Genomic DNA, 288,358 nt, shown 5'->3' on the forward strand with positions numbered 1-288,358 from the left:
GGGAAGTCCAGGACAAGGGGTCACAGCTTAAGGAGAAGGGGGAAATCCTTTAAAACCGAGATGAGAAGAACTTATTTCACACAGAGAGTGGTGAATCTCTGGAACTCTCTGCCGCAGAGGGTAGTCGAGGACAGTTCATTGGCTATATTTAAGAGGGAGTTAGATGTGGCCCTTGTGGCTAAAGGGATCAGAGGGTATGGAGAGAAGGCAGGTACGGGATACTGAGTTGGATGATCAGCCATGATCATATTGAATGGCGGTGCAGGCTCGAAGGGCCGAATGGCCTACTCCTGCACCTAATTTCTATGTTTCTATGTTTCTATAGGATAGGTAAATTTGTGGCTTTGGAGTTGGTGCAGAAGGCAGCAGGGATTCAGATTTTTGGACTATTGAGACCTCTTCTGGGGGGGGTTGACGTGACTTGCAGAAGAGGGATGGGTTTCACCTGAACTGGAGGGGAATGAATGTCCTGGTGGGTAGGTTTACACTCAGGAGGGTTCAAATTAGGTTGGCAGGGGTGAGGATCCAATGCATGACTGAGGCAGGTGAGAAACTGGAAGTCAACATGGTAGGTGATAAAGCAAGTTTAATAGATGGGTTAAGCAGGAACACAGCAGTGAATGAGGCAGGTTTAAGTTGCATTTAATACAATGCATGAGACCTGATGGGTAACGTTGACGAACTCAGGGCATGGATTGGTATGTGCAACTGGAATGTTATAACCATTACTGGCTAAAGGAGGCACAGAACCAGGGTACAGGTGGTACAGAAAGAAAGATTTGACTTGGATGTCATCAGATCGTTTGCTAAGTAAGTTTGCTGACAACACCAAAATGGAGGAGTTACAAACTGTGAGGAATGCTGTCCGAAGATACAGTGGGATATAGACCAATTGCAGAAATGGGGATAGAAGTGGCAAATTTAATCTGAGCAAGCGTTAGCTGTTGCACCTTGAGAGTTTGAATGTTAGGGGAGAGTATACACTTCATGGCAAGACCCTCTAAGTGCATTAATAAGAAGAGAGATCTTGGAGTCCAAGTTCATAGCTCACTGAAGGTGGTAGCACAAGTAGATAGAGTGGTAAATAATGCATATGGTATGCTTGTCTTCATTGCTTGGGGCATTGGGTAACATCAGGGAATCATGATACAACTCGACAAGACTTTAGTGAATCTGCACTTGGAGTATTGCATGCAGTTCTGGTTGCCCCTTTTTAGGAATGATGTGGAGGTTTTGGTGAGGGTGCAAAGGATGTTTATCAGGATGCTGCCTGGATCAGATGGTTTTAGTTACAGTACAAGGAGAGGTTGGATAAACTAGGGTTGTTTTCTCTAGAATGTGGTAGGACGTTAGGAAGGGCAAGTGACTGAAGTGTCGGTGAGAGAATCATGTGGGACTAGCGACAACAGTTCTATTAACTTTAAGATGTTTATGGATAAGGATATGCCGGGCCCACAAGTTAAAGTTCTGAATAAACAGCACCTTTCTCCAAGGGCAGAATGTCAAAGGCTAGAGGCCTTAGCATTAGGGTAAAAGGGACAAAGTTTCATGGGAGATGTGTGGGACAATGAGTGGTCGGTGCTTGGAATGCGCTGCTAGATGCAGTGATGGAGGCAGATATGATATTAGCATTTAGGAAGCAATTAGATAGGCATATGGATATGCAGGGAAGGGATGGGTATGGGTCATGTGCAGGCAGCGGAGATTCGTTTAACTTGGCATCGTGTCCAACACGGACATTGCAAGCTGAAAGAGCCTGCTGTTATATGTTCTATGTTCTATGATAATGACTAAAGATGAATAAGAATGAAAGTCTGGTTTGATGTTATTTACCTTTCTTCACTTTGTAAAATCCTGACACGGGTACACCGGGTAAGTAAAGAAGCGTTCATGACTCATGGTAACTATAAAGGGAGGAGAGAAATCAGGTATGTCATGTTTGAACCAAAACCAGAACATGTTCGAGATACTCAATTTGTCAGGCAGCATCTATGTGAAGAGAAACCCGTTATGATCTTTCATCTTTGTTGATCCACAGATGCTGCCATTGAGTTTCCTGTGCTTTCCTTTTTTATCTCAGATCTTTTTTCACCCGCTTTTCAATTCTGTATCAACATTTTATTTGAGTGTGTTATCAAAGAAATTGACAAATTATAACCAAGGTTGGCAGTAAACAAGACAATGCTTCGGGTTATTGAACTATTAGCGACACTTGGCATCACCAAGTTATGCTACCCAGTAAGTTGTAATAGTTTTAAAACTAGACAGCACATGGAAGGTTAATCTGCCTGAAGTTTTGACACTGGGAGTTGTTTCCTAACATTGGAAATGGGAGAATAAGGAGGAGCCTCCCAATGCTTTTTTAATGTGAACCTGGAATATTAGCTTAGAGTTTCAGAATCTACTCTGAACAGGGTAGATGTAAATCGTCTTATACAGTAAGTATTGTTTCAATTAAAAATATTGCTATTGTGGACTCTGAGCATAAATGATCTACACAATCTTATTGCTGCCAATTCTATAACTAAGAGGGCAGCTTTTATTATAGCAGTTATTTTTGGATACAACATCTGCAACATGCCTGGGTCATTAAGTTGTGCTTTAGTCGGACTGATATCTGCAGACTGATTTTGTATCATAACGAATTAAACAATTACTTAAATTGAAAGATTCTACGCAGCATAAAACCAGGTCCCAATGAGCAATTTTCATTTGAACATTCAGCTCTCTTGTAAATCATTTTGTTAAACATTGCTTTTTGGATCAATATTGGATTGCGAACAATTTTGGTGAAAAGTTGTTGTAATGTTTCTGTATTGAGTACTGATGAGTGGTATTTGAAATTTGAAGTTGCTTTTCTCTCATTGAAGATTTAATTGCTCTTGTAATTTGTATCTGAAACTCACATTTCTCGTGCTGCAGAATCGTGGTTATATTGTAAAAGGAAGCTAGTTTTTTCATGTCAAAGTTAACAGATTATTTGCATGGTTTTGGTCAGATGACTAACCTGTTGTCAAAGCTAAATTAAAAATATGTAATAAGAAAAAAAGGAAACCTTCAGAAGGCTTATCATGCATTCAGTCTCATTCATTGAAATAGTATTAAAATAGGATGTTATAATATTTTAAAATATGTATATAAAATTTATATTTTAAAATGCATATGTTAAAATGTTGTATATTAAAGGCAGTAAGAGTTGCTGCCTCACAGGCCTTACAGAGACTCTGGTTCGATCCCACCTAAGGGTGCTGTATGTACGGTTTTCCCGTACATACATTTTCCCCATGACTGCGTGCGTTTTTCTCCAAGATTTTTGGTTTCCTCCCACACTCTAAAAACAGTGCAATTTAAGAGGCTTTTAGATAGGCACATGGAAGTGTAGGGAATAATGGGATATATATCATGTACAAGCAAATGAGATCATTTAATCTGGCATCATGTTCTGCACAAACACCCTAGACTGAAGAGTCTGTCCTGGGCTGCACTTTTCTATGTTCTGTGAAAGAATGAAATTTGTGGCCCATCTTAAATAGAAACAGACAATTAGTTCATAAATACATTTTTTTTATATTGGCATCAGGTTTTAGATTTAGATACTGTTTTCTTGGCACTGATATTCACTGACATTTTTACAATTATTTTGTGTTGTATTATAAATGACATATTGTTGTATGAAATGAGAATTGAGTATTTGAACTGGTGCAAAACAGGACTGCATTCTCACTTTCTTAAGAAAATTAAAAGAAACGCCCACATTTAAAAGTAATTTGAATCTTGTTTTAAGCAATTAGTTCATTTTTGAAATACTTCCAACATTTAAATGTACAGTTTGGTCACAGGAGGTGAATTATCAAATATATTGTCGAGCAGTATTTATTTATAAGCTTTGAGCCATTGGAAGGTGATTATTGTTAACAATTCATTCAGTGTCGACTGTACAATATTTTTGTGAGCTAAAAATCAACATAAATGACAAACAAAAAATCAATTTTATTGAGTAAATCTTCGAAGTAGTAATTGAAGTTGCAGTGGAATGATCCAAGCAAATCTTTGATGTGCTGCATAAAACAGACTCCTAACATGGCAGCAAATTAAGCATTGAGTTATTGCTGTCTCAACAACTCCAGAGATCTGGTATTCTGTCCAAATGACATAATGAAAGTAAAATCTGGACTGGGTCATTTGGCTCTTGGTGCCTGTTGCACAATTCAATAAACTTGTGGTTGATCTTTCACCTCAGAGTTATTCTCCTGACCAACATCATACCCGTAACATTAAAACACATATAGGATACAAAGGATACAATACAAGGATACAAATGACAATTATTATCACATACACTAATTGGTGTAGTGAAATTTGACTTGCCATTTGCAGCACACGAATAAAGATAAGATACAACATTAAAGAATTTAACAATAAACATAAAAACATCCCCCAACAATGGTTCCCACTGTGGGGGAAGGCAGCAAAGTCCATCCCATCCCCTGTTCACCCATAGTCGGGCCTATTGAGGCCTCTGCAGTCACCAATGCTTCAGGCCCTCTCGCAGGATGATGGAGTTCTGCCGTTGGGTGAACACTTTCAGCGGCTCGGAGTGTCTGGAGCGGCCACTTCCTCCCCGGAGACTGCGGTTATAGATCTCAGTTCTTAATACACTTAGTGAGTGCGCTTCCCAAGCTCTAGATTCCCACAAAAATCCAATGCCTATGTGCTAGAAGATGTCTTCTCATCCTGGCCCTGAAGGAACGATCCTTTATTTTGAGAAATTGACCTGTGGTTTAACTCAAACCCCCCATGGGAAACATCAGCTTTGCATCTCTCTTGGCATGCCCTGTAAGATTGTTGCATGTTTCAATGAGATAGTCTCTCGTCCTTTTGAATCCCAAGGAGAATATACACCCAGTCACTTTAATCCCAGATACCAATCCACTGAACCACTATTGCAAGACATCTGTTGCAGGGATATCTTTTATTGGCAGAAAAACCAAACATTTAAAAACTCCTAAATCAATGCGAACTTTGCCAGGAGATCAAGTTTCAACACAGCTTTCCCTGGTTTCAGGGAGTATATTTTGCTTTATCGGTGCCTATGGTCTGCCCGACTGCCTGGACATTGTTACTCTCAAGAATGGTGAGAACAAGGGAAAGTAGAACACCCTAACCAGCCAGGATAGATGCAGGTTTGCAGGGACACTGGGTGGTGATCCTGGGCAGACGGACCACTGCGGCATGATCCAGGCCATTCTTGTTACTCGGTGAACCTCCTCTGCAATCTCTCCAAGTCTTACACTGTACCTGGGTGCACGTGACTATAAACTAAAACCGAAACAGTGTGGTGGCCAGAACTTGTGAAGTAGAGAGAGATGCAACGAGTCTGAAGGGAACAAAGAGGAAGTGGTCAAAAACATAGTTTGTGGGTTAATTGGCTTGGGATCACTGTAAATGGTCCAGAGTGTGTATAGCATAGTGCTAGTCATAGTCATAGATAGAGTGTGTGGGAATCACTGGTCGGCGTGGATTCAGTGGGACGAAGGGCCTGTTTCCGTGCTGTATCTCTAAACCAAACTAAACTAAAATAAAATAAAGTAATAAGAGAGAAGAAGATTATTTGTTAAATAGTGTGATATTGAGATTCAAATGATCCCGGGAGTGCTCACACTTAAGTAACTGCAAGTCAATATCCTGGTGCAGCTAGCAATTTGGGATGACAAATGGCATATTAGCCTATATTACGAGAGGATTTGAGTGCCGGAATTAAAATGTATTGCAACAATTATATAAAATTTTCTCTTCTGTTCCAAAGAGAATGTCACCAGCTTCACCATCTATCCACATAACTGAAGATTCCCCCTCCCCCCATCCTTGGAATAAATTTACTACACTACCCTCTTCTGTCCTAAGGAGCGGCGCCCAGAACCAAACACCATACTCCACTTGTAGCTGAACCACTACTTCACAATGAGCTCCTTGCTCTTGTGCCAATACCTCTATTCATATTGTCCAGGATCCTTAATACTTTATATGCACTTTCTCATAATGCCCTTGTCATTTTAAATGAACCATGCATAGATACCCTTAGATCTTGCTATTCTTGTTCCATTTCAGAATGTTGGCCCTCAATTTAGATTGTGTCTTCTCATTCTACCAACCAAAATGTAATGTTCTATATAGCAGCACATTTCTGTTCCCACCCACCCATCCAGTCCAATGGTACATTATTGTCACTTTTACCGTGGTACAGTAAAATTTATTTTATGCAAACGGTTTAGTGAAAATCTTACCATACTTAGGCACAATCATGTTTAGTACAAGAGTTTAGGAATAGTACGTTACACTGAGGCAGTACACCAGAGTCACCACTTTTCTGGAATTATTTTGTACAATTCGGGGCAGCATCGTGGTGAAGTGGCACAGTTGCTGCCTTAAAGTGCCAGAGACCCGGGTTCAATCCTGACTCCGGATGCTGTCTGTGCAGAGTTTGCACGTTCTCCCTGGGTTCTCTCTAGGTGCTCCGGTTTCCTCCCACATTCCAAAATTGTGCAGGGGTTAATGGCTTCTGTAAAATTACCCCTACATGGAGCCAATAGAAGGGAGGTTGGTTTGTAATGATGGCCTGGGCTGCATCCACAATTCACTGCAGTTTCTTGCGGTCGTGAATGGAGCTGTTCCCGAACCAAGCTGTGATGCATTCTGATAAAATGCTTTCCATGGTGCATCTGTAGAAGTTGGTGAGAGTTGTAGGGGACATGCCAAACTTCCTAAATACTCTAAGGAAGTAGAGGCAATGTTGTGCTTTCTTGATCATTGGATGTTCGAGCAGTAGTTGTTGGTGATATTTGGAATTTGGAGTTTTCAACCATCTCTAGTTTGACACCGTCAATGCAAACTGGGGTATGTATACCCCTTCACTTCTTGAAATTAATCACCATCTCTGTTGTCTGTTTCCTTTGTCCCCATGTGTAGGATGCAAAATTGGGATAACACACAACTAGTGTATGGGTGATTGTTGGCCGGCGTGGACTCGGTGGGCCAAAGGGCCTGTTTCCATGCTGTATCTCTACACTAAAATGATACTAAACTTTGTCCAAGGTTGTTAAAAATGTTAATTTCCGCTCTGCTTTCTCAGTTTCAATTTGAAAATGTTGTTTAATACTGGTGAGAATAAGTTACAGGGAAAATTAGTAGGGGAATAGTTTTGCACAGTGAGCTTTCACAGACTTAGTGAGCCCAGTGGATCTTTCTATATCATATAGAGATATGGATGACTCTCTCCCAGATATCATTGACTTCAGATGTCTATGCATACCAATATATCTGAACATCCGTTCCAAAATAAAATTAACAAAACTGGACATTTTACCTTAAAAATAGTACATGGTCCCACATTTCAAGGAAGTTATCTGTTATAGTACCTGCTCCAACCACCTCCTTTGGCAGCTCATTCTATATTCCCACCACCATATGAGTGGTGAGTATATGTAGCAATGTTACAAAATTTTGAGATTTAAAAAATCAAGTCTGTAATTTATCCCATCAGATAAAGCATAAAAAGAAGTTTAATTTGACACCTAATTCACTTTCATATCTCAAGTATTTAAAAAGTTATGGCCATTTTCATACTCGGAAATTAGCATCTTGTTCCCTATTGATTTTCTATGGACAAGACAAAAAAGCTGTGATCGTGTGCAGTCAAAAGCCCATAACTTTCTTAAAAATTAAGAGAACTGAATGAAATTTTCAGTTATCGTAGATTGAACCATACTGAAACAAATATACAATAATCTTACTTGGATGACCTGAAATTAAAACATATAATTAGTTAGTTACCCAAGTGTAGCTAATTTCAAACTTCAATTACTAGATCTAAACATCTATCCATTTCTTAATAAATGATTAACATTTTTAAATAGCCCAAGTGTCCAAATAAAATTCATAAATAATTCACAATAAAACATGATTTTGAAATCTCATTTACATAAATGTATAGGACAAATGGAAGGAATTTAGTGTTCAATTGCTGTAAATTAAAGTCCATTTAAATCAGTGAAGTAGTAAATCTAGAAAGTAGTGGGATCCTGTGAACGCGCTGGTTTAGAACGTTCACATTGCGCTGGATTTGTGCCTCAAATGCCCAGAAAAATACTGCGGTATATAAAGAGCCCAAAATTAGCTACTCGCAATAGTAAACTTTGTATAAAGGGTTCTTAAGAAGCCCTTTTTAATGTAAAAATAAGCTACAAACCTTCTGTATACAGCTCCATGCGGCCCTGTGGTTGCGTGAGGTCGCGGGTTTAGAGAGTGATTTTTAAACTATTATAACTATTATACAAGGCCATAAAAACTAATAATACCTTTTGCGACGGGGTCTTTCAGCGATTTTTCGTTAATGATTTACTAGGCTGAACATCTTCGATTGGAACAGCCTAGTGAAAATCGCGTTTTAAACCCGCCCCCTCTAAACAGCGCCAAAATCGCGCACACAGGCTGGGACAGATTTTCAGCGACGCTTCAGGTAGGCTTTGCAACATACCTAGTATATGGACAAACCTCCGCTTTATCAGTTTCCTATTAATTTTTCCCCTCTCAGCTTAAACCTAGACCCTCCGATACTTGGTTTCCCAACACTGGGTATAGAGACTATACAAAGTAATAACAAATCACACTTTTTTATAAAGATCGTGTTGAAAAACATGTGCAGAGTAGGGCAGATGGCTAACCAGATCCTTTTACTGCCAGATGTTAAATTAATTCTTATTTACAATACATGGCAATATTTTCAAATGCACAACTACACACAGTCACCAATGCAAATAATTCTTCTATCATTTATATCACAACCGTTAGACTGGTATAATATTCAACATTTCCAATTTGGCATATATTTTGGTCTGGATTCATGAAAATCGTTTGGGAATTTATACCTCCAATAAATAACTCCACTATAAATACAGTGCAATATTTTATCCTGAACTCTCCCATGTTTGCTAATTTTATTATTGCTTCAACACCAATTAATCATCTATTTCCATTAGATACGATACATTATTGAATTAGAAGGTAGACAAAAATGCTGGAGAAACTCAGCGGGCGAGGCAGCATCTATGGAGCGAAGCAAATATGTGACGTTTCGGGTCGAGACCCTTCTTCAGACTGACCCGCTGCCTCCAGCATTTTTGTCTACCTTCGATTTTCCAGCATCCTCATTCAGTTCCTTCTTAAACATCATTGAATTAGAATTGATTTTCCAAGTTGCAGTGTAAAGCAAAAATATTGGACTTTGCCAGTTTTGTTACTTTTTGACCCATCAAGATATGATAAATACAACCTTCCATAATGTACTAATATGCTACCTGAAATTGATACCTGATATACCTTACTTTACAGAGATAGGTTGAATAAGTTAGGTCTTTATTCTCTGGAGCGCAGAAGGTTAAGGGGGACTTGATAGAGGTCTTTACCTCTCTGCCGCAGAGGGTAGTCGGGGCCAGTTCATTGGCTATATTTAAGAGGGAGTTAGATGTGGCCCTTGTGGCTAAAGGGATCAGAGGGTATGGAGAGAAGGCAGGTACAGGATACTGAGTTGGATGATCAGCCATGATCATATTGAATGGCGGTACAGGCTCGAAGGGCCGAATGGCCTACTCCTGCACCTATTGTCTATGTTTCTATGTTTCTATGTTTAAAATGATGAGAGGGATAGACAGAGTTGATGTGGACAAGCTTTTCCCTTTGAGAATAGGGAAGATTCAAACAAGAGGACATGACTTCAGAATTAAGGGACAGAAGTTTAGGGGTAACATGAGGGGGAACTTCTTTACTCAGAGAGTGGTAGCGGTGTGGAATGAGCTTCCAGTGGAAGTGGTGGAGGCAGGTTCATTGGTATCATTTAAAAATAAATTGGATAGGTATATGGATGAGAAGGGAATGGAGGGTTATGGTATGAGTGCAGGCAGGTGGGACTAAGGGAAAAAAAATTGGTTCGGCACGGACTTGTAGGGCCGAGATGGCCTGTTTCCGTGCTGTAATTGTTATATGGTTATATGGTTATATGATAGGTATATCAGTTATTCTGTTTAAGAGGAAACACATGTTGAACAAAATAGTTTCTGATTTTTAAGATTATAACAGAGCAAAATAATATCTAAATTCTTGCTGTTCTTCTTCATGCTTTTTGCTAGGATAACTTTTGGAGCTCTCGCCAATATGGGGATGTTTGAAGCGTCAATGTCATTTCTCGCTCTGGCATTAACAATGTATATAACCATCTCTCAAGAACAAGGTATTTAAATGTTTCCATAGGTGGGACAATTGTCCTCAGCATGTTAAATTATAAGCTTACATAGAAACACACAAACAACACTTTTCAATTTCACAAATGCACAAAAAACCAATGCATTTAGAGAAATATTGGAATAGAATTACCTGAAATAAAACTTAAGGTTAGGGTACAATCCCAGTGTTGCTTGTGTGGGGTTTGTGCGTTCTTCCTCGGACTGCATGGGTTTTCCTGGATACTCTGCTTTCTTATCACATAGAAACATAGAAAATAGGTGCAGGAGTAGGCCATTTGGCCCTTCGATCCTGCACCGCCATTCAATGTGATCATCATCCAACTCAGTATCCTGTTCCTGCCTTCTCTCCATACCCCCTGATCCCTTTAGCCACAAGGGCCACATCTAACTCCCTCTTAAATATAGCCAATGAACTGGCCTCAACTACCGTCTGTGGCAGAGAATTCCAGAGATTCAAAAATGTGTGAAAAATGTTTTTCTCATCTCGGTCCTAAAATATTTCCCCCTTATCCTTAAACTGTGACCCCTTGTTCTGAACTTCCCCAACATCGGGAACAATCTTCCTGCATCTAGCCTGTCCAACCCCTTAAGAATTTTATAAGTTCCTATAAGATCCCCCCTCAATCTTCTAAATTCTAGCGAGTACAAGGACATGCAGATTTGTTGGTTCATTCACCATTGTTAATTGCTCCTGTGTACAAGAATGGCAGAATCTGATGGGGGGTTATAATTGAGCTGGCTGCACATTGAGCTAGCATTGACATGAGGGGCTGAATGGTTTCCTACATTGTATGAACATTTGAAGTCATGGATTCAGCACCAGGTGAGCAGGATGAGAAATCATTGGAAAATTTGACCCTTGTTTGCAAGGAAGCTGATGAGTTCGGAGGATGGGGAACCCATGCTTGTCACTCAGAAGGTCGGAGCATCAAAAGACAGGATGGACCATCAAGGGAATTCCAAGAGAGAGGGGGAGTGAGAGAAAGAGAAAGAGAAAAAGAGAGAGGGAGGGAGAAGGAGAGATGGAGGGGGGAGGGAAAGAGGGAGGTAAAGGGGGAGTAGAAGGGAGAGAGGGTGAGAGGGAGAGAGGGAAAGGGAGGGGGAGGTTAAGGTGGGAGGAGAGGGAGAGGTATGGGAAAGAGAGAGAGGAAGAGGGAGAGAGGCCTGGGAAGAGACAACACATGCGTTGGAATTTGGAGATCATTGTACCCAGAGGGAAAAAAGATTGAATGTGAGAGAGGGCTCTTTGAGGAGAAAGGCAGAGTTAAAACAGTATACACAAAGTTTGAGATAACAGTTGAAACATGCATGTGGCAGGACAGAGAAAAAAACATATAACCATATAACAATTACAGCACGGAAACAGGCCATCTCAGCCCTTCTAGTCCGTGCCGAACACTTACTCTCACCTAGTCCCATCTACCTGCACTCAGACCATAACCCCCCATTCCTTTCCCGTCCATATACCTATCCAATTTATTTTTAAATGATAAAAACGAACCTGCCTCCACCACTTCCACTGGAAGCTCATTCCACACCACTACCACTCTCTGAGTAAAGAAGTTCCCCCTCATGTTGCCCCTAAACCTTTGTCCCTTAATTCTCAAATCACGTCCTCTTGTTTGAATCTTCCCTACTCTCAATGGAAAAAGCTTATCCACGTCAACTCTGTCTATCCCTCTCATCATTTTAGACCTCTATCAAGTCCCCCCTTAACCTTCTGCGCTCCAAAGAATAAAGACCTAACTTGTTCAATCTTTCTCAGTAACTTAGGTGCTGAAACACAGACACCATTCTAGTAAATCTCCTCTGTACTCTCTCTATTTGGTTGACAAAACGTGTTCATTTGATCTCACAGGTAATAATCCCTCATAACTTTATGACATAACCTTCCTTATTGTTAAAGGGGACCGAGCTGTGTCAAGAGCATGAGTCTGGACTTTAGAGGAGGTGTGATGAAGTTGATGCAACTCATAGTCTACCAGCATACATTGTTCGGGTTCAGGGACAGATGTGATAAGGCATCGAATACAGAATCTATTTGTAGAGCAAAGAATCTGACAGCTGGAAGTACTGTAAGGGAGTAGGAATTTGTAGCAGATGTCACGATAAAGTCCTTTCACCCAAAGAAGCTGAGCAACTTGTAGAAGCAGGACAGACACAAAATGCTGGAGTAACTCAGCAGGACAGGCAGCATCTCTGGAGAGAAGGAATGGGTGACGTTTCGGGTCGAGACCCTTCAAGGGTCGTGACCCGAAACGTCACCCATTCCTTCTCTCCAGAGATGCTGGTTGTCCCGCTGAGTTAATCCAGCCTTTTGTGAATATTTTCGATTTAAACCATCATGTGCATTCTTTCCAACACAACTTGTTGAAACAGTTCCTGTTACCTCAATAGGAAAAGTGGCAGAGAGGGCAGTAGATTGAAAGCTAGATAAGATTACTTGGGAAAAGTGTAAGCAAAAGCTCAGCAGATCAATGATGTAACAATTGGGTCTTACTGTCTTCCTGAGCAGATGCAAACCAGAGATGTGAAGGAAGATCAGGAAAGATAGGAAAGGTTTAGAAGGGTATAGGTCAAGTGCGGTCAGGTGGGACCAGGGTAGATTGGGTATTTTGGTCAGCATGGACCAGTTGGGCCAAAGGGCCTGTTTCCATTCTGCATGACTATAATGTGGTGGAGCAGTGCTCTCTGAGAAACACTAAGAGCATGTGTTCTTTGAATGATGAGAGCAGACACTTTAAGTGAAATGTTAGCTTGAATTAGGACAAAATGGTCCACAATGTCTGAGCTGAGGGAACTCGCACTATGGAAGAGAAAAGGGTAAAGGAGAGAGTTGCACAGCTAGGCGGCTGACTATTCTAAATTACTGATGCTTGAACCTTTTAAATTTTCAAGCTAACACTTTACTAGGAAACAGTGGGGCAGCTATTCCCGCAAAGAGTGGAGTGCATGTGGAGTGAGTTGCCAGCGGGGATAGTTGAGGCATGTACTATGACAATATTTAAAAGACATTTGGACTGGTACATGGATAGGAAAGATGTAGAGGGGTATAGGCCAAATGCAGGTGGGTGGGACTGGCGGAAATGTTGCTATTGGTCGGCAAGTGCAAGTTGGGCCGATGGGCCAGTTTCCATGCTGTATTAGTATGACTCTAAGTGAATGTTTAGCTTAAAATGTCTGCTCTCACTCTTCAAAAGAAACCTGTTCTTGTTCTTCCACCGAGAGCACTGGATCTCAATGTAACTTGACCCCTTAGATTTCAGTAAGGAGCTGATTTCAGAACACATACTTTTTTTTTCTGCACACAAGTTCAGTTTATAAGATCTGAAATTATAGGTTTACTGTGAGCCGAGAATCATTCAATAATTTTGTAGACAATATGTTAATATTCATTTTTCCTTCTTGAAATTAATAATATTTTTCTAAAATTGCCAGTACTTTGCTGAGTAACCGATGCAAACCAGAGATGTGCTGGTGGAAGATCAGGAAAGATAGGAAGTTTTAGAAGGGTATAGGTCAAGTGCGGTCAGGTGGGACCAGGGTAGATTGGGTATTTTGGTCAGCATGGACCAGTTGGGCCAAAGGGCCTGTTTCCATTCTGCATGACTATAATGTGGTGGAGCAGTGCTCTCTGAGAAACACTAAGAGCAGGTGTTCTTTGAATGATGAGAGCAGGCACTTTAAGTGAAATGTTAGCTTGAATTAGGACAAAATGGTCCACAATGTCTGAGCTGAGAGAACTCACACTTTGGAAGAGAAAAGGGTAAAGGAGAGAGTTGCACAGCTAGGCGGCTGACTATTCTAAATTACTGATGCTAGAACCTTTTAAATTTTCAAGCTAACACTTTACTAGGAAACAGTGGGGCAGCTATTCCCGCAAAGAGTGGAGTGCATGTGGAGTGAGTTGCCAGCGGGGATAGTTGAGGCATGTACTATGACAATATTTAAAAGACATTTGGACTGGTACATGGATAGGAAAGATGTAGAGGGGTATAGGCCAAATGCAGGTGGGTGGGACTGGCGGAAATGTTGCTATTGGTCGGCAAGTGCAAGTTGGGCCGAGGGGCCAGTTTCCATGCTGTATTACTATGACTCTAAGCGAATGTTTAGCTTAAAATGTCTGCTCTCACTCTTCAAAAGACACCTGTTCTTGTCCTTCCACCGAGAGCACTGGATCTCAATGTAACTTGACCCCTTAGATTTCAGTAAGGAGCTGATATCAGAACATATACTTTTTTTTTCTGCACACAAGTTCAGTTTATAAGATCTGAAATTATAGGTTTCCTGTGAGCCGAGAATCATTCAATAATTTTGTAGACAATATGTTAATATTCATTTTTCCTTCTTGAAATTAATAATATTTTTCTAAATTGCCAGTACTTGCTGAACCCGCTGCTGATATTGTTTTCCTGGTTGATGGATCTCAAAATATGGGAGCACAAGGATTTAAACAAGTACGTACCTTTATAACAAAAACTATCAGCAAACTGAATGTAGGAACGGATGCGTACAGAATTGGCCTTGCTCAGTACAGCGATGTTCAGCATAAGGAGTTTGAATTCGATACATTTCGAACCAAGAAGGATGTGTTGACCTACATGAAGAGAAGGTTTCAGTATAAGGGCGGAACTTCTCTAAAAACAGGTATCGCTCTGGATTTTCTGCTCAAAACGTTCTTTGCGCAAAGTCGAAAGGATAAAGGCATTCCTCAGATTGCAATAATAGTCACAAGCGCACCCTCAGAGGATAATGTTGCAAACTATGCCACATCTTTGAGAAATGACAACGTGATCGCTGTTTCCATTGGAGCAAAGGATTCCGACTTAAGTGAGCTACAAACTATTGCCTACCGTGGAGATGCCCCTTTTGTTCACCGGATCAACAATATCGCTGAGATTACAAACCTGGCGCCAAATGTCATTGAAACAATAAAACACATACACACAATGACAAAAGTCACAGAAATTCAACCTCCATCAGGTAAAGTCAAAGTACCTATTCTTCATTAGCATTGTAATTGTTCGTTAGGTGTAAATTTGTATATTCTTTATGAATCAGTAAGAATTTTATTTGCTATGTAAATTGTGCTGTGTTAATGTTTGCTCTAATAAAATGAAATCAATGCCCATGAAGGTTCAAGGTAAAGAATATATGTTACTTAGAAAATAATGGGCGACTTAAAGAGATGAGTAGGAAGGAATTGCAGTTGCTAGTTTACACTGAAGGCAGACACAAAATGCTGGAGTAACTCAGCGGGACAGGCACCATCTCTGGAGAGAAGGAATAGGTGACGTTTTGTGTCGAGACCCTTCTTCAGACTGAAATAATTGGTTTAAGATTCAATTAAGATTCAAGCTTTGGGTTTCATTTCATGATTTAATTAGTTATTTTCTTGCAGAAAGCAGGTGTCTGTTAAACCTCTCTGGCTCTCTTTGATCCATTTGCCAATAATGAAGATGAACCTTAGTAATGGGTGTAATTTGTGTTGCAATGTTGCCTTTCACTGACCTAGTTTGTTAACTAATTGCTCACCAGAAAAAAAGGCCATTAGCGATGCACATTCTTGACCTGAAATATCGACAATTGTTTTCCCTGCACAGATGCTGCTGACACTATGAGTTTTTCGGACGGTTTGTTTTTTGGTCCAGATTCCAGTACTTGCAGTCTCTTGTGCCTCTGCTTTTAACTTAGATCCATTTAAAATATTCTTTAAAGGAACAAAAGGACAATAAACCATGCAAGTATTACCATGCTGCTAACTACATTATTGAATGTTACAATTTTATGAAATAATTCAAATGAATATACCAGTGGACAGTGATGAAGGCTGTCGAATTACTCAACGGGAAATAGATCAGCTACAGAAATGGGTGGAGAAATGGCTGATGGAAATTGTTCCAAGCAAGTGTGAGGTGTTGCACCAAAGATCTTAGAGCGAAACGAGATGGTCCACTCCTGCAAAATCCAATGGACTGCCGTGTAGTACGCAACGGAGCGTAACTTCCGCCATTTCAGTAAACCCGATCCAACTTCAGTTATTCCTCTCGCAATGTAATCAGCGTTGCGGGGGAGAAGTTTGCGTGTTTTTAAATGTTTTAATTTTTTTTTAATTTTTAATTTTAAATGGCTCATGGCCTGTGTTTGAATTTATTTTTGTATTATACTTGCAGTAATCAGTGTTGCAGGGGGAACAGTTTGTGTATTTTTTAATGTTTAAAACATTTTTTTTTAATGGCTCATGTCCTGTGTTTGCATTGATTTTTGTATTAAACTTGCACTCTGCAATTCATCTAATCCAGTGGTTCCCAACATGGGGCGTACGCCCCACAGGGGGGCAATTTGATTTTTAAGGGGGGCAATTGAGCGCGACTGAGGAGGTCTAGGTCCAAATTTTCGATTTTGTTTTTTTTGGATTTTCCATCAGGTAAACATATGTAGTTTATGTTTCAGATGTTATTTTGAGTAAATAATTTTTTGGGGGTAAAAAAGGTCTTTATTGTGTAGTTATTACATAATCACCGCGCCATCGCTCTTCATGCACGTCGCACGAAGCGCGCGAGGTCATGGGAGAACCTTATTTATTGAATTGGATTTAGAAATGCGATTCAAAGAGCTTTTGCTAAGTTACCCTTATAATATCTATTTCCTCTGTTTTCTCTCAAAGGAAAGCAAGGGGGGGCATCAGGATTTTAGAGGTGATTAGGTGGGGCATGGCCAAAAAAAGGTTGGGAACCACTGATCTAATCCCATTGTTCACAACTGCTTGTATGCACCCATAAAGGCAATTATATTTATATGCATATATAATATATATAAACACACATATATTTGTTATATATATATACGTGTGATATACACATGTATAAATGTGATATAGATGCATATAATTATAACACACACACATATATATTTTTCTAGTTTCTTATATACAGTGGCTTGCAAAAGTTTTCATACCCCTTGAACTTTTCCACATTTTGTCACGTTACAACCACAAACGTAAATGTGCTTTATTGGGATTTTATGTGATAGACCAACACAAAGTGGCGCATAATTGTGAAGTGGAAGGAAAATTATACATGGTTTTTAAATTTTTTTACTGAAAACTGAAAAGTGTGGCGTGCAAAAGAATTCAGCCCCCTTTACTCTGATACCCCTAAATAAAATTCAGTGCAACCAATTGCCTTCAGAAGTCACCTAATTAGTAAATAGAGTCCACGTTGAGTGTAATCTAATCTCAGTATAAATACAGCTGTTCTGTGAAGGCCTCAGAGGTTTGTTAGAGAACATTAGTGAACAAACAGCATCATGAAGCCCAAGGAACACACCAGACAGGTCAGGGATAAAGTTGTGTAGAAGTTTAAAGCAGGGTTAGGTTATAAAAAAATATCCCAAGCTTTGAACATCTCATGGAGCACTGTTCAATCCATCATCCGAAAATTGGAAAGAGTATGGCACAACTGCAAACCTACCAAGACATGGCTGTCCACCTAAACTGACAGGCCGGGCAAGGAGAGCATTGATCAGAGAAGCAGCCAAGAAGTCCATGGTAACTCTGGAGGAGCTGCAGAGATCCACAGCTCAGGTGGGAGAATCTGTCCACAGGACAACTGTTAGTCGTGCACTCCACAAATCGGGCCTTTATGGAAGAGTGGCAAGAAGAAAGCCATTGTTGAAAAAAAGCCATAAGTTTGCCACAAGCCATGTGGAGGACACAGCAAACATATGGAGGAAGGTGCTCTGGTCAGATGAGACCAAAATTGAAGTTTTTGGCCTAAATGCAAAACGCTATGTGTGGCGGAAAACTGACACTGCACATCACCCTGAACACACCATCCCCACTGTGAAACATGGTGGTGGCAGCATCATGCTGTGGGGATGCTTTTCTTCAGCAGGGACAGGGAAGCTGGTCAGAGTTGATGGGAAGATGGATGGAGCCAAATACAGGGCAATCTTGGAAGAAAACATGTTAGAGTCTGCAAAAGACTTGAGACTGGGGCGGAGGTTCACCTTCCAGCAGGACAACGACCCTAAACATACAGCCAGAGCTACAACGGAATAGTTTAGATCAAAGAATATTAGGTGTTAGAATGGCCCAGTCGGCCCTCGAGACTGCACCGCCAATTCAGATGATCTGGCAAGATCTTGAAAATTGCTGTCATAGTACCTGCCATCCAATCTGACATAAGCCCCTGATATTTTTAAAGACAAGGGGCACAGTCTCTAACTCCCTCTTAAAGCTAGTAAGAATGGCCCCAAAAGACTTGCAGTGTAATTGAGTGAAAGAGATTCACTCTACTCTGTATTGACTCAGGGGGGCTGAATACGGTTTTAAAGCCACACTTTCAGTTTTTTATTTTAAAAAAAATTGAAAACCATGTCCATGTTCCTTCCCTTCACAACTATGCACCCACTTTGTGTCTAGTCTATCACATAAAATCCCAATTAAAAAAAATTACGTTTGTGGTTGTAACGTGACAAAATGTGGAAAAGTCCAAAGGGTATGAAAACTTTTGCAAGCCACTGTATGTATAAACACATATATATATTCATTATATATATATATATGGTGCATATATATATGTGTGACATATACGTACATAAATATATAACACACATATATATATATAATCCCTTGTTTTCTTGTGATCTCTAATTATTTGTTGAGCAACCTTTTTCTTTCTTTCAATCATTCATTCATCATTCATTCATTCATTCATTCATGCATTCAATCATTCATTCAATCAATCAATCATTCATTCATTCATGCATTCATACATTCATCATTAATTCATACATTCATTCATTCATTCAACCTATCTCTCTCTCTTTCCCTCTACGAAATCATAATATTGTGAATAAAATATCAAGGAACACAAAGGCTGGCGGGACAGGATCAAGGGTTTGGGTTAGTCCAGGGGTTGGAAACCTTTTTTGCATATCGTAACTATTGTAACGTTTAAGAAACATTTAGACAGGTACATGGATCAGACAGGTATAGAGTACAGTCATATGTTCACAAAACGATGGTAGCGTGAAATTTGGCAAAATAGTCTGCAATTTGGTAATCGCACGCTGAGAAGCTTTGATACAAAAAATGGGAATAGATAACATTGCACTCAATAATTTCGGAAACTTATTGACATTAAGGTGTAGGAAGAAACTGCAGATGCTGGTTTAAACCGAAGATAGACACACAAATCTGGAGCAACTCAGTGGGTCAGACAGCATCTCTGGAGAAAAGGAACAGGAGACGTTCCGGTCGAGAACCCTCTTCTGACCCGCTGAGTTACTCCAGATTTTCGTGTCTATCCTTGACATTAAGGTACATCATCGTGAAGATCGAAGAACTGCCCTGAGTTATGTCTGATCCAGCGTGACAGAGGGTTTGTGGTTTTGTTAGGGTCGCAGTTAATCCTTTAGCCCTCTGCAAGATTATCTCAGTCTAAAATCCCAGATAACATATTCAGGGAGGGGTGGGGGGGGGGGGGGGGGGGGGGGGGGGGGGGGGGGGGGGTAATGTACAGGAGATGAATCGCAAAGGTGCCAATGGTTTCAATTAACGTAGTCTTTTTTTACTATTGTGAGAGCACTTATACATTAAAAATAAATAAAGTGTGGAATTGCTGCATTTACAAAGAACCCTGCAATTATAGCGTAGCAGTACGCTCCGCTTGTAGATGACGCCGCCATGATAGAAGTCGGTTACGGGAATGTTGCCGAAGATTACCCATCAGCTACTACGGCTTTTTTCGCGGAGTGAATCATTTTGCTCCGCTCTAAGATCTTTTTGTTGCCCTTTGGCAGATCGACAGCATTGAGGTAGAGAGGGATCTTGAGGCTGAAGTGACAACTTGTGTAGATAGAGAGGTAAATATGGCATATGTTATACTTGCCTTAATCGGTATAGCATTGAGTATCAGAGTTATGTTGCAGCTTTATAGGATGTGATACAAGATACAAGATACAAGATAGATTTAATTGTCACATGTGCCAGATGGCACAGTGAAATGAATTCCCATACAGCCATACAATAAAAATAAACAGGACTCAACACACTATAGAATTTAACACAAAACATCCCCACACAGCAGAATCAAAGTTTCCCACTGTGTGGGAAGGCACCAAAGTCAGTCTTCTTCCTCCACTGTTCCCCGTGGTCAGGGTCTCCCCAAGCCCTCCGCAGTTGCTGCTATGGGCGGCCCGATGACCAGGACCGCTCGCCGGGATGATACCAGTCCGACGTCGGGGCTGCGGGACGTCCTCAGCGGCGTGGACACATGAGGCTGCATTTGGGGTGCTGTGTGCAGTTCTGGTTCCCCCAATAGAGGAAGGATGTGAAACTTTGGAGAAGGTGCAGAAGAGGTTTATGCTACACTACAATGCTGCCTACATTACTTATAAGGAGAGACTGAACAAGATTAGCAGATTAGTAGAGAAGATTAGTTTAACTTGGCATCATGAGCTAAAAGGACAGATCCTGTACTGCACTGTTTTACGTTCCAAAATACTGATATATTACCCTAGTCAAATAACGCACACCCTTCTCCAGATGTGGAAAATCTAAAACAAATGTTTATTGAACATTTGTAGATTTCTTGACATTTGAGGACAAATCCTTTATCTGCCATCTCATGATTTTTGGACTATACTTTCTTCTTATATAAAATTCATAGTAAACTGGACACATATTGGATATTTGGCACATTTTCAACAGTCTTCATGTTTCAGGTTTGAATACTTTGCTATGAAAGTTTATTATAGTGACAGTTTTTAGTTATATGTGGTTGATTTTGGCTAGAAGTGCATGTTGCAAAATGTCCCTGAGCAGTTTACAAGAGAGTACAAAGCTCTTTGGCTTTTCTTTGTAGAGTCATAGAATCATAGTCATACAGCGTCGAAACAGGCCCAGATTATACACGTGGCTCAAAATGGCTCATCAAAATGTCCCACATGCCTGCGTTTGGACCATATCCTTCTAAACCTATACTATCCATGTACCAATTCAATTGTTTTTTTAACATATGTTTATATATGATATAATATTTCTTAACAATGATGAATACACTTCAAAATGTATCCATAGGCTACAACGCACTTTAAGATCCTTGAAGTGGTACATAAAGGGCTCTTTGCTCTGCACTTATAATTTCTGCAGGTCGAGTGGATTATTTCAGATAGTCCCAGAGACAACGTTTGGTTATTGGATCTAAAGCCTAAAAATGGATTGTTTGAGTTCTTGCCAGGTATAAATGAAATGGCTATCACAGTGATCGATTTAATGGAACACTATGGGAATTTTTCTCAAAGTAGTAAGAGTAAGGATTAATCTCCCGTATTACAGTTATTTATCAGTTTTAAACCGACCCATCTTAAACTGACTGTATGCAGAGCAAAGCAACAAGTTATTTGGCTCTATAAGATCCCTCCATTGGAGAGAACAAGCATAGTCTATGTGACCTGTTCGCTCATCACTCACACTGTGTCCATCCACGCCTGCTGCCACTCTTGGTTGCTGGCCATTTTAACTCCCCTTCCCATTCCCATATCAACCTCCCCGTCCTTGGCCTACTGCATTGCCAGACAGACGCCAAATGCAAACTGGAAGAACACCACCTGCTATTCCACTTGGATAGCTTGCAACCCAATGGTGTTAACACTGAAATATCCAATTTCAAGTAATAGAAACATTGAAACATAGAAAATAGGTGCAGGAGTAGGCCATTTGGCCCTTCGAGCCTTCACCGCCATTCAATATGATCATGGCTGATCATCCAACTCAGTATCCCATCCCTGCCTTCTCTCCATACCCCCCTGATCCCTTTAGCCACAAGGGCCACATCTAACTCCCTCTTAAATATAGCCAATGAACTGGCCTCAACTACCTTCTGTGGCAGAGAGTTCCACAGATTCACCACTCTCTGTGTGAATTTTTTTTTCTCATCTCGGTTCTGCAGCAGAACCTCCTACTGTACCCTGCTCTCATTCCCATGCCAGCTCCACCCCTCCAACCACGTCCCATATTTCCCTTTTATAATCCGTATTCCCCACCCTTGTCCCGTTCCCATCATATCCTTCCATCCGGGCTTTGAATTACATGAAAATTCTTAAGGGGTTGGACAGGCTAGATGCAGGAAGATTGTTCCCGATGTTGGGGAAGTCCAGGACAAGGGGTCACAGCTTAAGGATAAGGGGGAAATCCTTTAAAACCGAGATGAGAAGAACTTTTTTCACACAGAGAGTGGTGAATCTCTGGAACTCTCTGCCACAGAGGGTAGTTGAGGCCAGTTTATTGGCTATATTTAAGAGGGAGTTAGATGTGGCCCTTGTGGCTAAGGGGATCAGGGGGTATGGAGAGAAGGCAGGTACGGGATACTGAGTTGGATGATCAGCCATGATCATATTGAATGGCGGTGCAGGCTCGAAGGGCCGAATGGCCTACTCCTGCACCTAATTTCTATGTTTCTATGTTTCTATGACTTTCATTATTTATCCATTTTATCTCATTATCTCTGAAACTCTGGGAGACACAGTCATTAGTTTCAGGGATGTACTGTTTTAAGGCCTCACATTTTCTCAAGCTCTGTCCTTCATAACATTAATCACTTTAACTTCTACATCAGAACACCAAGGAAGACATGTGGAAGAATCTGCAAACTCCACACAGATAGTACGAGATCTGGATAAAACCTATGAAGCAACAGCTCTACTAGTGGCATTACTCTGCTGTCCTCTACAGTATTCTAACAGATATATATTTATATTTATATTACCTATCCTTGTGTATGCCGTGCACAGCCTAATGTTGTGAGACAACTTGTTCTGTTTGATCTTCTGTTTGTGCACGCCAGGTTGATTGCATTCGTCGAAATAGGGTGGACCACGTGAAGGTTCTAATCTCCCACCCCATATCAAGTCGTCAAGTTTATTTGTCACATACACATACGAGATGTGCAGTGAAATGAAAGTGGCAATGCTCGCGGACCTTTGTGCAAAAGACAAACAACAAAACAACCAAACAAATTATAAACACAATCATAAACACACATATTCTTTTACATAATAAATAATGGAAGGAAAAACGTTCAGTAGAGTTACCCCTGGTGAGATAGGCGTTTACAGCCCCCGAATGGTCTCTGGGAAGAAACTCCTTCTCAACCTCTCCGTTCTCACCGCATGGCAACGGAGGTGTTTGCCTGACCGTTATTTATACTAGACTAAGTGGCCGTCCCCAAACGCGGGGGGAGGAGGGGAGACATCGCACATAAGGGCTGGTCCACGAACCCCGGAGACAGCCCCCCCCCTCCCCCGGAGCCAACGTTCCCATCACCCGTTCCCCTAAGCGAACCCGTTTGCCCAACGCAATATTCCACCACTCATCCATAACCCCCAACTACACAGGCACAGCTTATTTCCCCTCAGCTCGCAACACTCCTTCCCCCTCCTCTTCACCCTCCCTCTTCTCTCCCCTCATCTCCTCCCCTCCTCCATTCCCTCTTTCACCTCTCCCTCCCTCTCGGTTCCCCTACCGTCAGTCACTCCCTCCCACCCTCCATAACCACCCTCCCCTCCCTACCCCCCTGACCCTTTGCACCCCGTTTCCCCAATGCAATATTCCACCACTCTCCCATTCCCCCAACGCAATCAATCCTCCCTACGTGGGGGGGGGGGGGGGGGGGGGGGGGGGTGGACAATATGTGCTTCCCAGAGCCAATTAATTGACTCGACTGGGTCAACAGTGAGATGCCATTGTGACATCTTCACTGGATGCTGCTAGCAAAGTATCCCACTCACCACCCAAGGCAGTTATTATTTTCAAAGTTGGCTTTAATTTTTTTTTTAAATATCAATAACGTGAAATATAACAGCAAATGTGAAGAAAATTGATACTAACGGCCACGGGAAAAAGCTGCCTAAGATTCTGCAAAAATATTTGTGCTATTGTGTACCGTTTTGGTGCAGTTTCTTGATCAGACAGACAGACAGACAGACAGACAGACAGACAGACAGACAGACAGACAGACAGACAGACAGACAGACAGACACACAGACAGACAGACAGACACAGACAGACAGACAGACAGACACACAGACAGACACACAGACAGACAGGCACACAGACAGACACACAGCCAGACATACCTTCTAATAGTATATAGTACTGAACAAAAATAAATAATAATAGTACAAAGACAAAAACAATACCCCTTCCTATGTCTTAGTTTGGTGCTTATATGGAGCTTTTAATAGCCTTATGGCTGTTGTGAAGAAGCTGCTCCAACTCCTGTCGAACTCCTATGCCTTTAATTATTGCAATTATTGGCATGGATTTATCTTGTTAATGAACACAAAACATAGAAAAATACAGTGCAGGAATAGTTCCTTCGGTCCGCAATGTTTGTGCAGAACATGATGTCAAGTTAAACTGATCTCATCTGCCTGTACATGATCCATATTCCTCCATTCTCTGTACTTCCATGTGCCTATTCAAAGGCCTCGTAAACACCATCATCTTAACTACCTCCACCACCACCATCAGTGCTTTCCAGGCCCCCCACTAATCACTGTTACAACACTTATCCCAGACATCTCTATTAAACTCTTACCCTTTCATCGTAAAGCTATGCTGAGATTTCCAACTGTAAGTTCCAGAACCTTTTTGACTTCCAAATGTCAATAGACAATAGACAATAGACAAGAGTAGGCCATTTGGCCCTTTGAGCCAGCACCACCATTCACTGTGATCATAATCAGTACCCAGTTCCCAGTTCCTCCCTTCTCCCCATATCCCTTGACTCTGCTACCTTTAAGAGCTCTAACTAAATCTCTTTTGAAAGCATCCAGTGAATGCCATCTGAGGCACAGATTCCACAGATTCACAACTCTCTGGGTGAAAACATTTTTACTCATCTCCGTTCTAAATGGCCTACCCCTTATTCTTTAACGCTGGCCCCTGGTTCTGGACACTCCTATCATCGGGAACGTTTCATGCCTCTAGCGTGTCCAATCCCTTAATAATCTATTATGTTTGAATAAGATATCCTCTCATCCTTTTAAATTCCAGTGTATACAAGCCCAGTCACTCCATTCTTTCAACAAATGACAGTCCCACCATCCCGGGATTTAACCTTGTGAACCTAGGCTGCACTTCCTCAATAGCAAGAATGTCCTTCCTCAAATTTCTTCAAAACTGCACACAATACTCCAGGTGTGGTCTCACCAGGATCCTGTACAACTGTAGAAAGACTTATTTGCTCCTATACCTAACCCCTCTTGTTATGTAGGCCAACATGCCATTAGCTTTCTTCACTGCCTCTGTACCTGCAAGCTTAATATCAATGACTCATGAACAAGGACACCCAGATCCCATTGTACTTCCCCTTTTCCTAAATTGACACCCTTCAGATAATAATATGCCACCAAAGTGGATAACATCACATTTATTCACATTAAACTGCATCTGCCATGCATCTGCCCACTCATCCAAACTGTCCAAGTCACCCTGCATCCCCATTGCATCGTTATTGCATTCTTCTCACAGTTCCCACTTCCACCCAGTTTTGTGCCATCTGCAAATTTACTATTGTTACTTTTAATCCCTTCAACTAAATCATTAATATCTATATAATTAAAAGTATCACCTTGACCACTTCCTGTCTGCGCTGTATATTGATTAAAGAAAAAACGCTAACATATGTCGTTATGATTTTTGGCCATCTTGCTCACAGTCCTCCCCTGCTGAGCAGGCCCCGAGGATTTTTCCCATTGATGAAAAATAAAATAGTTATGAGTGTTTAAATATCATTGAGATCCTCTCGCCTGTCAATCACCGCAATGAAGGTAATGCCCCTTCCGGCGGGGGCAGGATTATAAATCCTCGGATGCCTGGACGTGACACAGTCACTCTGCAAGATCGCGAGGGAGAGGCCACGATTCTCATTCTAAGCTGTGAATCAACTGAACATTGTAAGCTGTGAATCAACAGTCTGCAATGTACTTACAATAAATGATTTGTTAGCCCTTAATGACAATGCCATGAATTTTTTGGCCTGCTGCCCTGCCTGTGCATGAAACTGCAATGCTTTATTAGGTCCGACTGTGTTTGGATGGAATACATGCTTTATTAAGTCTGACTGTGTTTGGTTCAGCTCATTTTGTAACTTCCGCTTGGTGGACAGGTACACGCTGATTGCGTGATTTCCGGTGAGTGCAGAGGTCATGCTAATTGTATAATTTCCGTTAAGCGCAGAGGTCACGCTGATTGCGGAAGTGCCGCTGACTACGGAAGCACCAAAGTCGAGAGACCGCACTCAGCCATGTGAGTATTCAAGAAAGTTTACTGCCATATATATTGTGTGTGAGTCAGTGAGAGTGTGTGTATGTGTGTTTGTGAGTGTAAGTGTGTGTGAGTGTATGTGTGAGTGTATGTATGTGTGTGTGTGAGGGAGTGAGTGAGTGAGTGTGTGTGGGTGAGTGTGTGTGTGTGTAAGTATGTGAGTGTGAGTGGGTGTGTGTGTGAGTGTGTGTGTTGGGGGGGATGTATGTGTGTGTGTGTGAGTGTGAGAGAATGAGCGATTGTGAGTGCCAGCCCAAGAATCAATTCTGCCCACAATGTCCATACTAGCCCTTTGGATACCAGTCCCTTTGGCCCACAACACCATGCTAACACTCCGGAAAGCCCCTCCCCCACTGGCCAGCAATATTGGAATTGGTGGAGAGGTGGAATATTGCGTTGGGGGACCAACCCTCCCGCGCGAAGCTGGGACCCAACGGGTCCCACTTAGTCTTGTACAGGCAGGATGAACATTTTCAACCAGCACTGGAAATCCTATTTTCATTGTGATGTTGAGAATTACATTTAACATTATAACTCATATTAGTCTATTTGTGAATGCCTGCATTTGTATGTGAAGTTTTGGCACACTGTTAAGTGAAGGCACAATTTTGATTTCTGTTCCATTTTATATGATTTGCAGATTGCTTCATAGACATTGCAGTGGGATTTGATCTCCCTGGATGGGCTGGATCAGAAAACATATTTGCTGGACAACAGAAATTAAAACTAAAGCTAGCGGAAATTCTTCAAAGAATTACATCCGTGACTGATATCAGTTGTCTTTCCAACTCCCAGCCAACAATAAGCATGGCAATTTACATGCAAAGTAAAACTGGCCAGATTATCTTTGAATCAAAATTTGCAAATTATAGTGCTGAAACAATCAGTAACCTCATGGCAATCAAAACAGCAGAAAAAATTGATTTAACTGTTGAAAATTTGGAGTCACTTGGAAAGAAGCTCAGAGAGAGAACTTCAAAAGCAAAGGTAAAATTGTTTTTCCAAAAAATCTATCTTTTAAATCTCCTGTGAAACTTTGCATGATTTTATGAATTGTAATGTGAGGCTACATTGATGAAGGTGCAGGACACGTGAACGACAAATAACTAGTTTAGGTTTTCCGTTTTTACTTGAGGCTGGACATATTTCAGAAGAAATGGTCGGTGGGACCTTGTGCAAGTGATGGGTCATTAACAGCTGGTTAAGAGAATAAAGAAAGGATGGGCATACAAACCCCAGTTTTGAATGGGATTGTTGAGCTTCGATTTAAAAGCCATACCATCAATTGATTCAGGTAGAAAAGATAGGAGCAGAATTTGGCCATTTGGCCCATCAATGTCTTCTCACGCCATTCAATCATGGCAGCTCTATCCCTCCCAACCCCATTCACCTGCCTTCACCCCATAACGCCCTTATTAATCAAGAATCTTTCAACCTATGCCATAATAATATCCATCGACTTGGTCTCCACATCCATCTGTGGCAATGCATTCAACAGATTCACCACCCTCTTGAAATTCCTCCTCATCTCCTTTGTAAAGGTAAGTCTTTTTATTCTGAGGCTATGGCCTCTGGCCTATGACTCTCCCACCAGTGGAAACATCCTCTCCACATCCACTCTATCCAAGCCTATTCTGTATGTTTCAATGAGGTCCCCCTTCATTCTTCTAAACTCCAGACCCAGTGCCAACAAATGCTTATCATAGGTTAACCTACTAATTCCTGGGATCATTCTTGTAAACCTCCTCTGGACCCTCTCCAAAGCCAGCACATCCTTCCTCAGATATTGTGCCCAAAGTTGCTCACAATATTCCAAATGGGGTCTGTCTAGTGCCTTAGAGAGCACCAACATTACATCCCTGTTTTTTTGTGCAAGCCATCTTGAAATAAATGCTGACATTGAGTTTGCTTTCTTTACTACCGATTCAACTTGGAGATTAACTTTTTGGAAATCCAGCACCAGCAATCTCAAGTCCCTTTGCACCTCTCATTTCGGGCTTCTCACCCCATTAAGAAAACCTTTGTTCCTACTACCAAAATGTCTGACTCCACACTTTGCTACACTTTATTCCATCTGCCATTTTCCTGACCAATCTCCCAACCTGTCCAAGTCCATCTGCACAGTCCCTGCCTTCTCTGCACTACCTGACTTTCCACCTATTTTCGTATCATCCGCAAACTTTGCCACAAAGCCTTCAATCACCTTATCCAAATCATTAATATACAACGTGAAGAGCAGCAGTCCCAGCACCGACCCTTACAGAACTCTGCTAGACACTGGCAGCCAACCAGAAAAAGCCACTCTTTGTCTTCTGCCACCCAGCCAACCTGCTCTTCATGCTTGTATCTACTCTTTCATAATGTGGGCTCTTATCTTCCTAAGCAGCCTAACGTGTGGCAACTTATCAAAAGCTTTCTGAAAATCTAAAACTAAATCTAAATAAACACCATCACTTTCTTTTGTCTGTCTGTCCCTTGAGTATAGAAGTTGGGATGTAATGTTAAAATTGTACAAGGCATTGGTGAGGCCAATTTTTGAGTATGGTGTACAATTTTGGTCGCCTAATTATAGGAAGGATGTCAACAAAATAGAGCGAGTACAGAGGAGATTTACTAGAATGTTGCCTGGGTTTCAACAACTAAGTTACAGAGATAGGTTGAATAAGTTAGGTCTTTATTCTCTGGAGCGCAGAAGGTTAAGGGGGGACTTGATACAGGTCTTTAAAATGATGAGAGGGATAGACAGAGTTGATGTGGATAAGCTTTTCCCACTGAGAGTAGGGAAGATTCAAACAAGGGGACATGACTTGAGAATTATGGGACAGAAGTTTAGGGGTAACATGAGGGGGAACTTCTTTACTCAGAGAGTGGTGGCTGTGTGGAATGAGCTTCCAGTGAAGGTGGTGGAGGCAGGTTCGTTTTTATCATTTAAAAATAAATTGGATAGTTATATGGACGGGAAAAAGGTAATGGAGGGTTATGGTCTGAGCGCAGGTATATGGGACTAGGGGAGAATACATGTTCGGCACGGACTAGAAGGGTCGAGATGGCCTGTTTCCGTGCTGTAATTGTTATATGGTTATATGGTTATATGGTTATATGGTTATATGGTTATATGGTTATATGGTCCTGCTATTTACTTCTTCAACGAATACCAGCAATATTGTCAAGCAAGATCTCCCCTTCACAAAGGCATGCTGACTATTTCAATGTGTACTTCTAAGTACTCCATAACCTCATCCTTTATAATGGACTCTCAAATCTTACCAATCACTCAAGTCAGACTAACTACTTATAGACAATAGACAATATGTGCAGGAGTAGCCCATTCGGCCTTTGGGCGAGCACCGTCACTGTGATCATGGCTTTTCATCCAAATTCAGTACCCTGTTCCTGCCTTCTCACCATATCCCCTGACTCTACTATCTTTAACTAACTCACTCTTGAAAGCATCCAGAGAATTGGCCTGAATTCCACAGATTCACAACTCTGGGTGAAAACGTTTTTCCTCATCTCCATTCCAAGTGGCCTACCACTTATTTTTAAACTGTGCTCCTGGTTCTGGACTCCCCCAACATCGGGAACATGTTTCCTGCCTCTAGCATGTCCAATCCCTTAATAATCCTATATGTTTTAATGAGATACCCTCTCATCCTTCTGAATTCCAGTGTATACAAGCCCAGTCACTCCATTCTCCATATGACAGTCATGCAATCCCTGGAGAAAACCTTGTGAACTTATGCTGCACTCCCTCAATAGCAAGAATGTCTTGTCTCAAATCTGGAGACCAAAACTGCACACAGTACTCAGGTGTGGTCTCACCAGGACCCCTGTTACAGTCGACCACACCATCCAATTTGACCGTCTCCGGTACGGGGTTGGTATTGATGGCACTGCCCTGAGCATCTTCTACCTCAAAGATAGGAGTTTCTCAACAAATATAGGCAACTCTTTCTCCTCCCCAGCTAGCCTCCACGGGGTTCCACAAGGCACGGCATTTCCTTCTATCAAAACAATAGCAGGCAGCCTTGGAAGTCTTACCCCACTACTCAAACCTCACGTCAGAAACCTTGGCGTGATATTTGACTCGGCATTGAAATTTGACAAACAAGTCAATGTCGTGGTGAAAGCTAGCTTCTTCCAGCTTCGGACGATAGCTAAAATAAAACAATTCTTCCAATTTGATGACCTCGAAAAGATTATCCACACATTTATCTCCTCCCGCCTCGATTACTGCAACTCCCTCTACACAGGCATCAGCCAATCTTCCCTGTCCCACCTGCAACTGGTCCAAAACGCCGCAGCGAGACTCCTGACGGGCACCAGAAAAATGGCCCACATCACCCCGATCCTGGCCTCTCTCCATTGGCTCCCTGTACGGTTCCGAATACATTTCAAGATCCTTCTTTATGTCTACAAAGCCCTTAACGGGCTTGCCCCCACCCACATCAAAAGTCTGCTCACCCACCACACCACCTCCACGTCCCTCAGATCGGTCGACTTGGGGTTACTGAACATCCTGCGGTCTAGGCATAAGCTCGGGGGCGACTGCGCTTTTGCGGTTGTAGATCCTAGACTGTGGAACAGCATCCCTCTTCCCATCAGAACTGCCCCCTCCATCGACTCTTTTAAGTCAAGACTTAAAACTCATCTTTCAAGCCTTTCTGATGTCCTCTGAGTGAGGGCTATATGTATGTAGTGATGTATGTACTTAATCTATGAACCACTGTTGTATAATGTTAGTACTTCCACCAATGTAAAGCACTTTGGTCAACGAGTTGTTTTTTAAATGTGCTATAGAACTAAAGTGACTTGACTTGACTTAACTTTACAACTGCAGAAGAACCTCTTTGTTCCTATACCCAACTCCTCTTGTTATAAAGGCCAACATGCCATTAGCTTTCTCCACTGCCTGCTGTACCCGCATGCTTACTTTCAGTGACTGATGTACAAGGGCACTGTACTTCCCTGTTTCCTAACTTGACACCATTTAGATAATAATCAACCTTCCTCTTCTTGCTACTAAAATGTGAATAACTTCACATTTATCCACATTAAACTGCATCCACCATGCATCTGTCCACCTGTTACTGCTATCCAAATGTGCCACTATTTCATCTTTTATAATGACTCCAGCATCTTCCCTACCACCGATGTCAGGCTAACTGGTCTATAATTCTGTGTTTCCCCTCTCCATTCTTAAAATGTGGGATAACATTAGCTACCCTCCAATCCCCAGGAACTGATCCTGAATCGAGAGAACATTTGAAAATGATCACCAATGAACCCACGATTTCTAGCGCCACCTCCTTTAGTCACCTGGGATGCAGACCATCAGGCCCTGGGGATTTATCAGCCTTCAGTCCCATCAGTCTACCCACACCATATCCTGCCTAATGTGAATTTCCTTCAGTTCCTCTGTCACTCTATGTCCTCTGGCCTCAAGTACATCTGGCATATTGTCTGTGCCTTCCTTAGTGAAGACAGATCCAAAGTACCTTTTCAACTCGTCTGCCTTCCTTCGTCCCCATAATAAATTCACCTGCTTCTGCCTTCAAGTGACCCACATTTGTCTGAATTATTTTTTTCCTCTTCACATACCTAAAGAAGCTTTTACTATCCTCCTTTGTATTCTTGGCTCGCTTACCTTCGTACCTCATCTTTTCTCCCCGTATTACCTTTTTAGTTATCTTTTGTAGCTCTTTAAACATTTCCCAAACCCCTGGCTTCTCACTCATCATTGCTATGTTATACTTTTATTTTATTTTTATATTATCCTTGACTTCCCTTGTCAGCCACGGTTGCCTCTTATTCCCCTTAGAGTCTTTTTTCCTCTTTGGAATGAACTGATCCTGCACCTTATGTATTATTCCCGGAATACCTGCCATTGGTGTTCCACTGTCATTCCAGGTATTGAATTGAATCGAATCCTTTATTTGTCATTCAGACCTTTCAGGTAGGGTCTCTATCCAGTCAACTTTAGCCAGCTCCTCCCTCATGCATCCATTGTACCCTTTGCTCCTGCAATCTGCAATCCTGGCACGTCCGATTTTCCTTTCTCCCTCTCAAATTATAGATTTAAAACATCATATTTTGGTCACTACCTCCTAATGGCTCCTTTACCTTGAGTTCCCATATCAAATCTGCTTCATTACACAACACTAAATCCATAGAGTGGTGAGGACAGCGGAGAACATCACCAGATCACCACAACCTGCAATCCAGGATTTATACCCATCTCGCTGTCGCAAGAGAGCAACCAATATCATCAAAGACACCACCCACCCAGCACACAAACTGTTCACTCCCCTACCATCTGGCAAGCGCTACCGCAACATGCGGAGCAAAACCACCAGATTCAAAAACAGCTTTTTCTCTCAGGCCACCAGACTACTCAACACACTCAAGAAAAGTTCATGAACATTACACAAACAAAGACCAACTGTCTGTCAAAATAATTTTAACTCAATGTCTGCAGTATGATATTTGCACTTTTCTATAAAGCACCTTTTATTATTACACCTTAATAACATACCTCAAAACTTTACTACATTCTGGCACACTGTGAATATTTTAAATAATGTATATTGTCTATCTTATTGGTAGATTATCTGTCTGTGTTATAAATATTACTTGCACATTTGGAGTATGGGGAAACGCAATTTCAATCCAATTTATTTGAATTGACATTTACTTTGAACTTTGAACTGATAATTGCCTTCTTCCTGGTAGGCTCTATAGTTCCCATCATTCTGCTTTGCTCCGTTCTTGTGCAGTGGGGTAATGTTGGCAATTTTCCAACCATCTGGGACTGCTCCTGACTAGTGATTCCTGAAATAACGCTGTCAATGGCTCCACAATCTCTAAAGCCACCTCTTTCAGAACCCTAGGGTGGAGTCCATCTGGTCCAGGTGACATCCACCGTCTGCCCTTTAAGCTTCCCAAGCACCTTCTCCCTAGTAATAGCCACTCCACTAACTTTCACCCTCTAACTCTCTTGAATTTCAGGCACGTGGCTGGTGTCTTCCACCGTGAAGACTGATGCAAAAAGGTTATTAAATTCTTCTGCCATTTCTTTATCCCCCTTGTCACTTCTCCTGCATCACTCCATTGCCCTTTCTGCATCATATCTCCATTGCTATCTTTTATTGTTGGCTTTACCTTATAACTCGTTTGAAGTATTTTCTTACTCTGCTATCCAATCTCTTATATTCTGCTATGTGGCATAGGTGCGGAGTACCTTCATATTTCATCGTTTGTCATCCAACTCAGTATCCCGTACCTGCCTTCTCTCCATACCCCCTGATTTAGCCACAAGGGCCACATCTAACTCCCTCTTAAATATAGGAACTGGCCTCACTACCCTCTGTTTCAGAGATTCACCACTCTTTGTAAAAAAGCTTCCATCAAAGGATTTCCCCCTCTGCTGTGACCCCTTTCCTGGACAAATCTTTCCTGCTATGCCTTCCAACCCCTTAAGAATTTTGTACCTATAAGATCCTCTTTCAACTTTAGCGACTGTCCTTGACTTCCGTTCCTGTCAGGAATCACGGTCACCTCTTCCTCCCCCTAGATCTTGGCAATAAAGATTCCTCTCATTCTGTCCTCTTGTGGAATGAAAAGAACTGCACCTGCATGCCTCATCTTCCAGATCTCGCTGCATCTCCCCCTTTCCCAATCGCCAGAAAATAGTCCTGCTTTCATTTTTTTTTTTGCCACCAAAATGGATAACCTCACATTTATCCACATTATACTGCAGTTATATACCTTCTCTTTCAACTTTATACTGTCCTTGACTTCCGTTGTCAGCCACGGTCACCTCTTTCTCCCCCTAGAATCTTTCTTCCTCTTTGGAATGAAAAGATCCTTCATCTTCCAGATTATTGCCAGAAATTCCTGCTATTGCTGTTCCACCATCATCCCTGCTCAGGTCTTTATCCAGTCCACTTTGGCCAGCTCCTCCCTCATGCCTGCGTAGTCCTCTTTGCTCAGCTGCAATACCGACACGTCCAATTTTACATTCTCCCTCTCAAATTGCAGATTAAAACTTATCATGTTGTGGTCGCTACCTCCAAATGATTCCTTTACCTTGAGTTCCCTTACCAACACTCGTTCATTACATAACACTAAATCCAAAATTGCCTTTTCCCTGGTAGACTCCACTACAAGTTGCTCTAAGAATCCATCTCAGAGGCACTCTACAAATTCCCTTTCTTGGGATCCAGTACCAACCTAATTTTCCCAGTCTACCTGCCTTTCTTCATTGCCAATTTTATCAACCAATGTCACTTGTACCCTAAATCCTGGCTACTGTTTGGGGGCCTGTAAATAACTCCCATTAGGGTCTTTTTACCCTTATAATTTCTCAGCTCTATCCACGATGATGCTACGTCTTCAGATCCCATGTCACCAATCACTAAGGACTGAATTTCATTCCTAACCACCAGAGCTACCCCACCCCCTCCGCCCGCCTCCTGCCATAACCCTGAATATTTAGCTCCCAGCTCCGATCCTCTTGCAGCCACGTCTCTGTAATTACCACAACATCCTACCTACCAATTTCTAACTGTGCTACAAGCTCATCCACTTTGTTTCTAATACTACGTGCATTCAAATGCACCATCTTTAATTTGGTATTCAACTCCCTTCTCACCCCGGTCCCAATTTTACCCAACATTACTTTCTTACCCCTTTTTGAAATTTCCATCCCGTTAATTTGGGAGACTTCTGTCAATTTTCCTGCTTCTCTCTTTCCTTTTAACTGCACCCTTATACTTCCAATTTGCTGATCCCACACCCCCACTATTTAATTTAAAGCTCTACCTATAGTCCTAGTTATATGGTAAGAAGCAATTGTACAATTTTCCCGTCCCAATGGATTTATCGTATAATTGAAGAAACCTAACAGGCTGACTTAATATTTGAAAGGAGAGCAGCTTAATGTTTCTTATTCATAAATCATAACCTTGTATTAATTGTCACCACCTTGTTGCATATTATTACATAACTGCCATTCACCATGCCGTTCAACACATATTGTATGTCAGCATGTTGTAAGGGTGAAATGAATTGGTGCCTCTGGCAGTAAGTAAGTTGTAAATAACTGGTTGAATGAGATCAAGAAAGGATGGGGACATAAATAACGCTTGCACTTTCCAGAATATAGATACAAGAAACATAGAAACATAGATTAGGTGCAGGAGTAGGCCAGTCGGACCTTCGAGCCTGCACCGCCATTCAATATGATCATGGCTGATCATCCAACTCAGTATCCCGTACCTGCCTTCTCTCCATACCCCCTGATCCCCTTAGCCACAAGGGCCACATCTAACTCCCTCTTAAATATAGCCAATGAACTGGCCTCAACTACCCTCTGTGGCAGAGAGTTCCAGAGATTCACCACTCTCTGCGTGAAAAAAGTTCTTCTCATCTAGTACATTAGAGATACCTTTAAACACGGGTGTAGGTAAGGTGGACAATTACAGCTCTTTAGTTCTGCGAGTCCAGCATATCCGTCAGTTTTCACACGGCATCATCCGACAGGTGAAGTTTCAGAGAGTAGATAAAAAGAACTGCAGATGCTGGTTTGTACCAAAGACAGACACAACGTGCTGTCGTAACTAAGTAGGTCGGATGCCGCAAAGTCACCAATCCTTTTTCTCCAGAGATGCTGGGTTACAGGATGAACAATGAAATAGCTCTTTAATGACTGCTGGTTCAGACTCTCAATGTCCCCTCCAAATGGGCTGAAGGTGGTGTTGCCCATTTGTACCTCAAAATTTGTACGATCGTGTTCCTAATTTGTATAATTTTGTGGAGCCTGAATTTGGAAGTTGATTGACCGCTTTTGTAAAATGCTAGTATTTTAGGGGAGAGGTGGGAGTGGGGTGGAGTAGTCTCATGATGATAAACCTCTCATGCAGCCAGCAATAATTGAAGCCATGGTGTTCAAGAAGGAACTGCAGATGCTGGAAGATCGAAGGTACACAAAAATGCTGGAGAAACTCAGCGGGTGCAGCAGCATCTATGAAGCGAAGAAAATAGGCGACGTTTCGGGCCGAAACCCTTCTTCAGACTGATGGGGGGTGGGAGGGGAGAAGGAAGGAAAAAGTGGAGGAGGAGGAGCCCGAGGGCGGGGGGATGGGAAGAGACAACTCGAGGGTTAAGGAAGGGGAGGAGACAGCAAGGGCTAGCAAAATTGGGAGAATTCAACATTCATGCCATCAGGATGCAAGCTGCCCAAGCAGAATATGAGGTGCTGTTCCTCCAATTTCCGGTGTTGCTCACTCTGGCAATGGAGGAGACCCAGGACAGAGAGGTCGGATTGGGAATGGGAGGGGGAGTTGAAGTGCTGAGCCACCAGGAGTTCAGGTAGGTTATTGCGGACTGAGCGGAGGTGTTCGGCGAAACGATCGCCCAACCGCCGCTTAGTCTCCCCTCAATAATTGAAGCCAATTGGGTTCAGCCTTGTATTGTTCCATACTTTGGAAATTATTAGCATCAATATCTCTTGGCAACTTACACTTTAAATCTGTGTTTTCCAACTAAATTTGTTGATTGTGGTTAAACTGTTCATAGTAACTATACTTCAACACCTTCTCTTTACAGGTGATGCTAATTTTTACAGATGGCTTGGATGACACCAAAGATGTGCTTGAAAAAGCATCCAAAAGTCTCAGAGAAAAAGGTAAAGATATGACTTGTAGCCGAGTTGCTTGGTGTGGAGTCAGATTCAGTAACTCAGCTCAGAATGGGTGCAGGACAATTAGAATTGCTACATGTTCACCTTTTGGTAATCATCAAATAGTGAACTTGCTATAAACGCCAAGAGCAACTTCTTCCCCTCTTTTATCAGGCTTCTGAATGGTCATTCCATAAGTTAGCGTAATGTCTGATTCACCTCTATTCCATTGTGGACATTAGTCTTGTATATGGAACCGATGCACTACAATTCATAATTCTTCACTCTGTCTCTTCCCCTTTGCTCTATCTATAGTACTTGAGTTTGCCGTGATTTTATTTTATTTATGTATGGTATTATCTGATCTGATTGCATAGCGTGCAAACAAAGCTTGTCACCGTGGTACAGGCGACGATAATGAACCCAAACCTAAAGTAGCGGAGAGGAGGAAAAGTGATTTAAATTCAGCAACATTCTTGTGGATAAATAATTTGTTTAATGTGCCCTGAGCCCCACAAATAGGTACAGGCCCAAAGACATCAAACACTCACCATCCATCAAGCCAATCATCCCTGGGATTGCAGGATGTGGTGGAGGCGTGCTGAATCTTGCTTCTAACCCAGGCGACTATTTGCTTGTTAGCTACAGAAGTGCAAGGCTCAGGCAGACCAGAGGAGGCAGTCATACCCCCATCCATATAAACGGGACTGAGGTGGAGCGCGTCTCCAGCTATAAATTCCTCGGAGTACATATCTTGGAGGATTTGTCCTGGTCCCTCAACACCTCCAAGCTGATCAAAAAGGCACAGCAGCGCCTTTACTTCCTTGTAATCATGTATCATCTTTCTGCTGACTGGATAGCATGAGACAAAAGCTTTTCACTGTACCTCGGTACACGTGGCAATAAGCTAAATTAAAACCTGCTGGAGAAAGAGTGATGCAGCAGAGAACTGCTGCGGACACTCAGTACTAGAAACGGGTGGAAAAAACCGCGCATAGACATCAGGTGCCCCGTCCCTGCCATGGATGCCCTTCGAGCCTGCAAACCATTCAATCTGAGATGGGCTGGGAAGATCATCAAAGACCCCTCACCCCCAACCATGGACTGTTTGCCCTCCTCCATCAGGGAGGCGGTACACAGCCTAACTCCGTACTAGTAGGATGAGGAAACAGCTTCTACAACACTACAATCACACTGCTGAACTCGTGGCAGAGAGTTCGAGAGATTTCACGGTCCCTCCGTCTGTTGTTTAAAATTCTGTATTCTTATTCTGTATTTTAAAGGATTTTTTTTTATTCCTTAAGCTGTGACAACTATGTACTGGACTTCCGCAAAACTGCAGGAACACTCAACAATCTTCCTGCATCTACCTGTCCAAACCCCTTATTGAATTGAATTGAATTGAATTAAAAAGCCCCTACAATCACATATTACAATTGAGTACACTCCAACTCGCTACTCCCACAGCAACATTTCTCACATTTACAATGATCTTTTAAACTACCTGGCACCAAACGATTTTCTTAAACTACCTTGCAGCAATCATGTATCTATACACTGTAAATGGCTTGGTTGTAATCATGTATCATCTTTCTGCTGACTGGATAGCACGAGACAAAAGCTTTTCACTTTACCTCGGTACACGTGACAATAAGCTGAATTAAAACTAAACTGGAGAAAGAGTGATGGTGAGAGAGAACATGGAAGTGGGAACTCAGTACGAATGTGCTTCCAGCTTTTATCTGTTCCCCCACACCCTCTCCCTACTCCTGACCCCAGTTGATATCCAGCTGCTGTCTTGGGCTCTATTAGTTTCAAGCAGAGATCACACCAGCCCTGGAGATCTCAACAGGATAGAACTCAAATCAAGTCAACCTGGTTGTACCATTACTGAACACATGGGAGTTTCACCCAACGTGAATGCCAGCAAGGGGAAGATTGAGGATTTGCAGATGTATAGGGTATTTGCAGATGCATATGGATATTTTAAATCTTTGCTTTTCACTTGAAGCCCATAAAAATATCACAATTTCCCTGCCCCACCCGACCTTGGGTGCTGGCCAAGGAGAGACATTTTAAATTGTCTGGTGATGAATGGAAAAACATGAGTCCTGCTCCAGTTATTCAATATCACAGCTTGTTCATTAATCCTCAAGACCACTTTCCCAGCCAACCCCCGCGTTATTTGATTCCCCCTGTGTGCCTCAATCTTGGCCTTCGGTTTCTGAGCATCCATAGCCCTTTGTCCAAGGGAATTCCAAAGTTTTACAACACACTGAAAAAAATAAGTTGCAATCTTCGCTGTAAATGACAGATTAGATATTGTGCTCCTTCACCACCCAGCCTGTGAAATCAACCCACCAAGGACCATTCAGAATTCCACATAAACCACAATCAGACCTTCTCCCCTCCTCCACATACTCACATCTCAGAAATTAAATATTTCCACCTCAGAAAGCTTGATTTTATTATAGATAGCGACCAGGCCAGAATAAAATATTGAATTTGCCGCAGAACAAATATAATATATTGGTACACAAAAGTGCTGTAGAAAATCAGCGGGTGCAGAAGGGACAGAAGTTTAGGGGTAACATGAGGGGGAACTTCTTTACTCAGAGAGTGGTAGTGGTGTGGAATGAGCTTCCAGTGGAAGTGGTGGAGGCAGGTTCATTGGTATCATTTAAAAATAAATTGGATAGGCATATGGATGAGAAGGGAATGGAGGGTTATGGTACGAGTGCAGGCAGGTGGGACTAAGGGAAAAAAGTTGTTCGGCACGGACTTGTAGGGCCGAGATGGCCTGTTTCCGTGCTGTAATTGTTATATGGTTATATGGTTATTATATGGCAGCAGCATCTATGGAGCGAAGGAAATAGGCAACGTTTCGGGCCGAAACCCTTCTTCAGTCTCAGCAAGGGTTTCGGACCGAAACATTGCCTATTTCCTTCGCTCCACAAATGATGCTGCTGCACCCGCTGAGTTTCTCCAGCATTTTTGAGTACCTTCGATTTTCCAGCATCTGCAGTTCCTTCTTAAACAAATATAATATATTTTCTCATTTATCGACTGCAATACTCCACCGATAACTCATGATTAACAGGATTACTGACTCATTCTCTTCCTTAACTTGCTCTATTAAACAAGTGACACATGCACAGTTCTGGCAACAAAAGACACCAGCTGCAGTAAAGGATCTGGCACAAGAAGCTATCTGTCTTATGTCATCCAGGCAGTGAGTTCAAATGGCTATTATTTATTATTTCCATATAAATTAATTTCTGCGGCACTTTTGTCGACTAGCTCAAAAGGTCCGTCAACATTTAGGAATTTCTGAAATTAAACAGACGTTTGCAAAACAAATGCTATGACTGCAAACTAAAATCGATTGATGTTCTTTGTGTTCTATGTAAATTTGTCTCGAATTTCATTCCTTTTAAGGGAACTTAGCAAAAGATCACTGCGTAACTACTCTTTTAAAAAGAAAATGCATCCCTTAAATGAAATGGTCGTCAAATATGCATCTGCTGGATAATTAATTAACCGTAATTTTATTATTGTAGGGATTCACGCACTCATCACTGTGGCTCTACAAGGTCCCCAGTATCTTGGTGACTTACTTTCTATTGAATTCGGAAGAGGATTTGAATACAAGCAAGGATTATCTATTGAAATGGAGGATATTGCAAATGTTTTGCACAGACAAATAGTACGTAAGCACAAGTAAAGTCATAGTAATTTTTAGTTTCTATGTTTCTATGCTGCTCAGCTATTGTTTATCAAGAGAAAGGATTGATTTGGTTTTGGAAATAGCATTTTCACTTCTATGTTCACCAAACCAGAATGTTCTGCTCTTTGCAATAGATAAAAAAACATTTTTTCACCAGACTGATTCCTGGCATGTCAGGACTGTCTTATGAAGAAAGACTGGATAGACTTAGTTTATACTCTCTAGAATTTAGGAGATTGAGAGGGGATCTTATAGAAACTTACAAAATTCTTAAGGGGTTGGACAGGCTAGATGCAGGAAGATTGTTCCCAATGTTGGGGAAGTCCAGGACAAGGGGTCACAGCTTAAGGTTAAGGGGAAATCGTTTAAAACCGAGATGAGAAGAACTTTTTTCACACAGAGAGTGGTGAATCTCTGGAACTCTCTGCCGCAGAGGGTAGTTGAGGCCAGTTCATTGGCTATATTTAAGAGGGAGTTAGATGTGGCCCTTGTGGCTAAGGGGATCAGAGGGTATGGAGAGAAGGCAGGTACGGGATACTGAGCTGGATGATCAGCCATGATCATATTGAATGGCGGTGCAGGCTCGAAGGGCTGAATGGCCTACTCCTGCACCTAATTTCTATGTTGCTATGTTTCTATTGCCTGGTGCTTGCAAAAGTGGACCAATTTATTGTGACCATGGTGAATTTACAGTCTGGTGAAAAAATATGCTATTCTTAAAACGAAGCGCTTTGCCAATGGCAATTATTGCAGATGTAATTTTGTTTAATGAGATTTTTAGTCCAACCAAAAAGCATACAACTTCAGATGCCAGACTTCTAAAGTAGAACGCATAAAATGCTGTAAAAACTCAGCAGGCCTGGTAGAATCTGTGGCAAGAGAAAGAGAGTTATGCCCCTGTCTCACTTAGGAAACCTGAACGGAAACCTCTGGAGACTTTGCGCCCCACCCAAGGTTTCCATGCGGTTCCCGGAGGTTTTTGTCAGTCTCCCTACCTGCTTCCACTACCTGCAACCTCCTGCAAGCACCTGCAACCTCCGGGAACCGCACGGAAACCTTGGGTGGGGCGCAAAGTCTCCAGAGGTTTCCGTTCAGGTTTCCTAAGCGGGACAGGGGCATTAGTGTTTCATGCTGATGATCTTTCATTCAGAGCTGCCACTGATGGATTATTAGGAAGGTTCACCAGAAATCTGAAGTGTCATCATTCTGAAACATGAACTCTGCTTCCCTCCCCGTAGATTTTCCAGACCTCCTGTGTTTTCTCCATCCTCATCTTTTATTTCAAATGCTAATATCTACAGATTTTATGCTTTATTTACTTTTTAATTCCATGCCAATCTTCTTCCATGCGAACCGTCCCTTAATTAATCCTGCTCCACTTTTCAATGGGAGTTCCAATAGTTTCTTGTACCTCATCAGTGTCCATGGTTTCAATTTCCCTTTGTATTTTGGATAAGAAACCTATCATAAGCTGCTGTGCACACCTGATTCCATGTCCGTGCAAATGCTACTATTTAGCTGGTCTGTAACCCATGGAGAAATTTGATGAGGTAACACCACATCTTAAAGATCATGCCACTCTTCAATCTTTGTTTAATATTACTTGGTTTCAATGGTGTATCTTTGCTTTAATTGAAAAGTTGCAGCTTTGAGGTTTGAACCTTGAAGGATTAACAAACGTCCATGTTTATTCCAGAATGGCGTTGCGGAAAAAGAATGCTGCAATTGTCTGTGTAAATGTCTGGGGAAACCAGGCACCCAGGGGCCACGGGGAATAAAAGGCTTACTGGTAAGTCCCTCCGCAAACAATGTACAATCCAGCTGATTTCAAGCTTGGTGAAAGTCTAGTGGCCTAATGTTAGGGTTTTTCCTGGCCTGCAAGATAGGATTGAAGGAGTTGAAGGATTGATAATATTTACACCAAAAGCAGGTGATATTTGACTCGGCATTGAAATTTGACAAACAAGTCAATGTCGTGGTAAAAGCTAGCTTCTTCCAGCTTCGGACGACAGCTAAAATATAACAATTTCTCCAGTTTGATGACCTCGAAAATATCATCCACACATTTATCTCCTCCCGCCTCGATTACTGCAACTCCCTTTACACTGGCATCAGCCAATCTTCCCTGTCCCGCTTGCAACTGGTCCAAAACGCCGCAGCGAGACTCCTGACGGGCACCCGGAAAAGGGACCGCATCACCCCGATCCTGGCCTCTCTCCACTGGCTCCCTGTGCGGTTCCGAATACATTTCAAGATCCTTCTTTATGTTTACAAAGCCCTTAACGGGCTTGTCCCCACCTACATCAAAAGTCTGCTCACCCACCACACCACACCCAGGTCCCTCAGATCGGCCGACTGTGGAACAGCATCCCCCTTCCCATCAGAACTGCCCCCTCCATCGACTCCTTTAAGTCGAGACTAAAAACTCATCTGTACCGCCAAGCCTTTCTTGACGTCCTCTGAGCGAGGGCTACATGTATGTAGTTTGTTTGTTATACTATTCTTATACCAATGTAAAGCACTTTGGCCAATGAGAGTTGTTTTTTAAATGTACTATATAAATAAATGTGACTTGACTTGAAGCATGATGCAGCCAAATTTCCATACACAACGTGGCCCACTCTGAAGTCCGCACCTGCAGTATCTCTATTTGTTTCACATACATGAAGTTTAATGAGAGCACTTTGCGTCGACTATTTCCATAATCACAGTCACAACTCACGAGGTGTACATTTAAACTGGAAATGTATTAATTATATTCATAAAGCAATCAGCCATAGATTGCTTCTAACTGCTCAGGGACTTGTGAGAGAAGTGGTACATTTGCCTCCTACGTTAGGAAGAGCAATATGAAATGAGGACGAAACGCTACGAGAGATGCTTCTTTCCTGTGGCTATCAAACTGTAAACTCCATTCCCTTCTGTCGTGGGATAGACTGAGACTGACTCTCCCCCCCCCCCCCCCCCCCCCCCCCCCCCCCCCCCCCCCCCCCCCCCCCCCCCCCCCCCCCCCTCTTTCCACATCCCCAATCCTTTCCACGTCGTCACTTTAATTTCATGTTTCATGTATTTTGTGTTTTTCTTATTGTCGGCAGATCAATTTCCCTCCTGGTATAAATAAAGGTCAATCACATCGAATCGTATTGCAAATTCCCAATGGAAGTCCTATTCTGTAATTATATTGGATGAGCCAAGCAACGAAAAAAAGCACATGCCTTTCACAATGTTATGTTCATTCTCCCAACCACCATGAACACCATTCACAGGATCGAGGTGACCCTTCTCTGATATCAGTGTGGATCTGTTAGCTGAAGAATAAACTTATTCAAGGATACAATAAGAGAGTGCATGCCAGGATCTGTATAAACTCCGACAGCTACAGCAATTTGGCTGAGTGCTGCCAAATTGCATCAACAATCTCTTAATAACAGTTTTGAGAGATTAGATTGTCTGAGTGAAATGTCCCCATCTGTTTTATGATTTCTACTTTCACCAGCACTAATAGCTTTTTCTAAAATCTACGATCAGCTACATTGCATTGGGAGTCTTTGGCATCTTGAAGATTGTCAACGAATCTAAAGTTGTAGGAGAACATAAACTTGAATTACGACTCCGACATGGGTGTGCAATAGGCACTGCATTCTAATATTGAATGCATGTCTCTGCGGTGTGTTTGACATTCACATTTTGTAGCTGACGCATGTTTGAAAACGTATCCATTGTTGGACAGTTAAACATCTCTAATTTGTCCAAATCTGTTGTCATTTGGTAAATGTGTTGATGTCATTTCAGGGAAACCAAGGTGTAAAGGGATTTCCAGGACATACTGGAGAAGAAGGAGAACCAGTAAGTTGACACTTGAGTGCTTCTTTTGCAAATGGAAGTATGACTTTACCCTGTTTCCAAAACTAATTGGCTTGGAGCCATGCTGTGTGTGGGCTCCGCTCTGGTTTAAGCTGCATTTAATTGGAAGTTTCAGGGCCAAGTACAGAAACGCTCAAGGAAACGCTCAGAGAAATAATGAAGAAAAAAAAATTTGGTTGAAAACTTTTAACAGACCTTGGAATGGAATGTTATACTTAATTATCACATGTGACTAGGCACAATGAAATTCTTTGCTGTACACCCAATGTATACAAATAGCGGCCACCCACGGCACTGGCAAAGTTACAAAGCATGCCGGCTCCATTTTTTGTTCTCCCCCCATCCCCCAAAGTGGTTCCCCCACTCCGGGTCCCCATTGTCCTTCGTTCTCCCCCTGCCTCCCTCATGGCAGACCCCGCATGCCAGGTTGCTCCTCCATTCTTCTTCCCCTCCCCCTCCCTCATCATGGCGGTCCTCCACGCTCTCATCGACCGGTGACCGCGGGTCGACCCGTGAGGCATTGCCGCCGCTGAGCCCCCATTGTCACGAGGCTTCACCACTGCTGGCACTTCACGTATCCAAGTATTTCCAAGTAGCTCCAGGTTTGTGCACGTGCTGTGTTGAAGAAAGCAGTAGATGGTTGGAGTAAATGCACAACGTTACATTTGTTTAGGACCTTTGATATAATCAATAAAAATCGATAAGCACTACCAGAGAGTAACCACGCAAAACTGAGTGGTTAATTAAATGGTATTAGATAGCAAAGTGTTGAGCACAAGGACACATTGGTGTACTGGTGCACTGGTCAGTGAAAGCAAACATGCTTGACAAGCAGTTCAGACGACAAATGGCCTTCACATTAAATAGATCTGACTACAGAAGCTAGGATGTTTTTTGTACAATTACATGGGGTCTTAGTGAGAAAACACTTAAAGGACTGTGTGTATTTTTGCTCTCCTAGTCTAGTAAAAAAATGGACCTGCCATACAGATATTTCAATTGAAGATAGACACAAAAAGCTAGAGTAACTCAGCGGGACAGTGGAGAGAAGGAATGGTTGACGTTTCGGGTCGAGACGTGGGGTCTGAAGAAGGGTCTCGACTTGAACGTTACCCATTCCTTCTCTCCAGAGATGCTGCATGTCCTGCTGAGTTACTCCAGCTCTGTGTTTCTATCTTCAGTTTAAACCAGCATCTACAGCTCTTTCATATACAAGATATTTCAATTGTTGGAATATTTCAATTGTTGGAATATTTGAAATGAGGAAGGGTTAGTTAGCAGTCTTCTTGTGCGTGGCCTCTTGGGCAAGAGTGATCATAATATGATTGAGTTCTTCATTAGGATGGAGAGTGATATCTTTGAGGGTATGAGACGTGAATTGGCCAAGATAGACTGGCAATTGATTCTTAAAGGGTTGACGGTGGATATGCAATGGAAGGCATTTAAAGACTGCATGGATGAACAATTGTTCATCCCAGTTTGGCAAAACAATAAATCAGGGAAGGTAGTGCATCTGTGGATAACAAGGGAAATCAGGGATAGTATCAAAACAAAAGATGAAGCATACAAATTAGCCAGAAAAAGCAGCCTACCAGAGGACTGGGAGAAATACAGAGTCCAGCAGAGGAGGACAAAGGGCTTAATTAAGAAAGGGAAAATAGATTATGAAAGAAAACTGGCAGGGAAAATAAAAACTAACTGCAAAAGTTTTTATAGATATGTGAAGTGCAAAAGATTAGTTAAAACAAATGTAGGTCCCTCGCAGTCAGAAACAGGTGAATTGATCAAGGGGAACAAGGACATGGCAGACCAATTGAATAACTACTTTGGTTCTGTCTTCACTAAGGAAGACATAAATAATCTGCCAGAAATAGCAGGGGACCGGGGATCAAATGAGATGGAGGAACTGAGTGAAATCCAGGTTAGCCAGGAAGTGGTGTTAGGTAAATTGAATGGATTAAAGGCCAAAAAAATCCCCAGGACCAGATAGGCTGCATCCCAGAGTACTTAAGGAAGTAGCCCCAGAAATAGTGGATGCATTAGTGATAATTTTTCAAAACGCTTTAGATTCTGGAGTAGTTGCTGAGGATTGGTGGGTAGCTAATGTAACCCCACTTTTTTAAAAAGGGAGGGAGAGAGAAAACGGGGAATTACAGACCAGTTAGTCTAACATCGTTAGTGGGGAAACTGTTAGAATCAGTTATTAAAGATGGGATAGCAGCACATTTGGAAAGTGGTGAAATCATTGGACAAAGTCAGCATGGATTTATGAAAGGTAAATCATGTCTGTCGAATCTTATAGAATTTTTCGAGGATGTAACTAGTAGAGTAATAATGGAGAACCAGTGGATGTGTTATATCTGGACTTTCAGAATGCTTTCGACAAGGTGCCACATAAGAGATTAGTATACAAACTTAAAGCACGGTATTGGGGGTTCAGTATTGATGTGGATAGAGAACTGGCTGGCAGAAAGGAAGCAAAGAGTAGGAGTGAACGGATCCTTTTCACAATGGCAGGCAGTGACTAGTGGGGTACTGCAAGGCTCAGTGCTGGGACCCCAGCTATTTACAATATATATTAATGATTTGGATGAGGGAATTGAATGCAACATCTCCAAGTTTGCGGATGACATAAAGCTGGGGGCAGTGTTAGCTGTGAGGAGGATGCTAGGAGGCTGCAAGGTGACTTGGATAGGCTGGGTGAGTGGGCAAATGTTTGGCAGATGCAATATAATGTGGATAAATGTGAGGTTATCCACTTTGGTGGCAAAAACAGGAAAAATAGACTATTATCTGAATGGTGGCCGATTAGGAAAAGGGAAGATGCAATGAGACCTGGGTGTCATGGTACACCAGTCATTAAAAGTAGGCATGCAGGTGCAGCAGGCAGTGAAGAAAGCGAATGGTATGTTAGAATTCATAGCAAAAGGATTTGAGTATAGGAGCAGGGAGGTTCTACTGCAGTTGTACAGGGTCTTGGTGAGGCCACCCCTAGAGTATTGCGTACAATTTTGGTCTCCTAATCTGAGGAAAGACATTCTTGCCATAGATGGAGTACAGAGAAGGTTCACCAGACTGATTCCTGGGATGTCAAGACTTCCATATGAAGAAAGACTGAGGGGGGATCTTATAGAAACTTACAAAATTCTTAAGTGGTTAGACAGTCCAGATGCAGGAAGATTGTTCCCGATGTTGGGGAAGTCTAGAACAAGGGGTCACAGTTTAAGGATAAGGGGGAAATCTTTTTGGACCGAGATGCGGAAAACATTTTTTACACAGAGAGTGGTGAATCTGTGGAATTCTCTGCCACAGAAGCTAGTTGAGGCCAATTCATTGGCTATATTTAATAGGGAGTTAGATGTGGCCCTGGTGGCTAAAGGGATTAGGGGGTATGGAGTGAAGGCAGGTACAGGATACTGAGTTGGAAGATCAGCCATGATCATATTGAATGGCGGTGCAGGCTCGAAGGGCCGAATGGCCTACTCCTGCACCTATTTTCTATGTATCTATGTTTCTAACTTTCTATGTTGGCCATTCCTTCTTCTCCACACGTCCGTTGGGCAGAACTTACAGAAGATTGAAGGCGAGCAACACCAGGCTCAGGAACAGCTTCTTTTTACCCTCTGTGATCAGGTTTCTGGGGACGGTCCAAATTACCTCTACTCCATTGCAGGGGCCAATGTCCAAATTACCTCCTCCATTGCAAGAACCAGGGACGCTGAACTCTTGGCATCGCCGCCAACAATCTGTTTGTTTTTCATCTTTTTAAAAGTTGTATTGCATTTTATAAGTTTATGTAAATGTTTTCCGGTTTGTTTGATGTGGAGGGAGGAGTAGGAAACTTTCTTTTAGTTTCTCATCTTGCCGGAGACGCGATGTTTCCGGGTCGCGTCTCCGATTGCTTTGCGGCCTATCATCGATGGAGCTGGAAGCCTCCTCTAACTGACCTTGGGCCCCACAGTGGGGCGCAGACTTAATATCAGAGCCGATCCCTTGTCTGGGAACGCCTGCGAACTTACCATCAAGAGCTCGCAGTCTCGGGAGAGGCTAGTCTGGAGCTCCGACAAATGCAGAGGCTTCGACCAGCCCTGACGTGGAGTTTGATCGGCCGGCACGGGGGAGCTGACGTCCCCTCCGAAGCAGGAGCTGGATCGGCCCGACGCGGAGGGCCCAAAACGCCACTGGTTACGGGAGTGAAGATCATCCCTTCAACGGAAGGCTCGAGGCCCCCGACCGCAGAAGAGCTAAGGGAAGAGATAGAAACGTAGAAACATAGAAAATAGGCGCAGGAGTAGGCCATTCGGCCCTTCGATCCTGCACCGCCATTCAATATGATCATGGCTGATCATCCAACTTAGTATCCCATCCCTGCCTTCTCTCCATACCCCCTGATTCCTTTAGCCACAAGGGCCACATCTAACTCCCTCTTAAATATAGCCAATGAACTGGCCTCAACTACCAAAGAGAATTCCACAGTTTCACCACTCTCTGTGTAAAAATTGTACTTTTTTTCGCCTTCCATCATAGTGAGGAATGTGGAGTCTCTGTGGTGGGTGTTTATGTTAAAATGTGTTTTGTGTGCTGTTTTGCTTTTTATTTGTATGACCGATTAGGCAAAGAAAATTCCTCGTATGTTGCAAAACATACTTGGTTAATAACATATTATTGTGATTGTAATTGTGTGATATTGAACTTTATCTATGGAACCTGTGCGCAACAAAGCTAACTATATTCTGCACCCCCTTGCTCTACCTATTGTATATGAGTTTCACTTGATTGTATTTCTGTAAAGTATCATATGATCTGATTACATAGCATGCAAATCAAAACTTGGTACACGTGACAACATTAAATATAAAAACTAAAGGGTTCATTAAACTGATTCCCAGAAAGGCAGTACTGATGTATGATGTGACCTTGGATTGACTAAATGTGGTGCTAATCTGAATGAGAGGGCATCAGTTATAGGGACATTATGGATAAACTTACATTATATTTGCTGACGCATCAGAGGCTGTTTGGAGACCTTATGTAAGTACATAAAATTATACATGAATTGTTTTATCAAGACCGAGGCTTAGATAGGGAGGACAGAGAGAAGCTATTTTTGCAGACTAGGAATGTACAACACTAGATAGTGGTAGCGGTGTGGAATGAGCTTCCAGTGGAAGTGGTGGAGGGAGGTTCGTTGGTATCATTTAAAAACAAATTGGATAGTCATATGGATGAGAAGGGAATGGAGGGTTATGGTATGAGTGCAGGCAGGTGGGACTAAGGGAAAATAATTGTTCGGCACGGACTTGTAGGGCCGAGATGGCCTGTTTCCGTGCTGTAATTGTTATATGGTTATATGGTTATGTGGTTAGAGGGCATATCTTTAAGGTGAGAGGGGGGAAATTTAAAGGAGATGTCCAAGGCAAGTTTTTTTAAACAGAGAGTGGTGTGCGACCTGAATGAGTTGCAAGGTGTGGTGGTGGAGAAGGATGTCATCGTGGCAGTTAAACGGCTTTATGAACATGCAGGGAATTAATAGAAATGAATTGTGTAGGCAAAAGGGATTAGTTAAATTTGGCATCGTGTTTGGCACAGGCTTCAATGTAGAAGAGCCTGTTCCTGTGCTGTATGTTCTATATTTTAGACTCCAAGGGAATGCCTATGTAGAAACGGTCACATCTGGTAATGGCCATTGCAAGAGTCTGGTGGGAAATAACTAGTCCAAGAAGAGAGTATTTTCCTTATTTGGATGTAGTACTCTTATCCAAAATTCTATCTGATTGTTTATCTATCTGAATTTCACTGCGTTTGACTGCTTTAGAAGAGTTAATAACACTTGTTATGATCCATCTTTGAAACAAGTAGAACATATATTTATGTCCAAACAGGAAGATGATGATTCCAACATTTCCCCCCCGGTGAAAATACTGCTTTGCTTTTAATTTGACAAAGCACAGCTGGTTTATCACTTTAAAATATACCATTAAGCTCGAAATTTACGATATTATTTCTGAGAGACCCCCGAGGAGTTATATTGTTATAAAATTGCATTATGAAAAAATAATTCTAAAAATACTTCCAACCCAATCCCATGCTTTGAAACCAGTGTACACTTGTCAGTGAACTGAAACTCAATGCTCTCTTTGAAAATAGAACCAAAGACAGTACAGCACAGGAACAGGCCCTTTGGCCCACAATGTTGGTGCCGAACATGATGGCCAATTATCTGATCTCATCTGCTTGTACATGATCCATATCCCTCTACTCTCTGCACTTCCATGTGTCTATCTAAAATCCTCTTAAACACCACTATAGTATCTGCCTCCTCCTCCATCACCATGGGTAATGCGTTTCAAGCCCCCATCACCCACTGCGTAAAAAACTTGTCATGCACATCTCCACGATGCTTTCCTCAACGACTTCCGCCCAGTTGCACTTACCCCCATCATCACCAAGTGCTTAGAGAGGCTGGTCCTGGCACACCTCAAAAGCTGCCTACCCCCCACACTGGATCCCTATCAGTTTGCCTACCGCAAGAACAGGAGTACGGAGGATGCCATCTCAACGGCACTTCACTCCGCCCTCTCCCACCTCGACAACAGAGACACTTATGTAAGAATGCTGTTCATCGATTACAGCTCAGCATTCAACACCATTATACCCTCTAAACTGATCACCAAACTCGGTAACCTGGGCATCGACCCCTCCCTCTGCAACTGGATACTGGACTTTCTAACCAACATACCCCAGTCTGTGAGGTTAGACAAGCACACCTCTTCAACCCTCACCCTGAACACCGGTGTTCCACAGGGCTGTGTGCTGAGCCCCTCCTCTACTCCCTCTTCACCTATGACTGCACACCTGTACATGGTACTAACACCATCATCAAGTATGCAGATGATACAACGGTGATTGGCCTCATCAGCAACAACGATGAGCTGGCCTACAGGGAGGAGGTCCAGCACTTAGCAGCATGGTGCGCTGACAACAACCTGGCCCTTAACTCCAAGAAGACCAAGGAGCTCATTGTAGACTTCAGGAAGTCCAGAGGCGGCACGCACACCCCCATCCACATTAACGGGACGGAGGTGGAACGTGTTTCTTGCTTTAGGTTCCTGGGAGTCAACATCTCCGATGACCTCTCTTGGACCCACAATACCTCTACTCTGATCAAGAAGGCTCATCAGCGTCTCTTCTTCCTGAGGAGACTGAAGAAGGTCCATCTGTCTCCTCAGATCCTGGTGAACTTCTACCGCTGCACCATCGAGAGCATCCTTACCAACTGCATCACAGTATGGTATGGCAACTGCTCTGTCTCCGACCGGAAGGCATAGCAGAGGGTGGTGAAAATTGCCCAACGCATCACCGGTTCCTCGCTCCCCTCCATTGAGTCTGTCCAAAGCAAGCGCTGTCTGCAGAGGGCGCTCAGCATCGCCAAGGACTGCTCTCACCCCAACCATGGACTGTTTACCCTCCTACCATCCGGGAGGCGCTGCAGGTCTCTCCGTTGACGAACCAGCAGGTCGAGGAACAGCTTCTTCCCGGTGGCTGTCACTCTACTCAACAACGTACCTCGGTGACTGCCAATCACCACCCCCCCCCGGACACTTATTATTATTTATTCAAATTGTTTGCTATGTCGCTCTTCAAGGGAGATGCTAAATGCATTTCGTTGTCTCTGTACTGTACACTGACAATGACAATTAAATCTGAATCTGAATCTGAATCTGAATCTGAATCTCCTCTCTCATTATAGCTATGCCTTCTAGCGTTGGGTATTCCCACTGTAACAGAAAGGTTTTGACTGTCGACCCTATCTACATCTCTCATAATTTGATATACTTTTTATCAAATATCCCCTCAACCTCCAATGATCCAGGGAAAATATACAAATGTGCATCAACACTCACGGCCTGATGCAGTAACATCCCATGCAACAGCAGGAGATGTAACACCTGTCCCTGCCCCTCACATAGAAACATAGAAAATAGGTGCAGGAGTAGGCCATTCAGCCCATCGAGCCTGCACCGCCATTCAATATGATCATGGCTCAACTCAGTATCCTGTACCTGCCTTCTCTCCATACCCCCTGATCCCTTTAGCCACAAGGGCCACATCTAACTCCCTCTTAAATATAGCCAATGAACTGGCCTCAACTACCTTCTGTGGCAGAGAATTCCAGAGATTCACCACTCTCTGTGTGAAAAATGTTTTTCTCATCTCAGTCCTAAAATATTTCCCCCTTATCCTTAAACTGTGACCCCTTGTTCTGGATTTCCCAAACATTGGGAACAATCTTCCTGCGTCTAGCCTGTCCAACCCCTTAAGAATTTTGTAAGTTTCTATAAGATCCCCCCTCAATCTTCTAAATTCTAGCGAGTACAAGCTCACATCCATTCTGAGACCACAACGGTCCTTCCAGTTGAGATAGAGGTTCACGGGCACGTCCTCTAACCTCGCCTACTCTATTCAGTGTTCCCAACGTGGCTTCCTTTGAATTGATAATCATTTTGCCAAACACTGGTTAATAATCATATCTCCTGATTAATGATCATATCAACTCCCCTGCACATTGCCATTCCCATACTGACCTTTCTGTTCTGGATATCCTCCATTGCCAGAGCAAGGCTACATGTGAACTGGAGGAACACCACCTCACATTCCGCTTGGATAGCTTACAACCTAATGGTATTAGTGATGAATGCACAATTTTCGGAAATGAACCTACAAACAACCACCACTTTATTCTTCTTTACTCCCCCTACCCCCCCCCACTTCCTTGTGTTCCACCTGGAATCACACCCATTATTCCCCTCCCCCCTTCCCTTCCATCTGCAATTTTAGCAGGCTTCACAATTTACATGTCTCCTACACTTATCTCACTGCTTTTGTCTTGTCATCCCTGGTCTTAGTCCAACCACCTGACTATCAACCAACCCCCCCCCCCCCCCCCCCCAACCCCCAACACACACACACACCTGTATCCACCTATCACTTGCCAGGCTTAATTGTGGGATAGGTGGTGTGCAGGGGAACCGTGCACAGAGAAATGGCGTGACAACTTCTGGATGACTGTGTCAGATGTGATGGTTTGTAGTAGGTCCATTTCGAACCAGCCTGAATACGAGTCGACGAGAACCAGGTGGTGTTTCCCATGTCATTTGAATATGTTGGTGGCTACCGTGGACTATGGTAGAGGAGGAACCGGGTGTGATAGTAAGGGTTGTTTCTGTTGGTGTGGTGCTAGTCTTTTGCAGATAGTGCAGACTTCAGCTGGTTTGTTGTGGGGCCCTTGATAACGTGTCAGCGATGTGCATGTCCTTGCCTTTTTTGTAGACTATGGTGAAATCAAAACGCTGCAGCTGCATCATCATCCGTTGCATGCGACCCGGGGCAGCATGAATGGGTTTGTTCAAGATGTTAACCAGCGTCTGTTGGCAGGCAGCGCCAGGACCGTACTGGGACGCATCGGATGGGAGCATCACTGGTAACTGTAAAGCGAAATAAGTGATGGTAGATGCGCTGGCCAGCTGCAACTTGAGGATATCAAAAGCTCTTTGGTGCTGTGAATACCAGGACAATTCAGTGTCTTTGTGTGTCAGTTCCTGCAGGAATTACATATATCGCTGAGGTTGGGAATGAATTTCCCCAGGTAGTTGACCATTCCAAGGAATCTTTTTAAACTCGTAACGTCATTAGGAACCGGCATCTCGTTGGCGGCAGTAGTTTTTGATGGGTCCAGCCTGAGACCATCTCTTGAGAAAACATGCCCAACATAGGTAACTTCCGGGACCCGAAAATTACATTTCAGGGGATTGAGCTTGAGTTGTTGGCATTGTTCAGCACTCTGTTCAGATTAGTGTCATGCTCAGCCAAGCCACGCCCGTAAATAAGAGTGTCATTGACAATAATGGCGCACGGATACCCCGCAAACAGTTGTTCCATTGTGCGCTGGAAAACCTCACTGGCAGAGGTGATGCCGAAGGGCATTATCAGGAATTTGTAACGGCCGAAGGGGGTGCCGAACGTAGTGAGGTTGGACGAGTTGTGATCCAGCGGGATCTGCCAAAACAAGCTTTTGGCATCCAGAATGGAGAACACGGATGTGTTGCCTATCTGAGCAGCAACTTCCTCTACCGTTCGCATCGGGTAGTGTGGGCATTTGATTGCTGTGTTTATGTCTATGGGGTTGATGCATATTCAGATTTGTTCCTTGTTTTTTTTAATTGCTACCACCATGGTGGAAACCCAGTCAGATGGGTCAGTAACTGTAGCTATGACATCCAGGGACACCATCCGCTAGAGCTTATTGTGCACTTTGCCGCGCGTGGCATGTGGCACATGGTGTGGGGCTCACACCACAGGAGTGATATTGAGATCCACGGCGATATTGTATTTGAGGGGCAGCTTTCCAAGCTCATCATCAAACAGTTCTTTATATTGTCAGAGTATCTGTTGTGTGGGGCTCTCAGTGAGAAAGAGTTGATGGACAGCAGGGCCAAACTAGACTAGGCCCAGATCGTGGCATGTATTGATACCAATCAGAGTTGCAGATTCCCCTCGAACAGTAAAAAACTTTAGCGTGTGAGACCGCAGGTCTATGATGCAGTTCAATTCAGTTTCTCCAAGTGGGTACAGAACCTCACCCCCATAGGCCGATGTTGTGGCATGTCCATAAGCCCAATATGAAGGCGAGGAGCCAGGTAATTCGGGAGAACTTTTATTAGGCATTGTTCTCTTGTCCAGTCGGGTCTGCAAGAGAGAGATCATGCCTAAATCCCTGCCCTTTATCCCTGTAGCTAAGGGCCGCCCCCGGACTAGTCCATTCTCGTGCCGAGAGGTTCGATACTGGAATGACCCGACCCTTGAGAGCTGTTACAAAGTATTCATTTAAATTCAGATAAGGAAATGACATTGCATTTCGCTCCGGTATCAATCTTAACGAGTGCAGTTTTGTTATTAACAATCAGGGTGACTTTGGGGTTGAGTTGCTTGTAAGTGGAAGGGAGGAGGGAGTGAATGACTGAAATGTTATCTTGGCTTTCAGAGAGGAAGGCGGGAGATGGCGCAACCAGCTCTTGCTACTCGTTATTACTAGTTTCCTGTTTTAACAGGTGCACATTTGTCCTTGGGACGGATTGAGTAGAATGAGAATAGCAACATTTTGCGAAGTGGACAAATTTCTTACAGTAGTGGCAAATTTTCCCAGAAGCAGCGCAGAATTCCCGACCTGGAGCGTGAGAACTGTTACAATTAGGGCACCGAGCAGTAGACCTTTGTTGATGCCCGGGAGGGGAAGGCTTTGAAGGCTTGCTATGACAGAAGGTATCGGCAAGATTAACATTATACTGGGAATGTTGCCCAGAGGTTACAGCCCTTGTGTGAGAAGCCGTTATCTCAGGGATCCGACAGGCGAGTTCGGCTTGATTTAGAGTCAGTTCAGTGTTTCGAAGCAATTCATCTCGCACCTTGTCACTGAGTAAACCTCCAACGAGTTTGTCGCGGATCAGCTCATCACATAATTCTCCAAAGCGACAGCACGCGGCCATGTGTTTCAAGTTACTCAAAAAACATTCAATGGGTTCGTCCTGTTGCTGGAAACGAGCAAAAAACTTGGTGCATTATCGTTTATTTATTTGATCACTTACAGATGTGAATATTCTCATTAAATATTACATTTGACATTCCTAATCACATCAGCCTTTCAAAACATTAATTATTTTGTTCATTTGTATTTACAGTTCTGAACTTTTCCTTTCTCATTTCTGGATATTCAGAAGTGTATTTGTGTATCTCGTAAATTTCTTACTTGATGAAATCTTTATTCTCCATTTGAATATTGAGAATGTATTAAATAAACTGAGATTTTTATAAAAAAAACTGCAATAATCATTTTAATGATGTATTTCGGAAACAACTGACAATCTAAAAAACCTCTAACCATTGTATATTTAACTTCCAATTTTAGCTGTGGGCTAAAAGGCTGAAAGACTTGGATAGAGTGGATATGGAGAGGAGATTTCCACTACTGGGAGAGTCTAGGGCCAGAGTTCGTGGCCTCAGAATGGAAGGACGTTCCTTTAGGAAGGAGATGAATTTCTTTGACAGTGGGTGGTGAATCTGTGGAATTGCCATAGAAGGCTGTGGAAGCCTTGTCAATGGATATTTTTGAGGCATAGATAGGTAGATTCTTAATTTGTGTGGGTTTCAGAGGTTCTGGGGAGAAGGCAGGAGAATGGGGTTGATTGATCAGCCATGATTGAATGGCGGAGTAGACTTGATAGGCTGAATGGCCTAATTTTGCGTCTTTCACATGAATTTATGAACATTGTTATCGAGATGCTCAAGTGACACCTTTAATTGTTTCTAGGGTGAAAGAGGCCCAGCCGGTCCAAATGGAACTCGAGGGATTGAAGGATGTATTGGTTTCAGAGGCCACAAGGTAAGAATCTACCCCTTATTAAATATAAGTATATCTTAACATCGCAGTTTTCTACATGTGGTCTGATGAATGAAACTTTGTTTTTCAGGGAATCTCAGGATATCCTGGAGAAAAGGTAAATATGAAATGTCTGCTCGAAATTAAAAGTTAGTTATTCATCAAGAAAAACCTACCTGTGTCCCTTTTAAAAGCAGCGTTCTAAAAGATTGTCTTTGTAACAGGGTATGAGTGGAATCGATGGCATCAATGGAATTTCCGGAGAACAGGTAATAATTTCCCAAATTAGATTTACGCTCAAAGATCATTTCTCGATTTATTATAAGTATTCATAGAATATTCTGTTCCTATAGGGAGACTATGGAGTTGCTGGATCATCTGGTGAAAATGGTGCACAAGGAAATCCGGTACTGTCATGTTCTAATATTCAGAAATCATGCTTCCCTGTCAACATGCTGCACATCATCAGAAAGTCTTTGGTTCCCATGAAATGTAATCTATATTTAGCACTTACAGAGCACTCTTGGTATGAAAAAAACAATTTGTTAGCAGGTGGAATTGGGCAGAAACATAATTTGTACCAGCTTTTCACAGCCAAAATTGTTACTTTGTAAATCTGTTCAGAGATTTAAATTCAATTAAGTTTCATTGGTTTTTGGCACAGTAATATATTTCATTTTACATAATAAATACATAATAATAGTAAAATTGTGGCTATAGGGATCAGGGGGTGTGGAGAGAAGGCAGGTACAGGATACTGAGTTGGATGATCAGCCATGATCATATTGAATCTGAGGAAGGACATTCCTGACATAGAGGGAGTACAGAGAAGGTTCACCAGACTGATTCCTGGGATGTCAGGAGTTTCATATGAAGAAAGACTGGATAGACTCGGCTTGTACTCGCTAGAATTTAGAAGATTGAGGGGGGATCTTATAGAAACTTACAAAATTCTAAAGGGGTTGGACAGGCTAGATGCAGGAAGATTGTTCCCGACGTTGGGGAAGTCCAGAACAAGGGGCCACAGTTTAAGGATAAAGGGGAAATCTTTTAGGACTGAGATGAGAAAAAAAAAATTCACACAGAGAGTGGTGAATCTCTGGAATTCTCTGTCACAGAATGTAGTTGAGGCCAGTTCATTGGCTATATTTAAGAGGGGAGTTAGATGTGGCCCTTGTGGCTAAAGGGATCAGGGGGTATGGAGAGAAGGCAGGTATGGGATACTGAGTTGGATGATCAGCCATGATCATATTGAATGGCGGTGCAGGTTCGAAGGGCCGAATGGCCTACTCCTGCACCTATTTTCTATGTTTCTATAAGTAATATATAACTAATGTATATTCAATTTTGGTACAATTCCTGCTTCTTCTCTTTCAAGATTAAAGAGTGTATGGCAAAAGATCACAGTTTAGTTTATTATAGAGATGTAGCAGGGAAGTGAGTCCTTTATATTTAAGCGAGTCAGCTTTGACTCTGACATCGGGGGGGGGGGGGGGGAGAGGGGGGGGGGGGGAGATTATAGAGATTTGGCCTACAGCAATGGAAGGATGGGTCCTTATGTTGTGTCTTGGGGTCTATCCCACCAAGCCATTTCGTTGACCTCAAGGGGTCCAAATGACAATCTCTTGTAATCTTGTAATCTTTATCCCACCAAGCCAGTGCTGACCAGCGATCTCCACACACTAACATACACACACTAGCGACAATTTACAATTTTACCAAGCCAATTAACCTACAAACCTTTATGTCTTTGGATTGTGGGAGGAAACCAGAGATCCCGGAGGTAACAGGGAGAACGTACCATGTACACTGTACAACGTACACTGACAATGCCAATTAAAATTGAATCTGAATCTGTACAAACTCCATACAGACAGCACTGTAGTCAGGTCTCTGCCACTGTAAGGCATTTATCAAGCAAAACTATCAGTATATACCATTTAGTAAAACAATTCTCATCATATAAATATTACAAAATAATGCTTACCCTAGTATAATTTGCAATGTCTAAAAGCACAATTTACTAAAGAACTGTAAATTAAGGAAAGTTTTGCCACTTAAATGGGGAGGTCTCATTGAGTTTTGTAAATGATTCCAATCTGACCTTCTAAGGCTTAGGCATTTGAACAATCACCTAATCCACCTTAAAGAAATCAGTGCAACACACTTAAATTAAAATGCATTTGCTTGGTACAAATTCAGTTTTGATGTCTATGAAAGATTTAAACCATTTGTTTAAAATTGCACTTTTGTTTGTTAACATCATTGTTCATAAACAATATAAATTCCTTGTTAGTCCTTGCTGTCTCCTCCCCTTCCTCAAAGATTCCCATAAACCTCCTTTTTTTAAAAACCCCCGTCACTTTCTGAAGAAGGGTTTCGGCCTGAACGTCATATTTCCTTCGCTCCACAACCCGCTATAAATCCCTTGTTTTGTGTACCTGGGAATGCAACTGGTGTTGGGGAAAGTGTAGTTCACAGCATTGAACTCACTGAATCTTTTCGGTTTGGTTCTAGAAAGTTAGTGGCAAGCAGAGTTGATTTGCCACTGACCACAAGATCCCAGTTTACATCTAATCACGAAAGGACATCGGAAAAAGTGTAATTGGCTATATTTAACACCAATAATAATCCAAGGCAGCCAGTGTAGCTCAATATCTGGATCTAAATTTTTGAAAAGGAAATTGCAAAAAGGGACAAATGTTTGTTACTATTTTAAATTAAAAAGCAAATGATGATTCCAGTTGTCGGGAGAATGCAAAAAGATTGTCAAAAAATAAATATGTTTCTATTTAAATTTCCAGCTTGGAATCAGGCATTGGCAGAAACAATGAGAAAGTAATCCCACCTCATTTGTACAGAAGTGGGCTATTTCTAAACCATTTTAAAGCTTACAAATGACTCATAATGGGAGTTCAGCTCATTTGCAGAACCTATTCTTGGTCACATCTGGTCTATGTAACAAAAATGTCCACAATCACTGCTGATACATTGCCACATTGCCCTAAATGTTAGACATGTGCTACTTGAAAACTGGAGAAATGCAGGTGAAAATGTCCAGATCTATTTTACTCATTTTGTGTTTTTAGGAAGAACATCAAAAAATTACCTTGTGAGAGTTACGCTAATGAGAATACGTATGACGTGTAGAATTTTTAAGTCTTAAACTGAAAACACAAACATTTCTCTCCAATTCTTGGGAATGTTGATTTAATCAAGAAGCAGAAAATATTAAAGACTAAATTAAGTACAAACAAGGTTCAATGCTTCAATTGTACTTTATTGTCACATGTACCGAGGTACAGTGAAATTCTCTTTTTGCATACAGTTCAGTAAAAGTATATATACATAAGCTTTGTTCAGTACAAGTGTATAGGGTATACAAGTATACATGTGTACACAGAGACAGTATACATGAGTTGCCAGGTTTTGGTGCCATTTTTCATGAATCAAGTCCCAATTGTTACGAAAGTAGAGTTCTTAACTTGGCCTTTATGACTTGTAAGGCAATTTGTGTCCTCCACTGCTCCACTGTTCTGTGCTGTTGCAGGCCGCGTCCGATCTGTGTGCTCAGTTGGTTGTAGCGGTGTCCGATCCAGTCGAGTCCCAGGGAACCTTGCAGCAACAATGATGCATTTTTTAATACTCCAGCATGAAATAAGATGGTTTTGTTACCACAATCACATTATAAACTTGACTTGACTTGACTTGACTTGACATTATTCCTCATTGCGTACAATGAAACTCCAGCCTCTAAAACAATTCTGAACCTGAAAGGATTTTCTCCAAGGAATTCACTGACCTTCATAATACATCCACCACTTTTTGCCAATGATGGTTTAACAAAGAAGCATGAACATTTACATAGGAAATAATGGTTACTATATATTTTTTTAATAGATCATCAAGTTCTAGAACATAGAACATAGAACAGTACAGCACAGGATCAGACCCTTCAGCCCACCATGTTTGTGCTGAACTGATCACCTCTGCATGTACACGATCCACATCCCCCTATTCCCTGCACTTCCATGTGCCTATATTTTAGATAGACCTCTACAATAATGCAGTCAGGCTGTTATTTTGATAAGTTTGTTCAATTTAACCTATGATTAAATTATATGTGATTGCCTGCAACAAAAATACTTCTGACGTCCTCTGATATTTAATTAATTGTTCTTGACTTGTAGGGTAAGAAAGGTGAAAAAGGAGACCATGGTGAAGTTGGAAAAGAAGGCTTACCTGGAGACCACGTAAGTAAAACCACACCTTCCATCTCTCGATGAGATGTTTATTCATTTAATACTTTGGTGTCTGGTGATCTGAGAGGGTCGATATAATGTTAATGTTTCCTCTGGCGTGAGATGTCTAGAACCTGAAGTCACATTGCTAAAATAAGGGGTCAGACATTCAGTATTGATTTGAGAAGAAATGTCTTCAACCAGAAAAGTATGAATCTTTGGGATTCTTGTATGCAAAAGGGCTTCGGGTAGGCAGAAGTTGAACTTTTTCCATATGAGGGAACTGATGGATAAAGATTAGTGCAAGATGCCACTGATTTAAAAGATCTGTCATAATTTCATTGAATGGAGGAGGAGGCAAGAAAAACTTGTTTAGTTTAGTTTAGAGATACAGCACAGAAACAGGCCCTTCGGCCCACTGAGTCTGCACCGACCAGTGATTAATACTCACATTAGCAACAATTTTTACATTTACCAAGCCAATTAACCTACAAACCTGTACGCCTTTGGGGTGGGACGAAACCAAAGGTCCAGGAGATAACCCACGCAGTCACGGGGGGGGGGGGGGGTACAAATTCCGTATACACAGCACCCGTAGTGGGGATCGAACCCGGGTCTCTGGCACTTTAAGCGCTGTAAGGCAGCAACTCTAACACTGCGTCACCATGCCGTTCTTTGTATTTCTATTTCTTATGCTCAGGGAATAATTTATGCAAGTGTGATATAACAATACATTCCCAAATTTAATGTTCAGCAATATGTAACTAAATTTGATGGAAAATGTTGGCAACAAATTTAAAATAGAAAAATGTTTCAGTCTTGGGTTCAAGTTGGGTCTGCATTACAGATTACATGCAAAGCAGAAACTTGGCTCCCATCCATTGAAGTTATATTGTTTTAATATTCTTTGGAGATTACTAGAAATATTGGAATGGTATTAACATTGTGACAATCTGCAACATAAACACAAAAATCAAATCAAAGCTGCAGGAACACCCACATAAAATAAACAGTTTGTTGGATAGCCTGAGCTTTATAGGTTTCTGTGGACAGAGGGGGAAACAAGAGTCACAAAGTCAAACAGAAACAGGCCCTTTAGTCCAACTAGTCCATACTGACCAGGGTGCCCCAAATAAGCTATTCGTATTTGCTCACATTTGGCCCATATTCCTCTAAACCTTTCTTATCCATGTACCTGTCCAGGTTTCCGTAATGGCTAATATGGCAAGGGAATGGGAGCCAATGCAGGGCCGTAAAATGAGGGGTCAGAAGCAAAAGGTAGAAGGCAGAGACAAGTAAAAATGGAAGGCAGAGAGATCAGTGGCAAAAATCAAAATGTGCCTTGATTGAGAGGCATTAGATTGGATGCTGTAGAATCTGTATGGGTAAAACTGCCAAATTTCTAAGGGCATAAAACTGACTTGTTGGAGTTGTGTACAGACCCAACAAACAGCAGTAGTCATGTTGGGGATAGCATCAAACAGGAAATTAGGAATGTGGGTAGCAAAGGTACAACAGTTATCATGGGTGACTTTAATCTCTATATAGATTGGGCCAACCAGATTAGTAACAACATTGTGGAGGAGGATTTCATGGTATGTGTACAGGATGGTTTTCTAAGCCAATATGTAGAGGAACCGACGAGAGGGCAGGCCACGCTAGACAGGGTATTGTGCAATCTCCTTCTTCTTGTGAATGAAACATAAACCAAAGGAATAGTTAGATCTCAGATTCAGATTCAGATTCAGATTCAATTTTAATTGTCATTGTCAGTGTACAGTACAGAGACAACGAAATGCATTTAGCATCTCCTTGGAAGAGCGACATAGCAAATGATTTGAATAAATAATAATAAGTGTCCAGGGGGGGGTGGTGATTGGCAGTCACCAAGGTACGTTTTTGAGTAGAGTGACAGCCGCAGGGAAGAAGCTGTTCCTCGACCTGCTGGTTCGGCAACGGAGAGACCTGTAGCGCCTCCCGGATGGTAGGAGGGTAAACAGTCCATGGTTGGGGTGAGAGCAGTCCTTGGCGATGCTGAGCGCCCTCCGCAGACAGCGCTTGCTTTGGACAGACTCAATGGAGGGGAGCGAGGAACCGGTGATGCGTTGGGCAATTTTCACCACCCTCTGCAATGCCTTCCAGTCAGGGACAGAGCAGTTACCATACCATACTGTGATGCAGTTGGTAAGGATGCTCTCGATGGTGCAGCGGTAGAAGTTCACCAGGATCTGAGGAGACAGACTTTCTTCAGTCTCCTCAGGAAGAAGAGACGCTGGTGAGCCTTCTTGATCAGAGTTGAGGTATTGTGGGTCCAAGAGAGGGCATCGGAGATGTTGACTCCCAGGAACCTGAAGCTAGAAACACGTTCCACCTCCGTCCAAGCTGGATGTTGAGCAGCCAGGATGTTGTGAGGAAGGATTAGTTAGCAATTTTGTTGTGCAAAGCCCCTTGGGCAACAGTGACCATAACATGGTAGAATTCTGCATTAAGATGGAGAGTGACACGGTTCGTTCAGAGACAAGGGTCCTGAACTTAAAGAAAGGTAACTTTGGTGGAATGAGAGGAGAATTGGCAAGGATAGACTGGCAAATGATACTTAAAGGGTTGACGGTGGATGTGCAATGGCAAAGATTTTTAAGGTCGCATGGATGAACTGCGACAATTGTTCATCCCTGCCTGGCGTGAAAATAAAATGGGGAAGGCGGCAAAACCGTGGCTAACAAGGGAAATTAGGGATAGTGTTAAATCCAAGGGAGAGGCATATAAATTGGCCAGAGGAAGCAGCAAAACGAGGACTGAGAGAAAATTTAGAATTCAACAATTCAACAGAGGAGGACAAAGGGATTAATTAAGAGGGGGGGAAAATAGAGCTTGCAGGGAATATAAAACTGACTGTAAAAGCTTCTATAGATATGTGAAGAGGAAAAGATTAGTGAAGGCAAATGTAGGTCTCTTACAGTCATAAACAGGTGAATTTATAATGGGAAACAAGGAAATGGCAGACCAGTACTTTGGTTCTGTCTTCACGAAGGAAGACACAAACAATCTCCCACAAATACTAGGGACCGAGGATCTGATGGGAGGGTGAAACTGAAGGGAATCCACATTAGTCAGGAAATGGTGTTAGGTAGGTAAACTGTTGGAACTGAAGGCAGATAAATCCCCAGGGCCTGATGGTTTGCATCCCAGAATACTCAAGGAGGTGGCCCTAGAAATCATGGATGCATTGGTGCATTTTCCAATGTTCTCTCAACTCTGGATCAGTTCCTGTGGACTGGAGGGTAGCTAATGTAACTCCACTTTTTAAGAAAGGAGGGAGATAGAAAACAGGGAATTAAAGACCAGTTAACCTGACATCAGTGGTGGGGAAGATGCTTGAGTGGATTATTAAAGATGTTTTGGAAAACGGTGACAAGATCAGTCAAAGTCAACATGGATTTATGAAGGGGAAATCATGCTTGGCTAACCTTCTGGAATTTTTTGAGGATGTTACAAGTAGAATGGATAAGGGAGAGCCAGTGGATGTGGTGGATCTGGACTATCACAAAGCCTTTGACAAGGTCCATACAAGAGATCAATGTGCAAAATTAGAGCACATGGTATTGGGGGTAGGGTATTGACATGGATAGAGAACTGGTTGGCAGACCGGAAGCAAAGAGTAAGAGTTAACGGGTCCTTTTCAGAATGGCAGGCAGGGACTAATGGAGTACCACAAGGCTCGGAGCTGGGACCCCAGTTATTTACATTATATATTAACAATTTAGACAAAGTAATTAAATGTAACATCTCCAAGTTTTTGCGGATCACACAAAGCTGGGTGGCAGTGTGAGCTGCGAGGAGGATGTTATGAGGCTGCAGGGTGAGCTGGATAGGTTGTGTGAGTAGGCAGATGCAGTATAATGTGGATAAATGCATGAGGGTTTGAGTATAGGAGCAAGGTGGTCCTGCTGCAGTTGCACAGGCCCCTGGTGAGGCCACACCTTGAGTATTAGTCTCCTAATTGGAGAAAGGACATTCTTACTGTTGAGGGAGTGCAGTACTGAATTTGATAGATCAGCCATGATCATTGAATGGCTTGAAGGGCTGAAAGGCCACTACTGCACCTATTTTGTATGCTTCTAAATGTTGTTATTATACCTTCCTCAACTACTTCCTCTGGAAGGTTGTTCCATATACCCATGTGTGGAAAAAGTCATCCCTCGGGATTTTACTAAATCTTATTCCCCCATCTTAAACCTATGCCCTCAAGTTCTTGACTCACCTATCCTGGGAAAAAGACCCTGTACATTCACCCTATCTATTCCCCATTATTTTATACACCTTTAATAGAACAACACTCAGCCTTCAGCCTACAGGTCTACAAGGACAAGGACGAACAGACTAAAAAACAGTTTTTACCCCACTGCTATAAAAGCACTAAATGTAGCCGCCATGGAACGCAGGGGCGATACAGACTAAGGGACTGTGGTACACTGTGAAATCAACAGAAGGATGGAGGGTTGGGTGTTTATGCGTGCTATTTTCATGATATTTATTTTAGTTGTTTATCTTTTAATATTTTATCTTGTATGTATCGTTAGCTTTTAGAAATGTTTGAATGGTGCACTGACTGGCTGACATTTTTAAATTTCGTTGTACATGGTTCATGTTACAATGACAATAAAGAAACTATTCTATTCTATTCTGTTCCTAGCCTGTCCAAAGTCTCCCTGTAGCCCAGGCTCTCAAGTCCCAGCAATATCTTTGCAAGTCCTCTCTGGCCTTTTCATTTTAATGCCATCTCTCTTATAGCAGGGTGACCAAACATGAACTCAATACTTCAAGTGGAGCCTCACCAACATCTTGTACAATTGTAACATAACGTCCCAATTTATAGTCTCAACTCCCTGACTGAATGGTGTATTTGTACTTCTAGATCCCTCTGCTCCATAACGCACACCAGGTGCACAACCATTCGCTGTGAAGATCCTACAAGAGTCAAGAGTGTTTTGTTGCCAAATGTCGCAGAGAGCACAATTAAATTCTAATGGGCCTCTCCCACTTACGCAACTTTTTCAGCGACTGCCGGCCTCCTTCATAGGTCATTGTGGGTCGCCAACATTTTTCAACAAGTTTGGCTTCAGAGGGTAACTAGGACAGCACAGAAGATCATTGGCTGCCCTCTCCCCTCCCTGATGGATATTTACACCTCCCGCTGCCTTAGCAGGGCAAAGAATATCATCAAAGACAGCTCCCATCCTGCGTTTGGACCGTTCGACCTGCTGCCCTCTGGAAGGCGCTATAGGTGCATCAAATCCAGGACAAATAGACTCAGGGATAGTTGTTTTCCGAAAATCATAACTACTCTTAATTCGCACATGCACTGACTTCACAGCCCAACACCCGGACTTCCATCTATTATATCTACGTACTGAAATTTGGAACTGTATTGTGTATTGTAACTGTAATTTTTAACATTTTTTAAAAACATTTTTAATATTTAATATAATCTTTAAACATCTGCCTAAGAATACTACCTATTCATCCTTCACCATTTTGCCTTTATAGATGTGTATATAGCGCCGCAGAATTGTGCACCTATCCCCCCCCTCTCTCCCTTTTGTTTTTGTTTTCTGTTTCTTGTTTTTTTGTACTAAATTATATGTATGCACTGAGTACGAGCTGCTTTTAATCTCATTGTACATGTATAGTGACAATAAATGGCATATCTATATCTATTAAAACGTAATCCTAGAATTGGAGAGCAGGAGGAATTGCAGAGGGAGAGAAGCGAGAGAGGATGTTGCAGAACTCTCACTATTATTGTGTTGTGTGCAGAATTAATCCGTGAATTCCTATTGTTTCATAGAAAATGCATGTTTCAGAGTTGAATGCTATTGAAAACCATGTTCCTTGCTTTGGTGAATTAATGGGTTTTATTTCATTTTCTTAGGGTGAATTCGGCAATAACAGTAACATTCGAGGTTTAAAAGGTCATAAAGGTGACATGGGATTTGCGGTAAGTTGTGTTCATGTTTAGTTGTGTCTATATTTGTTTACTAATTATCGCATGCTGTAAAAAAAAAAGGTCGTATATCCGATTGCCATTGTTAATCTGTAAATGAACCAGCTGCAAGGTGCGAACATCTGGAAAATGCAAATACAGGACATCTGAAGGTGAAAATAAAAATAGGGAATGCTGGAAGCTGTCAGAGGAAAATGAGAGAAACTGTGGAAATAAATGTACGTCATGTTTCAGGCACAGGACCCTTTGTCAGAACTGGGAAAGAGGGAAAATCAAATTAATTTTCACAAGCAGAAAAGATGAGGGAAGAATGGGTTAAAAACTATGAGTATTTCTTATAGGGTGGGACCATATGGTTTACTACATGCACGTACAAGCCAATTATGGTTCTTTCTCTGATGGGGACTCCCCAGAGATGGCCAGTTACTGTTACTCCATCATTAGCTCCATCATCTGATAGCGATTTTCAAATTGATGCTGAATCTGCATGTTAATGATGCTGTAGGTTACAGAAGTTACAGAGATAGGTTGAATAAGTTAGGTCTTTATTCTCTGGAGCGCAGAAGGTTAAGGGGGGACTTGATAGAGGTCTTTAAAATGATGAGAGGGATAAACAGAGTTGACGTGGATAAGCTTTTCCCTTTGAGAATAGGGAAGATTCAAACGAGAGAACATGACTTCAGAATTAAGGGACAGAAGTTTAGGGGTAATATGAGGGGGAACTTCTTTACTGAGAGAGTGGTAGCGGTGTGGAATGAGCTTCCAGTGGAAGTGGTGGAGGCAGGTTCGTTGGTATCATTTAAAAATAAATTGGATAGGCATATGGATGAGAAGGGAATGGAGGGTTATGGTATGAGTGCAGGCAGGTGGGACTAAGGGGAAAAAAAGTTGTTCGGCACGGACTTGTAGGGCCGAGATGGCCTGTTTCCGTGCTGTAATTGTTATATGGTTATATGGTTGTATGATAGATCTACATGAAAATATCCATGTTAATTATTAGCACAAGTACTCTTTAAATGATAATTAGCATTAGTCGAGAATGCAAACAACCCAAAATGCATGTGTTATTCTTCCTGGTTTTGGAAGGGTTTTTTTTAACTTAAATTAAAAATATTAAGTAATAAAAAAAATGTTTTTTATGACTTTTCCTTCACTGGTCATTTAAATCAATCTTGAAGTAATGGACATATATAGCATTGAAACAGGCCCTTCGGCCCAATTCGTTCATGCTGTCCAAAATGCCCCTTCAAAGCTAAAGCAATCTGTCTGCCTTTGATCCATATTACTCTAAACCTCTCTTAACCATGGTGTAGCTGGCAACATGACATTTAAATGTTAATAAAAAGACACAAAGTGTTGGACTAAGTCAGCGTCTATGGGGAACATGGATATGGGATGTAGGCAAGGGTCCCATCCTATCACCTGTCCATGTGCTCCACAATATTCTGTTCTCCTAACCAGTCAGAATCAGAATCACACTTTATTCGCCAAGTATGTTTTGCAACATACAAGAAATTTAATTGGCCAGGTCAGTCAGATAATTAAAAATAACAGATCACTTCAAAAACACATTTTAACATGAACATTCATCACAGTGACTCCGACACATTCCTCACTGTGATGGAAGGCAAAATAATATTTACTCAGAGAGTGGTAGCGGTGTGGAATGAGCTTCCAGTGGAAGTGGTGGAGGCAGGTTCATTGGTATCATTTAAAAATAAATTGGATAGGCATATGGATGAGAAGGGAATGGAGGGTTATGGTATGAGTGCAGGCAGGTGGGACTAAGGGGAAAATATTTTAGTTTGGCACGGACTTGTAGGGCCGAGATGGCCTGTTTCCGTGCTGTAATTGTTATATGGTTATATGGTTATAATTCCACAGATGTAATTTTTGTGTAATTGTTACAAATCTATTCATCAAGATTTCAACTAGCTTGCAATTTTTATTTTACAATGGATCTGCAGTAGCAAACTGAACTAACAGTAAACTTTTTTTTAACAGGGTGATCCAGGAGGGGATGGCAATCGAGGAAAAGGCGGTAGGGCAGGACGTCCTGTAAGAAAGTTTCTTTGTTTTTAATCAGAATGATTGCAATTGAATACAATTCTTTGCTCCAAACATAACCCCATCATTGCGGTTGAAGTTTTTCAGCTACTTAACATTACTCGTGGATGCAGGGGAGGGGATGGTTTAGTAGAACGCAGGGTTGCCAGTGAAAAGGAAATGTAACTATTTGCAGTTTGTGCAATATCAATTCCCCCCATTACACATCAATAAAAAATGATACATGTGGCAGAGATGTGTTGTGCCACTGAAGATATGCTGCCTGCAGTCACAATTATTTATCTCATAAATTGAGGTAATGTCAACCAGCTAATCTTTGGTGGCTTATTGTGATGTGGAAAATGAATAGGAAGTAGTTATGGATGTAAGTATCATAGAATTGTAGCTCAGACTAAGGTCATTTGGCCCAATTGGTTCATGCCAGATTCTTGTGGCATCCCATTTCCTCTGGTCTTTCACCGTAACATGTAGATAGTTTTCCTTCAAATGTCAATCCCATTCCCTAATTTTGCCTGCAACACTATTAGAGGTGTTCCAGGTTATATCTACTCTCTTGTCTTTCTTATCACCGTGTCTCCTGATGGTCATTTGGGCAGTGGGCAGGTGCTATAGACCTGCACGGGAAGGTAGACGCTCCCGCCCCCACGAGTCTCGGGCAGATTGGGTTCGTCAGCCTGGGAAGGCAGTCCATCTAGGAGAGGGAAAGCTCTGATTTAAAACCTCCACTGCCTTGTGGCCATATCCAGTCATGGAAAAGGCTCCTGGAGTAAACCTCAAGAAAATCCGGAGTCGGAGCCCCTAAGGCAGTTCGTCGTTGTCTACAACCTCGCTCTGGCAGCTCCTGCGAAGGCGCTGGTGCCAAACTGTAACGGCCCTGCTGTTCCTTTGGATCGATCAGCGACGTGGAGAGGGGGGACGTGCTGCATGGGGCAACAGCCTGTCCTCCATATGACATCGCCCAGGCTTGCATCTGACCACACATCATCTGCAAACTAGGATGCATCACCCATGGTCAGTCATGACCGAGGGGGGCCTACTACTGATGGTCATAAAGTCATAAGGAATAGTAGTAGAATTAGGCCATTCGGCCCATATAATCTACTCCGCCAATCAATCGTGCTGATCTATCTCCCTCCTAACCCCATTATCCTGCCTTCTCCCCATAACATCTATCTATCTATATTACTAAAATTCTGTTCTTGACCGGTTTTGGCGATCTGTGCTGCAATTTCTAAGAGAACGCCGCCACCTACGGCCGTCATTTTTGGCAACCTTGCTCAGAGCCCCCCTCCGCCACATGTGTGCCGAGGATTTTTCCCGTTGATTAAAAATGACAGAGATATTAATGTTTTTACAAAATTCCCCATTCTCTCTGCTGCCCCCGCTGGAGGCAGGGGGGAGGGACTATAAAACCAGGAAGTGGTGTGCCACACAGTCTCTTCAAGATGGAGGAAGGCAGATGGTCATGTTTCTCTGAGCTGTGAATAACATTGAACACATGTCAACTCAAATGTAAGTGACCTTAGTGGTTCTGCAATGCTTGCAGAATCTGTCTATTGGTTCTAAAATGTTTGAAAAAAAAGTGTCTATTGGTTCTAAAGCTGGCAAAAAAATGTCTATTGGTTCTAAAGCTTGCAAAAAATGCCTATTGGTTCTAAAGCTTGCAAAAAGTGTCTCTATTGGTTCTAAAGCTTGCAAAAAATGTCTCTATTGGTTCTAAAGCTTGCAAAAAAAGTGTATTGGTTCTAAAGCTTGCAAAAAAAAGTCTATTGGTTCTAAAGCTTGCAAAAAAAGTGTCTATTGGTTCTAAAGCTTGCAAAAAAAGTGTCTATTGGTTCTAAAGATTGCAAAAAAAAGTGTCTATTGATTCTAAAGCTGGCAAAAAAAATCTATTTGGTTCTAAAGCTTGCAAAAAAATGTCTATTGGTTCTAAAGCTTGCAAAAATATGTCTATTGGTTCTAAAGCTTGCAAAATATGTCTATTGGTTCCAAAGCTTGCAAAAATGTTTATTGGTTCTAAAGCTTGCAAAAAAATGTCTATTGGTTCTAAAGCTGGCAAAAAAAATGTCTATTGGTTCTAAAGCTTGCAAAAAAATGTCTATTGGTTCTAAAGCCTAAAGCTGGCAAAAAAATGTCTATTGGTTCTAAAGCTGGCAAAAAAAGTATATTGGTTCTAAAGCTTGCAAAAAAAAAGTCTATTGGTTCTAAAGCTTGCAAAAAATGTCTATTGGTTCTAAAACTTGCAAAAAAATGTCTATTGATTCTAAAGCTTGCAAAAAATGTCTATTGGTTCTAAAGCTTGTCAAACGTGTCTCAATTGGTTCTAAAGCTTGCAAAAAAAACGACTATTGGTTCTAAAGCTTGGGTGTGGCTTGAAGTTGAAAGGCACTACTTACTGAAGATGGTGGCTTGGGTGCAATGGCTTGAAGTTGAAAGCACTACTTACTGCAAATGGTGGCTTGGTTGCTTTGGCTTGAAGTTGAAAGGCACTACTTACTGCAAATGGTGGCATGAAGTTGAAAGGCACTATTACTGCAAATGGTGGCTTGGGTACTTTGGCTTGAAGTTGAAAGCATTACTTACTGCAAATGGTGGCTTGGTTGCTTTGGCTTGAAGTTGAAAGACACCACTTACTGCAAATGATGGCTTGGGTGTGGCTTGGGTGTGGCTTGAAGTTGAAATACACCGCTTACTGCAAATGGTGGCTTGGGAGCTTTGAAGTTGAAAGGCACTACTTACTGCAAATGATGGCTTGGTTGTGGCTTGGGTGTGGCTTGAAGTTGAAAGACACCACTTACTGCAAATGGTGGCATGAAGTTGAAAGGCACTACTTACTGCAAATGGTGGCTTGGGTGCTTTGGCTTGAAGTTGAAAGCACTACTTACTGCAAATGGTGGCTTGGGAGCTTTGGTTTGAAGTTGAAAGGCACTACTTACTGCAAATGGTGGCTTGGTTGCTTTGGCTTGAAGTTGAAAGGCACTACTCACTGCAAATGGTTGCTTGGGTGTGGCTTGAAGTTGAAAGACACCACTTACTGCAAATGGTGGCATGAAGTTGAAAGCACTACTTACTGCAAAGGGTGACTTGGGAGCTTTGGCTTGAAGTTGAAAGGCACTATTACTGCAAATGGTGGCTTGGTTGCTTTGGCTTGAAATTGAAAGGCACTACTTCCTGCAGATGGTGGCTTGAAGTTGAAAGGCACTACTTACTGCAAATGGTGGCTTGGTTGCTTTGGCTTGAAATTGAAAGGCACTACTTCCTGCAGATGGTGGCTTGAAGTTGAAAGGCACTACTTACTGCAAATGGTGGCTTGGATGCAATGGCTTGAAGTTAAAAGGCACTATTTACTGCTAATTGTGGCATGAAGTTGAAAGGCACTACTTACTGCAAATGGTGGCTTGAAGTTGAAAGGTACTACTTACTGCAAATGGTGGCTTGGGTGCATTGGCTGGAAGTTGAAAGGCACTATTTACTGCTAATGGTAGCATGAAGTTGAAAAGCACTACATACTGCAAATGGTGGCTTGGCTGCTTTGACTTGAAGTTGAAAAGCACCTCTTACTGCTAATGGTGGCTTGGGTGTGGTTTGAAGTTGAAAGCCACTACTTACTGCAAATGGTGGCGTGGGTGCATTGGCATGAAGTTGAAAGGCACTACTTACTGCAAATGGTGGCGTGGGTGCTTTGGCTTGAAGTTAAAAGGTACTACTGCAAATGCACTTACTTCCTGTTTGCACTGTACATTGATTTTAGATAAAACGCTACCCCCCAAAGAGTTGGCATCACCAGAAATCTACCCAATACTGCAGGGCAGTTGACAGAAGGGTGGAACACAACGAACATTCTGAATTTAGAAACATGGTGCACAATCGATGGAGAAGAATATACCGCTAGTGTGAAAGATGGGTCACAAGTAAAAGGGCTCTGACATAATGCAAACTGAAATAATCCTAAGTGATAGGAGCAGAATCAGGCCATTTAGCCTATCAAGTATACTCTGCCATTCAATCATGGCTCATCTATCTCTCCCTCCTAACCCCATTCTCCTGCCTTCTGCCCATAGCCTCTGACACCTGTACTAATCAAGAATCTACATACCTATGTCTGGAAGGGCAGAATGGCCTACTCCTGCACCTATTGTCTATTCCCTAAAAAAATATCCATTGAAATATCTTTAAATAATGGTTGTATCCTAGTTAGAATAATGCTATTATTGCTGAGCACTGCACCTCAGAGCGAATGTTCAAATATTGAGAAAGTGCAGAAAAGATTTACAAAAATGGCAATAGGGACTTTTTAAGGGGAAACTGGAGAAAATAGCATTCTTCTCCTTAAAGCAGATGCTATATGGTGTATCGAGTTGTGAACAGGAATAACTATCCTTAAGGATGATAATCTCTCAATTAACATTTTATCTGCCAGACAAAGCTGTTGCAAGCTGATCCAGAAGTGGTAACTTGGGACCCATGTTCCTGAAATGAATGGGTGGACCTGGATTGCTGATCTGGATCGTACATGATGTTCTGGCATTCTTGTTTTGTTTCCTGTTGTTGTTTCCTTGCAGCAACCCATGGCCTCCTATGAAATTGTGTCCAATTTGCACTTCATCATACTTGCCTAGGCAGTGTTCTTGACATGAGCTTTTCGTGTATCAGACTTCCTTATGACATTGAAGGAGGCCATTTGGCATATTAAGATGTTGCATTCAATTCCCTTGTCCAAATCATTAATATATCATTAATATATATTGTAAATAGCTGGGGTCCCAGCACTGAGCCTTGCGGCACCCTGCCATTCTGAAAAGGACACGTTTACTCCTGTCACTGCCTGCCATTGTGAAAAGGACCCGTTTACTCCTACTCTTTGCTTCCTGTCTGCCAGCCAGTTCTCTATCCACATCAATACTGAACCCCCGATACCGTGTGCTTTAAGTTTGTATACTAATCTCTTATGTGGGACCTTGTCGAAAATCTTCTGAAAGTCCAGTTATAACACATCCACTGATTCTCCCTTATCCACTCTACTAGTTACATCCTCGAAAAATTCTATAAGATTCGTCAGACATGATTTACCTTTCATAAATCCATGCTGACTTTGTCCAATGATTTCACCACTTTCCAAATGTGCTGCTATCCCATCTTTAATAACTGACTCTAGAAGTTTCCCCACTACTGATGTTAGACTAACTGGTCTGTAATTCCCCGTTTTTTCTCTCCCTCCCTTTTTAAAAAGTGGGGTTACATTAGCTACCCTCCAATCCTCAGGAACTACTCCAGAATCTAAAGAGGTTTGAAAAATTATCACTAATGCATCCAGTATATCTGGGGCTACTTCCTTATGTACTCTGGGATGCAGCCTATCTGGCCCTGGGGATTTATCGGCCTTTAATCCATTCAATTTACCTAACACCACTTCCGGGCCAACCTGGATTTCACTCACGCAAGAGATGCAACACTTGTCCCTTTACCTCCCCCCTCGACTCCGTTCAAGGACCCAAGCAATCGTTCCAGGTGCGACAGAGGTTTACCTGCATCTCTTCCAACCTCATCTATTGCGTCCGCTGCTCTAGATGTCAGCAGATCTATATCGGTGAGACCAAGCGGAGGTTGGGCGATCGTTTCGCCGAACACCTCCGCTCGGTCCGCAATAACCAAGCTGACCTCCCGGTGGCTCAGCACTTCAACTCCCCCTCCCACTCCGTCTCCGACCTCTCTGTCCTGGGTCTCCTCCATGGGCACAGCGAGCAGCACCGGAAATTGGAGGAACAGCACCTCATATTCCGTTTGGGGAGTCTGCACCCCGGGGGCATGAACATCGAATTCTCCCAATTTTGTTAGTCCTTGCTGTCTCCTCCCCTTCCTCAGCCCCCCTGCTGTCTCCTCCCATCCCCCAGCATTCGGGCTCCTCCTCCTTTTCCCTTTCTTGTCCCCACCCACCCCCGCCCCCGATCAGTCTGAAGAAGGGTTTCGGCCCGAAACGTTGCCTATTTCCTTCGCTCCATAGATGCTGCTGCACCCGCTGAGTTTCTCCAGCTTTTTTGTGTAACCCTGGATTTCACTCAGTTCCTCCATCTCATTTGACCCACGGTCCCCTGCTATTTCCGGCCGATTATTTATGTCTTCCTTATGACATTGAAGGAGACAATTCAGCATATTGAGATTGTGCCAACTTGTGAGAACATCATTCAGTTGCTTGATAACTGCTATATAGATATTCAGAACCACAGGTATCTTCCTGCCAGGAACATTTAGCTTTAACCCTATCTTGTTCTCTTGCATAAAGAACAAGTTAGCATTGTTCTTCCAAACCTTTCCAGGCCTCTCTCTCTTGGATTGGATTCTTCAATTGTCTTATTGCAAATTTCTGTCAGTCAGTAGCAAAACTCCTCAATAGTTTGAAGACTGTTGCTTTGATTGCAATCTATCCCCTTAAGAGCCGCGTACAAGCTTGTACACCCATCTCACATGCTGAGAATTGTGAAAAATTGCAGTACACTTATAACAAAGGCCAAGCAAAAACCAATTTAAGAGAAGCATTGCAGAGGGAAGGTTAGCAAAACTGCTCTGTAAACTGCACAGCTAAAACCTTGACATATATGCGACATTTGCAAACAGTGAAAGGGTGAACCACAATGTTGTTTGATTCCAAGTAATGCAAGGAGTAATTCCCATGTGCTTATGCTTTATAACTTTATAATTATACATCTGCAAATTTTAGAGATTTTGTTTTTGGAGAAGCAGAATAAAAAGCAGGCCCTTCGGTCCACCGAATCCACGCTGACCATCGATCACCCGTTCACTCTAGTTCAATGTTATCCCGCTTTCTCATCGAATCCCTACACACTACGGGCAAAAAAAACAGAGGCCAATTAACCTATAAACCCGCACGTTTTTGCAATGTGGGAGGAAACCGGAGCACCTGGAGGAAAGCCACGCAGTTGCAAAGAGAATGTGTAAGTTCCACACAGACAGACACAGACACTGATGCCTAGATTCACCAAAACTCCCTGGTGCTGTGAGGCAGCAGCACTACCAGCTGTGCACTATAAATGCTACCGTAGGTTCTTCTAACCTGTCACTATCCACTCCTTTTCAACCATATTCTGTGGTCTAACACCAGGCTCTACCAATACCCATTTCCTATACAAGGATTTATTTGCTTTTTCATGCCCTCAAAAGGTGAATCTGAGTGGAATACTAAACATTAATATAAAACTCGTTATCATTAAGTGTCTTCTTCTTGTGTATGGCGTGCACAGCCTAAAGTTGTTGGACAACTTGTTCTATTTGATCTTATTTGATTGTGCACAATAGGTTGATTGCATTCGTCAAAACAGGGCAGACCACGTGAAGGTTGCAATCTCCCACCCCCATCACTGAGTGTGATGGACTTACATTCAGATTCGGATTCAGATTCAATTTTAATTGTCATTGTCAGTGTACAGTACAGAGACAACGAAATGCATTTAGCATCTCCCTGGAAGAGCGACATAACAAATGATTTGAATAAATAATAATAAGTGTCCAGGGGGTGTGGTGATTGGCAGTCACCGAGGTACATTGTTGAGTAGAGTGACAGCCGCTGGGAAGAAGCTGTTCCTGGACCTGCTGGTTCGGCAACGGAGAGACCTGTAGCGCCTCCCGGATGGTAGGAGGGTAAACAGTCCATGGTTGGGGTGAGAGCAGTCCTTGGCGATGCTGAGCGCCCTCCGCAGACAACGCTTGCTTTGGACAGACTCAATGGAGGGGAGCGAGGAACCGGTGATGCATTGGGCAATTTTCACCACCCTCTGCGATGCCTTCCGGTCGGAGACAGAGCAGTTGCCATACCATACTGTGATACAGTTGGTAAGGATGCTCTCGATGGTGCAGCGGTAGAAGTTAACCAGGATCTGAGGAGACAGATGGACCTTCTTCAGTCTCCTCAGGAAGAAGAGATGCTGGTGAGCCTTCTTGATCAGAGTTGAGGTATTGTGGGTCCAAGAGAGGTCATCGGAGATGTTGACTCCCAGGAACCTGAAGCTAGAAACACGTTCCACCTCCGTCCCGTTAATGTGGATGGGGGTGTGCGTGCCGCCTCTGGACTTCCTGAAGTCTACAATGATCTCCTTGGTCTTCTTGGAGTTAAGGGCCAGGTTGTTGTCAGCGCACCATGCTGCTAAGTGCTGGACCTCCTCCCTGTAGGCCAGCTCATCGTTGTTGCTGATGAGGCCAATCACCGTTGTATCATCTGCATACTTAATGATGGTGTTAGTACCATGTACAGGTGTGCAGTCATAGGTGAAGAGGGAGTAGAGGAGGGGGCTCAGCACACAGCCCTGTGGAACGCCGGTGTTCAGGGTGAGGGTTGACGAGGTGTGCTTGTCTAACCTCACAGACTGGGGTTAGCAGAAAATTTGTCCAAAAATATTATTGCCAGCAACCCATGGTTTAGATTTATCAAGTGATTTAATTTCAACGTGTAATACTTTGTTTGTTTTAGGGTCTCCCTGGTCACAGAGGTCCACCTGGGAAAGATGTGAGTTTGAGAAATGTTTTATTCATTCTATTTATTATCACGGCATTGTATTGTAGAAGTCAAGAATCAAGAGTGCTTTATTGTCATGTATCCCAGATAGAACAATTACATTCTTACTTGCAGCAACACAACATGTACAATCATATACCGGTAAGTATTTAATCAGTCCATAAGCATACAATATTTATGTGGGATTTTTATGCAACAAGTGTAGTTCTGGTTGCCCGATCATAGGAAACATATAGAGGCTTTGGACAGGGTACAAAGGAGATTGCTGACTTGATTAGAGGGTTTCAGCTACAGGATAAGGTTGGAAAGACGGGTTTTCTCTGCAAATATATAAAATTATGCAAGGCATATATGGGGTAGACAGCCAGCGTGGAAATGTCCAACTATAAGGTGGGAGGGGGAAAGTTTAATGGAGATGAGCAGGGCAGGTTTGTCTTGAGGTGGCCTGGAACGCATTGCCAGGGGTGGTGGTGGAGGCAGATACATTAGTGGCATTTAAGAAGCTTTTTAGGAAATGCAGGGAATACAGGGATATGGATCATATACAGGCAGGTTAAATCAATTTAACTTGACATCATGTTCGGCACAAACATTGTGGGCTGAGCATGAGGTCAAGAACATAGAACAGTACTAGATGCAGGAAAAATGTTCCCAATGTTGGGCGAGTCCAGAACCAGGGGCCACAGTCTTAGAATAAAGGGGAGGTCATTTATGACTGAGGTGAGAAAAAAACATTTTCACCCAGAGAGTGGTGAATTTATGGAATTCCCTGCCACAGACGGCAGTGGAGGCCAAGTCACTGGATGGGTTTAAGAGAGAGTTGGATAGAGCTCTGGGGGCTAGTGGAGTCAAGGGATGCGGGGAGAAGGCAGGCATGGGTTATGATAGGGGATGATCAGCCATGATCGCAATGAATGGCTGTGCTGGCTCGAAGGGCCGAATGGCCTCCTCCTGCACCTATTTTCTATGTCTATGTTTCTAAGTACAGCACAGTTCATATGCTGTGCTGTTCTAAGTTCTAAGTCAGATGGGTAACAGTCAGCTTTTCCAATCCAATACGTTCCTATCTCCTGATGTAATCGACAAAACTAATGGGAGTGTTCCTGCAAAGAAAATATGATCGAAATATGAAATTCTAATCCACACACACATGCTTTTTATATCTACTTTGTCAATCTTGTCTCATTACTCAGCTGCTACATCTGTGCCTGATATAATTATGGCAATGCTTACTCAACGAGCTAGCTGCCGCTCTGTTTAAATTGGACCTGTTTGTAACTAAGCATGTTCATTTTTCTTTTGATAGACTAAAGTTGGCAAAGCCAGCAGTCAATATCTAAATATAATTGCTTCCTTAATCTGACGAGCCTAATTCAGAAGGGGGTTAATGTCAACAATTTAAATCTGGATTCAGAAAGAGGATCGGTCTCCATCCATAGGATATTTGGGAAGCAGATGTGTAGTTTTTCCAACAAACCTATATCAAGGTTTCAAGGTCTGAAGAAGGGTTTTGGCCCGAAACGTTGCCTATTTCCTTCGCTCCATAGATGCTGCTGCACCCGCTGAGTTTCTCCAGCATTTTTGTGTACCTTCAAGGTTATCATTATTGATACTAGTTTGGTATTCCAGATTTATGAAACCAAATTGAAATACCCTTGATGCCATAGTGGGATTCAGATTCAAGCTTGCAAATCAATTGTCCATGTCTCTGTTAATCCAGTAATACATTTATACAGAATCAAGGGATATGGGGAGAAGGCAGGAACGGGGTACTGATTTTGGATGATCAGCCACGATCATATTGAATGCCTGTGCTGGCTCGAAGGGCTGAATGGCCTACTCCTGCACCTATTGTGTATGTTTCTATGTTTCTATGAGCAAAGATCACAAATTTGATTAAACTTTTCGAGGAAGGATTTAGGAAGATTCATGAAAGCAGGGCAAGAGATATTGTCTATATGAACTATATTAAGATATTTTGCAAGGTCCCGCATGGCAGGCTAGTCTAGAAGGTTATGGCACATGGAAACAAAGTGAATAGACTCACTGTATCCAAACTCAGCTTGGTGAGAGCAGGCAGGATTTGTAGAACCCTTTACTGATTGAAAATCTATGATGAGTGGTTCACCTCGCGTATCAGTGCTGGGACTTGTAGTTTGTGATATATATATATAATTACAACTTGGATTGAATGTATGAGGTATGATTTGTCAGTTTACAGATAACAAAATGTTTGGTAGTGTCTTGGATAGCGCAGAATAAGTCTCAGGCCACAGCAGGACATACGTCAGGTGGAAAGTTGGACTGAGAGTTGGCAGATGGAATTTAATCCCAATAACAGTAAGGAGATGATTTGGGAAGTCAAATAGGTCTAAGGCAAACACACCAAAGGTAAGGTGCCAAGGAATGTTGATGCATAGAGGAATCTTAGGGTTCAAATCCACAGTTCTCTAAATGTGGTCATAAAAGAAGGAATGGGTGACGTTTTGGGTCGAGACCCTTCTTCCCGTTGAGTAACTCCAGCATTTTGTGTCTACCTTCGATTTAAACCAGATTCAACTCTCTTGAATCTTGAATCTTGAATCTGCAGTTCTTTCCCATCAAATAATGCTTGTCTATTTCTATATAGGGTAATATTGGAAAGCCTGGCAAAAGAGGTCATCATGGAATTCGAGGATTCCAAGGCGAACAGGTAGTCATGAATAACAATGCGCATTTAATTACAACTTTACTGATATGGAAGTTAACAGTTCAACTGCTGTAATTTTACTATTTTGTTTACTGCCTATTTTGTTTAAATATTTTTATTAGAAGCAATGTACAATAATATAAAACATGATTAGCATAATACATTTCGTGTACAACTTGTTTTAAATTTAGTAGTTAAAAAAAGTAACAAAAGCAAGGAGAAGAGAGAAAGAGAGTATTAAATAAAGTAGTGATATTGATAGTTCATGAAAAGAGCCCATAAAGTTATAAAGCCCAAAAGAGAAAACTAAAGGGAGAGATGAAACAAGAAGAAAAAATAATATAGAAGAGAAAAAAAAAAGAGTTTACTGTATATTTATCCTGCCTTACAGCCGTTCCCCCTTCAAGAGTTTGCTTGCATGTTTGGCAACATTCTGTTTCTTCACTCCGGTAACCAATTCGAACATCCAGATTGTTGTAGTCCAGCTTAATCCTTTTCCAATTCCACAAAGGGTGCTGGTAGAGAATCTGGGCAGCAGGGCAAACACATGGAAACCAGTCAAAAGCTCAACACTTTGCAGCGGTTTGGTCGGGATGCATTAACATCCATTTATCACCACTCCCCACTATCAATGCCAAGCTCATTATTCTCATTCAAAATAAGAGAAACAAACCTAGGAGTCTATGGCATAATCTCATTCAGTCCGGTTTAGTTTATTGTCACGTATATCAGGGTACAGTAACAGGCCTTTGTTGTGTGCAAAGCAGGTAGCAGAAATACAATACATGATTACAATCGAGCCACTCACAGTGTGCAGATACATGATAAGGGAATTCACTGGCCAACTAGGAGTGCCACATGATTGTTTGATTTACTACCTTTTTTTAAATTTCAAGTTTGTTTAAAAGTACGTTTTGGAGGATTAATTTAATGTTTCTATGTGGGGGAGGGGGGTAGGGTAAGGGGGAAACCGTTTCCCAGACACTTCCTGGCGAGGATGTGACTATTCTCCGAGTCGCATCTTCAAGTCAAGTCAAGTCAAGTCAAGTTTATTTGTCATACACATACGAGATGTGCAGTGAAATGAAAGTGGCAATGCTCGCGGACTTTTGTGCAAAAGACAAACAACAAAACAACCAAACAAACTATAAACACAATCATAACACACATATTCTTTTACATAATAAATAATGGAAGGAAAAACGTTCTGTAGAGTTAGTCCCTGGTGAGATAGGCGTTTACAGTCCGAATTGCCTCTGGGAAGAAACTCCTTCTCAACCTCTCCGTTCTCACCGCATGGCAACGGAGGCGTTTGCCTGACCGTAGCAGCTGGAACAGTCTGTTGCAGGGGTCGAAGGGGTCTCCCATGATTTTATTTGCTCTGGAGTTGCACCTCCTGTTGTATAGTTTCTGCAGGGGGGGTGAGTGAAGTTCCCATAGTGCGTTCGGCCGAACGCACTACTCTCTGCAGAGCCTTCTTGTCCTTGGCAGAGCAATTCCCAAACCAGATGGTAATGTTCCCAGACAAGATGCTTTCCACCGCCACTGAGTAGAAGCACTGGAGGATCCTCGGAGACACTCTGAATTTCCTCAATTGCCTGAGGTGGTAAAGGCGCTGCCTTGCCTTACTCACGAGTGCTGAGGTGTGATGCCCATGTTATATCCTCAGAGATGTGGACTCCCTCCCTCATGGCCTATCAACTGGATTGGCAAGGCCTTTCCTGCCGGGAGACCGGGCCAAAGCTTCAGCAGCGGTGCAGCACTGGATTCACCGCGGAGCGGGTGATGTCTTACCTGGGTCGCCGTTTGAAGCTCCGGAGTGTTGGACCTGCTGCTTCAACATCGTGGAGCTGTGGTTTGCAGAGCTTCCAACACGGGTGGCGCTGACTTCAACATCGCGGAGTCCTGCGATCCCTTTGCCGAGGGCCGCCAGCGTGAATCTCCGCCCAGCTCGTCCTGTGGACTTCGGGAGCCGCTGCCTCCGGTAGGAAATGGCCGATTCGGAAGTCCAAACCGCTGAGGTTGTTCTCCCGTTCCGACATCGGAGTTCCATCATCCAGCGAGCGGGCCTGAACATCGGGCTGCCCGTAGCGGTGAGAGCGAGGCGTTCGGGAGCCCCCCCGACCACGGGTGAACAACAGAGGAGGATGTGACTGAATTTTAATGCTTTCCCTCACAGTGGGAAACTTTGATTTTGCTGTGTGTTATAGACTATCGTGTTCTGTGCTCTTTTTTATTCGTATGGCTGTAAGGTGACCACAAATTTCACTGTAACAATTGGTGCACGTGACAATAAATCTCTTGTCTCTTGTCTCTTGTCTTGTCTTGTCTCTTATCTCTTGAATAGAAATGTTGCTGTAGGGGCAGAGATTTAAAAGATGGAGCGATTGTAATATGTGACTTTAGATCTGCTTCTGTGGCCAGCAAACAAATAATCACTTGGGTTGGGCGCCATCTTGGGTGACTCTCCTTGTCAACAGATCATAACATAAATCCTCTATTCCGCTGGAACTTTGCTAGCTTTGATAGGTTGTTACTAACACCTATGAGAGAGAGAAGCGAGTGTTACCAAACTACCAAATTCACTGGGGTGGAACCCTCTCCAAGACGGACGTGAAGCTCACCGTTTGACCTGTTTTTACAAAATGTTAAATGGCCAGCTCTACATAGATTACAAAACCTAAACCAAACCCAAACCAATTAGGAGCAGACGAGGGCATTTGATCCAATTTGTGATTCTAGCTTCCAAGACGGATGTCTGCAGCAATTCGTTCTTCCCCCGCACAATTAAATCATGGAATAATCTCCACCCTACTATAGTTACCCAACAAGATGCAACTAAAATTAAGGTAGCTCTTTCTTCCCAATAACCCTTTCTGGCTTAAGTCCTCCCTCAACCACCTCCAGTTTAAATTCCATTTGGAATATATTGGAGGACCAAGAAACAAGGAACCAAGAACCAAGAGCTTACAGAGATAGCATACACCACCTGATGAACTCTCCCTCATTAAAAGGTCAGCTGCATAATGCTTTTGATTGTGCCACTTGAGCATTCTTACAGAGTCTTTACTTTAAATTTTCTTTTGAAATATTTTTGCTGATCTGCATTGAGATTTTATTCATCTGTTAGAAACATAGACATAGAAATTAGGTGCAGGAGTAGGCCATTCGGCCCTTCGAGCCTGCACCGCCATTCAATATGATCATGGCTGATCATCCAACTCAGTATCCCGTACCTGCCTTCTCTCCATACCCTCTGATCCCGTTAGCCACAAGGGCAACATCTAACTTCCTCTTAAATATAGCCAATGAACTGGCCTCGACTACCCTCTGTGGCAGAGAGTTCCAGAGATTCACCACTCTCTGTGTGAAAAAAGTTCTTCTCATCTCGGTTTTAAAGGATTTCCCCCTTATCCTTAAGCTGTGACCCCTTGTCCTGGACTAACATCGGGAACAATCTTCCTGCATCTAGCCTGTCCAACCCCTTGAGAATTTTGTAAGTTTCTATAAGATCCCCTCTCAATCTCCTAAATTCTAGAGAGTATAAACCAAGTCTATCCAGTCTTTCTTCATAAAACAGTCCTGACATCCCAGGTATCAGTCTGGTGAACCTTCTCTGCACTCCCTCTATGGCAATAATGTCCTTCCTCAGATTTGGAGACCAAACCTGTACGCAATACTCCAGGTGTGGTCTCACCAAGACCCTGTACAACTGCAGTAGAACCCCCCTGCTCCTATACTCAAATCCTTTTGCAATGAAAGCTAACATACCATTTGCTTTCTTTACTGCCTGATGCACCTGCATGCCTACCTTCAATGACTGGTGTACCATGACACCCAGGTCTCGCTGCATCTCCCCCTTTCCCAATCGGCCACCATTTAGATAATAGTCTGCTTTCCCGCTTTTGCCACTAAAATGGGTAACCTCACATTTATCCACAAATGTCTTTCCTGAATTTACTGTATATTCAGAGAAGCTTGATTTTAATTTAAATTGACCGTTAAACAATGACATAATTAACGGATTAGAAATGTTTTTTTGTGCGTGTATGAAGGAACTTAAACAAGGAACAATTATACATGTAGCCAGAACATTTTGGGCTAAATTCCTTTATGTAATGCACAATGATTAATGTATGAGTTATGTGGAAGGCTACATTTGGTCTGGAGCCTCTGAGTCTATGCTGCACTTATGCTCAGAAACATCTAGAACTGCTTGCAAATGGAGTCATAGAGTGATACAGTGTGGGAACAGGCCCTTCGGCCCAACTTGCCCACACCGGCCAACATGTCCCAGCTACACTAGTCCAACCTGCCTGCGCTTGGTCCATATCTCTCCAAACCTGTCCTAAATGTACCTGTCTAACTGTTTCTTAGACAATGGGCTTTCTTAAACAGTCCCAGACTCAACTACCTCCTCTGGCAGCTTGTTCCATACACCCACCACCCTTTGTATGAAAAAGGTACCCCTCGGATTCCTATTAAACATTTTCCCCTTCACCTTGAACCTATGTCCTCGATTTACTCTGTGCAAGAGACTGTGCATCTACCCGATCTATTCCTCTCATGATTTTGTATACCTCTATAAGATCACCCCTCATCCAAGGAATAGAGACCCAGCCTACGCAACCTCTCCCTATAGCTCACACCCTCTAGTCCTGACAACATCCTTGTAAATCTTTTTTTAACCCTTTCAAGCTTGACAATATCTTTCCTATAACATGGTGCCCAAAACTGAACACAGTATTCTAAATATGGCCTCACCAACGTCTTATACAACTGCAACATGACCTCCCAACTTGATACTTAATACTCTGACTGATGAAGGTCAATGTGCCAAAAGCCTTTTTGACCACCTTATCTACCTGTGACCCAACCTTTGAGGAACCATGTATCTGCACTTCTAGATCCCTCTGCTCCACAACACTTCCCAGAGGCCAACCATTTACTGTGTAGGCCCCGCCCTTGTTAGACGTCCCAAAATGACGTCCCAGCATATGGATTGTTCTCACGTGTAGTTCATTTGCACAGGCATGTCCAGCGAGCAGTCCAGCCAATCTTCAGAAACAGACTTTCACAGAGCAGGTGTGGCCTAAACATGGGCTTCTAAACTGGCCCTCGAGAGTATCTGATCTGGGGAGAAGTTCTGACTATCTACTGTCTATAAACGGAACGGTGAAGATTTTATTTCAACATCTTTAGATTAACAATAATGGAGTCAGTTATTATTTGTTACAATGTGATCTTGACCTGTGCTCAAAAATATCAGTTCCTGATAAGTGCCCTTTTTCTTTACAGGGGCTAGCAGGTTCCGCTGGGCCACATGGGCAGAATGGAACCCAAGGAGCTCGAGGCCAGCAGGTTTGTAGTAAAGCTAAATGTTGGTGTACCTATGTGGTCACATAAACAGTCACAGTGAGAATGTACAAACTACACACTGGCAGCACCTGAGGAAAGGAGTGAACCTGAATCTCTGGGGTTGGAAAGTGGCAGCTCTGCTAACTATCCCACTGTTCCATCCCTATTAAGTTGCATTTTGTAAATATCTTTTATTCTGTTTCAGTAGCTGGACTTCCATAGCTCCCTGAGTAAATTAGCCTTTGTAATCCACTAAGTAATAGAAACATAGAATCATAGAAATTAGGTGCAGGAGTAGGCCATTCGGCCCTTCAAGCCTGCACCGCCATTCAATATGATCATGGCTGATCATCCAACTCAGTATCCCGTACCTGCCTTCTCTCCATACCCCCTGATCCCCTTAGCCACAAGGGCCACATCTAACTCCCTCTTAAATATAGCCAATGAACTGGCCTCAACTACCTTCTGTGGCAGAGAGTTCCAGAGATTCACCACTCTCTGTGTGAAAAATGTTTTTCTCATCTCGGTTTTAAAGGATTTCCCCTTTATCCTTAAAAAGGATATTATTCAACTTGCTAATTTCCCAAACTGTAAGAAAAGTTGAGGCAGGAGGTTTGTTCTTATTCTTTAATGAATTAAAATGTATGAATAATGAGTCGAGCTGCTGCCTCACAGAACCAGAAGCCCGGGTTCAACCCTGACCTGGGGTGCAGCCTGTGTACAATTTACAATACAATACAATACAATTTATTTGTCACTTGAACCTCATAGAGGCTCAAATGAAATGTTGTTTCTGCAGTCATACATACAAGAAAAAAAAAGACCCAAGACACAACACAGTTTACACAGACATCCATCACAGCGCATCTCCTCCTCGCTGTGATGGAAGGCAAAAAAACTTCTCTCCCCTGCACTTCCCTCTCCCCCCGATGTCAGAGTCAAAGTCAGAGCCCAAGTCAGAGCCCCCGGTGGGCGACAACAATTGTCCCGCGGCCATTAACGCCGCGCCGGGTGCTGCAAGGCCGCGTGCCTGGTCTTGTTGTTGGAGCCCCGGGCGGGCATTGGCAAAGTCCCGCAGCCGTTGAAGCCACGCCGGGCGATGATGTAAGGCCCCACTCCAGGTCATCCTCGACCCCGCTACTCGGGCGGGAGAAGTCGCCGTTGCGGAAGCCCCGAAAAGTGGTCTCCCAGCAGGGACCCGCGGGCTCCCAGTGTCACTGTCCACCAGACCTGCGGTTGGAGCCTCCGAATCCCCGGGGTCGCAGCAGCAGCAGCAGCAGCAGCGCGCCACCACCGCTCCTCCTGCTCTGGACTCGGCCAGCTCCGTGATGGTGAGTAGCTCTGCAGCTCCGTGACTGGAGCCCCAGGACGTTCCTGCTGGAGGCCGCTCCACGTTGCAGCCCCAACGACAACGGAGACCCGACAGGGAAATTTTCCGGTTTATCTCCGTGCAGGGGAAAGATTTTAAAACGTTTCCCCCCCACCCCCCCCCCCCCCCCCCCCCCCCCCCACACACACACACACACACACCACACACACACACACACACACACACACACACACACACACACACACACACACACACACCACACACACACACACACACACACACACACACACACACACACACACACCCCATCAAAAAAATAAAAAACTACATTAAAACGGGACAAAAAATAACAAAAAAACAGACAGACTGCAGAGGCCGCTGCGACGTGAGTCGCGCCGCCCACCGGAATTTATATGTTTTCCCTATGACCATGTGGGGTTCCTTTGACTGCTCCAGTTTCCTCCCACATTCCAAAGACGTGCAGCTTTGTAAGTTAATTGGCCTCTGTAAAATTGAGTGGGTGAGAAAGTTGGATCATATTGAACTAGTGAGAACAGGTGGGTGATCAGTGGTCGATGTGAAGTTGGTGGGCTGAAGCCATACTGTATCTCTAATCTAAAACTAAACTAATATCAATCATGCTACAGGGCCTGTCTGGAATCCCAGGTGAGCAAGGAATGGAGGGGTTCCAAGGACAGAAAGGACAAGCCGTAAGTAGCATTTTCTGTTGTTTATCATTACATCAGCATAAACGTATTGTACATAGAACATATGTAATGTATTAGTACAGCAGAGGAACGGGCCCACAATGTTTGTGATGAGCATGATATAGCCATATAACAATTACAGCATAGAAACAGGTCATCTCGGCCCTTCTAGTCCGTGCCGAACACTTACTCTCACCTAGTCCCATCTACCTGCACTCAGACCATAACCCTCCATTCCTTTCCCGTCCATATACCAATCCAATTTATTTTTAAATGATAAAATCGAACCTGCCTCCACCACTTCCACTGGAAGCTCATTCCACACGGCTACCACTCTCTGAGTAAAGAAGTTCCCCCTCATGTTACCCCTAAACTTTTGTCCCTTAATTCTCAAATCATGTCCTCTTGTTTGAATCTTCCCTACTCTCAATGGAAAAAGCTTATCCACGTCAACTCTGTCTATCCCTCTCATCATTTTAAAGTCCCCCCTTAACCTTCTGCACTCCAAAGAATAAACATAGAAACATAGAAAATAGGTGCAGGAGTAGGCCATTCGAGCCTGCACAGCCATTCGATACGATCATGGCTGATCATCCAACTCAGTATCCCAACCCTGCCTTCTCTCCATACCCCCTGATCCCTTTAGCCACAAGGGCCACATCTAACTCCCTCTTAAATATAGCCAATGAACTGGCCTCAACTACCTTCTGTGGCAGAGAATTCCACAGATTCACCACTCTCTGTGTAAAAAATGATTTTCTCATCTCGGTCCTAAAAGACTTCCCTCTTATCCTAAACTATGACCCCTAGTTCTGGACTTCCCCAACATCGGGAATAATCTTCCTGTATCTAGCCTGTCCAACCCCTTAAGAATTTTGTAAGTTTCTATAAGATCCCCCCTCAATCTTCTAAATTCTAGCGTGTACAAGCCGAGTCTATCCAGTCTTTCTTCATATGAAAGTCCTGATATCCCAGGAATCAGTCTGGTGAACCTTCTCTGTACTCCCTCTATGGCAAGAATGTCCTTCCTCACATTAGGAGGCGGCCCAACCAAAGTACCCATAGAGCTGCATTATGGAATGGATGATTTTATGTTTGTTGAGCGCTCTCTGTGTTATATATAAAGTAACGTTTCATGGAAACTCTGCATTTCACTTGATTTCATTTCTGAACTTATTTAAAATTACATAAGGAGCAGAAAATCAACCAGTGTCTCAGGTAGAATAATTGTAAAATATTTTTATTAGCATGTCTGAGATTATGTCAAGTAAAATAAGAGAATAAAATGGCTTAAACTAGAAGGCAGGAGAGCTTTACCTAAAATTACTGATATTTCCTCCTCTATTAATGTATTTTACTCTCTGTATTGGGGTAAACCCAGGCAGACATGTATGCAGATAAATCATTGTCTAATATAAGGACATTGTTGAGTTTAAGTCAAGCTGAGTTTATTGCCGTATACATAAATTGGCGAGATACAGCTACATTTCTTGCAACAGCACCATCATGGTACATATATCCAGACAATAGGCAAAAACATAAATTGTGCATACGTCACACATATTGTACACGACAAAGATATTGAAAGAGAAAAAAAACATATTAGTGCAAAGTTACACCATTAGAAAAATGAGTGTATGGTAGTACAAGAGGTGGCCTGGAGTGTTCTGCTACTGAGGTGTGATCATGGTTGTGCAGGTTGGTTCAGGAACCTGATAGTTATAGAAGTTGTTATAGCTGTTCCTGAAACGGGTATTGTGAGAATGCAAGCATCTGTACGTCCAGTCTGACGACAGCAACAAGTAAAGGTAGGGTATACTTGATGATAGATGTCGCCACAGAATTCTCTCCATGGTGGGGAGAGATGTGCCCCTGATGGACCAGACTGATTTCAGCAACTGTGATGATGAGGTTTCACATACCAGTAATCTCCCCAACTGGCCGACACCTATTCGAATTGAAGGCTCTTTGCAGTATTGAGTGTGGCTCAGTGGAAAGCACCATCACATTTGTGTTAGGGGGTTCTGTGTTTTAAATCGAATCCTGGAACTACAGTACAAAATCGACACCATCGTCCCTGTGATGCCCTGATGGAGTTGCGTGTTACTAGAGTTGCCATGTTGCAAATGGAGGAGACATTGGCCTTCTATATCTAGGTTATCCATTCAATAATGTCATGGCTGAGCTGTTACCTCAGCACTACTTTCCTGCATTAACACCACCTCTCTGATTTTCAAAAAGACAAAAATCTCTGTCGAATATACGCAGTGACTAAATTGCTCCAGTCATCTCGGGTAGAGAATTCCACAGATTCACTCCCTCTGCATGAAGTGATTTCTTCTCATTTCAGTCCTGAAAGGCTGATTACCTGTTCTGAGGCAGTGACCCTTAATTCCAGTTGTGGAAACATCTTCCCTGTGGCTATCCTGTCAAGACTGTAAGAATGTTGTATGTTTCAATGAAATATATCCTTCAATTCTTCTCAACTTTATACACTCAGTCTGCTCAATCTTTTCTCATGAAACAAACCTAATATCTCATCTCGGGATCAATCTGGTGAAACTTCTTTGCACTCTCTATATTTTCAGTAGACACTTTCTTAGGTAGGGAGATGATATGTACATAATATTCCAGATGCTGTCTCACCAACAGTACATGTTGGCCAATGTGGGCGTTGGGTTGAAGGGCCTGTTTTCATACTGTATCACTCTATAACTCTAGTAGGAGATTGTTATTCCTGTAATTGAAAATCAAAAAATCTAATGTTGTTGCAAATCTGGATGAAAATGTTTGGCCCTTGTACTCAAATCCTCTAGCAATGAGGCCCAACATAGATTTAGTCTTTCTAATTGCTTTGCATTCCTGTCAATGTCTGATGATGTGTGTGTAAACAAACTGTTGTCCTTGTAGATAGGGTGGTAAAGAAAGCTTTTGGTGTGCTGGCCTTTATAAATCAGAGCATTGAATATAGACGTTGGGATGTAATGTTAAAATTGTACAAGGCATTGGTGAGGCCAATTCTGGGGTATGGTGTACAATTTTGGTCGCCTAAGTATAGGAAAGATGTCAACAAAATAGAGAGAGTACAGAGGAGATTTATTAGAATGTTGCCTGGGTTTCAGCAACTAAGTTACAGAGAAAGATTGAACAAGTTAGGTCTTTATTTTTTTGAGCGCAGAAGGTTAAGGGGGGACTTGATAGAAGTCTTTAAAATGATGAGAGGGATAGACAGAGTTGACGTGGATAAGCTTTTTCCATTGAGAGTTGGGAAGATTCAAACAAGAGGACATGACTTGAGAATGGGCCAGAAGTTTAGGGGTAACATGAGGGGGAACTTCTTTACTCAGAGATTGGTAGCTGTGTGGAATGAGCTTCCAGTGGAAGTGGTGGAGGCAGGTTCGATTTTATTATTTAAAAATAAATTGGATAGGTATATGGACGGGAAAAGAATGGAGGGTTATGGTCTGAGAGCAGGTAGATGGGACTAGGTGAGAGTAAATGTTCGGCACGGACTTGAAAGGCCAAGATGGCATGTTTCCGTGCTGTAATTGTTATATGGTTATATGGTTATATGGTTATAATAACACCTATCGGCCTCCCATCATTTAAAATACTCTGCCTTGTAGGTAGATGCAACATACCTCTAATGTTTCCCCATCCCAATGCCCAAAATTATTATCCCTCACCATTTGAACAGATTGTTCAGCCGGTAACACATTGCTGTTAATGGGTAGGTGGTGTGTGCAATTTGGCGCTTGTTTGTTATTAATTAACCAGAGAGCTTTATTTAATAGGGTGAACCTGGAGATCTTGGGGCGAAAGGTGTAAATGGACCACTTGGACGTCGTGGCTCAATGGTAAGTTTGTTCTTTTTTAAAAATATATATTCGTTGTCTAATTGTAATGTAGACATACATATTCATGTATATGTTAATGAATTGGCGTTCTATATAAGCAGGGAATGTTGGGTAATAAACCTCTCTCTTGTGATCCAGGCAACCTGCGTGTAAGTTGTTATTCATTCTGCCGACAAAATTAATAACAAAATAACAAAATATAACAAAATTGGTGACGAGGATGGAATAGAGTTTGTGAACTCATCCTTTATTGATTGAATTGAATTGAATCCTTTATTTGTCATTTAGATCTTTTGGTCTGAACGAAATGTTGTTTCCTGCAGCCATACATGTAATAATAAACAACAAAACACACAATAAACACAAATTAACATCCACCACAGTGAGTTCACCAGGCACCTCCTCACTGTGATGGAGGCAAAAGTCTTAGGGTTGCTGTCTCTTCCCTCCTCTTCTCCCTCTGCGCTGAGACGATACCCCACCGGGCGATGGTAAGTCAGTCCCGCGGTTCAAGCTCCGCGGCCCGGGGGTGGTCGAAGCTGCCGCCCTCCAGTCCAGCGGACGCAGTTGTTGCCACTTTAAATACAGTGCAGGACTGTTTTGCAACACGCAGTATTGTTTAACATTTTAAACAGTAAATACGGAGTTTTGTCGCAGTTGTTTGCAGTTGTTTGCAGTTGTTTGCTGGACACGATAGGCCACAGCTCCTTCTATGCAGGGGACTAGTTGAAAACAGCAGCTGGACAAATCGTCGAGAATTTCTATGTTGTGTCTATGTGGCCAAAGTCTAATTTGGCCTTGAGAGTTGAGCAAAAACAGTTAAGTCAAAAAACACCATTTTGACTCCCACAAAAAGGAGAGGTACTTCAAGCCAGGTGAGCAGGTTTGTATATTCAGTCCTCCCGACAAGTCCAGTCAAGACAAATGGAATGTTGGGAAAATAGTGGAAGTTTGTGGAACAAAAAGATACTTAGTTGAAGTTGGAGATAGGTCAAAAGTGTTCATGTTGATCAAATGATTCCAGCCAACGATTAACCAAAAACTAATACAGACAAAGAAACAGATTCCTCTGGTCAAAGTCAGGGTACTATAACAGAGCCAATCAAGCTAACAGTTGAGTCAACACCTAAACCTGTTACACCTGTTACTGTTAGACGATCAGGCAGGATTTGTAAACCAGTAGCCAGATTAGGTTTGTAAATAAAGTAACAAACTGCACAAGTAAAACAAAAATGTGTAGATTTGTAAAATAAATATATTATAGTCATCATTTAAGATTTGATAAATACTGGTTTAAATCAAGTATCAACACAACAAAATAATAACTGAGTAAGCTTTAATATTTAAAAAGGAAAGCAGTGTAATGTGTTCATACATATTTATGTATATGTTAATGAGTAGGCGTTCAATGTAAGGAGGGAATGTTGGGTAATAAATCTCTCTCGTGATCCAGGCAACCTGCGTGTTACTCATTCTGCCGTCCAGAATATAATGAACGGAATTCACTAATGAACAAACAAGATGGAGGAATAAAACTGACTCTTTCCATTCAATCCTTTCACTTGGCACCTCCTCAGCGGTTATCCTGAAATAATTCTGTAACTTCAGCAGAACCTATAAACTGCAATTTGCATCAACTTTCAGAATGGCCATCAGATTTATAGTAAGATCCATTCATCGCCACTCTCACCTGCTTTTCTTAACAACTCCACTACCTTTCATGTTGAGAGGCGACACAAGTTGAGGAATCACAGCCTCACAATTTACACCAAGGCATTACGCTATGAATATAAGGTTACCAATCTATAGGTTTTTTACAAGGTACATTGTTTCCCATCTCCCCTCCACACTCCAAGATGTTGATGTAAGGAGACATAGTTCTGCAGATGATTATCAGTCTTCTATATGCCATACAGATTTGTGAAGATATGAAAATTATGGAGGATACCTGGGGGAAACCCTATACCCTGTCCAATATATCTTACACCAACACAAGATTTTAAGTGTCACAAGACCCAAACTTCTCTTCAAGCCTCACCATACTTACAACCACCTGCAACCAGCAGCCCATTAACCCCACAGAAGATGCAATAGTCATTGCATGGTTCTGAGCAGTTTATGTCTGAGCAGCTTAAGGATAAGGGGGAAATCCTTTAAAACCGAGATGAGAAGAACTTTTTTCACACAGAGAGTGGTGAATCTCTGGAACTCTCTGCCACAGAGGGTAGTCGAGGCCACAGTTCATTGGCTATATTTAAGAGGGAGTCAGATGTGGTCCTTGTGGCTAAGGGGATCAGAGGGTATGGAGAGAAGGCAGGTGCGGGATACTGAGTTGGATGATCAGCCATGATCATATTGAATGGCGGTGCAGGCTCGAAGGGTCGAATGGCCTACTCCTGCACCTAATTTCTATGTTTCTATGTTTCTATGTCAACGGCCTTTCAAAAGACGAGAGCCAGAGCTTCCACTGATTTTCACACTTTTCACATGAGCAATAAGGCTGTGCTAACCACTGATCTGGTTTAAATCAGCTGGCAGTATTAGCGGTTGCCTGGTTACCAACAAACCTAGTCTACATGTCTAATTTATTTAGAGCATTAAAATGTGAGTCTGTTTAGTGTCTCTCACGCACATTGTGTCTAAAGCAATGAAGCTGCTCTAAAGAGCAAAACTACATTTTGTACTGCTGGTCTGTGCCTTAAACAATGTGTCTGGCCTGACAGTGTTTATTCAGATACTGCCATATGTAGTTTTTGCGCCTCATGTGAGCTGTTATGGTGTCTGTTTACGATGTCTTGTTTATTCTTCTGTACAGCACTTTGGTCAACATTGGCTGTTTTAAAGTGCTTAACAAATAAAGTTGGATTGGATTGGATTGAGAGTGTTTATCAGATTAATGAATAATGTAATTACATTATTTGACTGATTTTCAAAGTAACATGTTGAATTAGTTTTTTCCTATACACCAATGATAGTTTGTAAAGACGATGGAAAAAACAAACCAAAAAGGATGGTTTGCTGTCTTCTCGTTACCATCCATAGGAATTTACTTGCACAAAATATCCTTTCCCTTCCAGTTTCACATATTAAAGATCTTGCATTTTATTGCATGGTAGCTAAGCATAGATTTACCCCATCCCCGCCCTATCCACCTTGCAGGCATGTCTACAGAGGCAGGGGGGGGTGCAGAGAGAGTGGGAGACAGAGACAGAGAGGGAGAGGCAGAGAGAGGGGACAGAGGGGGAGGGGGGGGGGGGGGAGAGGAGAGGGGGGGGAGAGGGGGGGGGGAGAAGGGGGGAGAGGGGGGGAGGGAGGATGAAGGGGAGGAGAGGAGAAGAGGGGGAGAGAAGGAGGACAGGGGGAGGGGGGGGAGGTGGGAGAGAGGGGGGGAAAATGGGGGGAGGGGGGAGATAGGACGGATGGGGGCGAGCGGGGATTGGGAGGAGAAAGAGGGGGAGGGGGGGGAGGAGGGGGGGGAGTTGGAGAGAGGAGGGGAGGGGGGAGAGGAAGGGGAGAGGAGGGGGGAGAGGAGGGGGGAGGGGGGGGAGGAGGCATCAGAAGCCCTCGGATGCCCAGCCAAATTACTCCAGAGACCTGGCGGGGAGGGCAGCTTTGCTTTGGGCGGGGCAGGGCAGAGCAAGGCAGGCAGCTGGCCGAGTGCAAGTCGACTACGAGCTGAAGTCGACAAAATGACTGCGAGTCGGAGTGGGGGGGGGGGGGGGGGGGGGCTTAACGTAAGTCGGCAGCGGCTTCAATCCAGAGCTGTGGGGGGTGGGGGGGGGGGGGGGGGGTGAGAGAGGGCGGCTGGAGTGCGGCGGGGGGGGCGGGGCGGACAGCCGGCCGAGCTCGAGTCACCTGCGAGTTGGGGGGGGGGGGGGGGGGTTAAAGTAACTCGCAGCTTGTGCTAAAAACAGTGCCCAGCAGGCTGCACTTTGGCCGCAAGGAGCAGCGCCATTGTGACGTCATCAGCTCGTTAGCTTTAAATAAGATCTCAAGATTTGTGAACAATTTTAATTAAAAACTTGGGAAATAATGAATCAAATTTTCAGATGAGGCGATTTTCGTGATCATGAGGTAAATCTCTTTCGGAATATGTAAAAATTTCACCGTTAGCGAGTAGTGTTTTCGAGGAGATGTGAATCACAGAAAAACACACAAACACACAAATACATCCACATCCAAGGTCAAAGTTTTATAAGTAGATAGATTGATGATGCAAGCAGTGTGAGCATTGTTAAATTTAATCTCTCCAGCACTGACAGCTGCATCTTGTCTAAAAGTCTAAATGTAAACACAAATAAACTATTAATACAGAAGATACCAAATAAAAACAGAGATGAAAATAGAAACAGTCCACATTTCACACCTAGGACCCTTCATCAGAACGGGAACATCAGAACTTAATCAGAATTTGGTCGCAAACTCTCTTCATTTTTACCCATCACTCAGTGCCCAGCAGTTGAGTTGCTGCTTTACAGCGCCAGAGACCCGGGTTCGATCCGGACTAGGGGTGCTTGTCTATACGGAGTTTGTACATTCTCCCCGTGACCTGCGTGGGTTTTCTCCGAGATCTTCAGCTTGGTCCCACACTCCAAAGACGTACAGATTTGTAGGTTAATTGCCTTGGTATAGAAAAAGTCAAATTGTCTCCCGTGTGTGTAGAGTAGTGCTGGAATCGCTGGTCGTGGTGGACTCGGTGGGCTGAAGGGCCTGTTTCCGCATTGTATCTCTAAACTAAACTAAAGGAAAGAAAATCACTCTACAATTGAAATTTAATTTGCTTTTTTCTTTCCTGATTTTGGCAAAGGGACTTGGCCCTGAAACAATAATTATATATCTTGCTGCAGATGCTTTCTAACAGATTGGTATTGACAGCATTTTACTCGATTTATTCCAAAAACTCTGAATTAACCTCTCCAGACTTCTACATCATTTCACCTTCCATTCCTTCATACTTATTAAAAATGTATTCTTTCGGCCATAACTTTTTATCAAATCTTTTGCCTGGAATCATCATATGAAGTGCATTTGGATGGGGTTTTTTTTCAGTGTAGGAACGCAATGTAAATGGGACTAGCTGATATTGTTGATGATTGTCAAATCAGCTGCGTGGAACTTGTGGATGTCTCAAAAAATTCATTGTACTCATGTTAAAATTATACAAGAAGTTGTGACATGAAGCAAAATTGGAAAGTGTATGTACAATGTCTTGTTTACCACACAGGGTCTGGATGGCAAGGATGGATTTGGCCCTCAAGGTTCTAAAGGAAGAAAGGTAACATGATCTGTACTGTTATAGTTTACTCTTGTAACAAGATAAGAATTCTTTCTTTTTATGTCATTGTGCCTCTATTCTGTAGCTGTGTAGCGTGTGAATTATTTATTTTCAATCGTGCTTTATTGTCACATGTGCAAAACGCGCAGTGAAATTCTTACTTCCATACAGTTCAGTAAAATATTGCCCTACCTAAGCACAATCATCGATTAGCAAAGTGTCTAGAAATAGTCCACTGAGACATGTGGATCGGCAAATCAAAATCCCGCTCCTCGCCTGTCCACCTTTGTGCCTCATGCAGCCGACTTTGAGGACAATGTAGAAAACATAGAAACTAGGTGCAGGAGTAGGCCATTCAGCCCTTCGAGCCTGCACCACCATTCGATATGATCATGGCTGATCATCCAACTCAGTATCCTGTACCTGCCTTCTCTCCATACCCCCTGATCCCTTTAGCCACAAGGGCCACATCTAACTCCCTCTTAAATATAGCCAATGAACTGGCCTCAACTATCTTCTGTGGCAGAGAATGCCACAGATTCACCACTCTCTGTGCGAAAAATGTTTTTCTCATCTCGGTCCTAAAAGACTTCCCCCTTATTCTTAAACTGTGACCCCTTGTCCTGGACTTCCCCAACATCGGGAACAATCTTCCTGCATGTAGCCTGTCCAACCCCTTAAGAATTTTGTAAGTTTCTATAAGATCCCCCCTCAATCTTCTAAATTCTATTGAGTACAAGCCGAGTCTATCCAGTCTTTCTTCATATGAAAGTCCTGACCCCAGGACTGTAGACTGGGGACTGTAGGCCAGTCCACAGTTGCTCTACGACTGGCTTTGCTCCTCACGTCCGTCATCACGGTTACATCCTCTCTGATCTCTAGTTTTCGGGGGATGAACCGGTGCTAAATCGAAGGCTTCCCCATTACAGGCCGTGGCCCACTGGGGGCTTCTGCCGTGTATCCCGCTGGGAACTTTGTGACTTCTATCCACTGTACTAGTTCCCACTGTCAATCTCATTTTGCCATTTTTCCTATTTAACATATGCAATTATAGAGCAACGAGGAATTTTAGTATTAATGTTCCAACATTTATAAAAAACATGGGTAATAATGAATCTATGTTAAAAATCCACTCTCAAAATAATTATGGTAAGAATCGCCTAAGTAACAGATTAATCAAAAAGTATGCATGAGATTAAAGAAAGGTCTCCCAGCCACAAATGAGTCTCCCTCTCTGGGGAGATTTTATTCATGACCAGAATCATAGAAAATTGGCCAATATATTTTCTTGTTTATCCATTAAAGGAATTACAAATTTAGCTGCATAAATATTTGATGTAACTTGATGATATCCCACTAATTTTATTTGACTACTTCTGATATTACAATCAGGAAAGTCAATCAGAACGTTTTAACTGCTACAGGATTTTGTTCATGTCTTCATGATCTAAATGGAAAAGGGGGCAGAAATGCCCATTATATTTTACTTTTTGTTCTGATTTTGGGCAGCTTCCTAAAATGGAGAAAATATTAATGCAATTCCAGTAATCCCACCTTTTTAAGACAGTGATGGTTTTGGTTAACTGCTTACCTAATTTCAGGCAACTGGAAACTATATTTTTGGTCTTCATTAGCATACATCCGATAGACATCCTTGTTGGGAAGTGGGCAAGAATGAGGAGCATCAGTTATTCATTTTCATTCAGATAATTTTCTCATGTTAGGAGTGTGGAAAGGATAAGTCCTGAGACTTCAACCCTGCTGTTCATGATGACACAAAGAACAGGGTTTACTTCATGGACTTTCAATACCACCCCTGCCTCTCTATCTACTGACCTCCCCAATGAGATCTGTAGAAGTTACATTTGGGATGCCATAATGTCCTAATATACAGATTAACATCAGAATACATCCCGGCAGTCTGTCTGTGATAGCCCTGGGGGCAATCAGGCAAACTTTCCAAAGATAAGTCATCCTGAACTATTTTAAACAACCAGACATCAGCTTAGCACGGTTTAGTAATGTTACATACAAGCTATTGACCACTTTTCTCCCTCTCCCATAGTTAGCTTTAGAGGGACCATATTCTTTGGAACTCATCGCCAATGTAACTAGAGCTAATAAAATCCATTCCAGCATAAGTAAATAAGAATTAATATCAATATAATATAATATTAATATAATATAATATAATATAATAAAAAATAAAATGATATGATATGATATAATATAAATATCAATATAAAAACCTGAAAGCAGAATAAAGGAACAAATGGAAGAGTACAAAGAAAGTGCGTTCACCCACTGAACATTTATGGTTGATCTACTAATAAAGAGTCAACAATACATATCAATTCATTCCATTCTTTAGCCCAGTATTGCTTTGTTTCAACACAAAAGTATAAATATATCAATTAATGATTTTATTTCCCTGCAGGGAGACAGAGGGACCCGAGGAATCATTGGCGTAAAGGTATCTTTGATGTTTAAAGTAATCTTACTTTAATACCTTTGCCTTGGATAATTTACTGCAGGAGATGAATTGTTCTTTGTGTCACATTTGTTGTCATGGTTTTAGGGAGAAGATGGAAAAGCTGCTCAAAATGGAGGAGATGGACCTAAAGGAATGAAGGGGAACAGGGTAGGAAGTTTACTGAAGACATTACATTCTTAAACCATGTTTAAAGGTTTAGTTTATGAGTTTTTTGCTATGTCTAAAAAGATTTCTATTTATTGTTGATAAACATTTAATGTTAAAGTTATTTAAGAAAGAACTGCAGATGCTGGAAAAATCAAAGGTAGACAAAAAAGCTGGAGAAACTCAGGCAGCATCTACAGAGCGAAGGAATAGGCGATGTTTCGGGCCGAGACCCTTCTTCAGACTGATGTCGGGAAGGAGGGGCAGGAAAAAAAAAAAGGAAGAGGCAGAGACAGGAGACTGTGGGAGAGCTGGGAAAGGGAGGGAAAGGAAGGATAAAGCAGGGACTACCTGAAATTGGAGGTCAATGTCCATAATGCTGGGGTGCAAACTACTCAAGCAAAATATGAGGTGCTGCTCCTCCAATTTGCGGTGGGACACACTCTGGCCATGGAGGACAGAAAGGTCGGATTTGGAATGGGAGGGGGAGTTGAAGTGCTGAGCCACCGGGAGATCAGGATGGTTATTGCGAACCGAGCGGAGGTATTGGGCGAAGCGATCGCCAAACCTGCGCTTGGTCTCACAGATGTAGAGCAGTTGACACCTGGAGCAGCGGATGCAATAGATGAGGTTGGAGGAGGTGCAGGTGAACCTCTGCCTCACATGGAAAGACTGCTTGGGTCCTTGGATCGATTCGAGGTAAAGCGACAAGTGTAGCATTTCCTACAGTTGCGAGAGAAAGTACCAGTGGAGGGGGTGGGAAGGGAAGAAATTGACCAGGGATTTATTAATTTACAAAATCTACCAATTTGTTACAGTTTTGGCATTAACAATGACATTTATGCAAACATACACAGGAAATGATTAATTTTGACTATCCATTCATTGATTATTCAGCTCAAGGCAAGAGTCTGATTGAAAGACTATCTTATCATTCCTTGGCTCCTCACCTATATAATATTCTTAAGGGATTTGGCAGGCTAGATGCAGGAAAAATGTTCCCGGTGTTGTGGAGTCCAGAACCAGGGGTCACAGTTTAAGAATAAGGGGTGGGCCATTTAGGACTGAGATGAGGAAAAACTTTTTCAGCCGGATTGTTGTGAATCTGTGGATTTCTCTGCCTCAGAAGGCAGTGGAGGCCAAGTCACTGGATGTATTCAAGAGAGTTAGATATAGCTCTTAGGGCTAACGGAATCAAGGGATATGGCGGAAAAGCAGGAACAGGGTACCGATTTTGGATGTTCAGCCATGATAGGAGTATAGGAGCAGGGAGGTTCTACTGCAGTTGTACAGGGTCTTGGTGAGACCACACCTGGAGTATTGCGTACAGTTTTGGTCTCCTAATCTGAGGAAAGACATTCTTGCCATAGAGGGAGTACAGAGAAGGTTCACCAGACTGATTCCTGGGATGTCAGGACTTCCATATGAAGAAAGACTGGATAGACTCGGCTTGTACTCACTAGAATTTAGAAGACTGAGGGGGGATCTTATAGAAACTTACAAAATTCTTAAGAGGTTGGACAGGCTAGATGCAGGAAGATTGTTCCCAATGTTGGGGAGGTCCGGAACAAGGGGTCACAGTTTAAGGATAAGGGGGGAAATCTTTTAGGACCGAGATGAGAAAAATATTTTTCACACAGTGGTGAATCTCTGGAATTCTCTGCCACAGAAGGTAGTTGAGGCCAGTTCATTTGCTATATTTAAGTTAGATGTGGCCCTTGTGGCTAAAGGGATCAGGGGGTATGGAGAGAAGGCAGGTACAGGATACTGAGTTGGATGATCAACCATGAGCATATTAAATGGCGGTGCAGGCTCGAAGCGCCGAATGGTCTACTCGTGCATCTATTTTCTATGTTTGTAAGTTTCTTTGTTCCTCTGAGCTCCTGGTGGTGTTGCATGGATGAGATTGTGCCTGAGCCATGGGTTTGTGGAGGTGATTTTGGTGCCAGGACGGTTCAGTCAGAACTTTGCTACATGCTCCCGATAGCCCTACCTGAAGTCCTCAAAGGGCAGAAACAAGAGGAGAGAGCAAAGGAGGAGCAAGGCTGGATTAAAGAGACACAAGCCACAGTCTTAGAATAAAGGGGAGGCCATTTAAGACTGAGGTGAGAAAAAATGTTTACACCCAGAGAGTTGTGAATTTGTGGAATTTCCTGCCACAGAGGGCAGTGGAGGCCAAACCACTGGATGGATTTAAGAGAGAGTTAGATAGAGCTCTAGGGGTAGTGGAATCAAGGGATATGGGGAGAAGGCAGGCATGGATTATTGATAGGGGACGATCAGCCATGATCACAATAAATGGTGGTGCAGGTTCAAAGGGCCGAATGGCCTCCTCCTGCACCTATTTTCTATGGTTCTATGTTTCTACACCCTTACACCCCCTCAGTATGTGCAGCCAAAATGTGTCTCAAAGCAGATTAATTTGAGGATTCCATAATACTGCCTCTGGAAATAAAGGGGTCATGAGTGGAGCAATGATGGACCACTTTGACACTACCTTGGGATAGTCTGCACAAGGTACCATGGTGTCGCACAGGTGTCTATCTGAGATCACCTGCATCAAGTACTGGAGACATCGCCATGCTTGCTAATTTAATGCATGAACAATTTCCAGACTCTCTGTGGTAACATAGAGCATAGAAAGCCACAGCACAAGAACAGTCCCTGGAGCCTACAATGCCTGTGCTGAACATTATGCCAAAAGCAATTCTTACCTGCATGCACAAAATCAATATCAGTCTATTCCCTGAATATCCACTTACTTGCCTATCCAAACGTCTCTTCAATGTCACAATCGTATCTGCCTCCACCACCACAACCTGCAGTGCATTCCAGATTTTGAAAAATCTTGAACCCACAATCAACCACATGTAGACCACCATTTCCTTCAGCCAGATTTTGAATTTTGGCAACACAGTACTAGTGGTATATTTTTCTTACCTAAGTCATGCACCTCTCTGTGACAGGGCCACCTGCTCTGCATGCCCGGCGAATGTTCACTCCAAGAAATTGGTCTGAGGCTTTACGATCAGCTGTGTAAATGCAACTCTCAATACTCGGAGAAAGATTAAAGCAAGACGTGAGGCTTTATGAATTCTACTCCTAACATATGAGAAAAAAATTGGGGAAATGATCTCAACCAGAAAGAAGTCAATGGCAACTGACTCACCAGCTAATCTGCCTCTCGCAGTAGTTTGTCATTTACTTCTGAAGACCAAAGTTGCCTTCATTTATTGAACAGCAGCATGTAATATTATCTGGTATTCCCGTTTTCTGGTGGGAAGCGTCAGAATCTCTGCCGGCAGGCCCACATTTGTTTTGAACTATTGCTACTCAGTTGCAGCATTAATAGTCACCTGGCTAAATTAACCACCTCTTGGAAGCATCGACCAAATGCATCCCGCATCAATCAGGATCTGCTTTACAATCTGCACTAATGACCTGGCTGTGAGCAGTTCATGACAATATTTATAATGATAATTTTGCTTTTGGCAAATGGACACATGACGATTTAGTTGGATGTTGGTCCCACACGTGCTGGAGAGGTGGGACTGGCATATAGGGTAATGGCAGCAATGATGCCTTGAGTCACACACAACAATTACCCTGTTATGCCAAAAATAAATGCTAACTATTTATCGGCCCAAATGATCACCCTCTCAGAATCTAAACCCGCCCAGTTAACTTGCAATCACCCTAATTTTAGATTATAACCTAATCAACAGAAACCTGTGTTAAAACAAGGAAAAAGAAAAAGAGAATAATTTTCTTACCAAGCCACTCTCTGGTTTTTTTTTTGCTTCTCTTCCTTTTGAATTGAGTGCAAGATCATCTTGTTTGCTGCTTCCTTACCAAGCCACTTACATAGCCAGTTGCTCCAGCATTTTGTGTCTACCTTTGATTTAAACCAGCACCTGCCGTTTTCTTCTACATATCTCCATGGCTCATGCATTCAGGAGGTCCAGCTTGGGAAAGGATAATACCCTGAGAATTAAAGGACGTTCCTTTAGGAAGGAGATGGGTAGGAATTTCTTATGCCAGAGGGTGGTGAATATGTTTAATTCATTTCCACAGATGGCTGTGGAGGCCAAGTCAGTGGATATGTTTAAGGCAGAGATAGGTAGATTCTTGATTAGTACAGGTGTCAGGGGTTATGGGGAGAAGGCAGGAGAATGAGGTTGAGAGGGAGAGATAGATCAGCCATGATTGAATGGTGGGGTGGACTAGAGGGGCCGATGGCCTACTTCTCCTCCCATCACATGAACTATAATCTTGCATTTAATTTTCCAGGCATAGAATTCACTTAATGGATTTTTTTAATGATACAGTAAACTGGCATCTGAAGAAGGGTCCTGACTGAAGGTTCACCAGACTGATTCCTGGGATGTCAGGACTTTCATATGAAGAAAGACTGGATAGACTTGGTTTGTACTCACTAGAATTTAGAAGATTGAGGGGGGATCTTATAGAAACTTACAAAATTCTTAAGCGGTTGGATAGGCTAGATGCAGGAAGATTTTTCCCGATGTTGGGGAAGTCCAGAACAAGGGGTCACACTTTAAGGATAAGGGGGAAATATTTTAGGACCGAGATGAGGAAAACATTTTCACACAGAGAGTGGTGAATCTCTGGAATTTTCTGCCACAGAAGGTAGTTGAGGCCAGTTCATTGGCTATATAAGAGGAGTTAGATGTGGCCCTTGTGGCAAAAGGTATCAGGGGGTATGGAGAGAAGGCAGGTACAGGATACTGAGTTGAATGATCAGCCATGATCATATTGAATGGCGGTGCAGGCTCGAAGGGCCGAATGGCCTACTCCTGCACCTATTTTCTATTTTTCATTGGTTTCTGTGACTTGAAATGTCATCTATCCATGTTCTTCAGGGATGATGTCTGGCCTGCTGAGGAGTTCCTCTAGACGTTGTGTTCTTTTGTGTGCAACCAACTGCTTTGATGAGCCTTGTATTTTACACTTTGTGTTCTGTTCCATACCATAAAGGCATGAATCATGGAAACTGACTCTTTGGTCCACTGAGTCTGCTCTAACCATCAAGTATTCATTGACACTATTCCTATGCCAATTCCATTTTTATTTTCCCCTCATTCCCATCATCTCATCCCAGATTCTTTCATTCACCCACAGGCACATATAATGGCCAATTAATAATAATAATAATAATAATAATAATAATAATAATAATAATAATAATAATAATAATACATTTTATTTATGGGCGCCTTTCAAGAATCTCAAGGACACCTTACAAAAATTTAGCAGGTAGAGGAAAAACACGTAAGGGGAATGAAATAAATAGAGACATGACTAGTACACAAAGTAAAGACAGAATTCAATTCAAAACACAATATGAGGCAATTAATGCACAGATGAAAAGGGAAGGGATGTGGGGCTAAGGATAGGCAGAGGTGAAGAGATGGGTCTTGAGGCGGGACTGGAAGATGGTGAGGGACACGGAATTGCGGATCAGTTGGGGGAGGGAGTTCCAGAGCCTGGGAGCTGCCCTGGAGAAGGCTCTGTCCCCAAAACTACGGAGGTTGGACTTGTGGATGGAGAGGAGACCAGCTGATGTGGATCTGAGGGACCGTGAGGGTTGGTAGGGGGAGAGGAGGTCAGTGAGATATGGGGGGGGCCAGATGGTGGAGGGCTTTGTAGGTGAGGATCAGGATTTTGTAGGTGATCCGGTGGGAGATGGGAAGCCAGTGAATTTGTTTGAGGACTGGAGTGATGCCATGCCAGGATTTGGTGTGGGTGATGAGTCGGGCGGCTGCGTTCTGGACCAGTTGGAGTCGGTTGATGTAGGTGGAGCGGATGCCAAGGAGAAGTGAGTTGCAATAGTCCAGTCGGGAGGAGATGAAGGCATGGATGAGTCTTTCAGCAGCGGGAGGTGTGAGAGAGGGTCTGAGTTTAGCGATGTTGCGGAGATGAAAGAAGGAGGTTTTAATGACATGGCGGATGTGAGGCTCAAGGGAGAGGGTGGAATCAAAGATCACGCCAAGGTTGCAGGCCTGGGGAGATGGGGAAATACCTAACAACTTTCACATCTTCGGGTCATGTGAGGAAACTACAATATCCAGAGGATATCCATGTTGCCATAGAGAGAACTGGTACATTACACATCGACAAGGCTGAACCCAGGTTCTAGATGCGGCACTTTCCAGCGCAGAGCTGCACCACTGTTGTACATAACTGGCACTCTGTAAAAAATGTTCCCCCTCATCTTTGCCGCATAAAAAATGAAATATATTTATGAGCCACACTTTGCATCCACCACCTGTTAGTGCTCTCAGTTCATCCTCTAAGTTCATCCTCTAAGTTCATCTAAGTATAGTCCTTTCCAACTCATTAACATTGCTTAGTGAGCATGATGATCGCCACATCATCTCTGGGCAGAGAGATGTGTGTTCTGCTGCTGCATCTGTTGCCTATGTTCTATTGTCCAAGTCAGGCAGTAAGGATTTTATTAAACACTTCTGAACTGATTTCATTCTACACAGATTATAGCATAATATACGAGATGTGTGCCATCTAGTGCTATCTCATGATAATACAGTGAAATATATTTTATCAAGCATTTCCTGAGATACAGAACTGAATGTAAATTGGTGAATAATTATAGAACCATATAGCATGGAAACAGACCCTTCAGCCCAGCTCATCCATGCTAACCTAGATGCCCCAAGCTAACCCATTTGCCTATGTTTGGCACGTATTCCTTTAAACATAGAAACATAGAAACATAGAAATTAGGTGCAGGAGTAGGCCATTCGGCCCTTCGAGCCTGCACCAGCATTCGATATGATCATGGCTGATCATCTAACTCAGTATCCCAACCCTGCCTTCTCTCCATACCCCCTGATCCCTTTAGCCACAAGGGCCACATCTAACTCCCTCTTAAATATAGCCAATGAACTGGCCTCAACTGCCTTCTGTGGCAGAGAGTTCCAGAGATTCACCACTCTCTGTGTAAAAAATGATTTTCTCATCTCGGTCCTAAAAGATTTCCCTCTTATCCTTAAACTGTGACCCCCTAGTTCTGGACTTCCCCAACATCGGGAATAATCTTCCTGCATCTAGCCTGTCCAACCCCTTAAGAACTTTGTAAGTCTCTATAAGATCCCCCCTCAATCTTCTAAATTCTAGCGTGTACAAGCCAAGTCTATCCAGTCTTTCTTCATATGAAAGTCCTGCCATCCCAGGAATCAGTCCGGTGAACCTTCCCTGTACTCCCTCTATGGCAAGAATGTCTTTCCTCAGATTAGGACACCAAAACTGTATGCAACACTCCAGGTGTGGTCTCACCAAGACCCTGTACAACTGCAGTATAACCACCCTGCTCTTATACTCAACTCCTTTGCTATGAATGCTAACATACCATTCGCTTTCTTCACTGCCTGCTGCACATGCATGCCTACTTTCAATGACTGGTGTACCATGACACCCAGGTCTCCCTGCAGCTCCCCTTTTCCTAATCGGTCACCATTCAGATAAAAGTCTACTTTCCTGTTTTTGCCACCAAAGTGGATAACCTCACATTTATCCACATTATACTGCATCTGCCAAACATTTGCCCACTCATCCAGCTTATCCAAGTCACCTTGCAGTCTCCTAGCATCCTCCTCACAGCTAACACTGCCTCCCAGCTTAGTGTCATCCGCAAACTTGGAGATGTTGCCTTCAATTCCCTCATCCAGATCATTAATATATATTGTAAATAGTTAGACTTAGACTTAGACTTAAACCCTCATGCTCCTCAATGAATCCAGCCCCAGCTCAAGCTCACAAACCCTGACATGGGCTTTGAGAAACTGGATGTACTTTCTTTGTGAATACTTATTCAGATACGAAGTATGAACGTACAGGTAATCATCCATTTATAAGATCTCCTCCAGAATAATGTCACGTGCTTGCACCTTTTAGGGCCATGCTGGTGATCCTGGTGATGTCGGTGAATCGGGACAGATTGGAATTACTGGGCAAAAGGTAGGACAATGGGATAGTTGATAGTTTGATTTTACATTTTCAATATGAAAGTTTGCCTTGGACAATTACTCCAAAGTTTTACGCGGGGGTAAATTATGCAATCAGTTGGTACAAAGCGGCAGGTTAATGCGGAACGCTGGCGCTGGTGCTGCCTCACATCGCTTGCAGCCCCCCAGAGCCGGTTTCGATCCCGACTACGGATGCTGTCTGAACGGAGTTCTCCCCATAACCACGTGGGTTGTCTTCGAGATCTTCGGTTTCCTCCCACATTCCAAAGATGTACAGTTTTGTAGGTCAATTAGCAAATGTATTTGTGTAAATTGTCCCTAGTGTGTGTAAGGTAGTGTTAATGTGTGGGGAGCGCTGGTTGGCGCGGACTCGGTTGGCCAAAGGGCCTGTTTCCGCTCTGTATCTCTACTTATAGTAATTATTTTTATAGTAATATAAAAAATAATCGGCCATAAAGAAACCTACGATATGTTCCTAATAAAACCAAGCAAATGCCAATAATTTTGCATTAGTTGTTAGGAAGTTCTTTTCACAGATGACTGGTTAGATCTCCACCTTGTCATTCTGTTAAATTGCCAGTGAATTGTCTGCTGTTACACTGAAAGTGTCTCTTTTTATTCATTCTAGGGCCCCAAAGGACCACCAGGCACAGCGATCATGGTACATAACCATGTTTGTAATAGGTTAGCCATGCTGACTTTAATTGATATATTTTGTTTAATACTTTTATAGTGTCTTAAATTTAACTATTTGTTTTCCAGAAATGTGATCTTATATCAGCTGTGCGAGAAAGCTGCTGTAAGTATCTTTTATATTTTAGTTTAGAGATACAGCGTGGAAACAGGCTCTTTGGCCTACCAGGTCCGTGCAGACCAGCGATCCCCGCACACTAACACTATCCTACACACACTATGGACAATCTTTACATTTACCAAGCCAATTAACCTCCAAACCTGTACATAGATTCATTCCTGTTTGCTCTTGAATGCTTTTGGCTATCCAACAAACACATTTTGTGAAGAAATGAGGTGGAAATTCACACCTGAAGGACCTCTGTCAGTTTACCCCAGAATCTGTCATGCAGCCAGGTATGGCATTCACAACTAAGACAATGATGTGGACATTCACATCGTGCCAATCAGGCTGATTTTCACAGTGACATACAGTCACAGGGAGAGATTTCAGGAGCTCCATGTTCCAGTTGTAAATGACTGCTGGTTGAAGTAAAGCTTGCACTTCCAAAGAGGAGGTGATCCCTGTTTTTAACCATTGGTCGCAGTGATTATGGAGTACCCAATGTAACCATGGTGGGTCCTGGATAGGAATAAATGCGGAATATAGGCACAAAATGTGGATAAATGCAGTATAATGTGGATAAATGTGAGGTTATCCATTTTGGTGGCAAAAACAGGAAAGCAGACTATTATCTAAATGGTGGCCGACTAGGAAAAGGGGAGATGCAGCGAGACCTGGGTGTCATGGTACACCAGTCATTGAAAGTAGGCATGCAGGTGCAGCAGGCAGTGAAGAAAGCGAATGGTATGTTAGCTTTCATAGCAAAAGGATTTGAGTATAGGAGCAGGGAGGTTCTACTGCAGTTGTACAGGGTCTTGGTGAGACCACACCTGGAGTATTGCGTACAATTTTGGTCTCCAAATCTGAGGAAGGACATTATTGCCATAGAGGGAGTGCAGAGAAGGTTCACCAGACTGATTCCTGGGATGTCAGGACTGTCTTATGAAGAAAGACTGGATAGACTTGGTTTATACTCTCTAGAATTTAGAAGATTGAGAGGGGATCTTATAGAAACTTACAAAATTCTTAAGGGGTTGGACAGGCTAGATGCAGGAAGATTGTACCCGATGTTGGGGAAGTCCAGGACAAGGAGTCACAGCTTAAGGATAAGGGGGAAATCCTTTAAAACCGAGATGAGAAGAACTTTTTTCACACAGAGAGTGGTGAATCTCTGGAACTCTCTGCCGCAGAGGGTAGCCGAGGCCAGTTCATTGGCTATATTTAAGAGGGAGTTAGATGTTGCCCTTGTGGCTAAGGGGATCAGAGGGTATCGAGAGAAGGCAGGTACGGGATACTGAGTTGGGTGATCAGCCATGATCATATTGAATGGTGATGCAGGCTCGAAGGGCCGAATGGCCTACTCCTGCACCTAATTTCTATGTTTCTAGGTTTCTAAAATGCTGGAGTAACTCAGCGGGTCAGACAGCATCTCTGGAGAATAATGAATAGGTGACGTTTTGGGTCAAGACCCTTCTTCTGAAGTGTCCCTTCTGTCTGAAGAGATCCTTCAGTCTGAAGAAGGGTCACGGCACAAAACTTCACCCATTCATTTTTTCCCAGAGGTGCTGCCTGACACGTTGAGTTACTCCAGCATTTTGTGTCTCTATTTGGTGTAAACCTGCACACAGTTATAAATGCCCCTGCTGCTCAGCATCACAGAACATAGAGCAGTACAGCATAGGATCAGGCCCTTCACCCACAGTGTCTGTGGTGAACATGACAGCAACATAAACTAATCTAATCTATCTGCAAATAATCCATTTCGCTCAGTTCTCTGCATATCTGTGTGCCTATCTAAAATCCTCTACAGAAAGTTCTAAATCAGGAGTCTTGTGCTCTGAAAGGCAAGAAGCACTTGGTTCTACAGTTGGGACAATTTCAGTTACAGTTTAGTTTATTGTCACGTGTACCGAGGTACAGTGAAAAGCTGTTGTTGCGTGCTATCCAGTCAGCAGAAATACAATACATGATCACAATCGTGCCATTTACAGTGTATAGATACATGATAAGGGAATAACATTTAGTACAAGGTTAAGACAGCAAATTCCAATCAAGAATAGTCCGAGGGTCACCAAAGAGGTAGATAGTAGTTCAGCACTGCTCTCTGGTTGTGGGAGGATGATTCAGTTGCCTGATAACAGCTGAGAAGAAGCTGTCCCTAAATCTGGAGGTGTGCATTTTCACACTTCTATCCTTTTACTTGATGGGAGAGGGGAGGGTGCGACTCGTCCTTGATTACGCTGCTGGCCTTGCCGAGGCAGTGTGAGGCATGAATGAAGTCAACGGAAGGGAGGTTGGTTTGTGCGATGGTCTGGGCTACATCCACAATTCGCTACAATCTCTTGCAGGATTCACAATTGGCTGCAATTGCTTGGACGGAGCTATTCCCAAACCAATCTGTGATGCTGTGATAAATACATTGCTGCATATTCCTTGCATTTATGGTGGGAAAACTGAGCTAACAACTTGGATTGGATGGACTCAGTGCATGAACTGTATGCCCAGTCAATATAGAGGACAGGTTGAGGGCAAGGTTTGGTTGTACACTGATGTACATGATGCCCACCCCTACCAGCTCTGTACTGTCCTCACCTCTGGGGGTGCTCTCTTCAATTGCTGGCTGTAGGCAGGAAGAAGCATGGTCCTATCTTGGCACCATGTTCGATGCAGACATAATGGCTGAAGGGCCTGTTCTTGCACAGTTTTTTTTTTCTATGTTCTATATTTGATCTTACCATGAATAATGTTTAAATACTCAAGACTTGGGTGACTTACAAGTTCAGTTATAACTACCTGCTTCTGTACAAGTAAAAGCAGAACATTCCAAGGCACTAAACCCATCAAAATGATTTAATATTCAAGCATGTTATTTAATGTGACGGTGAATTAGTGTTTAATAATGTGTCCCTTGATTTTGCTTCCACTTTCTATTAATTTTTGGCATTATTTGTTTCTTCCAGCTTGTTGTTCAAAAAGTAAGTAAGCTTCATTGATTATCACTGATTTCAGTCCATTGTTTAAGAGATGTTCTTGTGGACTAATTGATTGTTAACACTTGCAGGAAGTGGAGCGTGTCCAGCTTACCCCACGGAGCTGGCCTTTGCTCTGGACTCATCTGCAGATGTCCCTCCTGCTCTATTTGAAAGGATGAAAAAAATTGTAATGAATTTCCTGCAGGATATTGACATCGCTGAAAACAACTGCCCCACGGGTGCCCGCGTGGCTGTCCTGACTTACAATAGCGAAGCCAAGCCTTTCATTCGCTTTTCCGACTTTAAGAAAAAGCAATTACTCCTGAAAAAAATAGAAGGACTAGGTCATGAACGATCAAGCAAAAAACGAAATATCGGCAACATTATGCAGTTCGTGGTCAGAAATGTTTTTAAACGAGTTCGTAATGGTGCCCTTATGAGGAAAATAGCTGTGTTTCTTGCTAATGGAGCATCCAAAGACACAAATGCCATTGCCGCTGCTGCCTCACAGTTCAGTGCTTCAGGTGTCGTTCCAGTTATCATTTCCTTCAAAGACATCCCAGAAGTAGACCAGGCTTTTAAGGTAAGAAAATTACTTCCTCAATGTGGCTTTCCTTTGTAGTATGTAATAGTGTATACAAGGATAGGACAAGTTTGGAGGGATAGAAACATAGAAATTAGGTGCAGGAGTAGGCCATTCGGCCCTTCGAGCCACATCTAACTCCCTCTTAAATATAGCCAATGAACTGGCCTCAACTACCCTTTGTGGCAGAGAGTTCCAGAGATTCACCACTCTCTGTGTGAAAAAAGTTCTCCTCATCTCGGTTTTAAAGGATTTCCCCCTTATTCTTAAGCTGTGACCCCTTGTCCTGGACTTCCCCAACATCGGGAACAATCTTCCTGCATCTATCCTGTCCAACCCCTTAAGAATTTTGTAAGTTTCTATAAGATCCCCTCTCAATCTCCTAAATTCTAGAGAGTATAAACCAAGTCTATCCAGTTTTTCTTCATAGGACAGTCCTGACATCCCAGGAATCAGTCTGGTGAACCTTCTCTGCACTCCCTCTATGGCAATAATGTCCTTCCTCAGATTTTGAGACCAAAACTGTACGCAATACGGACTGTACGGATATGGACCAAAGGCAGACAGGTGGGACTAATGTAGCTGAGACATGTAGGCCGGTGTAGGCAAGTTGAACCAAAGGGCCTGTTTCCACACTGTATCACTCCATGACTCTATGTAGGATGAATAATTAGTCTTTATAACAAACGGAATGTAAGAGGACCAATCCTTTCATGTACACCCAAAGAACTGCAGATGTTGGTTTACAAAAAGAAAAAAACAGAGTGCTGGAGTAACTCAGTGGTTCAGAGAGCATTTCTGGAGAGCATGCATAAATGGCATCTGTGTTGGGACATTTCCAGCTACATTTGTCCCACCTGCCTGCGTTTGGACAAATTCCTATAAGGTCATCTTAACTCAATGCCTTGACCTATGAAGGTAATCATGCTGTTTGCTTCTTTGTCACTCTATCTACTTGTGTTGCTACTTTTAAGGAGTTTGGCTTGGACCCTAAGATCTCTCTATACATCAGCTGGGATGTAATGTTAAAATTGTACAAGGCATTGGTAAGACCAAATCTGGAGTATGGTGTACAATTTTGGTCGCCAAATTATAGGAAGGATGTCAACAAAATAGAGAGAGTACAAAGGAGATTTACTAGAATGTTGCCTGGGTTTCAACAACTAAGTTACAGAGATAGGTTGAATAAGTTAGGTCTTTATTCTCTGGAGCGCAGAAGGTTAAGGGGGGACCTGATAGAGGTCTTTAAAATGATGAGAGGGATAGACAGAGTTGATGTGGACAAGCTTTTCCCTTTGAGAATAGGGAAGATTCAAACAAGAGGACGTGACTTCAGAATTAAGGGACAGAAGTTTAGGGGTAATATGAGGGGGAACTTCTTTACGCAGAGAGTGGTAGCGGTGTGGAATGAGCTCCCAGTGGAAGTGGTGGAGGCAGGTTCATTGGTATCATTTAAAAATAAATTGGATAGGCATATGGATGAGAAGGGAATGGAGGGTTATGGTACAAGTGCAGGCAGGTGGGACTAAGGGGAAAAAAATTTGTTCGGCATGGACTTGTAGGGCCGAGATGGCCTGTTTCCGTGCTGTAATTGTTATATGGTTATATGGTTATATGGTTATCAATGCTGTGGAGGGTCATGCCATTTATTGTATATTTCCCCCTTACATTTGACCCCCCGTAGTTTAACACCTCGCACTTGCTCGGATAAACTCCATTTGTCATTTCTCTGCCCATTTCTGTATCTCAACTATATCGAGCTGTGTGCCTTCTTCATGGTCAGCGACCCCAGCAATTTTGGTGTCATCTTCAAACTTACTACCCAATCCATCTACATCTACATTCGAGTCATTTATAAATAACAGAGGTCTTGGCACAGATCCCTGGGGAATGTGGGGGGGCACAGTGGCACAGCGCTAGAGTTGCTGTCACACAGCACCAAAGATCCAGGCTTGTTCCTGATCTAGGGTGTCATCTGTGCAGAGTTAGCATGTGTTCCCTCTGGCCACGTGGGTGTCCTCCAGGTGCTCCTGTTTCCACACACATCCTAAAGATGTACAGGTTTGTAGGTTTACTGACCAGCAAATTATCCCTAGTGTGTCAGATAGAACTAGAGTATCAGTGGTCACAGGTCTGTGTGGACTCTGGGCCGAAGGGCCTGTTTTCACGCTGTATCTCTAAACAAAACGAAACCAACCTCCACTGGTCACAGATCGCCATCCTGAATATTGACCTTCCATCTAAACCCTCTACCTTCTATTCAATTATTAATTTTAAGCTCAAGGTATACTTTTGATCCCAGATCTTCAAATGCATAAAGAAATGGATGCTTCCAATTACAATAAAACTATGTTAAGCTGACAAATTCAGAACATCGTTCAGGTGAACTTACAGATTTTCTGGCAGACTGGATTCAGGTCGACCAGCATGGTGGCGCAGCAGTAGAGTTGCTATCTTATGCCCCTGTCCCACTTAGGAAACCTGAACGGAAACCTCTGGAGACTTTGCGCCCCACCCAAGGTTTCCGTGCAGTTCCCGGAGGTTTTTGTCAGTCTCCCTACCTGCTTCCACTACCTGCAACCTCTGGCAACCACCTGCAACCTCTGCAATCTGATGTATTAAAAAATAATTCACCGCAACTTGGCAAATATGATTTATTAGAGTTAGATATAGCTCTTACGGCTAATGGAATCAGGGAATATGGGGAGAAAGTGATTGTACAGGCTAGATGCAGGAAAAATGTTCCCAATGTTGGGGGTGTCCAGAACCAGGGGCCACAGTTTATGAATAAGGGGTAGGCCATTTAGGACTGAGATGAGGAAAAACATGTTCACCCGGAGAGCTGTGAATTTGTGAAATTCTCTGCCACAGAGGCAGTGGAGGCCAATTAGATATATTGGCCAAGTGTTCAAGAGAGAGTTAGATATAGAAACATAGAAACATAGAAACATAGAAACATAGAAATTAGGTGCAGGAGTTGGCCATTCATCCCTTCGAGCGTGCACCGCCATTCAATATGATCATGGCTGATCATCCAACTCAGTATCCTGTACCTTCCTTCTCTCCATACCCCCTGATCCCTTTAGCCACAAGGGCCACATCTAACTCCCTCTTAAATATAGCCAATGAACTGGCCCCAACTACCTTCTGTGGCAGAGAATTCCAGAGATTCACCACTCTCTGTGTGAAAAATGTTTTCCTCATCTCGGTCCTAAAAGATTTCCCCCTTATCCTTAAACTGTGACCCCTTGCTCTGGACTTTCCCAACATCGGGAACAATCTTCCTGCATCTAGCCTGTCCAACCCCTTAAGAATTTTGTACGTATCTAAAAGATCACCCCTCAATCTTCTAAATTCTAGCGAGTACAAGCCGAGTCTATCCAGTCTTTCTTCATATGAAAGTCCTGACATCCCAGGAATCAGTCTGGTGAACCTTCTCTGTACTTCCTCTATGGCAAGAATGTCTTTCCTCAGATATAGCTCTTAGAACTAACGAACTCAAGGGATATTGGGGGAAAAAGCAGGAACGGGGTACTGATTTTGGATGATCAGCCATGATCATATTAAATGGCGGCGTTGGCTCGAAAGGCCACCTATTTTCTATGTTTCTATGATCTTTTCCCCTGACATTCTATTAACAGGGAAAATAAAATTTGCTTATTGATATTAATGTCAAAGTGGTGACTATTGTTCTTTCTGTTGCATTTCTTTCAATTCATTTAACCAAGGTCAATAATGAAGCATCAGCTGAAGTGGTTGTATTGCCAAGACAGCAACAAGAAGCCAAGAAATTGTTACACCGACTCTTACAGTGCACAATTTGCTTTGGTAAGATTTTAAAATATCTTGGGGATTTGAAATCATTTTCATTCATTCAAAATTTGGAATAAATTTAAAATCAAATCAAGGGAAACTACCATAGTTGAAATTAGTGGGTCACTTAGAAATTATTTTGAACAAGCAATCTGAATGATTTCCTCCTCCCTATTCAATAGGTACTTGGATCAGGTGTGTGGTAACAATACTACAACCGAGGTTAAAATCAACTTATTCACCATTTTGTGGAATCTCTTCGCATTAATGGTTCAGTTATTGACCAGCTTTATACATGTGCTAGCTAATATGAAATGTTCAAATCTAACAATATAATTAGACACCAAAAGAAGGCCAGTGTTGCAATGGTACACTGAGGGCATCACCACAAATTTGGAGGTGCTGACCTTCAGAAATGCAGATAAATAGAAACACAATCTTCATCTACAAATGTGTATTAGAACTCGCATGCAAAGAGTAAAAAGTGTATACAGTCAGGTAAACAGTCAATAGATGGAAAGCAAACCATTAATTGTAACTACTTGTGAAGGCTATTTGCAAAGGGCTTGTGGGTGTGTTGAATATTACAACTAACTGGTAATTTGCTAAAATAATGATTTGCAAAGTGTTTCGAGATTTCAGTGTTAAAAGCAGAAAAAAATAATGTCATGTACAAATTGTGGAACCATGAGCAATTAAAGCACCCAACTCTTTTTTAATTCAGCGTGCATCCCTAATGTTGATACGAAGTAGATTGTTTTGAATAACACTGGGAAACTGAAATGTCAATGGACGACTTGATTCCAGAGAGGAGCAGCGTGATATTTTTTTCTTCCCCAGAGATTTATTTTATACCAGAGGTGAATTTCAGTCACAAATCAACACTTACATCCCAATGTGATGTGCTACACCTTGGCAGGACAAATCAAAATAGGACGTTCATGGTAAATGGTAGCGTTGAGGAATGCAGTTGAACAGAGGGATCTAGGAATAACTGTGCGTAGTTCCCTGAAGGTGGAATCTCATGTAGATAGGGTGGTAAAGAAAGCTTTTGGTGTGCTGGCCTTTATAAATCAAAGCATTGAGTATAGAAGTTGGGATGTAATGTTAAAATTGTACAAGGCATGGTGAGGCCAATTCTGGAATATGGTGTACAATTTTGGTCGCCTAATTATAGGAAAGATGTCCACAAAACAGAGAGAGTACAGAGGAGCTTTGCTAGAATGTTGCCTGGGTTTCAACAACTAAGTTACAGAGAAAGGTTGAACAAGTTAGGTCTTTATTCTTTGGGGCGCAGAAGGTTAAGGGGGGACTTGATAGAGGTTTTTAAAATGATGAGAGGGATAGACAGAGTTGATGTGGAGATGTTTTTTCCATTGAGAGTAGGGAAGATTCAAACAAGATTTGAGAATTAAGGGACAGAAGGTTAGGGGTAACATGAGGGGGAACTTCTTTACTCAGACAGTGGTGGCTGTGTGGAATGAGCTTCCAGTGGAAGTGGTGAAGGCAGGTTCGTTTTTATCATTTAAAAATAAATTGAATAGGCATATGTACGGGAAAGGAATGGAGGGTTATGGTCTGAGTGCAGGTAGATGGGACTAGGTGAGAGTAAGTGTCCAACACGGACTAGAAGGGCCGAGATGGCCTGTTTCCATGCTGTAATTGTTATATGGTTAATATAATGAAGTTAAATTATTTGTAATGTTTCAGTGAAATCAATTAAATATCTACAAAATAAAAGTAGTGGAACAGAACTGATAGTTTTATTTTTCTTTGGCAGATATGTGTGAACCAAACGCCTTGTGCCTGGGAGATGCAGCGATATCTCCTCTGCCTGTGAACCTGGACATAGCATTTATTGTAGATGATCTTGAACCGATGGAATCCATGTATTCAGAAACCGTGAAGCATTTCTTAAATTCCATGCTGAATACATTTCTAAGTTCCGCAGAACCAAAGGCTGCTGAACTTCATCCCAGAGTTGCTATTGTTCAACACTCTCCAAACCACAGGCTGCGATATGGGAAGGATCCATACGAGCTTGAATTTGAGATTTTGGATTACACGACAAAAACCCTAAAGAAGAGGCACGTCCAAGACTCAGCCAGTCAGCCAGAGGGCCCCACTGGCATCAGCAACACTATTGAATGGACCCTGAATAATTACTTTTCAAATCTCACTGAGCAGCAAACGCACAAGGTTATCTTTACAATACTTTCAGGGGAAATGAACCTGGATGGCAAAAAGTTACTGGAGATATCACACAAAGCCAAGTGTAAAGACTTTGCAATGTTAAGTCTGGTCCTTGGAAAGGTATCCAACACGACAATTCTGGAGGAGTTTGTCAGTTTCCCCGTTGATCAACATTTAGCTTACCTCGACAAGCCTCTGGAGACTGAAGTGGAATATGCACAAAGGTTTGCAGTGACTTTTCTGAAAAACCTGGCAGGTAAGTAATGGCCCTGTCTCACGGTGCGATCCACCCACGAGTGATCCCAAGTTTTAAACAAATCAGACTCATGGTAATCATGTAGAATTAACGTAGCGGGGACGTTGGAACTCGTAACGTTAACGGCAGGTACTCGGGAAAATTGTTAACTCGTGAAAATCTTTCAACATGATGAAAGATTCCCACGAGTCAAATTTACTCTTGAAGTAAAAATGTTAAACTCATTGTTAGAACGTAGTAGCCGGTGAGTTTACCGTAGTGACTCGTGAGTCTACCGTGGGAACTCTTTAACTCAGCGGGACAGGCAGCATCTCTGGAGAGAAGGAATGGGTGACCGGATGACGTTTCCAAAATTCTGCTGCGTCTTTGTGTTACTCCAGCACTGTGTGTTCACTTTTTGTCAACCAGCATCTACCCTTTCTTGTGTGTGACATTATTTGTATCCGTGGCAGTTGATTGTCGCTCCCTTTGGAGGATGTTTGCCGGGAAAAAAAAACTAAAACAAGATATTTTAAGGCGTTTGTACTTTCTATCAACTGAGTAGGAATACAAAAGCTGACCCGGTTTTGTTTCAACTTAATGTTAAAAGAATGCAAATAAATTATCTGCAGTTATTACAGAGCAAATATATCAAACTAACCAAGCAGCCAAAGGCAACAAGAAAATGCAATGAACTTGGTTTTTGCTCTTTGCCTGGAGTAGGTCTAGTATATTTGTTAAAATATAGCTTTGTTTTGAAGTGTGAAGCATTATTAAGGTCACTGCAAATTGCATAAGAGAACACAGAAATGTTTGAGTGAAGCAGGAGCTGGTTTAAAACAAAATTTAATTTAATTTATTTTAAAACAAAATTAGACCTGACGCCACAGACAATTATAAGGACTTTTCACTCAGGCTGAATATGCAATGGACATTCCTTCTTATTTTGTGGAAGATAAAAAACAGGAAGATAAAATGCAGAGACCACTCCAAAAGCAATCTATTAAAGTAAACGGAAATCTGGTTAGTGAGTTTGCAAACAACACCAGGATTGCTGGAATTGCTGACAGTGAGGAAGGATGTCCATTTATGCAGCAGTATATAGATCAGCTTCACAAATCGGCAGACAAATAGCAGGTGGAGTTCCATCCGAGCAAGTATGAGGTGTGCACTTTGGGAGGTCCATGATAGAAACATAGAAAATAGGTGCAGGAGTAGGCCATTCGGCCCTTCGAGCCTGCACCGCCATTCAATATGATCATGGCTGATCATCCAACTCAGTATCCCGTACCTGCCTTCTCTGCATACCCCCTGATCCTTTTAGCCACAAGGGCCACATCGAACTCCCTCTTAAATATAGCCAATGAACTAGCCTCAACTACCTTCTGTGGCAGAGAATTCCAAAGATTCACCACTCTCTGTGTGAAAAATGTTTTTCTCATCTCGGTCCTAAAGGATTTCCCCTCTATCCTTAAGCTGTGACCCCTTGTCCTGGACTTCCCCAACATCGGGAACAATCTTCCTGCATCTAGCCTGTCCAACCCCTTAAGAATTTTGTACGTTTCTATAAGATCCCTCCTCAATCTCCTAAATTCTAGCGAGTACAAGCTGAGTCTATCCAGTTTCTTCATATGAAAGTTCTGACATCCCAGGAATCAGTCTGGTGAACCTTCTCTGCACTCCCTTTATGGCAATAATGTCCTTCCTCAGATTTGGAGACTAAAACTGTACGCAATACTCCAGGTGTGGTCTCACCAAGACCCTGTACAACTGCAGTAGAACCTCCCTGCTCCTATACTCAAATATAAGGGGAAAGTCTACAGTTAATGCCCTGATGCTTAACAGCATTGATCTACAGAGAACTCTTGGGGTTCGAGTTCATTGCTCACTAAACGTAGCAACACAAGTAGATAGAGTTAGTTGTAAGCAAAGCGTATAGCATGCTTGCCTTCATGGGGTTGGCACATTGAGCAGGAAGTCACGACGCAGCTCTTAGAGACTTTGGTTGTGTGGCATCTGGGGTATTGTGTGCCACTCTAGTCACCCCATTACAGGAAGAAGATGTGGAAGCTCTGAAGAGGGTACCGAAGAGGTTTGCAAGGATGTTGCCGCGTTGCTGGATGTGGGGGTGATGTTGGAGGGTCTGTAGTCCGTGATGGCCTGGATGCCTTGCCACATGCGTCGGGGGTCGGAGTTGTTGTTGAAGTGCTCCTCAATCCTGAGCTTATGGCAGTGCTTGGCCTTCTTGATGCCCCTCTTCAGGTTAACCCTGGATGAACTGTAGGCTCGAGCATCACCTGACCTGAAAGCGGTGTCCAGTGCTTTCAGCAGTAGCCTGACCTCGCTGTTCATCCATGGCTTCTGATTCGGGAATATGGTCACCCGTTTGAGGGAGGTGACACTGTTGATGGTGGAGTTTATAAAGTCCAGAACAGAGGATGTATAGGAATCAATGTCTGTGTGGGAGTCAAGGGTGGCCTGGGCTGCAAACATTAACCTTGTAAACCTACGCTGCACTCCCTCAATAGCAAGAATGTCCATCTTCAAATTAGGGGACCAAAACTGCACACAATAGGGTGCACACTGCTTACCGTGGGACAATTTACATTTAGACCAAGCCAATTAACCTACAAACATGTAAGTCTGGAGTGTGGGAGGAAACCGAAGATCTCGGAGAAAACCCACGCAGGTCACGGGGAGAATGTACAAACTCTTCGAGTTAGTACTGCCTTGACCTTTATCTTTGCAGCAGCGGCCAACATCTTCGAGTCTTTGTCATCGTGACAAATGCTATCATATATCTTCCCGATGATCAGAGCCACTGAGAAACTGTTGAAATACATTTAATTAAAGACAGAAGCTAAACATGCATTTCTGTTGAATTAAAATGTAAGAAAAGCGGTTGAGATATGCAAAATTATATTCATAATTTTAAATAATCAATTTACAATAAAGTCAGAGAAAGATAAACAAGTGATTATTCAATTGAGCCAATTTTTCTGCATGTACACCAGACCTGGCATTCATAGAACTGAGAAACAAGAGGAGGTAGTTGAGGCAGGGACTATCACAATGTTTTAGAAACAATTAGACAGGTTCATGGAAACATAGAAACATAGAAATTTTTTATGAGGTTTTTGTCAGTCTCCCTACCTGCTTCCACTACCTGCAACCTCCGGCAACCACCTGCAACCTCCAGGAACCGCATGGAAACCTTGTGTGGGGCGCAAAGTCTCCAGAGGTTTCTGTTCAGGTTTCCTAAGTGGGACAGGGGCATCAGTATGGAAACGGGCCCTTTGGAGAACCTGCCCACACCAACCACATGCCCCATCTACAATGGGTTTTGCTTCCCTCTGCTGGAGACAAATGTAGATGTGCTTTCATTTGCTTGGATTTATGAAAGGGAAATCATGCTTGACTAATCTTCTGGATTTTTTTTAGGATGTGACAAGTAAAATGGATGAAGGGGTGCCAGTGGATGTAGTGTATCTAGACTTTCAGAAAGCCTTTGATAAGGTCCTGCACGGGAGACTTGTGACTAAAATTAGAGCACATGATATTGGTGGTAGGGTGTTGACATGGATAGAAAATTGGTTGGTAGACAGGAAGCAAAGAGTAGGAATGAACGGGTCCTTTTCAGAATGGCAGGCAGTGGCGAGTGGAGTGCCACAAGGCTCGATGTTGGGGCCGCAACTGTTTAACATATATATTAATGATTTGGAAGAGGGAATTAGGGGCAACGCTAGCAAGTTTGCAGATGACACAAAGCTGGGTGGCAGAGTGAACTGTGAAGGGGATGTTCGGAGGTTGCAGGGTGACCTGGACAGGTTGAGTGAGTGGGCAGATGCAGTGTAATATAGATAATTGTGAGGTTATCCACTTAGGTGGCTAAAGCAAGAAGTCAGATTATTATCTCAAATGGGGTTAGGTTAGGTAAGGGGGAATTACAGCGAGACCTGGGTGTCCTTGTACACCAGTCACTGAATGTTGGCGTGCCGGTACAGCAGGCAGTGAAGAAAGCTAATGGAATGTTGGCCTTCATAACAAGAGGATTTCAGTATAGGAGTAAAGAGGTTCTTCTGATCCCGAGTTGACGTGCAGTTCGAGCAAAGTCCGCGGGAAGTTCGTGCTAGGCGTATGCCGTCAAGACGATGCGTATGGCGTTGAGACGCTGGGCACGCACGTCAAGGCGCTGTGTACGGCATCGAGGCGGCTGCGGGCCGGCAGGCCGTTGCCGCGCGGAATTTTTGGACAGTGTCATTTTTTCGGAGCCCCGAGCGATATTGGGACCAGCTTCGCACAACTCCATACGGCTCCGGCGATCGAAGTGGGACCGGCCCCGCGAGGCCGTACGGCTCAAGTGACCACGTTAGGTCGCGCTTGCCGCATGCAGTTGCATGCTCGTATGTCAGGCCCTTTAGGTCGCATTTGCTGCATGGAGTCGCATGCTCGTGGGACAGGCCCTTTAGATTCCCCCGGAGCAGAATCTTTCAGCAGTTGGTTGAGTGTTGCAGGAAGACATGTGATCAAGTCAATTTTATTTCTATAGTACATTTAAAAACAACTCTCATTGATCAAAGTTAAAAACAACTCTCGTTGATCAGGGATTTACATCTGTGCAGGTACTAATGTGCTACATACAGTGGTACATAGATCTAACAATACATACATAAATACATACATACAGTGCTCCCTCAGAGGACCTCAAGAAATGCTTGAGAGTAGAAATACGTTTAAAGTCTAGACTTCAAAGAGTTGATAGGGGGTTCAGTTCTGATGGGAAGGGGGATGCTGCTCCACAGTCTCGGAGCTGCAACCGCAAAGGCTCGGTCGCCCCTGAGCTTATGCGTAGACCGCAGGAGGTCAGTAACACCAAGTCGGCCGATCTGAGGGACCTGGAGGTGGTGTGGTGGGTGAGCAGACGTTTGATGTAGGTGGGGACAAGTCCGTTAAGGGCTTTGTAAACAAAAAGGAGCTTGAAATTGATTCGGAAGAGGCCAGGATCAGGGTGATGTGGTCCCTTTTTCGGGTGCCCGTCAGGAGTCTCGCTGCGGTGTTTTGGACCAATTGCAGGTGGGACAGGGATGATTGGCTGATGCCAGTGTAAAGGGAGTTGCAGTAATCAAGGAGGAGATAAATGAGTGGATGATCTTTTCTAGGTCATCAAATTGGAGGAAAGGCTTTATTTTAGCTTTCGTCCGAAGCTGGCCGACATGGTGTGTATGATGGTGGAAAATAAAACTAACCTACAATAGCCATTGTCCAGACATCCCAGTGCAGGGCTGAGGATCTTACCAAAGTTGGCACACAGCAAGATGGGCAAGTTTGGCGATGACACAAAAGTGGGTGGTTTTGCAGATAGTGAAGATGGTTGTGAAAAATTGCAGCTGGATCTTGATCAATTGGCCAGGTGGAGTGAGGAATGGTTGATGGAATTTAATACTGATAAATGTGAGGTGGTGCATTTTGGGAAGTCTAACATGGACATCACCAACACAGTGAATGGTAAGGCTCTGGGGAGTGTTGCAGAGTAGAAGGATCTCAGGGTACAAGTGCATAGTTTCTTGAAGGTGGAGTCACATGTACGGTAGATCAGGTGGTCAAAAAGGCTTTTGGCACATTGGCCTTCATCACCCAGAGTATTGTATTGAAGTTGGAAGTTGCATAAGAGGTGGTGAGGCCACATTTAGAGTATTAAGTTCAGTTCTGGGCACTGTGTTATAGAATAGATGTTGATGGAAAAGGTACAGAGAAGATTTACAAGGATGTTGGCAGGATTAGAGGGTCTGAACTATAGGGAAGGTTGAACTCCATTCCTTGGAGCGCAGGAAGATGAGGGATGATCTTAAGGAGGTGTATAAGATCATGAGAGAAATGAATCGTGTAGATGCACAGAATCTCTTGCCCAGAGAAGGGGAATCGAGGACCAGAGGACATAGGCTTAAGGTGAAGAGGAAAAGATTTAATAGGAGCCTGCAGGGTAACACAAAGGGCGGTGGATGTATAGAACAAGCTGCCAGAGGAAGTAGATGAGGCTGGGACGATCGCAACATTTAAGAAACAGTTAGACAGATACATGGATAGGACAGTTTTGGAAGGATATGGCCCAAATGCGGGCAGATGTGATTTGGTTTGCTGGGGCATGTTGGCTGGTGTGTCCACACTATATCACTCCATGATTATGACTATGACCAGAGAGTCTTTCCATCATGTATTCCCTTTCTGCATGAATTTAGAAACATTGCGGTTTATCAATATGTTAATTCTTCTCTGTCCTCCAGAATCCTCAGATATAAGCCACCAATTTGTGAGCAGGTTCAGTAAATTCACTGCAATCATTTGTCATCGAATGGCAACTAGCCTTGTTTCCACACTCAGGCTGACTCTGCTGTCCAAATGAGCATCATCTGTGACAACATTTAACATCTCTCATTTACCACAATAAATACCAACTGCGCAGGCGTCTTCCAGAATGAAAAATGGAACTCCAGGCCCCTGAGATAGTAACCTAATCCATAAAATGTAAAACTGGAAAACTTTACTCTTTTAATACAAGAACATCAAAATTGTCTTTCAATTCCCTTGCCCTCATTGCACTATGATTAGCCACACTACATGTGCACACTGCACTTGATTAGTACAGGTGTCAGAGGTTATGGGGAGAATGGGGTTAGGAGGGAGAGATAGATCAGCCATGATTGTATGGCGGAGTAGACTTGATGGGCCGAATGGCCTAATTCTACACCTATTCCTTATGACTGCAATTTTAAAAATACCATGAATAATTGGAATGGTTCAATAGTTAAAAAGTTGAAAAACTACAGAATAGTCATTAACAAAAGTACAGTTTGTATTCGCCCACATGGAAAAAAAGGTCTCTCATGATTAGATAATTAGTCTTAGAATCATACAATGTGGAACAATTTGCCCATGGCGACAAACATGTCCCATCTACACTAATCCCACCTGCCTGCATTTTGCCCATATCCCTCTAATCCTATCCATGTACCTGTCCAGGTGTTTTTTAATGTTGTGATAATACCTACCTCAACCACCTCCTCTGGCAGCTCATTTCTTATACCTGCCACTCTTTGTGTAAAAAAACTGGCCCTCAGATTCCTGTTATATAGAAACATAGAAAATAGGTGCAGGAGGAGGCCATTCGGCCCTTCGAGCCAGCACCGCCATTCATTGTGATCATGGCTGATCGTCCCCTATCAATAACCCATGCCTACCTTCTCCCCATATCCCTTGATTCCACTAGCCCATAGAGCTCTATCTAACTCTATTTTAAATCCATCCAGTGATTTGGCCTCCACTGCCCTCTGTGGCAGGGAATTCCACAAATTCACAACTCTCTGGGTGAAATTTTTTTTTCCTCATCTCAGTCTTAAATGACCTCCCCTTTATTCTTGGACTATGGTCCCTGGTTCTGGATGTCCCCCCATGCATTTTTCCTGCATCTAGCTTGTCCAGTCCTTTTCTAATTTTATATGTTTCTATACGACATCCTCTCATCCTTCTAAACTCCAGTGAATACAAACCCACTCTTTCCAATCTTTCCCCATATGTCAGTCCCACCATCCCAGGGATCAATCTCGTGAACCTACGCTGCATTGCCTTTATCACAAGGATGTCCTTCTTCAGATTAGGAAACCAAAGCTGTACACAATACTCCAGATGTGGTCTCACCAGAGCCCTATACAATTGCAGAAGAACCTCTCTACTCCTATACTGAAATCCTCTTGTTATGAAAGCCAACATTCCATTAGCTTTCTTCACTGCCTGCTGTATCTGTAAGCCAACTTTCAGTGACCGGTGTACAAGGACACCCAGGTCTCGCTGCACTTCCCATACCTAACCTAACCCCATTGAGATAATAATCTTCCCCCTTGTTTTTGCCACCAAAGTGGATAACCTCACATTTATCTATATTATACTGCATCTGCCACACATTTGCCCACTCACTCAACCTGTCCAGGTCACCCTGCAACCCCTTAACATCCTCTTCACAGTTCACACTGCCACCCAGCTTTGTGTCATTGGCAAACTTGCTAGCATTGTTCCTAATTCCCTCTTCCAAATCATTAATATATATGGTAAACAGTTGCGGCCCCAACACCGAGCCTTGCGGCATTCCACTCGCCACTGCCTGCCATTCTGAAAAGGATGCGTTCACTCCTACTGTTAAATCATAAACATCATAAACCTATGTCCTCCGGTTCTTTATTCTCCTTCTCTGGGCAAAATACTGCATTTTGTGCATTTTCTTTATCTATTCCTCTCGAGATCTTATGTCAGAGGTTATTGGGAAAAGGCAGGAGAATTGGGTTAGGAGGGAGAGATAGATCAGCCATGATTAAATGGCGGAGTAGACTTGATGGGCCGAATATTCTTTTTGACCTTAAGACCCCTCATCTTCCTGTGCTCCAAGGAGTCCTAGCCTGTCTTAGCCAACTCAACCTCTCCCAATACTCATAAATCCTGGCTCACAAATCCTGCCAACATCCACATCAATTTCTGGGCCCTTTCCAGCTTAACAACATCTTTCCACAAACAAAGTGACCAAAACTGGACACAATACTCCAAATGCAGCCTCACCAATATCTTATACAAGTATAACATGACCTCAGAACATCTATACTCAATACATTAACTGATGAAGGCCGATATGCCAGAAGCTTTTTTGAACACCCCATCTACCCATGACACCACTTTCAAATAATTATGTACAGTAAGGGTATCTGCACTCCTAGATCCTAGATAGCTGGTCCTGGCACACCTCAAAAGCTGCCTACCCCCCACACTGGATCCCTATCAGTTTGCCTACCGCAAGAACAGGAGTACGGAGGGTGCCATCTCAACGGCACTTCACTCCGCCCTCTCCCACCTCGACAACAGAGACACTTACGTAAGAATGCTGTTCATCGATTACAGCTCAGCATTCAACACCATTATTCCATCAAAACTGATCACCAAACTCGGTAACCTGGGCATCGACCCCTCCCTCTGCAACTGGATACTGGACTTTCTAACCAACAGACCCCAGTCTGTGAGGTTAGACAAGCACACCTCTTCAACCCTCACCCTGAACACCGGCGTTCCTCAGGGCTGTGTGCTGAGCCCCCTCCTCTACTCCCTCTTCACCTATGACTGCACACCTGTACATGGTACTAACACCATCATCAAGTATGCAGATGATACAACGGTGAGTGGCCTCATCAGCAACAACGATGAGCTGGCCTACAGGGAGGAGGTCCAGCACTTAGCAGCATGGTGCGCTGACAACAACCTGGCCCTTAACTCCAAGAAGACCAAGGAGCTCATTGTAGACTTCAGGAAGTCCAGAGGCGGCACGCACACCCCCATCCACATTAACGGGACGGAGGTGGAACGTGTTTCTAGCTTCAGGTTCCTGGGAGTCAACATCTCCGATGACCTCTCTTGGACCCACAATACCTCTACTCTGATCAAGAAGGCTCATCAGCGTCTCTTCTTCCTGAGGAGACTGAAGAAGGTCCATCTGTCTCCTCAGATCCTGGTGAACTTCTACCGCTGCACCATCGAGAGCATCCTTACCAACTGCATCACAGTATGGTATGGCAACTGCTCTCTCCGACCGGAAGGCATTGCAGAGGGTGGTGAAAATTGCCCAACGCATCACCGGTTCCACGCTCCCCTCCATTGAGTCTGTCCAAAGCAAGCGCTGTCTGCGGAGGGCGCTCAGCATCGCCAAGGACTGCTCTCACCCCAACCATGGACTGTTTACCCTCCTACCATCCGGGAGGCGCTACAGGTCTCTCCGTTGCCGAACCAGCAGGTCGAGGAACAGCTTCTTTCCGGCGGCTGTCACTCTACTCAACAACGTACCTCGGTGACTACCAATCACCACCCCCCCCCCCCACCCCCCACCCCCCCCCCCCGGACACTTATTATTATTTATTCAAATCGTTTGGGTATGTCGCTCTTCAAGGGAGATGCTAAATGCATTTCGTTGTCTCGGTACTTTACAGTGACAATGACAATGACAATTAAATTGAATCTGAATCTGATCCCTCTGCTTTACTACACTCCCCAGAGCCCTGCCATTCACTGTGTTGGTCCTGCCCTGGTTAGACTTCCCAAAACGCAACACCTCATACTTTCTGTATTACATTCCATTAAGCATTCCTCAGCCCACCCAACCATCACATCAAGATCTTGTTGTAATTTTTGACAACCATCTTCACTATCTACAATACCACCCACTCTGGTGTCATCTGCAAACTTACTAATCATGTCTTGTATGATCTCATCCAAATGATTGACAAATTCTCTCTAGAATTTAGGAGATTGAGAGGGGATCTTATAGAAACTTACATAATTCTTAAGGGGTTGGACAGGCTAGATGCAGGAAGATTGTTCCCAATGTTGGGGAAGTCCAGGACAAGGGGTCACAGCTTAAGGATAAGGGGGAAATCCTTTAAAACCGAGATGAGAAGAACTTTTTTCACACAGAGAATGGTGAATCTCTGGAATTCTCTGCCACAGATGGTAGTTGAGGCGAGTTCATTGGCGATATTTAAGAGGGAGTTAGATGTGGCCCTTGTGGCTAAGTGGATCAGGGGGTATGGAGAGAAGGCAGGTACGGGATACTGAGTTGGATGATCAGCCATGATCATATTGAATGGCGGTGCAAGCTCGAAGGGCCGAATGGCCTACTCCTGCACCTAATTTCTAATGTTTCTATGTTTCTATGTTTCTATGTTTCTATGTGAGAAATGGCAATGGGTCCAGCACTGTACCTTAAGGTAACCACTAGTCACTGGCCTCCAGTCCGAAAAACAACCTTCCACCATCACCCTCTGATTCCTTCCATGCAGTCAATTTTTCTATCCCGTTGGATAAATGGATATCCAGTTACAAATGGATGCAATCCTTTAACGTCTGATTAAACCTTGGAGGATGCAATTACAGATTTTCAAAAAAAGTTTGTGGGTAATTTCTCTAGAGGTTTCTCACTCTCCCAGCTCCGCTCTGTACAAGTACAAGCTCTGGAGAAGTGCCATCTTACTCCAAGGTGATGACAGTGTATTGGGGGAAACAGCCTGCAATATTCCAGCTGTTCGTCTTTATCTCAGTGCAGTCTGGTGAAAGCTTTTATTTATTTTACAGCTGGAATCAACAGATATCCCCCTCCAGATATTGCGAAGGAATGCAAAGGAATGAAACCTCAGGAGACAGTAAAGGACGTACCGCAAGGGCCGCCTAATAATTTACAACTGTACCAAGAGCCGCCTAATAACCTACAACTGTACGTTTCACAGACATGTGCGATCTTGAATATTATTAATGGAAACTTTACTTATTACTAAATCTTTACCTCTTCATTTGCAGGTTGGTTGTTATGGATGACGCTGAGATGCCCGAAGTTTACACCAACAATTACGGTAGGTGAAGAGAAAGCAAAGTTTATGTGTAATCAGTATTTCACAACCGCCAGCACTAAATTATCTTGGGAGAGGCACACTGTGTACAGAGTGAGATCTCTGTATACAAATACATTTGCACAGGGCTTCAATTCAAAGAGAGACATTCTGCAGAGATGAGCACTACAGCCCACTGGGTCCACACTGAGCATAAAGCATATCCCTGTAAATCTTTTGTCTCCACGTACCTGTCCGGATGTCTTGTGAGCGTTGTTGTGGTACCTGCCTCAACAACCTGCGCTGGAAACTTGTTCAGTACACCCACCACACTGTGTGAAAAAATGGACCCTCAGTTTCCAATTTAATTTTTCTCCTCTCTTGTTAAACTTAATATGCATTAAATCATGCGTTAAATCAGTAAAGAGTTGGAAGAAGGGTCCCACTCTGAAATGTCACCTATCCATGTTCTCCAGACAGGCTACCTGATCCATTGAGTTACTCCAGCACTTTGTGTCTTTATTTTGTAAACCAGCATCTGCAGTTCCTTCTGTCTCCAAGATGCTCCATTTGATCATCCAAAAGCAGCAATTTTTGAAATATCCTATAAGTCCATGCCATGGGAGTAAGGGTTTCATTTCAGGTGTAGTAACAGCAACACATACTTGTTTATCAAGGAAAGATGCGAAAAGCTGAGTAACTCAGCGACTCATTCAGCTTCACGGGAGAACATGGGTAGGTGACATTTTGTGTTGGGACCCTTCTTCAGACTGATTGCAGAGGTGAGAGGGAAAGAAAGCTAGCATGATTTTAAGCAAGGAGAGATAGAAAACCTGGAATTATAGACCAGTTGGCTTTACATCAGTAAGGGGAAGATGCTTGAATCAATTATTAACCTGCATTTGGAAAGCAGTGATGAGATTGGTCAGTCAGCATGGATTTATGAAGGGGAAATCATGCTTGGCTAACCTTCTGGAATTTTTTGAGGATATAACAAGTAGAATGCATAAGGGAGAGTCAGTGGATGTGATGTATCTTGACTTTCAAAAAGCCTTTGACAAGGTCCCACACAAGAGATTAGTGGGCAAAATTAGAGCACATGGTATTGGGTGTAGGGTATTGACATGGACAGAGGAATAGTTGGCAGACAGGAAGCAAAGAGCAGGAACTAACGGGTCCATTTCAGAATGACAGGCAGTGACTAGTGGGAAACCACAAGGGTCGGTGGTGGGACCCCAGTTATTTACAATATATATTAACGATTTAGAAGAGGGAATTAAATGTGACATCTCCAAGTTTGCAGATGACACAAAGCAGGGAGGATGCTATGAGGCTGCAGGGTGACTTGGATAGGTTGGGTGAGTGAGCAAATGCATAGCAGATGCAGTATAGTGTGAATAAATGTGAGGTTATCCTCTTTGGTGGCAAGAACAGGAAGGCTGATTATTATCTGAATGGTGTCCGATTTGGAAAAGGGGAGGTGCAACGAGACCTGGGTGTGCTTGTACATTAGACACTGAAAGTAAGCATGCAGGTACAGCAGGCAGTGAAGAAAGCTAGTTGGCCATCAATGCGAGAGGATTTGAGTTTAGGAGCAAGGAGGTCCTACTGCAGTTGTACAGGGTCCCTGGTGAGACTGCACCTGGAGTATTGTGTGCAATTTTGGTCTCCTAATTTGAGAAATGACATTATTGCTATTGAGGGAGTGCAGCGCAGGTTCACCAGGTTAATTCCCGGGGTGGCGGGACTGACATATGATGAAAGAATGGGTTGACTGGGCTTGTATTCACTGGAATTTAGGATTAGAGGGGATCTTATAGAAACATATAAAATTCTTAAAGGATTGGACAGGCTAGGTGCAGGAAAAAATGTCTTGATGTCGGGGGAGTCCAGAACCAGGGGTCACAGTTTAAGAATAAAGGGTAGGCCAAAGGTCTGAGATGAGGAAAAGCTTTTTCACCCAGAGAGTTGTGAATCTGTGGAGTTCTCTGCCACAGAAGGCAGTGGACGCCAATTCACTGGATGTTTTCAAGAGAGTTAGATTTAGCTCTTAGGGCTAACGGAATCAAGGGATATGGGGAGGGGGGGGGCAGGAACGGGATAGCTGGATTTTGGCACTGATTTTAGCTATGACCATATTGAATGGTGGTGCTGGCTCGAATGGCCTACTCCTGCACCTTTTTTTCTATGTTTTTAAGTGGTAGTGGTTCAGGTTAATTTGTTGCTGTAGTGCGTGGGTCTCAAGAAGGAGGCACGAAGTCCAGTGTTTGAGAAGCACCTTTATTGTATTCCTCCCGGTTGAAGGGAAGACGAAACCAGAGAAAGATGGCACCCAAACCCTGCCTTTTAAACCCTCCGGCTGAGGGCCGCCTCCGGACTGCACCACTCCTGTGCCGAGGGGTTCGGCAGTATAATGGCACGACCCTTAGGAGCCGCCACATTGCTATACAAATGCTGATAGAACAGCGTTAAAGAACTCTGAGGCAGGCACAATGTGTAGGATGGAACTGCAGATGCTGGTTTAAACCGAAGATAGACACAGAATGCTGGAGTAACTCAGCGGGACAGGCAGCATCTCTGGAGAGAAGGAATGGCTGACATTTCAGGTCGAGCTCAGAAGGGTCTCTAACTGAAACGTCACCCATTCCTTCTCTCTAGAGATGCTGCCTGTCCCGCTGAGTTACTCCAGCATTTTGTATCTATCTTTTGAGGCAGACATTGCAGCTTTTCCAATTATGTGCCTTTCATCTGCATGACCTGCTTTATTTCTTTGCAGATACGTGTCTATTGAAGCAGGATGAAGGACTCTGTCATAATTACACCATCAAGTGGTCCTATGATGCCAAAAAAGGTTGCGCGCGGTTCTGGTACGGTGGCTGTGGAGGAAATGCAAATAGATTTGACACACAACAGGAATGTAAAACTTCATGTGTACAACCATCCCCTTTGTAAAATGCACCAGAATATATTACGGTGTGTCTGACCATCAGATGTGGTGAAACATGGCGTCAGGTTAATTAAAATGTTTTGCGCGGTTTCTTAGTAGAGAAGCATGTTCAGTTGTAACAGATGCTGTTGAACTTGTTTCAGAACCATATTGTTTGCTCGCGATAATTCTGAAAAGGGAACGTCCGATCTTCCATGTACACATATTTGAAAGCATGTACATAATTACATAAAGCTGTATAAGAACAAAATTGCAATGCTCAAGCTTTTGACATTAAGGCAAAATCATGATTATTTGCATTGTGACTGTTTATGTTTACATTGTAGGTGCAAACACTATCAGATTGTTCTTTCCACGTTCCACCCACACTTTAACTGCCTGATTGGATTATAGACTCAATTATCATTAACTTGAAGGCTTTTTGACAAACATTTTTCTCAGGCTAAATATTCAATTACTTGAAATAAAAGTTGTTTGCATAAGAACATGCAAAGCTTAGAACTTGTATATAATTGTTAGTGGTCTCTGATCTCCTGTCTTTTAAGAGTTTGAGCAATATTTGTTTCACTTGCATCTACAGAACAGCTTCTATGTGGGGTCCAATAAAGATAATCACACATCTAAACTCCTAAACAGCACTGTGTAGGAAGGACAGTGAAAATCCTCAATTGGAGGTGGATAGGTTTGTGCGAAAAAGTTAATCTGCTCAACCTATTGCGGGCAACGTTACAAATCTGTACTGCTTGCTCAGTGTCATGACTTCATGGTACACCATGGTACACCAGTCATTAAAAGTAGGCATGCAGGTGCAGCAGGCAGTGAAGAAGGCGAATGGTATGTTAGCATTCATAGCAAAAGGATTTGAGTATAGGAGCAGGGAGGTTCTACTGCAGTTGTACAGGGTCTTGGTGAGACCACACCTGGAGTATTGTGTACAGTTTTGGTCTCCTAATCTGAGGAAAGACATTCTTGCCATAGATGGAGTGCAGAGAAGGTATCAAAGGTATTTTATTGGTCATTCACATACACCGAGGTGTAATGAAATGAAATGCTTTTTGCCATTTTGCAGCACACAAAAAAAGAATACAGACATAACACCAATAAGAGTCTTAAACACAAAGAACATCCCCCCACAATGGCTCCCACCATGAGGGAAGGCACAAAGTCCAGTCCCCAACCCCAGTTCACCCATGGTCGGGCCTATTGAGGCCTCCACAGTTGCCTCTACGGAGGCCCGATGTTCCTGACCGTTCTCGCTGGGTGGTGGTGCTCCGGCGTCGGGAGAGTCCTCACAGCGGCCTGGGAACCCTGGAACGGCCGCCTCCGTACTGGAGGCCGCGGCTTCGGAAGCCGACAAGGCCGCGCCGGTTGGAGCTCCACAACTGGCGATCTCGTCGAGAGATCCCAGGCTCCCGGTGTAAAGTTCGGCACCGCCGCCCGCAGCTGGTCGCTCCACAGTCCCACAGCTCCGCGATGTTTTCCTCAGCGATCCTCAGCTCACCGGAGCTCCAGCGCGGCGACCCGGGCAAGGCATCGCCCGCTCCACGATAGCGCTCCAGCGCTGTGCCACCGCCGCCGAAGCTGAGGTTCTGTGCTGTCCGCGACAGGAAACGCCGCTCCAGGCCCGCTGGTAGGCCTCGAGGACGGGTCGAAGCTGCAGCCTCCGACCCGTCCTCCGAGGCAGAGAAAAGCTGCTTCTCCGACCAGGTAGGGACCCTGAAAGGTAGTTTCCCCCGAGGTTCACCAGACTGATTCCTGGGATGTCAGGACCTTCATATGAAGAAAGACTGGATAGACTCGGCTTGTACTCGCTAGAATTTAGGAGATTGAGGGGAGATCTTATAGAAACGTATAAAATTCTTAAGGGGTTGGACAGGCTAGATGCAGGAAGATTGTTCCCAATGTTGGGGAAGTCCAGAACAAGGGGTTACAGTTTAAGGATAAGGGGGAAATCTTTTAGGACCGAGATGAGGAAAACATTTTTTACTCAGAGAGTGGTGAATCTGTGGAATTCTCTGCCACAGAAGGTAGTTGAGGCCAGTTCATTGGCTATATTTAAGAGGGAATTAGATGTGGCCCTTGTGGCTAAAGGGATCAGGGGGTATGGAGAGAAGGCAGGTACAGGATGCTGAGTTGGATGATCTTCTCCAACTCCGAATGGCCTACTCCTGCACCTATTTTCTATTGTTCTATGTTTCAGAGTAAACCTACAACAACTGCACTGTTTAAGAAAGAACTGCAGATGCTGGAAAAATCGAAGGTAGAAAAAAATGCTAGGGAAACTCAGCAGGTGAGGCAGCATCTACGAAGCGAAAGAATAGGCGACGTTTCAGGTCGAGACCCTTCTTCAGACTTCTTCAGTTCTTCAACTGCACTGTAGCTGCCCTACCGTCCTGACTGGGGCCTGATCTCTGAAAAGAAGGGCCTCGACCTGAAACGTCACCCATGTCTTCTCTCCAGAGATGCTGCCTGCCCTGCTAAGTTACTCCAGCTTTTTGTGTCTATCTTCATAATTGGCTCAGTCAGTTCAAGTTGGCCTGCACAGACTAAAGTCTGCCTGCAATATTAAAGGGGAGGTGCATCTTGCCTGTATTTCGGGTTTGGTCATTAGGGGGTGATGCTCAATGTCTTGACACCTTTGTGGAAGGGAAGAACAGGAGAGGTGGGATTATGTTCTCCATCTGGAAATAGAAGACACTCCAAATATTTACTGTCAAGAGACTGGGAGGGTCACTTTGGAGATCAGTGTCAGGTGTCCAGCCTTGAAAGGTGCAAGAGGTTCAATAACTTTATATCAGCAATCAATCTCAGTGAATGATCTACAAATGCAATGTTGCCACTAGATTTCATAAAGTCACACAGCACGAAAACAGGCCCTTTGGCCCTGCTTGCCTCTGCTGACCAATGTGCCTCAACTACACAAGTCCGACCTGCCCACATTTACACCATGTCCTTTAAACCTTTCTTATTTATGTACCTGTCCAAATGTCTTTTAATTGCTGTTATAGTACCTGCCTCAACTACCTCCTCCAGCAGCTCATTCCATATACTCACCACCCTCTGTGTGTAAAGGTTGCCCCTCAGATTCTTATTAAATCTTTCCCCTCTCACCTTAAACCCATGTCCTCTGGTTCTTAATTCCCCACCTCTGGGTAAAAATCTCTGTACATCTAACCTAACTATTCCCCTCATGACCTCATTCTCCTGCGCTCCAAGGAATAAAGTCCTAACCTCTTCCTATATCTCAGGCCTTCAAGTCTTGGTAACATCCTTATACATCTTCTCTGCACTCTTTCCAGATTTAAAACATCCTTCCCTAGCAGTGTGACCAAAACTGAACACAAGAGTCAACAAAATAGAGAGAGTACAGAGGAGATTTACTAGAATGTTGCCTGGGTTTCAGCAACTAAGTTACAGAGAAAGGTTGAACAAATTAGGGCTTTATTCTTTGGAGCGCAGAAGGTTAAGGGGGGACTTGATAAAGGTCTTTAAAATGATGAGAGGGATAGACAGGGTTGGCGTGGATAAGCTTTTCCCACTGAGAGTAGGGAAGATTCAAACAAGGGGACATGACTTGAAAATTAAGGGACAGAAGTTTAGGGGTAACATGAGGGTGAACTTCTTTACTCAGAGAGTGGTGGCTGTGTGGAATGAGCTTCCAGTGAAGGTGGTGGAGGCAGGTTCGTTTTTATCATTCAAAAATAAATTGGATAGTTATATGGACGGGAAAGGAATGGAGGGTTATGGTCTGAGCGCAGGTATATGGGACTAGGGGAGAATACGTGTTCGGCACGGACTAGAAGGGTCGAGATGGCCTGTTTCCGTGCTGTAATTGTTATATGGTTAATACTCCAACAGAGGCCTCACAATGCCTTGTTCAGCTGTAACATAACATCTCAACTTCTATACAATACACTGATTGACAAAAGGCAATGTGCTGAAAACCCTTCATGACTCCCTGATATACCTGTGACACTACTTTCATGAAACTATGTACCTGTACTCCTAGATCCTTCTGCTCTGCACCACTCCCCAGAGCCCTACCATTTATTGTGAAGGTTCTGCCCTAGTTAGACCTCTCAAAATGTAACACCCCACATTTATCTCCATGGACCATTCCTCTGCTCTAGATCCTCTGCAAAGCCAACACATGCTTCCTTTAATATTTAATAGATTCATTTTATATTTTAAATATTTAATATTTAAAGCTATATTTAAGAGGGAGTTAGATGTGGCCCTTGTGGCTAAAGGGATCAGGGGTTATGGAGAAAAGGCAGGTACAGGATACTGAGTTGGGTGATCAGCCATGATCCTATTGAATGATGGTGCATGCTCGAAGGGCCGAATGGCCTACTCCTGCACCTATTTTCTATGTTTCTATGTTTCCTCTGATCAGGAGCCCAAAACTGCTCATAATATTCCAAATGCATTCTGAGCTATGCCCTATAATGCCTCGGCATTCCATCCCTGTTTTTGTATTCTAGCCCTCTCGAAATGAATGCTAACTTTGCATTTGCCTTCTTTTCTCTGAATTCAACTTGCAAAGCAACCTGTGGCAATCCTGCACCAGCACTCCCAAGTCTGTTTGCAACTCAGGTTTCTGAATCCTCTCGCTATGTAGAAAAAAGACTGCACCTACATTCCTACCACCAAAATGCATGACCACACTTTGCTACCTCTATTCCATCTTCCACTTCTCTGCCCACTCACCCAAAACTGTCCACGAAGTTCATGGAGAGACCGTGCTTTAATTACACTACTTGCCCCTCCACCTATTTTCAAATCATCTGCAAACTTGGCCACAAAGCTTCAATTCCCTCATCCAAATCTTTAATATACAACGTGAAGAGTAGCAGCCCCAGCACCCAGCCCTGCGGAACTCCGTTAGTCACTGGCAGCCAACCAGAAAAAAACCCGTTTATTGCCACTCTGCCCTGCCATCCAGCCAACCTGCTGTCCATGCTAGTATCTTCCGTCTGATGCCATTGTGAATCTTCTTTGGCAGCATCAAGTACAACACCTTATCAAAGGCCTTTTGAAAATCCAGGTAAACAACATCTACTACTGAATCTCCTTTCTCTAACCTGCTATGTAGTTCCTCAAAGAATTTCAACAGGTCCGTCGGGCATGATCTGCCTTTCACAAAACCATGCTGTCTTCTGCCCATTTCATCATGTGCTTCTCAGTACTCAGAAACCTCATCCTTTATAATGGACTCTAAAATCTTACCAACCATAGACGTCAGGCTAACCGGCCTATAGTTTCTGTCTTGCAGTTTGCCAGGACCCTGCTCCCAGCCAGGTTCATTTGGAGTCCGTTCCATCGGAACACATCTCTATATCCCCATTGCTGGTGTCAATGTCCCATGAATTTAAATACACTTCTTCTACACCAGTCTTTGAGCCGCGCATTCAACCCAATGTCAATTTACTCATGGCTCACAATCCATAGGAGTAGGATTAGGCCATTCGGCACATCAAGTCTATTCTGCCATTTAATCATGACTGATAAATCATGCCTCCTAATCACATTTTCCTGCCTTCTCCCCATAACACTTGACAACCGTTCTAATCAAGAATTTGTCTATCTCTGCCTTAAAATTACCCACTGACTTGGCCTCCACAGCCCTCTGTGGCAACGAGTTCCACAGATTAACTACGCTGTTACTAAAGAAGTTCCTCCTCAATTTTCCAGAAGACCACCATCGTGAGGCTATGACCTCTGGTCATAGAGTCTCCCACCAGTGGAAACATCCTTTCCACATTCACTCTCTTTATGCCTTTCATTATTCTGTAAGTTTCAATGAGGTCCCCCCTCAACCTTATAAATTCCATCGAGTAAAGGCCCAGTGCTGTCAAACACTCATCATATGCTAAGCTGTTGACTCTTATGAGATAATGACAATAAATTGAATCCAATCCAATCCAATCCAATACAAACCCACTCTTTCCTGGAATCATTCTTGTAAACCTCCTCTGGACCCTCTCCAGTGCCAGCACATCCTTCCTCAAATATGGGGCCCACATTTTCTCACAGTACTCCAAATGTGGCCTGACCAGCACCTAAAATAACCTCAGCATTACATCATGTTCAAGAAGGAACTGCAGATGCTGGAAAATCGAAGGTACACAAAAATGGTGGAGAAACTCAGTGGGTGCAGCAGCATCTATGGAGCGAAGGAGATAGGTAACGTTTCGGGCCGAAACCCTTCTTCAGACTGATAGGGGGTGGCGGGGAGTAGGAAGGAAAAAGGGAGGAGGAGGAGGAGCCCGAGGGCTGGGGGATGGGAGGAGACAGCTCGAGGGCTAAGGAAGGGGAGGAGACATCAAGGGCTAACAAAATTGGGAGCGTACAGTTGGAGGGCAGGTGGGATCACAGAGAGGGGGCAGTTAGAGAGGAGGTTGTGAAACTATCTCCGGAGAGAGGAGGAGAACTTCTTCAAAGTAGGCATACCTTGAGGAGATATGGCAGTGGAGTAGACAAAGTGTTCAAGAAGGAACTGCAGATGCTGGAAAACCGAAGGTACACAAAAATGCTGGAGAAACTCAGCGGGTGCAGCAGTATCTATGGAGCGAAGGAGATAGGTAACATTTCGGTCCGAAACCCTTCTTCATTGGTGAGACTAAGTGGAGGTTGGGCGATCGTTTCGCCGAACACCTCCGCTCGGTCCGCAAGAAACTACCTGACCTGCCGGTGGCTCAGCACTTCAACTCCCCCTCCCATTCCCAATCCGACCTCTCTGTCCTGGGTCTCCTCCATTGCCATAGTGAGCAACACCGGAAATTGGAGGAACAGATATTCCGCTTGGGGAGCCTGCATCCGGCGGGCATTAACATTGATTCCACAGATTCACCACTCTCTGTGTGAGAAATGTTTTTCCCATCTCGGTCTTATAAGATTTTCCCCTTATCCTTAAACTTTCAATGCTTGTTCTGGACTTCCCCAACATCGGGAACAATCTTCCTGCATCTAGCCTGTCCAACCCCTTAAGAATTTTGTACGTTTCTATAAGATCCCCCCTCAATCTTCTAAATTCTAGCGAGTACAAGCCAAGTCTATCCAGTCTTTCTTCATATGAAAGTCCTGCCATCCCAGGAATCAGTCTGGTGAACCTTCTCTGTACTCCCTCTATGGCAAGAATGTCCTTCCTCAGATTAGGAGACCAAAACTGTACGCAATACTCCAGGTGTGGTCTCACGAAGACCCTGTACAACTGCAGTAGAACCTCCCTGCTCCTATACTCAAATCCTTTTGCTATGAATGCTAACATACCATTCGCTTTCTTCACTGCCTGCTGCACCTGCATGCCTACCTTCAATGACTGGTGTACCATGACACCCAGGTCTCGTTGCATCTCTTTATATGCTCTTTATTTATATGGAAACTTGTTGGGCCCCCCCACACGATATCAACAGATAACATCTATTTAGTAGTGTAGTGTATCTTCTGTTATGTAGTTCTCCTGCTCTGTGCATCAGTCTATCCAGTCCGACCAATGGTCCTGCGTGTTACTGGGAGGCCTATGATCCTTATGATCGTAGGCTTCCCAATGGTGCACAAAATCATTGATATGTCTCAACCTATCCAGCTACTGTCAGGCAAAAGGAAAGGGAAAATACTTGGTTCTTCTTGGAGACACAGCCTTTTGTAAAAGTGTACAGAAAACTCAGATCTTCTATACATCTCCCATTCCAACCTGGAAGAGACCAACACTGAAGTTCTGAAGGGTTCTGACCCGAAACGTCATCCATCCTTTTTCTCCAGATTTGCTTCCTGACCCGCTGAGTCACTCCAACACTTTGTGTCTATCTTAGTTTAGTTTAGTTTAGAGATACTGCGCGGAAACAGGCCCTTCAATTCAATTCAATTCAAAGCACTTTATTTGTCCCCGAGGGGCAATTTAAAAGGGCGCACTACAGTAGCTTTTTAAAAGGGGACACAATCAACAAACATAAGCAGCACGCATACTGCACAATCAACCAGCACACGCATTTCACAGACACACTGCACAATCACACAACACACACCGCACATCAACATTCAACACATAGCAATAGTTTTTAAAGTGCTTCCTAAGTGCTTCAATTAAAAAGTGCATATAGAAGGTTATTTCATTTCATATGTTCATGAGTCAGTGATCAGCATTAAAAAGCTGGACAGCCCTGGGGATGAAGGTTGCCTTCCTCCTCTGTGTCCTGCAACCCGGACAGCGGAGTCTGCGTCCTGAGGGGAGCCACTCAAACTCAGGAAACAGGATGTGAGAGGGGTCCTGAAGAATCCTGCGTGTTAACTTTACAGACTGTTGGTCGCATAGGGCAGTGAGAGTTCGGACGGGCTGCTCAATGATTTTTGAGCAGACCTTGACCACATTCAACAGGCGGTTTCTGTTTTGCAGGGTGATGGAGTGGAACCAGCTAGTGAAAGAGAAGGTTATTACATTTTCAATGAATGCGTAGTAGAATGTAGTGAGAATCGCCGGGTCCGCGCCGACCAGCGATTCCCACATATTAACACTATCTTACACACACTAGGGACATTTTTTACATTTAGCAAGCCAATGTACCTTGGAATGTGGAAGGAAATTGAAGATCTCGGAGAAAACCCACGCAGTCACGGGGAGAATGCTGTTCATCGATTACAGCTCAGCATTCAACACCATTATACCATCAAAACTGATCACCAAACTCAGTAACCTGGGCATCGACCCCTCCCTCTGCAACTGGATACTGGACTTTCTAACCAACAGACCCCAGTCTGTGAGGTTAGACAAGCACACCTCTTCAACCCTCACCCTGAACACCGGCGTTCCACAGGGCTGTGTGCTGAGCCCCCTCCTCTACTCCCTCTTCACCTACGACTGCACACCTGTACATGGTACTAACACCATCATCAAGTATGCAGATGATACAACGGTGATTGGCCTCATCAGCAACAACAATGAGTCGGCCTATAGGGAGGAGGTCCAGCTCCTAGCAGCATGGTGCGCTGTCAACAACCTGGCCCTTAACTCCAAGAAGACCAAGGAGCTCATTGTAGACTTCAGGAAGTCTAGGGGTGGCACGCACACCCCCATCCACATCAACGGGACGGAGGTGGAACGTGTTTCCAGCTTCAGGTTCCTGGGAGTCAACATCTCCGATGACCTGTCTTGGACCCACAATACCTCAACTCTGGTCAAGAAGGCTCACCAGCATCACTTCTTTCTGAGGAGACTGAAGAAGGTCCATCTGTCTCCCCAGATCCTGGTGAACTTCTACCGCTGCACCATCGAGAGCATCCTTACCAACTGCATCACAGTATGGTATGACAACTGCTCTGTCTCCGACCGGAAAGCGCTGCAGAGGGTGGTGAAAATTGCCCAACGCATCACCGGTTCCACGCTCCCCTCCATTGAGTCTGTCCAAAGCAAGCGCTGTCTGCGGAGGGCGCTCAGCATCGCCAAGGACTGCTCTCACCCCAACCATGGACTGTTTACCCTCCTACCATCCGGGAGGCGCTACAGGTCTCTCTGTTGCTGAACCAGCAGGTCGAGGAACAGCTTCTTTCCGGCGGCTGTCACTCTACTCAACAACGTACCTCGGTGACTGCCAATCACCACCCCCCCCCCGGACACTTATTATTATTTATTCAAATCGTTTGCTATGTCGCTCTTCCAGGGAGATGCTAAATGCATTTTGTTGTCTCTGTACTGTACACTGACAATGACAATTAAAATTGAATCTGAATCTGAATCTGAATCAGAACGTACAAACTCCGTACAGACAGCACCCTCAGTCAGGATCGAACCCGGGTCTCTGGCACTGCAAGCAATGTAAGGTAGCAACTCTACTGCTGCTCCACCGTACCGCCCTTGTCTATTGAAGTTCTTTGCTCAGTGGGTTTGGCAGATGTTGACAACACTGTCATTGCTTTGCATTATAGGCTGAACATTTGGCTGGAGAAATAGACAATAGACAATAGGTGCAGGAGGAGGCCAGCACTGCCATTCAATGTGATCATGGCTGATCATCCCTAATCAATGCCCCGTTCCTGCCGTCTCCCCATATCCCCTGACTCCGCTATTTTTAAGAGCCCTATCCAGCTCCCTCTTGAAAGCATCCAGAGAACCGGCCTCCACCGCCCTCTGAGGCAGAGAATTCCACAGACTCACCGCTCTCTGTAAGAGAAAGAGTGGTGAGCAGGTGGCAAAATTTTAGGAGGGCATTAAAATGAGGGACATATGTCACAAGCTGAGATTCCTGCTGAATAATGTACTCTGAAAACACAGGGTGTATGCAGCAGTGCAACTAGCAGTCTCCCTTTCCTTTCTCTTTTCTAGCAGCCTGTCTCCCTCTCATGGTCACTGCAAGATAAATCACCAATTCATAAACGCTGTTCAGGACTGCTCGATAATACAAAATACCTAAAGCCCGATTAAGTGCTTAAAATCTACCAATCCCTGCAGAAGAACACCTTGAAAACACTCCAGACCCAGAGCAAAGCATTGACACAAAGCAACAACCAATAACATTGATTATTAATTAACCCCCAACTTGTCACTTTAAACTTTAAACTTTGTCCCAGTGCCCGTCTGCCCAGCCTTGCTAACCTCAGTGGCTGTTCCACTGACTCTCTCCCATCCCCCTCCTACCATGTCATCCCCGCTCTTCCCCACCCACATTACAGCCCTCTCACCCCCCCACCACCACCCCTCCAACACCCACAGCCCCCCCCCCACACATCGCCCCGTCCCCAGTCCACCCACCTGCCTTCCATATAATAACAATTACAGCACGGAAACAGGCCATCTCGGCCCTACAAGTCCGTGCCGAACAACTTTCTTTCCCTTAGTCCCACCTGCCTGCACTCATACCATAACCCTCCATTCCCTTCTCATCCATATGCCTATCCAATTTATTTTTAAATGATACCAATGAACCTGCCTCCACCACTTCCACTGGAAGCTCATTCCACACTGCTACCACTCTCTGAGTAAAGAAGTTCCACCTCATATTACCCCTAAACTACTGTCCCTTAATTCTGAAGTCATGTCCTCTTGTTTGAATCCTCCCTATTCTCAAAGGGAAAAGCTTGTCCACGTCAACTCTGTCTATCCCTCTCATCATTTTAAAGACCTCTATCAAGTCCCCCCTTAACCTTCTGCGCTCCAGAGAATAAAGACCTAACTTATTCAACCCATCTCTGTAACTTAGTTGTTGAAACCCAGGCAACATTCTAGTAAACCTCCTCTGTACTCTCTCTATTTTGTTGACATCCTTCCTATAATTGGGCGACCAAAATTGTACACCATACTCCAGATTTGGTCTCACCAATGCCTTGTACAATTTTAACATTACATCCCAGCTTCTATACTCAGATTCTATCCTCTGGCCCCAACTCCCACCCCTGCCGGGTGTTCACCATCCCCCCCGACCTCCCCCTCTCCAACACCGAACGGTCTGTCCTCAGCAGAGGTCTTACCTTTGTCCCCCTCCGTCCCCATCTCAATGAGTTCCACGCCCACCATGACTTGGAGCGGTTCTACCGTCGTCTCCGCATCACAGCGCACTTCCATGGGAAGGAGTCCTCGCCCCCCAATGATGACCCTTTTTCCAGTCTCCAACACGCCCCCTCCTCGTGGACCCCCCTCGTAACGTCCCGGCTCTGGAACTCTTTATCCAGAACTGCCGCCGCGACGTCAACCGCCTCAACTTCTCCACTCCCCTGTCTCACTCCAATCTCTCCCCTTCTGAACGCACTGCCATTGAATCACTCCGCAAAAACCCAGATTGGGTTATCAAACCAGCCGACAAGGGAGGTGCCGTGGTAGTCTGGCACGTCGATCTCTACAAAGCTGAGGCCACGCGCCAACTCTCGGACACCTCCTCCTACTTACCCTTGGACCTTGACCCCACTGACGAGCACCAGGCCACCATATCTAGCACCATCACCGACTTCATCAAAATCCCACGCCCTGCCCGACCAAGCCTCCAACCTCATCGTTCCCCAGCCCCGCACGGCCCATTTTTTACCTTCTCCCCAAAATCCACAAACCCGGCCCGGCAGACCCATTGTCTCTGCCTGTTCGTGCCCCACCAAACTCATCTCCACTCCATACTATCCCCCTTGGTCAAATCCCTTCCCACCTATGTTCTAGACACCTCAGACACTCTCCGCCGCCTCCACGCATTCCACTCTCTAGGCCCTCACCCCCTCATCTTCACCATGGATGTCCAGTCACTCTACACCTCCATCCCCCACCAGGATGGCCTCAAAAACCTCCGGTTCTTCCTCGACCAGAGGAGCAACGTATACCCAGCCACGGACACTCTCCTCCGCCTAGCGGAGCTGGTCCTCACCCTCAACAACTTTACGTTTGACTCCTCCCATTTCCTCCAAACACAAGGCGTAGCTATGGGCACACGCATGGGCCCCAGCTACGCCTGCCTCTTTGTCGGGTATGTTGAACAATCCTTGTTCAATACGTACCAGGGCCCCATCCCCGACCTCTACCTCCGTTACATTGACGACTGCTTTGGGGCCACCTCCTGCACCCACACACAACTGACTGACTTCATCCACATCACCACCAACTTCCATCCGGCACTCCAATACACCTGGACCATTTCCGACACTTCCCTACCATTCCTTGACCTCACCATCTCCATCGCAGGGGACAGACTTCTGACCGACATACACTACAAACCAACTGACTCACATGACTATCTGGATTACACGTCTTGCCACCCTGCCCCCTGTAAGGACTCCATCCCCTATTCCCAATTCCTGCGCCTAATCTGTTCCCAGGATGAGACATTCCATACCAGGGCATCGGAAATGTCCTCGTTCTTCAGGGAACGGCGATTCCCCTCCGCCACCATAGATGAGGCTCGCACCAGGGTCTCATCCATACCCCGCAACACTGCTATCTCTCCCCATCCCCGCACTCGCAACAAGGGTAGAGTCCCCCTGGTCCTCACCTTTCACCCCACCAGCCGGCAAATACAACACATAATCCTCCGCCATTTCCGCCACCTCCAACGTGACCCCACCACTCACCACATCTTCCCATCTCCCCCCATGTCTGCCTACCGCAAAGACCGCTCCCTCCGCAACTCCCTTGTCAATTCTTCCCTTCCCTCCCGTACCACCCCCTCCCCGGGCACTTTCCGTTGCAACCGCAAGAAATGCAACACCTGTCCCTTCACCTCCTCCTTCGACTGCATTCAAGGACCCATGCAATCGTTCCAGGTGCGACAAAGGTTCACCTGCATCTCCTCCAACCTCATCTACTGCATCTGCTGCTCTAGGTGTCAGCTGATTTACATCGGGGAGACTAAGCGGAGGTTGGGCGATCGTTTCGCCGAACACCTCCGCTCAGTCCGCAATAACCAACCTGACCTCCCGGTGGCTCAGCACTTCAACTCCCCCTCCCATTCCCAATCCGACCTCTCTGTCCTGGGTCTCCTCCATTGCCAGAGTGAGCAACAGCGGAAATTGGAGGAACAGCACCTCATATTCCGCCTGGGGACCTTGCGTCCGGATGGCATTAACATTGAATTCTCTCAATTTTGCTAGCCCTTGCTGTCTCCTCCCCTTCCTTAACCCTTGAGCTGTCTCCTCCCACCCTCCAATCCGCCCGCCCTCGGGCTCCTCCTCCTCCCCTTTTCCTTCCTTCTCCCCCCCACCCCCCATCAGTCTGAAGAAGGGTTTTGGACTGAAACGTTGCCCATTTCCTTCGCTCCATAGATGCTGCTGCACCCGCTGAGTTTCTCCAGCAATTTTGTGTACCACCAAATTCAAGCGCAGTTTCATACCATTTCATGCAGAGTGCAAGGCTACCAAATTCAAGTGCAGTTTCAAACCATACCATTTCAAGCAGGATACAAGGCCACCAAATTCAAGTGCTGTTTCATGCCATTTCAAGCAGTGTGTAATGCCACCAAATTCAAGTGCAGTTTCCTACCACTTCAAACAGGGTGCAAGGCCACCAAATTCAAGTGCAGTTTCCTACCACTTCAAACAGGGTGCATGATCACCAAATTCAAGTGCAATTTCATACCATTTCAAGCAGGGTGCAATGCCATCAAAGTCAAGTGTAGTTTCATACCATTTCATGCAGGGTGCAAGACTACGAAATGCAAGTGCAGTTTCATACCATTTCAAGCAGGGTGCAAGGCCTCCAAATTCAAATGCAGTTTCATACCATTTCAAGCAGGGTGCTATGCCACCAAATTCAAGTATCAAGTCAAGTCAAGAATCAAGTATCCTTTATTGTCATTCAGACTTTTCAGTCGAATGAAATTTCGTGCCTTACAGTCAGAACATAGAATAAAATAACAAAACACACAATAAACACAGATTGAACATCTACCACAGTGAGTTCATCAGACACCTCATCACTGTGATAGAAGGCAAGTCTTAAGTCCTTCGTCTCTTCCCTCCTTGTTCTCCCTCTATGCTGAGGCGATCCAGGCCTCCGATGTTGTGACCCCGCTGGGTGATGGCAAGCAATTCCCGCGGCCGAGTCCGAGCTCCGCGAACGGGCCGGTTCAAACTCCGCAGCCCGGGGCGGTCGAAGCTGCCGCCCTCCAGTCCGGCGGACGAAACTGTTGTTGCGGGAGCTCCAGAAAAACAGGTCTCCAACTTGGGACCTGAGAGCTCCCGACGATGTCGTCCACTGGGCCCATGGCCGAGCATCTGAGGCTCCGAAGTCGGGTCGCCACCGCCGCAACGACTCCACAACCCCGAAGTTGGCCAACCTCGCGTTGGTAAGTCCTGGCTCTGCCTGCGGAGCCTCGGTCAGAGTTGGAGGCTGCCAGTTCCACAATTAAGCCTCAGTGCAGACCGAGACGGGGGATATGAGAAGTAAAGGTGGCATCCCCCCGAAGGAAGAGACCAAAAAAAAGGTATGTTTCTCCCCCCCCCCCCACACCCCCCCCCACACACCCCACACACCCCCACCCCCCACCCACACCCACACAGACACAACCTAAATAAACTTGAACAGGACTAATAGGCCTTTTTCACGGGGCGACTTGATGCAAGATGAAGCCAGAGTGAAGTGGTCGTGGTCTAGCACGATATCACACGATATAACGGGGGGGTAGACAAAGAGTTCCCACGGTACTCGGCATTTCTGTTATTTGTGCGAGTGACTTGTCCGTCTCTCGAGCTTTCGCGTTAAATCTTGAATGACATTGTATACTGTCAAGTGTAATTAAATCATCACGTGGCACAAATGGTGGCACTATATTTTCAGACACTATAATTATCCTCCCTTGGTTGAATTGGTATATACACACACAAAGCAGAGTTTTACTGTGTATGTGGGAGACACAGATGGAGTGAGCACAGTTACTCGGTCTTTACTGTGTGTGGGAGAGGGGGAGAAATAGACGTACACTCACAGAGGCAGAGTCTCTCAGCCTGTGTGAGAGGGAGGGAGGGAGAGAGAGAGGCACTGACCACCGGGCTGGTTGTCGGGGCTGGCGTGTTACGTTTCACAGACCGAACTTGGGACGGGACTGGAGTTGGGAGGGAAAGGTGGGGGAGTCGAGGGAGAGTAGGGGGAGACAGATGGGGGTGTCTTCATTTAGTGGCGGTGGGTGTCTATCACTGAAACAGGAAGGTGAGATTTCACATCCACCTTGTGTGTGCCCCTCTCTCTCTCTCTCTCTCTCTCCCTCCCTCCCTCTCACACAGGCATGAATGGATGAACTCCGCGGGCCAGGCAGCATCTACGGAGGGAAATGGACAGGCGACCCATTCTTCAGGCTGCCTTATGTCTCTCTCCCCCCAACTCCCACCCACACACACGAATGCTGGAGAAACTCAGCGGGTGCAGCGGGTGCAGCGGGGCCGAAACGTTGTCTATTTCCTTTGTTCCATAGATGCTGCTGCACCCGCTGAGTTTCTCCAGCATTCGCGTGTGTGGGTGGGAGTTGGGGGGGGAGAGAGACATAAGGCAGCCTGAAGAATGGGTCGCCTGTCCATTTCCCTCCGTAAATGCTGCCTGGCCCGCGGAGTTCCTCCAGTCATGCCTGTGTGAGAGGGAGGGAGGGAGAGAGAGAGAGAGAGAGGCACACACAAGGTGGATGTGAAATCTCACCTGCCTGTTTCAGTGACAGACACCCGCCGCCAGTAAATGAAGACACCCCCATCTGTCTCCCCCTCCTCTCCCTCGACTCCCCCACCTTTCCCTCCCAACTCCAGTCCCGTCCCGACCCCCTGGGAAACTGAAGGGAGCAACAATTAACTGCTGCCTTCCCGCTGAGTTAAAGAGTTCCCACGGTAGTAAGACGATGTTAGTTGCGCCCAAGTTTAAATTTCCAACGTGTGTTTCAGAGTAAATCAAAAACTGTCTGAATCAGCAAGTTAGACAAAAAATGCTGGAGTAACTCAGCGGGCCAAGCAGCATCTCTGGAGAAAAGGAATAGATTCCATTTTTGGTCGGGACCCTTCTTCGGGATGATTGTAGGGGGGAACTGGAAGCAAGAAAAGACCGGGTCAAATCAGGGCCAACAACAGATGACCTCAGCAGGGTATTTTGAAGAGGGGTCCCGACCCGAAATGTCGCCTAACCCTTTCCTCCAGAGATGCTGCCTGACCCACTGAGTCACTCCAGCACTTTATGTCTATATTTGGTTCCCTGATATGCCAATTGTTGGCTAGGGATAATGTGGTCCCAAGAGGGAACCAGCATTGCAAACCTTGGACTGGTTAACCGACAATTACTGCATGGGGGGGGGGGGGGGGGGGGGGGGGGGGGCAGGAGGGGGTGGGTGGGAGAGAGAGAGAGTGTAAGTTATCTAAAATTAAATAATTCAATGTTCATAGTGAACACGGACACAAAATGTTGGTGTAACTCAGCAGGTAAGTCAGATCTGGGAAGAAAAACATAAAAAGCTGGAGTAAGTCAGCGGGTCAGGCAGCATCTCTGGAGAAAAAGTATAGGTGGCGATTCGAATCGGAACCCTTCTTCAGACATCCTAATCGGAATTGAGTCTGAAGATGTGTCTCGTCCCGAAACATCACCTATTTTTCTCCAGAGATGCTGCTTGACTCGCTGAGTTACTCCAGCTTTTTGTGTCTGTCTTCGTTTTAAACCAGCATGTGCAGTTCACTCCTTTACACGGGTATCTGGAGAACATTGATTGGTAGCGTTCCGGACCCTGCTTCGGAAAGGCATCGATCGCTGGTCGGCGAGGACTCCGAGCTGTATCTCTCAAAGAAGTACATGTGAAAAATTTCTCACGGACCATAAAAATGCGGGACCTTTCAGTAAAGTCCCTTTTAAAGATTATAGTTATTTTCTTGAATCACATTAACATAACTCATGAATAAGTTGATGTCCATATGCGGATTCAAATCTTTATTTTTTTAATTCAATCCCACAGAAGACAATTTTTACTCACCTTCTGTCCCCTCTGTCCAGCTTCCGGGTTCGCCATTCGCAGGAGTTCCCACGGCACACGCAAGAGTCAGTACGGATATCGCACTGGCCACTACGTGCATATAATGTTGCAATGTTCAATGTTCAACCACAAGTGTACAAGTCACTCCTGGAGAAATTCAAGCTTGTTTGTATTTTCTCCCGAGTCACTAAGTTACACGAGTACCTGCCGTTAGCGCCACGGTGGTCCACGCTGGTCCACGAATGCCGTACGGTTATCACAAGAGGTTCCCATGATGTTCAACTTTGGTTAACTCTTGCGTCAAGTCGCCCCGTGAAAAAGGTGTTTAAAGAAACCAAAACTGACGAACTGTAGGCGAGCCGCAGCTGCTAGGGCAGCGCCGCCAATTTCGGATACTTCAAGTGCAGTTTACTACCGCTTCAAGCAGGGTGCAAGGCTACCAAATTCAAGTGCAGTTTCTAACCATACCATTTCAAGCAGGATGCAACGCCACGAAATTCAAACACAGATGGGGAGTTTTGTGTTTTTATGGCTGTTGGCAGATCAATTTCCCTCCTGGTTTTATCGTATCGAAATGCAGGATGTGGATCTTGTGCAGCCAGATGTGGATCATGTGCAGCCAGATGTGGTTCATGTGCAGCCATCATGTTCGGCACAAACATTGTGGACCAAAGGGGACCACATCTGCTCTGTACTTTGTTCTATTTTCAATGTTCTAAAGTATTCTTGGAATCGGGATATTTTATAAAACAATAGATGAAGAAGCAGCCAGAGACAATGTTTCCCTGCCAAACCCACTCTGCCAAACCCACTCTCACCCAAATGTTGATCTCATCGTTACAACTTTGGTGGGCACCAGTCCATAGGTCAGACTGTGTCTTTCCACCAGTGACCTTTCTGCACTGCAGCTATCAGCAGCTTATTATGATCAACTGCAAGATAAGAATCAGAGTTCATTAAAAATGATTGAGATCCTGCCAATTTAAATCCAATCCAATCCAATCCAACTTTATTTGTTAAGCACTTTAAAAACAGCCAATGTTGAACAAAGTGCTGTACAGAAGAATAAACAAGACATCATAAACAGACAACATAACAGCTCACATGAGGCGCAAAAATTACATATGAAATACAACAATAAATTAAAAGACATAAAACATGAGTAAAAATAATAGCCACAGAATAAAATAAATCAAAAAGTAAGAAATTAAATCAAGTAATTAAATAAAGTCGACATCTTACTGGGTATCAAAGGCCACGGAGAAGAGATGGGTTTTAAGAAGTGATTTAAAAACAGACAGAGAAGAGGCCTGTTTAATGTGGAGAGGCAGATCGTTCCATAATTTGGGTGCCGACACAGCAAAGATCCTAAATTGAATAGGCAACAAGTGGAGTGAGGCTAAAATGTGCAAAATGTGCTCATGTTTACGTGTGCCAGTTAAAAGACGTACAGCTGCATCCTGTACCATCTGGAGACGGGCGATGGAGGACCCACTAACCCCCACATACAGTGCATTGCAGTAATCCAGCCGAGTGGTAACAAAGGCGTGGATTACCGTCTCAAAGTGCTGCCTTGACAGAATTGGCTTTATTTTGGCCAGCTGCCTCAAATGGAAAAAACTTGAATGGGAGATTTCTCTCTGTGTTTCCATCACATCCAAGGCCCTCAATAAACATTTATCTTTCCTGAATTTTGTATAAATATTGGCACCGACTGGTCAATGGGCATTTGTGGCTAAAAGATACATTGAGATTTGGTGGGCTGATATTCATTGGAGCTGTGTTCAATCAATGTCTCATATCCACCGAATGTGGAAATTGGGAATTAAGGTAGAAAATTATGTGAGCACACTTTTGAATTCCTGATAGAAGCTCTCGATTGGAAGATGGTTTTGTAAATCTGTCAGTAGACACATAATGTGTAAGAAAGAACTGCAGATGCTGATTTAAACTGAAGATAGACACAAAAAGCTGGTGTAACTCAGCAGGATAGGCAGCATCTCTGGAGAGAAGGAATGGGTGATGTTTCGGGTCGAGACCCTTCTTCAGACTGGTTAGGGATGAGGGAAACAAGAGATATAGACGATGATGTAGAGAGATAAAGGACAATGAATAAAAAGAAATGCAAAAAAGTAACGATGATAAAGGAAACAGGATGGGTTGCACTTGAACCCGAGGGGGGCCAATATCCTGGCGGGGAGATTTGCAAAGGCTACTGGGGAGACTTTAAACTAGTACGGTTGGGGGGAGGGACTCCAATAAAGAAAGCTAGTAGACAGTGTGTGAGGCAGGAGGCAGAGAAGGGAAGCACTCAGACCCAACGTAGGGGAGAAAGAGAATAAACAGAGAATAAGAGATGGTGAGTTTCTTAAATGTGTATATTTTAATGCTAGGAGCATTGTAAGAAAGGTGGATGAGCTTAGAGCCTGGATTGACACCTGGAAGTATGATGTTGTGGCGATCAGTGAAACATGGTTGCAGGATACCTGTGATTGAAAACTAAATATTCCAGGATTTTGTTGCTTCAGGTGTGATAGAATTGGAGGGGCAAGAGGTGGAGGTGTTGCATTGCTTGTCAGGGAAGATATTACAGCAGTGGTTTGGCAGGATAGATTACAGAGTTCGTCTAGGGAGGCTATTTTGGTGGAACTGAGAAATGGGAAAGGTGTAGCAACACATATAGGGGCGTATTATAGACCGCCAAATGGGGAACGAGAATTGGAAGAGCAAATATGTAAGGAGATAGCCGATATTAGTAGTAAGCACAAGGTAGCGATTGTGGGAGATTTCAACTTTCCACACATAGACTGGGAAACGGGCTGGATGGTTTGGAGTTTGTAAAATGTGTGCAGGATAGTTTTTTGCAGCAATACACAGAGGTACCTACTAGAGAAGGGGCGGTACTGGACCTCCTGTTAGGAAATGAGATGGGTCAGGTGGCGGAGGCATGCCTTGGGGATCAGTTCAGGTCCAGTGATCACAATACCATTAGTTTCAATATAATTATGGAGAGGGTCAGAACTGGACCTAGGGTTGAGATTTTTGATTGGAGAAAGGCTAACTTTGAGGAGATACGAAAGGATTTAAAAGGAGTGAATTGGGACATTTTTGTTTTAAAGGAAGGATGTAGTAGAGAAATGGAAGACATTTAAAGGTGAAATTTTAAGAGTACAGAATCTTTATGTCCCAGTTCAGTTGAAAGGAAAGAGTAATAATTGGAAAGAGCCATGGTTTTCAAGGGAAATTGGACACAGTTCGGAAAAAGAGAGAGATCTACAATAATTATAAGCAACATGGAGTGAATGAAGAGCTTGAGGAGTATAAAGAATGTAAAAAGAATCTTAAGGAAGAAATTAGAAAAGCTAAAAGAAGACATGAGGTTGCTTTGGCATGTAAGGTGAAAGTAAATCCAAAGGGTTTCTACAGCTATATTAATAGCAAAAGGATAACAAGGGATAAAATTGGTCCATTAGAGAGTCAGAGTGGACAGCTATCTGCAGAATCAAAAGATATGGGGGAGATATTGAACAATTTATTTTCTTCGGTATTCACCAAGGAGAAGGATATTGAATTATGTGAGGTAAGGGAAACTACTTGTAGCTATGGATACTATGAGGATCAAAGTAAAAGAAGTACTGACACTTTAGAAAAATATAAAAGTGGATAAGTTTCCAGGTCCTGACAGGATATTTCCTTGGACATTGAGGGAACTTAGTATAGAAATAGCCAGGGCTAAGACATAAATATGTCAAATGTGATTAGAAACGGGAATAGTGCCGGAGGATTGGCGTACTGCTCATGCTGTTCCATTGTTTAAAAAGGGTTCTAAGGGTAAACCTAGCAATTATAGACCTGTTATTTTGACGTCAGTGGTGGGGAAATTAATGGAAAGGATACTTAGAGATAATATATATAATCATCTGGATAAACAGGGTCTGATTAGGAACAGTCAACATGGATTTGTGCCTGGAAGGTCATATTTGACTAATTTTCTTGAATTTTTTGAAGAGGTTACTAGGGAAATTGATGAGGGTAAAGTAGTGGATGTTGTCTATATGGACTTTAGTAAGGCCTTTGACAAGGTTCCTCATGGAAGGTTGGTTAAGAAGGTTCTATTATTGGGTGTTAATAGTGGAGTAGCAAGATGGATTCAACAGCGGCTGAATGGGAGATGCCAGAGAGTAATGGTGGATGGATGTTTGTCAGGTTGGAGGCCGGTGACTAGTGGGGTGCCTCAGGGATCTGTGTTGGTTCCACTGCTGTTTGTCATATACATCAATGATCTGGATGATGGTGTGGTAAATTGGATTAGTAAGTATGCAGGTGATACTAAGGTAGGTGGTCTTGTGGATAATGAAGGGGATTTTCAAAGTCTACAGAGAGATTTAGGCCATTTGGAAGAGTGTGCTGTAGGATGGTAGATGGAGTTTAATGCTGATAAGTGTCAGGTGCTACATCTTGGCAGGACAAATCAAAATAGGACGTAAATTTGTTCGGAAGGATATAGGATATTAGTGTATGTAATGGTGTTGTTTGATCCACACTCCGTGCCAGTTGGTGGCGGTAATGCACCAAAAAAGTTGTTTGCCAACCACCAAAAACACTATATAGAATAGAAATAGGACGTACATGGTAAATGGTAGGGAATTGAGGAATGCAGTTGAACAGAGGGATCTGGGAATAACTGTGCATAGTTCCCTGAAGGTGGAATCTCATGTAGATAGGGTGGTAAAGAAAGCTTTTGGTGTGCTGGCCTTTATAAATCAGAGCATTGAGTATAGAAATTGGGGTGTAATGTTACAATTGTACAAGGCATTGGTGAGGCCAATTCTGGAGTATGGGGTACAATTTTGGTCGCCAAATTATAGGAAAGATGTCAACAAAATAGAGAGAGTACAGAGGAGATTTACTAGAATGTTGCCTGGGTTTCAGCAACTAAGTTACAGAGATAGGTTGAACAAGATAGGTCTTTATCCTTTGGAGTGCAGAAGGTTAAGGGGGGACGATAGAGGTCTTTAAAATGATGAGAGGGATAGACAGAGTTGACGTGGATAAGCTTTTTCCATTGAGAGTTGGGAAGATTCAAAGAAGAGGACATGACTTGAGAATTAAGGGACAAAGGTTTAGGGGTAACATGAGGGGGAATTTCTTTACTCAGAGAGTGGTAGCTGTGTGGAATGAGCTTCCAGTGGAAGTGGTAGAGGCAGGTTCGATTTTATCATTTAAAAATAAATTGGATAGGTATACGGACGGGAAAGGAATGGAGGGTTATGGTCTGATTGCAGGTAGATGGGCTAGGTAAGAGTAAGTGTTCGGCACGGACTAGAAGGGCTGAATGGCCTGTTTCCGTGCCATAATTGTTTTATGGTTATATGGTTATAGGCCATTGTTAGCTGTTCGGTGAACACGAGAAGCTAGTGCAACTTGGGTGCTGGAGTAAGTCAGCAGAACAGGCAGCATCCCTGGAGAGAAGGAATGTGTGATGTTTCGGGTCGAGACCCTTCTCCAGAGATGCAGCCTGTCCCGCTAAGTTACTCCAGCATTGTGCGTCTATCTTCAGTTTAAACCAGCATCTGCAGTTCCTTCCCACACACTTTGTAAATCTGTCTATTGACACTTGAATGTAACACCTGCCAGGGTCTGTATTTCCAGGGACTGTGAACCTCATGAATCCGTGCTTCTCCAGGTTCACTGGGTTACTTTTTGCTTTGACTCACAGAAGCCAAATGCAATAATGAGCAGATGCTCGGCTCACACCTCTTTTGCAACTGATGATCGATCCAAAACTTGCTTTTTTTCAGCACATGCAGTTGCACAATTTGGTTTCTTCCATAAGGTGGCAGCATTGTGGAGTAAGAGGTCACTTGCTCAAGCCCATTCTCAGATGAAACAAATGTACTTATTCAAGAGTGGGGGGGAGGGAGGGAGGGATTGTGGTGGTGGGTGGTGGTGGGTGGTGGGGTGGGGGGGGGGGGGGGGTGGGGGGGGGGGGGGGGAGAGAGAGAGAGACCCATTCACCTTAGGTGTAATTCATTTGCTTTCTTTTATTGCACACAGCATAACAATTTGATACACGTTACAACATCTTCCCTAAATCAATCATGTTCTCACTTACTGACTAACCCAAGATGGGAGGGTTCATAATTAGTTCCTTCCGACACCTTCTTTCTTTATGTTCACACTGTGCGTGTCTTTGGTCAGGGTCCAGAGGTCTCATGCCTGAAGTTTCCTCTGGTTCATGTTATCTTATTGATTGTACTGGAAATTAGCCAATTATCTCCAATTAGGGCAGCAATTGGAGTGCGACGGAACTACCGCCTTGCAGCGCCAGAGACACGGGTTCGATCCAGACTACGGGCGCTGTCTGTACGGTGTTTGTACATTCTACCCATGGCCTGCGTGGGTTTTCCCCGAGAACTTTGCTTTCCTCCCACACTTCAAAGACGTACAGGTTTGTAGGTTAATTGGCTTGGTATCATAGTAAATATTGGTCCTGGTGTGTGTAGGATAGTGTTAATGTACGGGCATCGTTGGTTGGTGTGGACTCGGTGGACCAAAGGGCCTGTTCCCGCACTGTATCTCTAAACTAAACTAATGCAATTGTTAGAAAAATCATCACCTCCAAAGTATTGTTAGTGTATAATGTGATGTGATACAAAACATTCAAAGTGTTTTTTGGAGTTATTTGTGTTCACACAAGTCTGCTCCTGATTGGAAATTTACCTTAAGAATGAAAATACAAAAGGGTTGAATATTTGGAAACATTGCTGGTAGGTTCTCCTAGTGTCCTGGCCAATAGCTTTTCCTCAATAAACTTCAGTGGAGAGAAACAGACCATGATCATGTTCCTACATTCTGTGGTCATTCTCCAATCTCACAGCCATGACTACACATTGAATACACTTCATTGACTGCAGTGAGCTGGGAGATCTCTTGAGACAGTAATGATATGTTAAAGGAAATGCACCCACTTTAGCAAAGTCTTTGACAAGATCTCAATAATGGTTCGCAGGGTTGACGAGGCTAAATGGGTAAATAGGTAGAAACTAGGAATAAGAAGGGGTGGTCACTTTAATCGGGGGTTGTACAAGTCCACCAAACTGATCTTCCAGCACCCTTGGTTCCAGAGGCTTTCTGGATTAACAGTGTTGCCGGTCCAACAGAGATCATGGCCTCTGAGAGGTTCCCCTCGGCCTAGCGTGATTTCGGCAGATTACCCGGCAGCGGTACATTTGCGCGGCCACTCACCGGCTGACGGGTCGCGGCCCGCACGTGGCGCCGATGACTCTTCGGGTATCTCCGAAAACCGTGCTGCCCCCACCGAGGTTCCGAGCTCGAACTTCTGGCCCTGATTCCCGCCCCACGGTCCCGTCTAACCCTCAGCCCCCTATCCTGTACCCCCTAACGTGGTGAAACCCTAACACGGGGCAGCGCCGACGGTAACACGCCGATGCCCTGCACTACGCCCACTGGCAAGGTCTTGGGCCCAAGCCCACAAACCCTGACCGTGATAAACCACGGATCACTTACCAGTGGAGAGAGCCGGGCACTCGGGCCACACGAGGAAAGCCCCAGCTGTATCAATCAATATTGCTGATTTGATCCATGCCTGGACTGCACACAAGGCCCAACACCCGGCCTCTACTCAGGGGTTACGTCCGTGCCCCATTTACACAGGAAAGGGACTACGTGTGGTCTAAGGGCGCCCTCAACGCCCTGGGGGATTTCCGGGACCATTGGGCACCACGTGAGGTGGAATTTATCCTCGATGGGGATTGTAATATATAGTAGTTTATTTAGTATATTTGTTTGGCTTGTAGTGTTGTGGTGGGTTTTACTTTGTACTGTAAATATTATTGTCAATAATTAATTTTTAAAAAGCTCAGCCCTGAGCCAGCTGAGGAGTTTTGGCCCAGGTGCCGGACTTTTCCCCAGGCACCGGACTTTGCCCATTAAAGCATATTTTAAAGCTAATAGATTCTGTTTAGTACCATCAAAGTTGGCCTTGCCCCAATTTATAACTTTGACTTGAGGACCAGCCCTGTCCTTGTATAACTATTTCAAAATTAATAGAACTGTGGCTACCGGTCCCAAAAGGCTCACCCATGGTGACTTCAGTCACCTACCCTTCTCAATTCCCTAAGAGGTGTTGAGGCTTTTGTCATCTCCCTTGTAAGGCCCTCTGCATATTGCCTGAGGAAACTTTCCTGCGCAGGCTTGACAAATTCCACTCCATCTACACTCTTGGACAATGTGGCAGTCCCAGGTAAAATGGGAAAGTTAAAATTCCCTACTATGATCGGTGGTGGGGAAGATGCTGGAGTCAATTATAAAAGATGAAATAGCGGTACATCTGGACAGCAGTAACAGGATCGGTCCGAGTCAGCATGGATTTACGAAGGGGAAATCATGCTTGACTAATCTTATGGAATTTTTTGAGGATGTAACTAGGAAAATGGACAAGGGAGAGCTAGTGGATGTAGTGTACCTGGACTTTCAGAAAGCATTTGATAAGGTCCCACATAGGAGATGAGTGGGCAAAATTAGGGCACAAGGTATTGGGGGGAGACTGCTGACACGGATAGAAAATTGGTTGGCAGACACAAAACAAAGAGTAGGGATTAACGGGTCTCTTTCAGAATGGCAGGCAGTGACTAGTGGGGAACGGCAAGGCTTGGTGCGGGGACCGCAGCTATTTACAATATACATCAATGATTTAGATGATGGTATTCAAAGTAACATTGGCAAATTTTTAGATGACACAAAGCTGTGTGGCAGTGTGAACTGTGAGGAGGATGCTATGAGAATGCAGGGTGACTTAGACAGGTTGGGTGATTGGGCCTTACAAGGGAGATGAAGTTTAATGTGGATAAATGTGATGCTATCCACTTTGGTAGCAAAAATAGGAAGGCAGATTACTATCTAAATGGTGTCAAGTTGGGAAAAGGGGAGGTACAACAGGATTTGGGGGTCCTTGTTCATCAGTCAATGAAAGTAAGCATGCAAGTACAGCAGGCAGTGAAGAAAGCAAATGGCATATTGGCCTTTATAACAAGAGGAGTTGGGTATAGGAGCAAAGAGGTCCTTTTGCAGTTGTACAGAGCCCTAGTGAGACCACACCTGGAGTATTGTGTGCAGTTTTGGTCCCCTAATTTGAGGAAGGACATTCTTGCTATTGAGGGAGTGAGGCGTAGGTTTATAAGGTTAATTCCCAGGATGGCGGGACTGTCATATGGGGAGAGAATGGAGCGGCTGGGCTTGTATACTCTGGAGTTTAGAAGGATGAGACCGGATCTTATTGAAACATACAAGATTATTAAGGGCTTGGACATGCTGGAGGCAGGAAACATCTTCCCGATGTTGGAGGAGTCCAGAACCAGGGGCCACAGTTTAAGAATAAGGGGTAGGCCATTTAGAACGGAGACGAGTAAACACTTTTTCTCACAGAGAGTTGTGAGTCTGTGGAATTCTCTGCCTCAGAGGGCGGTGGAGTCTGGTTCCCTGGATGCTTTCAAGAGAGAGCTAGATAGGGGTCTTAAAGATAGTGGCATCTTGGGATATGGGGAGAAGGCAGGAACGGGGTACTGATTGGGGATGATCAGCCATGATCACATTGAATGTCGGTGCTGGCTTGAAGGGCCGAATGGCCTCCTCCTGCGCCTATTGTCTATTGAAAGGCCTATTAACCTTACAGCTACCTGCAAGCTCCAAGCATATTTGTTTCTCCAATGCCCGTTGACTATAGGACATTCACAACTAGAGTCCCCTTTTTATTGCAATCTTGCTCAACCTGAAGGAACTGAATGTGGACTTTGGAAGGAGTAGGAGGGGGACCCACAGTCACATTTATATCAACGGGTCGATGGTTGAAAGGGTCAAGAGCTTCAAATTCCTGTGCGTGCACATCTCTGAAGATCTTTCCTGGTCCGAGAACACTGATGCAATTATCAAAAAAGCTCATCAGCGCCTCTACTTCCTGAGAAGATTACGGAGAGTCGGTTTGTCAAGGAAGACTCTTTCTAACTTCTACAGGTGCACAGCAGAGAGCATGCTGACCGGTTGCATCGTGGCTTGGTTCGGCAATTTGAGTGCTCTGGAGAGGAAAAGACTACAAAAAGTAGTAAACACTGCCCAGTCCATCATCGGCTCTGATCTTCCTTCCATCGAGGGGATTTATCGCAGTCGCTGCCTCAAAAAGGCTGGCAGTATCATCAAAGACCCACACCATCCTGGCCACATACTCATCTCCCCGCTACCTTTCAGGTAGAAGGTACAGGTGCCTGAAGACTGCAACAACCAGGTTCAGGAATAACTACTTCCCCACAGCCATCAGGCTATTAAACCTGGCTCGGACAAAACTCCGATTATTAATAACCACTTTCTGTTATTTGCACTTTATCAGTTTATTTATTCATGTGTGTATATATTTATATCATGGTATATGGACACATTGATCTGTTTTGTAGTAAATGCCTACTATGTTCTGTGTGCTGAAGCAAAGCAAAACTTTCATTGTCCTATACAGGGACACATGACAATAAACTCACTTGAACGAACTTGAACCCATTCATGTATTGTATTATCCGAGTAATTTGGTGCATTAACACACAATCCTGATGGACTGATTATGCTCGCATGCAACTTTTCTTCCAAAACATGTTGTAGCAATGTTGGTGAATGGACAGAAGATAAACCAGTGTATATAATTGCAGGTTACTTTGTTTTATTCAAATCAAATAGTAATATTTTTGCTGATGAAACATATACATGAACAAGCTCTAAGACAATGGCTGTGAATACAGAAAGACAATAATACTGTACATGATACTACATCAACATATTACAGTTTACAGAACAGATTATGGAAGCATGCAAGAACCACGGGGTTGTTGTAGTGGGTGACTTTAACTTCCCCAATATTGACTAGGACTTACGCAGTGCAAAGGGACTAGACGGGGCAGAATGTGTTCGGTGTATCCAAGAAGGTTTTCTCAAACAGTATGGGTACAGTCCGATTCAAAGAGGGACCGTAATGAACCTTACATTGGGAAACAAGCGTAGACAGATGATCAGTGTTATGGTGCAGGAACATTCGGGGATTGCGATCACAGCATACATTTTAAGATTGTTTTTAATAAGAATAAATCTGGATGGGTACTGAATTGGGAAAAGCAAATTATAATGTCATTAGGCAGGAGCTAGGGAGGGAAGGTTGGGAGCAGTTGTTATTGGGTAAGTCCACAGCTGACATATGGATGTTATTTAAAGGCCAGCTGACCAAAGTACAAGATCAGCATGTTCCAGTAAGGAAGAGGGATAAGGATGGCAAGGTAAAGGAACCGTGGATGATCAAGGATGACCTTTGCATTGGGGAGTGTGTTGCTGTTGTCATTAACCATTTTGTGGCATTGACACTTAGCAGCATTGCTGTAAGGTGAGAGGGGGAAAGTTTAATGGAGATGTCTGGGGCAGGATGTTCTTATGCAGAGAGTGGTGGAGACCTGAGATTCATTGCCTGGGGTGACGGTGGAGGCAGATACATGAGTAGTGTGTAAGAGGTTTTTAGATTGACACATGGAAGTGCAAGGAATAGAGGGATGTGGATCATGTACAGGCAGATGAAATCAGTTTAACTTAGCATCATGTTCAGCACAAACATTGTCGGCCAAAATGCCCATTGCGGTGCTGTACTGGACCATGTTTTATGACATTTGTTAACTAAATAAAGCCACCCTAGTTACTCATGGTGATCCTCCATGTGCTGTTACAAACTAGAGACCCGGGATCGATCCTGACCTCGAATGCTGTCTTTACATTCTCCCTGTGACCGCGTGGGTTTTCTTCAAGTACACCGGTTTCCTCCCACATTCCAATGACGTGCAGGTGAATTGGCTGCTGTAAATTGCCCCTGGTGTGTAGGATTTGAAAGTGGGATAACATAGAATCAATGTATCGGTGATCGATGGTCGGCAAGGACTCGCTGGGCTGAAGGACCTGTTTCTGCTCTGTATCATTAAACTAAACCAAATTTGATATTTTCTGACTAATTCACAGGGTAAGACCATTGTGCTCTGGAGTTTACAGAATTTAAAGCAGTCATTTTGTTGCCCATAACTGATTAAACATTTTCTACTGTGATTTGATGCAGTAGTCTTCACATTCTTCAAGGGTATTGAATCGATTTGCATTTCCTCCACATCCACCATACCAGAACTGATTGCAAGCCTGAAAATCTTCATCAAAGTGCCACTTTAAGGCATAATCCTCACAGTCTCCCATATCCCATTCGAGGAAGCAAAGATCTGGAATGAACAAAGAAATAACAGAATTTGTTGTGCCAGGCTAAATGCGTATATTTCCGAATTGGTTGAGTAATACACTAAATGGTGTCAACTGTTCATTATACCTGCTCTTACTTAATGGTTCTTTGTGGACTTTGTCCATTGGAACACAGGGCAGTTAGAAATTACACCAGCCTGCACGTGTGTGAATGTGATCAAACATTTCTTAGCGTGGACCAAGTGTATATTGGAATATTTAAGTCAATGCTAAATCATGCACACTAAGCAAAATGAAGAAGGGACATTTAATAAAATGGGGATTAAGAGAGAATAAAGACAGAAAGAAGAGTAAAAATCTATTTTTAACCAAAGCAGTTAAAATATGAAGAAGTGAGAGTTTTCAAATAGCTTACGTTTAAAAAGTGCCCATAAACATATCATTGGGCTTACCGTGACGTGTGTGTATTTGTTCCGCAGCTTCTTTTTTTCCTGCGTATTCTTCAAATTCTTCCTCATCTTCAAGTGAATTGCAAATAAAAAATGTTTTATTATCAGAGAGGTTAGTGGAGAGTAATAAGTTAACCATTGTACCACAAGAAGATCGATAGATTTGGAATGTACCATGACTATCTAACATTGACTGGTAACTATGGCAAGCATTCCACGTGTTCTAATGACAAGTCCCTTGATAATGTACTTGAATAGTCAATAAACTGGAGGAACTGGGAAAGCAAATGGAGCATAAACAAACTGCCGGAGGAACTCAGTGGGTCAGCAGCATCTGAGGGGAAAAAAGGAAACGGACAAATCCAGGGCCATTTTTCAACATTATTGTATAAGGGTAAGAGTGTTGTAAAAACAAGCCTGAAGGCTTTGTGTTTGAATGCAAGGAGCATTCGTAAAAAGGTGGATAGGTTGAATGTGCAGACAGCTATTGATGACTATGATATAGTTGGCTCCAGGGTGACCAAGTCTGGGAGCTGAACATCCAGGGATATTAAATATTCAGGAGGGATAGACAGAAAGGAAAAGGAGGTGGGGTAGTGTTGCTGGTTAGAGAGGTGATTAACGCAATAGTAAGGAAGGACATTAGCTTGGAGGATGTGGAATCGATATGGGTAGAGCTGCGAAACACTAAGGGGCAGAAAACGCTAGTGGGAGTTGTGTACAGGCTACCTAACAGTAGTAGTGGAGTTGGGTATGGCATCAAACAGGAAATTAGAAAAGCGTGCAACAAAGGTAAAACAGTTATAATGGGTGACATTAATGGAAGGCATTTAAAGGCTGCATGAATGAACTACAACAATTGTTCATCCCAGTTTGGTTAATAAATAAATCGGGGAAGGTAGTGCATCCGTGGATAACAGGGGAAATCAAGGATAGCATCAAAACAAAAGATGAAGCATACAAATTAGCCAGAAAAAGCAGCCTACAAGAGGACTGGATGAAATTCAGAGTCCAGCAGAGGAGGACAAAGGGTTTAATTAGTAAAGGGAAAATAGATTATGAAAGAAAACTGGCAGGAAACATAAAAACTGACTGCAAAAGTTTTTATAGATATGTGAAGAGAAAAAGATTAGTTAAAACAAATGTAGGTCCCTTGCCGTCAGAAACAGGTGAATTGATCACGGGGAACAAGGGCATGGCAGACCAATTGAATAACTACTTTTGTTCTGTCTTCACAAAGGAAGACTTAATTAATCTGCCGGAAATAGCAGGGGACCAGGGGTCAAATGGAGGAACTGAGTGAAATCCAGGTTAGCCGGCAAATGGTGTTAGGTAAATTGAATGGATTAAAGGCCGATAAATCCCCAGGGCCCGATAGGCTGCATCCCACAGTACATAAGGATGTAGCCCCAGAAATAGTGGATGCATTAGTGATAATTTTTCAAAACTCTTTAGATTCTGGAGTAGTTCCTGAGGATTGGAGCGTAGCTAATGTAACCTCATAACTGCTAGAGTCAGTTATTAAAGATGGGATAGCAGCACATTTTGAAAGTGGTGAAATCATTGGACAAAGTCAGCATGGATTAATGAAAGGTACATCATGTCTGACGAATCTTATAGAATTTTTCGAGGATGTAACTAATAGAGTGGATAAGGGAGAACCAGTGGATGTGTTATATTTGGACTTTCAGAAGGCTTTCGACAAGGTCCTACATAAGAGATTAGTATACAAACTTAAAGCACACGGTATTGGGGGTTCAGTATTGATGTGGATAGAGAACTGGCTGGTAGACAGGAAGCAAAGAGTAGGAGTTAACGGGTCCTTTTCACAATGGCAGGCAGTGACTAGTGGGGTACCGCAAGGCTCAGTGCTGGGACCCCAGCTATTTACAATATATATAATAATGATTTGGACGAGGGAATTGAATGCAACATCTTCAAGTTTGCGGATGACACGAAGCTGGAGGGCAGTGTTAGCTGTGAGGAGGATGCTAGGAGGCTGCAAGGTGACTTGGATAGGCTGGGTAAGTGGGCAAATGCACGGCAGATGCAGTATAATGTGGATAAATGTGAGGTTATCCACTTTGATGGCAAAAACAGGAAAGTAGATTATTACCTGAATGGTGGCCGATTAGGAAAAGGGGAGATGCAACGAGACCTGGATGTCATGGAACACCAGTCATTGAAAGTAGGCATGCAGGTGCAGCAGGCAGTGAAGAATGCGAATGGCATGTTAGCATTCATAGCAAAAGGATTTAAGTATAGGAGCAGGGAGGTTCTACTGCAGTTGTACAGGTTAGTGGTGAGACCACACCTTGAATATTGCATACAGTTTTGGTCTCCTAATCTGAGGAAGGACATTCGTGCCATAGAGGGAGTACAGAGAAGGTTCACCAGACTGATTCCTGGGATGTCAGAACTTTCATATGAAGGAAGACTGGATAGACTCGACTTGTACTCGCTAGCAAATCGAAGATTGAGGGGGGATCTTATCGAAACTAACAAAATTCTTAAGAGGTTGGACAGGCTAGATGCAGGAAGATTGTTCCCGATGTTGGGGAAGTCCAGAACAAAGGGTCACAGCTTAAGGATAAAGGGGAAATCTTTTACGTCCGAGGTGAGAAAAACATTTTTCACACAGAGAGTGGTCAATCTGTGGAATTCTCTGCCACAGAATGAAGTTGAGGCCAGTTCATTGGCTATATTTAAGAGGGAGTTAGATGTGCCCATTGTGGCTAAAGGGATCAGGGAGTATGGAGAGAAGGCAGATACAGGATACTAAGTTGGATGATCAGCCATGATCATATTGAATGGCAGTGCAGGCTCGAACGGCCGAATGGCCTAATCCTGCACCTATTTACTATGTTTCTATAACTTGCTGAACCTTTTACTTGGTCTACAAGAACACTGAACTTTCAGTTTCCTGTCAATTTGAATCTATGTTTCTATGTTTCTACAAGAGACTGCAAATGCTGAAATTTGCAGTATTGCCCATTTCCTTCCACAAATATTGCCTGGTCACCTGTGTTTCTACAGCAGTTTGGTTTTTAATGTAAGGATGCTCTTCATTGACTATAGCTCTGCATTCAATATGGTCATCCCCACCAAGCTCACCACCAAACTCCACCAGCTAGGCCTCAGCTCGCCGATATGCGATTGGATCCTGAACTTTCTGACGGAACCACCGCAGGCAGTGAGACTGGGCCCGCACCTGTCCTCCACTATCACCCTGAGCACCGGCACACCACAGGGCTGTGTATTAAGCCCCATGCTCTACTCCCTCTTCACTCACGACTGTGTTCCTGCATTCGACACCGACACCATCGTGAAGTTTGCAGACGACACAACAGTGCCTCAGGGATCTGTGTTGGGTCCTTTGTTGTTTGTCATGTACATCAATGATCTGGATGAAGGTGTGGTAAATTGGATTAGTAAGTATGCAGATGATACCAAGATAGGGGGTGTTGTGGATAATGAAGAGGATTTCCAAAGTCTACAGAGTGATTTAGGCCATTTGGAAAAATGGGCTGAAAGATGGCAGATGGAGTTTAATGCTGATAAATGTGAGGTGCTACACCTTGGCAGGACAAATCAAAATAGGACGTACATGGTAAATGGTAGGGAATTGAAGAATACAGTTGAACAGAGGGATCTGGGTATAACCGTGCATAGTTCCTTGAAGGTGGAATCTCATATAGATAGGGTGGTAAAGAAAGCTTTTGGTATGCTAGCCTTTATAAATCAGAGCATTGAGTATAGAAGCTGGGATGTAATGTTAAAATTGTACAAGGCATTGGTGAGACCAAATCTGGAGTATGGGGTACAATTTTGGTCGCCAAATTATAGGAAGGATGTCAACAAAATAGAGAGAGTACAGAGGAGATTTACTAGAATGTTGCCTGGGTTTCAACAACTAAGTTACAGAGATAGGTTGAATAAGTTAGGTCTTTATTCTCTGGAGCGCAGAAGGTTAAGGGGGAACCTGATAGAGGTCTTTAAAATGATGAGAGGGATAGACAGAGTTGATGTGGACAAGCTTTTCCCTTTGAGAATAGGGAAGATTCAAACAAGGGGACATGACTTCAGAATTAAGGGACAGAAGTTTAGGGGTAATATGAGGGGGAACTTCTTTACGCAGAGAGTGGTGGCGGTGTGGAATGAGCTCCCAGTGGAAGTGGTGGAGGCAGGTTCATTGGTATCATTTAAAAATAAATTGGATAGGCATATGGATGAGAAGGGAATGGAGGGTTATGGTATGAGTGCAGGCAGGTGGGACTAAGGGGAAAAAAATTTGTTCGGCATGGACTTGTAGGGCCGAGATAGCCCGTTTCCGTGCTGTAATTGTTATATGGTTATATGTTAACAGTGATTGGGCTGATCACCAACGGTGATGAAACAAAATACAGAGCGGAGGTGCAGAACCTGGCGGACTGGTGCGCACGTAACAACTTGTCACGAAACACCTCCAAGACCAAGGAGCTGATTATTGACTTCAGGAGGTCTGTTCTTCTACTGTTCAGGAACTACAGCTGCTGACAACCTTCTACCGCTGCACCACAGAGAGCATACTAACGTATGGCATCTCTGTGTGGTATCTCAGCTGCGCGGAGGCGGAGAGGAGAGCTCTTCAGCGCGTCGTCCACAGAGAGCAGAGGATTATTGGGACAAAGCTGCCAGCCTTGGAGGGCATCTACCACACACGGTGCCTCAGGAAGGCCGTCAGCATCCATAAAGATTCCTCACACCCTTGTAATGGATTGTTCGAACTACTTCCCTCCGGCAGACGTTACAAGGCCTTCTACGCCCGAACCTCCAGACTCAGAAACAGCTTCATTCCCAGCTATAGCAGTTCTGAACCGGCCCTGCTGAGTGCCCCCCATCCCCCCTGGACTGTCTCCCTCAGATGGTCACTTCGCACAGTTTATTTATTTTTTATTTTTTTGACATCAGTTGGAAGCTGCATACTAAATTTTGTTGCACTGATGTGCAATGACAATAAAATTTATTATTATTATTATTATTTATTCAAGATTTCAGCATCTGCAGACACCATTGGAAAGCAACTTCCCGATTTCTGTATTTGACTCTACATGTGGTCGTTAAGGTTGCTCTCTGGTCTGTTCTTTAATTGAGGGACAAACTTTCCTTCATTGTTAATATTTCAACAAAATTCAGTAATCGTTTTTTATGAGACAACGGGGGTTCAATATTTGTTCAAACACTTCAAACTGAACAATAGCCGTTCGATTAAAAGAAAGCATTCTTATAGTGCATCTTCAAAGATCTCGTGAGGTGCCAACCATTTTACTGCCAATCATGACCTTTTTGAAGGGCAGATACTTGTAATGCAGGAACGAGTAATCTCCCTCTACACTCTCAGTCCTGATGCAAAGACTTGACCCAAAGCGTTGGCCATCCCTTTATTTTCACAGATGCCGTGTGGCCCGCTGGGTTCCTCCAGCACCTTGTTTTAATGCCATGGTGCAGAAACATAGCAACCAAATTGCTCAACAAGAATCATATGGTACTGAGATTAAATAACCAGATGACTATAACGCAGAACTCGGAAATCTCCACGGATCTTAGTCAAAATAGTGCCTGCAGTCCTCCCACACTGCACCGATGTCCAAAACTGGATGTTATTCCAAAGTCTCTGATGCGAGAACAAAACACAATCTTCTGACAAGTTTTAATAAATAACTAGAACTCAACTCTGCATTCATTAAGGCCAAGCAGAAAGCAACTACTAGAGGAAAACCTACAATACAACCCCACTGCCGTGATTCACAGATGAGGTGGTATCTTTCGCTTTCCTGTTTTTGCCACCAAAATGGATAACCTCACATTTATCCACATTATACTGCATCTGCCAAACATTTGCCCACTCACCCAGCCTATCCAAGTCACCTTGCAGTCTCCTAGCATCCTCCTCACAGCTAAAACTGCCCCCCAGCTTAGTGTCGTACGCAAACTTGGAGATATTGCCTTCAATTCCCTCATCCAGATCATTAATATATAATGTAAATAGCTGGGGTCCCAGCACTGAGCCTTGCGGTACCCCACTAGTCACTGCCTGCCATTGTGAAAAGGACCCGTTTACTCCTACTCATTGCTTCCTGTTTGCCAGCCAGTTCTCTATCCACATCAATACTGAACCCCCAATGCCGTGTACTTTAAGTTTGTATACTAATCTCTTATGTGGGACCTTGTCGAAAGCCTTCTGGAAGTCCAGATACACCACATCCACTGGTTCTCCCCTATCCACGCTACTAGTTACATCCTCAAAAATTCTATAAGATTCGTCAGACGTGATTTACCTTTCGTAAATCCATGCTGACTTTGTCCAATGATTTCACCACTTTCCAAATGTGCTGCTATCCCATCTTTAATAACTGACTCTAGCAGTTTCCCCACTACCGATGTTAGTCCAACTGGTCTGTAATTCCCCGTTTTCTCTCTCTCTCCCTTCTTAAAAAGTGGGGTTATGTTTGCTACCCGCCAATCCTCAGGAACTACTCCAGAATCTAAAGAGTTTTGAAAGATTATTACTAATGCATCCACTATTTCTGGAGCTACTTCCTTAAGTACTCTGGGATGCAGCCCATCTGGCCCTGGGGATTTATCGGCCTTTAATTCATTCAATTTACCCAACACCACTTCCCGGCTAACCTGGATTTCACTCACGTCCTCCAACTCCTTTGACCCGCGGTCCCCTGCTATTTCCGGCAGATTATTTATGTCTTCCTTAGTGAAGACGGAACCAAAGTAGTTATTCAATTGGTCCGCCATATCCTTGTTCCCCATGATCAACTCGCCTGTTTCTGACTGCAAGGGACCTACATTTGTTTTAACTAATCTCTTTCTTTTCACATATCTATAAAAACTTTTGCAGTCAGTTTTTATGTTCCCTGCCAGTTTTCTTTCATAATCTATTTTTCCTTTCCTAATTAAGCCCTTTGTCCTCCTCTGCTGGTCTCTGAATTTCTCCCAGTCCTCCGGTATGCTGCTTTTTCTGGCTAATTTGTGCGCATCATCCTTCGCTTTGATACTATCCCTGATTTCCCTTGTTATCCACGGATGTACTACCTTCCCTGATTTATTCTTTTGCCAGACTGGGATGAACCATTTTTGTAGTTCATCCATGCATTCTATAAATGTCTTCCATTGCATATCCACTGTCAACCCTTTTAGAATTAATTGCCAGTCAATCATGGCCAATTCGCGTCTCATACCCTCAAAGTTACCTTTCTTTAAGTTCAGAACCATTATTTCTGAATTAACAATGTCACTTACGTAATGAAGAATGCTGTTCATCGATTCACTTACGTAAGAATGCTGTTCATCGATTACAGCTCAGCATTCAACACCATTATACCATCAAAACTGATCACCAAACTCGGTAACCTGGGCATCGACCCCTCCCTCTGCAACTGGATACTGGACTTTCTAACCAACAGACCCCAGTCTGTGAGGTTAGACAAACACATCTCTTCAACCCTCACCCTGAACACCGGCCTTCCACAGGGCTGTGTGCTGAGCCCCCTCCTCTACTCCCTCTTCACCTATGACTGCACACCTGTACATGGTACTAACACCATCAGCAAGTATGCAGATGATACAACGGTGATTGGCCTCATCAGCAACAACGATGAGCTGGCCTACAGGGAGGAGGTCCAGCACTTAGCAGCATGGTGCGCTGACAACAACCTGGCCCTTAACTCCAAGAAGACCAAGGAGCTCATTGTAGACTTCAGGAAGTCCAGAGGCGGCACGCACACCCCCATCCACATTAACGGGACGGAGGTGGAACGTGTTTCTAGCTTCAGGTTCCTGGGAGTCAACATCTCCGATGACCTCTCTTCAGATTCAGATTCAGATTCAATTTAATTGTCATTGTCAGTGTACAGTACAGAGACAACGAAATGCATTTAGCATCTCCTTGAAGAGCGACATAGCAAACGATTTGAATAAATAATAATAAGTGTCCGGGGGGGGGGGGGGGGGGGGGGGTGGTGATTGGCAGTCACCGAGGTACGTTGTTGAGTAGAGTGACAGCCGCCGGAAAGAAGCTGGTTCCTCGTCCTTGGTTCGGCAACGGAGAGACCTGTAGCGCCTCCCGGATGGTAGGAGGGTATACAGTCCATGGTTGGGGTGAGAGCAGTCCTTGGCGATGCTGAGCGCCCTCCGCAGACAGCGCTTGCTTTGGACAGACTCAATGGAGGGGAGCGTGGAACCGGTGATGCGTTGGGCAATTTTCACCACCCTCTGCAATGCCTTCCGGTCGGAGACAGAGCAGTTGCCATACCATACTGTGATGCAGTTGGTAAGGATGCTCTCGATGGTGCAGCGGTAGAAGTTCACCAGGATCTGAGGAGACAGATGGACCTTCTTCAGTCTCCTCAGGAAGAAGAGACGCTGATGAGCCTTCTTGATCAGAGTAGAGGTATTGTGGGTCCAAGAGAGGTCATCGGAGATGTTGGCTCCCAGGAACCTGAAGCTAGAAACACGTTCCACCTCCGTCCCGTTAATGTGGACTTCAAGCAGGGTGCAAGGCCACCAAATTCAAGTGCAGTTTCATACCACTTTCAGCAGGGTTCAAGTTATAGTAATAAAAGTTACAGTAATAAAAGTTTCCAAAGGTGATGAAAAGACCGGAGGAAAGATTAGATGCTGAGAGCTCTCTTAAATCTTCATTAAGGAGGCATTTAAACACACCTGAGCAATTACAAACACCTGTGAAGCCATGTGTCCCAAACATTGCGGTGCCCTGAAATGGGGGGACTGTGTATAAACAAACACAGCTGTAATTTCTACATGGTGAAATCAAAATATATAAAAATACTCTTCAATAACATCTGACAATGTGCACTTTAACCACATGTGATTTTTTTCTATTACAAATCTCAAATTGTGGAATACAGATGCAAATAAATAAATGATGGGTCTTTGTCCCAAACATTATGGAGGACACTCCCCCACCTGGCTCCGCTTGTCTGTCATACTTCACCACTCTAAAGGGCCTGTCCCACGAGCATGCGACTCCATGCGGCAAGCGCGACCTAACGTGGTCGCTTGAGCCGTAGGGCCTGGTGGGGCCGGTCCCACTTCGATCGCCGGAGCCGTATGGAGTTGGGCGGAGCTGGTCGCGACATCGCGCGGGGCTCTGAAAAACTGACCGTGTTCAAAAATTCCATGCGGCAACGCCCTGCCGGCCCGCAGCCGCCTCGATGCCGCACTCACCGCCTTCGCTCAAACTTCACGTCACTCATTCGACCTCCGCTACCGGTTTGGTCGTGCTCGCCACATGCAGGCGCATGCTGGTGGGACCGGTCCAGTAACGGGGATCACTCGACCTCCGCGCGGTCCCCGCTTCCGGTTTGATCGCGCTTGCCGCATGCAGGTCGCATGCTCGTGGGACAGGCCCTTTGGGCTCACCCATCACCCACTGGCTCTTGTTTCACCACTTCCCCCTTTCCCCTCACATTGGCTATCTACCCTCACTACTTTCAGTCCTGTTACAGGGTGTTGGCCCAGTGCGTTCACAATTCCTATCCCCCACTGATGCTGTTCATCTTGCCAACTTCCTCCAGCAGTTTGTTCTTTTGTGGTGACATTTTTCACGTTGAGGCCAATGCTATTATGACGTTTAAAAAAATCATCTGGCCAGGGATGTGAATAGCAGAGGTTTGAAGAATATGGGCGAAACACGGGCAGGTGTGACTGATGTAGCTGGGACATGTTTCCATGGGCAGACAGCAAAACACTTTGCTGTAAATGTAACATTTGCTGTACCAATATTTTGCTTTCAACTCCAATAGTGTTTCTATAAACTGTGCATATATTGTGTCTTATATAGACTTGGGGAAAAAAGTGACTACAGATTGTCCCATTTCACCTACCATAACGTGCTTTTGCTTCTCTTTCACCTGATATCAGTTCATAGCTTTTAAATTCTTCCCCATAAGTGTATTCTCTTTCTGTTTCTTCCACTTCAGTTCTGTAAAGAATCAATTAAACCAGTATAAAATCAATAAAAAGGCAATGAATATATATTAAAAACATAAGCATTAATCTAAAAATGGAAAGCTTTTGAAAACATACTCGCTTTCATACAAGTCCATCTCCCTTTCACATTCCTCCTGTAAATCTGGATGTGGATATTCGTTGATTTTCACTGCAAAAGGCAAATTTAATTAAAAGCAGAAAGAAATAGTAAGCATATCAAAATTCCTGATATTTAATTTTGAGTCAATAAAAACTGAAGTAACCAGTAATGATTTCATGAGCTGATTAAAATTAATTGACTTGTTCTTGATGAAACTATCAGATTTGGCCCCAATCCCAACTCACTGTACTTTCTTTCAGGTGTCAGCCCATTTGCAGTTAAAGATTGTAGAAATAGACTGATAACTGAAGCAGTAACAGGCAGGTGTATAAACTACCATGGTAAGGGGCAAATAGTGGCAATGGCCTTCCAATGATCTATTATCTTCATAATATGAAAAAGTAATTATAAAAATATGAAAATGTAAAAACCCATATCATAAAACAATGTTTTTTCTCACCCCTGGAATGGGGCCTCTGAAAATTACTACACGGGAACATAGTTCGACCAATGTGTAGGAAGGAATTGCAATAGTGGTTTACACCGAAGATCAACACAAAATGCTTGAGAAACTCAGCGGGATAGACAGCATCTCTGAAGAGAAGGAATAGGTGACGTTTTGGGTCCAGACCTTACTTCAGTCTGATGCTGCCTGTCCTGCAGAGTCGTTCCAGCATTTTGTGTCTATCTATAGGTGAACCATGGTGATTTATTCCAAATAATTAGATTATTGATACTGATGCAGTGTAATACAGTGTGTATCAATAGAAACATGAATTAATTGACCATAGATTTGTCATTGATTTAGTTGCAACGTTTTAAGGCGATTAAAGATGTGGTATAATTTAGAAATACATCATGGAAACAGATGCGACCCACCAAGTCCATGTCAACCATTAATCACACACTGACCACTGATTTCAGTAAGATGCAATAGAGATAAAGGGTCACAAAATCCAAAACAAGAAATCTTAATCTTACAATTTGAACAGAGCAGCTCAGGATGTGGCCAGTCAACACCTTCTATACAAGTCTGGAATTTGTTTTATATTTACCATAATTACGCTCATTTATTTGTGTCTGGAAAGAGGGCATTCTGTACTTTTGTTACTTTAAACACTTACGGTGCACTGTGCTAACACCAACTCCAATTTCCTTCAAAATAAATTCCAGAATTGGCTAAAAATTGTGAAACGTATTCATATGGCAATTAATGCTCGTATTCAGCCTTCAAAATGTGTCAATGGGGACATGCATGCACAACTCCAAGCTGCAGCATCATTCGCCAACTTATTGTGGGGACGGGAAGTGAGACAACACTTGAAAGACCATCTCTGGAGAAAATGAAGAGAGGACGTTTTAGGTCCAGGCCCTTCTTTAGACTGAGAGTCTGGGAAGAGGGGAACTAGAGATATGAAAAGGTATAAAGCACAAACGAATGAAAAGCCAGCAACAATGATCACGGAAAGGTGGAGCCCACAATGGTTCATTGTTGGCTATGGAGAAGCTGGTAACAAGTAGACACAAACAGTGAACTTAAGCAGGAAGATAGAGAAACAAATAGGACAACTAGGGTGGGAGTGGGACAGAGAGAGGGGGAATGCAACCGTTAAAGTTAGAGAAATCAATATTCATACCACTGCGTTGCAAGCTGCCCAAACAAAATATGAGGTGCTGTTCCTCCTATTTGCATTTGGCCTCAGTTTGACAGTGGAGGAGGCCCACCCTAGTCTGCCTACTAGTTTCCCTGTCGTCCTGCTTAGTTTCACTGTTTGTATTTACTCGTTATCACCTTCTCCATAAGCCAACAATGAACCATTGTGGGCTCCACCCTTCCTTGAACATTGGTGCTGGCTTTGATTTGCCCTTTTGCACACCTTTTATTCATTTGTCCTTTGTATCTCTTCATTAAGGGACAGAAGTTTAGGGGTAATATGAGGGGGAACTTCTTTACGCAGAGAGTGGTGGCGGTGTGGAATGAGCTTCCAGTGGAAGTGGTGGAGACAGGTTCATTGGTATCATTTAAAAATAAATTGGATAGGCATATGGATGAGAAGGGAATGGAGGGTTATGGTACGAGTGCAGGCAGGTGGGACTAAGGGGAAAAAACATTTGTTCGGCACGGACTTGTAGGGCCGAGATGGCCTGTTTCGGTGCTGTAATTGTTATATGGTTATATGGTTATATCTCTAGTTTCCCTCTCCCCTGACTCTCAGTCTGAATAAGGGCCTCGACCCGAAATGTCACCTGTTCCTTTTCTCCAGAAATGTTGCCGAACCCACTGAGTTACTTCAGCATTTTGTGTCTGTCTTTGGTGTAAACCGGCATCCGTCGTTCCTTCCTACACATTCGAAGGACCATTCTGTGCGGTGGCTAGTGCACAACTGTGTAATATTGGGGAGCGAGTGAAACATTGGGGCGGGAGAATGGAAATTTCCAATTTGCCTGGGTACTTGAACAGTTCTTGCACCATGAGTGATCCAAGCCACTGTGGGCTGTGGGCTGACAGAGCGGCTATTCGGTGCTGCAGACCACTTACAAAAGCCTTAAAACAGAACTGTGACAAGTGAGGGAGCTCCATGGAAATATCTGACAATACTCTGGCCATTGATAAGCGAAGCTGGCAGATGCTGAGTGGAGGATATCAGTGTAAGAATCCACCCCCTCTAATTGTTGTCTCAGTCCTGGACTCTGCACGTGTGCTAGTTCTGTGGGGATTTGGAAGTCTCAACCCAGTTACTCCAAATGTTGCTGGCAGAGGAGAATGTGGAGCAATGTCATTTAGTGCATGAATGACTGAAATAGTACAGTGAAATAGTATAGGGTGCTAATAAACAGAGAAATAATCTGACATGATCTAACAGGTGATTAGAAGGGTGAAACAGGCCACAAAATGACTTTGGCAAGTCAGATTAAATAAAATCCGAAAGCCTTCGATACCTACATGACAAACAAAAATATAACCAGGGAGAAGGTGAGACTGCTCAAGGATAAAGGAGGGAATCTGTGCTTGGAGTCTGGGGCTGTAGGCGAGGTAGAATTAGTGCTTTGCATCTGATTTCACCAAGGAGAAGTATATGGAGGACAGGGAGATCAGTGTGGAGAATACCAATATGCGAGACAGACACAATATGCTGGAATAACCCAGCATTGTTGGGGTAAATGGATAGGTGACGGTTCGGGTCGGGATGTTTTTTCAGACTCAAACCCTAAATGTCACCTATCCATTTTCTCCAGAGATGCAACCTGACCACTGAGTTACTCAAGCAATTTGTGTCTATGTTTGGTATAAACCAGCTAAGAGGAGGAGGACTGGACTTTTTAGTGCATTCCATCACAATGGAAAATATTGATTCTGCTGTGGGGGGACTTTCATGTTAAATTCTATCATGTGTTGTGTCTTTTTAATTTTTTTAAATTTAGGGTGGTTTAATGAAACAGAAAACACCCTGGGAGTGGAGCACCTCCCAGTACTGCAACATATTGTCAACCTGGAGCTTGTGGACAAGAATCTAGAGGTGGCTTTGAACTCATGATGTGATGGAACAGAAAATGGTGGAAGCGTTAAGTATGTCAAGCAACATCACTGGAGAGAAACAAAAATGTGTTCTATCTTTTATGCATGTTAGCAGATTCATTTTTGTCGATGAAGGACCGTGACCCAACGTGTCTGGTCTCTTGACTATGAACATTTTATGCTTTGAATATCTTGCATCTGCGGTGCTTTGCAGCAGTCAACTGGGGTAGGCTGCAGCTGGACGTCAGTGCAGCGATGGGTCCCTTCAACCCCTTTATCAATTGATGCCTATCGTGGTATTAAAGGATAGAAGGTCTGAAGTCCGCATCACCATTATATGGAAACATATATAATATTTAAAAATACACGATTAAGCCCTGGACTAATGTCAAAGCAACAACTTCTCTCTGTAAAGAATACATATGCATTAAGAACTTAATATAGTTTTTAGGTTTTAAATAAGCTTAACTTACGTGAGAGGCTATTCAGGAAGGCCCTGGCAAACCTTTTGGCATAAGTCATTTCAGAATCGAGCAGCTGGACAAAGCGAATAGCGTGTTGGTCAATAGGAAAACTAACAAGATCATCCAAGTTGTTTCTGATTGTTTCCTTCGCAAGGGAGATGGCAAAGATCACAAAACCATCACACCTAGCTTGTCGGGACACAGCTCTTAGCTTTTCCATATCAAAGGAACTTGTTTCTCCCGCAAGTATAACAAAGATCACTTTATAACGACGTGCTGTTGCATCACTCATGAAAACATTATTTATGGTCCATTCAATAGTATGACCAATCCCAGGAGGGCCATCTAACTTATTGAAGGAATCCTCAATGTATCTCTTCATCAGGTTCTTGCTGTTATATTTCATGAACCCAAACTCTAAATTGGCTGGATTCTGACGACCCCGAGGGAAATAACCTGCCGGTGAGTATTGTACCAATGCTACCCTGGCACGATTATCACGGGTACGTGGACTTCTTGAAATCATAAGCATGTCCAGCATTGAGCTGAGGAAACCCTTTATTCTTCCAAAGTCCATCATTTTCATGTTGCTCGACCCATCGACAACAAAAGCCATGTCCATGTCGACTGAAATAGGAGGTGGGGAGATGACGTGTCCACATTGGGCATTTGGTCGACACTTATCTGTGGGGGAAGAGGAAAGTCTAATGTTTAGATCTTGACATGAACTAATCAAAGGATTCTTGCAGATCAGGGAGACTTAAATTCATGCAGGTTAGCTTTTGATTTACTATTATGATTAACTGAATACAATTAAAAACATACCAAAACAGAAAGTACATAATCGGATGCTCTGCAATTGTTCCTTAGCTTCTTGCCGATCTCTTGACAAAGAAAGTACTTGAAATGTTTTTGTGTCATCAACCTTTTACGGGAGAAAAGACTGGACATTCAAATTTAAATTACAAACATTTTTAAACACGTCAAATATATAAAAAGGAGATTACACCCTTGAAGCTCAACCAAGCCATTGCCATAGGTCAAATAATCTTGTAGAAATCTCATATCCAATACAAAATGTGGACATTTACTGAAGACATATGAAGGGTGGCACAGTGGTGTAGAGGTGGAGCTGCTGTCTTACAATGCCAGAGACCCCTGTTCAATCATGACTACGGAGTTTGTACTTTCTCCCTGTGATCGTGTGGGTTTTCTCCAGGTGCTCTGGTTTCCGCCCACATCCCCAAGATGTACAGGTTTGTAGGATAATTGGCTTCAGTTTAAAAAAATTGCAAAATTATCCCAGAAGATGCTAATGGGAGTTGTGTACAGGCCACCTAATAGTAGTAGTGGAGTTGGGGATAGCATCAAACAGGAAATTAGAAATGCGTGCAACAAAGGTAAAACAGTTATATTATGGGTGACTTCAATCTACATATAGATTGGGTGAATCAAATTGGCAAGGGGTGCTGAGGAAGAGGATTTCTTGGAATGTATGCGGGATAGTTATCTAAATCAACATGTAGAGGAACCAACGAGAGAGCAGGCTATTCTAGACTGGGTATTGAGTAATGAGGAAGGGTTAGTTAGCAGTCTTGTTGTGCGTGGCCCCTTGGGCAAGAGTGACCATAATATATGGTTGAGTTCTTCATTAGGATGGAGAGTGACATTGTTAATTCAGAAACAAGGGTCCTGAACTTAAAGAAAGGTAACTTTGAGGGTATGAGACGTGAATTGGCCAAGATAGACTGGCGATTCATTCTTAATGGGTTGACGGTGGATATGCAATGGAAGGCATTTAAAGACTGCATGGATGAACTACAACAATTGTTCATCCCAGTTTGGCAAAAAAATAAATCAGGGAAGGTAGTGCATCCGTGGATAACAAGGGAAATCAGAGATAGTATCAAAACAGAAGATGAAGCGTACAAATTAGCCAGAAAAAGCTGCCTACCAGAGGACTGGGAGAAATTCAGAGACAAGCAGAGGAGGACAAAGGGCTTAATTAGGAAAGGGAAAATGGATTATGAAAGAAAACTGGCAGGGAACATAAAAACTGACTGCAAAAGCTTTAATAGATATGTGAAGAGAAAAAGATTAGTTAAAACAAATGTAGGTCCCTTGCAGTCAGAAACGGGTGAATTGATCACGGGGAACAAGGACATGGCAGACCAATTGAATAACTACTTTGGTTCTGTCTTCACTAAGGAAGACATAAATAATGGATATTTATGTATCCATTAATAAATAACCGGAAATAGCAGGGGACCAGGGGTCAAATGAGATGGGGCAACTGAGTGAAATCCGGGTTAGCCGGGAAGTGGTGTTAGGTAAATTGATTGGATTAAAGGCCGATAAATCCCCAGGGCCAGATAGGCAGCATCCCAGTGTACTTAAGGAAGTAGCCCCAGAAATAGTGGATGCATTAGTGATAATTTTTCAAAACTCTTTAGATTCTGGAGTAGTTCCTGAGGATTGGAGGGTAGCTAATGTAACCCCACTTTTTAAAAAGGGAGGGAGAGAGAAAACAGGGAATTACAGACTAGTTAGTCTAATGTCGGTAGTGGGGAAACTGCTAGAATCAGTTTCCTGACGATTGGAGGGTAGCTAATGTAACCCCACTTTTTAAAAAGGGAGGGGAGAGAGAAAATAGGGAATTACAGACCAGTTAGTCTAACGTCGGTAGTGGGGAAACTGCTAGAATCAGTTATTAAAGATGGGATAGCAGCACATTTGGAAAGTGGTGAAATCATTGGACAAAGTCAGCATGGATTTATGAAAGGTAAATCATTTCTGACGAATCTTATAGAATTTTTCGAGGATGTAACTAGTAGAGTGGATAAGGGAGAACCAGTGGATGTGTTATATCTGGACTTTCAGAAGGCATTCGACAAGGTCCCACATAAGACATTAGTATACAAACTTAAAGCACACGGTATTGGGGGTTCAGTATTGATGTGGATAGAGAACTGGTTGGCAGACAGGAAGCAAAGAGTAGGAGTAAACGGGTCCTTTTCACAATGGCAGGCAGTGACTAGTGAGGTACCGCAAGGCTCAGTTCTGGGACCCCATCTATTTACGATATATATTAATGATTTGGACGAGGGAATTGAATGCAATATCTCCAAGTTTGCGGATGACACAAAGCTCGGGGGCAGTGTTAGCTGTGAGGAGGATGCTGGGAGGCTGCAAGGTGACTTGGATAGGCTGGGTGAGTGGGCAAATGCATGGCAGATGCAGTATAATGTGGATAAATGTGAGGTTATCCACTTTGGTGGCAAAAACAGGAAAGTAGATTATTATCTGAATGGTGGCCGATTAGGAAAGGGGGAGATGCAACAAGACCTGGGTGTCATGGTACACCAGTCATTAAAAGTAGGCATGCAGGTGCAGCAGGCAGTGAAGAAGGCGAATGGTATGTTAGCATTCATAGCAAAAGGATTTGAGTATAGGAGCAGGGAGGTTCTACTGCAGTTGTACAGGGTCTTGGTGAGACCACACCTGGAGTATTGCGTACAGTTTTGGTCTCCTAATCTGAGGAAAGACGTTCTTGCCATAGAGGGAGTACAGAGAAGGTTCACCAGACTGATTCCTGGGATGTCAGGACTTTCTTATGAAGAAAGACTGGATAGACTCGGTTTGTACTCGCTAGAATTTAGAAGATTGAGGGGGGATCTTATGGAAACTTACAAAATTCTTAAGGGGTTGGACAGGCTAGATGCAGGAAGATTGTTCCCGATGTTGGGGAAGTCCAGAACAAGTGGTCATAGTTTAAGGATAAGGGGGAAATCTTTTAGGACCGAGATGAGGAAAATATTTTTCACACAGAGAGTGATGAATCTCCAGAATTCTCTGCCACAGAGGGTAGTTGAGGCCAGTTCATTGGCTATATTTAAGAGGGAGTTAGATGTGGCCCTTGTGGCTAAAGTGATCAGGGGGTATGGAGAGAAGGCAGGAACAGGATACTGAGTTGGATGATCAGCCATGATCATATTGAATGGCGGTGCAGGCTCGATGGGCCGAATGGCCTACTCCTGCACCTATTTTCTATGTTTCTATGTTTCTATGAACCTGAAGCTAGAAACACGTTCCACCTCCGTCCCGTTAATGTGGATGGGGGTGTGCGTGCTGCCACTGGACTTCCTGAAGTCTACAATGAGCTCCTTGGTCTTCTTGGAGTTAAGGGCCAGGTTGTTGTCTGCGCACCATGCTGCTAAGTGCTGGACCTCCTCCCTGTAGGCCGACTCATCGTTGTTGCTGATGAGGCCAATCACCGTTGTATCATCTGCATACCAGACTGATTCCTGGGATGTCAGGACTGTCTTTTGAAGAAAGACTGGATAGACTTGGTTTATACTCTCTGGAATTTAGGAGATTGAGAGGGGATCTTATAGAAACTTACAAAATTCTTAAGGGGTTGGACAGGCTAGATGCAGGAAGATTGCTCCCGATGTTGGGTAAGTCCAGGACAAGGGGTCACAGCTTAAGGATAAGGGGGAAATCCTTTAAAACCGAGATGTGAAGAACTTTTTTCACACCGAGAGTGGTGAATCTCTGGAACTCTCTGCCACAGAGGGTAGTCGAGGCCAGTTCATTGGCTATATTTAAGAGGGAGTTAGATGTGTCCCTTGTGGCTAAGGGGATCAGGGGGTATGGAGAGAAGGCAGGTACGGGATACTGAGTTGGATGGTCAGCCATGATCATATTGAATGGCGGTGCAGGCTCGAAGGGCCGAATAGCCTACTCCTGCACCTAATTTCTATGTTTCTATGTTTCTACTTGATGATGGTGTTAGTACCATGTACAGGTGTGCAGTGATAGGTGAAGAGGGAGTAGAGGAGGGGGCTCAGCACACAGCCCTGTGGAACGCCGGTGTTCAGGGTGAGGGTTGAAGAGGTGTGCTTGTTTAACCTATCAGACTGTGGTCTGTTGGTTAGAAAGTCCAGTATCCAGTTGCAGAGGGAGGGGTATCGCGATGCCCAGGTTACCGAGTTTGGTGATCAGTTTTGATGGTATAATGGTGTTGAATGCTGAGCTGTAATCGATGAACAGCATTCTTACGTAAGTGTCTCTGTTGTCGAGGTGGGAGAGGGCGGAGTGAAGTGCCGTTGAGATGGCACCCTCCGTACTCCTGTTCTTGCGGTAGGCAAACTGATAGGGATCCAGTGTGGGGGGTAGGCAGCTTTTGAGGTGTGCCAGGACCAGCCTCTCAAAGCACTTGGTGATGATGGGGGTAAATGCAACTGGGCGGAAGTCGTTGAGGCTTGCCGCAGTGGAGTGTTTTGGCACTGGCACGATGGAGGTGGTTTTAAGGCACGTGGGGACAACTGCTTGGGCAAGTGACAGGTTGAAGATGTCAGTCCAGACGTCTGTCAGCTGCGCAGCACAGGCCCTGAGCACGCGCCCGGGGATGCCGTCAGGGCCAGCAGCCTTACGTGCATTAGTCCTGCTCAGTGCCACGTATACGTCGTAGGGGGTGAGTGTGAGGGGTTGGTGATCGGCAGGGAGCGCAGCACAGCCTTGATGGCTGTCTCTAGATTGTCCCTGTCGAAGCGGCCATAGAAGTGGTTAAGCTCCTCAAGCAGCTTTTCCCCTTAATACAGCAAGTTTGGTCATGACCCAAAACGTCACCTATCCAAGATATCAAGAAACCAGACAATTCCATAAGGCACTATATGCAGGAAGTTGAGAATAACCTTTTGAACCTGCTGAATTTTGTAGTCAGCAGGGCAGTACTCTGCATATCGCCAACTTGGAATTTTGAACATTTTTATCAAACAAATTAAACAAGCCAATTAACCTACAAACCTGTACGTCTTTGGATTATGGGAGGAAACCAAAGATCTCGGAGAAAACCCACGCAGGTCACAGGGAGAACGGACAAACTCCATACAGACAGCACCCGTAGTCGGGATCGAACCCGGGTCTCCGGCTTTCCATTTGCTGTAAGGCAGCGACTCTACCACTGTGCCACCGTGACTGCCCTGAATATGTGGACTTTAGCTGAAGAAAGGGGAAGTGACCTTATTTTTGCAATAAACAATGTATAAAGCCAGATTCATAATGAAAACTGCCCATGTAAATGTCACCCTGCAATTAGATCCCCCCCCCACCCCACATGATGATGTAGTGTCTCCACTGGCAGGTGGGCTCAATAATAACATGAGGAATTTGTATTACAAATGCAAGCATGGTAACTTGACGAGGTGTATAAATAAATGCATTGTTTGTAAAATATCATAGATATCCTACCTGGAAAGGAAGCTGTATTTCAGGGACCCTAGAGAAAGATATGACAACCGGCGTAATGTCCAAGGCTTTGAACTCCAGGGCTGCCGACATGATTGATGTTGTCTCTTGAGATGGGCCATTGGTAATAAATACTGCTACTTTTCTGACAAGAAAGCCACCACGTGCACGCTTGAAGATATTTCTTGCAACGAACCTCATTGCTAGTCCGATATTTCGGCCGTCGGCTGACTGCTCGTAATTTACCTTCGCCAGCGCTTTCAGTAAAGCCTGTTTTTTCCTAAATTCTGTGAATCGTATATGCATTTTTGGTGTGGAGCTGTAGGAAAGAACTGCCACACGTGCTCCCTCTGGGCAGGCACCTTCAGTGACTTTAAGATCCTGCACAAAGTCATTTACTATCTTCCGCATTCTGTTAAATATGGATGGCGTGACCTCCTCGGACATGTCCAATGCAAACACTAAGTCCATAGGGTAAACAGGGCACTCTAAACTTTCTGAAATGAGAGATCATTCATTAGTATTAAGGTACAACAATGGAAAATCTCACATTTATGTCGCATATTAAATTGCCTTAGGACTGATTTAGAACTAGTTTAATATGTCTAACGAGTAGTCACCACTCTATTGAAAGAAATGCAACAAGCAATTTGCAAGCAAGTTCCCAAAAACGGCAAGTTAGAATAAAAACAACTTTAGATGCTGGAAATCGGACACTAACAAAAAAACAGAAAATGATGGAAACACTCAGCAGTCAAGATCTGTGGCAGGAAAAACTAGAATTAATGTTTCACATTGAAGCCCCTGCGTCCAGAAGCAAAGTCATTGACCTGAAATATTAACTCTGTTTCTCTTTTGAAAATGGTGCCAACCCGCTGAATGTTTCCAGCATTTTCTGTTTTTATCCCACAAATAGCAATGTTGATCTATCCGGATAAACAGAACGAGAATATATTGGCCGAGATACAAAGGAAACTATTTATCTCTTTGAAATAGTTGCACAGCATTGTAAAATCATGTTACAATGAGTAGGTGGCTATTCAACCCAATATATGTCCTTGCTGTCTCCACAGCGAGTAATCTTTTTAGTTCCATTCACATATTTCTTCCTATCATCTGTATACATGCTTCCCATCAAATGGCTACACTGCTAAAGCCCGCAGTTGCCTCAGCTTCCATCACGCTTGCAATAACCACTGTGCATGAAAGTATTTTTCCTCCTCATCTCTCTGATCTTTCACCCTTTAAATCTGTGCAAACTTATCCTTGAACCATCCAATAATGGAAAGTGGCTTGTGCTCTATAAACCCATATTGATCTTGCAAAAAAGATAGATACAAAATGCTGGAGTAACTCAGCGGGTCAGGCAGCATCTCTTGAGAAAAAGAATACACAATGTTTCGTGTTGAGATCCTTCATCCAGTTCGGTGAATGGTCTCGACCTGAAACATCACCTATTTCTTTTCTCCCGAGATGCTGCCCGACCTGCTGAGTTACTCAAGAATTTTGTGTCTATTTTCGGTGTAAACCAGCATCTGCAGTTCCTTCTTAAATTTGATCGTGTAAACCTCTTTCACCAAGCAGAATCCACATTTTCCAGCATTGCCTTGTATCTGTGATCTCACCTCCCTGGAACAATGTTAGAAATCTCTGATACACTCTCTCTGGGATTGCCCTACTCTTCCTAAAGCATAATAACTAGAATCAGATTCTAGTACCAAGTGTTCTATTACTAAGGGTTTTGTGTCTCCAATGGTGCACGTCCTCAGTGCTGATTTTGCTGGATTGTGCGATTAAATGGGCAATATTATACTAGAATGCCTTTGGACACAGAGGCACTAGGCCATTGCTTAGCTTTAGAATTATACCGCACAGAAAAATGCCCTTGGGCTCAACTCATCCCTTGCACCCAATATGTCTATCTGAGTTTGTCCCATCTACCAGCATTTGGCCCATATCCCCACCCAATCCCCCCCCCAACTTTTTCAAATCCATGTACCTGTACAAATGTCTTTTAAAACATTGTACCTGCCTCCACAGCTTCCTCTGGCAGCTCTTTCCATATATCCACAACCGTCTGTATGAAAAGGTTTGCCCCTCAGATTCTTTTCAATCTTTCCCCACTTATCGTAAGTCAATGTCAATAAGTTTTGGACTCCCCTATCCAGGGGAAAATGTGGGGAAATAACAACAGCAATACTCCAGTCTTCTGGCACTGTTCCCGATGCTAAAGATGACACAAATAACTCTGCCAGTCTCCCTGCAATTTGTTCCCCTGTTTCTTACAATTTCTTAGGAAATGCTTGATCAGACCCTGAAGATTTATCAACCATAAAACGCCTTAAGATGCACCAATTGAAAATAAAGCAAGAGCACTTACTTGATGAACAGCAAGCTGGAAGGAGAAAAAGAGGAAAAGTCCACAATTACTTCCTTTGAAATGAAACCCCACCGTTTAGAGATGATGCATCCCAAGAGTGGTGAACATTAGCACAAAGATCTCTCAAATTCTTAGCATTGGTCAAAGGATTGTTTTAGTTACTGGTCCATAACACACTAGGCAGTACATCTACATATAACATATAACAATTTACAGCACGGAAACAGGCCATCTCGACCCTTCTAGTCCGTGCCGAACACATAATCTCCCCTAGTCCCATATACCTGCGCTCAGACCATAACCTTCCATTCCCTTCCCGTCCATATAACTATCCAATTTATTTTTAAACGATAAAAACGAACCTGCCTCCACCACCTTCACTGGAAGCTCATTCCACACAGCCACCACTCTCTGAGTAAAGAAGTTCCCCCTCATGTTACCCCTAAACTTCTGTCCCTTAATTCTCAAATCATGTCCCCTTGTTTGAATCTTCCCTACACTCAGTGGGAAAAGCTTTTCCACGTCAACTCTGTCTATCATGTTGATCATGGGGAACAAGGATATGGCGGACCAATTGAATAACTACTTTGGTTTCGTCTTCACTAAGGAAGACATAAGTAATTTGCCGGAAATAGCAGGGGACCGCGGGTCAAAGGAGTTGGAGGAATTGAGTGAAATCCAGGTTAGCCGGGAAGTGGTGTTGGGTAAATTGAATGGATTAAAGGCTGATAAATCCCCAGGGCCAGATAGGCTGCATCCCAGAGTACTTAAGGAAGTAGCTCCAGAAATAGTGGATGCATTAGTAATAATCTTTCAAAACTCTTTAGATTCTGGAGTAGTTCCTGAGGATTGGCGGGTAGCAAACGTAACCCCACTTTTTAAGAAGGGAGGGAGAGAGAAACGGGGAATTACAGACCAGTTAGTCTAACATCGGTAGTGGGGAAACTGCTAGAGTCAGTTATTAAAGATGGGATAGCAGCACATTTGGAAAGTGGTGAAATCATTGGACAAAGTCAGCATGGATTTACGAAAGGTAAATCATGTCTGACGAATCTTATAGAATTTTTCGAGGATGTAACTAGTAGCGTGGATGGGGGGGGAACCAGTGGATGTGGTGTATCTGGATTTCCAGAAGGCTTTTGACAAGGTCCCACATAAGAGATTAGTATATAAACTTAAAGCACACGGCATTGGGGTTCAGTATTGATGTGGATAGAGAACTGGCTGGCAAACAGGAAGCAAAGAGTAGGAGTAAACGGGTCCTTTTCACCATGGCAGGCAGTGACTAGTGGGGTACGACAAGGCTCAGTGCTGGGACCCCAGCTATTTACAATATATATTAATGATCTGGATGAGGGAATTGAAGGCAATATCTCCAAGTTTGCGGATGACACTAAGCTGGGGGGCAGTGTTAGCTGTGAGGAGGATGCTAGGAGACTGCAAGGTGACTTGGATAGGCTGGGTGAGTGGGCAAATGTTTGGCAGATGCAGTATAATGTGGATAAATGTGAGGTTATCCATTTTGGTGACAAAAACGGGAAAGCAGACTATTATCTAAATGGTGGCCGATTGGGAAAGGGGGAGATGCAGCGAGACCTGGGTGTCATGGTACACCAGTCATTGAAGGTAGGCATGCAGGTACAGCAGGCAGTAAAGAAAGCGAATGGTATGTTAGCTTTCATTGCAAAAGGATTTGAGTATAGGAGCAGGGAGGTTCTACTGCAGTTGTACAGGGTCTTGGTGAGACCACACCTGGAGTATTGCGTACAGTTTTGGTCTCCAAATCTGAGGAAGGACATTATTGCCATAGAGGGAGTGCAGAGAAGGTTCACCAGACTGATTCCTGGGATGTCAGGACTGTCTTATGAAGAAAGACTGGATAGACTTGGTTTATACTCTCTAGAATTTAGGAGATTGAGAGGGGATCTTATAGAAACTTACAAAATTCTTAAGGGGTTGGACAGGCTAGATGCAGGAAGATTGTTCCCGATGTTGGGGGGGAAGTCCAGGACAAAGGGTCACAGCTTAAGGATAAGGGGGAAATCCTTTAAAACCGAGAGGAGAAGAACTTTTTTTCACACAGAGAGTGGTGAATCTCTGGAACTCTCTGCCACAGAAGGTAGTTGAGGCCAGTTCATTGGCTATATTTAAGAGGGAGTTAGATGTGGCCCTTGTGGCTAAAGGGATCAGGGGGTATGGAGAGAAGGCAGGTACGGGATACTGAGTTGGATGATCAGCCATGATCATATTGAATGGCGGTGCAGGCTCGAATGGCTGAATGGCCTACTCCTGCACTTAATTTCTATGTTTCTATGTTTCTATCCCTCTCATCATTTTAAAAACCTCTATCAAGTCCCCCCTTAACCTTCTGCGCTCCAAAGAATAAAGCCCTAACTTGTTCAACCTTTCTCTGTAACTTAGTTGCTGAAACCCAGGCAACATTCTAGTAAATCTCCTCTGTACTCTCTCTCTATTTTGTTGACATCCTTCCTATAATTAGGCGACCAAAATTGTACACCACACTCCAGAATTGGCCTCACAAATGCCTTGTACAATTTTAACATTACATCCCAACTTCTATACTCAATGCTCTGATTTATAAAGGCCAGTACACCAAAAGCTTTCTTTACCACCCTATCTACATGAGATTCCACTTTCAGGGAACTGTGCACAGTTATTCCCAGATCCCTCTGTTCACGTGCATTCTTCAATTCCCTACCATTTACCATCTCACAAGAAAAAAATGTGCATTAGATTGGTGGGTCAGAGTGAATGAACCTACAAGCTAATATATCTTCTGTGTGCCTGATGTAATGAAACGGTGTAGAGCAGTGGTTCCCAACCTTTTTTAGCTCATGGCCCCCTTGGGATCTTTTAATTTTTCTGTGGCCCCCCCTGACATTACTAGCGGAAAAAATGTACTTCAATATTATAATACCTTCCATAAAAATATCAGTGTCTATTAATTGCACATATATTTGCTTTTATTCTATTCCACAAACATCAAAAATATTTCAACTACATAGATTTAAGTTTATTAGAACTGAAATTTAGGAGGCGACAGCTCTGTGGTAGCTCTGTGGACCCCTTCATTGAACCTGTGTCCCCCTAAATCCCAAAACATTTCTGTGGCCAACCCCCCCCCCCTGAAATTTGCCATGTGGCCCCAGGTTGGGAATCACTGGTCTAGAGGATCTTTCTTCTGTTGTTTCAGATTGCATTTGGTTCCGCGTTCAAAATCCACCGAAACAAGACGTAAATGTGGGAGAGTGGTGACCTGAGAGGGCGATGAGTTTTTTCCCCACAATGTCTTTGAAACTTTACAAACATAATGAAGTTATCACCAGTAAATATCAAATCTTACCTTTTTAAAGTCTTCGCATGAGAATTAATTAAAAGAAACAGCTGCTTTAAAAACATTGTGATGTAGTGAAGAACTAGGCTACTTACGGCAATGATTACGAATGTATGACAGGAGTTCACATGGCTGCAATAGAAAAATAGAAAGTTCAACATCTGAAGGATAGCATCAAATTTTGGGAACTACTTGTGGTCCACAGTGTGTACAAAAGTGACTTACTTGCAAGGATGCTGGCCCCTTTGGCCCTTTGAGGCCCTGAAACAGAATGAAAACAAAAACAACCTTTAGAGGTTTTGTGTAATGTACGAAGGTGTGAACATTGTGGAGATGAAGGATTATTATTTTAAAATCCAATGGGAAATTTGTTCCTCAAGAGAGCAGACTAGGGCTCTGGCCTACTTAATAATATTATTGTTTGTTTGATTTATCTCTAAGATTTATCCCTGAACTCAGAGCAATTAGACATCAGCTATATTGTAATAGATCTGGAGTCACATGTAGGTCAGACTTCCTTCAAATACATGAGTGAATATAGAAGATAGGTGCAGAGGTAGGCCATTCGGCCCTTCGAGCCAGCACCACCATTCAATATGATCACCTTTGATCATCCAAAATGAGTACCCCATTGATGCTTTCTCCCCATATCTCCTGATTCCATTAACCCTAAGTGCTATATCCAACTCTCTTGAAAACATCCAGTGAATTGGCCTCCAGTGCCTTCGGTGACAGAGAATTCCACAGATTCACAACTCTCTGGTTGAAAATGTTTGGGGACAACAGGTGGGGACAGATAACCTCTGGAATTTTTCCAGTTTACAAATCACAACCGATTATAAGGTTCATTTTCTGGATGATTATTCCTCTGTGGCAAGAGAAGCCAAACATTTCCATCTTTATGGTCAATAAAGGAAACTATGGTTATCCAAGTGGAAACAGAGATATCTCACAAAGGATGAGTATTCTGCCCAAGAACAAGAGGGGTATAGTTGTAATATTTTTTCAGGGTTGAAGAAAAGTGGAGCATGCCAAATCAGGTTAGGATTTGTCTAGTCTGATCATGTGTTTGGTCAACCAGTTTAAGATGGATAATTGTCTTTCAACAATTTAGCTGATTCAGAGGATTTAGGGCCTCAATCGATCTTGAAGATGCATATTTTTCCATATCTATACATGAGAGGCACAGATATATCTGATGTTTTTGATAACAAGCCGGTGGTGGAAACTTTAGGCTCTACCTCGGGGTTGTCTTCGGGCCTAGGCTATTTACAAAGATTCCAAAACTAATTCTGCCCTACTCAGATCAAAAGGGCATTGTGTCATTCAGTTTATAGACAACATGCTTTTGTAGCTGATAAGACTCAGGGGTTTTATCAGTAGATGCCTCGTACGATATTAAAGACGAGGCGACATGAATTTTAATAGTGCCAATTTGGCCTACTCATTCAGGGTGTCCATTGTAAAAGGCGGCTGAAAGAAGCTCCGACTTACTGAACGGCATGAGTGATGGCCAGTTCAGCCCATTTCTCATGTAGCTAGCTCTGCACGGTTGTATGGCAAGTTTGTGAAGAAGACACATGTGAGCTACTTTTAAACAGAAGTAGCAGAGGTTTGTGGTTCTTTCCGTTTGGGTTTAGGGAAGCGATTATGTTATAGTACAATTGACACTGCTCGTGCTGCTTTGTCCTCTCAAATACCATGTGGGACAATACATGATTGGTTATTCACCCACTGTTGACTTGCGTTATGCAAGATGTTTTTTATATGAACACTCTAAAGCCTAGACTCATAGTAGTGCGGAATGTGTATCAGTAAAATTTATTATGCAGATATTCATCTACTGTATTCCTAATGGGAGCAGTATCTTTTAAGTTAATTAGGCTTATAGCAACTGATTTCAGCACAAAGAACACAGTATTTACTCAATTTCCAGCTCTGTCTCTGGGTCATAATTAACATGAGGGTAGCTTGTTATGGGAATGATCTCATAAAGCAAAACGGGCATGGTTGGGTACAATTTGGAGTTGACAGCATACCCACCAGATCAGAGATTAAATTCCATTTGGAATATTTTGGAGGACCAAGAAACCAAGAACCAAGAACCAAGAGATTGGGGGTGTTATTGTATATACAGGTACACTGAGCTTACTAGTACCTATGAGATAAAGGATAGTTTCTTCATTGAGATTTCTGGTGCAGGCTATTTCAACATGAATAGACTGTAAACAGCTAATAGCGGGTGTGAATTAAAATAATTTAAAGTCTTACTCTTCCGAGGGGGCTGGCTCATTAGCAGCCAATAGAATGGATATTCCCATTTGATCATCTTCTTGCAACAGCAGGAAGCTTACATAGTGCACTTTCAGAAGTTATAAAATTTGGTTGAATATGTCTGGATGACTGCAGATAGAATTCTGAACAGTGTTGCATGAGTTATTGTCTAACTCAAAGCCAATTGGGACTGTGATCCGATTAAGGGCAAGGGACATGTATGTAAGTTAGCATCATGTTGTTAATAACCCATGTCTTTTCTACCATTTATGGTTTATCTATTTAAGTGTTTCACACACATATTTGTTTACTGCATGAAACCATAGAGCTTTGAAGGCTTCACCTAGTCACTCACGTGACTTTGATATAGAAACATAGAAATTAGGTGCAGGAGTAGGCCATTCGGCCCTTCGAGCCTGCATCTTTATTCAATATGATCATGGCTGATCATCCAACTCAGTATCCCTACCATTCTCTCCATACCCCCTGATCCCATTAGATCATTCGGGGGCCACATCTAACTCCCTCTTAAATATAGCCAATGAACTGGCCTCGACTACCCTCTGTGGCAGAGAGTTCCAGAGATTCACCACTCTCTGTGTGAAAAAAAGTTCTTCTCATCTCGGTTTTAAAGGATTTCCCCCTTATCCTTAAGCTGTGACCCCTTGTCCTGGACTTCCTGCATCTAGCCTGTCCAACCCCTTAAGAATTTTGTAAGTTTCTATAAGATCCCCTCTCAATCTCCTAAATTCTAGAGAGTATAAACCAAGTCTATCCAGTCTTTCTTCATAAGACAGTCCTGACATCACAGGAATCAGTCTGGTGAACCTTCTCTGCACTCCCTCTATGGCAATAATGTCCTTCCTCAGATTTGGAGACCAAAACTGTACGCAATACTCCAGGTGTGGTCTCACCAAGACCCTGTACAACTGCAGTAGAACCTCCCTGCTCCTATACTCAAATCCTTTTGCTATGAAAGCTAACATACCATTCGCTTTCTTCACTGCCTGCTGCACCTGCATGCCTACTTTCAATGAGTGGTGTACCATGACACCCAGGTCTCGTTGCATCTCCCCTTTTCCTAGTCGGCCACCATTGAGATAATAATCTGCTTTCCTGTTTTTGCCACCAAAATGGATAACCTCACATTTATCCACATTATACTGCATCTGCCAAACATTTGCCCACTCACCCAGCCTATCCAAGTCACCTTGCAGTCTCCTAGCATCCTCCTCACAGCTAACACTGCCCCCCAGCTTAGTGTCATATAAAATGGAAAGATTAAACGAGAACTTACCGTTTGAAGTTTGAGCTTTATTTTATGAGGTTGAAGTGAGGGACTACGTGCCCTCCATTCCCAACCCGGAATCTCATAAAGATCATTCGGTAAGTCGGGGGTTATTAGTCTTTCTATAGTTTAAGTTTATGCACGTGGTCTGTGATTTCATACAGTTGCTCTGAAGATTGATGCACATGCGAGCTGGCGGGCTCTTCAAGTAGAAGTCTTCAACTTCTCATAAAATAAAGATCAAACTTCAAACGGTAAGTTCTTGTTTAATCTTTCTATTGTAGTTTAAACATGTGAATTAAATAAAATACCAGAGCAAAAGGAGGATACAGATTTTTGGTTATTGAGTAGAGATACTACTCGTGGAGAAAAGCTGTTTTTATGTCTGGCTGCGGCAGCTTTGACAATCCGGAGTCGCCTTCCAGAGGGAAGTGATTCAAAGAGTTTGTGGCCAGGGTGAGAGGGGTCAGAGATGATCTTACCCGCTCGCTACCTGGCCCGTGCAGTGAACAGTTCATCAATGGAGGGAAGGTTACAGCCAATAACCTTCTCTGCTGACCGGACAAGTCACTACAGCCTCCAGGTGTCGTGCTTGGTGGCTGAGCCAAACCAGACCATGATGGAGAAGGTGAGAACAGACTCTATGATGACCATGTAGAATTGGACCATCATTGCCTGTGGCACATTGTGCTTCCACAGCTGCCGCAGGAAGTACATCCTCTGTTGTGCCTTTTTGACTGTGGAGTCGATGGTGGCCCCCCATTCAAGGTCCTTGGAGATGATGGTTTTCAGGAACTTAAAAAGACTCCACAGATGTGACTGTGGTGTTGTTGATGGTGAATGGCGTGAGGGGAGGGTGAGCTCTCCTAAGGTCTACAATCAATTCCACTGTCTTAAGAGCATTGAGCTCCAGGTCTCCCATTGCATTTCCTATAGGAAGGTTTCATGTGATATGTATAAGATTTTTCCCAGGCAAGGATATTTCAGTAACGTCAGGCAAATTGAGCTAAGTTCTGAACCAACCATCGTAGGGAAGAACTGACAAGCGAATGTTTTACTGTTCTTATTTAAGAACATTTTGCTCATCTACAGAGTGTCTGCTATTCTGATGCGGCTGATTGTACCACACAGTAAAACAGGCATAACCAGCAAAGATTATCTAATTATTTCTAAATGCAACATATTTCTTGGTCCAGTAGATTTTCCCTTGGCTTAAGGGTTCAGTAAAATAAGATTATTGAAAGAATAACTACAGTATATAAAGTTATCCAAAAAAACAACTTAATAAAGCACAGACACTGGGTTTGGACTTTGTCCACCTTTCATGTGAAAGGAGCAAAATTAAGCCATTTTGTCCCATCAAGTCTAATCTGCCATTCAATTATGGCTGATCTATCTCCCTCTCAACCCTAATCTCCTGCCTTCTCCCCATATCCCCTGACATCCATACTAATCAATAATCTGTCAATCCCCGCCTAGAAAATATCCATTGATTTGGCCTCCACAATCTTCTTTGGCAACGAAGTCCACAGATTCACCACCTTCTGACTAAATAAATTACTCCTCATCTCCTTTCTCAAGGTACATACCATATTTTCCTGCAATGAAGACACAATTTTTTACCCAAAAATAAGGCACGCAAATTTGCCTGCATCTTGGAGGTCAAAGGTTAGGTTGTTAGCGAAGAAAGATAGACTTGGTTATCCCTCAGTACAGCAACGTCGTACTCAAGAATGCTGTTGCTGTATTGAGGGATAGCCAAGTCTATCCGTCATTGCTGGCCGCTGATGGGAAACGGCTGAAAATTGGGAAGTGGCTGTAAAAGGACAGCGCCTCTTGGGGGGGAGAGTTCCTTTCACAGCGTGTGGGTAGTCTGGCCCGAGTCAGCACGGCCTGGGCTGCACAAATTGGCTGGGCTGCCAGCACCTTCTGTCCGCCAGCCAGTCATGGTGTCCTTTGGCACAGTCGCTACCGGTGGAGATGGTGGTTGGCGGGTAGCTACTGGGTGGCTGGCTGGCTGCTCCGTCCCGGGCTCGCTCTCTCTCCCTCTCCTCTCTCTACTAGTCCCGGAGCAGGCAACCTGGGAACAACCTGGGAACTGCAGCTAATCCCGGGGACGTGAGGGATCTGGGAACTGCAGCCAGTCCCAGGGCACGCAGGCGATGTTACCGATCCCTGGATTAAACCAAACCCTTGATCCCGTCCCGCCAGCCTTTTTTCAAAATTTAGCAACTGAAATTGGGGGTTCGTCTTCGATACTTTTATTCTAAGGCTATGACCTCTGGTCCTAGATTCACCCACTAGTCTTCTTCTTCTTGCGTATGGCGTGCAAAGCCTAAACTTGCAGGACAACTTGTTCTATTTGATCTTATTTGATTGTGCATGCTAGGTTGATTGCATTCGTCAAAACAGGGCGGACCACGTGAAAGTTGCAATCTCCCACCGCACCTACCAGTGGAAACATCCTTTCCATATCCATTCTATCCAGGAGTTTCACTATTTAGTAGGTTTCATCGAGGTCCCTCTGCATCCTTCTAAACTCCAGCGACTACAGTCCCAGTGCTGTCAAACACTCATCATATGTTAACCCAATCATTCCCTGGATCATTCTCGTAAACCTCTTCTGGACACTCTCCAACACTAACATATCCTTCCTCAGATATTGTGCCCAAAACGTCTCACAATACTCCAAATGTGGTCTGACCAGAGCCTTAAAACCTCAGTATTACATCCCTGTATTTGTAGTCTAGCCCTCTTGAAATAAATGTTTAAGATGGAACTGCAGATGCAGGAAAATCAAAGGTAGACAAAAATGCTGGAGTAACTCAGCGGGTGAGGCAGCATCTATGGAGCGAAGGAAATAGGCAAACGGTTTTGGCCCCAAAAGTTGCCTATTTCCTTCGCTCCATAGATGCTGTCTCACCCGCTGAGTTTCTCCAGCATTTTTGTCTACTCTTGAAATAAGTGCTAACTTTGCATTCGCCGTCCTTACTACCGATTCGACTTGCAAATGAACTCTTTGGGAATTCTGCACCAGCTCTCCCACATCCCTCTGATTTCTGAATTATTTCCCCATATAGAAAGGAGTCTATGCCTTTATTCCTACTACCATAATGCATGGCTCCACGCTTTGCTATACTGCATTCCATCTACCACTTCTCTGTCCACTCTCCCAACCTGTCAAATTCCTTCTGCAGAGTTCCTGCTTTCTCTGCACTCCCTGCCCCTACATCTATCTTTGTATCATCTGCAAAACTGGACCACAAAGCCTACAATCCCCTCATCCAAATCATTGATATACGACGTGATGAGTAGCGACCCCAGCACTGACCCGTGCGGAACATCACTAGTCACTGACACCAACCAGAAAAAGTCTCCTTTATTGCCACTCTTTGCCTTCTAATGGTCATATCAACCTAGAGAATAACCTAAACTGTAAACAACACAACTTCAACTTCCTGATCTCTATCCTTTCAAATCAATCAATAACATCTCTTCTAAGTTACTGCACCTGTTCAGTGTCATCCAACTTCCTGTTATACCACATGCCCAAGCTTTCAATTGGCTTCTCCATTATAGATGGGATTTCATCCTCATCTACATAGAACCTTTTCTCCATTTCCTTCTCTCTAGCCAAATAAATATTCAGTGACTTACTCGGCTTCCTCTTCAATCTAGTCCATTTAAGATTATCACAAGGCCCTGGTGACAACCCACGACATGGCTCCAGGGGTCGCCTGTATGGTCGTGAGAGGTCGCCAGGGGTTGCCTGTATGGTCGTGAGAGATCGTCTAGTCACCCAAAGAGTCGTAGCATCTTTCTGGTCGCCGCTGAATTTTCAACATGTTGAAAATTTTCAGCGACCTATGACGGGAGCCGGCAGTCTCCGAAAAGATTGCGTAAGAGGGTGGCCAGTAACCTTCTTTTCATTTGCTACTCTCACTCTAGCCGAGCCAATCCACACCTGCCTCAATCTAATGTCCAATCCCCACAAATCAGCAACACTGAAAAAACACTCTTCACCTTTTCCTGCCGATATTTCAAAGCCTTTAAAGTTGATTCTTGCTTTCAGCAAGATGGCTGCTCTCCCACAGTCTTCACGTTTTGAAAGTAGAAAGAAAAATCTTTATTTTGTAACCCTAAATTATGTAAAACTAGTAACAAATATACATTGGATCACTTCAGAAATGTGGTTCCATTGAAGCCACAAAATCATGGTCTATGGCAGGTAGACCCAGACAGGGGCCTGTGTTTGAGTACAAGAAGCTCACTAATGCAAGGTATAAGTATGCTGTTCGCTTCATCTATAAAAATGAGCAAGCTATGAGGGCTGATTCCATGGCTAGGAAGCTGCTAAGTAACAATGCTACAGATTTTTGGAAGGAAGTGAGAGCTCTTAACAGTTGCAAAAAAAATCTCTACCATGCACTGTAGATGGAATCTCCGGAACAGCTAATATCGCGGAGTTATGGCGACAACATTATAGTACTTTATTCAACTGTGTCCAAGGTGACTTGTATAGGGTGGACAATATTGAGAGTAATGACTCGATTGTGATTATGTCACATGAGGTGTATCATGCCATGAACAAGCTGTCCAACAACAAAGCAAGTGGCTTGGATCATATTTCTGCTGAACATCTTAGGTATGCGAGTATGAGGATAGCTCCTCTCCTTGCTATTTGTTTTACTGGCTTTATGATTCATGGCTTGTTACCAGACTCAATGTTGTCTGTTCTGTTAGTGCCGGTCATTAAGGACAAAGCTGGTAAAGTAGGCAGCCTAAATAATTACAGGCCCATAGCTTTAGCCAGCATATTGTCAAAAGTCTTAGAAAGAGTTCTGCTGGATAGAATAAATGAGTTTGTTAACTCCACAGATAACCAGTTTGGCTTTAAAGCTAAACATGGCACTGACTAATGCATATATGCCCTAAAGGAGATTGTAAACAAATATAGAGGCAAAAACTCTTCAATCCTTATGTGCTTTATTGATGCTTCCAAAGCCTTTGACCGTGTTAATCACAGAAAGCTGTTTGGTAAAATGAGTCAAAGAGGGGTGCCTGAATACATTGTGAGAATTCTGGCCTACTGGTATGCCCACCAGACTATGCAAATAAAATGGGGCAATAGGGTCTCAGCCCCATTTGGGGTTAGCAATGGTGTTAGACAAGGGGGAATTTTGTCCCCAGTCCTTTTTAATCTATATATTGATTATCTGTCTAAACAATTGAAAGCCTGTAATACTGGGTGCATGATTGGTAATATTTTAGTGAACCATATTATATATGCAGATGATCTTGTGGTCTTTAATCCATCTAGCGCTGGTCTCCAGCAGCTCCTTACTATATGTTCCGTGTATGGTGTGGAACATGGTATTAAATATAATGCTAGTAAGAGTGCTGTTATGATCTGTAGAACCAAAGAGGATAAATGGCAAAAAATTCCTGATTTTAAATTGTCTGACGATAATCCTAGTGTCTGTAATAAGATAAAATATCTAGGGCATTTTATTACAGAACAAATGACAGATGATGAGGATAGTTATAGGCAACGACGCATGCTGTATTTATAGGCAAATATTCTCCTGTGTAAATTTGGTGCATGTGCAGATGTGGTGAAGATGTCGCTGTTTAGAGCATACTGCACACCACTCTACACTGCGCACCTGTGGTCAAACTATGGAAAGATAAGTTTGCAGAGACTAAAGGTGGCATATAACGATGCCATGAGAACACTGCTAAGGAAACCTAGATGGTGTAGTGCCAGTAATATGTTTGTGGCTGCAGGAGTCAGTACTTTAGAAGCTATCCTAAGACCACCACATGTATAAATTCATTTGCAGGATAAATTACTAAAAATGTAATTATTGTGTCCTTGTCAAACATAAGGGTTAGCACTACACACTACGTATCCCAGCTGTGGAGACACTGGTATCGTTGTCTCGTTGTAGGACATTGATCATTCTTTTAATCTGGATTTTTAACTCATGTATTGTGTTTTTTTTTTTAATATAATTTATGATGCTTTTATAAGTGATATACTAAGATTTTATATGTACTTTATGATATTGTTTTAAATATGCAATACATTATTTTTATGTAATATTGCCCCTTGTCTGGACCTTGAGTGTAATAAAGATTATTATTATTATTATTATTATTAATAATACATGAGTTTGCACACTAAAATTCAAAGCATTTTCATTACCCTTAAAATAAGGGATAAAAAATAATACTGCAATTTACTGCCAAAATGAATTTCTTGGAACATCTTGAAACAGGAGTTTGGAACATTATGAAACAGGATTTCGTGGATATCTGATATGGCTTTAGAGTTTTGTCATTCTTTTACTCGAAGTATTATTAGGCAGCCAAGTAAAATATGTGCAAACTTGGCACAAGGAATCACAGGATGTAATTTAACAACAATGCTTTCAGTTTTCTACCACCACCCCCCTGCTACCAAATAAGCGTGCACCTCACCCTTGTTCCTGGATATCCCACTTCGCCTGGACTTCCCAGCACACCAGGTTGGCCCGAGTCCCCCTCAAATAGAAAGAGAACATTTTATTCAGTTAAAACCAAAAAAGAGGACTCCTACTTGTAATAAACTATCTCCGGCTCGACCAGATTCCAAATGAGGTACATTGAATTGTTGTTCTTCTCAGAACAATACTCAACATTTCACATATACATTTGGTGTTTGGATGCTTTCACTCCAAGTAATCATATTGGCAGTGGCTGGTGTCAGTCAGAATGAATTGTAATATTTACCTATTTCAAATCTGTATCAATTCAAATATTAATTTTGCTTTTCTCATCAAGCACAACACATTGATGCAAAGCAGCTGGAATGTCAATGGTAAATTATACATATTTTGCCTCAATGTACACCAACCAGGATGATGTTTTACAAGATACGTCAACAGCTCAGCTATCTCTACATGAGCATGGTTTGGAAGGTATATCAAGTTGTACATTGGTGGACAACAGTTAACAGAGAATCAGATGGTTGTGTGGGCAAAGTTTGCTTAAAGAGAGATTGCGATGTTAGGAATTGCTATTGATAATGTTAATTTCATGCACTGTCTCACATTTCAAGCAGTTTCCAAATATATTTATTTTGCCTGATTTGCCAGCTTTCTTAAATGTGTCCATTTGAGAGAGAAAATTACACGGGTTAAAACATGATTTGAACAGATTAAATAACATACCCTGCGCCCTCTTGAACCATTACGTCCCCCAACACCAGAGGTTCCAGGGATACCATTTGGTCCCTGAAAATTCAGAATGCAACATACATGAATAACTGGCTCACATCCTATAAAAAAATTGTATATCCTTTTACAAACATAAATGTTTTCAATTCGTACCGGCTGACCAGGAAAACCAGGGTATCCTCGTGGTCCCTTAAATGATAAGAAAAGAGATGAAATTAGGTTGCACTGTTCCACTGTTTGTGGCCTTGACATCCACCATCATGAGGAGGAGGCAGTACAAAGATAGTAGATAGGCGGAGACAGTAAGGCCAGTAGGAGGACTGGGAAGGGGATGGAGAGAGAAAGCAAGGGTCATAGTCATCCCCTTCTGCTTTCCAGATCTCCCACTAATCTTACTGTCTCTGCCTACAGTCTATCTTTGTCCCGACCCCTCCCCCTCCCCATCCCCTGACATCAGTCTGAAGAAGGGTGTCGACACGAAATGTTGCCCATTCCTTTTCTCCAGAGACGCTGCCTCACCCATTGAGTTACTCCAGCATTTTGTGTCTACCTTCGATTTAAACCAGCGTTTGAAGTTCTTTCATACACATCCACCATCCTGAAGTGATTTGAGAGGCTGGTTATGGAACATATTAAATCTAGTTGACCAAGCAACCTTGACCCACTGCAATTGAACCCGTTACATCAGGTCCACATCTGATCTTCAAACACATTGCAGATCAATGGTTTATTTTGACTGACATCTAAAATATACTAAGGTAGACAAAAATGCTGGAGAAATTCGGCAGGTGAGGCAGCATCTATGGAGAGAAGGAATAGGTGATGTTTTGGGTTGACACCCTTCTTCAGGCAGACTGACCCTTCTTCAGAATATACTTGCACAAAGTATTACGCCACTTAAATAAAATTGAGGGATAGTCAGAGTGAATAATATAGGGCAAATGAATGATTCGCTGCTCACTAAAATGAATTGGATAGATTATTAGCAACAACTTGCATTCATACAACCCCTATAGCGTGCTTAAATAACCCAAAGTTCGTTATGGAAATGGGCATACACAACACCAAGAGTGAAGACCAAAAATATGGTGCAAGAATAACATTTTGGGAAGATAGATGGGTATGCACTGTGCACATATCACTGTTTTGTTTCAGTATATGTACTGTGCACAGCAGGCAAAAACAAACAGTTGGGTTACTCTGCATCTCCTCACCTCTCGCCCTTTAGGTCCAGGGGTTCCAATTTCATCAGATCCATCCATGCCCTGTGTATTACCAAAGAGAATACAAGTGAGAAATATCTAAACTCCTGAGTACACCGTTTCATCAGAATCTGAACAAAATGAAAAATATATTTTTGGTCATGTGCATTGCAGAAAACTAACACGGTACAGGAAGCAACGGCAACTCTCAGCATTCAGACTATGGGATGGAAGATTATCATAAGACTTTGTGCTGTGTACTAAGTCTTTGCAGCCTAGCACTACTTACCATTGGATAAACAGACTACAGCACTCTGTCTTTTTTGGTAAATCAGAGTCTGCAGTTTTTTTGTATCTACGTTTTACCGAAAATACATTTTCAGCTTTTGACTAGTGGTGAGGCTCAGAGTTCAGTGGAGGGCCTATTGCTGTTTGTCATCACGAATCAATGATTTGGATGAAAACGTACATGGCATGGTTAGCAAGTTTGCAGATGGGTGCCTCTGTAGAAGTTGGTGAGAGTTGCAGGGGACATGCCCAACTTCCTAAGCCTTCTGTTGCCAGGACTTGAGGCCCTAAGCTCAAGGATAAAAGGATACAAGGATCCGGGGGGAGAGACCGCCTCCGGGGGGAGAAACCGCTTCCCGGAGCTCCCGCAACGCGACTTCTCCAGCCCGTGTCGCGGGGTTGGAACGACCTGGAGCGGGGACGTACATCGCCCGGCACGGCTTCATGGCCGTGGGACATTCCAGCGCCCGCCGGGGGCTCCAACTTTGTGACTTTTAGACCGGGAGCGGGGCCGTAAATTGCCCGGCACGGCCTAAAATGGCCGTGGGACTTATCATCGCCCTCCTGGGGCTTGGACATCGGGAGAGAAATGGAGAACAGGGGAGAGAAACTGAGCTCACTGAGGCTCAAATGACAATAAATGGTATTGTATTGTATTGTATTGTATTGTATTGTATTGTATTATCTCATACACCAAATGGTGTAGTGAAATATAACTTGTCAATGCAACACACGAATAAAGAGAAGACACAACATTAAAGAATTTAACAATAAACATTATAAAAAAAGGAAGATGTTGAGCAGGCTAGGACTCTACTTCTTGGACTGCAGGAGGATGAGGGGTGATCTTATAGAGGTGTACAAAATCATGAGATAGATTGATAGGATAGACGCACAGAGACTCTTGCCCAGAGTAGGGGAATCAAGAACTAGAGGACATATGTTTAAGGTGAGAGCGGAAAGATTTAATCAGAACCTGAGAGGTAACATCTTCACGCAAAGAGTGGAGGTAGCTGAGGAAGGGTCTATTGCAATGTTTAAGAAACATTTAGACATGGCTAGGACAGGTTTAGAGGGCTATGGGCTAAACGCAGGCAGGTGGGACTCATGTAGATGAGACATGTTGATCGGTGTGGGCAAGTTGGGCCGAAGGACCCGTTTCCACGCTGTATGACTCTGTGACACTCGGACTTTAAGGGCCACAAATTAGGGCTCCAGGGAAGCACTTTTCTACTCTTATGTTAGCGAGAGGCTAGTTAACTTCTTTGGAACACTCTCAGACCTAAGATGTGCAGACCATCCTCTGGCTGTAACTTTATCCGTTTTTCCATGCATCAGTTCTCCTTTTTATTGAAAACAAAACAATATCTCAGAACCACCCAATGTAACATTGGCAAAGTAATAGCAAACTAACCTGCAGCCCACGAGGTCCAGCTCTTCCAGATTCTCCTTTAGGACCCAGGGATCCAGCTTCACCCTAAACACAATTTCTATATATGATTATATTTATCATGATTTCATTCTACACATTACTACGATCTAGTTTGTACCACTTAGCTATAAAATTCATGGTCACTAAATTAATGAAGCCTTTTCTGTTTGAGGGCAAGAACTAGCAATTGTTAGTGTTCAAATTCTCTTCAGTCAATTTTACAACTCAGTTGTTGAAGATGACAAACAAAAGCCATCATGAACGGAACTGTGTTTGCCCTCTTCCATAGCTGCACCTTATTATCCTTTGCAGCCCTCTTTGATTCATGGGATAGATCATTTGAAACTCCATGAGCTTGAAATGATACCTATATATTACTAAAAGTCTGATCTTGACCGCATTTGGCTCACTGTAGCATGTTTTCCAGGAAAACGGCACCACCTATGGCCGTCATTTTTGGCCACCTCACTCAGAGCCCCTCTCCGCCTTCCGGGACTGGGGGATTTTTCCCATCAATGAAAAATCAGAGAGATATTAATGTTTTTTTTTTAATTGCTATTCTCTCTGCTGCCCCTGTTGGTGGGAAGGGGTAGGAACTCTAAAACTCGGAAGTGGTGTGCCTCACTCAGTCTCTGCAAGATGGAGGAAGCCAGAGGGTCACGTCTCTCTAAGCTCTAAATAACACTGAACACATGTCTACTCAACTGTGAGTGCCTTTAATGTGGTTTGAAAATGAAAATATGGTTGGTTTGAAGTAAAAATGCACTGCTAATGAAGTAAAAATTCACTGCTAATGAAGTAAAAAATGCACTGCTAATGAAGTAAAAATTCACTGCTAATGAAGTAAAAATGCACTGCTAATGAAGTAAAAATGCACTGCTAATGAAGTAAAAATACACTGCTAATGAAGTAAAAATACACTGCTAATGAAGTAAAAATACACTGCTAATGAAGTAAAAATACACTGCTAATGAAGTAAAAATACACTGCTAATGAAGTAAAAATACACTGCTAATGAAGTAAAAATGCACTGCTAATGGAGTAAAAATGTACTACCAATGAAGTAAAAATACACTGCCAATGAAAAATGCACTGCCAATGGAGTAAAAATGCACTGCCAATGATGTAAACATGCACTGCTAATGAAGTAAAAATGAACTGCTAATGAAGTAAAAATGCACTGCCATTTAAGTAAAAATGCACTGCTAATGGTTGTTTGGGTTGAAGTAAAAATGCACTGCTAATGAAGTAAAAATGCACTGCTAATGAAGTAAAAATGCACAGCTATTGAAGTAGAAATGCATAAGTTGCTAATGAAGTAAAAATGCACTGCTGATGTAGTTAAAATGCACTGCTAATGAAGTAAAATGCACTGCTAATGAAGTAAAAATGCACTGCAAATGGTTGTTTGGGTTGAAGTAAAAATGCACTGCAAATGGTTGTTTGGGTTGAAGTAAAAATGCACTGCTAATGAAGTAAAAGTGCACTGTTAATGAAGTAAAAATGCACTGCTAATGAAGTAAAAATACACTGCTAATGAAGTAAAAATACACTGCTAATGAAGTAAAATGCACTGCTAATGAATAAAAATGCACTGCAAATGGTTGAAGTAAAAATGCACTGCAAATGGTTGTTTGGGTTGAAGTAAAAATGCACTGCAAATGGTTGTTTGGGTTGAAGTAAAAATGAACTGCAAATGGTTGTTTGGGTTAAATTAAAAATGCACTGCTAATTGTTGTTTGGGTTGAGGTAAAAATGCACTGCTATTGATTGTTAGTGTTTAAAAAAATGTTGAGAATCTCTCTCCTGTCAATCACACCATGAAATCCACACCTTTTCCGGTGGAAGGGGGAGGGATTATAAAACCCGGAAGTGTGGGTGTGGCTCAGTCACTGTATGATGGGGGAGGGAGAGGTCACAACTCTGTCTGAGCTGTGAATCAACTGAATACACTGAATGTCTACTGAACTGTGTGTGGTGTTTTGTGTGGTGTTTTGTGTGGTTTTATGGTGGTTTCACCTTGCTTGAAATGGTATGAAACTGCATTTGAATATGGTGTTGTTGCACCCTGCATGAAATGGTATGAAACTGCATTTGAATTTGGTGGCCTTGCACCCTCCTTGAATGGTATGAAACTGCATTTGAATTTGGTGGCCTTGCACCCTGTTTGAAGTGGTTGGAAACTGCACTTGAATTTGGTGGCCTTGCACTCTGGTTGAAATGGAATTACAAGGAATAGCCGCGAGTCAACTACCAGCCCACCAGCCGCGAGTGAGCTGCCAGCACATCAGGCTTGAGGGACTGAGCTGCCTCTCCAAGATTCCATTTGGCCCACAATGTCCATACTAGCCCTCTAGAGACCAGTAGTCCCTGCAGACAACAACACCCATACCAGCTCTCCAGAAAGCTCCCCCCCCCCCCCCCCCTCCCACTGGCCACCAATATTGGAATTGGTGGAGAGGTGCAATATTGCATCGGGGGACCAGCCCTTCCGTGTGAACATGGGACCCAACGGGTCCCACTTAGTCTAGTTATAATAATAATATTATTATAACTAGATAGCAATCTAATAATAGTCTGCACATATTATGTAGAATTCCAGAAATAGGAACAAGATGTAGCTGATATCATCCCTTGAGAAAGGAATGTCATCAAATAATTGTATTGGATTATTGACATCCAGCTAAACAGCAAGTGAAATATGAATTTCACTTCTCGCCCTCTGTGGACTTGCACTAAAATTGGATTCATTTGTGAATCTACCACCATCTCGATCAGAGAACAGTGATGCGAACAAAGCAAAAGTTGGCAATTGCCTGTCCTCAGATTTTCATTTTCCATTTTAGCAAGTTCTATTTTATTGAGCAACTATTAAGAGATGAAACACATAATAAGATATTGTTCACAACCTTTCGCCCATTGAATCCTGCATTCCCTTTAGCACCGATGTCACCTTCTCTTCCCATTGGGCCCTGAAACACAATGTATTGATGTTAAAAATACTTCAAGTACGGGCTATCATTGCAGGTTAGATGGTCATGCCAATCAGCTTCTCTGCACACTTCTGTCTCCAGCTCGCCTCCATCCTTTGTTAATATCACCACCCATCTGCCTATAACCCCTCCTGAAGAAGGGTCTCGACCCGAAACTTCATCCATTCCTTCTCTCCCGAGATGCTGCCTGTCCTGCTGTTAGTCCAGCATTTTGTTCCTATCTTCGGTCTAAACCGGCATCTGCAGGTCCTCCCTATCACCACCTCCTCATCTGAATTCACCTGTCACCTACCAATTTTAGCCATCTCTACCCCTCATCTCCCTTTACCAGGTTTCCCCCCCTCTACTCCACCAGTCTGAAGCATGGTCCCAAGTCAAAAATCGCCTGTACGTTTCTCTCCACATATGCTGCTGGGTTAAAAATCAAAATAAAATAATCCATTTTTAATTTAAATTAAAAAATGAAATTTAAAAAATATATTTTTTGCTCAAGATTTTTATTTGTAATAATTTATTTATTTACTCGGGGGTTTTTTTCCCCTCAAAAAAATAAAATTAAATAGTTATTTTTTGCTCAAGTAACTGGAATCTTTTCTGTCTCCAGCGTACTTCTCATGGCTAATTAAGGATAACTATTCCGAAGATTGGGATTAACCATGTGCTGTTTCGAGTCGGTACTGTTCTTCAGGAAGGGGGGGGGGGGGGGGGGGGGGAGCTGGGAAAGAGAGGTAAGTACAGGGCAAAGCATGGCAAGTGTTGGGTGAATACAGGTGGGGGGTGAGGGGTATTTAAAAGATGGGTGGAGTAGGTAACAAAGGTTAGAGGTGAAAAGGAGATGATAGGATGTCAGATAAGAAGAGGAGAGGACGAGTGAAATGTAAGGTAGACAAAAATGCTAGTGAAACTCAACGGGTGCAACAGCATCTATGGAGTGAAGGAAACAGGCAACGTTTCGGGCCAAAACCCTTCTTCAGCGTGAAATGTAAAGCTGCAGGTAAGAATGTGGGAGGAAGATAATAGGGCAGAGCTGTAGATGTTGTCTACCTGGATTTCAGTAACGAATTTGACAAGGTTTTGTCACAGTCTGCCCTCTCCTCATTCTCATCCACTTCACCTCCCAGTACTTTTCCACCGGTCCCTCCTTCTCCTCACCTGCCTGCCTGCCACTCCCTTCTCATCAGCCCAACTCTCCTCACCTATTGCGCTCAGTTGCCTCTGATCACCAATTAACCCGGTATATAGACTCTCCTCACCATTCACACAGTGCCAGATTGTTCTCAGCGTTCATGCAAGACTCTCCAGCGATTTCCCGACTGCCTACACGTATTCGAACCTGCCTGCCCCTGACCATTCCGTCCTGTCGTCTTCCCGGATATCACCTCAGCCTTCGGTCCCCGACCACAGCCTTCGTCCCGTACCTCCTGGTTTCTGTCTGCCTCTCTCCTGGGCTGTTTGGTGTATCCCTGTAACGGCTCCTCGACTTCCTGCCTGGCTTCGACTCTCCTTTCGTCTGTCCCTCGCTGGTTTGTTTGCATCGTGTGTTGGATCTCCTGGTTACTGGACCTTCCGCTACCCCGACTACGTCTCCTGCCTGCCCCTCTTCGGAACCCTCGCTCAATCCTGAGCCTCTATGTGAGTACGGTGTACCCATTCCTGTGTTACTACTCTGTGTTACAGTATCGTAATAAAGTTCATGACCAATTATACCTGCCTGATTCTGTGCTGCTATTGGGTCCAAGCTATACCCGTTACAGGTTCCGCATGGTAGGCTGCTCTAGAAGGTTAGATCGCATGGGATCCAAGGAGAGATAACTGAATGGATAGCAAATTGGCTCCACGGAAGGAAGCAGAGGGTGATGGTGGAAGGTTGATTCTCGGACTTGAGGCCTGTGACTAGCGGTGTGCCTCAGGGTTCTGTGATGGGCCCGTTACTGTTTGTCATCTACATCAATGATTTGGATGAGAACATACAGGGCAAGATTAGCAAGTTTGCTGATGATACAAAAGTTGGTGGTTTTGCAGATAATGAAGATGGTTGTGAAAGATTGCAGCAGGATCTTGATCGATTGGCCAGGCGGGCTGAGGAATGGTTGATGGAATTTAATACGGAGAAGTGTGAGGTGTTGCATTTTAGGACGTCTAACATGGGCAGTACCTTCACAGTGAATGGTAGTCTGTGGTGAGTGTTGTAGAGCAGAGGGATCTAGGAGTGCAGGTGCATGGTTCCTTTAAGGTCGAGTCGCAAGGTGGTCATAAAGGCTTTTGGCACATTGGAGTCAGAGTATTGAGTGTAGAAGTTGAGAGGTCATGTTACAGTTGTATAACACGTTGGTGAGACAACATTTAGAGAATTGTGTTCAGTTCTGGGCACCATTTTATAGGAAAGCTATTGTCAAGCTTGAAAGGTTTTCAGAGTAGATTTACGAAGATGTTGCCAGGACTAGTGTGTCTGAGTATATGGAGAGATTGAGAAGGCTGAGTCTCTATTCCTTGGAGCGCAGGAGGATGAGAGGTGATCTTATAGAGATGTATAAAATCATGAGAGGAACAGAATCTCTTGCCCAGAGTAGGGGAATCGACGACCAGATGACGGGTTCAAGGTGAAGGGGAAAAGATTTAATAGGAATCTGAGGGGGATCTTTTTCACACAAAGCGTGGTGGGTGTGGGGAACAAGCTTCCAGAGGAGGTAGTTGAGGCTGGGTCTATCCCAACATTTAAGAAACAGTTAGACGGGTAAATGGATAGGACATGTTTGGAGGGATATGGACCAAGTGCAGGCAGGTGGGACCAGTGTAGCTGGGTCATGTTAGCCAGTGTGGGCAAGCTGAAAGGCCTGTTTCCACACTGTATCACTCTATGACTCTCTATGACTATGAGAGGAAGGAGAAAGGATAAAAGGGAAATGCCGAACGTTTGGGGTGGATACAAAGGATGGGAAAGGTGCAGGGTGATGGAGGGATAGGCAGTTTGAGTAATGGTGGGAGAAATGAGAGTGTACTAAAGTGGCGGTGAAGGAAATATGTGGTAGGGGGGTTTTGTTACTTGAAGTTGGAGAATTCAATGTTCATACATCTACCCAGAATATGAACTGCTATTCCTCCAGTATGTATGTGGCCTCACTCTGGCAATGGAGGAGGCCAAGGACAGAAAGGACAGTAAGGGGTGGGAAGGGGAATTAAAATGATTAGCAACCTGGAGATCCAGCAAGCTTTGGCAGGCAGAGTGTAAATATTTGGTGAAATGGTTGCCGAGTCTATGCTTGGTCTTGCCAATGGAAGTGAGCTAGGAGGTGTAGGAACAGGTGTTACATCTCCTGCAGTTGCAAGGTAAGGCTTTTCACTGTACACATCACAATACACTAAACCGAAGGTACCTCAGGAGTGGGGCAGGTTGAGACTATTCATTCCATTTTCATTTATAGAACCTTGCAGTCTGCAAACTTAATACCAAATCTACATTTCTTGGAGCTTATGGGCAACAACATGTTTTAGGATGTTCTGGGATTGTGAAAGAGTTGCTACAAATGCCAACCTGTCCCTGCCATCTGTCCCTTCCTATCTAGATCGGTCTGATGAGAATGATTTTGTCAGTCCAGTCTATCCTACTCACTAGAATGCAGTTGTGAATTCATGTTCTCACTGATGTCATCCCTTTGGGAAACGGAAAAGAAAACTGGAAAAATATCCAACATTAAAAGTTCATGAAATTTTGCTCTGACTTTCAAAGTCAAGCAAGCTTAGTAACTTACATGTCACTTGAGACGGGCTGGGAAGATCATCAAAGACCCCTCACACCCCAACCATGGACTGTTTGCCCTCCTCCCATCAGGGAGGCGGTACAGGAGCCTCAGGTCACGTACTAGTAGGATGAGGAACAGCTTCTACAATAATACAATTACACTGCTGAACTCGGAGTCCTGCCGATAGATTTCTCTGGTCCCTATGTCCCCTTTGTTTAATTATTCTGTATTTTTTGATTATTCTGTATCTTCTCTCTTTCTATTTTTTTTATTTCTTTATGCACAACTACTACGGACTGACGCAAAACTGCATTTCGTTGTACTCATACTTGTTTTGGGCAATGACATTAAAGTTGAATTGAATTGAATTGATTCTCATGCTGCACTTTCACTTGCTCTCCACAACTTGAAGAGTCAACTTCTTTGCAAAGGACTTTTGGAAGTCCATATTTTTTACTTGATTCAGTAAGTTATTGATGCAACTGACTCACCTGAAGCCCTGTTAATCCTTTCTCTCCTCTTATTCCAGGAGTACCAAAAGCTCCATTAGATCCCTGCAAAATAGCACAAAAATATGGGCTTAATATGGGCAATGTGATAAAAAGAAACAATACACATGTTGTGGTTCGGGTTGGACAATTTAAAATATTGTAATCAGAAAATGGGTCGTACAGCTTTCCTGATTTTGCTGGTATCCAATCTTGTCCAGCAAACATTCCTACATAGAATTAACATGCAAAATTGTTATTTTGACTCCTCAGGTCTTCAGTTTACAGATAATGTCAAGAAAATTAATCACAATTTCAATTAAAGAATTTTAAACCAAACTCTGCAATTCCTAATAGGGATGAAGAAATAGAAACTGAGATATTTGAACATGACAGACAGGCGTATGACATTGTTAAAAAATATAAATGCAGGATCTATGAACTTATAAGTGAAATATAAAGATTAAAAAAGCATGGAAATTATGCTAAACCTTTAGGAATTAGTGCTTTGGGCTCAGTAAACGTTTGTGTTCTCTTCGAGTCACTTTTGTAAACATGTCAAGGCATGAGAGAGAATACACAAGATTTAAGAAGGAACTACAGATGCTGGAAAATCGAAGGTACTGCTTCACACCCTGCTTCCTGTAAGGACTCCATCCTTTACTCCCAATTCCTCCGTCTACGCCGCATCTGCTCCCAGGATGAGGCGTTCCACACCAGGGCATGTCCTCATTCTTCAGGGAACGGGGATTCTCCTCCTCCATCATAGATGAGGCTCGCACCAGGGTCTCTTCCATACCCCGCAACACTGCTCTCTCTCCCCATCCCCCCACTCGCATCAAGGGCAGAGTCCCCCTAGTCCTCACCTTTCAACCCACCAGCCGTCACATACAACAAGTAATCCTCCGTCAGTTTCGCCACCTCCAACGTGACCCCACCACTCGCCACATCTTCCCATCTCCCCCCATGTCTGCCTTCCGCAAAGACCGTTCCCTCCGTAACTCCCTTGTCAATTCTTTCCTTCCCTCCCGTACCACCCCCTCCCCGGGCACTTTCCCTTGCAACCACAAGAGATGCAACACTTGTCTCTTTACCTCCCCCCTCGACTCCATTCAAGGACCCAAGCAATCATTCCAGGTGCGACAGAGGTTTACATGCATCTCCTCCAACCTCATCTATTGCATCTGCTGCTCTAGATGTGAGCAGATCTATATTAGAAACATAGAAATTAGGTGCACGAGTAGGCCATTCGGCCCTTCGAGCCTGCACCGCCATTCAATATGATCATGGCTGATCATCCAACTCAGTATCCCGTCATCCAACTCGGTATTGGTGAGACCAAGCGGAGGTTGGGCGATCATTTCGCCGAACACCTCCGCATGGTCCACAATAGCCAAGCTGACCTCCCGGTGGCTCAGCACTTCAAGTCCCCCTCCCACTCCGTATCCGCCCTCTCCTCCATGGCCAGAGCGAGCGACACCGGAAATTGGAGGAACAGCACCTCATATTCCGCTTGGGGAGTCTGCATCCTGGGGGCATGAACATTAAATTTCTCCCAATTTTGTTAGTCCTTGCTGCTGTCTCCTCCCCTTACTCAGCCCTCCTCCTGTCACCTCTCATCCCCCAGCCTTCAGGCTCCTCCTTTTTCCTTTCTTCTCCCCGCCTCCCCACCCCCCAACATTCTGAAGAAGGGTTTCGGCCTGAAACGTTGCCTATTTCCTTCGCTCCATAGTTGCTGCTGCACCTGCTGAGGTTCACCAGCACTTTTGTTTACACAAGATTTAAGAGTCTGTAGTGCGTGGGTGTCAAAATGAGGCAAGTAGCCTGAAGTTTGAGAAGCACTTTACTTTAATTCCTCCCGGTTCAGGGGAAGACGAAACCAGGAAAAGATGGCACCCAAACCCTGCCTTTTATACCCTCCGGCTAAGGACCGCCTCCGGACTGCGCCACTCCTGTGCCGAGGGGTTCGGCAGTATAATGGGACGACCCTTAGGAGCCGCCACAGGACCCCCCCCCCAGAACCAGAGGCACAAAACGCACCGGCGGGCGCACGACCCGGCCGGCCCGCGTGCGGAAGTCAGCAGATCCCGGGGCTTGCGGGGGCGTAGGTGGAGGGACAGGTCTAGGGGCCGGCGGGAGGACAGATGGAGTGACAGGTGGAGGGAGTCGTGAGGGGGGACGCCCTCGGGGCCGAGGTTGAGCAACCAGCACCGGCTGGTCAATGTCCAGGTGCGCCGGCTTTAAACGGTCAATCGACACAGCCTCCGGCCGGCCCCCCATGTCCAGGGCAAAAGTCGACTGCCCGTGTTCCAGCACCCGGAACGGGCCCTCGTACGGCCTCTGGAGTGGCGTCCGGTGGGCATCACGGCGCAGGAAGACGTATGGGCAGTCCGTGAGGGCCATTGGCATGTGTGGGCGAAATGTCCCATGGCGGGATGTCGGGACGGGTGCGAGCCTGCCAACTCGCTCGCGAAGGCGTTGAAGGGTGGAGGAGGGCGTTTCCTGCTGCTCCAGCGCCGACGGCACGAACTCCCCGGGCACTGTGAGTGTCGACCCGTACACCAGCTCTGCCGATGATGAGGCCAAGTCCTCTTTGGGAGCGGTCCGGATGCCCAGCATGACCCACGGCAACTCGTCCATCCAGTCCGGGCCGGTGAGCCGTGCCTTCAATGCCGCCTTCAGCTGCCGGTGGAACCTCTCCACCAGACCGTTAGCCTGTGGGTGGTAAGCCGTGGTGTGGTGCAGCTGCACCCCCAGCAAGCGAGCCATGGCTGACCACAGCTCGGAGGTGAACTGTGGCCTCCAGTCGGAGGAGATGTGCGCCGACACCCCGAAGCGAGCAATCCAGTGCGCGGACAACGCACGAGCACACGTAGCCGATGAGGTGTCAGCCAACGGAATGGCCTCCGGCCACCGCGTGAAGCGGTCCACCATGGTCAAAAGGTGGGTGATGCCCCTGGACGGTGGAAGGGGCCCCACAATGTCCACGTGGAGATGGTCGAACCGCCGGTGAGGTAGACCGAACTCTTGGAGAGGTGCGCGGACATGGCGCTGGATTTTTGCCGTCTGGCACGGGATGCAGGTGCAAGCCCAATGGGCAACTTGCTTGCGCAGACCGTGCCACATGAAGCGAGCTGCCACCAGTGCCGTTGTCGCCCGGATTGATGGGTGAGCCAGTCCGTGGATCACCTCGAACACTCTCCGGCGCCAGGTGGCAGGGACGATGGGGCGCGGCTGACCAGACGACACATCGCACAGGATTGTCACACCCCCAGGACCGAGAGGGACATCCTCAAGACGGAGGCCGGAGATGGCAGTCCGGTAGGTGGGCACCTCATCGTCCGTGAGCTGTGCCGCCGCCAGAGCAGAATAGTCCAATCCGGGCGCCTCCTCGAACACGGCATTTTTAGCAGGGCGGGACAATGCGTCGGCCACCCGGTTCTCTTTCCCCTTGACGTAGCGGATGGCTGTGGTGTATTCGGAGATGTAAGCCAACTGCCGCTGCTGACGTGCGGACCAGGGGTCGGAAATCTTCTGCAGGGCGAAAGTGAGCGGCTTATGGTCGGTGTAGGAGGTGAACGGGCGGCCCTCCAGGAAGTAACAAAAATGGCGCACAGCCAGGTACAGAGCCAGGAGCTCGCGATCGAACGCGCTGTACTTGGTCTGCGCGCGGTTGAGGTGCCGACTGAAGAAGGCCAGAGGCCGCCAAACTCCACCTGTCAGCTGCTCCAGTACAGCACCAACTGCCGACTCCGAGGCATCCACAGTGAGAGCAGTCGTGGCATCTTCCCGCGGGTGCACCAGCAGCACGGCCCGAGCAAGGGCCTCCTTCGCGCCGTCGAAATCTGCCTCCGCCTCGTGGGTCCACTCAACGCTCTCTGCTGCCCACCCGCCAGAAGTTGATACAGGGGCCGCATGATGTGGGCCACGGATGGCACGAAACGATGGTTGAATGCCACCATGCCGACAAATTCCTGCAGGCCACGCACCGTGCGTGGGCGGGGAAACCGACGGAGGGCGTCAACCCTGTTAGGCAGGGGAACCGCGCCTTGCGCAGTCACGCGGTGGCCGAGAAAGTCAATTTCGTTGACCCCAAAACGGCACTTGTCCAGGTTGATGGCCAAACCATGCTCGCTGAGCCGCTGACAGAGCTGTCGAAGGTGAGCGCAGTGTTCCTGCTGCGAGCGGCTGGCCACCACACGAATTCGAGGTCACGACACACCCCGTCCATGAGGCGCTGAAAGGCCTGTGCAGCGTTTTTGAGGCCGAACGGCATCCGAGTAAACTCGTAAAGCCCGAATGGCGTGATGATAGCCGTCTTGGGTACGTCATCCGGGTGAACCGGGATCTGATTATAACCCCGTACCAGATCCACTTTTGAAAAAAATGTGGCCCCAGCCAAATGGGCCGTGAAGTCCTGGATGTGGGGTACGGGGTATCGATCCGCTGTTGTTGCAGCGTTCAGCCGTCGGTAATCCCCACAAGGTCGCCAGCCCCCGCTTGACTTAGGGACCATGTGGAGTGGGGACGCCCAAGGGCTGCTCGAAGGGCGGACGATCCCCAAGGCCTCCATCGTGCGGAATTCCCGCCGTGCCAGACGCAGTTTATCTGGTGGCAGTCGTCGTGCTCGTGCATGGAGTGGTGGGCCGGTAGTCGGGATATAATGTACAACTCCGTGGCTGGGGGTTGCTGAATGAAACTGCGGAGTGAGAATGTCCGGGAACGCAGCCAAGATTCGTGCGAATCGGGAGTCCACGGACGCCAGTGGCCGTCCCACCGGTTGACCCAAGCGCAACGTGATCGGCTCCATTGTAGTGGCGTTGACCAAACGCTGACGCCCGACGTCCACCATGAGGGAATGCGTCCGGAGAAAATCGGCCCCGAGCAATGGTTGGGAGACGTCGGCAACGGTGAAGTTCCATGAAAAATGGCAGGAGCCGAGCACGATGGGAACCATGCGCAGTCCATATGTGCGGATGGGGCTGCCGTTCGCCGCGGTCAGGACGGGCCCCCGCTTACCGGAACGAATGTCGGCCAGCGAAGGGGGCAGGACGCTGAGCTCCGCTCCTGTATCCGCGAGGAAGCGGGTCCCGGAGCGCCGATCCCAAGCGAAAAGGCGGTGAATTTGGCCGGCCACCGCGGGGACTATTGGCAGCCGGCCCAGGCGTTTCCCGGGAACGTGCATGGCTGGCGGCATTGTCATGCTGCAGCACCCCAGCGCTGATGGAAATAGCACCAGCTCCTTGCGTTGGTGCTATTTGGAGCTTGCCTGCCCCTGCTGGTGGTGCCTGCAGCCTGCTGGCGCTGGACTGCAGGTGCAGTACCCCTCACTGCCGCTGGGGGGTAATCGTGCTGGCCGTCGGGCTGGAGCTGTCACTCCTTCCACAGCTCCCCCGCCCCACCGGAGGAAATCGGGAGCTGCTGGGGTGACGTCATCGGTGTACCTGCCGACGGCCAGCGCGTTGACGTCATCGGTGTGCCTGCCGACGGCCAGCACGTTGACATCATCCGGGCGCGTCGACCTCAGCGCGACCTCGTCTCTGCTGACGCCCAGCGCGCTGACGTCATCAGGGCGCGCCATCCACAAGGCGTCGGCACGCCTCCCGAGGGCCCGAAGATCAGCAAACGAGGCGTCGGTGAGTTGCAACCGAATGTAGGCCGGCAGCAGATGCAGGTAAGTGTACTCGAACAACAGGCACGGCGTGTGCCCGTCTAATAACGCCACCATTTCCTTTAGGAGGGTAGATGGCCGCCGGTCGCCCAGGCCACCCATATGCAGGATCCTACCTGCCCGCTCCATCCTACTTAGTCCGTAAATTTGGAGCAGGAGCTGTTTCAGGCCGAGGTATTTATTATTGTCCGGGGGGTCTGCGAGGAAGTCCGATACTTCTTCCACCGCATCCTGGTCGAGGGCTCCCACCAGGTAATAGAAGCGGGTGGCATCGACCGTGATGCCCCGCAGGTTGAACTGGGCCTCCGCCTGCTGGAACCAGATGAGCGGCCGTGTGGTCCAGAAGCTGGGCAGTTTCACGGAGACCGCGTCCAGAGACAGGGTCGGGCTGGCGTGTGAGGAGGTAGGGCTTTGTTCGGTCTCCATCATGATGCCAATGGAGCGTCGGGGGTCACCAATGTAGTGCGTGGGTCTCAAAATGAGGCAAGTAGTCCGCAGTTTGAGAAGCACTATACTTTATTTCCTCCCGGTTCAGGGGAAGACGAAACCAGGTAAAGATGGCACCCAAACCCTGCCTTTTATACCTTCCGGCTAAGGACCGCCTCCGGACTGCACCACTCCTGTGCCGAGGGGTTCGGCAGTATAATGGCACGACCCTTAGGAGCCGCCACAAGTCTCTATTAGATGCAAAGACTAGAGAAATTGATGGTGGCAAAAACAGGAAAGCAGACTAGTATCTAAATGGTGGCCGACTAGGAAAAGGGGAGATGCAGCGAGACCTGGGTGTCATGGTACATCAGTCATTGAAAGTAGGCATGCAGGTGCAGCAGGCAGTGAAGAAAGCGAATGGTATGTTAGCTTTCATAGCAAAAGGATTTGAGTATAGGAGCAGGGAGGTTCTACTGCAGTTGTACAGGGTCTTGGTGAGACCACACCTGGAGTATTGTGTATAGTTTTGGTCTCCAAATCTGAGGAAGGACATTATTGCCATAGAGGGAGTGCAGAGAAGGTTCACCAGACTGATTCCTGGGATGTCATGACTGTCTTATGAAGAAAGACTGGATAGACTTGGTTTATACTCTCTAGAATTTAGGAGATTGAGAGGGGATCTTATAGAAACTTATAAAATTCTTAAGGGGTTGGACAGGCTAGATGCAGGAAGATTGCTCCCGATGTTGGGGAAGTCCAGGACAAGTGGTCACGGCTTAAGGATAAGGGGGAAATCCTTTAAAACCGAGATGAGAAGAACTTTTTTCACACAGAGTGGTGAATTTCTGGAACTCTCTGCCGCAGAGGGTAGTCGAGGCCAGTTCATTGGCTATATTTAAGAGGGAGTTAGATGTGGCCCTTGTGGCTAAGGGGATCGGAGGGTATGGAGAGAAGGCAGGTACGGGATACAGAGTTGGATGATCAGCCATGATCATATTGAATGGCGGTGCAGGCTCGAAGGGCCGAATGGCCTACTCCTGCACCTAATTTCTATGTTTTTATGTTTCTATGATCTTACTCAGTTTAAATATTGAGGATTAATGGAAGTTATGGAGGTGCTTACAATTATGAGGACTTTTGAAGAAAGATATGGCAAAATAGTAGTAAAATTAATGTGTGACTGCTCACAGTTTTGTAAAGGTGTGAATTTCTGTTTACTCAAACACCAAAAGATGAGCAGGAATTCATGTTAAGCAGCAAGCACAATTTTATCCTGACCCAAAACAATATGGATATAAAGCAATCAACATTCATATTAGTTTTTATTATCATTTTTTATGTAAGTACTAATTTGCTGTATTCAATCAGAAAATGCAGGACAAGAATTGAACTTGGAACCATTTCATAGAATGTAGAATAATACAGCAGAAGAAACGGGCCCTTTGGCCCACAATGTTTGTGCTGAACATGATACCAAGTTAAACTGATCTCATCTGCTTGTACATGATCTATATTCCTCTATTCCTTGCACTACCATGCGATTATCCAAAAGTCTCTTAAATGCCACTATCGTACCTGCCTCCATCAACACCGCTGGGAGTGCATTCCAGACCTCCAACATTCTCCGTAAAAAAACGTGTCCCACATAATTCTATTAAACTTTACCTTTTAGCTATGCCCTCTAGTATTGGATGTTTCCATGTTTGGAAAAAGATTATGATTGTCTAAGCCTTTCATCTATATTACTAAATCTCTGATCTTGACCGCTTATGGCCCACTGTGCTGCGATCTCCGACAGAACGCCGCCACCTACGGCTGTCATTTTTGGCCACCTCGCTCAGAGCCTCCCTCCGCCTTACAGGTGCGGAGGATTTTTCCCATCGATGACATATCAGAGAGATATTAATGTCACCAATATTAAAATCACTATTCCCTCTGCTGCCCCTGTTGGAGAAAGGGGGAGGGACTATACAACCAGGAAGTTGTGTGCCTCACTCTGTCTCTGCAAGATGGATGAAGCCAAGAGTCACATCTCTCTGAGCTCTGAATAACACTGAACAAATGTCTACACAACTGTGAGTACACTTAATGTGGTGTGAAAATGAAAATATTGTTTGTTTGAAGTAAAAAGGCACTGCCTGCAAATGGTTGTTTGGCTGCTTTGGCATAGAAGTTGAAAGGTACTACTTACTGCAAATGGTGGCTTGGGAGGTTTGGCTTGAAGTAGAAAGGCACTACTTACTGCAAATGGTGGCTTGGGTGTGTTGCTTGAAGTTGAAAGGCACTATTTAATGCAAATGGTGGCTTGAGAGCTTTGGTTTAAAGTTGAAAGGAACTACTTACTGCAAATGGTGGCTTGGGAGCTTTGGCTTGAAGTTTAAAAAAAAAAAACACCATTCTCTCTGCTGCCCCTGCTGGAGGGAGGGGGAGAGACTATAAAACCAGGAAGTTGTGTGCCTCACAGTCTCCGCAAGATGGATGAAGCCAAGGGTCATGTCTCTCTGAGCTCTGAATTACACTTAACAAATGTCTACACAACTGTGAGTACACTTAATGTGGTGTGAAAATGAAAATATGGTTTGTTTGAAGTAAAAAGGCACTGCCAGCAAATGGTTGTTTGGGTGCTTTGGCTTCAAGTTGAAAGGTACTACTTACTGCAAATGGTGGCTTGGGAGCTTTGGCTTGAAGTTGAAAGGCACTACTTAGAATTAGAATTAGATTCCTTTATTGTCATTCCGTCCTTTCGGTCTGCCCGAAATTATGTTGCCTGCAGTCATACACAGAACCAATAAAAACAAAACATACAATAAACACAAATTAAACATCCACCACAGTGAGTTCACCAAGCACATCCTCACTGTGATGAAGGCAAAGTCTTAGTCTCCGTCTCTACCCTCCTTGTTCTCCCTCTGCGCTGAGGCGATCGATCCAGGCCGAAGATGCCGCTCTCCAGTCCAGCGGACCTCCGTGGCGATGTCGCCGCCGCCAAAAGCCGGAACGCCGTCTCCGCTCCGAGACAGCCTGCCACAGCATTAGCTCCGCGCAGCCACCCCAGCTCCGGGTCCCGCAGTCTCCGCTCCAGACAGCCGCCTCAGCTCCGGGTCCCGCAGTCTCTGCTCCAGACAGCCGCCTCAGCTCCGGGTCCCGCAGTCTCCGCTCCGGGCTGCTGCCCCAGCTCCGGGTCCTGCAGACTCAGCTCCGAGCCCCGCTGCATCAGCTCCAGGCCGCCGCCGAAAGCCAGAACGCCGCACCAGCAAGTCGGGCCACCGCTGCCTCAGCCCCGAAGACCGCCAGCCTCTCGTTGGTGAGTCCTGGCTGGCTCTGCCTCCGGAGCCTCGGGGTCAGTCGCAGGCTGGAGGCCGCCAGCTCAGCCATTAGGCCTCAGCGCAGACGGAGGCAGAGAAGAGGGATACGACACGAAAAAGTCGCATTCCCCCAAAGGAAGAGACGGACAAATGGCGGCTTGTGTTCTTTGGTTTGAAGTTAAAAGGCACTACCACAAATGCACTTACTTTCGGTTTGCACTGTATATTGATTTTAGATAAAATGCTACCACTTACGGCTGTGATTTTTGGCCATCTTACTCAATCCCCCCTCCCCTGAGCAGGTGCAGAGAATTCTTCCCATCAAAGAAAAATAAAAGTGTTATTAGTGTTTAAAAGATGTTGAGAATCTCTCTCCTGTCAATCACACCCTGAAAGCCACACCTTTTCCGGTGGGAGGGGGAGAAGTTATAAAACCCGGAAATGTGGGTGTGGCTCAGTCTCTGCATGATGGGGGGGGAGAGGTCATGACTCTGTCTGAGCTGTGAGTCAACTGAACAAACTGAATGTCTATTGAACTGTGAGTTTGGTGTTTTGTGTGGTTTTATGGTGGTTTCACCCTGCATGAATTGGTATGAAGCTGCATTTGAATTTGGTGGCCTTGGACACTGCTTGAAGTGGAATGAAACTGCACTTGAATTTGGTGGCCTTGCACCCTGCTTGAAATGGTCGGAACATGGATTTGAATTTGGTGGCCTTGCGCCCTGCTTGAAATGGAATTTCAAGGAATAGTGATGAGCCAACTGCCAGCACACCAGCCATGAGTGAGCTGCCAACAGATCAGGCTTGAGGGCCTGATCTGCCACCCCAAGAACCCATACCAGCATTCCAGAAAGGTCCCCCACTGGCCACCAATATTGGAATTGGTGGTGAGGTGGAATATTGTGTTGGGGGACCAGCCCTCCTGTGTGAACATGGGACCCAACGGGTCCCACTTAATCTAGTAACTTTATATACATCTATCAAGTCTCCTCTGAACCTCTGCCATTCCTGAGAAAGCAATCCAAGTCTATCCAATCTCTTCCTATTGCTGAAACCATCTACTCCAGACAGCATTCTGATAAACCTCCTCTCCACAAGCGACCACATTACTCCAAATGCAGCTTAACCACGTCCTATACAACTGCATCTTGACTTCCTGGCTCTGATATTCATTGCCCCTAGCAATGAAGACAAACATACCATAAACTTCCTATCCACCCTACTTGTTTGTGCTGCTGCATTCAGTGAGCTATGAACTCAGACACCAGGATCCCTCTGCACATCAATGCTGTTAAGGGTCCTGCAATTTATTTATTTATTTATTTATTTATGTATTTATTTATTTATTTATTTATTTAATAAGAAGAGAAAAAGGGAAAAGAGGTTGTAGAAAGTGAATGATAGGCTAGTGAGCGTGAGTGAAAGGCAGATAAAGAAAATAGTGAAGAAAATAAATAAGAAGAGGGAAAGCAGGAGGGAGTTTATTCAATCGCCACAAGGAGATTATTTTTTACATTCTAGATCGTCTTTCACCCATACCTGAAACTTAATTTTCACGATACGGTGGCACCACAATACTCCAAGATAGCAATAAATGGGGACCTACTCATTAAGAATTGGTCTTGTTTGCCTATTAGGAGGAGTCTCATTGCTTCCAGATGTGCTGTGTCCAGCAAATTACTGATCCACATTTAAAATGTTGGTATATTAGCATTTTCCAAAATTTAAGTATGTGTGTTTTTGCTATTATTAACCCATAATTGAAGAATGAGTTTTGGTGTGTATTTAATTTGTTCCCATCTCTACTTACTCCAAACAACAATTAACTGTATACTTTCCTTACATTCAAACCCCAAAGTGCTGTGCCTTACATTTGCGCAGGTTAAACTCCATCTGCCAATTCTCTGCCCATTTCTGCAGCTGATGTATATTCTGCTGTATCTTCTGACAGCGTTCCTCGCTGTCGACAACTCCTTCAGTTTTGGTGTTGTTAGCAAACCTACTCACCAACCCAATCACATTTATGCCTAGGTCATATCTGAGGAAGGACATTAGTGCCATAGAGGGAGTGCAGAGAAGGTTCACCAGACTGATTCCTGGGATGTCAGGACTGTCTTATGAAGAAAGACTGGATAGACTTGGTTTATACTCACTAGAATTTAGGAGATTGAGAGGGGATCTTATAGAAACTTACAAAATTCTTAAGGGGTTGGACAGGCTAGATACAGGAAGATTGTTCCCGATGTTGGGGAAGTCCAGGACAAGGGGTCACAGCTTAAGGATAAGGGGGAAATCCTTTAAAACCGAGATGAGGAGAACTTTTTTCACACAGAGAGTGGTGAATCTCTGGAACTCTCTGCCACAGAGGGTAGTTGAGGCCAGTTCATTGGCTATATTTAAGAGAGAGTTAGATGTGGCCCTTGTGGCCAAGGGGATCAGAGGGTATGGAGAGAAGGCAGGTACGGGATACTGAGTTGGATGATCAGCCATGATCATATTGAATGGCGGTGCAGGCTCGAAGGGCCGAATGGCCTACTCCTGCACCTAATTTCTATGTTTCTATGTCATCAATATCTATCACAAACAGCAGAGGTCTCAGCACAGATCCCTTGCAGAACTGCATTGGTCAAAGTCCTCCAGCCAGAATATCTACCTTCCACCACAACCCTCTGTCCTCCATGAATAAGCCAGTTCTGAATCCATATAACCAACTTCGTGAATCTTCGTGATCAGTCTACCATGAGGGACCTTATCAAAAGCCTTACTAAAAATCATGTATACAACAACCACCACCCTACCTTCATCAATCTTCTTTGTCACCTCTTCAAGAAAATTAATCAAATTAATGGGCCAAATGTCAATTTCAATAATAACAGAAACTTAAAATTGTTTAAATATTTTAATTTAAATGTTCCACAGCTATGTCTTATAGAAATTCTTAAGGGGTTGGACAGGCTAGATGCAGGAAGATTGCTCCCGATGTTGGGGAAGTCCAGGACAAGGGGTCACAGCTTAAGGATAAGGGGGAAATCCTTTAAAACCGAGATGAGAAGAACTTTTTTTCACACAGAGAGTGGTGAATCTCTGGAACTCTCTGCCACAGAGGGTAGTCGAGGCCAGTTCATTGGCTATATTTAAGAGGGAGTTAGATGTGGCCCTTGTGGCTAAGGGGATCAGAGGGTATGGAGAGAAGGCAGGTACGGGATACTGAGTTGGATGATCAGCCATGATCATATTGAATGGCGGTGCAGGCTCGAAGGGCCGAATGGCCTACTCCTGCACCTAATTTCTATGTTCTATGTTCTATGTCCCTTTCAGGTGCCTCATTTATTAGCAAATAGCATTATAGTAGGGAGATCGATATTTAATTTACATAGCTAACTATGTCTCTTAAATAGATTTATAATTGTAGGGCATTTACTCAATCTGTTCAAAAAATAAATACTGAGTTTTCAGATAAAATGACATAAAATATTTGGATTCACCTGCGTGCCTTCATATCCAGGCGGGCCCTTTGGTCCAGCGGTCCCAAATCGTCCCTGGCGATTCTGTAGGAGGAAAGTTTGTATGTTATTGAGAGGATTGAAGAAAATGATCCAAAAAATTGCAAAACATTACAGCACAAGATTTTGCTTCTATATAATATTGCTTGATTTGGGCGACTTCTGAAGTTTGAATTTAACATGCAATTGCCACAAGATAGTTAAATCCATGCTCCTTCTAGCCTGGATATTTTGTATTATATCCTAACAAGGAACCGGAATGGAAAATTTATAATGACGAATCTTTAACCTGATCTGTTTAGTGTGTCCAGCAATTCAATCTACATTACTAAATTTCTGACCTTGACCGCTTTTGGCCCACTGTGCTGCGATTTCTGACAGAACGCCGCCATCTACGGCCGTCATTTTGGCCACCTCGCTCAGAGCCCCCCTCCGCCTTATGGGTGCGGAGGATTTTTCCTATCGATGACAAATCAGCGAGATATTAATGGGTTTTTTTAATTCACCATTCTCTCTGCTGCCCCTGCTGGGGGGATGTGGAGTGACTATAAAACCAGGAAGTTGTGCGCCTCACTCAGTCTCTGCAAGATGGTTGAAGCCAAGGGTCATGCCTCTCTGAGCTCTGAATAACACTGAACAAATGTCTACACACCCGTGAGTATCCTTAATGTGGTTTGAAAATGATAATATGGTTTGTTTGAAGTAAAAAGGCACAGCCTGCAAATGGTTGTTTGGGTGCTTTGACTTGAAGTTGAAAGGCACTACTTACTGCAAATGGTGGCATGAAGTTGAAAGGCACTACTTACTGCAAATGGGGGCTTGGATGCTTTGGCTTGAAGTTGAAATGCACTACTTACTGCAAATGGTGGCTTGGTTGCTTTCGCTTGAAGTTGAAAGGCACTACTTACTGCAAATGGTGGCTTGGGTGCTTTGGCTTTAAGTTGAAAGGCACTACCTACTGCAAATGATGCCTTGGGTGCTTTGGCTGGAAGTTGAAAGTCATTACTTACTGTAAATGGTGGCGAGTGCTTGGGAGCTTTGGCTCGAAGCTCAAAAAAATCACCATTCCCTCTGCTGCCCCTGCTGGAGGGAGGGGTAGAGACTATAAAACCAGGAAGTGGCGTGCCTCACTCAGTCTCTCCAAGATGGATGAAGCAAAGGGTCATGTCTCTCTGAGCTCTGAATAACACTGAACAAATATCGACACAACTGTGAGTACCCTTAATGTGGTTTGAAAATGAAAATATGGTTTGTTTGAAGTAAAAAGGCACTGCCTGCAAACGGTTGTTTGGGTGCTTTGGCTTGAAGTTAAAAGGCACTACTTACTGCAAATGCTGGCTCAGGAGCTTTGGCGAAGTTGAAAGGCACTACTTACGGCAAATGGTGGTTTAGGTGCTTTGGCTTGAAGTTGAAATACACTACTTACCGCAAATGGTGGCTTGGGTGTTTTAGCTTGAAGTTGAAAGGCACTACTTACTGCAAATGGTCACATGTAATTGAAAGGCACTACCTACAGCAAAGGGTTGCTTGGGTGCTTTGGCTTGAAGTTGAAATGCACTATTTACTGCAAATGATGGCTTGGGTGCTTTGGCTTTAAGTTGAAAGGCACTACTTACTGCAAATGGTGGCTTGGGTGCTTTGGCTTGAAGTTGAAAGGCACTACTGCAAATGCACTTACTTCCTGTTTGCACTCTCTATTGATTTTAGATAAAACGCTACCACTTACGGCTGTGATTTGTGGCCATCTTACTCAGTCCCCCTCCCCTGAGCAGGTGCAGATGATTCTTCCCATCAATGAAAAATGAAAGTGTTATTAGTGTTTAAAAAATGTTGAGAAACTCTCTCTTGTCAATCACGCCCTGAAAGCCACACCTTTTCCGGTGGGAGGGGGAGGGGTTATAAAACCCTGAAGTTGGGTGTGGCTCATTCTCTGCAAGATGGGGGAGGGTGAGGTCATGACTCTGTCTGAGCTGTGAATCAACTGAACACACTGAATGTCTACTGAACTGTGAGTTTGGTGTTTTGTGTGGTTTTATGGTGGTTTCACCCTGCATGAAATGGTATGAAGCTGCATTTGAATTTGGTGGCCTTGCATCCTGCTTGAAGTGGTATGAAACTGCACTGAATATGGTGGCCTTGCAGCCTGCTGAAAGTGGTATGAAACTGCACTGAATATGGTGGCCTTGCAGCCTGCTGAAAGTGGGAAACTGCACTTGAATTTGGTGGCCTTGCACCCTGCTTGAAGTGGTATGAAACTGCACTTGAATTTGGTGGCCTTGCACCCTGCTTGAAGTGGTACGAAACTGCATTTGAATTTGGTGGCCTTGCACCCTGCTTGAAATGGAATTTCAAGGAATAGTCACTAGTCAACTGCCAGCCCACCAGCCGTGAGTGAGCTGCCAGCAGATCAGGCTTGAGGGACTGAGCTGCCACCCCAAGAACCCATACCTGCACTCCAGAAAGTCCCCCCCCCACTGGCCACTAATATTGGAATTGGTGGTGAGGTGGAATATTGCGTCAGCCCTCCCGTGTGAACATGGGACCCAAAGGGTCCCACTTAGTCTAGTATTTATATATGATTCCCAGCATCTGAATTTGTTGTTGTTTAGTAGTTCTGTCCCATTGGCATGTTCTGAATGGAAATTAAGTGCTATAACTGCCCCCTAAGTACCCAGTTATGTCCTGTTAGCCTTAACTGCAAAATTACAGCATCTTTGTGAAAAGTCCCAGCACAAAGATGCACCTCAGTCATGGCATCACAGGTTCCTCTTGAAAGTAGTTGTAACTAAATGTTACTGTCCTAATCCATTCTTTGCGACACACCAATCACTTGGGGATGAGTGGACTAATTCAACTGATCAGATCAAGGGCTCATTTTACACATAGTGGTAAACCTCACAGCAGAAAGGCTTTTAAAGCAGATAAAGCCAGTTCTGTATTGTATGATTTTGTGTGGCCCCACTATTACATTATTCTGCAGCAGCACACCACAAATGAAAAAATAATTAGCCTGCTGCATGCCACCTCTTTAACTTGACTTCACAGATACTGTCTCCAGACTATATCTAGCTACAAAGGTACTAGCATATCCTAATAAGAGATAACATTTATAATATAATAGTGTTGGAATATATTTCTCCATTTTTGGTCAATGTACTGCCAGATAATATGCACAGTCAGATCTCTACCTTGATCCGAATATAATAAACACACATAGAATTGGGGGAAGAAGAGGGCAGAGAGGTGGATACTATCAAAATGTACACCATGTTGATGAGTATGATTATTATATTCGGTGAGGATCTGACATGCACTTCTGCCCATTGCCTGGGCTTTTGTTAACTGATTAATATTATTATCTGTTATATTATAAACAGGGCCAAGAGGTCCTTTCTTTCCCAAACTTTCTGCAATTAGAACAAATAAAAGTACAGAGGTCCTTCCAAGTGAGCAGTGATCCAAGTTATTCTACCTGCACTATTGTGGACCCATATCAGGCACAATGATGTTCAACTGGTTTGAAATAGATAAAACTAATGCAAATTTCAAATAATGAATACTTTCATTATTTTTATTGGTACTAAAATAACGTTTTGACATAAACCAATACTCACCTTATTACCTACAACTCCTCTCCGACCAGGTCGCCCCTATAAAGATGGAAAATTAAATTTGTTTTAGGCTGGTGATTAAAGTCCAATGGTTTACATTACATCAATCGTAAAGACAATGTAAGGTTAACAACATTAAAGTTGATCTTAAGGAAGAATAATAATTCATCTACACAACACATCTAATTATTTGTTGGCAATCAAATACTGACCCTATATACTGCCAACCCAAGTCCTCCACAGATGTTGTCTGACTAAGTGTTTATGGATAGTGATACTTGTACTGAATTGTATTCAAAAATAAATGTCATTGTACCTCAGTCCATGCACCAAATAAAGTGCCATATCATACATGGCTCACTGAGTTATTCCAGCATTTTATATTTTGTTCCATCAAGTATATTTAGTTAACAGATAACATTAATCCAGATCATTTTTGGGTCGTGAAGCTGTGACTGGTGAGATGGTGCTGGACCCCCAGCTGATCTAAACTCTATCAATGATTTGAATGAAGAAATCAAGAAAAATATATATCCAGATTTACTGATGATATAAAGCTCTGTGACTATGAGGATTGTAAGATGTCAGAGTGTTTAAACTGCCTAAATTAATGGGCAAGAACATGGGAAATGAAATACAATGCGAAAAAACTGAGATCATCCACTTTGGTAGAAAAGATAGAAGCACAATGGGATATTGAGAGTATTGTAGTTGAGATGGACCAGGTTGTCTTTGTTCATGAATCACTGGAAGTTAAATTGCTGGTACAGCTCGCAATTAGGAAGGCAAACTGCATGGCATTTTGGTACAAAGATAGATACATCTTGCTTCTATCATATGGGGCTCTGAAGAGATTACATTTAGAATATTCTGTCAATTAATATCATATAATCTTCAGAGTGAAATGTACCCTTTCAAGTATCTGAAGCCAATAACTGTTGCAGTCAGCATTTGAGATTACAAAATTATCAGATCCATCAATCCTTATGAAGTCACAGTTTATAGAGTCACGGAGTCACAGTCTTACAGTGTGTAAATTGGTCCTTCAGCCTAACTTGCCCACACCAACCAACATGTCTTATCTACCCTAGGCCCATCTGCGTGCATTTGGCCCATGTCTGTTTAAACCTGTCCTAACCATGTACCTGTCTAAATATATCTTAGTACCTAACTTAAATACCTCCTCTGGCAGTTCATTCCATACACCTATCACCCTTTGCGTGAAAAAGTTACCCCTCCAGTTCCTATTAAATCTTTCCCCCTCATCTTAAACCTATGTCCTCTGGTTTTCGATTCGCCTCCTCTGGAGAAGAGGCTCTGTGCGCTTACCCGATCTATTCCTCTCATGATTTATGTGAAGGACCAAAAGCAGGATGGAAAGGTCTACATTTATTTCAGATACAGCATCCCTGTAAATCTTCAAGCATAAGTACATTATGGGAATGGGGAGGTCTTCAAGAGAAAGTTTGATTTAGTTCTTAGGGCTAAAAAAACAAGGAATATGGGGGAATAGCAGGAACGGGATACTGACTTTAGATGATCATATTGAATGGCTCGAAGGGCTGAATGGCCTACTACTGCACATATTTTTCTATGTTTCTACTTCTGATATATATTTAGTAATTTGGCTGCCTGAGTGCTTAGGTGGATAATTAGAGACAGACTGTTCAGTTCAATTCATAGAAACATAGAAAATAGGTGCAGGAGTAGGCCATTCGACCCTTCAAGCCATTCAATATGATCATCCAACTCCGTATCCTGTACCTGCCTTCTCTCCATACCGCCTGATCCCTTTAGCCACAAGGGCCAATTGGATCAGTTACGTAATTTGTGGCCAGCACATCTTAAAACCATATTTCTGTCATTTGCAGTTTGCATTCTTATTCTCACAAGTTTAGCAATCATAGGGAGGCCATATGGTGGTGAGAGAAAATGGAGTACTCAAGAAAGGTAAAGACACTCTTAGACCTCCACATTTATTAGAAAAAAGGCTACCACATACGGCTGTGATTTTTGGCCATCTTACTCAGTCCCCCTCCGCTCATCAGGTGCCAAGGATATTTTTCCATCGATGAAAAATAAGAGTTATTAGTGTTTAAAAAATGTTGAGATTCTCTCTCCTGTCAATCACGCCATGAAGGCCACGCCCCTTCTGGTGGGAGGGGGAGGGACTATAAAACACAGAAGTGTGGCCGTGGCTCAGTCTCTGCAAGATGGAGGAGGGAGAGGTTACGACTCGCTGTCTTTAGTGGCCTTGCACCCTGCTTGAAATAGTATGAAACTGCACTTGAATTTGGTGGCCTTGCACCCTGCTTGAAATGGAATTTCAAGGAATTGCCGTAAGTCAACTGCCAGCCGTGAGTGAGTGAGCTGCCAGCACAACGGGCTTGAGTGACTGAGCCACCAGCGCAATATTGGAATTGATGGAGAGGTGGAATATTGCGTTGGGGGACCAGACCTCCCGTGTGATGTTGGGACCCAACGGGTCCCATTTAGTCTAGTATATATTGTAAGTAACTGGGGTCCCAGCACCAAGCCTTGTGGCACCCCACTGGTCACTGCATCTAGTGCACAGATATACTGGATACAACCTTTGGAGAAAAAGGATGGATGATATTTCAAGTTGGGATCCTTCTTCAGACTTCGGTATCTTTGGTATCTTCATACTTTGGTGTCTATATTTTGGTATACACCAGCATCTGCAGTATCTTGTTTCTACTAAGTATTGGTTCTCCCAGATTGTAAACTCTCAACTTTGGCACAGCCTGTACATGTGAATGAGCATTTGGGAGACCGACAAGATGGATTTGCCAATAGATCAGTGTAAATAATATGAAGTAATCATGCATGGTCTGTGTAGCTAATTGGGAGCAGGATATATCTTACGCGATTTCCTTTATTGCCAGCCTGGCCTGGTGTACCGTCTAATCCGACTTCTCCCTACAAATCACAATGAGAGAAACAAACATCAATGTAATTCTCAACAGTTCCACACATGGAATGAGTATAATAAGAAAGCTCATGCTTTCAGCGGAGTACATTTTTGTTTAAACTCCCAATATTTGTAAGATGACATTTTCTGTGTTGATGAATGTGACTTCCTTAAATTATATTATCAATAATTTTCTTCTTACCAACTCCTTCTAGTTTGCAGTTTACCCTTGCAGCTGGGAAAGATAAACAAACACGTTAGCTGCTTTTATCAGCAGTTTGAAGCTAAATGGTAATATTTAGATTGATCTTGCAATCCTGTGAGTAATGAAGATGAAGGATACACAGAAATAAGTTATTTCCTTTGTTCAAGGAGATTAGAACAAGAGTCTTGAAATTTGAGTGAGGCCGTTCACAATGATATAAAGAAGCACTGCATCTCACCAAAGACAGAGAAACTCCACAACTTCAACTTGAAAAAAAGCGGCCCCAAATAAGCTCTATACTACATGGATATGGGGGCATTGGTTTTTGTCGTTTTGCACTATTATTGTTTGTTTGTCGTGTTAAGAGATGCACTACACAGAATCACACATATATAAGAATAAGGGTCTCAACCCAAAACGTCACCCAATCCTTCTCTCCAGAGCTGAGTTACTCTAGCATTTTGTGTCTACCCACACACACACACACTATATATATAACTTTTTTTTCTCGTTTCTAATATTGTTTGCAGAGTACAATGCTGACATATTCTGTTGTGCAGCGGCAAGTAAGAATTTCATTGTTCTGGCTGGGACAATGCAATCATATTCTCTTGATCTTCAGGTAGCTCAGTTGAAAAGTTTGAAACTGAGATCATTATACTTCTGTTGGGTGAGGGTGTTAAAGAAAACAGGGATATTGCAGGGAAATGGAGTTTAGACATTGATCAGCCATTAGCCAAATGATTGGTCGAGCAAGCTTGAGTCTGCTACTATCACCATGTTCCAAAAAGCTTCAGCCTCAATAAATGAATGAATTAATAAGAGCTCCGAATTTCCATTCATCCTCTGTCAACTGTGCTGAACACACTGCATATGAACTGTGGTACATTGTACACTCGCTCTGAAATCCATTCTGATTAAGTAAAGAATAAAGACTCCACCTGTATACCACCTTGTCCTTTATCACCTTTCCTTCCTCGAAAGAGATTGTCTGCACCAGGTGTACCCTGAAATAAAAAGTACATGCAAGTTACACAAAAATTCTTTCTTTTAAAATATTTTTATGAATTTTTTCAAAAGCTAAAACAAAAATTAAAAAACAATAATGATAAACATAACAGTGATATTGATACATGGGGATCAGGATTACATTAATAACAAGCATAACCTAAGTATGAGTCCAGTGTCAAAATACACATTGAGTATAAACCTCCCGGTCTCTATGTAAATATAGTTAAGTGTAAAAACAAAAAGATAAAAAGACAAAAAAAAAAGAAAAAGAGAGAAAAAAGAGAAAAACAAAACCCCCTAAACTAGAAAAAAAGCAAAACAAAATCTGGGCTACAAAGAATTTCAACAATTTAAGTCTCTGTTTGTCGTCAAGTCCATTTCACCGTATAAAGGTAAAATAATTATTATAGGTGCGACTCTCGTCAGCAGCGGCCTCTGCAGCCCGTCTGCATTTTTTATTATATTTTGTCTATGTTTCTATGTAGTTTTTGTTATTTTTTGTTGGGGTGTGTGTGTGTGGGGGGGTGGGAGGGAGGGGGTAACGTTTAAATCTCTCCCTGCACGGGAGACCCGACCTTTTCTTTGTCAGGTCTCCGTTGTCGTTGGGGCTGCAACGAGGAGCGGCCTCCAACAGGAGAAGACCGGGGACTCTGGTGCCGACGACTCACCTCACCATCGCGGAGCTGGCCGAGTCCAGAGAGCGGGTGGAGCGGTGGTGGAGCGTTGCTGCTGTGGCGGCCCGACCTCCGGAGATTCGGAGGCTGCAACTGCGGGTCTGGCGGACGGCGGCACCAGGAGCCCGCGGGTCCCTGGAGGGAGACCGCTTTTCAGGGCTCTCGCAACGGCGACTTCTCCCGCCCGAGTTGCGGGGTCGAAGAGCTCCTGGAGCGGGGCCTGACATCACCGCCCCGGGCGGCTTGGAATGGCCGCGGAACTCTGCGAGCGCACACCGGGGGCTCCAACACCAAGACCCGGTGTGCGGCCTTGCACCACCCGGCGTGGCTTTAATGGCCACGGGACAATCGCCATCGCCAGCCGGGGGTTTTGACTTTGACTTTGACATTGGTGGGCGGGGGAGAGTGCAGTGGAGAGATGCAGTGGAGAGATAAGTTTGTTTGGCCTTCCATCACAGCGATGTGATGGATGTTTATGTAAATTATGTTGTGTCTTGGGTCTATTTGTTTGTAATGTATGGCTGCAGAAACGGCATTTTGTTTGGACCTCAAGGGGTCCAAATGACAATTAAATTGAATCTTGAATCTTGAATAACGGTTGTAGAGGGGACAATTTATAACGTATGAAAATGTTGAATAAACCTTCCCCAAGTCCTATCAAATTTAACCATGGGTTCGACAATGTCACTCCTAATTTTTTCTAAGTTTAAACATGATATCGTTTCAGAGTACCAATGGAGTGTGGTAGGAGGTACACAAAATTGCTGGAGAAACTCAGTGGTTACAGCAGCATCTATGGAGCGAAGAAAATAGGCAACATTTCGGGCCGAAACCCTTCTTCAGACTATGGTAGGAGGATTAGAGTTTTTCCATTTAAATAAAATAGATCTTCTGGCAATTAATGTAATCAAAGCAATCAGCCGATGGGCGGAACGGGACAGATGAGTAGAATCTAACATTGGTAGCCGAAAAATTGCAGTAATAGGATGAGATTGTAAATCAATATCTAAAACTACAGAAATTGTATCAAAAATGTCTTTCCAATATTTTTCCAAAAATGGGCAAGGCCAAAACACATGAGTCAGTGAGGCCACTTCAGAATTACATCAGTCACAGGTAGGATTTATATGACCATAAAAACGAGCTAACTTATCTTTTGACATATGAGCTTGTTATTAAACCTTTCTGATAAGGGTTCAAATGTAACAAAAATTCCAAGATTTTGGTTTGATATGGTAATGGAAAAGAGGGTAGCCTTCAAAAAATGTCTAATCTGTAAATATCTAAAGAAATGCGAGTTAGGTAAATTATATTTATTTGAGAGTTGTTCAGAAGACATAAAACAACCATCCAAAACCAAATTGTGAAAAGCTGCTAATCCCTTCCTCTTCCATAACAGAAGGCTTGATCAGTACTGGAAGGTTGGAAGAAAAAAAATAGATATAGAAACATAGAAACATAGAAAATAGGTGCAGGAGTAGGCCATTCGGCCCTTTGAGCCTGCAATTTGAGCCATTCAATATGATCATGGCTGATCATCCAACTCAGTATCCCTTACCTGCCTTCTCTCCATACCCTCTGATCCCCTTAGCCACAAGGGCCACATCTAACTCCCTCTTAAATATAGCCAATGAACTGGCCTCAACTACCCTCTGTGGCAGAGAGTTCCAGAGATTCACCACTCTCTGTGTGAAAAAAGTTTTTTTCATCTCGGTTTTAAAGGATTTCCCCCTTATCCTTAAGCTGTGACCCCTTGTCCTGGACTTCCCCAACATCGGGAACAATCTTCCTGCATCTAGCCTGTCCAACCCCTTAAGAATTTTGTATGTTTCTATAGCACCCCCTCTCAATCTCCTAAATTCTAGAGAGTATAAACCAAGTCTATCCAGTCTTTCTTCATAAGACAGTCCTGACATCCCAGGAATCAGTCTGGTGAACCTTCTCTGCACTCCCTCTATGGCAATAATGTCCTTCCTCAGATTTGGAGACCAAAACTGTACGCAATACTCCAGGTGTGGTCTCACCAAGACCCTGTACAACTGCAGTAGAACCTCCCTGCTCCTATACTCAAATCCTTTTGCTATGAAAGCTAACATACCATTTGCTTTATTATGATAGGACTCGATAAGATAAAATTATTTAATCCAAAAAACTTATGAAATTGAAACCATACTCGGAATGTATGTCTTATTATTGGGTTAATTTATTTATTCAATCTCGTAATTGTGAAAGGTAACAAGGCCCCTAGGATACAAGCCAATGATAACCTTTGCTTAGAATCACGTTGAAGATTATCCATCCTGGGCATTGGGTATCTTCAAAATCTTTTGTCCAAAACGTTAAATAGCGAGCATTAATTGCCCAATAGTAAAAGCTAAGGTTCGGCAGTGCCAAACCACCGTCTTTTTTTGATTTTTGTAAGCATTTTTTACTTAGTCTGGGATCTTTATTCTGCCATATATATATATATGAAGAAATATTTGAGTGTATAATATCAAAGAAAGATTTAGCAATAAAAATTGGTATCGTCTGAAATAAATACAAAACTTTAGGTAGGATAAATTTTAGACGAACCTTAAATGTTTCAAGTCTATTGAATAAGTATTCCCATACTACTCCATCAAATGCCTTCTCAGCATCAAGTGAAATTACACGTTCTGGAGTTTTATTTGATGCTGTATATACAATATTCATTAATCTCCTAACGTTAAAGTATGAGTAACGATTTTTAATAAAACCTGGCTGATCTTCAGAAATAATTTGCTGTAAAATATTTTCCAATCTCATAGCTAATATTTTTGAAAGAATTTTGGAATTTACATTTAACAGTGATATAGGTCTATATGATGTCACTTCAGTAGGGTCTTTATCTTTTTTTAATAATTAAAGAAATAGATGCTTCATAAAAGGATTGTGATAATATATTCATTAAAAAGACTTCTTTAAAAACCTTGCATAGCCAGGGGGACAGTAAACTTGAAAAATACTTTAAAAATTCCACTGTCAACCCATTCAAACTGGGAGCTTTACCAGAATTCATCGAAATAATTGCTTTCTGTATTTCTTCCTCCGTGATAGTTCATCTAACAACAAAGACTCTTCATGTGGTAAATTTGGCAAGTTCAATTTCTTTAAAAACTCAGTAGGAAATTCTGATTGGTATAGGGAGGTATAAAATTCCTGAAATTATTTATAAATTTCATCCTGATCTACTGTCAATGTACCATCCCGTTTATTCACTTTAATAATCTGACGTTTGGCTGACATAGCTTTTAACTGATTGGCACATAATTTGCCAGATTTATCACCATGTATATAAAATTGACTTTTGGTTTTAAGTAAATGATTCTCAATCGGTGATACTAATAACAAATCATGTCTCATTTGAAGTTCAACTATTCTTATAGAGCTCTAAACAAGGAGCTTTTGAATATTTTTTATCAATTTCTTTAATCTCATCAGCCAATATACGTATTTCATTTTTAGTTTCTTTTAAATAAATAATTTGTCCACGAATATATGCATTAAAAGCATCCCAGACTACGCCATTGGATATTTCTTCAATAGAGTTTGGTAAGAAGAAGACAATCTGATCTTTAATACAATTAACAACATTTAGATCTTGAAGTAAAGAGAGTCTACATTAACAACATTTAGATCTTGAAGTAAAGAGCATGCGACCTGCATGCGGGAAGCACGACCAAACCGGCCGCAGGGAGGTCGAGTGATCCCCGTATAGGGCTGGTCCTTCTGAGTGAGTGACGTGAAGTTCGAGCGAAGTCCGCGGGAAGTTCGCGCGTGACGTACGGCGTCAAGACGCTGCGTAAGGCGTCAAGGCGCTGCGTATGCCTGTCGAGGCGGTGCATACGGTGTCGAGGCGGCTGCGGGGCCGGCAGGCCGTTGAGGCACGGAATTTTTTAACACGGTCAGTTTTTCGGAGCTCCGCACGATGTTGGGACCAACTCCGTACAACTCCATACGGCTCCGGCGTTCGAAATGGGAGCGGCCCCGTGAGGCAATATGGCTCAAGCGAGCACGTTAGGTCACGCTTTACGCATGGAGTCGCATGCTCATGGGACAGGTCCTTTTTTTTTTTGGTGTTTTTATGTGGGGGAAGTGGGCACGGTGCGGGGGATACCGTCCTTCAGCCGCTTCCTGGTGAGGACGCGACTATTATTCGAGTCGCGTCCTCGCCCTCTCCCCACAGCAGCCTACCTACCTGGATTGGCGCGGCCTTTCCTTCCGGGATTGACCGGAGCTCCAGCAGCGGCGGGGCAGAGTTGAAACATCGCGGGGCTGGCAATGCCTTACCGGGGGTCGCCGTCTGGAGCCCGGATTGCTGGACCTGCTGCACCGACATCCTGGAGCTGCGGTTTGCGGAGCTCCCAACGCGGGCGGCGCTGATCAACAACGCGGGGTCCTGTGACTCTGCCCGGCTCGGCCTGCGGACTCAGGAGCTGCAGACTCCGGCAGCGGGAGGCGGCTGGTCAGGAGGTCCGGGCCGCTGAGGAGGAGGATGCTCACCGTCGGGGATCGGCGTCGGCGTTCCACCAGCACGGCGTGAGGGCCTGAACATCGGGCCACCCGGGGCGGCGACTGCGGGTGCTCGGAAGGCCCCGACCACGGATGAACACGGAGGGGAGGCTGGCTGGACTATGGTGCCATCCTCACCTTGGTGCCATTTATGTTATGTTGTGTCGTGGACTTTCTGTGTTTGTGCTTTTTTTAAAATTCAATTTCAATTTTATTTTTAATATGTTTTATTATTTATTTATATTATTTTTATTATTTTTATTTTTTTCATGATACTGCCTGTAAGGGAAATTCATTTCGTTGTCTCAAATTGAGACAATGACAATAAATTTGAATACAATACAATACAATACTTAAGTCAGCAGAACAGGCAGTATTAAATCACCACTGTTTAACACTAAACTTGGAAACAGGCAGTTTGATTGATAGTTTCAATGGTGCATGATCAGAAATAGCAATTGCATCACACTCACACGCATAGACCGATCAAACTAGCCGAGAATCTATTATAAAGTAGTTAATCCTAGAGTAACTATGATATACATGAGAGAAAAAAGAAAATTATTTGTCATTTGGGTGCAGGAATCTCCAGACTTCTAACATTCCAGAGTCAAGTAAAAAATAATTGATAAAGAGAGCGGATTTATTTGGAAGCGCATGATCAGATGCAGATCTGTCCATCGAGGGGTTTAAACAACAGTTAAAATCTCCACCCATTATCAAAAGATGTTCATTTAAATTAGGAAAGGATGTGATTAAGTGTTTAAAAAACTCAGGGTGATCAATATTAGGTGCATAAACATTCTCCATAACAACTTTGTGGTTATGAAGAACACCAGTGATCATCAAAAATCTACCATATGGATCAGAAAATGTTTCATAATGAACAAACGAGATTGAGGGGCCAATAAAAATAGAGACTCCTTTCACTTTCGCCTGTGAATTTGAATGAACCTGCTGTCCTCTCCAAAACTTAAATAATCAATGATTGTCATCTTTCCTTACGTGAGTTTCCTGAACAAAGATAATCTGAGCATTTAGTCTACGAAGAACTTTAAAAAAAAAAATTTCAGACCATTAACATTCCATGAGATGTAGTTAATAACTTTATCCACATTGTTTGTACAAATCATGTGGAATGTAAAGGGTTAATTTCGTAGACCATAGCATTTCATGATACTGGAAGGAGAAAAATCTAAGGCGGAGCCGGAAATTAGGACATTTCAGACATTTTTGTAGTTCAAATTTTGCCCAGATAGAAAAAACTAAACTAAAATCAATAGTCCCCCCTCCCCACCCATGCAAAGCCCGAAACTGACCAGTAGGCAGTCAGTCCGCTACCTAACCCCTTCCCTACCCCCGTCTCTTCTAATGACAGCACCAAACGTTAAAAAAAGGGATATTTACCATTCAATAGCCAAAACAAATTAATATTATATTTAAAAAGTGCAAACTGTGGCAAAACAAGAACTGTTTCACATTGTTTGTCTAAAAACAAGGAAAAATCCTTCGGAGGACATTTTAAAAGTGGAAGAGCTAAAAAAGATCTTAAAAGTTAATGTATTAACGTTTACCATTTAATACCATTACATTAAATTAACAGTATCTTAGAGAACTTAAAAGTTATGGTTTGATACCATCATACTAAAATTCTAAAAAGTAATTAGAAAATAACTCATCTGATTAGATTCTTAATCATTTGCAGAGCATTATATTGTCAAAATAGGAACAATAAATCTCTGATTTAAACTCAGTCGGTTATCAGTAACTCCCCGTAGCGGCTAAAGTATCCACCCCGATAACCCTCCAGAAAGCTGGAAGCGGGTTGTTAAAAAATCGGCTGTTACCATTACGGAGTTGTATACACAGTCTAGCTGGGTAGAGCAAGGCAGGGCGTAAATGTTTCTTAAACAAATCAGACATTACATTATGGAAAGGCATCTCAGTCCCATAAGCTTACGGCTGTAATCAGGAACAAACCAAAACTTGCATCCTTCAAATTCAGCCATGCCCAACTGTTTTGCTGCTTGGAGGATATACTCCTTCATCTGCAAACGGCTTCTGTTTTCCAGATCAATGTTTTTAGTGTTGTATTGCCCGAGTGCCTGAGTATTTTCGGTTATTTTCCGTTCCAGTGTTTCAATCTGCAAATCTCTTTATGACCCAAGATTCGCAAGTTATCAACTTGTTCCTTCTGTTCACAAGATTCACTTTGTAACATAATCAGCTTGACTTGAACTTCCTTCAATTTGCTCGAAATTCCTTTCATAATTTCTTCCAAACCACAGAACCTTGTGTTCATTTCTACGTTCATTTTCGATATTGCTTCTCAGGTACCGGAGTCAGAAGCCACGCCTTCACCACGCTCCTTACTTAGAGAAGCTTGATTTGCTTTTGTCTCCATCCTTTACATGGTTGAAACGTATAAAAAATCTATTGAAGGCATGTCCAGTTAAGAGAAAGTCTTCAACCTAATTTTTTTCTCTTTTCACAGATGCTGTGTGGTCTGCTGACTGCTTCCATTATTTTCTGTTTTATTCTTCAGTTATCATAATCATATTTTATTAGCCAAGTATGTTTTGTAACATAAAAGGAATTTCATTTGCCATACAGTCATACCAATAAAAAGCAACCAATGACTCGTACAAACATTCTGCAGATGCACCATGTGGACAGGTCACATCTTGGATTGGGAACAGCTCTGCCAAAGACCACAAGAAATTTGAGAGAGTTGTGGATGTAGCCCAGTCCTTCACAGAGACTAGACTCTCTACCTTTGACTCCATCTATAATTTGTGCTGCCTCGGAAAGACAGCCAACATAAAGAAATACAAGACCCACCCAGTCATTCCTTCTTTAACCTGTTTCTAACCTGCAGAAGATACAGAAGGTTGAAAACACACACAACCCGACTCAGGAATAGTTTCATCCTCTCTGGTTTCAGGCTTCATAGGATGGGATACTATCCAATTCACCTTGACCTCATTGCAGACATTGGTCTTTGTCTATGGAACTGATGTGGAACAATGCTGAGAACTATATTCTGTACTTTATGTCTTGATCTTTCTTCTGTCTGTGGTATCTATTGTCACCTTGGTACACGTGACAGAATAAACTTAAACCTGAACTCCCCATCCATTCTGTTGCCCATTCAACAGACTCATATTTAAGAAGATAAGTATCTGCTTCACACCTTTCCCTTTATGGATCTTACATTGCGCATCCTAGTAGTGCCTTGGACTTGAGCTGAAACTTGTTAATTCAATGTCTGGCAATAGCCCTTGGCTCTGGGACGATGCTCAGGTTTTTTTACAGTTGATTTGCCCACCAACATCCTCATCGTTCATTGCTCTCCTCTTCCAATGGAAAGTTAAAGTATAATTGAGTGTAGACACAAAATGCTGGAGTAACTCAGCGGGACTGGCAGCATCTCTGGAGAGAAGCAATGGGTGACGCTTTGGCTCGAGAACCTCCCAAATTGTCACCCATTCCCTCTCTCCAGAGATGCTGCCTGTCCCGCAGGGTTACTCCAGCATTTTGTATCTACCTTCGATTTAAACCAGCATCTGCAGTTCTTTCTTTCACAAGTGTAATTGAGTTTTGTTTTCTGGACACAACCAGAATTGTGCCCTTTATCATGACATCAGTTTACATACAGGTGTCCTCCCAGAGTGATTGGAAGCTTCAAGTGTCAATGAAAGTGTGAAAACTGGACTGAAGGAAATATTGACCCCTAACCAGGATACCTTTTCACATGTATTTTAACATATCTGGATCCATGTATACTTGAGTATATCAGAACACAGCATCTATTGTCTGGGAAACTTTTTGATTATTTTTAGCTAATATCACAAAAATAAATTAAAAGATTCAGGAAGAACATAAAACAGTGAAGGTCCGTGCTTTCTATAATTAAATCAATAGAAAACTTAATCAACCAGTGCAAAACAGATAGAGTTATCCAATTTCTCTTGTTCTAGCCATAGCTGTGTTGAACCCAAGCAATTCCCTCATATAATGCCCCCACCTCAAGTTTGATAGCACAGCCATTTTTAAAGTGTTTAATTAAAACTGTAATGTATGATTTACCATATTTGGTTTTGCTCATGTTTAAGTTATTTCATGTTTTAAAGAATCCACAATGTTTCACCAGCAGGTTTAATGTGTGGCTGCACCAGCTGGCCCTTTGTGTGATTTGTGAGGCATGATATTTCACATACAAAACCATGCTGACTATCCCTAATCAGCCCATCTAAATCCATGTATTATCCCTCAGAATACTCTTTAGTATTCCTACCACAGATATTAACCTCATTAGCCTGTAGTTCTCTGCATTTTCCCTACAACCTTTCTTGAATAGGGAAACAACATTTGTCACCCTCCAGTCTTATGCCACCTCACCCGTGTTTAATGATGATTCATAAATCACAGCCATGGCACCTGCAATATCTTCTCGTGCTTCCCACTGTGTCCTCGGATATATCTGACCAGGCTCGGGAGATATATCTACCTTCATATGCGTCAGGAACTTCAGCGCCACCTCGACCATAATACTGACTACCCTCAAGACACTTCCATTGCCTGCCCCACGTTCCCCATCCACATGTATTTCTCCATGGTAAAAACAGAGAAGAAATACTCATTAAGGATCTTGCTCATTGCCTGTGACTCCACAGAGTTGACCTCTTTGATTCCTGAGGGGTCTCGTTCTCTCTCTGGTTGCCCTTTTTTCCTTTAATGTATTTATAAAATCTCTTAGGATTATCCGTAATATTATTTGCCAGAGCTGTCTCCTGTCCCCTTTTTTGTCCTCCTGATTTCCTTTATCAGTTTGAATGTCCGTTACTGAAACTGCTCCAGAGATACGCTTGATCCCAGCTGCCTATGCCTGCCCTATGCCTTCTTCTTATTCTTGATCAGGGCCTCAATTTCACTCGTCTTTCAAGCTTCATCACTCCCATCTGCTTTGCCCTTCACTCTATCAGGAATATGCAGGCCCTGGGCTCTTGTCAGCTGTACACACAGGGAAAAGCCTTGCACTGCACAAAGAATGTGCAAAATCCCTAAAGTTAGTATTCAAGCTCAGGATTGCACTGGTTACTCGAGTTATAACACTTAGTTACTTTGATTTAGTTTCCTTTTGTCAGGCTGGGAAGAAAGAGCTTATGGTCGCAGTGTATCTCACTGTTGATCAGGCAACAGTGAGATACTTATGGAATAAGACATCACATAGGGAATGTGCATTTCTGCTTGCAATTAAAACAATTATTAAGAGAAAGATCAAATTAATCCATCACAGAAACACATTTAAGTGGGCCATGGGAAATAGCAACTAAATGTGACCATGATGCTTGGGTCATCATCTGATGTGAAGAAGCAGTCATTGGGCAAGTCAAACTGAATATTCAATTTGCACCTCAATAGAAAATTCACTAGTTATACCAAGTCCTGATTAAAATAGGGATCCAAAATGATTTTTTGATATGATCATCTATATTACTGAAAGTCTGATCTTGACCGTTTTTGACTCGCTGTGGTGTGATTTCCGAGAAAACGCCGCCACCTATGGCCATCATTTTTGGCCACATCACTCAGAGCCCCCCTCCGCCTTCCAGGATTGGAGGACTTTTCCCATCAATTAAAAATCTGAGATAAATTAATGTTTTTTTTGAAAATTGCCATTCTCTCTGCTGGTGGGAGGGGGAGGGACTATAAAACCTGGAAGTGGTGAGCCTCACTCAGTCTCTGCAAGATGGAGGAAGCCAGAGGGTCACGTCTATCTGAGCTCCGAATAACATTGAACACATGTCTACTCGCCTGTGAGCACCCTTCATGTGGTCTGAAAATGAAAATATGGTTGGTTTGAAGTAAAAAATGCCCTGCAAATGGTTGTTTGGGTTGAAGTAAAAATGCACTGCTAATGAAGTGCTAACTGCTAATTAATTAAAAATGCACTGCTAATGAAGTAAAATGCTCTGCTAATGAAGTAAAAATGCACTGCTAATGAAGTAAAAATGCACTGCTAATGAAGTAAAAATGCACTGCTAATGATTGTTTGGGTTGAAGAAAAAATGCACTGCTAATGGGTGTTAGTGTTTACATAAGGTTGAGAATCTCTCATATGTCAATCACACCATGAAGGCCACACCTTTCCTAGTGGAAGGGGGAGGGATTGTAAAACCCGGAAGTGTGGGTGTGACTCAGTCTCTGTATGATGGGGGAGGGAGAGTTCACAACTCTGTCTGAGCTGTGAATCAACTGAATACACTGAATGTCTACTGAACTGTTTGTGCTTTTATGGTGGTTTTTATGGTGGTTTCACCTTGCTTGAAATGGTATGAAACTACATTTGAATATGGTGGCCTTGCACCCTCCTTGAATGGTATGAAACTGCATTTGAAACTGGCTGCCTTGCACACTCCTTGAATGGTATGAAACTGCACTTGAATCTGGCTGCCTTGCAGTGCTTGAAGTGGTTGGAAACTGCACTTGAATTCGGTGGAAACTGCACTTGAATTCGGTGGAAACTGCACTTGAATTCAGTGGCCTTGCACTCTGCTTGAAGTGGTAGGAAACTAAACCTGAATTTGGTGGCCTTGCACCCTGCTTGAAGAGGTAAGAAACTGCACTTGAATTTGGTGGCCTTGCATGCTGCTTGAAATGGTAGGAAAATGGATTTGAATTTAGTGGCCTTGCACTCTGCTTGAAATGGAATAGCCGTGAGTCAACTGCCAGCCCACCAGCCGTGAGTGAGCTGCCAGCACATCAGGCTTGAGTGACTGAGCTGCCACCCCAAGAATCCATTTGGCCCACAATGTCCATACTAGCCCTGTGGAGACTAGTAGTCATTGCAGCCAACAACACCCATACCAGCTCTCCAGAAAGCCCCCCCCCCCCCCCCCCCCCCCCCCACTGTCCACCAATATTGGAATTGGTGAAGAGGTGGAATATTGCGACGGGGGACCAGCCCTCCCGTGTGAACATGGGACCCAACGGGTCCCACTTAGTCTAGTATATATATATAAAACTATAGCAATATCAGTTTAAAATCATGTTCAGTGTAATGTAACATATTGCTTTGTCTACTTACAGTGTCCCCTGGTAGACCAGGATCTCCTCGTTCCCCCTTGAATCCTTGAACACCTTTACTTCCCTGAAAAGTTAATGTGACAGGTAAATTGCCAAATATCAGATGATATTTTCTGAAAGTTACTGGCAGCAGATCTTTCCATGGGTTTCTGAATGTACTGTTAATATTATTTTTAATTATTGAACAGAAATATATAACTTGACTGATCAATACAGCAGAGACAGAGATTAGAATGTTGCAAATACATTTGTAGGGTACAGAACAGCAGATAAGGTTGTTATAAACAGGGGAATCATCAGCTTTTTAAATGCACTCAAGGGGGCATGGTCGAAAGAACACAGATTTTTAGATCAGTGAAGAGACAAATAAAAGAGGGTCAGGGTGAAAGTATGCTTTATGCCTCGAGCTGTTATGATTTGGAATGCACTGCCTGGAAGGAATAAGGAAACAGATCCAAGATGGATTTTCATAAAGAAACTGGATATTTAAAAAAAAAAAACAGACTACGCTGAGCATGCAGAGAAACACTAAGTAGTTCTCCCAAAGATTCACCACAGACATAATGAACAGCAGATCCCTATTCCCAGCTGTTTGATACTATGATTCATGAAGGGATCATTCATCTTATTATTCTGCACTGTTATCATCATCTCAACCGCAAGAAATAGGAATGATAATTCCAAAATAGGCATAACTTTGAATTAGGAATAATAGAATAGAAAACTGAAAATCAAAGGGATTTTGTTTGCTTTATATGTTTATAATGATAGAGGATAAAATAATAAATAAATTATTTACTTTAAATTGTTTCATTATGGACTGTCTTTTTTTTTGTTTATATATTGTAAATTCAATAAATATGAGATAAAAAAAAAAGATTTTACAGTGTTTCCATCAGCCCCTTTTTCTCCACCGAGTCCAGGAGTTCCAGGATCTCCCTGCAATATAATATTTATGATTCAGTCATCGAATACATTTAATACATAAGAAGAGGTCAAAAAGAACCAGCAATTGAAGTAAGTGTGCGTGCGCGTGTGCGCGTGTGTGTGTCTCTGTATTAAGAAAACATTGAGGTAACTTCTAAAGTCCCTCTGCAGGAGCATCACATTCCATCATCACCCGACGCCGATGATCCAGCTTCGCGGCAGAGGGCCTGAGAACATCGAGTTGGCTGAGGAGGCCACATATAGACCCTGACCTCGGGTGGACTATGAGGGGGGAGAACTGGATATTTTTAGTGCCTTCCCTCACAGTGAATTCTGCTGTGGGGGGACGTTTCATGTTGATTTCTATAGTGTACTGTTCTGGGTCTTTTTTTCTTTTTTCTCTTTTTTGTTTTGTATGGATATATTGACATTTGGTCTGTTCTATTAATTTAATCAAACTCTGTAAAGCACTTTGGTTCAAATACTGGTTTTGTTGAAAAGTGCTATATAAATAAAGATTATTATTATTATTATTATTATTACTTAAGTTTAGTCTTGGGACGCTCATTTGAAGTAAGAGCCCAGAGGATAATTGAAATCATGTTTTTTGCCTAGACCCCTTCAGTGTGGGACAAGCAGAAAAATTGCCCAAAATGGTCTTTGCACCGAGTCAAATTAAAATAATAAATCACATACGTGAAGCCTAAAATGCAAAATGTGCTATTTGATATCATTATGTTAAAATGTTCCGATATCTGCAAGGTCTAAAAATATGTAGACAGGATAGGCAGTCCCGTTTCAATTTAGTCTTTATATTCTCAGGGAAACACCAACTCTACAAGCACATGTGATGCATCTAACTCAGCAGTGAAGAGATGTTGGGAGCACAAGTTACAAACTGAGCAGGACTCCTGACTTACCTCTTCTCCATTTATTCCATCCACACCATTGAGGCCACTGTCACCCTGTCAAAAGAACATTAGACCACTGGTGAACGGTTGACCAAATGATCAGCAGTTACAAGGCATTCTCCATAGTAAAAGCAAAAAACATTTGATGGAGAATTAGTTAAGCTTGAAAATATATTCACCTTCGCTCCTCGATACCCTCTTGATCCCTGAAAAACAATGGTTATTGAGTTAATACTGGAAATTTAAACTGAGCTGGAATGTAAGTTCACAAAGTTGAAACACAGACCTTGAAGCCTCTGGGACCTTGGCATCCATCTGCTCCTTGTGCTCCAGTAACACCTACAGGTCCCCTGCTGCCCTAAGATTGACAGAACACGATTTCTTGGTGACAGCGAAATACATAATTGTGTGACATAGACATCATAGTTCTCCCTGACACATTCAGTTTTCAAACCTTGACGTTTCTTTCTTGTATTTTAACTCAACCATTTACATTTGCCGCTCCTGCGTGAAAACACAAGGAAAATTTGGGGATTAACAGTCCATTCGCTCGTTGTCAGACGACGTATAACTCGCTGTTTGCTTCCGTCGTCGTCCAACATGTTGACGGAATTGGTCGCCCGACACATCACAGAGTGCATCGTGTTGTCGTTTCCATGGAGAGGCTTCTGTCATGATCCCCGGATTAACAGTGATTTGGTTGTATGGATTCAGAACTGGCTTTACTTTTAGATGACAGAGAGTTATGGTAGAAGGACAATAGTTAGCTGGAGGTCTGTGACCAGTTATGCAGAAATCTGTGCTGGGACAAATAGATGACTTAGATGTAAATGTAGACGGGGTGGTTAGTAAATTTGCAGATGACACCAAGATTGCTGGGGACAGGGACTGTGAGAAAAGGTCTCAAAGTGTTAATCCTGTCTAAATTGGACCAGTCAGGACTTCTAAAATGGGGCTAAATTACAGGGCTTGTTAGGAGATTTGGTCAGATTGGGAATGATCTCTGCAGAGCTGGGACCAGGTGCGAGAGGTGTCAGATAGTCTGGAGCTTAGATACAATTCATATGCAAAAGTGTTGAGAACCTGCAAGCCTTGTCAATCTGATACCAAATGCATAGGATGGATTGTGTGATTGCAAACTCGATATACATTTGTAAATAAATTGTATATAATATTGCAGAATCTAACTCTGCTGGATGTATATTGGATGAAGTGTTAAGCCCCTGTCCTATGATGAGAGTTCACACAAGAGCTCTCCCGAGTTTTAAAAAATCAAACTCGTGGTACTTCATCACGAGTATTTTTATACGCTTGGAAATTATTCACACTGTGGAAAAACTTCACGAGTTTTCGCGCTTCCTGAGTAGCTGCCGATAGCATTACGAGCCGCTACGAGACATCCACGAGCTCCGACGTACCCGCTACGTACATTCTACGTACTTACCACCAGTTAGATTTTATTTTAAATGCAGGAGAGCTCTTGGGTAAACTCGCATCGTGGGACAGGGCCTTAAAGCCTTGTCTGGAAACTCTGTAAATCAGGGTACATGTATCAATAGTTGACTTCACCCTGGAGTTGGTTGGAAATACAATGTATTGAGCTGATGTATTATTGGGTTATGGAAATGTCTGTTATGTATGGGGTTAATCGATATCTGTTATTGAGTAATTGTAAGACAACCCCCTGTGTGGTTCGGCCCTCGTGATTGCGGGGCATATAAAAGACGGTGATCACGAGGTTCGTGATCGATCCTCAGGAGAACTTCTGGAATGTCTCTGCCTACGCGAGGTCTAGAGGGCTTGACTAGACAGAAGCAGGGATCGAACCCGTGGTGGGGATAGTAGGTACAGTGTATGATCTGTGACGCGCTTATAATATTGGTAGAATAAACTTTAATCTTTGAAAGTGCTTGATTCATTGTTTTTACTGAAACTACTAGACTGGTCGGCATCATATTCGGCTGGCCTTTTCAAATCTATCTAATGTACTGGGGGGAAGCTCGGAAACGAGCAATTATCAAAACTATACATTGCGATATAGATCAGCTATTGAAATGGGCAAAGAAATGGCAGATGAAGTTTGATCCGAGTAAGTTAGAGGTGTTCCACTTTGAAAGGACGAATGTAAAGGGGAAATATATATATATAATTAGTTGCATGATCCTTAACAGCATTGATGTTGAGAGGAATCTTGGAGACCAAGTCCATAACTCCCTGAAAGAGGCAGCAGGTGGATAAAATGGTAAAGAAAATAGATGTTATACTTACCTTCATAGATCATGGCATTGAGGATAAGAGACTGGAAGTCATGATGCTGCTTTATAGGACTTTGGCTACACTACATTTGGAGTATTGTGTACAGATCTGGTCACCCCAGTACAGGGAGGATGTGGAGGCTTTGGAAAGGTTGCAGAGGTGGTGTACCAGAATGATGCCTGGATCAGGGGTATTAGCTACATAGAGAGGTTGGATAGACCCGGATTGTTTTCTCCGGGATGCTGGAGGTTGCCTGGTGATCTGATAGATGTATATAAAATGATGAGAGGCATAGATAAAATAGATTGTCAGAACCTTTTTCTCAGGATGGATAATTTATATACTAAACTGCATAGGTTTATGATGAGAGGGGCAAAGATTAAAGGAAATGTTCACCCCCTGACCAGTAATATGGCCTCTCTCTTGTTGCTCTACACTTGATGTTCATCCCATAATAGATAAAGAGAAAATGGTCTCAAAAGTGTCATAACTCCTGGAGATAAAGTAACGCAAGGCATTTATTCAGCCTCTTGAGCCTGTCCCCCCCTCTTGCTGAGATTGGGCCATTCTGTCTCCACATTGATTTCTCAACCCTTGCCACCCTTGCCAAAAAAAAATCTTTAATTTCAATGTTGGATTAACCACAGCATCAAGCTTCAGGTCTGTATTGTTGGATGTAGTTTCTGATTCAAATGTTCATCAGTTATAGGAGCAGAATTAGGCCATTCGTCCTATCAAGTGTACTGTGCCATTCAATCATGGCTGATCTATATTTCCCTCTCAACCCTATTCTCCTGCCTTCTCCCTATAACCCCTGACACCATTATTAATGAATAATCCGTCAATTGCCACCCTAAAAGCATCCATTGACTTAGCCTCCACAGCCGCCTGTGGCAATAATTTCCACATATTCACCACCTGCTGACTGAAAAAATTCCTCCTCATCTCCTTTCATAAGGTATGCCTTTTATTCTGAGGCTATGGCCTCTGGTCCTAGACTCCAACTAGTGCAAACATCCTCTCCACATTCACTCTATCCTGGCCTTTCACTATTCTGTACGTGTCAATGAGGTCTCCCCCTCATCCTTCTAAACTCCAGTGAGTACAGGCCCAGTGCCTTTCAATGGGCATCATATGTAAACCTAATCATTCACATGGACCCTCTCCAAAGCCAACACAACATTCCTCGGATATGGGGTCTAAAACTGCTCAAAATCTTCCAAATGCAGTCAGCCCACTGCCTTATAAAGCCACAGCCTTACATCCCTGTTTACTTGTGTTCCAGCCCTTGCTAGCATTGCATTTGCCCTCCTTACTACCGATTCAACTTGTAAATGGACTTTTTGGGAATCCTGCACCAGCACTCCCAAGTCCCTTTGCATCTCCAATTTCTGAATTCTCTCCTCATTTAAAAAATAGTCCACACCTTTCTACTTTCTACTTCCCTTTGCCTCACAAATGATTCCTCGCATCATCTGCAACAGCTCTGTGATTCCATGATCAGTGCTGAACAACCTACCATGCATTTTATGCATCTTTCACCCCTAAAGCAGAGATTATCTCCCACTGTTCTTTTGTTTGCAAGATGGCACCCAACCAATTTGTGACCATTTGCATGCTAGCCACAGAAGCAGATCCACAAACACATATTACAATCGCGCCATACTCTTAAATCTCTATTCCTACAGGAACATTTCGTCACTAAACGTTATTCCCTTGTACTTTAAATGTATTGTAATACATTGTGAATACACTGTGAATACACTGTATGGCTCGATAGTAATCAGGTATTGTCTTTCTGCTGACTGGATAGCACACAACAAAAGCTTTTCACTGGACCTCAACACATGTGACAATAAACTAAACTGAACTTAATCACCCTAAACACCTCAACTTGATTGCCACTTAAAATACTGTTCGCCCCTTTCTGAAACCTCCCTTATATTTCAGATTCTCTCTTCACTTTCCACACTCCTTTCCAACATACAACATATAACATAGACCTGTTAGTTTGACTTCAGTGGTGGGCAAATTAATGGAAAAGATACTTAGAGATAATATATATAAGCATCTAGATAAACAGGGTCTGATTAGGAACAGTCAACATGGATTTGTGCCTAGAAGGTCATGTTTGACTAATCTTCTTGAATTTTTTGAAGAGGTTACTAGGGAAATTGACGAGGGTAAAGCAGTGGATGTTGTCTATATGGACTTTAATAAGGCCTTTGACAAGGTTCCTCATGGAAGGTTGCTTAAGAAGGTTCAACTGTTGGGTATAAATGCAGGAATAGCAAGATGGATTCAACAGTGGCTGAATGGGAGAAGCCAGAGGGTAATGGTGGATGGCTGTTTATCGGGTTGGAGGCAGGTGACTAGTGGGGTGCCTCAGGGATCTGTGTTGGGTCCTTTGTTGTTTGTCATGTACATCAATGATCTGGATGAAGGTGTGGTAAATTGGATTAGTAAGTATGCAGATGATACCAAGATAGGGGGTGTTGTGGATAATGAAGAGGATTTCCAAAGTCTACAGAGTGATTTAGGCCATTTGGAAAAATGGGCTGAAAGATGGCAGATGGAGTTTAATGCTGATGAAATGTGAGGTGCTACACCTTGGCAGGACAAATCAAAATAGGACGTACATGGTAAATGGTAGGGAATTGAAGAATACAGTTGAACAGAGGGATCTGGGTATAACCGTGCATAGTTCCTTGATGGTGGAATCTCATATAGATAGGGTGGTAAAGAAAGCTTTTGGTATGCTAGCCTTTATAAATCAGAGCATTGAGTATAGAAGCTGGGATGTAATGTTAAAATTGTACAAGGCATTGGTGAGACCAAATCTGGAGTATGGTGTACAATTTTGGTCGCCCAATTATAGGAAGGATGTCAACAAAATAGAGAGAGTACAGAGGAGATTTACTAGAATGTTGCCTGGGTTTCAACAACTAAGTTACAGAGATAGGTTGAATAAGTTAGGTCTTTATTCTCTGGAGCGCAGAAGGTTAAGGGGGGACTTGATAGAGGTCTTTAAAATGATGAGAGGGATAGACAGAGTTGATGTTGACAAGCTTTTCCCTTTGAGAATAGCGAAGATTCAAACAACAGGACATGACTTCAGAATTAAGGGACAGAAGTTTAGGGGTAACATGAGGGGGAACTTCTTTACTCAGAGAGTGGTAGCGGTGTGGAATGAGCTTCATTAGAAGTGGTGGAGGCAGGTTCATTGGTATCATTTAAAAATAAATTGGATAGGCATATGGAAGAGAAGGGAATGGAGGGTTATGGTATGAGTGCAGGCAGGTGGGACTAAGGGGGAAAAAAAGTTGTTCGGCACGGACTTGTAGGGCCGAGATGGCCTGTTTCCGTGCTGTAATTGCTATATGGTTATAACAATTAACAATAACAATTACAGCACGGAAACAGGCCATCTCGGCCCTACAAGACCATGCCGAATTTACAAGAGGGTCCCTTGGCAGTGCAGGACCTGCCTACCTGCCTGTTTCTATACATTTTACAATATCTCAATAGTTTTGCAATCAATAATATTTCCATCTTACCTTAAACATTTAAAATTTGTTTTGAAAAAAAATGTTTCACCGTAACAAACTTACCATAGTTCCGTCTTCTCCTGCATATCCTCTACTTCCCTTCTGACCTGCGTTCCCCTGAAATAATATAGTCGCATACACAGTTATCAAACATGTTCAATTCGGACATTGGACGTTTCCGCATTAGCTAATATAATATTTCAATAATTATGTGAATTAGCTGGCATGGTTCTGAGCCCAAAGATCAGGAAAATCCCCAGTTCAAATCCTGATCTGACCCACCTTTTCCTAGCATGTTAACGATGGAACCTTCACAATTGCTCACAGACTTCTACATTGTCAAATTAAAGATAAGAAGCATTATCTTTCACAGTAGAATTGTTACTGAGACATGCGACCTGCATTTCGTCTCTCTTAGTGATATACCACTGGTTTGGTTGTCCCAGAATGCGGCTCAAAATTCTGACATGAATACTCATTGGTAAGAGTCTCTAGATTGTCACGGAAAGATTTCCAAATTATTTTGGAAATAATAAATTGAGGTCCCGTCCAGACTTAGCACCCGAAGATGCTTCTGGTGTTGACTCTAATCAAGTTATTTTGATCAGAGAGGAGGATCCTTCATTTAGATGGAAAATGGAACATACTATTAAATGAGATTTTGGACTTTGACATAGATGGAATTCTATGGCCATTCCCCAATTACAATTTCCATTGTGCAAAGGATCTGATATTGTTTTAGATTCAGATAGTCATGCCATGATATTAGGTGAAACTTCAGATCTTCGCCCAACAATCATCCATACATTTTAGTCCAAAAGCAAAGGAAGACCCAAGCTGAGACCATGATCATTGCTGAAGGTTCTTAGTTGTGAGGCTGTACTTACTATAAAATCCACAGCAAAATCATCGTAAGCTCAGACCTGGAATCTTTGGAACTGGGCTTATTGTTAGGTTGAATAACTACAATAGATGAATCCTAGCATAGCAGATCAGAACATTCTCACATGGAGACGTGAGGAATTGGAGATGCTGGCACCCTGGAGACACGAGGAACTGCAGATACTGGTTTACTAAAAACCCACAAAAAAAGTGCTGGAATAACTCAGCTGGTCAGGCAACATATCTGGAGAACATGGATAGACAATGTTCTGGGTCGGGTCCTTTCTTCAGACTAATTGTAGTTGGTGGGATGGATGTGAAGAGGGGGGAAGAATGCAGGAAAAGAGGTGGGGTAGGACAAAGCTTGGCAAATGATAGATGGATAATAGGCGAGGGAGGTTGATTGGCAGATGGGTGGACAAAGGCTAATCCATGTTGTATCTTTCATTCAATCCTTCAATGGCATCGATCCATGTTTTCCAGAGATGCTACCTGACCCGCTGAGTTATCCAGAAGATTTGTCTTTTTACAATGTGTCTATTGTCATTTTATCAGCAGAACTATGGTAAGTGTAAATTCCCAGCAGACCCAAAGAGAAAGCTCAGATTTTCACAAAAGGCAACAAAAGGTAACAGCTGAAAATTCTTCCCACTTCCCACTCTGGCAGAGAGTTCCAGAGATTCAGTACAGTCTTCAAGTATTCATCAAAACATTCCTGCCAGATGTATAATTGAAAGTTAATTTAAATTATCTGATTCTGATGGGTTACAGCAGAAAAATAACGGACATTACTGCTCAACTTGTTTTAATACATAACTTATACAAATTCACAAAACATACAACTGCAGAAATTCACTGCAAATATTTATTTCCCTAATTTGTGCTCCAAATATTGGAACATAAAAGTGTAAACCATGCCTTTTAATGAAGGTATATCTCTTCGTGCCATTTGCTTTGAACCTAATTGACTAACAGCATTTATTTTTTACCCATTGTCAACAAAAAATTACATTGTATGGGTCTGAAACATTCTTAAGCTGCCACTTTCCCTTCTTTCAAGTATTCAAGACTTGGCAAGTACAGTCTTCAAGTTATTCATTGTATTAACATTCCTGCCAGATGTATATTGAAACTTTCAAATAAATTATTTCTGATTCTGAATGGGGTACAGCAGAAAAAATAACGGACATTACTGCTCAACTTGTTTTAATACATAACTTATACAAATTCACAAAACATACAACTGCAGAAATTCACTGCAAATATTTATTTCCCTAATTTGTGCTCCAAATATTGGAACATAAAAGTGTAAACCATGCCTTTTAATGAAGGTATCTCTTCGTGCCATTTGCTTTGAACATCTATTCATTGACTATGACAGCATTTATTGTTTATTCCCATTGTCATTGAACAATTACATTGTTATGGGTCTGGAGTCACATATAGACCTAAGCTGCCACCAAGTTCCCTTCTTACAAACGTATTAAAGAAATGGCAAAACTTTGAACAGTCATGGTTATTTTGTATTAATATTTATGTACTTCTCCATAAAACCTACTTTCAAATAATGAGATTTCAGCTCCAGAATTCTGGTCCAACAACATAATCATCGGGCAACAAAGCCAATTTAGAAATCATGTGTCATTCAGTGAAAATCTAAAATTTGTCTTACATAAGGTCCTCTTTCTCCTTGAAGTCCTCTTGCTCCAAGCTGCCCTGGGCACATGCAACACACTTGACAGCATTGTCTTTCTGCAACTGTTTCCTGAAACATAATAAAATGTTAAGAAAGATTAACATTTGTGTTAAGTTCATTTTTTTTTCTATTTTGCTTTAAATAGTATCAGGCGAGGAACAATTAAACTCCATAAGTATTGCAGTGAAGAGGTTGTAGTCAAATTGCAGTTGTTTTTCTTTAGATGGGAGCCAACTGAACAAAATAAATGACCAAGCATAATTATCTCTCTTAATGCATCGATAAATGATTGATTAAAGGTGGATGATGAGGTAAGAAGTGTAAAGTGGTAATTCAGGACAACTGTTAGCAAATTAGTGAGTGATGGTAAAGAGTCAAGACTTAAATGAGTGCAGAGTACTCAAGAGTACAACTAAACATTGATGCTGGGAGGCTCACCACCATACAGAATGTTCTTGAACAAATCCAAAGCTGCTTTCAGTTCTTCTTTGGTACAAGTGTCCCATGACATTTGCAAATTTCAGATGCAAAACTGAATTAGGCTTGTGGTGTCAAAACATGCATGGCATGTACTTTACAGAACATCACTACACATCTTTGTCTGCGGATGCATGTCATATACATAATGGACCCAGAGTAAGTTTTGTCAAAATACAAATTATTTAGTACAGCTAATTTCCAATACTTCTGCTAACCTATCTTACAAAATAACTTACAATTTCTGACATCAAAGCATTTCCAATATCGGGCATATCGATCCTCAGTTTGTTTCTGTAACCAAACCCTCGTCCAAACTCTAGTTCAGAAAAGTTGTCAGTACTTTTTGTTTCCAGGGGAACCACAATCAATGCATTCACACCTGTTTCGAAAATAAAACGATTGTCCACTATTATATATATTTTTTAACTTTCATGATTTCTGTCATTTATCGGAGTGTTTCTCTGCAACATTTACACCTTACTGCATTGCATATTGCTCACAGGTTATCCTTTTTCATTTTGGTAATTTACAGAAATTACATGGGTAATACTTTCCATTGTTTCAGCTAATTGCACTGATGCAACCCCCCTCTCTCTCTTTCGTTTTCCTTCACTTCATGTACTTATCCCCTGCAGTCTGACACATCATTACATGCACTAAGGGGCACATTTACTGTTTGTTTTGCAAATCACATGCAGATGCAGAAATGCAGATGATTGGGATATAGATGAAAGGGATGTAGTCTATCCAGAAAAAGTACTATCATAGACTCAAGACTCAAGCAGAAATGCAGATGGTTTATATTTTCTTCAGTTTCTATTTCTGCAGTGGAATCCCCTTCTTCCTAATGTCTGAAAATATTCTAATGATTAAGAACAGATTAGATCTCCATATGTAAAATAAACAGAACAATCAAAATCAGACAAAATAATTGGGAAATGTCTGAATGTTTCGTTAAATACCACCACTCTTTGCCCACATTTAGTGCTCATATTTTCAAAACTGCATTGTTCGTAAGTTACCATCATGTCGGAGTGTATGTGATGCTTCCTTTAGGCTTTCCATATGGTCATCTATTCCATCTGTAAATATTACTATTATCTGTGAAGAGAGAGTTTAAAAAGTATAATCAGAATATGCAGCTCAACTCAAGGTAATAATTGTAATAGGTGCTCCAACCATTCACCTCATTTAAGAGCAAATTCTATCCTCTGCAATTCCCCTTACACGTATTTTAGACCAAAGGTCCTAATGCATATGAAGGTAGACAGTTTTTTCGGGCCTGATCAGACATATCTAAGGACACTGTGAGAAGCAGAAACTGCAGGTGCACTGGCTGAGATTTATGAGTCATCATTAAATAAGGGTGAAGTGCCGGAAGACTGAAGGGTGACAAATGTTTTAGTTTTAGTTTAGAGATACAATGCAGAAACAGGCCATTCGACCCACCGAGTCCGCACCGACCAAGAATTCCACTTCTTGACATCTGAGCAAAGTGCAAGTGCACAGTGACACACCAACCAATTCGCAATGCTCAGAGATATTCAAGTTGCTCTGTTAGTTGACATCAGTGAATTTCAATTAAAACCATTTATCGTCAATACAGTACACCAAAGTTTAACAGAGCTATCCTTCAAGTCAGGAAGTGAAGCCACCATCAGTTTCTCATGCAAATTACCTCCTAACTTGTAATCATGGCCGGCCAAGAATTTATGTTTTCTAAACATTTGTCCAAATGATGGGAATTCCCTCGACAAATGTTGTGCCTCGATTTAAGAAGGGCTGAAGGGAAACGCCTGGGAACTACAGGCCAATGAGTCCAACATCTGTGTTTGGAAAATTACTAGAGAGTACTCTGAGGAATAAGATATGCAGTACATATATTTAACCACACAGGAACTGAATAGAGATAGTCAGCATGGACTCATAGAACATAGAAAAATAGGTGCAGGAGTAGGCCATTTGGCCCTTTGAGCCAGCACTGCCATTCCCAGCTGATCACCCCATCCCTGCTTTTTCCCCATATCCCTTGATTCATTTATCCCCAAGAACTAAATCTAACTCTCTCTTGAAAACATCCAGTGAATTGGTCTCCACTGCCTTCTGTGGCAGGGAATTCCACAGAATCACAACTCTGGGTGATTTTATTTTTCTTCATCTCAGTCCTAAATGGCCTACCCCTCCTATATATCGGCGAGACCAAACACAGACTCTGCGATTGGTTCGTGGAACACCTACGTACAGTCCACCTTGCCTATACCATCACCAAGTTACCAAACAATTCAACTCCTCTTCCCATTCCTATACTGACCGTCTGTCCTGGGCTTCCTCCACTGTCAGAGTGAGTCACACGCAGATTGGAGGAACAGCACCTCGTATTTCGCTTGGGTAGCTTGTAACCCAGTGGTATGAATATTGATTTCTCTAATTTCAAGTGACCTTTGCATTCACTCTCTCTCCATCCCTCTCCCACCCTAGTCTTGCTAATTTCCCTGTTTGTATCCCTTAATTATCACCTCTTCCATAGGCAACATTGGACCATTGTGCCTTGAAACATCTCCTATTCTTTTTCTTCAATGATGATCCACTGAGTTACTCCAGCATTTTGTATCTATCTACGGTTTTGTACATAAGAGATCATGTCTCACAAAATTGATTATGTTTATTGAGGATGTGACCAAAAAGGTTGATGAGGGCAGAGCTGAAGACATTGTATACATGGATTTCAGCAAAGCAATTGATAAGGTTCAGCATGGTAGACTGCTATGGAAGGTTAGATTGCATGGGATCCAAGGCTGGCTGAATGAATAGAAAATTGATTTCATGGACGGAATCAGCGGGTGATGGTGGAAGGATGTTTTTTTGGACTGGAGGCCTGCGACTAGTGGTGTGCCTCAGGATTCGGTGCTGGGCCCATTGCCGTTTTTCATTTATTTCAATTAATAAATTTTGCAGGTGACACTAAATATTATAGATAGAGAAGATGGCGGTACAAAATTGCAGCAGGATCTTGATCTGTTGGGCACATATGCTCAGGAATTGTTGATGGAGTTTAATATGGAGAAGGGTGAGGTGTTGCATTTTGAGAAGTCTAACCAGGGCAGGACCAACACAGTGAATGACAGAGCTCTGGGGAGTGGCATAAAGCAGAAGTATTTAGGAGTGCATGTACATACTGTAGTTCCTTGAAAGTTACGGGACGGGCAGATAGGGTGGTCAAGAAGGCTTTCGGCACATTGGCCTTCATCAGTCAGAACATTGAGTATAGAAGTTGTAAGGTCATGTTATAGAAGACATTGATGAGGCCACATTTAGATTATTTTGTTCAGTTTTGGTCACCCAGTTGCAGGAAAGATGTTGTTAAGCTGGAAAGGATAACAAAGAGGATTTATGAGTCTGTTGCCAGGACTTGAGAGCCTGAGCTATGGAGAGATTGAGCAGTCTATGACTTTAATCCGTGGAGCGCAGGTAGATGAGAGGTGATCATCATGAGTCAAGGGAGATAAGAGTCAAGAGTGTGCTATTGTCTTTTATCCTGAATAGGATATAAAATAAATAAAGACAAAAACAATGCTCCTAAATCTTAGTTGGGCGTTTATTTGGAGGTTGGAGCATTTAGTAGCCTGATGGCTACAGGGAAGAAGCTGTTCCTGAGCTTGAACATCATAGTTTTCAGGCTCCTGTACCTTCTTGGGTCTGGCAGGAGTCAAATATGTAGGTATAAATATTTCGAGATGTACAGTATAAGATCATGAGAGGAATGGATGGGGTAAATGCACTATTTTACAGAAATTACCAGATAGATAATGAATGTATTATTTTGAGCCAAAACTGCCCAATTACAATATCTTTTACCTAGAGTAGGGGGATATACTTACTATAGGTAAAGGGGGGGGGGGAGAGAAAAAGAGGCACAGATAAAGGAAATCACAGATAAGAAAGATCATATACAAATGCATCCATGTGTATCATTGGGACACAATGGATTGCAGATTATATTGTGGAGATTTCAGATGGTAGAGATCAAAATGATGTGTAGATAGGGAGAGTTGCTGAGACATATAGATAGAAGAGATTCCAGCTATATTTGAATAAAGCAAATTTTACCAATATAGCAGTTTTTGAAACAATATTGAGGAATTCGAGTTAACTGTCTGGGCAGTAACTAGTGTTGTGAAGTACTGGACTGGTTTTATATCGAATTAGCAATGAGCAGATAGACAATTAATTTATTCTTTGGGGCCTACACTGCCCAATTCCAATATTTTTTTTACCCACACCAAAATATATGAAGTGAATTAACATATAACAATTACAGCATGGAAACAGGCCATCTCGTGACTAAAAACGCCTTCAACATCATGGGTCGCAATAACAGGAAAAAACAAAAGGTATGTCGTTTATTTAACGTATTATTTTGCTTTATGGTGTGCCTTTAGTTTAATTTTATGATGCGAAAAATGTTATTTCAGCCCACATACCAATCGGCCATGTCTTGCCTACAGATATGGACTTGAATTTACGGCAACGGCAACATTCCAATTGATCACATTCCAGAAACACCCACTCTCAAGATAATTCAATTCATTTTTTTTTTTGGACAGTCATGTCAAAAGAGCATCAAAATCATCTATATTTTGTGTTATCCATGATCAATATTTTCACACTAAATATACAGAGTACAGTTTTAGTCAGATGTATTGTGCAAAAAATAATGATTTTGATCAAAGATTGATTGTCTTTCACAAGGTGCAGGATCATTTCATTCCAGAGAGGAAGATTCCAGGGGGGGGGGGGGGGGGGGGGGGGGGGGGGGGGGGGGGGGGGGGGGGGGGGGAGATGACTATGGCAGTCAAGGACAACATAAATTCAAAAGAGAGGGCATATAACATTGCAAAGATTAGTGGGAAGTCAGAGGACTTGGAAGTTTTTAAAGATCAACAAAAGGTAACTCAAAGGACAATGCGGAGAGAAAAGATGAAGTACGAATGTAAGCTTGGCAATAATATAAAGGAAGATAGCAATATTCTACAGATATATAAAGAGTGTAAAAGAGGCAAGTGGACCTTGGGCCACTGGAGAATGTTGCAGGAGACGTGATAGTGGGAAATCAAGAAATGGCAGAGGAATTGAATAACTTTTTTGCATCAGCCTTCACAGTGGAAGACACCAGCAGAGTCAGGGGGTGGAAGTGGGTGGAATGGTGATTATTAATAGACAATAGACAATAGATGCAGGAGTAGGACTTTCAGCTTTTTTTAAGAGCCCTATCTAGCTCTCTCTTGAAAGTATCCAGAGAACCTGCCTCCACCGCCCTCTGAGGCCGGGAATTCCGCAGACTCGCCACTCTCTGTGAGAAAAAGTGTTTCCTGGTCTCCGTTCTAAATGGCTTACCCCTTATTCTAAAACTGTGGCCCCTAGCCATTAAGGAGAAGATGCTAGGAAGACTGAAAGGTCTGATGGTGGATAAATCACCTGGATCGGATGGACTGCAACCCTGGGTGAAGGAGGTGGCCTCAGAGATTGTGGAGGTATTAGTTGTGATATTTCAAGAATCACTAGAGTTAGGAGTGGTTTCCTAAAGATTGGAAAAATGCAAATATCACCATGCTGTACAAGAAGGGACCAAAGCAGAAGAGTGTAAACTATAGGCTGGTTAGCCTGACTTTGGTGGTTGGTAAGATAATTATGGATAAGGACAGAGCAGGCCCACGAGATAAAATGCTAAATTGGGGCAGGGCCAATTTTGATGGTATGAAACAGGAAAACACTAAAGTAGATTGGAGTAGGTATTTTGATGGAAAAGGATCAACAAGAAAGTGGGATGTTTTCAAATGTGTGCTGACAAGCGATAAGGACAAGCACATTCCTATTAGAGTGAAGGGCAAAGCAGGCCAGTGTAAGGAAGCCTGGATGAGGAGGGACATTGAGGCTTTGATCAAGAGTAAGAAGGAGAATGGGACGGCTATACGCAACTAAGGAGTAAGCTAAAAAAGGAATTCTGAATGGTAAAAAGGGGACAGGAGACAGCTCTGGCAGATAGCATTAAGGGTAATCCCAAGCAATTCTATAAACACTTAAATGAAAAAAAGGAGTGGGACCCCTCAGGAATCAAAGCAGTCAACTCTGTGTGGAGCCACATGAAATGGGCAAGGTCCTCAATGAATATTTCTCCCCTGTTTTTACCATGGAGAAAGACTAGAGGATGGGGGATCTAGGGGTAGTCACTGGAAGTGTCCTGAGAGCAATCAGTATTACATTCACGGAAATGCTGAAGGTCCTGATGTGTATGAAGATAGGTAAATCACCCGGGCTTGATCAGATATATCCGAGGACACTATGGGAAGCTCTTCTGAGATTTATGGGTCATCATTAAATACAGGCAAGGTGCCAGAAGACTGGGGGGAGGCAAGTATTGTGCCTCTATTCAAGAAGGCCTATTGGGGAAAGGCTGGGAACTATAGGCCAATGAGCTTAACATCTGTGATCGGAAAGTTACTGGAGAGTATTCTGAGGGATGGAATATCCGTGCACTTAGATGGACAAGGGTTGATTAGGGATAGTCAACAAGGTTTTGTACATGGGAGGCCATGTCTCACAAACCTGATTGAGTTTTTGTTGATGTGACCAAAAAGATCGACGAAGCCAGAGCTGTTGACGTTGTATATATGGATTTTAGTTTGACGAGGCATTAGACAAGGTTCTGCATGGTAGGCTGCTCTGGAAGGTTAGATCCCATGGGATTCAAAAAACAATAGCTGAATGGATAGGAAATTGGTTTCATCGAAGGAAGCAGGAGGTGAAGGTGGACGGCTGCTTTTTGGACTGAGGCCTTTGACTAGATCTGTGCCTCAGGGTTTGGCGCCAGGCCCATTGCTGTTTGTCATCAATGTAAATGATTTGGATAAGACCGTGCATGGCATGGTTAGCAAGATTGCAGATGACACTAAAGTGGGTGGTATTGTAGATAGTGAAGATGTTTGTCAAAAATTGCAGCGGGATCTTGATCGGTTAGGCAGGTGGGCTGAGGAATGGTTGATGGAATTTAATGCAGAGAAATGTGAGATGTTGCATTTTGGGAGCATTAAATGGGCAGAACCCACACAGTGAATGGTAGGCCTCTGAGAGTGTTGTAGAGCAGAGGCATCTCGGAGTACAGGAGCATAGTTCATTGAAGGTGGCATCACAGGTAGATAGGGTGGTCAAAAAGGCTTTTGGCACATTGACATTCATCAGTCTGAGCAGTATCGAAGTTGGGAGGTCATGTTCCAGTTTATAAGGCATTGGTGAGACAACATTGAGAGGATTGGGTTCAGTTGTGGGCACCATGTTAGAAGAAAGATGTTGTCATGCTGGAAAGATTGCCGAGAAGATTTATGAGGATCTTGCCAGGACTTGAGGGACTGAGCTACAGGGGGAGGTTGAGGAGGCTGGGACTCTATTCCTTGCTGCACAAGAGGATGAGGGGTGATCTTATAGAGGTGTATTAAATCATGAGAGGAATAGATCAGGTAGACACACAGAATCTCTTGCCCAGTGTAGGGGAATCAAGAACCAGAGGACATAGGTTTAAAGTGAGGGGAGAAAGATTTAATAAGAATTTGGGGGGCAATTTTTTCAGGTAAAGGTTGGTAGGTGTATGGTGCAAGATGCCAGAGGAAGTAGTTGAGGCAGGTACTCTTCGCAACGTTTAAGAAACGTTTAGACAGGTATATCGATAGGACAGGTTTAGAGAGATATGGGCCAAACGCAGGTAGACGGGACTAGTATAGACGGGACATGTTGGCTGGTGTGGGCAAGTTGGGCTGAAGGGTTTGTTTCCACGCTGTAAGACTATGGATTCTGAACAACTTTTTTTAAAAGAGTAATCCTCATAAATGATGGCACATATATCTCCAGACTTAACAAATGTTACCTTCCAATGCTTTTTCGAGTAAGTCTTAAATTTGTTTAAAAATGACAGCAGATAATCAGCATTCAAATGAGCTCCCTGCAATGATAATTCTCTTCTGGAATCAATGCTTGTAAAGTCGGTTATTTCCATGTTGGACTTGTGAAAGTCAACCCTCATGTTGAGACTGTGACCTCCCTTGCAGCTGATGTTGTGAAGATCCAACATTCTGTCAATGATGCTATTCAGATGCATCTGCATTTTCAGCTGACTGCTAGGTGTCGTCTGCAGTTGTTTCAGACTACTGACATCTATTCCAATGGCAATATCAATGATGCAATCTGGAAGAAAGAAGAAGCTGCTCACACACATGTACCAGCACAGTCGGCATGGTTTTTACTCTTGCAAAAGTTTCAAATGTGTCTAATATCAAAAGAGTATATTATGATTTGAGCATTTAATAATAATAATAATAATAATAATAATAATAATAATAATAATAATAATAATAATAATAAATTTTAATTTTTAATTTCGGGCACCTTTCAAATCTCAAGGTCACCTTACAAAGATTAAACAGAAGAGAAAAAAAACATTTAGTCAGACAAAAATAAATAATAAACCTAGAAACATAGAAACATAGAAATTAGGTTCAGGAGTAGGCCATTCGGCCCTTCGAGCCTGCACCGCCATTCAATATGATGATTCAGAAAAATCATCCCCCCACAGTGGTTACCCCTGCGGGGGAAGGCACAAAAGTCCAGTCCCCAACCCCAGTTCTCCCAAAAGTCAGGCCTATTAAGGCCACCGCTGTTGCCTCAACGGAGGCCCGATGTTCCTGGCCATTCTGGTCGGATGGTCTTGCCCCGGCGTCAGGACAGTCCTCACAGCGGCTGGGCCACCTGGAACAGCCACTTCCTAGCAAGGGATTGTTGGCTTCCGAAGCCGACAAGGACGCACCGAGTTGGAGCTCCCAGGCTCCCGATGTTAATGTCGGCACCGCCCGCTCCGCTCCGTAGACCCGCAGCCCGGAGGTGTTGCGCTCAGCGGTCCAGCTCACCGGAGCTCCAGCGCGTCGATCCAGCGCGGCGACCCAGGCAAGGCATCGCCCGCTCCGCTCCGCGATGGCGCTCCAGCGCTGCGCCGCCACCGAAGCCGAGGTGCTGGGCGGTCCCCGCCAGGAAACGTCGCTCCAAGCCCGCTGGTAGGCCATGAGGACGGGTCGACGGGCAGCCCAGAGAAAAAGCTGCCTCACCGACCAGGTGGGGACCTAGAAGTAAGGTTACCTCCTTCCCCCCACAATAAGAAGTCAATTTCTCCGAAAAATCGACGAACAAAACTAACTAAAAACTGAAAAAAAAAAGAATTAAACGGACGGCTGCTGGTTAGCAGCCCTTCCCCCAAGATGGCTCCTCCTAGGTCTATGTTCAGATGTTTAAGCAATTTATTTGCAATATTGTTTTCTTTTACTCCAGATTTTACTTGAAAATATATACATCTCTCAATCATTTTGAAAAAGCAGGGAAATCAGACACCCAACTATGTTATTAGACTCTTTAGACTGACACAAATTAATATGAAGCCTCGTGGATGAAATATCCATTAAAGGTTGAGAGGCAGAACCAAGACTTCATAATGTCTTTGACGGGCTTGTCGTTCCTGCTCTTTCTGTGTAAGTTATTCACTGTTTCAAATACCTATTTATTCATCACTTCTGGAAGTTGCTGGGTATTTATTATACAGCATAGAACAGGCCCTTCAGCCCAACGTGTCCATGCTGAGCAAGATGCCCCAAATAAGCCAATTTCTCCACTTTTGGCCAATTACAATACTTACCTTCAGCGCCGCCGCCACCGCAGTTCTGCACCGGCCGTGTGCTCGACTTTGCCTTCTTTGGGGAGGGGCCGGGATTAAAATGCCATTTTGTACTGCCTGTCGGAGGCGGACTTCCTCGGGCTGCTAGCTGCTGATGAAATATCGATCGGACTTCCGTTCGCAGTATTATTCTTTTTTTTTTAATTCGCTGGACAATTTAATATTTGGATTAAAGTAAAAAGCAACTATAAATTTTAAAAATGCCCTCAATGCCTACAAGGTGACGGATCGCAAGAACGGAACAAAACAAAGGGTAAATCATTCATTTTACATATAATCTTATTTCTTGGGATGGCTTTAATCTAATTTTACATTGCGAAATGTTATTTGGGCCCGATACGAACCGGCAGTGTTTTTCCTGCCGATATTGGGTTCAAATTCACCACAAATGCAACGTTCCAATTGATCGCGTTCCAGAAGCAAAATGATTTAAATCCTCTTTTTTTTGGACAATCATGTCATAAACCATCCAAATTGTCTATATTTTGTGTTATTCTCGCTCCATGATTATTATTTTTAAACTAAATATTCACAACAGTTTGAGTCACATGTATTATGCAAACAATAATTTTGATTACATTTTGAGTGGATGTTTCTGGATTAATTTATGGGAATTAAACATTAAATTCTTTCCATCTGGCATATAAATTCATGACAGTGAGATTTAAAAATCATGTTATATTGTGAATTCCTGTGTGAATGGAATTAGTTTGTTATTTGGATACTTAGGCTATTTAAAAAAATTATCCTTTTCTTAAGAAATGGAATCTACAGGACATTCTTAATGGGAAAATAGTGGGCAGAAAGGCATGTCATGTGTGGTTTGAAGGCCTGAAAACCTGTAGTTTGCAATGCCAAAATCGAAAAGTTGAAGAAAAACAAGGTGTACAGAGTATGATGATGCTTTTGAATATGATATGCCAATGTACCAGCTAGCAACTGATCATCTCCACTTGGTCTATTGCTAGAAATTGTAATTTATTTACCTATCTGTTATGGACTTACAGCATATTATACAATAATATTAAAGTTCTGATCTTGAGAATATCACATTTTTGAATTTCGAAGGCAGTCTGGGTGTTTATTACTATTTCCGTCACAACAGTCAATTTTGTAATTAGCTACAATTAGGTAATTTACTAATTATATGCTTTAATTTCACGTCATCCAACTAAGATGTTTTATATTTTTCACAATGCTTCAATCTATAATAACTGAAAATTTCATTCAGTTCTCTTAATTTTTAAGAAAGTTATGGGCTTTTGACTGTCCTCGATCACAGCTTTTGTGTTAAGTCAATGGAAAAGCAATAGGGAACAAGATGCTAATTTCTGAGTATGAAAATGGCCATAACTTTTTTAATACCGAAGAAATGAAAGTTAATTAGGTGTCAAATTAAACTTCTTTTTATGCTTTATCTGATGGGATAAATTGCAGACTTGATTTTTAAACTCTCAAAATTTTGTGACATTGCTACAATATCGCTCTAAACCTTTTCTATCCATCTACTTGCCCACGTCTAGATGTTGTAATTGTACCTGCCTCAACAACTTCCTCTGGCAGCTCCACCATCCTTTGTGTGAAAAAGTTGCCCTTCAGGTTCCGATTAAATCCTTCCACTCTTACCTTAAACCTACATCCTCTAGTTCTTGATTCCCCTAACCTGGGAAAAAGATTCTGTGCATTCACCCTAGCTCCTACTCTCCTCACGATTTTATATATCTCTATACGATCACCCCTCCATCTCCTGCACTCCAAGGAATAAAGTCCTAGCCTGCCCAACTTCTCGTTTCCAACTATAATTACATTGTAGGTTTCAATTTAGACAACATAGTGTTGAAAAACTAAAGAAATGATATTTAAGTCGTTCTGACAATTAATATACAGTCTGTGATACATCTTAGCCAACTAAATTAAAAGGAAGAAAAATAACCCTTCACTCACCTGCTTTTGATGTACAGACGCTGCGGATGACCCTTCTTTTAGTCGTGTCCAGAGCTTCAAAATTTTCAACATAAAATATGTTTTCGCTCAACCCTGAGATTTGTAAAAGTTGCGGCCTACTTGCGTTCTTTACGCCAACAGCAAATATGTTTATATTATCTTGTCTAATCTGTTCAGCTGAGTCAACCACACGATCTGTTGACTCCCCATCCGTGATCACTAACAGGTATTGGGGAACTCCAGATGATTTACGACTACCTGCTTTCTTTGTGAACAAGTCAGCCGTCTCTTTTAAAGCCAATCCAATATAGGTGTCTCCCGTCAGTTGGGCCATTGCTTCAATTTTCCTCAGCAAAGGAATTTTCGTTGCAAAATCATTTAATTCAACGACCTTTTGGTAACCTGTACTGAACTGCGCCAGACCAAACTGGAATTTATTCGGGTCGACAGGAAAAACATTAGTCAAGTTTTTCAGAAAGAATTTCATCAGTCTAAAGTCTTCATGATAAATACTCGTTGATCCATCTACGAGAAAAACAATATCTGCTTCCTGAAGTTCACAATCTATCAAAGAAAATAAAAACTATTTTTAGATTTATGGCAGACTGCAATACACTTCCACCCTTCCCCGAGTACAACCCTCATGCAAGTTTCTGACATGTTCCACAAACTATTTCATGGTTTCTCCCACCCTTTGGAAAATAGTCTCTATCAATCACTGCAGCCAGTTTCAATACAATCTGCCCGCTATGCACAATGCATGGTGAAATCAAGAAAACATTCTGAATGCAGAATTTTCAACCTTTATCTCCCATTTCCTACTCTGACAATGTCCTCATCCCAGTTAATTAGCAGGTCAGGCAGCATTTATGAAGAGAGAAATAGAAATAATGCTTCAGGTTGATGGCTTCTCATGGCAACTGCAATATAGCAGAAATGTACATGTTGCAGTACAAAAAAAGAGAAAGGAAATAAAATGAGGAGTAAAGTGTTACAGCTACAAATAAATCACAGTTTTTTTAAAGTGCAAGGGCTACAACAAGATAGGGGAAATTGCTAGAAACAAGTGCATAGGGGAAATTGCTAGAATCAGTTATTAAAGATGGGATATCAGCACATTTGGAAAGTGGTGAAATCATTGGACAAAGTCAGCATGGATTTATGAAAGGTAAATAATGTCTGACGAATCTTATAGAGTTTTTCGAAGATGTAACTAGTAGAGTGGATAAGGGAGAACCAGTGGATGTGTTATATCTGGACTTTCAGAAGGCTTTCGACAAGGTTCCACATAAGAGATCAGTATGCAAACTTAAAGCACACGGTATTGGGGGTTCAGTATTGATGTGGATAGAGAACTGGCTGGCAGACAGGAAGCAAAGAGTAGGAGTAAACGGGTCCTTTTCACAATGACAGGCAGTGACTAGTGGGGTACCGCAAGGCTCAGTGCTGGGACCCCAGCTATTTACAATATATATTAATGATTTGGAACGAGGGAATTGAATGCAACATCTCCAAGTTTGCGGATGACACGAAGCTGGGGGGCAGTGTTAGCTCTGAGGTGGATGCCAGGAGGCTGCAAGGTGACTTGGATAGGCTGGGTGAGTGGGCAAATGCATGGCAGATGCAGTATAATGTGGATACATGTGAGGTTATCCACTTAGGTGGCAAAAACAGGAAAGTAGACTATTATCTGAATGGTGGGCATTTAGGAAAAGGAGAGATGCAACGAGTCCTGGGTGTCATGGTACACCAGTCATTAAAAGTAGGCATTCAGGTGCAGCAGGCAGTGAAGAAAGCGAATGGTATGTTAGCATTCATAGCAAAATAATTTGAGTATAGGAGCAGGGAGGTTCTGCTGCAGTTGTACATGGTCTTGGTGAGACCACACCTGGAGTATTGCGTACAGTTTTGGTCTCCTAATCTGAGGAAATACATTATTGCCATAGAGGGAGTGCAGAGAAGGTTCACCAGTCTGATTCCTGGGATGTCAGGACTTTCATATGATGAAAGACTGGATAGACCCAGCTTGTACTCGCTAGAATTTAGAAGATTGAGGGGGGAACTTATAGAAACTTAAGGGGTTGGACAGGCTAGATGCAGGAAGATTGTTCCTGATGTTGGGGAAGTCCAGAACAAGGGTTCACAGTTTAAGGATAAGGGGGAAATCTTTTAGGACCGAGATGAGGAAAATATTTTTCACACAGAGAGTGGTGAATCTCTGGAATACTCTGCCACAGAAAGTAGTTGAGGCCAGTTCATTGGCTATATTTAAGAGGGAGTTAGATGTGGCCCTTGTGGCTAAAGGGATCAGGGGGTATGGAGAGACGGCAGATACTGGATACTGAGTTGGATGATCAGCCATGATCATATTGAATGGCGGTGCAGGCTCGAAGGGCCGAATGGCCTACTCATGCACCTATTTACTATGTTTCTATAACTTGCTGAACCTTTTACTTGGACTACAAGAACACTGAACTTTCAGTTTCCTGCCAATTTGAATCTCAATCCTCCTCCCAATCGGGCCTTTCTGTCCTTGCCCCCTGTGCTGTTCCTGTGAAATTCAATATAAGATTGAGGAACAAAACCTCATTTTTTTCTGCTACATTGCAGTGTTCAATATTGAACTCAACAATGTCAGCCTTCCAATCTTTTATCTTAAATTTCCAGCATCCAGTTGCGTTCCTTTCTCAATTTCCACCTTGGACTGCAACACAGCTTGGCAAGGCTATTGCTCTGCCCAAGCCTGCAAGAAGCCCATGCAATCAAGGACCACTCAATGGCCTGTCCCTGCGACTGCCGGCACTCATCATAGGTCGTTACAGGTCGCCAAAAATGTTCAACATGTTGCAAATCCAGCAGCGATTCGAACAAGGTACAACTCTTTGGGCGACTACTCACGACCATACAGGCTTCACCCCGCAACATGTTGCCAGGATGTCGCTCCTAGTCATAGCATCTTTCTGATCGCCGCTGAATTTTCAACATGTTGAAAATTTTCGGCGACCTATGACCGTTGCTGGTAGTCTCCAAAAAAAATGTGTAAGTGGGACAGGCCCTTAACGGCCCGTGACACGGCGTGATAACGTATTGACGCGCGGTGTTTTTCCAAGTGACGCAACATTTTTATTGTCGCCGCTGGGTTTTGAAATGTTCAAAATCTTCTGGCGAGCCTGATATGACTCCGGCAGTCGCCGAAAAAATCGACAGGAGAGACAGGCCCTTAAGTTTTTCATGATCACCTCCAACTCAGTGTTGGCTAAGGCGTTAACCAAGATTATGTTTGGCTAGCATTACCACCCAATTTCTAACCCTCACCTCTCCAGCCCCATTGCACCAAACTCAATATAAAATGCAATGTTTTCTCAGGTCAATAACGATGTATTAAATAACTCATACTGTTAGTTTTGGTTCAACCCAGAGACACAAATATCCCTTTACCTGGCTTTGTTTTTTCACAAATCTGCTGCAGAATGCTGTTCATTATTTGCCTCATGGCATCAGAACGTTGAAAGCTCAAGTCGGGTTCATTGGCACCTTCTATTCTCAGGAATGCTTCGTTGCTTCTGGGCGTTCTCACGGTGATAACAGTAATTTCACTCTTTCTAAAGTCATCCATCAATTGTTGTTGGATTAAATCTCTCGCTTCTACATTAGTCATCACTATAACGAACTGTGAGGTACCTTGTGCTTTCCGGCCCCCTTTGTCTGTGGCTAAGACCTGTTTTGCCTGATTAAGAGCATGTGTAATGTCTGCGGTTCCTCCTAATGGCTGCATTTGGAATATGGCTTTGTGGATCTCCATTTTGGTCCAGAATTGGTTTAGTTGGAATTGGACATCAGCTTTCTCATTGAACAGTATGGCAGCAAACTGCACATGGCCGGAGGCGACAATTGAAATGTTCACCATTGTCATCATGAGACTTTTCATACGCTCAAACGCATCTGGTTGTGTGTCGCTTGATCCGTCAATCACAAAAACAATATCCATGGCATCCGTTTTCAGGCAGACTGGAGGGGAGAAAGAACAGTAATGGAACAGTTGTTCAACCTTCACATCATAAAGAATATCCACATTTTGAAAATGAACATTTGCTAGGCTCTTTGCAATGGTTTGAACTACTTGGTCAGCACCATGAAACACTTGCCCTCTGACAGCAGGGAATGATGAGAATACAAGGCAGGGATTTTGCCCACACTCCCAAATCTTCCACTCAAGAATATTGCTCCAAACAAATTTCCAACAACAATTGGTGTGAATTGAAGACTCTACCAATTACCCATCCCTTTCTATCCATTTTATCGTGAATGCGTGTCATTGGGAATGGATTTTGACCACAAATCAATGAATTTGTTGATAATTCTTTAATTAAGGAAATCTTATAGTTAGCTTTATGTTTGCCTTTCTCTAAGAATAATTTAAATCAGCTTACCAAACTTCTCATCAGGAGTAATACACATCTTCCAGGATATTTTTTCTACTAGACCGTTCAGCAGGTCAAAATTTTCAATGTAGTTAATCTTATCACCAGCTCCTCCAATTTCCAGGAGTTGAGTAATGTTGGCTTCACGAATACCCACAGCTAACACTGTGACTTGTTTATCTCTGATGTTTTTCGCTGGTATCAGGACTCCATCCTGTGACTTTCCATCAGTGACCACGATGAGAAACTGGGTGGCACCAGTCTGACTCACTGTCAATTTATCAAAGTAATTTGCTGCATAGTTCAGGGCTTTGCCAGTCTCAGTGCCTCCGCCCAACTGTTTCATTTCACGAATCCGCTCATGTAATTCTTCCGATGGATATTCATTAAGAGGAAACTCTTCTTTAGGATCTTTGAAAAATTGTATTAGACCTATGCGCACACGGTCCGATCCAGTAGTCATCTTGTTGACAATGTTAATCATAAACTCTTTCATTTTTACGAATTCATCCGCGCCTATGCTTCCCGATCCATCAATTAGGAAGACGATGTCAGTGTGGCCCAATTTAATGCAGGCTGGGAGAGAGAAACAATTAAAATTTGGTGACTTTATTATGCTCATGTTCTACCATCCTAATACATGACTGGTACAATGACAATGCAACGTTGCTAATCAAAAATATCTAGACCAGATTCGGGCACAAGTAAACTTCCAGTTGGACAGATCTTTGAGAATCACGTTTTTTACGTTAATTTCTGCAATTCCTATATATGATAAATCAGATATCATATGATCCTACCTTGTGATTTGATTTATTTTAATAGTTTACAATCCTTAAACTTGAAGTGGGCAGTGTTGCAAAGTAGACTATTGCATGCATAAGCTGTTTCACGACAGTTGGGAGAAGGGTTAGAGTTTATACACAATTCATTGCCACAGAAGGGATTGCCACAGACAAGCCAATGGATAAATTCTGGTTTGGTATGGGTGTCAGGGTTCACGGGGAGAAAACAGGAATATGGGGTTGAGAGGGAAAGATGCATCAGCCATGATTGAATGGCAGAGCAGGCCTGATGGGCTGAATGGCCTAAATCTTCTCCTATCACTTATGAACTTATGAAATAAGGAAGACTATGAGTCTCTAGCCTGAAACCAACAATTTACCCTTCCACCTCTCAACTTTTCTCAGCAAAATAAAAACCATTCAATAAACATTGATGTTAAAATAAAATAACTATGGTAAGACATCCCTTCCAATGATCTCAATAGAAATAACAACAAAAGGACATAATGCCAGTGCCAATTTGTTATTGCTCATTGTCTTCTTATGCAATCTCTCAGTGTCAGGGATGACTTGTTTTCTCTACAATTCTCTGGGTTGTGAGGTGTCTGATAAGGTCAGTGAGGGACCAGGCAGATGTAATGAACTATGTAGGTGGGTGGATTATTTGGGACATTTTACTCCATCCACCCACTTAATACAATTGATTAAAATCAAAACTTTTCCAGGGTCCCAACACTATCCTTCATTATTCTAATTTTATTACTTTTACGAATGCATAAAATAAAAAATAGAATGTGATTATTAATTATTTGGTCAAAGTAAAGATCTAGATCCATGCATACTAATGTGTTTCAAGACCAGTGCTCAGTTTTATTTTTTTTTGCAACAACTAATGGTCAATTATAAATACTCATTCTTTACAAACCCTATTTTACATTGCGTTCTCCTAATGAAATTTAACAGCCATGAATTGCTCCATATTACACATTCCGCACCGTGAAAATAAAAAAGATACTAGCAATGAACAATGACAGATACATTTTCTAAACCAGTTAGCAGCGTTTTGAAATCCATTGCAAAATTTACCTTCAGGTGAGCATATTTGCTGGACTATGCTCTTCTTCAGAAATTTTAATGCATCAAAGTTATCGACGTAATAAACCCTTTCTTTGGTTCCACCAATCAGTTGAAGTTGATCTTTATCCGCCTGACCTACTCCTACAGCATAAGTAGTTATTCCTTGCTGCATTAACTCTTCAGCAGGTTTTTTTACACTATCATGTGATTTTCCATCGGTGATGATGATCAGATAGCGTGGCACAGTACTTCTGCGGCTTCTCGCGGCTTCCCTGAAGTGATCTTGCATGTGGCCTAACGCAAGGCCTGTTCCAGTATTTCCGCCAATTTGAGAGATTTGTTTAATTGCAGCCTCCAAACTTTTTTTATTGGGATATTGAGTGACTCCAAATTCAATTCTTGAGTTTGTTGCATACTGGACAACCCCAACACGAACTTGATCTGCGCCAATGTGGAATACATTAACAACCTCGATCAGGAAATGTCGCATGTCCTCGAAGTGTATACGATTAATGCGGGTTGACCCATCAATGAGAAAAAAAATATCAGCTTCAGTCTGAATGCAGCCTGGAATAGAAGAATTGGATCAGGCACTGAAGAACAATGAGGGCACACAGCAGGATTTGGATGCTTACCTGTTTCCATGTTGTATAGCACTCCAAGAGAAGGGTACAATTACCAAAGGGATCTTACCTCTTAGTGCTGTGGAGTGACCAACCAAGAGATCAGATGCATCAGATGAATGTTAAGATAATACCATATTTCCCGGCAATGAAGACAAGATTTTTTACCTTAAAATAATGCCCAAAAATGTACCTGCATCTTGGAAACCAAAGGTTAGATTGATAGCCAAGAAAGATAGACTTGGCTATCCCTCAGTACAGCGGCTGAAAAAGGGCAGCACCGCTCGGGGGGGGGGGGAGAGAGAGAGGGGGGTGGGAGAGGGGGGGGGGGGAGAGGAGAAGGGGAGGAGAGGGGGGGAGAGGGGAGGGGGGGGAGAGAGAGGGGGGAGAGAGGGGGGGGAGAGAGGGGGGGGGAGGGAGGGGAGGGGGGGAGGAGGGGGAGGAGGGGGGGGGGGGGAGGGGGGGAGGGGGGGGGGAGGGGGGGGAGGGGAGGGGGGGGGGGGGGGAGAGAGAGGGGGGGGGGAGGGAGGGGGGGGGGAGAGGGGGGGGGGGGGGGAGGGGGGGAGGGGCGAGGGGGGGGGGGTGAGAGGGGGGGAGGACAGGGGGGGGGGGGGAAGGGGGGGGGTGGGGGGGAGAGTTCCATCCATAGTGTGTGGGGGTCTGGGCCAAATGAGGTAAAGTTACGGGAAGGGCAGGAGCGTTGAGAAGGAGGGGGTTGGGGATCATCCCAGCAACTCACTCAGTAGCTCGGGTAGCTGCGAGTGGCCGCCGGAACCAGACAGCAGAACTGCAGCTAGACCCGGGGCCCACAGGTGACCTGGGCGCTACAGCGAGTCCCGGGGCTCGCAGGCGACCTGGGCGCTACAGCCGGTCTCGGGGCAGGCACCCTGGGTGCTGCAGCTGGTCCCGCGGACGCAAGGGATTTATGGACTGCAGCCAATCCCGGGGCACGCCGGCGATCTGGAAACTGCAGAAAATTAATTGAAAAACACGTGTAAAAAAAGGTTGCCGACCCCTGGACTAAACCAAACCCTTGGTCCTGTCCCGCCAGCCTTTTTTTTTTTTCAAAATGTAGCAACTCAAAATGGGTGGTGCATATTCATTGCCGGGAAATACGGTACTTGTTTCACACATGAGCTTGGGCCTTCTGATCCATGTCTTGTCTTTCAAAGGACACTACATCCAGTCTTACAACTATATACTTTTCCCAGATCCTTGCAATTTTTTTTGTCCTATTTATCGGGTTACCTTTTGGGCAACCATTGAATCTCAATTTACCATCTTATTAGGCCTGTTCGTTCCAAACTCTAACCATGCACTGCATCATTATCTTTTTTCATATGGTGCATGAATAAATACTAAATCTAAATAGAACTAACTGACACAATAAAGGGCAAATACAACCCAACTTACCCAGCTGGAAACTGAAGAAGATCAAGGGAACATAACATACTTTGTCCTGGTAGTTTGAGAAATAACCACCAGTCAGCACATTCCTGACTTGTATGACATGCACTGGAACGCACACGTCAAGAACATGCTTAACATCAAATATTGATGCATCTGGTCTCTTGGTTGGTCACTCCACAACACTAAGGGGTAAGATCCTTATGGTAATTGTACCCTTCTCATAGAGTGCTATACAACATGGAAACAGGCCGATCTGCCCAATGTCCATGTTGAACATGTTGCTTAACTGAGCTAGTCTTACTTGGCTACACATGGTCCATATCCCTCCAAACCTTTCCGATCCATGTGCCTGTCTGTCTTTAACGTTATTATCGTACCCACCTTGGCCACTTCTCTAATAGGTCTCACTTGAAAAAGTTGCCCCTCTGGTCCCTTTAAATCTTTCTCCTCTCACTTTAAACTGATGCTCTCTAGTTTTTAACTCATTTATACTAGGCAAAAGACCATGGTTGTTCAACCTATTTAAGCCCCGAATTATTTTCTGTACCTCTATAAAGTCACCCTGAAGCCTCCTCTGCTCCCATGAAATAAACACCCAGACTATTCGGCCTCTCATTATAACTCAAACCTTCCAGATCGGGTAACAATCTTGTAAATCTTCTTTGCACCTTTTCTCCTTGATGCTGGATTCAATACAATTTCTAGTGTAAGATAGCAGATTACACTGAGGCATTACACCAGAGTCACCACATTTTTGTACCCTCCATGTTTAGAGTTGTTAAAAATATCAGGGACTCAAGTTGGTGATAAAAGCCCATTGTCCTGGGTGGTGGCACTGTGTTGGGGTTGCAGGGATTTGTACTCATGCCTCTGGAACATTAGTCAAATCCTAGATGCTGCATCACAAGAAACTGCGACACAATTTTAGATTTATTGGAATATTTATCTACGCTACCGTTATTTCCATATACAGGACATAGACAATAGACAATCGGTGCAGGAGTAGGCCATTCAGCCCTTCGAGCTTGCACCGCCATTCACTGTGATCATGTTTGATCATCCACATTTAGTACCCCATTCCTGCCTTCTCCCTGCTATCTTTAAGAGCTCTATCTAACTCTCTCATGAAAGCAAACAGAGAATTGGCCTCCACTGCCTTCTGAGGCAGAGAATTCCCCAGATTCACAACTCTCTGGGTAAAAAAGTTTTTCCTCATCTCCATTCTAAATGGCCTACTCCCTATTCTTAAACTGTGACCCCGGGTTACATAGAAACATAGAAAATAGGTGCAGGAGTAGGCCATTCGGCCCTTCAAGCCTGCACTGCCATTCAATATGATCATGGCTGATCATCCAACTCAGTATACTGTACCTGCCTTCTCTCCAAACCCCCTGATCCCTTTACAAGGGCCACATCTAACTCCCTCTTAAATATAGCCAATGAACTGGCCTGGTTCTGGACTCCCCCAACATTGGGACTGTTTCCTGCCTCTAGCATGTTCAATCCCTTAATAATCTTATATGTTTCAATAAGATTCCCTCTCATCCTTCTAAATTGCAGAGTATACAACCCTAGCCGCTCCATTCTATCCACATATGAGCACGTCGGCAATTAACCTTGTGAACCTACGCTGCACTCCCTGAATAGCAAGAACGTTCTTCCTCAAATTTGTAGACCCAAACTGCACACAATACTCCAGGTGTGGCCTCACTAGGGCCCTTTCCAACCGCAGAAGGACATTTTGCTTTTATACTCAATTCCTCTTGTTATGAATGCCAACATGTAATTAGCTTTCTTCACTGCCTGCTGTACCTGCATGCTTACTTTCATTGACTAATGAACAAGGACCAGATCTCGTTGTACCCAATTTGACACCATTCGGGTAACAGTCTGCCTTCCTGTTTTTGCAACCAAAGTGGATAACCTCAAATTTATCCACATTAACCTGCATCTGCCATGCATCTGCCCACTCACCCAACCTGTCCAAGTCACCCTGCATTCTCATAGCATCCTCCTCACAGTTCATACTGCCACCCAGCTTTGTGTCATCTACAGATTTACTCATGTTAGTCTTAATCCCGTCATCTAAATCATTAATATATATTGTAAATAGCTGCAGTCCCAGCACCGACCCTTGCGGTACCCTACTAGTCACTGCCTGCCATTCTGAACGGGACCCGTTAATCCCCACTCTTTGTTTCCTGGCATGTCACTACCCTGCCACCAATACCAATTGTGCCCATTAATCTCCCATGTGGGACCTTATCAAATGCTTTCTGAAAATCCAGGGACCCTACATCCACTGGATCCCCCGAGCTACACCACCCCCTCCACCCACCTGTCTGTCTATTTGATAGAATGTATATCCTTGAATATTCAGTTCCCAGCCTGGCCCTCTTGCAGACATGTCTCTGTAATTCCCACAACATCATACTTGCCAATTTCTAACCAAGCCTCAAGCTTATCCACTTTATTTCTTATACCTTGCATGCATATATAATACCTGTAATCCATTGCTTCCCTCACCTTTCACATCGATTCCTATTTCACTTGACCATACTCTCCTATCCCAGAGCTTTCTTCCCCATTAATTCTGGTGTATTTCTTAACTTTTTAAAATATTCTCTTTCCTTTTAACTCCATCCCTATACCTTCAGTTTAAACCCACCCATGTAACAGTGGCAAACCTGCCTGCCAGAATGCTGATCCCCCTCCTGTTAAGGCGCAACCCATCATTTTTATACAATTCACCCTTCCCTCGAAACAGATCCCAGTGATCTAAGAATCTAAATCCCAGCTTCCCACACCAATTCCTTAGCCGCACCATCAGATCCTCTATCTCCCTGTTCCTGCCCTCACCAGCACAAGGAACTGGAAACCAACTGGAGATAACCACCCTGGAGGTCCTGCTTTTCATCCTTCTTCCGAGTTCTCTGAAGTCACGCTGCAGAATGTGAACGACAATATTAAGTTATGAGCTGAAATTTATGGAATATCTGTAATATCTACAAACCTTCTTTAAGGTCATCTTCTTGTCCCACTACCTCTGAGATTTGTCTGCGGATCTCAGAGCAAATCTTCTTCTGCAGTATCTCTGTAGCAGGTGACAACTGAATGAAGTCTTTCACTCTGGAAACATATGTCTCTGAAGGATATGAAGCGATTTTCTTCAACTGAGTTACGCTGACATTTCCAATTCCCAAGGCAAAAACTATAACACCCTTACGGCGCAGAGATTCTGCTTGCTCCTCCACCTGATCCTGGGATTCACCACTTGTGATCAAAACCATCATTTGGGGGATCCCTTTTGTGGCGCGACTGCCAGACTGTGCTGTAAAGCAGTTTCTCCATACAAAGTTGATGGCATTGCCCGTCATTATGTCTCCTCCCCAGTAGCGTAATGATCTGATATGCTCCAGGATTTCACTCTTCTGGTGATAACTTCCTAAATAAAACTCTTCTGTTGGTACTTTGTCGTACTGGACCAAACCAATGCGAACTTTATCGGCTTTGACGTCCAGGCCAACGATTATATTGTGGAGGAAAATTCTGAGTAATTGAAAGTTGATTGGCCCAATGTTATAAGATCGGTCTACCAAGAAGATAATGTCAGCGATTGAATCAGACTGGCATGGAGCTGTGAGGAAACAAATGGTTCTTCAGGTCAAGAGTTGAAGTAAATTAATAGCACAGAAACAATTTCCGAGGATGAAAATATCAAATGCTAAAGGATATAGCTTCAAGGGGAGAGTGACAAAGTTTAAAGGAGATGTGTGGGCCAATTTTTTTTTTTACACAGATGATGGTGAGTGCCTGGAATATGCTGCTGGAGATAGTGGTGGAGTCAAATACGATAGCGATATTTTAGGTATCTTACAAAACCTACCTGAATCTTCGATGAGAATCTGCCCCACCCCGTGTATGTGATTTTGGCGCTGTTTAGAGGGGGCGGGTTTAAAACGCGATTTTTACTAGGCTGTTGCAATCGAAAATGTTCAGCCTAGTAAATCATTTACGGAAAATCGCTGAAAGACCCCGTCGCAAAAGGTATTATTAGTTTTTATGGCCTTGTAAAATAGTTATAGTAGTTTAAAAATCACTCTCTAAACCCGCGACCTCTCGCAGCCCCAGGGTTTTATAAAGCAAACAATTAAAGGTATGTACCTTATTTTTACATTAAAAGGGGCTTCTTAAGAACCTGTATATAAAGTTTACTATAGCGAGTAGCTCATTTTGGGCTCTTTATATCCCGCAGTGTTTTTCTGGGCATTTGAGGGCACAAATCCAGCGCAATGTGAACGTTCTAAACCAGCGAATTCACAGGAACCCACTAGAAAGCCGATTTAAATTGACTTTAATTTACAGCAATTGAACACTAAATTCCTTCCATTTGGCCTATAAATTGATGTAAATGAGATTTAAAAATCATGTTTTATTGTGAATTATTTGTGAATATTATTTGGACACAGGCTATTTAAGAATGTTAATCATTTATTAAAAAATGGATAGATGTTTAGATCTAGTAATTGAAGTTTGAAATTAGCTACAATTGGGTAACTAACTAATTATATGCTTTAATTTCTGGTCATCCAAGTAAGATTATTTTATATTTGTTTCAGAATGCCTCAATCTATGATAACTGAAAATTTCATTCAGTTCTCTTAATTTTTAAGAAGGTTATGGGCTTTTGACTGTCCATGATCACAGTTTTTTTGTTATGTCCATAGAAAATCAATAGGGAACAAGATGCTAATTTCCGAGTATGAAAATGGCCATAACATTTTTATTACTTGAGATATGAAAGTGAATTAGGTGTCAAATTAAACTTATTGTTATGCTTTATCTGATGGCATAAATTGCAGACATGATTTTTTAAATCTCAAAATTTTGTAACATTGCTAGATATTTAAGAGACTTTTGGAAAGGCACATGACTTTGAATGGAATGGTCGCTCTTGGCATCATGCTCGACACAGACATTGTGGGCCAGAAGGACTATTCCTGTCCTGTATTGTCCTATGTTCTATGTCAACAATTATTTAGAGACAACCTTCAATTAGTTGTCAATTAGTTACTTTGCATGCTTTCAGAGGCGACTCATGGGTCACATTAGAGGAAGAAGATATTCCGTCTGGCCCCATAATCAATATTTATCTCTCAAGCAATGTAACTTTTCTACAATCTGGCCATGAGCTCATCTTGTTTTTTTGTGGGAAATATATTATGAGAAAATTGTTTAATGCTTTTCACAAGAGCTGCCACACTTCATTGGCTCTGAGATATCGTGACATTGTGAATCACATAGAAACATAGACAATAGGTGGAGGAGTAGGCCATTGGGCCCTTCAAGCCAACACTGTCATTCAATATAATCATGGCTGATCATCCAAAATCAGTACCCCGTTCCTGCTTGATCCCCATATCCCTTGATTCCATTAGCCCTGAGCTATATCTAGCTCTCTCTTTAGATAGAGCTTTACACATTGATGTTCTTTTCTTCAAACAAAATATTAAAATACGAGACAGGTTGCAGAGTTTATGGAAATCAGCCATGATCATATTAAATGGCGGTGCAGGCTCGAAGGGCCGAATGGCCTACTCCTGCACCTAATTTCTATTTTTCTATGTTTCTATTCCCTCAACTTCAGAAGATTGTTCCAGTGGGCACTTAAAATGATTAAAGGAATTGTTGAATGACTGTAGAAACCTTTTCCTTGCCTACTGGGGTGTAGCAACGAGGAACATTTTCACAGGTGATGTCAAAGCATTTCTTCCAACATCTGAAATGCACCTTCCATGCTGAGATGTTAATATTAGGTTAATTGAAAATGAAAATAAAATAATTGATTGAAAGCTTTGTGTTAAATAATATTTTTCTTAACTATGAGATTAAATTGTGTGAAAGGAAAAAAAGTGTAGATCAGGCACGATATAACTGAATAGAAGAGTGAGCTCATTTATCTGAATGGCATCTGTGTTTAACATTCCAATGTTCCAATTCCTCATAGAAACATAGAAACATAGAAACATAGAAATTAGGTGCAGGAGTAGGCCATTCGGCCCTTCGAGCCTGCACCGCCATTCAATATGATCATGGCTGATCATCCAACTCAGTATCCCGTACCTGCCTTCTCTCCATACCCCCTGATCCCCTTAGCCACAAGGGCCACATCTAACTCCCTCTTAAATATAGCCAATGAACTGGCCTCAACTACCCTCTGTGGCAGAGAGTTTCAGAGATTCACCACTCTCTGTGTGAAAAAAGTTCTTCTCATCTCGGTTTTAAAGGATTTCCCCCTTATCCTTAAGCTGTGACCCCTTGTCCTTGTCATCAAAACACAAGTTACGGAAATTAGAGCAGCATTGTATCAACCACTCTAACTATAATATTCAAGCATTTAGTCTTTAATTAAGTTTATGAAGACATTATCATCCTACAGCCAGCCTCAAATAAGGTTATATACAAGAGCTGAAATTGTCAATTTAATGATTATGAATCACCTCTTGTTTCATTCACAATTCCCCTGTTGAAGTTAGGGGTGGGGTGAAGGGATACATAGCTATGTTACTGTCTACTTGGAAAGGACAATCACACAGGATGCCTTCCCATTCTTTAAGTTCTGCTGAGAATCTAGTTCAATGTGACGTCTCTGGTTGAGAATTACTCTTTGACGGGCACATAAACCTTCCCCGATTTTGCCTTTCTCTTTCAAAAACTAATAGTGTTGTACAGCATGGAAACAGGCCCTTCGGCCAACCCCATGCTGACCAAGATACCCCATCTAAGCTTGCCCGATTTGCCATGATTGACCCATATCTCTCTAAACCGTTCCGAGCCATAACACCTGCAAATCAAAAAGAAAAACAGGATTTTTTTGGAAATAACAGGTCAGGCTGCATCAGTGGAAAGGAATAGAGTGAACATTTCTGGTTCGAGACTCCGTGTCAGCTTCATAACTTTTAAAAGCTGTTTCTTGCCATCTCCTGAGCAATCATTCGACTTTGGCATTGGGCCTCGATAATTAAATACAATGCAGAAGCTGGGAACCTGACCAGTTGCCAAGCAGCACATCGCAGACTGCAAATGGTCCCAATCTACATTCCCACAGAGATATCTGGACCTGGTAAACTCAACAAGCAGGGAGCAAATACCAACTCATGAAAGGCCAATTTACTATTCTTCTTCTCTATATCCAACATCTGACATGATGTAATAATTAGACAAAAAGGGGCCAATTTTTATTTGAGGCACTGAACAGGCAATCGGCAGCATTTTATTACTATGTCATAGGATTCTCATCCTCCAAGATAACCGACAGTTTTAGCTGTGTATCTTGGAACCCATTCTAAGTGATAGTGGTTGTTACAACACAGAGTTGAGTTTGTGCTCTTTGATAACTGTATTTCCTATATTCAGTCTTTAAGGAGCCCTAGGAGAGAGCCGAGGAGATGGCAACCATCAATTTTCTAAATCTACAATTGTAGAGGGTAACGGAGAAGAGCAGTGGAGTAAATTAAAAGTTCAGTAAGTAGAAGCCACCTGATTGCCCTTTCCCCAGGAAAGGTGGTGTTGGAAGGACGAATGGATGGTAATGAGTGGCAAGTAGCAGAACACCATTTTCGCAGGGCCGAATGGCCTACTCCTGCACCTAATTTCTATGTGCACATTCTGTTATTATAAATCAGAGCATTGAGTATCGAAGTTGGGATGTAATGTTAAAATTGTACAAGGCATTGGTGAGGCCAATTCGGGAGTATGGTGTACAATTTTGGTCGCCTAATTATAGGAAGGATGTCAACAAAATAGAGAGAGTACAGAGGAGATTTGCTAGAATGTTGCCTGGGTTTCAGCAACTAATTTACAGAGAAAGGTTGAACAAGTTAGGGCTTTATTCTTTGGAGCGCAGAAGGTTAAGGGGGGACGATAGAGGTTTTTAAAATGATGAGAGGGATAGACAGAGTTGACGTGGAAAAGCTTTTCCCACTGAGAGTAGGGAAGATTCAAACAAGGGGACATGACTTGAGAATTAAGGGACTGAAGTTTAGGGGTAACATGAGGGGGAACTTCTTTACTCAGAGAGTGGTAGCTGTGTGGAATGAGCTTCCAGTGAAGGTGGTGGAGGCAGGTTCGTTTTTTTATCATTTAAAAATAAATTGGACAGTTATATGGACGGGAAGGGAATGGAGGGTTATGGTCTGAGCGCAGGTATATGGGACTAGGGGAGATTATGTGTTCGGCACGGACTAGAAGGGTCGAGATGGCCTGTTTCTGTGCTGTAATTGTTATATGGTTATATGGTTATCGGGCAGTTGGAGTGAGGGAGCACTTACAATGCACATCTTAATGTTAGAATAATATGGAAAGATATTAATACCAGAACTGGATAAACACACAATGTGGATATATAGTGTCAGACAAATCAACAATACCTGTTTGGCTACTTGGCTCTCGGAACTGAAATTCCTCTCGTACTGTCGTCCCGATGGTGCTGGATATTTTATTGGATAACCCAACAAGTGCTTCACCAGCATCAACCTGGAAATAAAATTGCTTACTGGGAAAGGCTATATCCTTCAGCTCATCAAGAGAAGAATTCTTCACACCAATGGAGATAACCTTCACCCCTTTGCTTCTTATCTCTCTGGCAGCCGGGATGACATTATCCCTTGAAGATTCCGAAGTAATTATTACAGCAATCTGAGGAAATCCTTTAGCCTGTCGACTTCCAGTGGACACATTGAAAAAGGTCTTGCTCAGGAAGTCAATGGCATTGCCTGTTCTGAGCCCACGACTCCCTCGAAATGCAGGCCTACGAATATTCCTTATGTAGTTTCTCACTTTTGCATTTGTTTGGAAGGTATTCAGTACGAAGTCAGAATGGGTGGACATACCAAATTGGGCGAGACCAACTTGGAACTTGTCCACCCCGATCTCAAGTTGAGAAACAGTTTTTAAGATGGCGTTTCGGATCTGAATGAATCCAGAGGGTCCCATATGCTGAGAACCATCAATTAGGAAAACAACATCAGCATATTGCATAGCAAAGGCTGTAAAATAAATAATATGATGGATTAGTTCAAGGATCAAATCTGGGGAGCTCTGAAATCCTAACCCTTACATTAGCTCCCCTTTTAAAGGCAATACTTCATGGCAAAAATGATAGCTATTTTGATGTGGGTAGGAGCAGGATAAAGAAAGGTCTACAAGTGAATGGCAGGGGAGAAATAAATGATGGAATTGTGGAAGCAAGTGAATGGAGAGATGGTGGAAGTGATTAGACAGCAAAATGATGGAAATAAACCTTTGCTGGGAAAATGGAAGAAAGTGTGGGGTGATTGGTTAGTGAAGGAGATTGGATAATGGAAAGGTGGAGGAGATGAGAAGTTGAAAGAGAATAGCAAGAAGGAGGAGAGCATACTGGAATCCCAAAGGAATATTTCTGTCAGATTCCATATTATAGATCAATTTGAAAGTGTTCATTTGGGGAGTGTTGCATCACATGAGAAAAAAAAATGGAAAATGTGTACCAAAGATAAAGACCATTACATTAGAATATTAAAGGTTTGTTTGAGATGGGGCAGGAATCAGAGAGAATTGAAGACTTTAGATGGGCCTCCGAATTAGGTAATGGTAGCTTTGATAAAGAGGGAACTATGAGAAAAGTACTTGGCCAAAGAGAGATCATTCTAAGAATAATAGATCGCGATGGAGTCCAGGGTGTGATATGTGGGTCTAATAATTGAGATGAGCTTCATGAGGCCTTGGGGATATAGAAATAAAAATAATTAAATAGTATAGGTCAGTTTATCAAAGTTAAAGGTGTGAAGATGTAAAATAGACTGGGAAGGGTGAGTGTGGATGAAGTGGGTACAGTGTGGTCATCACGGAAAATCATGACGAGGGCTAAGCTAAAAATGAAAAAACAAACAAAGGCTACAGGGCAAGTGTTGAGGAATGGGATTATATAGATAGGTCCTTGATAGCTGGCACAGAGGCAGCGGACCAAAGGCATGTTTTGCATAACACTATGACATTTCAGTTGAACCAACCTTGGATATGGTCGACAACTGTCCCACACACTGACTCCAATAATGTTTTTGAAAATTCTGATAGCGTGTTAAAGCTTTCAACTTTGTGGGCGTATTTCTGAGGTGGTCTGCTGGATACATCATAAAGTTTCCTTGGTGAATTGACTTCAACTCCGACAACATAAATTGTAACACTTTTGCTTCTCAGCTGAGCAGCTACCTCGCTTGCCTTGCTGACAGATCCTCCGTCGGTAATCACAATGGCAATTTGTTTCACGCCTTCTTCCGCCCTACTCCCAGCTGTCGGAACAAAATGGTGACTCTGCAGGAATTCCAGAGCATTCGTCAAATTTGTTCCACCCCTCTTCTGGGACATATTCTCTAGATAGTTCAATATGCTGCCCTTTGACGAATATTGATTCAGGAAAAACTCAGTTCTTGGGCCACTGCTGTACTGAACTAACCCAATCCTCACTCCGTCTCTTGCAATGTGTAGGCCATTAACAAATGTGTAAAGAAAGTCCTTCACTTTTTCAAAATTCTTGCTGTCTATGCTCGATGAACCATCCACCAGAAGGACAATATCGGCGACTTTGGCATCCCTGCAATCTGAGAACACATGAATGACATTTTCTGTTAAATTGGTCTTAACCAAATGTAATTGGACAACAGATCTACCAACATGCCTTTATTCATCCTGCTCCACTGTATGAATCTTACTGCCTTAGAATAAAGTGGTGTAAGGTTCATGTTTGGATATTGAAAGACATCTATATATATATAAAAGTCTGTGGCTGCTGCCTGCCGTCCGGCTGCCAGCTGCCTTTCTCCCTTTTGATTCGCTGCTCCTTCCTGTCAGCTTCCAACACACTTTGAAACAAAGTTGCAAGACAGGAACACTGAACTTTTCACTGCTGCAGCAGGCAGGGGAGGTGCAATCGAGGGAGGCAGGGGAGTGCTGGAAACTTACATTTAGCAACGGCTTCAGTTCCATTGGAGGAGACGGGTGCATGGTGGCATATTGGGTTGGGGGAATCACACCATTGGGGGAGCAGACCCAACGGGTCTGCACTTGATCTAGTAGTTCCTAAATGTGTAACAGTTCAAAAGAACCCTACTTCACCGTATCAATCTCACATCCTCATATTAGACAGCTTCCACTTCCAACAATCAATTAACATATGATGAACGTTTGAAGGCAGTGGGCCTGTACTCGCTTGGGTTTAGAAGGATGAGGGGGAGATCTCATTGAAACTTACCAAGTAGTGAAAGGTCTGGATAGAGTGGATGTGGAGAGGATGTATCCATTAGTGGGAGAGTCTCGGACCAGAGGCCATAGCCTCATAATAAAAGGACATTCATTTAGAAAGGATTTGAGGAGGAATTTCTTTAGTGAGAGGGTGGTGAATCTGTGGAATTCATTGCCACAGAAGGCTGTGCAGTCCATCAATGGATAATTTTAATGTGGAGATTGATACTGAGGGTGTCGGTTTTGGGGAGAAGGCAGGAGAATGGGGTTGAGAGAGAAAGATAGATCGGCCATGATTGAATGGTTGAATAGACATGATGGGCCGAATGGCCTAATTCTTCTCTTAACCCCCTCTCTACAATGATAAAAAAACAATTATTCTCTCACTTTTCCAGTTCTAATATGGGTTATTAAATATTATCTTTCCCTCTCTCTGACTCTCTCTCCCTCTCTCTGACTCTCTCTCTCTCCCTCTCTCCATCCCTAGCCTGCACTTTCTGTTTTTGTTTCAGATATCCATCATCTGTGGACGTTTTGATTTTCAGTTTCTTTAAATCATGTGGCAATATTGGGGCTCATTCTGCTCCCAAATGCTAGGCTCTCAACCAATAAAGTAACCATGATTCTATCCCTGTTAGTACACGATGAATAAACAGAGCTCTAGTTTCCCTGAGTGTTAGGAATAAGGGAGCAGTAGATTTTAAATGTTTTGCTTCATTGAAGTATTTAATACAATGTGTGTTAAGAAATTATTTCCAGTTGTGAAACAAGGAAATAATCTCAAAAACTTATTAGGGCAAGAGATATTTTCAAAGATATCACTGATACGGTATTTTTGTTTCAAGCAAAATACAAAGTTCTGGAGTAACTCAGCTGGTCAGCCAATGTCTGTGGAAGTAATAGTTAAGCCCATGTCCCACTTGCATGACCTAAATCGCGATCTTTGATTACCTTAAACAACCTAAAAAAATCAAGGTTGCAGTAACCTACGGCCTCCTAAGACCTTTCACGACTATGTCTACAACCTCCTACGACTATGTTGAAGACCTCCCACCACTATGTTGAAGACCTCCCACGACTATGAAGAAGATACTCTGTATGCTCTGGAGTTTAGAAGGAGGCTTGTACACTCTGGAGTTTAGAAGGATGAGAGGGAATCTCAATGAAACATATAAGATTGTTAAGGGCTTCGACACACTAGAGATAGGTAACACGTTCCCGATGTTGAGGGAGTCCAGAACCAGGGGCCACAGTTTAGGAATAAGGAGTAAGCCATTTAGAACAGAGACGAGAAAACACTTTTTCTCACAGAGAGTGGTGAGTCTGTGGAATTCGCTGCCTCAGAGGGCGGTGGAGGCTGGTTCTCTGGATGCTTTCAAGAGAGAGCTAGATAGGGCTCTTAAAAATAGCGGAGTCAGGGAATATGGGGAGAAGGCAGTAAACATAGAAACATAGAAACATAGAAATTAGGTGCAGTAGTAGGCCATTCGGCCCTTCGAGCCTGCACCGCCATTCAATATGATCATGGCTGATCATCCAACTCAGTATCCCGTACCTGCCTTCTCTCCATACCCTCTGATCCCCTTGGCCACAAGGGCCACATCTAACTCCCTCTTAAATATAGCCAATGAACTGGCCTCAACTACCTTCTGTGGCAGAGAATTCCAGAGATTCACCACTCTCTGTGTGAAAAATGTTTTTCTCATCTTGGTCCTAAAAGATTTCCCCCTTATCCTTAAGCGGTGACCCCTTGTCCTGGACTTCCCCAACATTGGGAACAATCTTCCTGCATCTAGCCTGTCCAACCCCTTAAAAATTTTGTAAGTTTCTATAAGATCCCCTCTCAATCTCCTAAATTCTAGAGAGTACTCCCTCTATAGCAATAATGTCCTTCCTCAGATTTGGAGACCAAAACTGTACGCAATACCCCAGGTGTGGTCTCACCAAGACCCTGTACAACTGCAGTAGAACCTCCCTGCTCCTATACTCAAATCCTTTTGCAATGAAAGCCAACATACCATTCGCTTTCTTTACTGCCTGCTGCACCTGCATGCCTACCTTCAACGACTGGTGTACCATGACACCCAGGTCTCGCTGCATCTCCCCCTTTCCCAATCGGCCACCATTTAGATAATAGTCTGCTTTCCCGTTTTTGCCACCAAAATGGATAACCTCACATTTATCCACATTATACTGCATTTGCCAAACATCTGCCCACTCACCCAGCCTATCCAAGTCACCTTGCAGTATCCTAGCATCCTCCTCGCAGCTAACACTGCCCCCCAGCTTAGTGTCATCCGCAAACTTGGAGATATTGTCTTCAATTCCCTCATCCAGATCATTAATATATATTGTAAATAGCTGGGGTCCCAGCACTGAGCCTTGCGGTACCCCACTAGTCACTGCCTGCCATTGTGAAAAGGACCCATTTACTCCTACTCTTTGCTTCCTGTTTGCCAGCCAGTTCTCTATCCACATCAATACTGAACCCCCAATGCCGTGTGCAGGTACGGGATACTGAGTTGGATGATCAGCCATGATCATATTGAATGGCGGTGCTGGCTTGAAGGGCCAAATAGCCTACTCCTGCACCTATTGTCTACTGTTTAATACTTCCTTCAACATCCTTCGACTATGTTGAAGACTGGCTTCGACCATGTACGTTTTACTGCTGTTTGCAGCTGCCCTTTTGCTTCAACAGCCTTTTATGAAAGGCAAAGGAATTATTGAATTTTTATACGAAAAACAAATGAGTGCGCTATAGTAGCTTCTTGAGATCGCCATTTATCACAAATAGGTGAGACGTTAGGAAAAAGTTTATTTATTTTTGTTTTTGAATAGTATAAAATGTAAGATTTTAAATTGGATTAGAAAGTGTCTTACGTTAATTGAGCATTTATGCACATGCAGTAAATGTTTATCCCACCTCTCTTTTGAAATTTTTATAGCTAGTTCTTGTTCCCAGTCTCTTCTAATACCGTCGGTTGATGGAATTTCTATATTTAGAATTATGATATACAAGTATGATATTAAATTTGCTGATTCGGCCTTTGTCTTCATTGCTTCTTCCAGTAAGTCTGGTGACATATTATAATAATCTTGTGTATATTTTTTCAGATAATCACATATTTCGAAATATTTAAAATAGTGATTATTTCTCAAATTATATTTAAATTATAAATGTTGGAATGATAATAATTTTCCAGTTTCATACAAGTCTCCGAGCATTTTAATTCCTATTCTTTCCAATTGTGTGAATGATTTGTCTATAATAGAGGGTTTAAACGACGGGTTATT

The 288,358-nt window shown here is 43.3% G+C and overlaps 4 protein-coding genes across 5 annotated transcripts; 1 reads left to right on the top strand and 3 right to left on the bottom strand.

Moving 5' to 3' along the window:
* The first annotated feature begins 930 nt into the window (after positions 1-930).
* On the top strand, positions 931-133,461 carry LOC129706616 (collagen alpha-3(VI) chain-like). The gene is made up of 34 exons (XM_055650971.1): positions 931-2,438; positions 10,182-10,282; positions 14,676-15,278; positions 26,545-26,613; positions 27,272-27,618; positions 37,240-37,318; positions 40,873-41,018; positions 42,736-42,828; positions 44,832-44,885; positions 57,268-57,339; positions 57,428-57,454; positions 57,561-57,605; positions 57,690-57,743; positions 61,527-61,589; positions 67,510-67,575; positions 69,586-69,639; positions 78,128-78,163; positions 80,802-80,864; positions 86,160-86,222; positions 88,197-88,259; positions 92,051-92,113; positions 97,338-97,388; positions 99,826-99,861; positions 99,967-100,029; positions 107,962-108,024; positions 108,661-108,693; positions 108,795-108,831; positions 111,789-111,803; positions 111,890-112,383; positions 116,112-116,211; positions 117,977-118,645; positions 129,779-129,917; positions 130,001-130,053; positions 132,806-133,461. The coding sequence occupies exons 2-34, from the start codon at positions 10,207-10,209 to the stop codon at positions 132,979-132,981; spliced, it is 4,065 nt and encodes a 1,354-aa protein (XP_055506946.1). The 5' UTR covers positions 931-2,438; positions 10,182-10,206; the 3' UTR covers positions 132,982-133,461.
* Positions 133,462-160,802: 27,341 nt separating this feature from the next.
* On the bottom strand, positions 160,803-184,636 carry LOC129706638 (collagen alpha-6(VI) chain-like). The gene is made up of 7 exons (XM_055651015.1): positions 183,439-184,636; positions 178,012-178,111; positions 177,196-177,870; positions 173,202-173,274; positions 173,000-173,097; positions 163,104-163,169; positions 160,803-162,674 (listed from the first exon to the last, which is right to left on the bottom strand). Exons 1-7 carry the CDS (start codon positions 183,904-183,906, stop codon positions 162,502-162,504), a joined length of 1,653 nt encoding a protein of 550 aa, XP_055506990.1. The 5' UTR covers positions 183,907-184,636; the 3' UTR covers positions 160,803-162,501.
* A 1,175-nt stretch (positions 184,637-185,811) lies between these two features.
* Positions 185,812-244,916, bottom strand: LOC129716301 (uncharacterized). The gene is made up of 12 exons (XM_055666169.1): positions 244,906-244,916; positions 243,944-243,997; positions 243,060-243,122; positions 205,784-205,846; positions 202,857-202,919; positions 201,167-201,217; positions 200,106-200,141; positions 199,947-200,009; positions 199,216-199,278; positions 189,396-189,431; positions 189,180-189,302; positions 185,812-185,830 (listed from the first exon to the last, which is right to left on the bottom strand). Exons 1-12 carry the CDS (start codon positions 244,914-244,916, stop codon positions 185,812-185,814), a joined length of 645 nt encoding a protein of 214 aa, XP_055522144.1.
* Positions 223,011-269,486, bottom strand: LOC129706630 (collagen alpha-6(VI) chain-like). Of its 2 annotated transcripts, XR_008725083.1 has the most exons (15): positions 268,907-269,486; positions 265,469-266,032; positions 261,674-261,990; positions 254,781-254,859; positions 253,995-254,137; positions 253,255-253,347; positions 250,764-250,817; positions 245,183-245,254; positions 244,906-245,102; positions 243,944-243,997; positions 243,060-243,122; positions 230,693-230,758; positions 229,501-229,554; positions 226,618-226,653; positions 223,011-223,048 (listed from the first exon to the last, which is right to left on the bottom strand). XR_008725083.1 is itself a non-coding variant. In XM_055651002.1 (9 exons), exons 1-9 carry the CDS (start codon positions 269,454-269,456, stop codon positions 244,965-244,967), a joined length of 2,010 nt encoding a protein of 669 aa, XP_055506977.1. In that variant the 5' UTR covers positions 269,457-269,486; the 3' UTR covers positions 244,383-244,964. The 2 variants fall into 2 exon arrangements, 1 of the variants encoding a protein (XP_055506977.1); XM_055651002.1 differs by lacking the exons at positions 223,011-223,048; positions 226,618-226,653; positions 229,501-229,554; ... (1 more) ...; positions 243,060-243,122; positions 243,944-243,997 and having other exon boundaries at positions 244,383-245,102.
* Between the last annotated feature and the right edge of the window lie 18,872 nt (positions 269,487-288,358).

Source organism: Leucoraja erinacea, chromosome 2, assembly GCF_028641065.1.
Source record: "Leucoraja erinacea ecotype New England chromosome 2, Leri_hhj_1, whole genome shotgun sequence".
NCBI lineage: Eukaryota > Metazoa > Chordata > Chondrichthyes > Rajiformes > Rajidae > Leucoraja > Leucoraja erinaceus.

Excerpts from the sequence above, each read along its gene's own strand:
- LOC129706616 (XM_055650971.1), top strand. The coding sequence starts at position 10,207 with ATGGGGATGTTTGAAGCGTCAATGTCATTTCTCGCTCTGGCATTAACA. Across the intron at positions 44,886-57,267 it reads CTGGAGAAGAAGGAGAACCA|GGTGAAAGAGGCCCAGCCGG; the intron begins GTAAGTTGACAC and ends AATTGTTTCTAG. Across the intron at positions 86,223-88,196 it reads AAGGAGCTCGAGGCCAGCAG|GGCCTGTCTGGAATCCCAGG; the intron begins GTTTGTAGTAAA and ends ATCATGCTACAG.
- LOC129706638 (XM_055651015.1), bottom strand. The coding sequence starts at position 183,906 with ATGGACTTAGTGTTTGCATTGGACATGTCCGAGGAGGTCACGCCATCC. Across the intron at positions 178,112-183,438 it reads AAATACAGCTTCCTTTCCAG|GTTGATGACACAAAAACATT; the intron begins GTAGGATATCTA and ends CTCCCGTAAAAG. Across the intron at positions 177,871-178,011 it reads ATTATGTACTTTCTGTTTTG|ATAAGTGTCGACCAAATGCC; the intron begins GTATGTTTTTAA and ends CTTCCCCCACAG.
- LOC129716301 (XM_055666169.1), bottom strand. Across the intron at positions 243,123-243,943 it reads AAGGGGCTGATGGAAACACT|GGAAGTAAAGGTGTTCAAGG; the intron begins GTAAAATCTTTT and ends TTAACTTTTCAG. Across the intron at positions 200,142-201,166 it reads CTGGACCTAAAGGGCGAGAG|GGACCACGAGGATACCCTGG; the intron begins GTGAGGAGATGC and ends TTATCATTTAAG.
- LOC129706630 (XM_055651002.1), bottom strand. The coding sequence starts at position 269,456 with ATGGATATTGTTTTTGTGATTGACGGATCAAGCGACACACAACCAGAT. Across the intron at positions 250,818-253,254 it reads AAGGAGAAAGAGGACCTTAT|GGGAACGCAGGTCAGAAGGG; the intron begins GTAAGACAAATT and ends ATATTATTTCAG. Across the intron at positions 245,255-250,763 it reads CAGGAGAAGACGGAACTATG|GGCAGCAGGGGACCTGTAGG; the intron begins GTAAGTTTGTTA and ends TGTCAATCTTAG.